The sequence below is a fragment of the Lepidochelys olivacea genome (genome assembly GCF_965140295.1).
Source record: "Lepidochelys olivacea isolate rLepOli2 genome assembly, chromosome: 2".
Classification (NCBI taxonomy): domain Eukaryota; kingdom Metazoa; phylum Chordata; order Testudines; family Cheloniidae; genus Lepidochelys; species Lepidochelys olivacea.
This window is the reverse complement of record NC_140412.1, coordinates 1,675,600-1,941,944: the sequence shown is the minus strand read 5'-3', so window position 1 is coordinate 1,941,944 and position 266,345 is coordinate 1,675,600. Positions and strand designations below refer to the sequence as shown.

At 56.2% G+C, this 266,345-nt stretch overlaps 7 protein-coding genes and 2 long non-coding RNA genes across 13 annotated transcripts; 2 read left to right on the top strand and 7 right to left on the bottom strand.

The window, feature by feature from the left end:
- Positions 1 to 9,332: 9,332 nt before the first annotated feature.
- LOC311517265 (uncharacterized protein) lies at positions 9,333 to 47,699 on the bottom strand. The gene is made up of 15 exons (XM_084621984.1): positions 42,346 to 47,699; positions 39,878 to 40,033; positions 37,054 to 37,209; positions 33,938 to 34,093; positions 33,551 to 33,682; positions 31,929 to 32,066; positions 29,735 to 29,869; positions 28,765 to 28,908; positions 24,596 to 24,793; positions 22,682 to 22,803; positions 20,615 to 20,780; positions 19,443 to 19,517; positions 18,149 to 18,342; positions 14,056 to 14,117; positions 9,333 to 9,791 (listed from the first exon to the last, which is right to left on the bottom strand). The coding sequence occupies exons 1-15, from the start codon at positions 46,825 to 46,827 to the stop codon at positions 9,589 to 9,591; spliced, it is 6,519 nt and encodes a 2,172-aa protein (XP_084478110.1). The 5' UTR covers positions 46,828 to 47,699; the 3' UTR covers positions 9,333 to 9,588.
- Positions 47,700 to 59,555: 11,856 nt separating this feature from the next.
- On the bottom strand, positions 59,556 to 82,409 carry WDR97 (WD repeat domain 97; the record flags this gene model as incomplete). Its single annotated transcript, XM_084618905.1, has 10 exons — positions 59,556 to 59,621; positions 60,174 to 60,249; positions 61,641 to 61,768; positions 62,399 to 62,531; positions 64,985 to 65,075; positions 78,597 to 78,833; positions 79,496 to 79,644; positions 80,019 to 80,682; positions 81,035 to 81,156; positions 81,826 to 82,409. Coding segments are annotated over 10 exons (2,250 nt in total), but the record flags the coding sequence as incomplete, so codon positions are not given.
- Positions 82,410 to 91,350: 8,941 nt separating this feature from the next.
- Positions 91,351 to 130,958, bottom strand: MAF1 (MAF1 homolog, negative regulator of RNA polymerase III). Of its 3 annotated transcripts, none has more exons than XM_084618749.1 (8): positions 130,940 to 130,958; positions 103,826 to 103,969; positions 99,145 to 99,273; positions 98,385 to 98,550; positions 95,952 to 96,073; positions 95,271 to 95,390; positions 94,214 to 94,333; positions 91,351 to 93,867 (listed from the first exon to the last, which is right to left on the bottom strand). In XM_084618749.1, exons 2-8 carry the CDS (start codon positions 103,906 to 103,908, stop codon positions 93,846 to 93,848), a joined length of 762 nt encoding a protein of 253 aa, XP_084474875.1. In that variant the 5' UTR covers positions 103,909 to 103,969; positions 130,940 to 130,958; the 3' UTR covers positions 91,351 to 93,845. The 3 variants fall into 3 exon arrangements, with proteins under 3 accessions (XP_084474875.1, XP_084474873.1, XP_084474874.1); XM_084618747.1 differs by lacking the exon at positions 130,940 to 130,958 and adding an exon at positions 127,445 to 127,728; XM_084618748.1 differs by lacking the exon at positions 130,940 to 130,958 and adding an exon at positions 127,449 to 127,728.
- Positions 130,959 to 134,299: 3,341 nt separating this feature from the next.
- On the top strand, positions 134,300 to 181,591 carry SHARPIN (SHANK associated RH domain interactor). The gene is made up of 14 exons (XM_084619405.1): positions 134,300 to 134,572; positions 146,701 to 146,875; positions 152,377 to 152,493; positions 153,141 to 153,282; positions 153,772 to 153,862; positions 155,667 to 155,946; positions 158,011 to 158,147; positions 158,741 to 158,914; positions 172,139 to 172,299; positions 172,607 to 172,718; positions 173,344 to 173,523; positions 177,277 to 177,375; positions 178,944 to 179,087; positions 179,800 to 181,591. Exons 1-14 carry the CDS (start codon positions 134,336 to 134,338, stop codon positions 179,878 to 179,880), a joined length of 2,130 nt encoding a protein of 709 aa, XP_084475531.1. The 5' UTR covers positions 134,300 to 134,335; the 3' UTR covers positions 179,881 to 181,591.
- CYC1 (cytochrome c1) lies at positions 181,445 to 190,588 on the bottom strand. The gene is made up of 7 exons (XM_084619406.1): positions 190,438 to 190,588; positions 185,276 to 185,469; positions 184,809 to 184,935; positions 183,293 to 183,450; positions 182,689 to 182,849; positions 182,040 to 182,140; positions 181,445 to 181,807 (listed from the first exon to the last, which is right to left on the bottom strand). Exons 1-7 carry the CDS (start codon positions 190,531 to 190,533, stop codon positions 181,703 to 181,705), a joined length of 942 nt encoding a protein of 313 aa, XP_084475532.1. The 5' UTR covers positions 190,534 to 190,588; the 3' UTR covers positions 181,445 to 181,702.
- Positions 190,589 to 192,158: 1,570 nt separating this feature from the next.
- Positions 192,159 to 206,062, bottom strand: GPAA1 (glycosylphosphatidylinositol anchor attachment 1). Of its 3 annotated transcripts, none has more exons than XM_084618474.1 (13): positions 206,041 to 206,062; positions 203,362 to 203,470; positions 202,750 to 202,929; positions 202,187 to 202,298; positions 201,438 to 201,585; positions 200,700 to 200,801; positions 200,273 to 200,469; positions 199,792 to 199,988; positions 199,293 to 199,446; positions 198,814 to 198,909; positions 198,086 to 198,282; positions 194,739 to 194,909; positions 192,159 to 193,093 (listed from the first exon to the last, which is right to left on the bottom strand). In XM_084618474.1, the coding sequence occupies exons 2-13, from the start codon at positions 203,433 to 203,435 to the stop codon at positions 192,850 to 192,852; spliced, it is 1,872 nt and encodes a 623-aa protein (XP_084474600.1). In that variant the 5' UTR covers positions 203,436 to 203,470; positions 206,041 to 206,062; the 3' UTR covers positions 192,159 to 192,849. The 3 variants fall into 3 exon arrangements, with proteins under 3 accessions (XP_084474600.1, XP_084474598.1, XP_084474599.1); XM_084618472.1 differs by lacking the exon at positions 206,041 to 206,062 and adding an exon at positions 205,222 to 205,369; XM_084618473.1 differs by lacking the exons at positions 202,750 to 202,929; positions 203,362 to 203,470; positions 206,041 to 206,062 and having other exon boundaries at positions 202,131 to 202,248.
- An 8,963-nt stretch (positions 206,063 to 215,025) lies between these two features.
- On the bottom strand, positions 215,026 to 216,703 carry LOC311515554. The gene is made up of 3 exons (XR_014710177.1): positions 216,418 to 216,703; positions 216,045 to 216,110; positions 215,026 to 215,268 (listed from the first exon to the last, which is right to left on the bottom strand). It is a non-coding gene; the product is annotated as an uncharacterized lncRNA (long non-coding RNA).
- Positions 216,704 to 247,773: 31,070 nt separating this feature from the next.
- On the bottom strand, positions 247,774 to 250,412 carry LOC311516527 (uncharacterized protein). The gene is made up of 3 exons (XM_084620688.1): positions 249,173 to 250,412; positions 248,798 to 248,863; positions 247,774 to 248,016 (listed from the first exon to the last, which is right to left on the bottom strand). Exons 1-3 carry the CDS (start codon positions 250,028 to 250,030, stop codon positions 247,870 to 247,872), a joined length of 1,071 nt encoding a protein of 356 aa, XP_084476814.1. The 5' UTR covers positions 250,031 to 250,412; the 3' UTR covers positions 247,774 to 247,869.
- A 149-nt stretch (positions 250,413 to 250,561) lies between these two features.
- On the top strand, positions 250,562 to 252,197 carry LOC311516528. Its single transcript, XR_014710433.1, has 3 exons — positions 250,562 to 250,799; positions 251,107 to 251,172; positions 251,955 to 252,197. It is a non-coding gene; the product is annotated as an uncharacterized lncRNA (long non-coding RNA).
- The last annotated feature ends 14,148 nt before the right edge of the window (positions 252,198 to 266,345 follow it).

Below are 266,345 nucleotides of genomic sequence, written 5' to 3'. Positions count from 1 at the left end.
GCCCCCCACATCCCCTGCCCCCCACGTCACCCCCCGCCCCCGAGCAGCCTCTGACCCCCCCAGTCACCCCTCACATCACCCCCGCCCCCCACATCCCCTGCCCCCCACGTCACCCCCCGCCCCCGAGCAGCCTCTGACCCCCCCACGTCACCCCTCACATCACCCCCGCCCCCCACATCCCCTGCCCCCCACGTCACCCCTCACATCACCCCCGCCCCCCACATCCCCTGCCCCCCACGTCACCCCCCGCCCCCGAGCAGCCTCTGACCCCCCCACGTCACCCCTCACATCACCCCCGCCCCCCACATCCCCTGCCCCCCACGTCACCCCCCGCCCCCGAGCAGCCTCTGACCCCCCCAGTCACCCCTCACATCACCCCCGCCCCCCACATCCCCTGCCCCCCACGTCACCCCCCGCCCCCGAGCAGCCTCTGACCCCCCCACGTCACCCCTCACATCACCCCCGCCCCCCACATCCCCTGCCCCCCACGTCACCCCTCACATCACCCCCGCCCCCCACATCCCCTGCCCCCCACGTCACCCCCCGCCCCCGAGCAGCCTCTGACCCCCCCACGTCACCCCTCACATCACCCCCGCCCCCCACGTCACCCCCTGCCCCCGAGCAGCCTCTGACCCCCCCACGTCACCCCTCACATCACCCCCGCCCCCCACATCCCCTGCCCCCCACGTCACCCCCCGCCCCCGAGCAGCCTCTGACCCCCCCACGTCACCCCCCGCTCCCACGTCACCCCTCACGTCACCCCCCGCCCCCCACATCCCCTGCCCCCCACGTCACCCCTCACATCACCCCCCGCCCCCACATCCCCTGTCCCCCACGTCACCCCCCGCCCCCGAGCAGCCTCTGACCCCCCCCACATCACCCCCCAACCCCACATCACCCCTCACATCCCCTGCCCCCCACGTCATCCCCCGTCCCCGAGCAGCCTCTGACCCCCACATCAACCCCTGACCCCTACATCACCCCCCGCCCCAATGTCACCCCCTGCCCCCGAGCAGCCTCTGACCTCCCGCCCGCCACGTCACCCCCCGCCCCCCACGTCACCTCCCGCCCTCACATCAGTCCCTGCCCCCCGTCATCCCCCCGCCCCCACATCACCCCCCACCCCATCACCCCCTGCCCCCAACGTCACCCCCTGCCCCCCACATCAACCCCTGCCTCCAACATCACCCCCTGCCCCCACATCATCCCCCGCCCCTAATGTCACCCCCCACCCCCCACATCAACCCCCGCCTCCCACGTCACCTCCCGCCCTCACATCAGTCCCTGCCCCCCGTCATCCCCCCGCCCCCACATCACCCCCCACCCCATCACCCCCTGCCCCCAACGTCACCCCCTGCCCCCCACATCAACCCCTGCCTCCAACATCACCCCCTGCCCCCACATCATCCCCCGCCCCTAATGTCACCCCCCACCCCCCACATCAACCCCCGCCTCCCACGTCACCGCCCGCCCCCACATCACCTCTGCCCCTGAGCAGCCTCTGACCCCCCCACCCCCACATCACCCCTGCCCCCCACATCACCCGCAGCCCCCGAGCAGCCTCTGACCCCCTGTGACGTTCTGAGCGTGACATAATTTCTCATGGAAAGGTGACAGGGCCAGAAAGAGCCAATGAACTCCCAGGGCGAGCTGAGCCGCGGCCAGACTGTAGAGACTGGTTGTGAACAGAGCCGTGAACTGCAGCCGGCTTGTTAGAGAGAGAAGGGGAGATGTTTGCTCAGGTCTTGTGATGTCCACAAACAAGCCTTGTCTATGGCTATGGCTTTGATTCAAAGATCAAAAAGGGAATATTGACATTTAGGAAGACACTGGAGTGACAGAGTATTATTGTCTATGTCTCTTTGAAGGTTGTGGTAACCTGTGTCTGAACTGTTTAATGGATAAATGACCCTGGGCTAATTGCCAGGATGTTTGGGAGAAGGAAAGTCAAGCCGATTGTTTTCTCAGGCCATAAGGCTGCAGGAAATGTATAAAACCCTGGGACACCATCCTTCTTCATCTCAGTTCTGCTTTGAGTTTCAGGAGGGGGAAACCTTAAGCCATCAGGATTGAGATCCCCAGTTACTGACAGGAGTCACCCTGAACATGGCCATTGGACTATAACCCCTGGAATAGTTCTAAAAGGACTTTTGGCAACTACAAGCTCATCTCTGCTCTGTATCTGGACCTCAAGAATTGAATCCAAGTCTCTCTGTATATTGATCTTTTAACCAACAAGCTCTCTCTTTTCTTTTTTAATAAATTTTAGCTTAGATAACAAGGATTGACTGTAAGCGTGTATTTCGAGTAAGATCTGAGTTATCATTTGACCTGGGTCTGGGGCTTGGTCCCTTGGGGTCAGAAGAACCTTTCTGAGGATGAAATAAGATTTTCAGAGTTTATCATCCTATGGTTGACAGGTGTGTCTGGATGGAGGCCTGAGGCTGGCTACTTTAAGGGAACTGCGTTGTTTGGACGTCTGAGTACCCAGGGAGGTGCTGTAGAAGCTGCTTTGGGCTGGCTGGGTAAATCTAACCATTGCAATATCCATCAGCGTTTGGGGTTTGTCTGCCCCGGTCTGTTTGCAGTTCACCCTGATTGAGTGACCTCAGCTGGCTCCCACGGGCAGCACCATCACACCCCCGGCCCGGGAATGTGGCAGGGGAGTTTCACTGAGGATGAGAGACCTGAGAGCCTGTAACCTGAGCCAGGAGGGCGTGGGAGAGGCAACACCTCTGCCCGGGAATGTGGCAGAGGCTGCAGGAGAGAGCCTGATGGGGGGGTTTGGTTTCAGTTAGGTGCTGGGTGGTGGAACGCAGGGAACCCCAGGGCTGTGGTCTAAGCTCCCTGCTCCCCCAGAAGGACTTGACTGAGGGGTCCTGGTTGTACCCACAAGCTCTGTTTTAGACTGTGTTCCTATTGTCCAATAAACCTTCCGTTTTACTCGCTGGCTGAGGGTCACAGTGAATCCCAGGAAGAGGGGTGCAGGGCCCGGACTCCCCCACACTCTGTGTCAACTGGTGGTAGTGGTGAGATCTACTGCACCCCGTGGACGGTGCTTCCTGCAGTAAGTGACTGGGGAGCAGTAAAACGAAGGAGGATTGACGGGGATCAGGCGTGCTGAAGATTCAGAGAGAGACGGTTTCAGGGGGCGGTTAACCTATGGGAGTGTGTGACCAGAAAAACGGACTTTTGCAGTAACAGGGTCCCCCGGGGGATCGCAGCGAGCGGTCCCAGGGGCGGAGGAGTCTGCAGCTCGACCCTGGCAAAGAGGTGGTGACCTCAAGAAGGACTGGCACCCTAGGGATTCTTCCTGGAAACCGTGGAAAGCTGCCCGGCCTGCGAGTGGCCAGCAAGGAAATGTACGCTAAACGCCTTAAGAGCGACCTGGTGGAGCTGTGCAGGCAGAGGGGGCTGCGCACTGGGAGGTCCACCAAAGAACAGCTGACTGTCCAGTTGGAGGAGAGGGATCGCTTGGATGACCCGATCCCTGCCCCTGAGGGAAGCCGCCCGGTGGATGCAGCCTGGGCCCTGGGGCCTGACCGCGCTGGGAGGGGTTAGACTGCTGCCAAGGACATCCCGAGACCCTTCCTACCTAGGCCTGGGGGAGGGGTTGGGGGAAGCCCAGCGAATACTGAGGGCACCCTGACCCCGGCAGCCAGCAGGGGATCCTCCCGGCGGAGCTCCCCATCCCTGGAGCGGAGGCGGCTGGAATGGGAGAGGGAGATGAAAATGAGGGAGCTGGAGGACCGTGAAAAGCAGCATCAGCATGAGGAGAAACGTCAACATGAGCAGGAGAAGAAGGAGAAACAGAGGCAGCATAAAGAGAACCAGAGACAACATGAACTGGAGCTGGCCAGGCTGAGGAGCAGTGGGGCCCCAGCTGCAGGGAGTGAGGGGGGACCCAAGACTGCAAGGAGCTTTGATAAGTGCTTCCTGGCACAGCAGAAGGAGGGGGAGGACATAGATAGCTTTCTGATGGCCTTTGAGAATGCCTGCGAGATGCACAGGGTTGACCCTGCAGACAGGCTCCAGTTTCTCACCCCCTTACTGGACCCCAAGGCCGTGGAGGTGTACAGCCGGATGACAGGGCCGGAGGCAGGGGACTATGAACTGTTCAAACAGGCCCTGCTCCGTGAGTTTGGGCTGACCCCCGAGATGTACCGGAGAAGGTTCCGGAGTCAGTGTAAAACGCCTGAGGTCACCTACCTACAACTGGTCAACCGGATGCAGGGGTATGCCCGCAAGTGGACAGCTGGGGCCCAAGCTAAAGAGGACCTGCTTGACCTAATCGTACTGGAGCAACTGTATGATCAGTGCCCTTCCGACCTGAGGCTGTGGTTGGTGGACAAAAAGCTCGAGAACCCCCAGCACGCAGGGCAGCTGGCCGACGAGTTTGTGAACAGTCGGTCAGGGGGTAGCAGGGAGGAGTCCCTAAAGAACAGGGCCCCCCACGATGCAGAGAGCGAGTTACAATGGGGCCTCCCAGCGGGGAAATAGGGAGAACCCCCTCCAAAGGGGAACGCCTGGCGTCAGGCCCCTCCGACCCGCTCGAGGGGACCAACGTGACCTGAGCTGCTATCACTGTGGCCAGAGAGGCCACGTACGGACCCAGTGCCCCGGGCTCAGGGACAAACTGAGCAGACCCAACCTACCCAGGGCTCAGGGACAAACTGAGCAGACCCAACCTAACCCAGGGTTAACTGGGTAGGGACCCAGCTGGAAAGGGGGGCTGCCAGTTTACCACCTGCTCAGGAGGGAAGAGTACCCTAGGCCAGCTCCACCAGAGGGCTGGAGGCTCTGGACTCAGGGTGCTCAGTTTACAGGGTGGGCGCGGGGCTGTCCCTCCGGAGAGAGTGCCTTGTTCCCCTGGAGGTGGATGGGAGGAAGGTCAATGGATACTGGGATACGGGCGCGGAGGTGACGCTGGCCCGGCCCGAGGTGGTGGCCCCAGATCGGGTGGTGCCCAACACCTACCTGACCCTGACAGGGGTGGGCAGGACCCCATTTAAGGTGCCCGTGGCAAGGATACACCTGAAATGGGGGGCCAAGGAGGGCCCAAGGATGTGGGGGTACACCACCATTTGCCCACTGAAGTTTTGATGGCGGGAGACCTAGAGGACTGGCCAAGCAAGCCCCAGGCCGCCCTGGTTGTGACCCTTAGCCAGAGCTGGCGAGGGGCACTGCGCCCTGACCTTGGGGGGGGTACCACACCGGAGGCGTAGGACCCTACCCTGGTGGGGAGGGAGCGCCGAGGGGCACGGCTCAGAGAGGCGGAGGCCTCAGACCTGGCCACTGAGGGGGAACCGGGCCCCATCCCTTCCCCAGCCGCTGAGTTCCAGGCCGAGTTGAGGAAAGATCCCTCCTTGCGGAAGCTCAGGGACCTGGCCGACCTTGGTGTGGTATGGACCATGAGGAGAGGCTGCCAGGAGAGGTTCCTGTGGGAGAAGGGGTTCCTGTACCGAGAATGGGCTCCCACAAGGGACGTACAGTCCTGTGGGATCAGGAGGCAGCTGGTGGTCCCCCAGAAGTATCGCCGCAAGCTACTGTCCCTGGCCCATGACATCCCCCTCGCAGGGCACCAGGGAATCCGGCGCACCCGGCAGAGGTTGCTACAGAACTTTTACTGGCCTGGGGTCTTTACCACGGTCCGGCAGTATTGCCGATCCTGTGACCCCTGTCAGAGGGTGGGGAAGGCCCGGGACAAGGGGAAAGCGCATTTGAGACCTTTGCCCATCATAGAGGAGCCTTTCCAGAAGGTGGCCATGGACATCGTGGGGCCTCTCAGCAGGACAACCCGGTCAGGGAAGAAATACATTCTGGTGGTGGTAGATTTTGCCACCCGCTACCCCAAGGCAGTGCCCTTAGCTTCCATTGAAGCAGACACCGTGGCCGATGCGCTCCTGACCATTTTCAGCTGAGTGGGGTTCCCCAAGGAAGTCTTGACAGACCGAGGGTCCAACTTCATGTCGGCCCTGCTCCGGTGCTTGTGGGAGAAATGTGGGGTCCGGCACAACTGGGCCTCAGCTTATCACCCCCAGTCCAATGGGCTGGTGGAGAGGTTCAATGGGACGCTAAAGATGATGCTGAAAACCTTTATGAACCAGCACCCGCAGGATTGGGACAAGTACTTACCTCACCTGCTATTCGCGTACAGGGAGGTGCCCCAGGAGTCTACCGGATTTTCGCCTTTCGAACTGTTATATGGAAGGAGGGTAAGGGGCCCCCTGGACCTGATGAGAGATGAGTGGGAGGGGAAGGCCACTCCCGATGGAGAGTCAGTGGTGGAGTATGTCCTGATCTTCCGAGAGAGACTGGCTGAACTCATGGGCCTAGCCAAGGAGAATCTGGCCAGAGCCCAGAAGAAGCAGAAGGTCTGGTATGACCGCACGGTGCGGGCCCGTGCCTATGCCACCGGGGATCGGGTGATGGTTCTCATCCCTGTGAGAAAGAACAAACTACAGGCCGCCTGGGAGGGTCCTTTCAAGGTTGTCAAGCAGCTCAATGAAGTAAACTATGTGGTGGAGCTGTCTAACCGGGCGCACCACCGCCGGGTGTACCATGTGAATATGATGAAGCCATATTATGCCAGGGGGAATGTGGTGTTGGCCGTGTGTGGACAGTGGGAGGAGCAGGGAGATGACCCTTTAGTAGATCTATTCCCTGGGACCAGAGCTGGTTCCCCCCTGGAAACAATTCCCCTCTCGGATCAGCTAACCCCTGCCCAGCAAGCTGAGATCAGGGGGTGCTGCATCCGTACCGCCAGCTGTTTTCCAACAGCCGATAAGATGCTCCCCCTTCCGAGTCACAGGGAAAACTGCTCAGGACCTGGAAAGAGAGGTCCGGGACATGCTGGCTTTGGGGGTGATCCAGCCATCGGCCAGCCCTTGGGCCTCGCCGGTGGTGCTGGTCCCGAAAAAGGATGGGTCGGTCCGGTTCTGTGTGGACTATCGGAAGCTCAATGCCATCACTGTATCTGATGTCTACCCCATGCCCAGGCCGGACGAGCTCCTAGACAAGCTGGGAGGAGCTCGGTACCTTACCACCATGGACCTTACAAAGGGCTACTGTCAAGTGCCGCTGGATGCAGATGCCCGACTGAAATCGGCCTTTATCACCCCTCTGGGGCTCTATGAGTTCCTGACCCTGCCTTTTGGCCTCAAGGGAGCGCCGGCCACCTTCCAGCACCTAGTGGACCAGCTACTGAGGGGGATGGAGAGTTTTGCCGTGGCGTATATTGATGACATCTCTGTCTTTAGCCAGACCTGGGAGGATCACGTGTCCCAGGTTAGAGAAATGCTGGACCGACTCCAGGGGGCTGGGCTGACTGTAAAAGTGGAGAAGGGCAAGGTGGGGATGGCTGAAGTATCTTACCTGGGCCATCGGGTGGGGAGCGGCCGCCTAAAGCCGGAACCAGCCAAGGTGGAGGTGATCAGAGACTGGCCCGCTCCGCACACCAAAAAGCAGGTCCAAGCCTTTATTGGGATGGCAGGATACTACCGAAGATTTGTGCCCCACTTTAGTGCCATAGCCACCCCCATCACTGAGCTATGCAAGAAGGGGAAGCCAGACAAGGTGGTCTGGACCGAGCAGTGCCAGGAGGCTTTCCAGGCGCTGAAGGAGGCTCTGGTCAGTGGCCCAGTTCTGGCAAACCCTTACTTTGACAAGCCCTTTGTGGTGTTCACCGACGCCTCCGACACAGGACTGGGGGCTGTGTTAATGCAGGAGGATGAAAAGGGGGAGACACACTCCATTGTGTACCTGAGCAAGAAGTTGCTACCCTGGGAGCAACACTACGTGGCCATCGAGAAGGAGTGCCTGGCCATGGTGTGGGCCCTCTAGAAACTAGAGCCCTATCTCTTCGGGCGACACTTCACCGTCTACACCGACCACTCTCCCCTGACCTGGCTGCACCAGATGAAAGGAGCCAACGCCAAACTCCTGAGGTGGAGCCTGCTCCTGCAGGATTACGACATGGACGTGGTCCACGTGAAGGGAAGTGCCAACCTGATAGCAGATGCGCTGTCCCGGAGAGGGGGCCCTGAACTTCCCCAGGTCACTGGTCAGTGTGACCCCGCTCAGTTCAGTCTCGAAGGGGGGAGAGATGTGACGATGTGACGCAGCAGGGAGGGGGGAGTGTTGACCTGGGAATGTGCCCTGGGGATGGGAGACCTGAGAGCCTGTCACCTGAGCCGGGAGGGGGAGGTAACACCTCTGCCCAGGAATGTGAAGACAGGCTGAGAAGGGAGCCTGCGGGGGGGGGGGGGGGGGGGGGGGGGGGGTTAGTTTCAGTTTGGGGCTGGATGGTGGAATGCAGGGAACCCCAGGGCTGGGGTCTGAGCTCCCTGCCCCCCAGAAGGACTTGACTCAGGGGTCCTGGTTGTACCCACAAGCTCTGTTTTGGACTGTGTTCCTATTGTCCAATAAACCTTTCATTTTACTGGCTGGCTGAGAGTCTCAGTGAATCCCAGGAAGAGGGGTGCAGGGCCCGGACTCCCCCACACTCCGTGACAGGCTATTACTTTTTTCCCTGATCTTTTTGGCACATTTATTTAACTACTAACCATTTCTTACTTTGAACTGCCTGGAGAATTTGTGAAATCCAGATTTCAAAGCATGGCCAGAGCAGTCACGGGGGTAAATTTTCAAAGGGACAAAGGGCACTTACATGGCTCATGCCCCATTTTTTCCAAGTGGTACCCTCTAGAGTAGCTGCTGTGCCACTCCCCCGCTTCACCATTGCCCCCTCCCTGAAATTACCCCTGCTTCCCAGAGCAAACACTACCCCCGGAGACAAACCATGCAGACACTGCCCCCCCCCCCCCCACAACCCTCTCAGGGCAGATATTGTACCATTTCCCCTCTCCAGAACTGACGTTGTACTCGCGTGGACAAAGGCGATCATGGTTTCAAGAGGGGATAAGAGAACACTTCCTTCCAGGGATCTGATCCTGAGAAAAAATGCTCAGGCCAGCGCTGAAAGGCCATTCACCCCTTGCGTAGCTCCGTTGACTTCAGTGGAGTTTGAACATTGCTCAAGATCTAGCGCCTCAACAAGCCTCCTCTGTAACCTCCACTCGCCCACTGGCCAGGGCATGTTTTCATCCTCCCTCCTGTCTTCTTACGCATGAAGGTCCTGCCTCCCCTGCTCCCCGGGGTTCCCCTTCCTGCAGACGGGAGCAGGGATGGGAGCAGAGATTAATTTCCCACATATTTCCACAGTCCCTTTTGCTGATGGAACTGGGAGTTTGGAACAGAGCTTTATCCAATCAATGATTCTTCATCACATTTCAAGAAAAGGGAAGAGGAGACAGTAATGGAGTCTGAAGCTATTGACTAGAACAATCCTGATTCCACATTTATTATTTCCCCAGTGCGTTTTGTTTTGTGTGGCTTGCTCCATCCAGTTGTTGGTGTATAACTCTCAGCTGGGCCTCCCATCTTTACCATACATTTCGACTACAGTTTATTTAGTTTCCTTATAGCCAGACCTAGAAGAGCCCATTATCATTCTGCATTCAATGGCCTCTGCTCATTATCAAGTCTGGGAGTCAGGCCGATGCAGAGCCATCTTGGGTAGCCATGTCTTCAGGGATAGCTATCTGCAAGTGAGAACTTTGGGATGAAATATTTCTGGACTTTCTGATGCATGGAGATGAATGTATTTTGTGAAGCTGGCGTGTCAGAATCAGGTGGAAATGGGTTCAGGTTGATTCTTGGCACTGGCAATTTAATAGCATGTACAAATCCCGTCAACAAAGGGAGTGGAAAAATGCGCGGAAGGTAGAAACCTGGGTTTGAAGGGGAGAAACAAAAATATATTAAGAATAAAAAAGAAATGCCATAGTTCTGAATAGTGCTGTGTGACTGCTATTTCTTTCCATCATGTGTGTTCCTACCTATGGCCAAAATAGATGGCGGTGTGTTACCCAAATGTCGTATGTTCATATATACATATATGATGTATACCTAAGACTGCCAATTGTGCACCTAATGGAACTGCACTTTCACACAAGAGAACCCCTGTCCCCCAAAAATGACTGTCTAAAGTCATCCATGCCCTGTCGTCCAGTCCCAGCTTCTGGCAGTCGGAGGTTTAACGACACCCAGAGAATAGGGTTGTGTCTCTGATCATCTTGGCTAATAGCCATTGAGGCCCTATCTTCCATGTACTTATCTAATGATTTGCTGAACCCAGTTATACTTTCAGACTTCACAACCTCCCCTGCCAACGAGTTCCACAGATTGACTGTGCGTTGTGTGAAGAAATACTTCCTTTTGTTTGTTTTAAATCTGCTGCCTGTTAATTTCATTGGGTGACCCCTAGCTCTTGTGTTATGTGAAGGGTAAATAACCCTTCCTTCTTCACTTTTTCCACCCCAGTCATGTTTTTATAAACCTCTAGCGTATCCCCCCAAGTCGTCTCTTTTTCCAAGCTGAAAAGTCCCAGTCTTATTAATCTCTGCTCGTATGGAAGCTGTTCCACACCCCAAATCGTTTTTCTTGTTCTTTGCCATCCCTTTTCCAATTCACGTATACCTTTTTTGAGATGGGGAGACCAGAACTACACACAGTATTCAAGATGTGGGCGTACCAGGGACTGATATAGTGGCATTATGATATTTTCTTATTATCTCTCCTTTTCCTAATGGTTCCTACTATTCTCTTAGCTTTTTTGACTGCCACTGAACCTTAAACAGATTATTCAGAGAACTATCCACAATGAGTGGGAACAGCTAATTTAGACCCCATCATTGTATATGTATACTGAGGATTATCTGTTTTCCAATGTGCATTACTTTGCATTTATCACCATTGAATTTCATCTGCCATTTTGTTGCCCGGTCATTTATAAATCCACCCTGGCTCCTTCTGCCTCAGTTGGGCTTCCTTATTCAGTCAGGGGATTGCTTAGGTACCTGACTCCCCTCAGCTGTGGCCTGTTGGGTTAATTAGCCCCCTTCTCAATCTACATAAACCCCTTCAGGGCAAGTGCGGGGTGAACACCCCATCACTTCCTCAGATGAAGTGAGCTGTAGCTCACGAAAGCTTATGCTCTAATAAATTTGTTAGTCTCTAAGGTGCCACAAGCCCTCCTTTTCTTTTTATAGGACTGAGGGTAGATCATGAATAGGAGGCAGCATTGCTTTATAAATCCCCGGAATCACCGGCAATTACCATCAAACCGTTCCGGCAGTGGTATCAGGGAACAGGGCAGCACGAGCCCTGTCTGGAGTGCAGTGTTTTCTGCACACAACTGCGTGACTTGCTCTTGCAAGAGCTGGTTCTCCAAGGTCCATTGGATGACCCAGGCCTGCAGGGCTTAGCTGTCTGCCTGAAGATGGATGGCCCACTTGAACACATCCAGTGCTCCTGAAGGGTTAGCGAGGTCCATTCCACTGACCGGGCCCATTCCTGTAGCCTCAGTGGAATATGTAAACTGGGGTGTGGGTGGTCTGACCAAGTGGTCAGAGCAGGAGTCAGGAGTCAAGCCGGATCAGACCCCAGGAGGTCAGAGTCCAAGGCAAACGACAGGGCAAAACCGAGAGTCAGATGTATGGAGGCAGACAGGGTCAGGTTACCAGGACATCAGGCTCTGAGACAGGCCAAAGAGCAAACCAGGAGTCAGGTGTCAGGAGATCAGTAGCAGGCAGGAGGAGCAGGTATCTCAGGGGAAACAGCCATAAGCAGGGAGAACCCAGTTGCACAGACTTCCTGTTCCTGTGCTTGAGTTAAAGAGAAGCTGGGGACCAGTCAAGACCCGCAGTGTCCAACCAATCAGATCTCTGGACTGGAGTACTCTGTCAGAGTTCACTGCTATTCCAGAAGCAGTTAGCAGGTCACTTGGGTGGCAGGCGGAAGTGCCTAGCCACAGGGGACCAGGGCTCATGATCCACAGTCCCTGATACCATCTTGAGTAATTTTGTATCATCTGCAAATTTTCCCACCTCACAGTTCACCCCCTTCTTCAGATCATTTATGAATATGTTGAACAGAACAGGTCCCAGTACAGACCCCTGGGGGACGCCACTATTTAGCTCTCTCCACTGTGAAAACTGACCTTTTATTCCTACCCTTTATTTCCTATATTTTAATCAGTTACTGATCCACGAGAATATCTTCCCTCTCGTCCCATGACAGCTTACTCTGGGTAAGAATCTTTGACCTTATCAAAGGCTTTCTGAAAGTCCAAGTACACTACATCGACAGGATCCCCCTTGTCCACGTGCTTGTTGATTCTCTCAGAGAATTCTAGTAGATTGGTGAGGCAGGATTTCCCTTTACAGAAGCCATGTGGACTCTTCTCCAACATTCATGTTCATCTACGTGTCTGATCATTCTGTTCTTTACTATAGTTTCAACCCATGTGCCTGGTACTGAAGTCAAGGCTCACCAGCTTGGAATTGCCGGAATCACCTCTGGAGCCTTTTTAAAAATTGGGTGTCATATTAACTACCTTCCAGTCATCTGGTACAGAAGCGGATTGAAATGAGAGGTTACAGACCACAGTTAGTAGTCCTGCAATTTCACATTTGAGTTCCTCCAGAACTCTTGGGTGAATCCCATCTGGTCCTGGTGATTTATTACAGTTTAATTTATCAATTTGCTCCAAAACCTCCTCTACTGACACCTCAATCTGGATCAGTTAGTCAGAACTGTCATCTAAAAGAATGGCTTGGATGTGGGAACCTCCCTCAGATCCTCTGCAGTGAAGACTAATGCAAAGCATTCATTTAGCTTGTCTACAATGGCCTTGTCTTCCTTGAGTGCTCCTTTAGCACCTTGATCATCCAGTGGCCCCACTGGTTGTTTGGCAGCTTCCTGCTTCTGATGTACTAAAAAAAATTGCAGTTAGATTTTGAGTCTTTTGCTAGCTGCTCTTCAAATTCTTTTTTGGCCTGCCTAAGTAGACTTTACACTTGTCTTGCCGGAGTTTATGCTCCTTTCTCTCTTTCTCAGTAGGATATGACTTTCAATTGTTAAAGGATGTCTTTTTGCCTCTAACCACCTATTTTACTCTGTTGCTGAGCCACAGTGGCATTTTTTTGGTCCTCTGACTGTTTTTTATATTTGGAGTATACGTTTAGTTTGAACCTCTATTCTCGTGTTCTTAAATAGTTAAGAGGTCAGATATGAAGCAATTTGTTTTGTGAAAACTTTTTTTTCAACATGTTCTTTGTATTAAGGTTCTACATAGTTACGAAGCCACCCATCCAAAGACACAACCACAGGAGCAACCGTTTAACTGGTTCTTCCCTGCCCCCCCCCCCAAACAAACTCAGCATAAAACAATTCAGAAGGGTAAGTAACACTGTTCCTAACCATGAGTTATAACACACTGATGCCCTAACACACTCAGAAAGAGTGAAATTCACTGCGTGGCAGAGGGGCTGAAAGAAGGACCATTGGAGAGCTGTGCTGGTCACCTATTCCTCCCCACCTCCTGCCCTCCCTGGGCTGGGCTGCACTGAGGGAACAGGGAGAAGCAGACTCCAGTGGGCAGGAGGAGGAGCTGAATGGGAAACTTTTGTTCATTGCCTGCAGCCCTGCTAGCAAGTGACATTCCAGCTGGCCTGAGAGAGTGTGTGACACCAGCCGCAGATGTGACTCCCGCTCCAGCTGTGGGTCACTTGGGCAGCGGGGAACTGTCAACATCTGGTTTGTTTGTTTATTCACATGTTCTTTAAAAAAAATCTAACTTATCCAGCTGTGACCCAGCGAGTCTACGTAAGTAACACTTGTTGAATTGTTACTATCGCTGGAACCCTTTTATCTCCCCTTCCACACCCATGGGTTGGCTGGTTTGTTGCATTGTCATGTCTGGTCTTAACCTGCATTGTGAGCTCGTTGGGGAAAGAGTTGTGTCCCTCTAGGTGTACTTCCCCCAGTACAACAAGGCCCTGATCTTGATTAAGGCTACAATACTAAATACAGAGCCCTGCACCTGACTGGTGAAAAGTTTTTCAGGTCACTATTAACATAGGAGAGAGACAGGCTACAAGGAGGGGAGAGGCAGAGAAAATCAGGGAGAAGGTGGTGAGAGCCACTACTTACGCTGGGATGGTCTCCTTCGCGCCATAGTGTTGGTCTCTCCTAGCCGCAAGATGGCCTGGCTCCTGGCACAGAAACAGTCGTTATTCTCTGCACTCTGCAGTGCTGGAAACTCTTTTTCTTAGACATGGAGGTGGGTGTGAAGGGAAACCCACGAGTGCCGGCCTGCTCCTGGCTGGCAGTATGACATCCCGCCCCGTAAAGCTGCTAGGTGTGATTTCTCACGGCAGTTTTACCAAACGGCGTGCAATATGGGGGTGGCCAAAGTGCAACCCATAGAATCCTATGGTGTAATGTGAACCACTGTTATCCTATTAATGACGTGTGCACTGTAGTGACCACAGGCCCCAGCACATAATGCTCCAACCTTGCCTCTTGGATACAGATGCAGCATTGCATGCTGGGACCAGTAGGCGTCATCGATCACACCTTTTGAATTAAAGATCAGGGTGGCTACAACCTGCTCCATTTTATGCTCACAAGGCATGGTCCTTAGTGGCAAATGAAGGGGGATGCAATGGAGGATGGTGTGGCCCAGAATAAAGGATAAGGTGAAGGCCTGCCTGGGAACATAGGAATTGGCAGGCTGGATCAGACCCAAGGCCCACCTGATATTTCAGTATCCTCCCTCCGACAGTGGCCAGCACTGGATGTTTCAGAGGAAGGTATAAGAATCCCGCAGAAGCGGACGTGGGATAATCTGCCCCCCCATTCGGTCTTGTCCTGGTCTCTGATAGCTAGAGCAGGGCTCAGCAACCTGAGGCATGCGTGCCAAAGGCGGCATGCAAGCCACTTTTTAGTGGCACTCTGCTGCCAGCCGGGGTCCCAGCTGCTGTCCTCACTCAGCCCGCTGCCGGCCTGCGTGAATGGAACTCTGGGCCAGCAGCGGGCTGAGCGGGGCCGGCAGCCGGGACCCCGGCTGGCAGGGGTCGGCGGACGAAACCCCACACTGGCAGTGGGCTGAGCTGCTCAGCCCGCTGCTGGTCTGAGGTTCCGTCTGCCGCCCGCACTGCTGGCCTGGGGTTCTGGCCGCCGGCCCCTGCCAGCCGGGGTCCCAGCCGCTGGTACCGCTCTGCCCGCTGCCAGTCTGGGGTTCCGTCAGGGGGCCCCTGTAAATGTAAAATTTATTACTGGCAGGCGAAACCTGAAATTAATGAAGACTTGGCACGCCACTTCTCAAAGGTTGCCGACTCCTAAGCTAGAGATTGACTTAAGCCCTGAAGCAGGAAGTCTAATGCCCACTCCAGAATTTGTTATCGTTAATCAAAACAACTCTGGCCATTATCTTTGAAAACTCATGGCGAACCGGGGAAGTCCCGGATGACTGGAAAAAGGCTAATGTAGTGCCAATCTTTAAAAAAGGGAAGAAGGAGGATCCTGGGAACTACAGGCCAGTCAGCCTCACCTCAGTCCCTGGAAAAATCATGGAGCAGGTCCTCAAAGAATCAATCCTGAAGCACTTGCATGAGAGGAAAGTGATCAGGAACAGTCAGCATGGATTCACCAAGGGAAAGTCATGCCTGACTAATCTAATCGCCTTTTATGATGAGATTACTGGTTCTGTGGATGAAGGGAAAGCAGTGGATGTATTGTTTCTTGACTTTAGCAAAGCTTTTGACACGGTCTCCCACAGTATTCTTGTCAGCAAGTTAAGGAAGTATGGGCTGGATGAATGCACTATAAGGTGGGTAGAAAGCTGGCTAGATTGTCGGGCTCAACGGGTAGTGATCAATGGCTCTATGTCTAGTTGGCAGCCGGTATCAAGTGGAGTGCCCCAAGGGTCGGTCCTGGGGCCGGTTTTGTTCAATATCTTCATAAATGATCTGGAGGATGGTGTGGATTGCACTCAGCAAATTTGCGGATGATACTAAACTGAAAGGAGTGGTAGATACGCTGGAGGGGAGGGATAGGATACAGAAGGACCTAGACAAATTGGAGGATTGGGCCAAAAGAAATCTGATGAGGTTCAATAAGGATAAGTGCAGGGTCCTGCACTTAGGACGGAAGAACCCAATGCACAGCTACAGACTAGGGACCGAATGGCTAGGCAGCAGTTCTGCGGAAAAGGACCTAGGGGTGACAGTGGACGAGAAGCTGGATATGAGTCAGCAGTGTGCCCTTGTTGCCAAGAAGGCCAATGGCATTTTGGGATGTATAAGTAGGGGCATAGCGAGCAGATCGAGGGACGTGATCGTTCCCCTCTATTCGACATTGGTGAGGCCTCATCTGGAGTACTGTGTCCAGTTTTGGGCCCCACACTTCAAGAAGGATGTGGATAAATTGGAGAGAGTCCAGCGAAGGGCAACAAAAATGATTAGGGGACTGGAACACATGAGTTATGAGGAGAGGCTGAGGGAGCTGGGATTGTTTAGCCTGCAGAAGAGAAGAATGAGGGGGGATTTGATAGCTGCTTTCAACTACCTGAAAGGGGGTTCCAAAGAGGATGGCTCTAGACTGTTCTCAATGGTAGCAGATGACAGAATGAGGAGTAATGGTCTCAAGTTGCAGTGGGGGAGGTTTAGATTGGATATTAGGAAAAACTTTTTCACTAAGAGGGTGGTGAAACACTGGAATGCGTTACCTAGGGAGGTGGTAGAATCTCGTTCCTTAGAGGTTTTTAAGGTCAGGCTTGACAAAGCCCTGGCTGGGATGATTTAACTGGGAATTGGTCCTGCTTCGAGCAGGGGGTTGGACTAGATGACCTTCTGGCGTCCCTTCCAACCCTGAAATTCTATGATTCTATGCCATATAGATGTCCAATCCCTTTTTTAATCCTGGCCTCAATGACTTCCTGTAGCAGGGAGATCCACAGGCTGTTCACACATGGGGTGTGAATAAGTATTTCCTTTCCTCGGTTTTGAATGTCCCACCTTTTCATTTCACTGCATGCTCACTTGTTTTTGTGATCCGAGACAAGGAGAACTTTGATCCCGTGGCACAACGGGACAAAGTTTAGAGAAACAATTTCTTGCTACTGTGAGTGATTGTTTCATGGAAAAGCTAGAACATGCGAGAGGAGATATTCTTCACTTGGACCTAAGATACACACAGGAGCTCATTCAAGAAGTGACAGCAGCTGAGTCGCTAAGAAACAGGGATGAGATAGCATTAGGCTCACCATCCCAGAGCCAGGTAGCGTACCAAGAAGAGCTGGCCCCACAGGGAAGTTGAGCTGGTTAAATTCCCCTTGTCATGTGCCTGCTTAGAGCTGATGGGATGGGGCTCATAGGAGAACAGCACAACGTGAACAAAAATAAAATGAAACAATCTAATATTGCTTTAAAATCAGTTTAATCTAACCTAAGTTCACATCTACCCTGCAATAACACCAGCTGCCTTGGGCTCGGGCTGCAGGGCTCGGGCTGGGCTCTGGGCTGCCACAAGGGGGCAGGGTCCTAGAGCCCACGTCTCCCCTGCGATTTCATAGCCCCGCAAGCGGCATGCACCCGAGTCAGCTGACACAGGCCAGCTGTGGATGTTTTGCTGCATTGTAGATGTAGCTTAAGGCTTCAAACACTATTTGACACTAATAATTAGACAGTTATCGCACTGCATCCCTGCAGGGTACAGTGAAGGTTGTTTGGGTGCCTTAATATCTTAACAAGTTTAGACTTCTTTTAAATTTAACCCTAGGGCTGAATGGGGTGTGGCTCCAACTCCTGGCACATTTTCTGAAGCCAGGCTCTGTTTTATTGCTCTGTAACACACCCAGCATTGTTCTGGGCACGATAGAAGTAAGAATAAGAGCAGTACAAAGCAACCAGACTCCACCTCCTCCCAGCACCCTAAAGAGCATGCTACAATCCTTGGCACCATGTGACTTACTTTGCCTACAGGGTTCATAAGAACAAATTGCTGCAGTCCTTTGCAATGACCACACAAAGCCCTGTGAGCAAAGCCACTGTGACCACGCAGCCTGCACTGGCCTCCTAAGTTCACATACCTCCTCCTGTTGCATAGGGTGACCAGATGTCCCGTTTTATAGAGACAGTCCCTTTTTGGGGGGACTTTTTCTTATATAGGCGCCTATTACCTCCCACCCCATGTCCTGGTTTTCCACAGTTACTATCTGGTCACCTCCTGTTGCATAACTTACCTCCCAATGAAAGGCAAGGCCATCACTGTGTTCTTGGTTTCCTGTGCTCCAGCAGATTTTGGCTGTTTCAGATTCTCCAAATCCCTCTTCATTTGCACTTTACAGAAATGGTTTATTGCATCTATTGGCCCCAGTGACAGCTCTGAGCTGCCAGCAGATGGAAAAACCTTGCTCCTCCCTGCAGCTGTCTTAGCCTGCAAAAGGAGTGACAGACGCCGATTAACAACAGCAAGGGCTGCCTGCCTCGTGCAGGAGCTGCCGCGGGCATGACAGTGCTTCAAAATGACATGCTGCACGTGGGAGACGGACAGGCACCCGAGCCTCTGCCCGGTGCATTCGGCACTGCAGTGGTTACACCCGGTATAAAGGGCTGTTTCTGTTATACAGGAGAAAGATCCTTTGAAAGTGACAGGAAAATCCATCCTGCAGAAGCCTCGCCACACGAATAGACTGCACCCTCACCATGGTATCCGAGCCCGCAGGACACTTCCTCCCTGACGGCCAGGGCACTAGCTCTGGACGTTGCTTTGTGGGTCTGCTCACCCGTCCAGCAACTGGGGCGGTGGGGTCACGGCTCCTCTCTTCTGCGGGAGCCGCCTGTGCTGGCTCTGCCCAGGAGCTGTAACTACATCACTGCAGGCGGGGCAGGTGCAAGGATGTTTTGCACCCGAGGCGAAACTTCCACCTCCCACCCCCACCCCGCCCTGAGGCCCCCCGCCCGCGGCAGCTCCCCGCTGCCCCCTCGGGGGCCGTGTGGCTACTCCCCCCGTCCCCTCGGCCCGGGGAGCCATGCGGCAACTCCCCGCCCCAGCTCACCTCTGCTCCGCCTCCTCCCCGAGCACACCGCTGCTTCTCCCGCCTTCCAGGCCTGCGGCGCCCATCAGCTGGGAGGGAGAGAAGCAGAGCAGGGCGGCGCGCTCAGAGGAGGAGGCAGAGCAAAGGTGAGTTGGGGCCGGGAGCGGTTCCCCTGCGCACAGCCCCCACACCCCTATTACTTGCTGCAGGCGGCCCTCCCCTTGCCCTCCTGCCCCAGCTCACCTCCGCTCCACCGCCGCCCCGGAGCGCACTCTTGGCCACCCCCAACCACTTGGCACCCTAGGTGACTGCCTAGTTCGCCTGCTGGTTGCGCCAGCCCTGATTACAGGGCCAAGGCTGCAGATACTTGGGGAGAGGAGGAAGCAGCTGGAGCAGAGAGCTGGTGGCCTCGTCCTGGCATTGAGGCGTATGGTCTGGGAGACCCTGGGCCATGCAACAGGAGCTTGGCTTGAAGACGCCTCCACGGCACTGGCCTCACCTCTGGGCTGCTGTCAGAGAAGCGCCTTTTCCCCACCCGGGCCTGCAACGGCTCCAGCATGCTGCTCCTGTGATCCTGGAGCAAACAGACGTAACCAGTCAAACCTGAACCTCCCCATTCCCACCAACCCCCAAACTCGCAGAATCTCTTCATATAACCTGGGACTGGTTTGCTTTGATCCCACAACCTGCGGGCAGGCAGCGGTGGAGAAAACACCGGAGCAGGCAGGAGGAGGCCAGGATCAGGAAGGAAGCAGCTGGGAGAGCCTGAAGCAGAAACTTTCCAGCCCCTTTCTGCTTTGCTGCCTGACACGTTATTACCGTGATGAGCATTCGTATCACACCAGCAACGTGCTGGGCTGCAGCCCGAGGCCCGAAGGGAAGGGCCCTGCTGCAGAAGCTCCCGAGCTGGACAGAGCATCCAAATGGAGCGGGGGTGGGGAGTCTGAGGTGGCAGCAGGACTCAGCTGGGCACATTTCTATAATAAGATTTTCAGCCTCCAGGTGAGGACCCTCGTCTGAGGAGGGACTAAGGAGGGCAGCCTGTGAGCACAGCCGCTTTGGGAGGGTGAGCCAGGCCTCCAAGCTCTGCAGATTCCCCTTTCTCTGAACTAGCCCCCCTCTCTCTAGGGGTTGGTCTACACTTAAAACCTGCACTGGCCTAGCCATGTCAGTCGGGGTGTGAAAAACCCACACCCTGGAGAGACGTCACAATGCCAACCTAACCCCAGCGTAGACAGCACGAGGTCGGCCGAGGAATTCTCCCCTTGGCCTAGCTACACCTCTCGGGCAGGTGAATTAACTCCGACAATAAGGGCCCCTCCCCTCAGCCACTGCAGCATTTCAAGTGTAGACAAGGCTTAGCCTGCTCCCTCGCTCCCCAGGAGCGCCTTCCCCAGCCCCGGCCTGCTGGTCTTTACACATGCATAATTGCTAGAGGGAAGAGACGACGACCCCACTGGGGTCCCTGCCTGGCCGCTGCTTTGAGCCCCCTGCACTAGTGCTCACAGCCCCTGGGGGGCCGGGCAGTGGTTACTTGCTTCCCACTGGCAGGAACAGACCCTCCCATGCTGAAGAGCCAAACTCCCAGTGTGCTGTCATTCCAGGCAGCCCAGGCCCAGCCCTTGGCGGGAGGGGTGGAAGGGGGGATTGGGAGGGAGGGAGGGACAGCACCTGGAAATCCTGCATCGCTCCTTCAAGCCACTGTGCGCAGATTCTCCTCAGCGCTGCCTTGGTGACAGGCTTCTCCCTGGAAAGGTCCCAAGAGTCCATCTCCTGGTAGAAATAGCGATGTGGATCCTCCAGGCCCAGCTCTATGAAAAGAGCCTTAATGGACTGCCTGAGAGCACGGGGGAAACCAGCGTTGGGAAGACATTTGTCCCTCCCCTTGGAAGCTGATGCTAGCTCAGCGAGCTCCCCAGTGTGTCCCCTGGAGGCCAGGCGAGCTGGCTTGCAGTGCGAGCCTCTGGCAGCATCAGACTGACGCCCTGTGACCATGTGAGGCAGCAGGGAGGGGGCAGTGTTGACCTGGGAATGTGCCCTGGGGATGGGAGACCTGAGAGCCTGTCACCTGAGCCAGGAGGGGGAGGGGGAGGTGACACCTCTGCCCAGGAATGTGACCAGAGGCTGCAGGAGGGAGCCTGCTGAGGGGGGTTTAGTTTCAGTTTTGTGCTGGGTGGAGGAACACAGGGAACCCCAGGGCTGGGGTCTAAGCTCCCTGCTCCCCCAGAAGGACGTGATTAAGGGGTCCTGGTTGTACCCACAAGCTCTGTTTTGGACTGTGTTCCTGTCGTCCAATAAACCTTCCGTTTTACTGGCTGGCTGAGAGTCTCAGTGAATCCGTGGAAGAGGGGGGCAGGGCCTGGACTCCCCCACACTCCGTGACAGGCCCCCAGGGACAGACGAGCTGCAAGCGGCTTGTGCTGTGTGTACGCCCCAGCTGACAGGCCCGGGACGGGGGGGGGCCTTTCCTCCCTTTAGATGAGGGGGTTGGAAGTGGTTCTCTGTTGCCTTGAGCAGTGATGGCTGGTGGGCCCAGCTCCCGCAGCAACCGCCTGCTCTGTGCCCCACGCCCTGCCGCAGGGGGTTGAGTTTAGCCCCGAGCCACACTATGTATTATGGGACGTCTCAGATCACACCTTGGCATGTAACATGGCAGCGTGCTAAATTCAAACACACGGGCAGTGTAGGGCAGCGGGGGCCAGCCTCACGCCCTGCCTGCATCCCCACTTCCTTCCTGCACCGCCTGCCCCCATTCCCCAGTGGTGGGCTCCTCCTGACAGATGGAAATGTGAACCAAAGTGCTCTTGGACCCCAGGCCAGCCAGAACTCAGATCCTCAGACCAAGGGGATGTGGGCTTAAATCTGTCACTGCGTGTCAGGGGGTCTCCAAGTCCCTCTCTCACTACACGCTGGCCAGAGCCTGAACCCTCAGCCCCAAGCATCCCGGCACGTTGCAACGTGCCCAGCCGTTTGCAGGCTCTCCTTCGCTCTGGGGCTGGCTGGCTTCCCCTAAGGACGGGGGCTAACACAGAAGTGAAGGGCCCCTAGGCCCCCCACCACAGACGCTGAGTTCCCAGGCACGGACTCTTCTCCTTTCGACAGGGTCCAATGGGCATCTCCTACGTGCGAGCACGTCCAGGAGCACCTGCACGCCCGTGACCCTCCCCGCCAGATCAGTGATAGCGAGAGGGAGACGCAGGATTCGATGCAGGGGCGCAGACAGCCAGGGCTGCACAGGACCCTCTCGCCAAGGGTGGGGAGACTGTGCAGAGAGGAAGCAGAGGGGAAAGAGGTGACCTGGGCCTGCCCTCATTCTGTCCTGGAGGGGCGCAGAGTTAGCCACAACTGGAATATGTTCATGACAGGTGCTACCATGTTGAGCAGCACTGGCTACTCCTCAGCTTTGGTCTTGGCTGTGCTCCCTGCCCGCTCGCTGGATCGAGTGCCGCACCCCCGGGATCTCCGACAGAGCCCTTTGATTGGGGGAACAGTCACGGGAGGGGTTTGGCTAGTACTGACCGGGGATAGCCTATGAGTGCAGCACAGCCCTGGTGCAGGGCACTTTACCCAGACTTCCCTCATCTAGAGCAACCAGTGTCCCCCAGCAATGGAGCCCAAAGCTCACCCTTGTCATGGAGGCCAGGAGTCTGAGGTCACTGACGGAGTGCGTGGCTCCGTGCCCCCAGCCCACCCTTCACACTGCATGCTGGTCATCCCTGCATGCAGCCAGCCCCTCACCTGCTGGAGATGGGACTGTGCAGGAAGTATGCCATAAGCTCCAGCAGCAGCTCCTTACTGTCTCTGCAGAAGGCCATGAGGGCATTCAGGGAGGTCAGGACAAACTTTTTCTGCATCTTTTCCTGTGAAGAGAGAAGACAGAGCATTAGCCTGCCCCAGTCCCAGCGAGGAAGAAGCTTCCCCCATGGGATGCCCGGAGGCTCAGGCTGGGACTAGCAACCGAAGAACGAGAAAAACCTATTCACGTGGTAGCATGCTGGCTGATGGCGAAGTGGCAGCCAGATATGGTACGGAGCACAGGAGTTCAGGAGGCCCCTAGGGCAGGGGCATGTGGGGGGAATTCTCCTTCTTCCCTTTGAAGACCTTTGAGTCAGGGCTGCTGAGACCCTCCCTCTCTCAGAGGCCTGTAGCAGAGAGCCAGGAAGCAGCAGGCGGCTGGACTGTCATGCCCTGTCCATGACCCAGCGCAGACAGAAGGCACTAGGTAAATAGACACAGCCATGCACTGCAAATGCTAACGAGCACACAGCTACACTCCATCCCGAACCGGCACAGGCCGCCCCTCAGCAGGCTGATACAAGATCCCACTTGCGCTTGGTGCACGCGCACAAGCACATCAAATACCAGTTTGTATGAGGAGGGGTCCACGTTCCCCCGTGGGTCCATCGGGACACATTCCTCACTTCCTCTCCTAACGCACTGCGCACCATTGCCGTGCACCGAGGACCTTACCCCATCACAGTCTGCCATTGCCTTCAGTGAAGGCTGGATCTGATCCTGACCATGGCGCCTGCTACGTCCGGGGGCTGCACACCGGGGGTGGGGGGGTCGTGCCTGAAGTTTGTGAAGTGCTTTGAGATCCTTTGGTGAGACAGGCGATATTATCCCCATGCGTGCACCAAGCACAAACACCTGGTGCAGAGCTCCACGCACATACCTTGCACCACACGTACCAGGGCGTGTGCCCAGCACAAGGGCACAAGACACTGCCATGCATGGCCTCTGGTCAGCCATACCCATGAGCAAAGGGAACAGTTCCTGGTTTGATGTCAGCACCCTGCCTCGTTCCTTCCTCAGGGCTGGGTGGGAACAATACTAACTAGCCTGTCACCACCGCTTGTTGTGGCCTTTCTACGGGTCTCGGCTTCTCCTAACTGACCCTTCACCACTTTGTTCTCAATCTGATCAATTCATTGAGCTCCACCTCAGACTGAGACTCTCAGCCCCTCAATTCTAGGACTTGCAGCTTCCTTGGGTCTCCTGGTTGGTTTCCTGGAGGCAATCTGGTGTGTTACCCCCTTGCTGTCTCAGGCCTTTCTGCCTCTCGCCCCGTCTCTGGCCTCTCCCCTTTGTAGCAGGTCTGGTTTTCTCTGTTGGTGGCAGAGGTGGGTGCCTGTCTCCATGACTGGTGGCTCTGGCAGCTGCGTGGGTTGTGATCAGACTGCTGGGCTGGAGGCAGGAGAGATGCTCTCCTCCCCTCTGACTGTGCTCCAGATGAGCCCCGTTACACAGCCACTCCTTTTAGTTCTGCTTCCAGCTCCCTGGAGATCATTGTGGGTGGCCAGGAAACTACAGGTTCTCCAGAGCTAGCAACCAATCCCCATCAGTTCTGAGGGCTCCAAGCTATACCCAGAGTAGGGTGACCAGACAGCAAGTGTGAAAAATCAGGACAGGGGGTGGGGGGTAATAGGTGCCTATAGAAGATAAAGCCCCAAATATCGAGACTGTCCCTATAAAATTGGGACATCTGGGCACCCTAACCCAGAGGGAGCCGTTTCAGACCATCCTGGGGAGCGGGTGGGGAAGGATTACCACTGCCCTTTCCCACCCAAGTGCTGCAGAGCACTGGTGTGCAGGGGTGCAGTTAGCACGGCCCTGGGGCATGCTAACCCTTCTGAACCCCGGGATCCTTACCTGTAGTTTGGGCGGGTCACTCTTGTTCAGGATGAGCAGCAGGGCCTTGCAGACCTCACGGCCGTTCTCCACCCCGACCTGCTCATGCAGCGTTAGGATGGCCTGGACTATGTAAGTCTTTGCACTGTAATCCACGGAGAGCAGCGCCTCCAGGAGCTGGCGCACAAATCCGCTCATGCTCAGTCCCTGCAGGGAATCCTGGCAAGGGGCAAAGGGGACACTCTGAGACACTCCTTTCCCCTTTCCTCCTTTCTATGTGTGGGGAGAAAATGAGCCTGCTCAGAGCCGCCTCCCCCTGGGGCTCTGGGGGGGGTCACACCCCCAATCCCACGCCAGCTGCCCGACTTTCTGCCATGGCAAGGCACGCGCAGGTGCAGCTTTGCAGGGTTTTGGTAGGAGTATGAGGCGCAAGTGGTGTTCTCGCCCATCCTCCCCGTGGAAGGAAAAGGCCGGGGCAGGGACCGTCGAATGGTGGAAGTCAACGAATGGCTACGCAGGCGGTGTCGGAGAGAAGCCTTTGGATTCTTTGACCATGGGATGGTGTTACATGAAGGAGGAGTGCTGGGCAGAGACGGGCTCCACCTAACGAAGAGAGGGAAGAGCATCTTTGTGAGCAGGCTGGCTAACCTAGTGAGGAGGGCTTTAAACTAGGTTCACTGGGGGAAGGAGACCAAAGCCCTGAGGTAAGTGGGAAAGCGGGATACCGGGAGGAAGCACAGGCAGGAGCATGTGACAGGGGAGGGCTCCTACCTCAAACTGAGAATGAGGGGCGAACAGCAGGTTATCTCAAGTGCCTATATACAAATGCACAAAGTCTGGGAAACAAGCAGGGTGAACTGGAGGTCCTAGTAATGTCAAGGAATTATGATGTGATTGGAATAACAGAGACATGGTGGGATAACTCACACGACTGGAGTACTGTCATGGATGGGTATAAACTGTTCAGGAAGGACAGGCAGGGCAGAAAAGGTGGGGGAGTAGCACTGTATGTAAGGGAGCAGTATGACTGCTCAGAGCTCCGGTACGAAACTGCAGAAAAACCTGAGTGTCTCTGGATTAAGTTTAGAAGTGTGAGCAACAAGAGTGATGTAGTGGTGGGAGTCTGCTATAGACCACTGGACCAGGGAGATGAGGTGGATGAGGCTTTCTTCCGGCAACTCGCAGAAGCTACTGGATTGCACGCCCTGGTTCTCATGGGCGACTTTAATCATCCTGATATCTGCTGGGAGAGCAATACAGCGGTGCACAGACAATCCAGGAAGTTTTTGGAAAATGTAGGGGACAATTTCCTGGTGCAAGTGCTGGAGGAGCCAACTAGGAGGGGAGCTTTTCTTGACCTGCTGCTCACAAACCGGGAAGAATTAGTAGGGGAAGCAAAAGTGGATGGGAACCTGGGAGGCAGTGACCATGAGTTGGTCGAGTTCAGGATCCTGACACAGGGAAGAAAGGTAAGCAGCAGAATACGGACCCTGGACTTCAGAAAAGCAGACTTCGACTCCCTCAGGGAACTGATGGGTAGGATCCCCTGCGGGGATAACATGAAGGGGAAAGGAGTCCAGGAGAGCTGGCTGTATTTCAAGGAATCCCTATTGAGGTTACAGGGACAAACCATCCCGATGTGTCGAAAGAATAGTAAATATGGCAGGAGACCAGCTTGGCTTAACGGTAAAATACTTGCGGATCTTAAACATAAAAAAAGAAGCTTACAAGAAGTGGAAGATTGGACAGATGACCAGGGAAGAGTATAAAAATATTGCTCGGGCATGTAGGAATGAAATCAGGAAGGCCAAATCACACCTGGAGGTGCAGCTAGCAAGAGATGTTAAGAGTAACAAGAAGGGTTTCTTCAGGTATGTTGGCAACAAGAAGAAAGCCAAGGAAAGTGTGGGCCCCTTACTGAATGAGGGAGGCAACCTAGTGACAGAGGATGTGGAAAAAGCTAATGTACTCAATGCTTTCTTCGCCTCTGTCTTCATGAACAAGGTCAGCTCTCGGACTGCTGCCTGGGCAACACAGCATTGGGAGTAGGTGGCCAGCCCTCTGTGGAGAAAGAGGTGGTTAGGGACTATTTAGAAAAGCTGGACGTGCACAAGTCCATGGGGCTGGATGCATTGCATCCAAGAATGCTAAAGGAATTGGCGGCTGTGATTGCAGAGCCATTGGCCATTATCTCTGAAAACTCGTGGCGAACGGGGGAAGTCCCGGATGACTGGAAAAAGGCTAATGTAGTGCCAATCTTTAAAAAAGGGAAGAAGGAGGATCCTGGGAACTACAGGCCAGTCAGCCTCACCTCAGTCCCCGGAAAAATCATGGAGCAGGTCCTCAAGGAATCTATCCTGAAGCTCTTACACGAGAGGAAAGTGATCAGGAACAGTCAGCATGGATTCACCAAGGGAAGGTCATGCCTGACTAATCTAATCGCCTTCTATGATGAGATTAATGGCTCTGTGGATGAAGGGAAAGCAGTGGATGTATTGTTTCTTGACTTCAGCAAAGCTTTCGACACGGTCTCCCACAGTATTCTTGTCAGCAAGTTAAAGAAGTATGGGCTGGATGAATGCACTATAAGGTAGGTAGAAAGTTGGCTAGATTGTCGGGCTCAACGGGTAGTGATCAATGGCTCCACGTCTAGTTGGCAGCCGGTATCAAGTGGAGTGCCCCAAGGGTTGGTCCTGGAGCCGGTTTTGTTCAATATCTTCATAAATGATCTGGAGGATGGTGTGGATTGCACTCTCAGCAGATTTGCGGATGATACTAAGCTAGGAGGAGTGTTAGATACGGTGGCAGGTAGGGATAGGATACAGAGGGACCTAGACAAATTGGAGGATTGAGCCAAAAGAAATCTGATGAGGTTCAACAAGGATAAGTGCAGGGTCCTGCACTTAGGATGGAAGAATCCCATGCACCGCTACAGACTAGGGACCGAATGGCTCGGCAGCAGTTCTGCTGAAAAGGACCTAGGGGTGACAGTGGACGAGAAGCTGGATAGGAGTCAGCAGTGTGCCCTTGTTGCCAAGAAGGCCAATGGCATTTTGGGATGTATAAGTAGGGGCATAGGCAGCAGATCGAGGGACATGATCGTTCCCCTCTATTCGACATTGGTGAGGCCTCATCTGGAGTACTGTGTCCAGTTTTGGGCCCCACACTTCAAGAAGGATGTGGAAAAATTGGAGAGAGTCCCGCGAAGGGCAACAAAAATGATTAGGGGACTGGAACAGATGACTTATGAGGAGAGGCTGAGGGAACTGGGGATGTTTAGTCTGCGGAAGAGAAGAATGAGGGGGGATTTGATAGCTGCTTTCAACTACCTGAGAGGTGGTTCCGAAGAGGATAGTTCTAGACTATTCTCAGTGGTAGAAGATGACAGGACAAGGAGTAATGGTCTCAAGTTGCAGTGGCGGAGGTTTAGGTTGGATATTAGGAAAAACTTTTTCACTAGGAGGGTGGTGAAACACTGGAATGCGTTACCTAGGGAGGTGGTAGAATCTCCTTCCTTAGAAGATTTTAAGGTCAGGCTTGACAAAGCCCTGGCTGGGATGATTTCATTGGGGATTGGTCCTGCTTTGAGCAGAGGGTTGGACTAGATGATCTCCTGAGGTCCCTTCCAACCCTGATATTCTATGATTCTATGATCCTATGAAACGAGGCAGTGAAATTCATCAAGCCACAGAAATTAAAGTTTACTAAGCTAACCTCTGCGGTCTCCCGGGGAAAAGCGAAATGGCCTTTCAGCCTCTCGCAAGAGGCGGGAGAACGCGAAGCAGTAGCCAGTGCTGTGTGTGCACAGAGAGCCCTCCCCATGCTGTGCTGGCATGGGCCCTTCTTGCCTGCTGCCAGGGCTGAAGAGTCAGAACTCCTGGCGCCGGGGTTAACGCCAGTCCATCGATGGACAGCTTCTAAAGCACACATCATAACAATACCTGGCACTCTGCTAGCTCTGTAGCCTCCCAGTGCCGGGCCACTGTTAACTGGCTAAACCTCAGAGCCCCGTGAAATAGCTCCGTCTATTACCCACTCTGTTGGGGCACTGGCTTGCGCTCAGTCCCACGGCAAGCCTGTGCCACAGACGGGGTTAACCCTCGGGCGCTCCTAGCTCCCAGTCCTGTACTTTGCTCACTCGGCCACACTGCTGTGTTTGGCCAGTGACACAGACCGAGGCAGCGTCTCACCATTGAGCTGAGGACGGGGTAGATCTGCCTGAACCATTCTGTGTCCTCGAACTGGAGGATGAAGGATGGTATCTCGCCTCTGGAGGCAGAGGCCTGGGGCTGCTCAAACTCATCCGGCTGCGTCAGGAAAAAACTCGTCACACTCTGAAACAAAAGCAAAGGTGAGCCAGGAGAGCCAGCTCAGAGCCACGCAGGCCAGCCCAGAGCTAGCCCGGAGCCACGCAGGCCAGCCCGGCGCCATGCAGGCCAGCCCAAAGGTAGCCCAGAGCCACACAGGCCAGCCAGAGACTGCCCAGAGCCACGCAGGCCAGCCCAGAGACTGCCCAGAGCCATGCAGGCCAGCCCAGAGACTGCCCAGAGCCATGCAGGCCAGCTTGCTAGAGGTGACGAGAGCCTGGGGCAGCATAAAGAGGCCCTTTACAGGCCTCGGTCATGGAGTGTGGGGGAGTCCAGGCCCTGCATCCCTCTTCCTGGGATTCGCTGTGACTCTCAGCCAGCCAGTAAAACGGAAGGTTTATTGAACAATAGGAACACAGTCTCAAGCAGAGCTTCTGGGTACAACCAGGACCCCTCAGTCAAGTCCTTCTGGGGAAGCAGGGAGCTTAGACCCCAGCCCTGGGGTTCCCTGCGTTCCTCCACCCAGCCCCAAACTGAAACTAACCCCCCCCCAGCAGGCTCCCTCCTGCAGCCTCTGGTCACATTCCCCTCCCCGTCCTGGCTCAGGTGACAGGCTCTCAGGTCTCCCATTGAAACTCCCCTGCCACATTCCCAGGTCAACGCTCCCCCCTCCCCCTGCGACACATCCTCTCTTCTCCCTGAACACGTGTCCTTCACCAGCTATCCCGGGGGTGGCAAAGGGTGCATGCTCAGGGCACCTGGTTTTCAAGAGGAAACATCCCAGCTCAGTAAAAACCAGCTTGGGATCAATCTGGGCACAGAGGGGCCAGCTGGCAGATCCCAGACAAGTTACCTCCTTCCACTTGGGGACGGGCAGGGAAACGGATATCTTCTCTAGAATCGCCGTTGTCCTGGCCGCCTCGTCCTCTTCCTCCTCGGCGCCCTGCCGCTCCTTGCCGCGCTCAGGGCCTGCCCTCTCCACCTGACCCTAGCGAGGAGGAGGAGGAGCTGCCCCTTTCTGCCTGCTGCTGCACCCACATCCCCCTGGGCTCTGAGAGTCAAGAGGTGGGATCTCCCAGTGTCTGAATGCCGGGGAGGGCAGCCGGCTGCGAGTGCCACGGGGTGGGGCGTAGGGTGACACCCGCGCTCCCTGGCTTACCCCAGGGTATAATGCTGGCCCGGGGAGGGCAGCCGGCTGTGAGTGCCATGGGGTAGGGTGTAGGGTGACACCCGTGCTCCCTGGCTTACCCCAGGGTATAATGCTGGCCCGGGGAGGGCAGCCGGCTGTGAGTGCCACGGGTAGGGCGTAGGCTGACACCCGCGCTCCCTGGCTTACCCCAGGGTATAATGCTGGCCCGGGGAGGGCAACCGGCTGTGAGTGCCACAGGGTGGGGCATAGGGTGACACCCATGCTCCCTGGCTTACCCCAGGGTATAATGCTGGCCCGGGGAGGGCAACCGGCTGTGAGTGCCACAGGGTGGGGCATAGGGCGACACCCGCGCTCCCTGGCTTACCCCAGGGTATAATGCTGGCCCGGGGAGGGCAGCCGGCTGTGAGTGCCACGGGTAGGGCGTAGGCTGACACCCGTGCTCCCTGGCTTACCCCAGGGTATAATGCTGGCCCGGGTAGGGCGTAGGCTGACACCCGCGCTCCCTGGCTTACCCCAGGGTATAATGCTGGCCCGGGGAGGGCAACCGGCTGTGAGTGCCACAGGGTGGGGCATAGGGTGACACCCGTGCTCCCTGGCTTACCCCAGGGTATAATGCTGGCCCGGGGAGGGCGTAGGCTGACACCCGCGCTCCCTGGCTTACCCCAGGGTATAATGCTGGCCCGGGGAGGGCAACCGGCTGTGAGTGCCACAGGGTGGGGCATAGGGTGACACCCGTGCTCCCTGGCTTACCCCAGGGTATAATGCTGGCCCGGGGAGGGCAGCCGGCTGTGAGTGCCACGGGGTAGGGCGTAGGGTGACACCCGCGCTCCCTGGCTTACCCCAGGGTATAATGCTGGCCCGGGGAGGGCAGCCGGCTGTGAGTGCCACGGGGTAGGGCGTAGGGTGACACCCGTGCTCCCTGGCTTACCCCAGGGTATAATGCTGGCCCAGGGAGGGCAGCTGGCTGTGAGCTGACACAAGACTTGTGGGAAGAGGTGAGAGGTTTTTCGCAGGAGTGAGTGGGTGAAATTCTGTGGCCTGCGTTGTGCAGGTCAGACTAGATGATCATAATGGTCTCTTCTGACCTTAGTATCTATGAATCTATGAATCTAAGAGCCGTGGGAACGGTGTCATTGCAGGAACTCACTGCTCTGCTCTCGTGACTCCGACCTTCGGACAAAAACGAGGCCCTGGGGCTCCCGCCGTAAGCCCAGCCCATGGCCAGGCCAGTCTGGGGCCTTGCTCTGCTCAAGGAGGCTGCCCTGATTCCAAGCCCTGGGGTGGGATGACGGAGCAGTGGGACAGGAGTGTGGAGACCAGCACTGACCACAGCGACTCTCCAGGAGCGAGGCTGGGCTCCTGCCTGATTCCTCTGCCCTGGTCCTTGCAGAGACTCCTCCAGGCTCCTCCTCAGTCACCTCACGCCTCTGGCTGCAGCTCAGCTCCTTCCACTGACAGGGAGGCCGGGAGATACTCTCACTCGGCAAGGGGGTAGGTTTTATGCTGTGTGTATTGAGCAGGTCTCCTGGCTCAGCCTGCAACCCCCATGCCTGCAACATCTGCCTGCCCCGCAGCTGGGAGAGGGCAGCACCACTGGCCTGCCTGCAGTGGGGCCCAGGCCACTGCCCCAGCACCCAGCGGGCCTGCCTGCGGGAGGAGCAGACCAAGAGGCAGGGAGCAGTCTCCCTGCTGGAGCCTGCAGATCACTGCACTGCAGCGCAGGGAATCCCCAGGAGATTCAGGGAGAGCAGGACACACAACGGGGGCTCCAGACCGGAGCCCAGGGGAGAGGCTCCCCTGAGAAACAGCGAGGAGCGGCAGAGCGCTGGGGAGAGGTGTCAGGAGATCTCTGCCTATGGATAGCGTTTTCTCTCTTGGACCATCCGCACCCCTCTACCTGTTGCACTTCCAGCCACGTGGCCTGCAGCGATTCCCTCGAAGACTCTATGTCATCCTGGCTCCGGAACTGCTGCATCACCACCGAATTGGGCAGGAAGCCGGATGACAGCCTGCGGACCTGCAGATGGGACAACTCCTGAGAAACAGAAACAAAACATATCAGAGAGCAGCTCGCGCTCCAGGGGCACGGCAAACCACAGCCACACGGCTGGGCCACAGCCACCACCCACGGGGGTTCCGGGCCAGGCCACGCAGCTGGGCCTCAGCCACCATCCCTGGAGGAACCGGGCCAGGCCACACGGCCAGGCTGCAACCACCATCCACGGGGGATCCAGGCCAGGCCACACAGTCAGGCTGCAACCACCACCCACGGGGAACCAGGCCAGGCACAACCACTGCCCCCCGGTGAACAGGGCCAGGAAGCGCGGCTGCTGTGTAATCACTGCCCATGGAGGATCCTGCCACGCCCCTGGGGAACTACACTGGCCTGCATGCCATTCGTGTTCTAGTCTACTTGTCAGCAGTCACAACATGCAGACATGTTCTCTTAAAGAGCCAGTCCGTCCCCAGCAGAACTGGCTTTCTGGGCCAGCTCCAAAATAAGCCTCCCAGAGCTGAGCTGGAGGCCTGTCCCCGTGCACTGCATGGTCTGTGCAGGGCACCCAGGAGGGCCGGGGAATGCTGCATAGCGGCTCCTCCTCCCCTGCCTAATTCTTCAGGGGGTTGTGACAGACCCTCACCCACTGTGGGGGCACCAAGGCCTGGGCGGCCCAGGGGAGGGGCTGACAGGCCCAGAGCAGTAAATGGGAAACAGCTAAGTAGGGAGGAGCTATTCCCCAGAGCAGGACGGGCACGAAAGGGAAGAGATCAGGTGGAGAGGGCAGGCCCTGAGCAGTGCGGATGGCTCCCTGAGCAGTGCGGATGGCTCCCTGAGCAGTGCGGATGGCTCCCTGGGCAGTGCGGATGGCTCCCTGAGCAGTGTGGATGGCTCCCTGGGCAGTGCGGATGGCTCCGGAGCGATCCGCACGCCTCTGCAGGGCTCTTGGAGAGGAAGGTTCTGGCAGGAGACAACATCAGCACCTTTCACTGGAGGGCTGGGTGCTCGGATGCCCGCTGCATCCCGGCTGGGGTAACGGGCTACCCTGAGCCGGGACAGCGTGCGTGGCACTCAGAGCTGGAGGACGCAGAGGTCAGTGAGCTAGACAGCCACAGACAGGGGAAGGAAACATGCCCAGGCCTCGACAGTCGAGATCAGAGAGGAGCTAGGCAGTGGTTCTCAACCATTGACCACTGCGGGCTGCATCCAATACTACCTGTATGGCCCTGAGGATGCCCCATGGGCCGCAGCTGTGTGCTGACTGGGCCGGAGGTTGAGAAACACTGAGCTGGGACCTGGGGGTCTTCAGGACCATGGTGGCAGGTGCAGGGCCGGCTGCAGGCACCAGCTTTCCAAGCAGGTGCTTGGGGCGGCAGTCCGTGTCCTGCGGCAGCAATTCGGCGGCAGCCCCGCCACTCTTCCCGCTGCCGCGGCAATTCGGTGGCGACTGCTTGCGGTGGCAAAATGGGCAGGAGTTTGCGGTGGGATCCCCAGCAGGCTTTGCTCAGCTCACATGGGCTCACCTTGGACGTCTGACTGCTGACCTGAGACGCGGAGGGGCCATGGCTGTTGACTTTGGTGATCTGCTGTGAAGGTGACCGGCTGTGGCTGCCGGTGCATTGGCTCTCACTGGCTGCCGCGGCCTCCTGGCGAGCCTGGGGGACCCGGACGCAGAAGGGAGTTATTCCGCTGCTCTGGCTGCATCTGCCCCTTTCTCATTCCTTCCTGTTCCCGGCCCACCTCATGCACCTGTACCCCGGCCGCGGTAGGGGAGGCTGCAGCTCAACAGCTGCCTGGCCGCTCTCTCTTTCCCCCCAGCCAGCCTGCCAGCTGCGAGGCTAGAGAGCCCCTGCCCCCCAGCCAGCCCACTGAACCCCCGACGCCTGCTCGGCATTCATCCAAGCCCTTACCTGGGATATCTGACTCCGGATCCTTGCCAGCGAGGTGCGGCGCAGGGAGTCTTCCAGCCCTCGAGAAGTGCTGGGGGTCGGAAGCCCTAAAGGTGAGCCCCGGCCTGCGGGAGGCTCCAGGGCGTCCTCTCGGCAAACCCCATCTGCCGCGGGAGCCTGGGGGACGAAGGAGCTCGCTGTCACCGTGCACGTCCCAGGTCCCACGCGCTGCACCTGTGCAGCTGCCTCGTGCACCACCGCCAGGCACCCGGCAGGAGCTTCCACTGCGGGGCACGCAGAGCCCACGGGGCCAAACCGCCCGGCACCGCCCGCGCTCCGGGGAGCAGCTGCAGCTTTGTGCAGTGGGGCTCGTGACGGGTTGTGTGTCCACAGCACAGCCACGGGGGGGCCAGGGGGAGACGGGGGCAGAGAGAGCGGGGGAGCCACGGGACACCTGCTCGGGGATGGTGCTTGGACCGGACCTCCCCCCCATCCCTCACCTTCACACCCCTCCCCCCCGCACACCCCTACCCCCTCACGCACACAGCCCTCACACCCCTACCCCCTCCCTCACCTTCACACCCCTACCCCCCGCACACCCCTACCCCCTCACACACACAGCCCTCACACCCCTACCCCCCTCACACATCCCCACACACCCCTACCCCCCGCACACCCCTACCCCCTCACGCACACAGCCCTACACCCCTCCCCCCCTCCCTCACCTTCACACCCCTACCCCCCGCACACCCCTACCCCCTCACGCACACAGCCCTCACACCCCTACTCCCTCACACATCCCCACACACCCCTACCCCCCACACCCCTCACATTCACACCCCTACCCCCCACACACCCCTACCCCCTCACGCACACACAGCCCTCACACCCCTACCCCCCTCACACATCCCCACACACCCCTACCCCCCACACCCCTCACCTTCACACCCCTACCCCCTCACACACACCCCACACACCCCTATCCTCCACACCCCTACCCCCTCACACAAACACGCCTCACACTCACACCCCCACCTCTACCCCCCACACCCCTACCCCCATACACCCCTCACACCCCTACCCCCCCACACACAGACCCCTCACCTTCACATCCCTCACCTTCACACCCCTACCCCCCCACACCCCTCCCCTTCCACACATACACGCCTTACACTCACACCCCTCACCTTCACACTCCTACCCCCTCACACACACCCCTCACCTTCACACCCCATACCCCCCACACCCCTCACACACACCCTTCACCTTCACACCCCTACACCCACACACGCACACTCCTCACCTTCACACCCCTACCCCCTCACACACACTCATACCCCCCACACCCTCCCCCTCACACACCTCTACCCCGCCACACACACACCCCTACCCCCTCACACACCTCACACACACCCCTCCCCCCTCACACACACCCTTACCTCCGCACCGCATACTCCTACCGCCCCACACACACACCTCTACCCCCCCACAAACACCTCACCCCCACTTCCCTCACCCACACCCCCACACTGCACACACCTGCTCCTAACCCTGCCCCCACCCCCCACGTGCTCCACACCCTCATCCCCCCATGCCCCTCACTCCTACCCCCACTCCACTCACCACCCACACCCCCTTCACCTCATCAATCCCAGCCCACACCCTCCCTCCCTCCACAGACACACAAACCCCAACCCCCTTATCCCTTCCCCACACACACCCGCCCTCCTGCCACCCCTCACCCCCAATCCATTTCAACCCAGTGAGGCCCCAGAGGAAACCAAGCGACAGCCCCTCGGGTCTCTGCCAGAGATGGGTCCGACCCGCCCAGAACGGGGCTGGGCTGTGGGGCCCTGGGCCTGTGGCCAGCAGAGTCTATTCCTGATCCCGTGACCGGCTGCTACACACACCCCTGCCAGCGCTCGCCCGGCCACGACACCTCAGCCTGCCCCTGCCTGACGCACCCGGCCCCACTGGCACTGCCAGACACTGAATCGCGGCCGTCTACACACCGGCCCGGCCCCACAGCCTGCCTCCCCACGCCTGTTCCCCAAAGACGGGCTCCATTACGGGTGTGCCAGTGGCCCAGGGTGCTCCCTAGGGAGGCGAGTACCAGGGTGAGAGGAAGGGAGGGACTCGGGCGTCTCTGGGACGTCGCTGTCCGACAGACGTGCGGAGAGGGGCGAGGCGGGTGGGTTTGGGGTCCGTGGCGACACCTTCCAGCTTCGGAGCACCGACTCCCCCCGGGAACGTCCCCAGAGACCTGGGAGGCAACAAACTGACATTCCAACCAGGTGGGACCAGGCTGAGCACCGGCACGGCCCCGTGGCGAGTAACGGGCTGGGAGACACAGCAAACTCCCCAGCCTGGCCACGCACCCCCCAGCCAGGGCCCAGCGCCTGGCAGGGAAGGGACAGGAGCAAAGGGAGCTGCGTTGTGAGCCACGTTATCACCTCCGCCAGGGCGGGGATCAGCACACGGGCCTGGCTGCGCTGCTCTCCTGCGGGGCAGCCGCGGGGCCTGACGCAGGGCTCTGGCAGTGGGCACATGGAGGCCAAGTTTGTAAAGGAGAATAATCCCCCCAAGACAGACCCCTCCCAGCCAGTCAGTACCCCCAAGCCAGATTCTCCCTTCTCCTCTATAACTTGCCAGTCACCCCAGGACTGGTCCCTCTCTTTCCCTGTGGTTTATGGACTGTCCTGCCGCTCTCCCCCCACCGCCGAACAGCTGTGAGGCTAGAGAATGTAAGAATCAAAGAAGGGCCACACCAGGTCAGACCAATGGTCCATCGAGCCCGGCAGGCCCAGCGGCCAGTGCCAGGTGCTTCCGAGGGAATGGACAGAACAGGGCCATTATCACGGGATCATTCGCTGTCATCCCCTCCCAGCTTCTGGCAGTCAGAGGTTTAGGGACACCCAGAACAGCAGGTTGTGTCCCTGCCCATCCTGGCTAATAGCCATTGATGGATCTATCCTCCCTGAACATATCTCATTCTTTTTGGAACCTCCTCCCCCAGCCAGCCCAGAGGTGAGATCAGGTGTATCCCCCGACCCCCAGCCAGGCCCGAGGCGAGATCAGATCCGGCAGCAGACCTGCTGCCTTGCCCCAGCCTGCTCGGCGTCGACCCAAGCCCTTACCTGGGATATCTGACTCCGGATCCTTGCCAGCGAGGTGCGGCGCAGGGAGTCTTCCAGCCCTCGAGAGGTGCTGGGGGTCGGAAGCCCTAAAGGTGAGCCCCGGCCTGCGGGAGGCTCCAGGGCGTCCTCTCGGCAAACCCCATCTGCCGCGGGAGCCTGGGGGACGAAGGAGCTCGCTGTCACCGTGCACGTCCCAGGTCCCACGCGCTGCACCTGTGCAGCTGCCTCGTGCACCACCGCCAGGCACCCGGCAGGAGCTTCCACTGCGGGGCACGCAGAGCCCACGGGGCCAAACCGCCCGGCACCGCCCGCGCTCCGGGGAGCAGCTGCAGCTTTGTGCAGTGGGGCTCGTGACGGGTTGTGTGTCCACAGCACAGCCACGGGGGGGCCAGGGGGAGACGGGGGCAGAGAGAGCGGGGGAGCCACGGGACACCTGCTCGGGGATGGTGCTTGGACCGGACCTCCCCCCCATCCCTCACCTTCACACCCCTCCCCCCCGCACACCCCCACCCCCTCACGCACACAGCCCTCACACCCCTACCCCCTCCCTCACCTTCACACCCCTACCCCCCGCACACCCCTACCCCCTCACGCACACAGCCCTCACACCCCTACCCCCCTCACACATCCCCACACCCCTACCCCCCACACCCCTCACCTTCACACCCCTACCCCCCGCACACCCCTACCCCCTCACACATCCCCGCACACCCCTACCCCCTCACGCACACAGCCCTCACACCCCTACACCCCTCCCTCACCTTCACACCCCTACCCCCCGCACACCCCCACCCCCTCACGCACACACAGCCCTCACACCCCTACCCCCCTCACACATCCCCACACACCCCTACCCCCCACACCCTTACCCCCTCACGCACACAGCCCTCACACCCCTACCCCCCTCACAAATCCCCACACACCCCTACCCCCCGCACACCCCTACCCCCTCACGCACACACAGCCCTCACACCCCTACCCCCCTCACACATCCCCACACAACCCTACCCCCCACACCCCTCACCTTCACACCCCTACCCCCCACACCCCTACCCCCCCACACATCCCCACACACCCCTACCCCCCACACCGCTACCCCTTCACGGAAACACGCCTCACACTCACACCCCCACACCCCCCCACACACACCTCTACCCCCCCACACAAACACCTCACCCCCACTTCCCTCACCCACACCCCCACACTGCACACACATGCTCCTAACCTTGCCCCCACCCCCACGTGCTCCACACCCTCATCCCCCCATGTCCCTCACTCCTACCCCCACTCCTCTCACCACCCACACCCCCTTCACCTCATCAATCCCAGCCCACACCCTCCCTCCCTCCACAGACACACAAACCCCAACCCCCTCATCCCTTCCCCACACACACCCGCCCTCCTGCCACCCCTCACCCCCAATCCATTTCAACCCAGTGAGGCCCCAGAGGGAAACCAAGCGACAGCCCCTCGGGTCTCTGCCAGAGATGGGTCCGACCTGCTCAGAACGGGGCGACTGGCTGGGGTGGGCTGTGGGGCCCTGGGCCCGTGGCCGGCAGAGTCTATTCCTGATCCCGTGACCGGCTGCTACACACACCCCTGCCAGCGCTCGCCCGGCCACGACACCCCAGCCTGCCCCTGCCTGACGCACCCGGCCCCACTGGCACTGCCAGACACTGAATCGCGGCCATCTACACACCGGCCCCGCCCCGCAGCCTGCCTCCCCACGCCTGTTCCACGAAGACGGGCTCCATTACGGGTGTGCCAGTGGCCCAGGGTGCTCCCTAGGGAGGCGAGTACCAGGGTGAGAGGAAGGGAGAGACTCGGGCGTCTCTGGGACGTCGCTGTCCGACAGACGTGCGGAGAGGGGCGAGGCGGGTGGGTTTGGGGTCCGTGGCGACACCTTCCAGCTTCGGAGCACCGACTCCCCCCGGGAACGTCCCCAGAGACCTGGGAGGCAACAAACTGACATTCCAACCAGGTGGGACCAGGCTGAGCACCGGCACGGCCCCGTGGCGAGTAACGGGCTGGGAGACACAGCAAACTCCCCAGCCTGGCCACGCACCCCCCAGCCAGGGCCCAGCGCCTGGCGGGGAAGGGACAGGAGCAAAGGGAGCTGCGTTGTGAGCCACGTTATCACCTCCGCCAGGGCGGGGATCAGCACACGGGCCTGGCTGCGCTGCTCTCCTGCGGGGCAGCCGCGGGGCCTGACGCAGGGCTCTGGCAGTGGGCACATGGAGGCCAAGTTTGTAAAGGAGAATAATCCCCCCAAGACAGACCCCTCCCAGCCAGTCAGTACCCCCAAGCCAGATTCTCCCTTCTCCTCTATAACTTGCCAGTCACCCCAGGACTGGTCCCTCTCTTTCCCTGTGGTTTATGGACTGTCCTGCCGCTCTCCCCCCACCGCCAAACAGCTGTGAGGCTAGAGAACGTAAGAATCAAAGAAGGGCCACACCAGGTCAGACCAATGGTCCATCGAGCCCGGCAGGCCCAGCGGCCAGTGCCAGGTGCTTCCGAGGGAATGGACAGAACAGGGCCATTATCACGGGATCATTCGCTGTCATCCCCTCCCAGCTTCTGGCAGTCAGAGGTTTAGGGACACCCAGAACAGCAGGTTGTGTCCCTGCCCATCCTGGCTAATAGCCATTGATGGATCTATCCTCCCTGAACATATCTCATTCTTTTTGGAACCTCCTCCCCCAGCCAGCCCAGAGGTGAGATCAGGTGTATCCCCCGACCCCCAGCCAGGCCCGAGGCAAGATCAGATCCGGCAGCAGACCTGCTGCCTTGCCCCAGCCTGCTCGGCATTCATCCAAGCCCTTACCTGGGATATCTGACTCCGGATCCTTGCCAGCGAGGTGCGGCGCAGGGAGTCTTCCAGCCCTCGAGAAGTGCTGGGGGTCGGAAGCCCTAAAGGTGAGCCCCGGCCTGTGGGAGGCTCCAGGGCGTCCTCTCGGCAAACCCCATCTGCCGCGGGAGCCTGGGGGACGAAGGAGCTCGCTGTCACCGTGCACGTCCCAGGTCCCACGCGCTGCACCTGTGCGGCTGCCTCGTGCACCACCGCCAGGCACCCGGCAGGAGCTTCCACTGCGGGGCACGCAGAGCCCACGGGGCCAAACCGCCCGGCACCGCCCGCGCTCCGGGGAGCAGCTGCAGCTTTGTGCAGTGGGGCTCGTGACGGGTTGTGTGTCCACAGCACAGCCACGGGGGGGCCAGGGGGAGACGGGGGCAGAGAGAGCGGGGGAGCCACGGGACACCTGCTCGGGGATGGTGCTTGGACCGGACCTCCCCCCCCTCCCTCACCTTCACACCCCTCCCCCCCGCACACCCCTACCCCCTCACGCACACAGCCCTCACACCCCTACCCCCTCCCTCACCTTCACACCCCTACCCCCCGCACACCCCTACCCCCTCACGCACACAGCCCTCACACCCCTACCCCCTCCCTCACCTTCACACCCCTACCCCCCGCACACCCCTACCCCCTCACGCACACACAGCCCTCACACCCCTACCCCCCTCACACATCCCCACACACCCCTACCCCCCACACCCCTACCCCCTCACGCACACAGCCCTCACACCCCTACCCCCCTCATACATCCCCCCACACCCCTACCCCCCACACCCCTCACCTTCACACCCCTACCCCCCACACAGCCCTACCCCCCGCACACACAACCCGCACACCCCTAGCCCCCACACCCCTACCCCCCTCACACATCCCCCCACACCCCTACCCCCCACACCCCTCACCTTCACACCCCTACCCCCCACACAGCCCTACCCCCCGCACACACAACCCGCACACCCCTAGCCCCCACACCCCTACCCCCTCACACATCCCCACACACCCCTACCCCCCCACCCCCTCACATTCACACCCATACCCCCCACACAGCCCTACCCCCCGCACACACAACCCGCACACCCCTAGCCCCCACACCCCTACCCCCTCACACATCCCCACACACCCCTACCCCCCACCCCCTCACATTCACACCCCTACCCCCTCACACACACCCCACACACCCCTATCCCCACACCCCTACCCCCTCACGCAAACACGCCTCACACTCACACCCCCACCTCTACTCCCCACAGCCCTACCCCCATATACCCCTCACACCCCTACCCCCCCACACACAGACCCCTCACCTTCACACTCCTACCCCCTCACACACACCCCTCACCTTCACACCCCATACCCCCCACACCCCTCACACACACCCCTCACCTTCACACCGCTACCCCCTCACACACACTCGTACCACCCACACCCTCCCCCTCACACACCTCTACCCCGCCACACACACACCCCTACCCCCTCACACACCTCACACACACCCCTCCCCCCTCACACACACCCTTACCTCCCCACCGCATACTCCTACCCCCCCACACACACCCACACCTCTACCCCCTCCACAAACACCTCACCCCCACTTCCCTCACCCACACCCCCACACTGCACACACCTGCTCCTAACCTTGCCCCCACCCCCCACGTGCTCCACACCCTCATCCCCCCATGCCCCTCACTCCTGCCCCCACTCCACTCACCACCCACACCCCCTTCACCTCATCAATCCCAGCCCACACCCTCCCTCCCTCCACAGACACACAAACCCCAACCCCCTCATCCCTTCCCCACACACACCCGCCCTCCTGCCACCCCTCACCCCCAATCCATTTCAACCCAGTGAGGCCCCAGAGGGCAACCAAGCGACAGCCCCTCGGGTCTCTGCCAGAGATGGGTCCGACCCGCCCAGAACGGGGCGACTGGCTGGGGTGGGCTGTGGGGCCCTGGGCCTGTGGCCAGCAGAGTCTATTCCTGATCCCGTGTGTCACGGAGTGTGGGGGAGTCCAGGCCCTGCACCCCTCTTCCTGGGATCCACTGAGACTCTCAGCCAGCCAGTAAAACAGAAGGTTTATTGGACAACAGGAACACAGTCCAAAAACAGAGCTTGTGGGTACAACCAGGACCCCTCAATCACGTCCTTCTGGGGGAGCAGGGAGCTTAGACCCCAGCCCTGGGGTTCCCTGTGTTCCTCCACCCAGCCCCAAACTGAAACTAAACCCCCCCAGCAGGTTCCCTGCTGCAGCCTCCGGCCACATTCCTGGGCAGAGGTGTTACCTCCCCCTCCCCCTCCTGGCTCAGGTGACAGGCTCTCAGGTCTCCCATCCCCAGGGCACATTCCCAGGTCAACACTCCCCCCTCCCTGCTGAGTCACATCGTCACATCTCTCCCCCCTTTGAGACTGAACTGAGCGGGGTCACGCTGACCAGTGACCTGGGGAAGTTCGGGGCCCCCTCTCCGGGACAGCGCATCCGCTATCAGGTTGGCACTTCCCTTCACGTGGACCACGTCCATGTCGTAATCCTGCAGGAGCAGGCTCCATCTCAGGAGTTTGGCGTTGGCTCCTTTCATCTGGTGCAGCCAGGTCAGGGGAGAGTGGTCGGTGTAGACGGTGAAGTGCCGCCCGAAGAGATAGGGCTCTAGTTTCTTGAGGGCCCACACCATGGCCAGGCACTCCTTCTCGATGGCCGCATAGTGTTGCTCCCGGGGTAGCAACTTCTTGCTCAGGTACACGATGGGGTGTCTCTCCCCCTTTTCATCCTCCTGCATTAACACCGCCCCCAGTCCCGTGTCTGAGGCGTCGGTGAACACCACAAAGGGCTTGTCAAAGTCTGGGTTTGCCAGAACTGGGCCACTGACCAGAGCCTTCTTCAGCGCCCGGAAAGCCACCTGGCACTGCTCGGTCCAGACCACCTTGTCTGGCTTCCCCTTCTTGCATAGCTCCGTGATGGGGGTGGCGATGGCGCTAAAGTGGGGCACAAATCTTCGGTAGTATCCTGCCATCCCAATAAAGGCTTGGACCTGCTTTTTGGTGTGGGGAGCGGGCCAGTCTCTGATCACCTCCACCTTGGCTGGTTCCGGCTTTAGGCGGCCGCTCCCCACCCGATGGCCCAGGTAAGATACTTCCGCCATCCCCACCTTGCACTTCTCCGCTTTTACAGTCAGCCCAGCCCCCTGGAGTCGGTCCAGCACTTGTCTAACCTGGTACACGTGGTCCTCCCAGGTCTGGCTAAAGACACAGATGTCATCAATATACGCCACGGCAAAACTCTCCATCCCCCTCAGGAGCTGGTCCACCAGGCGCTGGAAGGTGGCCGGTGCTCCTTTGAGGCCGAAAGGCAGGGTCAGGAACTCATAGAGCCCCAGAGGGGTGATAAAGGCCGATTTCAGTCGGGCATCTGCATCCAGCGGCACTTGACAGTAGCCCTTTGTAAGGTCCATGGTGGTAAGGTACCGAGCTCCTCCCAGCTTGTCTAGGAGCTCGTCCGGCCTGGGCATGGGGTAGGCATCAGATACAGTGATGGCATTGAGCTTCCGATAGTCCACACAGAACCGGACCGACCCGTCCTTTTTGGGGACCAGCACCACCGGCGAGGCCCAAGGGCTGGCCGATGGCTGGATCACCCCCAAAGCCAGCATGTCCCGGACCTCTCTTTCCAGGTCCTGAGCAGTTTTCCCTGTGACTCGGAAGGGGGAGCATCTTATCGGCGGGTGCGACCCTGTCTGCACCCGGTGGACAGTCAGATTAGTGCGTCCAGGCTGGTTGGAAAACAGCTGTTGGTACGGATGCAGCACCCCCCTGACCTCAGCTTGCTGGGCAGGGGTTAGCTGATCCGAGAGGGGAATTGTTTCCAGGGGGAAACCAGCTCTGGTCCCAGGGAATAGATCTACTAAAGGGTCATCTCCCTGCTCTTCCCACTGTCCACACACGGCCAACACCACATTCCCCCTGGCATAATATGGCTTCATCATATTCACATGGTACACCCGGCGGTGGTGCGCCCGGTTTGACAGCTCCACCACATAGTTTACCACATTGAGCTGCTTGACGACCTTGAAAGGGCCCTCCCAGGCGGCCTGTAGTTTGTTCTTTCTCACTGGGATGAGAACCATCATCTGATCCCCGGTGGCGTAGGCACGGGCCCGTGCCGTGCGGTCATACCAGACCTTCTGCTTCCTCTGGGCTCTGGCCAGATTCTCCCTGGCCAGGCCCATGAGTTCAGCCAGTCTCTCTCGGAAGGTCAGGACATACTCCACCACTGTCTCTCCATCGGGAGTGGCCTTCCCCTCCCACTCGTCTCTCATCAGGTCCAGGGGGCCCCTCACCCTCCTGCCATATAACAGTTTGAAAGGCGAAAATCCGGTAGACTCCTGGGGCACCTCCCTGTATGCGAACAGCAGGTGAGGTAAGTACTTGTCCCAATCCTGTGGGTGCTGGTTCATAAAGGTTTTCAGCATCATCTTTAGCATCCCGTTAAACCTCTCCACCAGCCCATTGGACTGGGGGTGATAAGCTGAGGCCCAGTCGTGCCGGACCCCACATTTCTCCCACCAGCACCGGAGCAGGGCCGACATGAAGTTGGAGCCTTGGTCTGTCAAGACTTCCTTGGGGAACCCCACTCGGCTGAAAATGGTCAGGAGCGCATCGGCCACGGTGTCTGCTTCAATGGAAGCTAAGGGCACTGCCTCGGGGTAGCGGGTGGCAAAATCTACCACCACCAGAATGTATTTCTTCCCCGACCGGGTCGTCTTGCTGAGAGGCCCCACGATGTCCATGGCCACCTTCTGGAAAGGCTCCTCTATGATGGGCAAAGGTCTCAAAGCCGCTTTCCCCTTGTCCCGGGCCTTCCCCACCCTCTGACAAGGGTCACAGGATCGGCAATACTGCCGGACCGTGGTAAAGACCCCGGGCCAGTAAAAGTTCTGTAGCAACCTCTGCCGGGTGCGCCGGATTCCCTGGTGCCCTGCGAGGGGGATGTCATGGGCCAGGGACAGGAGCCTGCGGCGATACTTCTGGGGGACCACCAGCTGCCTCCTGATCCCACAGGACTCTACTTCCCTTGTGGGAGCCCATTCTCGGTACAGGAACCCCTTCTCCCACAGGAACCTCTCCTGGCAGCCTCTCCTCATGGTCCGTACCACACTGAGGTCGGCCAGGTCCCGGAGCTTCCGCAAGGAGGGATCTTTCCTCAACTCGGCCTGGAACTCAGCGGCTGGGGAAGGGATGGGGCCCGGTTCCCTCTCGCTGGCCAGGTCTGAGGCCTCAGCCTCTCTGAGCCGTGCCCCTCGGCCCTCCCTCCCCACCAGGGTAGGGTCCTGCGCCTCTGGTGTGGTACCCTCCCCGAGGTCAGGGTGCAGTGCCCCTCGCCGGCTCTGGCTACGCGTCACAACCAGGGCGGCCTGGGGCTTGCTTGGCCAGTCCTCTAGGTCTCCCCCCATCAAAACTTCAGTGGGCAAATGGTGGTGTACCCCCACATCCTTGCGGCCCTCCTTGGCCCCCCATTTCAGGTGTACCCTTGCCACGGGCACCTTAAATGGGGTCCCGCCCACCCCTGTCAGGGTCAGATAGGTGTTGGGCACCACCCGATCTGGGGTCACCACCTCGGGCCGGGCCAGCGTCACCTCCGCGCCCGTATCCCAGTATCCATTGACCTTCCTCCCATCCACCTCCAGGGGAACAAGGCACTCTCTCCGGAGGGACAGCCCCGCGCCCACCCTGTAAACCGAGCACCCTGAGTCCAGAGCCTCCAGCCCTCTGGTGGAGCTGGCCTGGGGTACTCTTCCCTCCGGGGCAGGTGGTAAACTGGTAGCCCCCCTTTCCTGGGTCGTCTGCCCCTCATCCAGCTGAGTCCCTACCCAGTTAACCCTGGGTAGGTTGGGTCTGCTCAGTTTGTCCCTGAGCCCGGGGCACTGGGACCGTACGTGGCCTCTCTGGCCACAGTGATAGCAGCTCAGGTCACGTTGGTCCCCTCGAGCGGGTCGGAGGGGCCCGACGCCAGGCGTTCCCCGTGGGAGGGGGTTCTCCCTATTTCCCCGCTGGGAGGCCCCCTGGTGACTCTCTCTCTGCATCGGGGGGGGCCTGTTCTTTTGGGACTCCTCCCGGCTACCCCCTGACCGACTGTTCACAAACTCGTCGGCCAGCTGCCCTGCGTGCTGGGGGTTCTCGAGCTTTTTGTCCACCAACCACAGCCTCAGGTCGGAAGGGCACTGATCATACAGCTGCTCCAGTACGATTAGGTCCAGCAGGTCCTCTTTAGCTCGGGCCCCAGCTGTCCACTTGCGGGCATACCCCTGCATCCGGTTGACCAGTTGTAGGTAGGTGACCTCAGGCGTTTTACGCTGACTCCGGAACCTTCTCCGGTACATCTCGGGGGTCAGCCCAAACTCACGGAGCAGGGCCTGCTTGAACAGTTCATAGTCCCCTGCCTCCGCCCCTGTCATTCGGCTGTACACCTCCACGGCTTTGGGGTCCAGTAAGGGGGTGAGAAACTGGAGCCTGTCTGCAGGGTCAACCCTGTGCAGCTCACAGGCATTCTCAAAGGCCGTCAGGAAGCTATCTATGTCCTCCCCCTCCTTCCGCTGGGCCAGGAAGCACTTATCAAAGTTCCTTGCAGTCTTGGGTCCCCCCGCACTCACCGCAGCCGCAGCCGGGGCCCCACTGCTCCTCAGCCTGGCCAGCTCCAGTTCATGCTGTCTTTGTTTCTCCTTCTCCTGACGCTCCCTCTCCTTCTCCTCCTGCTCATGTTGACGTTGTTTTTCATGATCCTCCAGCTCCCTCATTTTCATCTCCCCCTCCCATTCCAGCCGCCTCTGCTCCAGGGATGGGGAGCTCCGCCGGGAGGATCCCCTGCTGGGTGCCGGGGTCAGGGTGCCCTCGGTATTCGCTGGGCTTCCCCCAACCCCTCCCCCGGACATAGGTAGGAAGGGTCTCGGGATGTCCTCAGCAGCAGTCTGACCCCTCCCAGCCCGGTCAGGCCCCAGGGCCCACGCTGCGCGTCTGCCGGGCGGCTTCCCTCAGGGACAGGGATCGGGTCATCCAAGCGATCCCTCTCCTCCAGCTGGGCAATCAGCTGTTCCTTGGTGGACCTCCCGATGCGCAGCCCCCTCTGCCTGCACAGCTCCACCAGGTCGCTCTTCAGGCGTTTAGCGTACATCTCCCTGCTGGCCCCTCGCAGGCCGGGCAGCTTCCCACGGTTTCCAGGAAAAGCCCCTCGTGTGCCAGTCCTTCTCGAGGTCACCACCTCTTTGCCAGGGTCGAGCTGCAGATTCCTCCGCCCCTGGGACCGCTCGCTGCAATCCCCCGGGGGACCCTGTTACTGCAAAAGTCTTTCTCTCTGGTCACACATTCCCAGGGGTTAACCGCCCCCCGAAACCGTCTCTCTCTGAATCTTCAGCACGCCTGGTCCCCGTCAATTCCCCTTCGTTTTACTGCTCCCCAGTCACTTACTGCAGGAAGCGCCGTTCACGGGGTGCAGTAGATCCCACCGCTACCACCAGTTGTCACGGAGTGTGGGGGAGTCCAGGCCCTGCACCCCTCTTCCTGGGATCCACTGAGACTCTCAGCCAGCCAGTAAAACAGAAGGTTTATTGGACAACAGGAACACAGTCCAAAAACAGAGCTTGTGGGTACAACCAGGACCCCTCAATCACGTCCTTCTGGGGGAGCAGGGAGCTTAGACCCCAGCCCTGGGGTTCCCTGTGTTCCTCTCCCCAGCCCCAAACTGAAACTAAACTCACCCAGCAGGTTCCCTGCTGCAGCCTCTGTTCACATTCCTGGGCAGAGGTGTCACCTCCCCCTCCCCCTCCTGGCTCAGGTGACAGGTTCTCAGGTCTCCCATCCCCAGGGCACATTCCCAGGTCAACACTCCCCCCTCCCTGCTGAGTCACATCCTCACACCGTGACCGGCTGCTACACACACCCCTGCCAGCGCTCGCCCGGCCACGACACCCCAGCCTGCCCCTGCCTGACGCACCCGGCCCCACTGGCACTGCCAGACACTGAATCGCGGCCGTCTACACACCGGCCCGGCCCCACAGCCTGCCTCCCCACGCCTGTTCCCCAAAGACGGGCTCCATTACGGGTGTCAGCGGCCCAGGGTGCTCCCTAGGGAGGCGAGTACCAGGGTGAGAGGAAGGGAGGGACTCGGGCGTCTCTGGGACGTCGCTGTCCGACAGACGTGCGGAGAGGGGCGAGGCGGGTGGGTTTGGGGTCCGTGGCGACACCTTCCAGCTTCGTAGCACCGACTACCCCTGGGAACGTCCCCAGAGACCTGGGAGGCAACAAACTGACATTCCAACCAGGTGGGACCAGGCTGAGCACCGGCACGGCCCCGTGGCGAGTAACGGGCTGGGAGACACAGCAAACTCCCCAGCCTGGCCACGCACCCCCCAGCCAGGGCCCAGCGCCTGGCAGGGAAGGGACAGGAGCAAAGGGAGCTGCGTTGTGAGCCACGTTATCACCTCCGCCAGGGCGGGGATCAGCACACGGGCCTGGCTGCGCTGCTCTCCTGCGGGGCAGCCGCGGGGCCTGACGCAGGGCTCTGGCAGTGGGCACATGGAGGCCAAGTTTGTAAAGGAGAATAATCCCCCCAAGACAGACCCCTCCCAGCCAGTCAGTACCCCCAAGCCAGATTCTCCCTTCTCCTCTATAACTTGCCAGTCACCCCAGGACTGGTCCCTCTCTTTCCCTGTGGTTTATGGACTGTCCTGCCGCTCTCCCCCCACCGCCAAACAGCTGTGAGGCTAGAGAACGTAAGAATCAAAGAAGGGCCACACCAGGTCAGACCAATGGTCCATCGAGCCCGGCAGGCCCAGCGGCCAGTGCCAGGTGCTTCCGAGGGAATGGACAGAACAGGGCCATTATCACGGGATCATTCGCTGTCATCCCCTCCCAGCTTCTGGCAGTCAGAGGTTTAGGGACACCCAGAACAGCAGGTTGTGTCCCTGCCCATCCTGGCTAATAGTCATTGATGGATCTATCCTCCCTGAACATATCTCATTCTTTTTGGAACCTCCTCCCCCAGCCAGCCCAGAGGTGAGATCAGGTGTATCCTCCGACCCCCAGCCAGGCCCGAGGCGAGATCAAATCCGGCAGCAGACCTGCTGCCTTGCCCCAGCCTGCTCGGCGTCGACCCAAGCCCTTACCTGGGATATCTGACTCCGGATCCTTGCCAGCGAGGTGCGGCGCAGGGAGTCTTCCAGCCCTCGAGAGGTGCTGGGGGTCGGAAGCCCTAAAGGTGAGCCCCGGCCTGCGGGAGGCTCCAGGGCGTCCTCTCGGCAAACCCCATCTGCCGCGGGAGCCTGGGGGACGAAGGAGCTCGCTGTCACCGTGCACGTCCCAGGTCCCACGCGCTGCACCTGTGCGGCTGCCTCGTGCACCACCGCCAGGCACCCGGCAGGAGCTTCCACTGCGGGGCACGCAGAGCCCACGGGGCCAAACCGCCCGGCACCGCCCGCGCTCCGGGGAGCAGCTGCAGCTTTGTGCAGTGGGGCTCGTGACGGGTTGTGTGTCCACAGCACAGCCACGGGGGGGCCAGGGGGAGACGGGGGCAGAGAGAGCGGGGGAGCCACGGGACACCTGCTCGGGGATGGTGCTTGGACCGGACCTCCCCCCCCTCCCTCACCTTCACACCCCTCCCCCCCGCACACCCCTACCCCCTCACGCACACAGCCCTCACACCCCTACCCCCCTCACACATCCCCACACCCCTACCCCCCACACCCCTCACCTTCACACCCCTACCCCCCGCACACACAGCCCTCACACCCCTACCCCCTCACACACACCCCACACACCCCTACCCCCCACACTGCTACCCCTTCACACAAACACGCCTCACACTCACACCCCCACACCCCTCACACTCACACCTCTACCCCCCACACCCCTACCCCCATACACCCTTCACACCCCTACCCCCTCACACACAGACCCCTCACACCCCTAGCCCCCACACCCCTACCCCCTCACACACACCCCACACACCTCTACCCCCCTCACACATCCCCACACACCTTTACCCCTCCACACCCCTACCCCCTCACACACACCCCACACACCCCTACCCCCCTCACACACACCCCACACAACCCTACCCCCACACCCCTACCCCCTCACGTACACACGCCTCACACTCACACCCCTACCTCCCACACTCCTCACACTCACACCTCTACCCCTCACACACACACCCCTCACCTTCACACCCCTACTCCCCACACCCCTCACACCCCTACCCCTCCACACACACACCTCACACTCACACCCCTCACATCCCTGCCCCCTCACACACAGACCCCTCACCTTCACATCCCTCGCCTTCACACCCCTAGCCCCACACACACCCATTACACCCCTACCCCCTCCACACACACACACTGCTACCCCCACCCCTACCCCCCCACACCCCTCACCTTCACACTCCTACCCCCTCACACACTCACCCTCACACTCCTACACCCACATACCCCTACTCCCCTCATACTCACACCCCTCACCTTCACACCCCCACTCCCCACACACCCCTACCTCCCCCACACACAGCCCTCACACCCCTCTACCCCCCCACAACCCTACTCCCTCACACTCACACCCCTCACCTTCACACCCCTATCCCCACATACCCCTCACACCCCTCACATTCACACCCCCACCTTCACACCCCTACCCCACACCCCCCTACTCCCTCACACTCACACCCCTCACCTTCACACCCCTACCCCCCACACCCCTTACCTTCACAACCTTACCCCCTCACACACACCCCTACCTCCCTCACACTCCTACCCCCCCACACCCCTCACACTCACACCCCTACCTCCTCACACACTCCTACCTTCACACCCTTACCCCCTCACACCCCACCCCCTCACACACTCCTCACACACACATCCCTACCCCCTCACACACACAGACCCTTCATCCTCACGCCCCTACCCCCACACTCCTACCCCCTCACACACACCCTTACCCCCCTCACCATCACACCCCTCACCCTCACACCCGTACCCCCTCACACACACACACCCTCATTCTCACTCCCCTACCCCCCCACCTGTCACCCTCACACCCTACCTCCCCTCACTCACACACCCCTCCCCCCCCCACACCCCTCACTCCTACCACCCCCCAATATATTTTAATTCCATGGGACTCTTGGCACGACCAGCCCCACAGGAGACCCCAGAGGGCAACCAAGCGACAGCCCCTCAGGTCTCTGCCAGAGATGGGTCCGACCCGCCCAGAACGGGGTGACTGGCTGGGGTGGGCTGTGGGGCCCTGGGCCTGTGGCCGGCAGAGTCTATTCCTGATCCCGTGACCGGCTGCTACACACACCCCTGCCAGCGCTCGCCCGGCCACGACACCCCAGCCAGCCCCTGCCTGACGCACCCGGCCCCACTGGCACTGCCAGACACTGAATCGCGGCCGTCTACACACCGGCCCGGCCCCACAACCGCAGCCCCACTGCCCCGCTCCAAAGACATCACCCCGCTGCGCTGCCTGAGGCAGACACAGCCACTGCCCCCGACAGTCAGAGAGCCGGAAAGGAATCGTGGTGAGAAAAGCAGAGTGGGGGGCAGGGACTGGAAAGAGCCAGGGGGCCCCGAAGGCTCTGAGGACCCAGGGGCGCCCAGCTCCTGCGTAGCCCCATGCTCAGTGCACTGGGGCAGGTCACCTCTCCACTTAGAGTGGAGACAGCGCAGCCTGGTGCTGGGAGCACAGGCCTGGGAGACAGGAGCGCTCCCGGAGTCCTGGCATGGCTCCGACAAGCCCATGCATCACCGCGCCCATCTGTGCCATGGCGCCAGCCCTGTGGGAGAGCTGTGGGCCCTTGGCAGGGACAGAGCTGCACTCAGCCGACCCACCGGCATGGTGGCATGTGTTTACCTTGATCAGCGGACGTTCCGCGTCCTCCTCGGCACCCTCAGGGAAGGCCCCTAGGAACATGTGAGAAGCAGCCAGGCCGTAGAGTTTCGGTACCAGTGGGCCAAGGAGACAGGCCTCCAGAATCACGTCTGCATCAAAGGAATCGGTGTGGGGGATCTGCGTGGAAAGGCAGGGAGGGAGCCATCAGCCAGCTCTGCCTTCGCCACGGGCACCAGCTGAAATCTGCCTGCAGCACCAGGCTGCATGGTGAGGTACTCAGCCTGGAGGGGGCCCGGGCGGCCACCCACGCCCTGTGCTCTCCACGCCCCACACGTCGGCTTGGCACTGCCTCGAGGCGCTCATTGCGGAGCGCGCCACCCCCTGCAAGCGGGCCTCATGCACCACACACTCAGCTTCCCCATGGAGGGTGTTTCGAATACCTCCAGCTGAGCACAATGGGGCCAGCTCCCCAGCGAGCCTTGTGCTCCCGACACACAGACTCTGTAAAGTGCAAGCTGGCCTGCATGTTGTGGGCTCGCACCAGAGCATCTCTTTCTCCCCCCTCCCCGGGGGGGCAGTCACCGTCACGACACAGCCATCGGTTTCAGTCCCAAGTAACTATGCTTAGTACAAATGGCCACACTGGGTCAGACCAATGGCCAGGCAGCCCCGTTTCCAGTCTTCCAACAGTGGTGGGGGCCAGAGGCTTCAGAGGGAATGAACAGAACAGGGAATCATCAAGTGATCCATCCCCTGTCGCCCATTCCCAGCTTCTGGCAATCAGAGGTTTAGGGACACCCAGACCGTGGGGTTGCATCCCTGACCATCTTGGTCAACAGACATTGGTCCTCCACGAATTTATCTATTTTTTTTTAACCCAGTTATAGTTTTGGGCTTCACAATGTCCCCTGACAATGAGTTCCACAGGTTGACTGTGTGTTGTGTGAAGAAATACTTCCTTGGTTTGTTTTAAACCTGCTGCCTTTTAATTTCATCGGATGATCCCTGTTTTGTATGTTATGAGAAGGGGTTAATAACACTTCCTTATTCATCTTCTCCACCCCAGTCATGATTTTACAGACCTGTATCATATCCCCCCTTAGTCGTCTCTTTTCCAAGCTGAAAAGTCCCAGTCTTTAATCTTTCTGCATATGGAATCTGTTTCATACCCCTAATCATTTTTGTTGCCCTTTTCTGAACCTTTTCCAGTTCTCGTATATCTTTTTTGAGATGGGGTGAACAGATCTGCATACAGCATTCAAGATGTGGGCGTACCAGGGATTTATATAGTACCATTATGATATATTCTGTCTTATTATCTGACTCTTTCCTAATGGTTCCTAACATTCTTTCCACTTGTTTACCTGTTGCTGCACACTAAGTGGATGTTTTCAGAGAACTCTCCACAATGACTCCAAGATCTTTCTTGATTGGGAACAGCTAATTTAGACCCCATCATTGTATATGTATAGTTGGGATGATGCTTTTCAATGTGCATTACTTTGCATTTATCAACACTGAATTTCATCTGCCATTTGGTTGCCCAGTCACCCAGTTTTGTGAGATCCCTTTGTAGCTCTTTGCAGTCTGCCTGGGACCTAACTATCTTGAGTGCTTTTATATCATCTGCAAATTTTGCCACCTCACTGTTTATCCCTTTTTTCAGATCACTTATGAATATGCTAAATAGGACTGGGCCAAGTACAGGTCCCTGGGGGACACCACTATTTACCTCTCTTCATTCTGAAAACTGACCATTTATTCCTACTCTTTGTTTCGTGTCTTTTAACCAGCTGCTGATCCATTAGAGGACCTTCCCTCTTATCCCATGAGAGCTTACTTTGCTGAAGAGCTGGATCACCCTCATCCACATGCTTGTTGACCCCCTTAAAAAATTCTAGTAGATTGGGGAGGCAGGATTTCCCTTTACAAAAAACATGTTGACTCTTCCCCAACAAATCGTGTTCATGTGTGTGTCTGATAATTCTGTTCGTGACTATAGTTTCAACCAATTTGCCTACTACTCAAGTTTGGCTCACTGGCCTGTAATTGCTGGGATCGGCTCTGGAGCCTTTTTTAAAAATTGGCATCACATTAACTATGCTCCAGTCATCTGGTTCAAAAGCTGATTTAAATGAGAGGTTATATACCACAGTTAATAGTTCTGCAATTTCACACTTGAGTGCTTTCAGAACTCTTGGGTGATACCATCTGGTCCTGGTGACTTATTCCTGTTTAGTTTATCAATTTGTTCCCAAAATCTCCTCCACTGACACCTCAATCTGGGACAGTTTCTCAGATTTAACACCTAAAAGGAATGGCTCAAATGTGGGAATCTCCCTCACATCCTCAGCTGTGAAGACCGATGCAAAGAATTCGTGTAGCTTCTCTGCAATGGCCTTATCCCCCTTGAGTGCTCCTTTGGCACCTCGATCGTCCAGTGGCCCCACTGGCTGTTTGGCAGCTTCCTGCTTCTGATGTTGTTAAAAAAAACCTGCTATTAGTTTTTTGTCTTTTGTTAGTTGCTCTTCACATTCTTTTTTGGCCGGCCTAAGTAGCCTTCACACTTAACTTGCCAGGGTTCATGCGCCTTTTTATCTTCCCCGCTGGGATTTGACTTCCAACTTTTAAAGGATGCCTTTTTGCCTCTACTCTGTTGTTTAGCCACGGTGGCACTTTTTTGGTTTTTATTCATACTTTTTTAAGTAGGGGGATACATTTAATTTGAGCCTTTATTATGTTGTTTTTTTAAAACGTTTCTATGCAGCTTGCAGGGATTTCACTTTTGGGACTGTGCCTTTTAATTTCTGTTTTACTCGCTTCCTCATTTTTTTGTAGTTCTCTTTTCTGAAACTAAATGCTACCATGGTGGGCTGCTGTGGTGTTTCCCCTCCCCCCACCCCCCAGGGATGTTAAATTTAATTACATTATGGTCACTATCACCAAGTAGTTCAGCTGTAGTCATCTTTTGGACCAGATCCTGTGCTCCACAAGAGCGGCCTCTCCCCTTGTGGGTTCCTGGGCTAGCTGCTCCAAGGAGCAGCCATTTCATGTGTCTAGAAACTTTATCTCAGCATCCTGTCCTGAGGTCGCATTTCCCAAGTCAGTATGGGGACAGTTGAAATCCCTCATTATTATTGAGTTTTCTATTTTTATAGCCTCTCTAATCTCCCTGAGCATTTCATAGTCACTCTCACCAACCTGGTCAGGTGGTCAGTAATAGATCCCTACAGCTACGTTCTTATTATTCAAGCATGGAATTACTATCCATAGAGATTCTATAGTACTGTTAGATTCATTTAAGATTTTTACTAACTTGACTCCATGCTTTCTTTCACATATAGTGCCTCTCCCATAAGAACGGCCAGACTGGGTCAGACCAAAGGTCCATCCAGCCCAGTATCCTGTCTACCGACAGTGGCCAATGCCAGGTGCCCCAGAGGGAGCGAACAGAACAAGTAATGATCAAGTGATCTCTCTCCTGCCATCCATCTCCACCCTCTGACAAACAGAGGCTAGGGACACCATTCCTTCCCCATCCTGGCTAACAGCCATTAATGGACTTAACCTCCATGAATTTATCCAGTTCTCTTTTAAACCCTGTTATAGTCCTAGCCTTCACAACCTCCTCAGGCAAGGAGTTCCACAGGTTGAATGTGTGCTGAGTGAAGAAGAACTTCCTTTTATTTGGTTTAAACCTGCTGCCCACTAATTTCATTTGGTGGCCCCTAGTTCTTATATTATGGGAACAAGTAAATAACTTTTCCCTATTCACTTTCTCCACACCACTCATGATTTTATAGACCACTATCATATCCCCCCTTCGCCTCCTCTTTTCCAACCTGAAAAGTCCTAGCCTCTTTAATCTCTCCTCATATGGGACCCGTTCCAACCCCCTCATCATTTTAGTTGCCCTTTTCTGAACTTTTCTAATGCCAGTATATCTTTTTTGAGATGAGGGGACCACATCTGTATACACTATTCAAGATGTGGGCGTATCATGGATTTATATAAGGGCAATAAGATATTCTCTGTCTTATTCTCTATCCCTTTTTTAATTATTCCTAACATCCCATTTGCTTTTTTGACTGCTGCTGCACACTGCATGGACGTATTCAGAGAACTATCCACGATGACTCCAAGATCTTTCTCCCGATTAGTTGTAGCTAAATTAGCTCCCATCATATTGTATGTATAGTTGGGGTTATTTTTTCCAATGTGCATTATTTTACATTTATCCACATTAAATTTCATTTGCCATTTTGTTGCCCAATCACTTAGTTTTGTGAGATCTTTCTGAAGTTCTTCACAGTCTGCTTTGGCCTTAACTATCTTGAGCAGTTTAGTATCGTCTGCAAACCTTGCCACCTCACTGTTTACCCCCTTCTCCAGATCATTTATGAATAAGTTGAATAGGATTGGTCCTCGGACTGACCCTTGGGGAACACCACTAGTTACCCCTCTCCATTCTGAAATTTTACCATTTATTCCTACACTTTGTTCCCTGTCTTTTAACCAGTTCTCAATCTATGAAAGGTTTTTCCCTCTTATCCCATGACAACTTAATTTATGTAAGAGCCTTTGGTGAGGGACCTTGTCAAAGGCTTTCTGGAAATCTAAGTACACTATGTCCACTGGATCTCCCTTGTCCACATGTTTGTTGACCCCTCAAAAGAACTCGAATAGATTAGTAAGACATGATTTCCCTTTGCAGAAACCATGTTGACTTTTGCGCAACAATTCATGTTCTTCTATGTGTTTGACAATTTTATTCTTTTCTGTTGTTTCAACTAATTTGCCCAGTACTGATGTTAGACTTACCGGTCTGTCATTGCTGGGATCACCCCTAGAGTCCTTCTTAAATATTGGCGTGACATTAGCTATCTTCCAGTCATTGGGTACAGAAGCTAATTTAAAGGACAGGTTACAAACCATAGTTAATAGTTCTGCAATTTCACATTTGAGTTCTTTCGGAACTCTTGGGTGAATGCCATCTGGTCCTGGTGACTTGTTACTGTTAAGTTTCTCAATTAATTCCAAAACCTCCTCTAACGACACTTCAATCTGTGACAATTCCTCAGATTTGTCACCTACAAAAGACAGCTCAGGTTTGGGAATCTCCTTCACATCCTCAGCCATGAAGACTGAAGCAAAGAATTCATTTAGTTTCTCTGCGATGACTTTATCGTCTTTAAGTGCTCCTTTTGTATCTCGATCGTCCAGGGGCCCCACTGGTTGTTTAGCAGGCTTCCTGCTTCTGATGTACTTAAAAAACATTTTGTTATTACTGGGACGAAGTGGGACTGTTCTTAATGTTTCCTCTGAATACTGTAGGGGTGCCTCAGTTTCCCCTAGGCATTTCTTAAGTCTCTAGGGGGTGGGATAAGAGGGTGTAATTGTTGCAGAGCAAAGGGCCAGGGTACATAAATGGCCGATACTCTGTCTCCTGGCAGATGATGGCCTGGGCCCTTCCCCACTGCAAGGTGAGAGCTAAAGGGTTGGAGAACAAAGAAATCAGGTGCCCTTTTGGCCTGGAAAAGGGACAAAGCCCAGAGGAGGGGGGGCTGGGGAGAGTTTCGGTTTGGAGCTGGCTGGGGATGAGAAGTGAAGGGCAGATGGGATTGTCTGGCTCATTGCTCCCCAAAATGGACCCGGCTGAGGGGTCCTGTTCTCTGTACCTACAAGGTCTGTGTTAGACCGTGTTCCTGTTGTCTAATAAACCTCTGTTTTACTGGCTGGCTGAGAGTCACGTCTGACTGCGGAGTTGGGGTGCAGGACCCTCTGGCTTCCCCAGGACCCCACCTGGGTGGACTCGCTGTGGGAAGCACACGGAGGGGCAAGGGATGCTTAATGCTTCGAGGTCAGCCCCAGGAAGGTGGAAGCTGTGTGAGCTTCTTGCCCTGAAGACAGGCTGCTCACAGAACGGAGACTTCCCCAGAGTCCGGCCTGGCTTCGTAGGGAGCAGTTCCAGAGCATCGCCCGGGGACTCCGTGACAATTACCTTTTGAGTTTTTGGCTAGCTGTTCTTCCAACTCCTTTTTGGCTTTTCTTATTACATTTTCACATTTAATTTGGCAGTGTTTATGCTCCTTTCTATTTACCTCACTAGGATTTGACTTCCACTTTTTAAAATATGCCTTTTTATCTCTCACTGCTTCTTTTACATGGTTGTTAAGCCACGGTGGCTCTTTTTTAGTTCTTTTACTCTGTTTTTTAATTTGGGGTATTCATTTAAGTTGAGCCTCTATTATGGTGTCTTTGAAAAGTGTCCAAGCAGTCATTTAAAGTATCGAGAAATTTTGTCTCTGCATTTCGTCCTGAGGTGACATGTACCCAGTCACTATGGAGATAACTGAAATCCCCCACTACTATTGAGTTCTTTATTTCAATAGCCTCTCTAAGCTCCCTTAGCGTTTCATCGTCACTGTCACTGTCCTGGTCAGGTGGTCGATAATAGATCCCTACTGTTATATTCTTATTAGAGCCTGGAATTACTATCCATGGAGATTCTATGGAACATGTGGATTCATTTAAGATTTTTATTTCGTTTGATTCTAAACTTTCTTTCACATATAGTGCCCCACCAGCACAACCGACTGTCATTCCTGTATAATTTATACCCTGCTATTACCGCGTCCCATTGATTATACGTGTTCCACCAAGTTTCTGCCAGGCCTTGTTTAATACAAGGCACTCAGGTTCACCCATCTTAGTATTTAGTCTTCTTGCATTTGTATACAAGCACTTATTACATCTGTCACTTTTGAGTTGTCTGCCTTCATGTGATGGAATTGAATGGGCCTTTTTTTCATTTGACTGTTTCTCTTCAATTCCTCCCTGTACTTTATCAAGTTCCATCCTCTCCTCTTTACTAGGCCAAAGAGTATCCCCTTTAATAAATCCTCCCCTAAGGAATGTCTGTCCAAACCATGTGCTCCTCTGCACCTGTCAGATTTCCCTCCGCTCTTAGTTTAAAAATGCCTCTGACCTTTTGAATTTTCTTGCTAGCAGTCTGGTTCCGGTTTGGTTTAGGTGGAGTCCATCCTTCCTATACAGACTCCTTCTTTCCTAAAAGGTTCCCCAGTTCCTAATAACACTAAACCCCACCGCCCTACACCATCCTCTCATCCATGCACTGAGACCCCACAGTTCTGTTGAACTGGCCCTGTGCGTGGATCTGGAAGCATTTCAGAGAATGTTACCAGGGAGATTCCAGAGTTTAATCTCTTGCCTACATTTGGCCTCCAGGACCTCTCTCCCACCTTCCCCTATGTCACTGGTACCTACATGTACCACGGGCTCCTCCCCAGCATTGCACATAAGTCTGAGCGACCTGCAATCTTTGCACCCAGCAGGCAAGTCACCATGTGGTTCTCCCGGTCACCACAAGCCCAGCTCTCTTTATTTCTAATGACTGATTTCCCCATTGCTATTCCCGGTCTCTTCCTACTACTTGGGATTACCTCCCCTGGACAGGTCTCCTCAGTGCAAGAGGACACCATGACATCATCTGGAAGGAGGGTCCCACCTATGGGGTAGTTCCTGCCCCCAAGCTGTTGCTATGTCTGTCTCAGAGCCCCCCAGCCAGCCCTTTCCTAGGCAGAGCTCCTGCTAATCCCAGAACACAGAGCACGTCTGGCCGGGCCCCATGATCCACTGCCAGCCCCCTCCCCATCCACACCGTCACCTGGATCCTCGGTGGCTGCCTGTAGACAAGATGCATGTAGCGTTCAAAGGCCTCGTCCTGCAGCTTCTTGTGCAGCCTGGGCTTCCTGGCGGCGGAGAGCTTCCCCTGCTGAATGAGGAGCAGATCCTGGTCCCTCGCGGCCAGCTGGGCACAGGCCTGCAACGTTCAAAGGGGCCCTGGCTCACAGTCGTTCCAGGCAGGCTGAGAAGCCCAATGACTGTCTGGGGAAGTGGCAGGGCTTGGGAAGCGGGTCTGCAGCTGCCAGGCAGCCACTGGCATGCAGCAGAGCCCACCCACGACAGCAGCCATTGTGGTGGGGGGCTGGGAACAGCAGACGGCTGCCCAGATCCGGGGGCTGTGCAGGGACTGGAGGGCCAGAGGCTGCACATGGGCCAGAGGTGCCTGTGGCTCAGGGCTTGGTGCCAGCCCTTTCCCACGGTCTGAGGTCAGGACCCACACTGGGGGCCTGGTGTCCAGTGTCTGGTGCCTGGATTTCGTGCCCCTGCAGGCCCAGGGGCCGTCCATGTCCTTACTGACTAACAGGGGCCACCTCCCAGCCTCCCCCCCCGCATCCCTGCTCGAGCAAGCTCCGACAGGGCAGAATCTTTGGCCCAGTGGGATTGGTGCTTTGGCCTATCACTCAAGTGCTCTAGACCAGCGCTGGGGGAGGCAGGGCCAGCAGCTTGCCGTCCCACCATCAGGCGTCACCTCCTCCTTCTCCTGGCGCACCCAAGAGTAGTCCTCATCCTTCTTGAGCTTCCAGGGGAGCAGCGGCACGCACAGCCTGCAGAGAGGGACACGCCTGTCAAGAGCCAGGCTCATGGCCCCCAGGCCATCCACCGGCCTTTGCCCGCCACAGCCAGGGCGGCAACCCCCGACACGTGGCCCTAAATCCTCACAGAAGCAAGAGACGGCTCATCGGGTGCAAACTAGCACCAGCGTCCCCCCGGGATCTCAGAACACCCCCACTCACCGCACGTCCCCTCCCCTGCCTGAGCGCACCTGGGGCAGCAGACCCTGGGCTGCCCCTCCCCTCGCTCTCAGGGCGACAGCAGCCTGCCTGGGGCTGCACTCCGCAGGGGTGGGAGGGGCTGCCCGAGCCAAGAGACATGACCCAGGGCCGCCGGTGGGCCGCCCAGCGTTGCCCCAACGAGGGCCACGCGGGTCAGGAACGTCGGGTGTGGGGGGGTGGGCCTGTCTGTGTGTCCGTCTGTCTGTCCCCATGTGTGTCTGGCCATCCATCTGTCCCTACTTGTGGGTATGTCCATCTGTCTGTCTGTCCCCACGTGTATGTGTCCCCACGTCCGCCTGTCACCACATGAGTGTGTGGGGTGTGCCCACAGTTGCTTTTGGGTGAGGACTCCCCCCATGTATCTCGCTGGTGCCCCCCCATTACACTGCTCTTAGGCAGATCTGCAGCCACTGCCCTCGACCCCTCCCCACACCCAGCTCTGAGGCTGTGCGTTCTGCATCCACAGAGAATCCCTCCGTCCAGGCGGAAAACTTCTCTTCCTCCTGAGGACACTGGGGATGAGGGATGGAGCTTGCAGAGCTCACAACATGGAGCACAGCAGGGGAGAGTGTTGGGGGGTCCTCCAGCCATGGCGGAGAGGGTGCACTCACGGTGGGGAGGTTCTCCGGCCATGGCGGTGTGGGTGCACCCGGGGGGGTGGGAGGTTCTCCAGCCACGGCAAAGCGGGTGCACCAGGGCGGGGAGGGGAGGTCCTCCAGCCATGGCGGCGTGGGTGTACCCGGGGCGGGGAGGTTCTCTGGCCATGGCAGAGGGGGTGCACCCAGGGAGTGGGGGGAAAGTCCTCTGGCCATGGCAGGGTGGGTGCAGCCGGGGGGGGGGGGGGGAGGTTCTCTGGTCATGGCAGAGGGGTCGCACCCAGGGAGTGTAGGGAAAGTCCTCCGGCCATGGCGGTGTGGGTGCAGCCGGGGGGGGGGGAGGTTCTCTCGTCATGGCAGAGGGGTCGCACCCAGGGAGTGGGGGGAAAGTCCTCTGGCCATGGCGGTGTGGGTGCAGCCGGGGGGGAGGTTCTCTGGCCAGGGCAGAGGGGGTGCACCCAGGGAGTGGGGGGAAAGTCTTCTGGCCATGGCGGTGTGGAACCGTGTATTTGGCAGGAGCTTGGAGCACCCGGCCTGACCGTGGGGCAGACCCCTGGCTGGGCTCACTTGACAGAGAGGGAACGAGGGTCCAGGAGCAACCGTTGTCTGGCGTCCTTGTTAAGGGGCCGCAGTGAGCCCTCGCTGATGGGAAAAGGAGCGTCCTGCACGGGGTCTAGGAGGCTCATGCACAGCAGCTGCAGGAGAAAGAGGCCCTGAGTCTAGCCAGCTGCGGAGGGGCAGGGGCTCCTAGGGGAGGGCAGCACACATGGCATTGATGGAAGAGAACTGGTCCCCCCACGTCATCCACTCAGTGTCTAACTGCATCTCCGGGGACCCCCAGTTACTGCAGTGGGGAGCGGGGCAGGAGCTGGCTGGGCGGAGCTCCTGTCTACTCCAGCCCCAGCTTTTCCCAGCAGGGGGCGCTGTGAGGAATGGGGCAGGGCACTGTCTATGGGGGGCGCTCCCGGCTACTCCAGACCCAGCCTCTCCCAGCAGACTGTGTCCGAGTGTTGGGGGGTCCTCCAGCCATGGTGGAGAGGGTGCACTCACGGTGGGGAGGTTCTCCGGCCATGGCGGTGTGGGTGCACCCGGGGGGGTGGGAGGTTCTCCAGCCACAGCAAAGCAGGTGCACCGGGGGGAGGGGAGGTCCTCCAGCCATGGCGGCGTGGTTGCTAGGTACAGGGCTAGTCCGGGCAGACATTGTGCACAGAGTAGGCCTCTGGGGCAGGTATCCCTGAGCAGCCTGGTTCGTGTGTACCTGTGACAGGGCCCTGCCCAGCCCGTGCTGCCCTGCCCCCGGCGCTGGGCCCAAGCTCGGTCCGTACCTTGGTGAGATACAGCCTGGGCAGGTACTTGCTGTGGTGTATGCGGTGCAGATGCTGCTCCACGCCCAGCAGCAGGTCCCCGCACTCGTTCCCAAAGGCCAGGCTCTCCGGGATCGTGTTCAGCTTGAGGTGCCTGAGGAGAGAGGCGAGAGGTCGCGTGGCGGGGGAGCATCAATCGGCACAGCCCCCCGCAGCAGCAGAGCGGCGTACAGCAGAGAGGCTAACAGAGGGAGTTTGCCTGGGATCTGTCTGAGAGGAGGTACGCTAAGGGCTGCCTTAGGGAGGCTGTGTTGGTGAGTATCTGAGCGTCTGTTGTGGGGACAGTTTGACCGTGTGCTTGATTGGTGGTTTGAAAAGAGTGAATTGGGAGCGCTTTGTTCCAGGTGAGCCCTGAGTGGGCCTGACTGTTCTAAAAAGCCAGTCAGCTGCGAACCCGCTGAGCAGCGACCAGCAGAGCGGCTAACAGAGGGAGTTTGCCTGGGGAGAGCCCACTGAGGCTTACATCTGGCCGGCTTTTCAGTGTAGTTACTACAACTCCTGAGGCAGCTCGTAGAAGGAAGGTAATATGGATGCTGAGCGTTCAACTGTTGTGACCTGCACTGGATGTGCCATGTCTGTCTTTCTTCCACAGGACAGAAGCGACTTTGTCTGTACAAAGTGCAAGCTGGTCTCCATATTGGAAGAGAAGGTTCAAGGTCTGGAGAAACAGGTATCGACCCTGCTTTGCATAAGAGAAACTAAAGATTTCCTGGACAGACGTCAGGATATGCTTCTACGGGCACAATGTTCTGAAGATTCAGAGCAGGCTGCGCAGCGGAGACAGGAGGATGGTGAAGAAATTTGGCAGCATGTGACCTCCAGAAGAAGAAAGGGGAGCGTCCAAGGACCAGCAACACAGATACAGGTAAGCAAGCATTTTCATGTTCTCTCCACAGATACTAATGCGGAGAGTGGACCAGATGATACGTCTGAGGGAAGGGAGCAGAAGGAGACTCCGCCGATTGGAAGGCATGAGATGCACTGTCCTAGGGTTGGGGGTTCCACGGCTGAGCCGGCCAAGGCTCTCGATTGCACATGGCTGGGAGCCCAGGACCACAGGGGCAGGTAATTTCCATGCCCTGAACAGCCCGAGGCTGGTACAAGTTTGCCAGGTCCCAGAGTGACCTATCAGTCGGCGGGGCTGGGCCTGTGCCCCTCCGGCAGTGAGAGTCGGGGGCACCAGAGACGGACGCTGCATTTTCTGTCTTTGCTGCTCATCATTCCCCTCGCGTGTTTGTCTGGTTTTGTCTTTCTGGAATTGGGATCAGCCATTAGCAGCAGCCCCTGCCCCTCCCAGCTCTTTTCCCTTCCCCTAGGACAGTTCTTACCATCTTAACCCCAGCTAAGGGGCTGCCTGGCCAGGGGGTTTCCCAGGGAAAGGGCCCCAGGGGTGCTGTTAACATACCAGCCCTACGGAACCCCTGAGGTTTCCAGCGCTCGCCCCGATGTGACGACTTCCCTGTGCAGGGTGAAGGGACATTTCTTGGGGCGTCTGCCACGGGACCGAGCTGGCTCAGCTCCCTGGATCCCAGACCTTGTTTAACACTGTGCAGCTCCAGTCAGTGACAGGAGCAGGTTAACACCGGAGGCCCACAGACACCAGACCCCCAGGGCCGTGAGACCCACGCAAAGCCCCCACAGCGACAGCGGTATGGGCAGGATCTGGGCAGGGTCCCTGACAGGCCGTGCTGGCTGGCCTGGCAGGAGCGTCTTGGGACTGTTCTTAATGTTTCCTCTGAATATTGGGGGGGTGCCTCAGTTTCCCCTATGCAATTCTTAAGTATCTAGGGGGTGGGGTAAGGGTGTATGATCATTGCAGAGCCCTAGAGGGCAGGTGTGTGCAGGGGTCTGGACACAGAGAATGGCCGACACCCTGTTTCCTGGCAACTGATGGCCTGGGCCCTTCCCCCCTGCAAGGTGAGAGCTAAAGGGTTGGAGAACAAAGGAATCCGGTGACCTCCTGGCCCAGGAAAGGAACAAAGCCCAGGGGAGGAGGGTCTGGAGGGAGTTTCAGTTTGGGGCTGGCTGGGACATGGAGTGAAGGGCAGACGTGGTTGTCTGGCTCACTGCCCCCCCAAAATGGACCCAGCTGAGGGGTCCCGTTCTCTGCACCTGCAAGCTCTGTTTTAGACCATGTTCCTGTCGTTTAATAAACCTCTGTTTTACTGGCTGGCTGAGAGTCACGTCTGACTGCGAAGTTGGGGTGCAGGACTCTCTGGCTTCCCCAGGAGCCCCGCCTGAGCGGAGTCGCTGTGGGAAGCGCACGGAGAGGCAGAGGAGGCTGAATGCTCCGAGGTCAGACCCAGGAAGGTGGAAGCTGTGTGAGCTTTGTGTCCTGAAGACAGTCTGCTCCCAGAGAGGAGACTTCCCCAGAGTCCTGACTGGCTTCACGGGGAGCAGTTCCAGAGCATCGCCCAGGGACTCCGTGACACCCCAGGGCCGTGAGATCCACGCAAAGCCCCCACAGTGACTGCGGTATGGGCAGGATCTGGGCAGAGTCCCTGACAGGCCGTGCTGGCTGGCCTGGCAGGAGCGTCTGCCTCTCACCTGAGTAGCTGGTTTTGGGCGTTCCAGACCTTCACCGACCCATCCCTGCTGGCCGATGCAAAGAGCTTCAGCGTGGGACAGCAGCACAGGCCTACAGGGCAGGAAAGAGCTGCCATTAAACAGGGAGCGCCCCCCCCCCAGCCTGGGGCTGGCCCCCCATGCAGCATGCCCTGGGGGGAGTAGGAGCGCCATGAACTGGCTATACCCCATGGGGCACCAGCAGTCCCTTGTCCCACCCAGGCAGGGCATGGCCCACAGGACACAGTGTGACACTGCCAGACCAGGTGCCAACTCCTGCCAAGGTCCCCTTGTCTCAAGGGAACCCCGACAAATACGTCACTGGAACCAGCCTGGCCCACCTGAGTGTGAGCATCATTCAGACAGGGATCATCAGAATGTGATTCGTGCTTAGACTGTATGGAAAGCTGGTGAGTTCCTGCCGGCATTAATCTCACGTATCACCTCTGTATCCCCCAGTGCAAGGGAATGTTTGAGCGTGAGCCTCTGTGACCGTGTAACTCACCAGGCAGGGCAGAGACATTAACCAGTGTGAAGTGCTGGCTTCAGCAGAAGGTGTTAAGTTCTGCCCCACACGAAAGGCCCATTGACACCAGAGGGACCATTGTGGGACAATAAAGAGGACACAAGATGTTTCTTGTTCTGCCCTCCTACTCCTAGCCCTAAAGATGTGTCCTGCAAGTGAATTCCTCCCGTCAGCTGAGTTGGCAGCTCAGAGCACATTGGGGGTGTGACGATGTGACGCAGCAGGGAGGGGGGAGTATTGACCTGGGAGTGTGCCCTGGAGATGGGAGACCTGAGAGCCTGTCACCTGAGCCAGGAGGGGGAGGGGGAGGTAACACCTCTGCCCAGGAATGTGGACGGAGACTGCAGAAGGGAACCTGCTGGGGGGGTTTAGTTTCAGTTTGGGGCTGGGTGGAGGAACACAGGGAACCCCAGGGCTGGAGTCTAAGCTCCCTGCTCCCCCAGAGGGACTTGACTGAGGGGTCCTGGTTGTACCCACAAGCTCTGTTGTGGACTGTGTTCCTGTGGTCCAATAAACCTTCTGTTTTACCGGCTGGCTGAGAGTCTCAGTGGATCCCAGGAAGAGGGGTGCAGGGCCTGGACTCCCCCACACTAGGTGACAGCTGGTGGCAGCGGTGGGATGTACTGCACCCCGTGAACGGCGTTTCCTGCAGTAAGTGACAGGGGAGCAGTAAAACGAAGGGGGATTGACGGGGACCAGGCGTGCTGAAGGCTCAGAGAGAGACGGTTTCAGTGGGCGGTTAAACCCTGGGAATGTGTGACCAGAGAGAAGGACTTTTGCAGTAACAGGGTCCCCCGGGGGATTGCAGCGAGTGGTCCAAGGGGCGGAGGAGTCTGCAGCTCGACCCTGGCAAAGAGGTGGTGACCTCAAGAAGGACTGGCACACGAGGGGCTTTTCCTGGAAACCGTGGGAAGCTGCCCGGCCTGCGAGTGGCCAGCAGGGAGATGTACGCTAAACGCCTGAAGAGCGACCTGGTGGAGCTGTGCAGGCAGAGGTGGCTGCGCATCGGGAGGTCCACCAAGGAACAGCTGATTGCCCTGGTTGGAGGAGAGGGATCGCTTGGATGACCCGATCCCTGTCCTGGAGGGAAGCCGCCCGGTGGACGCAGCATGGGCCCTGGGGCCTGACCGGGCTGGGAGGGGTCAGACTGCTGCTGAGGACATCCCGAGACCCTTCCTACCTATGTCTGGGGGAGGGGTTGGGGGAAGCCCAGCGAATACTGAGGGCACCCTGACCCCGGCAGCCAGCAGGGGATCCTCCCGGCAGAGCTCCCCATCCCTGGAGCTGATGTGGCTGGAATGGGAGAGGGAGATGAAAATGAGGGAGCTGGAGGATCATGAAAAACAACGTCAACATGAGGAGAAACAACGTCAACATGAGCGTCAGGAGAAGGAGAAACAAAGACAGCATGAACTGGAGCTGGCCAGGCTGAGGAGCAGTGGGGCCCCGGCTGCGGTGAGTGAGGGGGGACCCAGGACGGCAAGGAACTTTGATAAGTGCTTCCTGGCCCAGCGGAAGGAGGGGGAGGACATAGATAGCTTCCTGACGGCCTTTGAGAATGCCTGCGAGATGCACAGGGTTGACCCCGCAGACAGGCTCCAGTTCCTCACCCCCTTACTGGACCCCAAAGCCGTGGAGGTGTACAGCCGGATGACAGGGCCGGAGGCAGGGGACTATGAACTGTTCAAACAGGCCCTGCTCCGTGAGTTTGGGCTGACCCCCGAGATGTACCGGAGAAGGTTCCGGAGTCAGCGTAAAACGCCTGAGGTCACCTACCTACAACTGGTCAACCGGATGCAGGGGTATGCCCGCAAGTGGACAGCTGGGGCCCGAGCTAAAGAGGACCTGCTGGACCTAATCGTACTGGAGCAACTGTATGAACAGTGCCCTTCCGACCTGAGGCTGTGGTTGGTGGACATAAAGCTCGAGAACCCCCAGCACGCAGGGCAGCTGGCCGACGAGTTTGTGAACAGTCGGTCAGGGGGTAGCAGGGAGGAGTCCCAAAAGGACAGGCCCACCCCGATGCAGAGAGAGAGTCACCATGGGGCCTCCCAGCGGGGAAATAGGGAGAACCCCCTCCCAAGGGGAACGCCTGGCGTCGGGCCCCTCCGACCCGCTCGAGGGGACCAACGTGACCTGAGCTGCTATCACTGTGGCCAGAGAGGCCATGTACGGTCCCAGTGCCCCGGGCTCAGGGACAAACTGAGCAGACCCAACCTACCCAGGGTTAACTGGGTAGGGACTCAGCTGGATGAGGGGCAGACGACCCAGGAAAGGGGGGCTACCAGTTTACCACCTGCTCAGGAGGGAAGAGTACCCCAGGCCAGCTCCGCCAGAGGGCTGGAGGCTCTGGACTCAGGGTGCTCGGTTTACAGGGTGGACGTGGGGCTGTCCCTCCGGAGAGAGTGCCTTGTTCCCCTGGAGGTGGATGGGAGGAAGGTCAATGGATACTGGGATACGGGCGCGGAGGTGACGCTGGCCCGGCCCGAGGTGGTGGCCCCAGATCGGGTGGTGCCCAACACCTACCTGACCCTGACAGGGGTGGGCGGGACCCCATTTAAGGTGCCCGTGGCAAGGGTACACCTGAAATGGGGGGCCAAGGAGGGCCCCAAGGATGTGGGGGTACACCACCATTTGCCCACTGAAGTTTTGATGGGGGGAGACCTAGAGGACTGGCCAAGCAAGCCCCAGACCGCCCTGGTTGTGACCCGTAGCCAGAGCTGGCGAGGGGCACTGCACCCTGACCTCAGGGAGGGTACCACACCGGAGGCGCAGGACCCTACCCTGGTGGGGAGGGAGCACCGAGGGTGTCACGGAGTGTGGGGGAGTCCAGGCCCTGCACCCCTCTTCCTGGGATCCACTGAGACTCTCAGCCAGCCAGTAAAACAGAAGGTTTATTGGACAACAGGAACACGGTCCAAAACAGAGCTTGTGGGTACAACCAGGACCCCTCAATCACGTCCTTCTGGGGGAGCAGGGAGCTTAGACCCCAGCCCTGGGGTTCCCTGTGTTCCTCTCCCCAGCCCCAAACTGAAACTAAACCCACCCAGCAGGTTCCCTGCTGCAGCCTCTGTTCACATTCCTGGGCAGAGGTGTTACCTCCCCGTCCCCCTCCTGGCTCAGGTGACAGGTTCTCAGGTCTCCCATCCCCAGGGCACATTCCCAGGTCAACACTCCCCCCTCCCTGCTGAGTCACATCGTCACATCTCTCCCCCCTTCGAGACTGAACTGAGCGGGGTCACGCTGACCAGTGACCTGGGGAAGTTCGGGGCCCCCTCTCCGGGACAGCACATCCGCTATCAGGTTGGCACTTCCCTTCACGTGGACCACGTCCATGTCGTAATCCTGCAGGAGCAGGCTCCATCTCAGGAGCTTGGCGTTGGCTCCTTTCATCTGGTGCAGCCAGGTCAGGGGAGAGTGGTCGGTGTAGACGGTGAAGTGTCGCCCGAAGAGATAGGGCTCTAGTTTCTTGAGGGCCCACACCATGGCCAGGCACTCCTTCTCGATGGCCGCGTAGTGTTGCTCCCGGGGTAGCAACTTCTTGCTCAGGTACACGATGGGGTGTCTCTCCCCCTTTTCATCCTCCTGCATTAACACCGCCCCCAGTCCCGTGTCTGAGGCGTCGGTGAACACCACAAAGGGCTTGTCAAAGTCTGGGTTTGCCAGAACTGGGCCACTGACCAGAGCCTTCTTCAGCGCCCGGAAAGCCACCTGGCACTGCTCGGTCCAGACCACCTTGTCTGGCTTCCCCTTCTTGCATAGCTCCGTGATGGGGGTGGCGATGGCGCTAAAGTGGGGCACAAATCTTCGGTAGTATCCTGCCATCCCAATAAAGGCTTGGACCTGCTTTTTGGTGTGGGGAGCGGGCCAGTCTCTGATCACCTCCACCTTGGCTGGTTCCGGCTTTAGGCGGCCGCTCCCCACCCGATGGCCCAGGTAAGATACTTCCGCCATCCCCACCTTGCACTTCTCCGCTTTTACAGTCAGCCCAGCCCCCTGGAGTCGGTCCAGCACTTGTCTAACCTGGGACACGTGGTCCTCCCAGGTCTGGCTAAAGACACAGATGTCATCAATATACGCCACAGCAAAATTCTCCATCCCCCTCAGGAGCTGGTCCACTAGGCGCTGGAAGGTGGCCGGCACTCCCTTGAGGCCGAAAGGCAGGGTCAGGAACTCATAGAGCCCCAGAGGGGTGATAAAGGCCGATTTCAGTTGGGCATCTGCATCCAGCAGCACTTGCCAGTAGCCCTTTGTAAGGTCCATGGTGGTAAGGTACCGAGCTCCTCCCAGCTTGTCTAGGAGCTCGTCCGGCCTGGGCATGGGGTAGGCATCAGATACAGTGATGGCATTGAGCTTCCGATAGTCCACCCAGAACCGGACCGACCCGTCCTTTTTGGGGACCAGCACCACTGGCGAGGCCCAAGGGCTGGCCGATGGCTGGATCACCCCCAAAGCCAGCATGTCCCGGACCTCTCTTTCCAGGTCCTGAGCAGTTTTCCCTGTGACTCGGAAGGGGGAGCATCTTATCGGCGGGTGCGACCCTGTCTGCACCCGGTGGACAGTCAGATTAGTTTGTCCAGGCTGGTTGGAAAACAGCTGTCGGTACGGATGCAGCACCTCCCTGACCTCAGCTTGCTGGGCAGGGGTTAGCTGATCCGAGAGGGGAATTGTTTCCAGGGGGGAACCAGCTCTGGTCCCAGGGAATAGATCTACTAAAGGGTCATCTCCCTGCTCCTCCCACTGTCCACACACGGCCAACACCACATTCCCCCTCGCATAATATGGCTTCATCATATTCACATGGTACACCCGGCAGTGGTGCGCCCGGTTTGACAGCTCCACCACATAGTTTACCTCATTGAGCTGCTTGACGACCTTGAAAGGGCCCTCCCAGGCGGCCTGTAGTTTGTTCTTTCTCACTGGGATGAGAACCATCACCGGATCCCCGGTGGCGTAGGCACGGGCCCGTGCCGTGCGGTCATACCAGACCTTCTGCTTCCTCTGGGCTCTGTCCAGATTCTCCCTGGCCAGGCCCATGAGTTCCGCCAGTCTCTCTCGGAAGATCAGGACATACTCCACCACTGACTCTCCATCGGGAGTGGCCTTCCCCTCCCACTCGTCTCTCATCAGGTCCAGGGGGCCCCTCACCCTCCTGCCATATAACAGTTCGAAAGGCGAAAATCCGGTAGACTCCTGGGGCACCTCCCTGTACGCGAACAGCAGGTGCGGTAAGTACTTGTCCCAGTCCTGCGGGTGCTGGTTCATAAAGGTTTTCAGCATCATCTTTAGCGTCCCGTTAAACCTCTCCACCAGCCCATTGGACTGGGGGTGATACGCTGAGGCCCAGTCGTGCCGGACCCCACATTTCTCCCACAAGCACCGGAGCAGGGCCGACATGAAGTTGGAGCCTTGGTCTGTCAAGACTTCCTTGGGGAACCCCACTCGGCTGAAAATGGTCAGGAGCGCATCGGCCACGGTGTCGGCTTCAATGGAAGCTAAGGGCACTGCCTCGGGGTAGCGGGTGGCAAAATCTACCACCCCCAGAATGTATTTCTTCCCCGACCGGGTCGTCCTGCTGAGAGGCCCCACGATGTCCATGGCCACCTTCTGGAAAGGCTCCTCTATGATGGGCAAAGGTCTCAAAGCCGCTTTCCCCTTGTCCCGGGCCTTCCCCACCCTCTGACAGGGGTCACAGGATCGGCAATACTGCCGGACCGTGGTAAAGACCCCAGGCCAGTAAAAGTTCTGTAGCAACCTCTGCCGGGTGCACCGGATTCCCTGGTGCCCTGCGAGGGGGATGTCATGGGCCAGGTACAGGAGCCTGCGGCGATACTTCTGGGGGACCACCAGCTGCCTCCTGATCCCACAGGACTCTACTTCCCTTGTGGGAGCCCATTCTCGGTACAGGAACCCCTTCTCCCACAGGAACCTCTCCTGGCAGCCTCTCCTCATGGTCCGTCCCACCCTGAGGTCGGCCAGGTCCCTGAGCTTCCGCAAGGAGGGATCTTTCTGCAACTCGGCCTGAAACTCAGCGGCTGGGGCAGGGACGGGGCCCGGTTCCCTCTCGCTGGCCAGGTCTGAGGCCTCCGCCTCTCTGAGCCGTGCCCCTCGGCCCTCCCTCCCTACCAGGGTAGGGTCCTGCGCCTCCGGTGTGATACCCTCCCCGAGGTCAGGGCGCAGTGCCCCTCGCCGGCTCTGGCTACGCGTCACAACCAGGGCGGCCTGGGGCTTGCTTGGCCAGTCCTCTAGGTCTCCCCCCATCAAAACTTCAGTGGGCAAATGGTGGTGTACCCCCACATCCTTGGGGCCCTCCTTGGCCCCCCATTTCAGGTGTACCCTTGCCACGGGCACCTTAAATGGGGTCCCGCCCACCCCTGTCAGGGTCAGATAGGTGTTGGGCACCACCCGATCTGGGGCCACCACCTCGGGCCGGGCCAGCGTCACCTCCGCGCCCGTATCCCAGTATCCATTGACCTTCCTCCCATCCACCTCCAGGGGAACAAGGCACTCTCTCCGGAGGGACAGCCCCGCGCCCACCCTGTAAACTGAGCACCCTGAGTCCAGAGCCTCCAGCCCTCTGGTGGAGCTGGCCTGGGGTACTCTTCCCTCCGGGGCAGGTGGTAAACTGGTAGGCCCCCTTTCCGGGGTCGTCTGCCCCTCGTCCAGCTGGGTCCCTACCCAGTTAACCCTGGGTAGGTTGGGTCTGCTCAGTTTGTCCCTGAGCCCGGGGCACTGGGTCCGTACGTGGCCTTTCTGGCCACAGTGATAGCAGCTCAGGTCACGTTGGTCCCCTCGAGCGGGTCGGAGGGGCCCGACGCCAGGTGTTCCCCTTGGGAGGGGGTTCTCCCTATTTCCCCGCTGGGAGGCCCCCTGGTGACTCTCTCTCTGCATCGGGGGGGGCCTGTTCTTTTGGGGCTCCTCCCGGCTACCCCCTGACCGACTGTTCACAAACTCGTCGGCCAGCTGCCCTGCGTGCTGGGGGTTCTCGAGCTTTTTGTCCACCAGCCACAGCCTCAGGTCGGAAGGGCACTGATCATACAGTTGCTCCAGTACGATTAGGTCCAGCAGGTCCTCTTTAGCTCGGGCCCCAGCTGTCCACTTGCGGGCATACCCCTGCATCCGGTTGACCAGTTGTAGGTAGGTGACCTCAGGCGTTTTACGCTGACTCCGGAACCTTCTCCGGTACATCTCGGGGGTCAGCCCAAACTCACGGAGCAGGGCCTGTTTGAACAGTTCATAGTCCCCTGTCATCCGGCTGTACACCTCCACGGCCTTGCGGTCCAATAAGGGGGTGAGGAACTGGAGCCTGTCTGCAGGGTCAACCCTGTGCAGCTCACAGGCATTCTCAAAGGCCGTCAGGAAGCTATCTATGTCCTCCCCCTCCTTACGCTGGGCCAGGAAGCACTTATCAAAGTTCCTTGCAGCCTTGGGTCCCCCCGCACTCACCGCAGCCGGGGCCCCACTGCTCCTCAGCCTGGCCAGCTCCAGTTCATGCTGTCTTTGTTTCTCCTTCTCCTGACGCTCCCTCTCCTTCTCCTCCTGCTCATGTTGACGTTGTTTCTCCTTCTCCTCCTGCTCATGTTGACGTTGTTTCTCCTCATGTTGACGTTGTTTCTCCTCATGTTGACGTTGTTTTTCATGATCCTCCAGCTCCCTCATTTTCATCTCCCTCTCTCATTCCAGCCGCCTCCGCTCCAGGGATGGGGAGCTCCGCCGGGAGGATCCCCTGCTGGCTGCCGGGGTCAGGGTGCCCTCGGTATTTGCTGGGCTTCCCCCAACCCCTCCCCCGGACATAGGTAGGAAGGGTCTCGGGATGTCCTCAGCAGCAGTCTGACCCCTCCCAGCCCGGTCAGGCCCCAGGGCCCACGCTGCGTCTGCCGGGCGGCTCCCCTCAGGGACAGGGATCGGGTCATCCAAGCGATCCCTCTCCTCCAGCTGGGCAATCAACTGTTCCTTGGTGGACCTCCCGATGCGCAGCCCCCTCTGCCTGCACAGCTCCACCAGGTCGCTCTTAAGGCGTTTAGTGTACATCTCCCTGCTGGCCACTCGCAGGCCAGGCAGCTTCCCACGGTTTCCAGGAAAAGCCCCTCGTGTGCCAGTCCTTCTTGAGGTCACCGACTCTTTGCCAGGGTCGAGCTGCAGACTCCTCCGCCCCTGGGACCGCTCGCTGCAATCCCCCGGGGGACCCTGTTACTGCAAAAGTCTTTCTCTCTGGTCACACATTCCCAGGGGTTAACCGCCCCCCGAAACCGTCTCTCTCTGAATCTTCAGCACGCCTGGTCCCCGTCAATTCCCCTTCGTTTTACTGCTCCCCAGTCACTTACTGCAGGAAGCGCCGTTCACGGGGTGCAGTAGATCCCACCGCTACCACCAGTTGTCACGGAGTGTGGGGGAGTCCAGGCCCTGCACCCCTCTTCCTGGGATCCACTGAGACTCTCAGCCAGCCAGTAAAACAGAAGGTTTATTGGACAACAGGAACACGGTCCAAAACAGAGCTTGTGGGTACAACCAGGACCCCTCAATCACGTCCTTCTGGGGGAGCAGGGAGCTTAGACCCCAGCCCTGGGGTTCCCTGTGTTCCTCTCCCCAGCCCCAAACTGAAACTAAACCCACCCAGCAGGTTCCCTGCTGCAGCCTCTGTTCACATTCCTGGGCAGAGGTGTCACCTCCCCCTCCCCCTCCTGGCTCAGGTGACAGGTTCTCAGGTCTCCCATCCCCAGGGCACATTCCCAGGTCAACACTCCCCCCTCCCTGCTGAGTCACATCGTCACATCGGGGCACGGCTCAGAGAGGCTGAGGCCTCAGACCTGGCCACTGAGGGGGAACCGGGCCCCATCCCTTCCCCAGCCGCTGAGTTCCAGGCCGAGTTGAGGAAAGATCCCTCCTTGCGGAAGCTCAGGGTCCTGGCCGACCTCAGTGTGGGACGGACCATGAGGAGAGGCTGCCAGAAGAGGTTCCTGTGGGAGAAGGGGTTCCTGTACCGAGAATGGGCTCCCACAAGGGAAGTAGAGTCCTGTGGGATCAGGAGGCAGCTGGTGGTCCCCCAGAAGTATCGCCGCAGGCTCCTGTCCCTGGCCCATGACATCCCCCTCGCAGGGCACCAGGGAATCCGGCGCACCCGGCAGAGGTTGCTACAGAACTTTTACTGGCCTGGGGTCTTTACCACGGTCCGGCAGTATTGCCGATCCTGTGACCCCTGTCAGAGGGTGGGGAAGGCCCGGGACAAGGGGAAAGCGGCTTTGAGACCTTTGCCCATCATAGAGGAGCCTTTCCAGAAGGTGGCCATGGACATCGTGGGACCTCTCAGCAAGACGACCCGGTCGGGGAAGAAATACATTCTGGTGGTGGTAGATTTTGCCACCCGCTACCCCGAGGCAGTGCCCTTAGCTTCCATTGAAGCAGACACCGTGGCCGATGCGCTCCTGACCATTTTCAGCCGAGTGGGGTTCCCCAAGGAAGTCTTGACAGACCAAGGCTCCAACTTCATGTCGGCCCTGCTCCGGTGCTTGTGGGAGAAATGTGGGGTCCGGCACGACTGGGCCTCAGCGTATCACCCCCAGTCCAATGGGCTGGTGGAGAGGTTTAACGGGACGCTAAAGATGATGCTGAAAACCTTTATGAACCAGCACCCGCAGGACTGGGACAAGTACTTACCGCACCTGCTGTTCGCGTACAGGGAGGTGCCCCAGGAGTCTACCGGATTTTCGCCTTTCGAACTGTTATATGGCAGGAGGGTGAGGGGCCCCCTGGACCTGATGAGAGACGAGTGGGAGGGGAAGGCCACTCCCGATGGAGAGTCAGTGGTGGAGTATGTCCTGACCTTCCGAGAGAGACTGGCTGAACTCATGGGCCTGGCCAGGGAGAATCTGGACAGAGCCCAGAAGAAGCAGAAGGTCTGGTATGACCGCACAGCGCGGGCCCGTGCCTACGCCACCGGGGATCAGGTGATGGTTCTCATCCCAGTGAGAAAGAACAAACTACAGGCCGCCTGGGAGGGCCCTTTCAAGGTCGTCAAGCAGCTCAATGAGGTAAACTATGTGGTGGAGCTGTCGAACTGGGCGCACCACCGCCGGGTGTACCATGTGAATATGATGAAGCCATATTATGCCAGGGGGAATGTGGTGTTGGCCGTGTGTGGACAGTGGGAAGAGCAGGGAGATGACCCTTTAGTAGATCTATTCCCTGGGACCAGAACTGGTTCCCCCCTGGAAACAATTCCCCTCTCGGATCAGCTAACCCCTGCCCAGCAAGCTGAGGTCAGGGGGGTGCTGCATCCGTACCAACAGCTGTTTTCCAACCAGCCTGGACGCACTAATCTGACTGTCCACCGGGTGCAGACGGGGTCGCACCTGCCAATAAGATGCTCCCCCTTCCGAGTCACAGGGAAAACTGCTCAGGACCTGGAAAGAGAGGTCCGGGACATGCTGGCTTTGGGGGTGATCCAGCCATCGGCCAGCCCTTGGGCCTCGCCGGTGGTGCTGGTCCCCAAAAAGGATGGGTCGGTCCGGTTCTGCGTGCCAGGAGGCTTTCCGGGCGCTGAAGGAGGCTCTGGTCAGTGGCCCAGTTCTGGCAAACCCAGACTTTGACAAGCCCTTTGTGGTGTTCACCGACGCCTCCGACACGGGACTGGGGGTGGTGTTAATGCAGGAGGATGAAAAGGGGGAGAAACGCCTCATCGTGTACCTGAGCAAGAAGTTGCTACCCTGGGAGCAACACTATGCGGCCATCGAGAAGGAGTGCCTGGCCATGGTGTGGGCCCTCAAGAAACTAGAGCCCTATCTCTTCGGGCGACACTTCACCGTCTACACCGACCACTCTCCCCTGACCTGGCTGCACCAGATGAAAGGAGCCAACGCCAAGCTCCTGAGAAGGAGCCTGCTCCTGCAGGATTACGACATGGACGTGGTCCACGTGAAGGGAAGTGCCAACCTGATAGCGGATGCGCTGTCCCGGAGAGGGGACCCCGAACTTCCCTAGGTCACTGGTCAGCGTGACCCCGCTCAGTTCAGTCTCAAAGGGGGGAGAGATGTAAGGATGTGACGCAGCAGGGAGGGGGGAGTGTTGACCTGGGAATGTGCCCTGGGGGTGGGAGACCTGAGAACCTGTCACCTGAGCCAGGAGGGGGAGGGGGAGGTAACACCTCTGCCCAGGAATGTGGACGGAGACTGCAGAAGGGAACCTGCTGGGGGGGTTTAGTTTCAGTTTGGGGCTGGGTGGAGGAACACAGGGAACCCCAGAGCTGGGGTCTAAGCTCCCTGCTCCCCCAGAAGGACGTGATTGAGGGGTCCTGGTTGTACCCACAAGCTCTGTTTTGGACTGTGTCCCTGATGTCCAATAAACCTTCTGTGTTACTGGCTGGCTGAGAGTCTCAGTGGATCCCAGGAAGAGGGGTGCAGGGCCTGGACTCCCCCACACTCCGTGACAGGGGGAGGGGAATAAAAACCCCTGACAGGGAGGAACTGATTATCTCTATGCTGCTCAGGATCTGGGGACAGGTTTCTAGGCATAAGCAAGAGATCCCCAGTGCTCAGCCCAGGCTAGCCCTTAGGACGTATAGTATAGTTTAGTATAGAAGCTTTTATTCCCTTTTGAAATTAAGATTGTAACTCATCTGCTTTAACCTTGTCAATAACACTCGTTTCCTTTTCCTATGTAATCAAGCTTTAGACAGCTTGTTATAGGACAGGCTACAAGCGTGGGCTTTGCTGTGAGAGCTAAGGTGCAACTGTCACGGGGTCCCCGGGCGATGCTCTGGAACTGCTCCCCATGAAGCCAGGCAGGACTCTGGGGAAGTCTCCTCTCTGGGAGCAGCCTGTCTGCAGGACACACAGCTCACACAGCTTCCACCTTCCTGGGTCTGACCTCGGAGCATTCAGCCTCCTCTGCCCCTCCGTGCGCTTCCCACAGCGAGTCCGCCCAGGCGGGGCTCCTGGGGAAGCCAGAGGGTCCTGCCCCCCAACTCCGCAGTCAGATGTGACTCTCAGCCAGCCAGTAACACAGAAGGTTTATTAGACGACAGGAACATGGTCTGACACAGAGCTTGTAGGTGCAGAGAACAGGACCCCTCAGCTGGGTCCATTTTGGGGGGGGCAGTGAGCCAGACAACCACATCTGCCCTTCACTCCATGTCTCCAGCCAGCCCCAAACTGAAACTCCTTCCAGCCCCTCTTCCTCTCGCTTTCCCCTTTCCTGGGCCAGGAGGTCACCTGATTCCTTTGTTCTCCAACCCTTTAGCTCTCACCTTGCAGGGGGGAAGGGCCCAGGCCATCAGTGGCCAGGAAACAGGGTGTCGGCCATTCTCTGTGTCCAGACCCCTGCACACACCTGCCCTCTAGGGCTCTGCCATGATCATACACCCTTATCCCACCCCCTAGATACTTAAGAACTGCCTAGGGGAAACTGAGGCACCCCCACACTATTCAGAGGAAATATTAAGAACAGTCCCAGTTCGTCACAGCAACTGACCTGGGGTGAGTGACGGGTCCTTTGGGACAGGGAGTAACCTGCCTATTGCCGTATCCTTGGGGTAAGGGCCCAGCTATCACACAGGCAGCTCCCCTGGGTGGCAGGTCAGATGGGAGCACCAACAGGGCCTGTCTGTGACTCCCAGGTTAGGCTGTTGTAGGGCCTGAGGAGCTCACACCTGGTAACTGGTTGGTGAAATCGAATACAGAGCTCACAGCCAATGGGGGGTTGGTGCCGGGTTCCCAGCACTCTGCCCTGAGGCTGGCATGCACGCCCTGGGGTCATGGCAGGCAGCTTGACACACTGCTTCCCCACTGGGCATGTCCCCCCTTCCCAGGGCCAGACACTCCCTGGGGGTCACCTTTCCACCCCACCCCATCTGGGGCTGGGTACTCCCCATCAGGCACTGCTATCCCTCTGCTGGGGCTGGACACCTCCATGGAGCACCATTCCCCACCCCACACCCCAGGGCTGGACACTTGCTAGGGGGCACCGCTAACCCTCTGGATGCCCAGACCCACCTCTAGTCCCAGGCTCCTGCTCTGGGTGCCTACGCAGGCCCTGATGGGAGGAGCAGAAGCCGCTGGGCTGCAGGGCTCTTACCTGTGATCTCGTCCAGCGGGTCATCCTCGGGGCTGTGCTCCTGGCAGCTCTGGGCCAGCAGGTTGTACTGGACGATGCTGTAGGTGGCGGTCTCGGGGTCCTGGATGGCGGTGCCCAGCGTGGAGCCCAGTGGGCACATGTGCAGCACGGGGTGCTGGCAGGAGAAGCTCAGCAGCAGGGTCAGGCACTCGTCAATGTAGGGGAAGATGCGCCAGACTTTCACCGTGCGATCGCCACCTGCACCGGGCCAGGCAGAGGGACACTGCCAGGCTGCTCCCACTGGGCCCCACGCTGGGCTGCAGCAGGCCACAGCTCTGGCCTGTGGCCTGGCTGGGGCAGTCGGCTCACAGGGGCCTTGCTGCAAACTCCCAGACTTCGCCTTTCAGGTGCCACCACCACGGAGCTTTTCATTAGTTTGATGAAACACGTGAAACGGATGGAAATGGGGGGACAATCCCTCAGCTCCTGCCCACCCCCGGTCACGGGGGAAACATCTGCCCTCCTCCCAGGATGGGGGGGAACACCTGACCCCCCCGGGGTTGGGGAATGGGGGAGTGCCCTGACTTCTGGGGATGGGGGAACGCCTTGCCTGCGCTTCCCCTCCTGCCCCCAGGATGGGGGAACACCCTGCCAGGCCATGCCCAAGGTCCATGGACTCTCCTGCTGACCCCTCTGCCCTGTGGTTCCCTCCCTCTTTAGCGACTGGGTTTTGTGAGCTCTGGGGCCAGGACTTCTCCAGCCCCCCGAGGACCTGGTCCCTGCCCCCTGGAGCCCCGTCCATGCCATCGCTGCACAGGGAGGGCTCTGCCCTCCAAGGGCTCCGTGGGGATCCCTGCCCCGGGCCGGCAGTCACTGGGGCTGCACAGAAAGCCCGGCTGCCGGGTGCTCAGTGCACTCACCAGCTGAGATGATACAGCTGTCGTGGGGGCAGGCAGCCAGCGCGGTCACCCTCTCTGAGCCATGAGCCTTCACCTGGTACTGAACGCGCCCGGTGAACCACTGAAGCACGCAGAGTGAGCCGTCCTCCTGCCCCAGAACTGGCAGGTACCTGCGGGCAACGCACATCACCCCTGGCATAGCCACAAACTACCACAGCACCACAACAGCGAACCCACCGGAGAGGCAGAGGCTGGAGTCACCAGGAGCTGCCCCCACCTGCGCTCCTGCCCCGCCCCCCCGTGCCCCCTGCTGGGACAGGATGGGGCTGGAGCTCCCTGCCCCAGCCAGTGCTCCTGCCCCGCTCCCCACAGCGCTCCCTGCTGGGAGCGACCAGGGCTGGGGTAGCCAGGAGCTCCCTGCCCCAGCCAGTGCTCCTGCCCCACTCCCCACAGCGTCCTCTGCTGAGCACTCCCTGCCCCGTTCCCCACAACACCCCATCTCTGAGGGGCCAGGGTGGGGAGCGGTGCTGGGTCTAATCCTTACCTGTTTTTGTCCTGCAGCTTTAGCGGGAGATGTGTCCAGGACTTCTTGTCCCCTTTCTGCTCCATGATCTCCCGCCACTGGGCATAGGCCTTCTCGGGGTCCACGAGGTGGCTGTAGAGGAGCAGGCAGCGGGGCCGCGCCGACTCGCTCCAGGGCACCACAGTCTTCTTGACACTCATGGGGTTGATAGCGGTGTTCACCCTCAGGAGCTGGCCCAGCTCCAGCAGCACAAAGAGGGTCTCCTTGGGCAGGCAGTAGGCCACCTCCACGGCCTGGCAGGGCCTGTCCAGCAGCAGCGTGGAGAGGATGCGGCCGGTGTGCGCGGCCACGAGCCGCACGGTGGAGTCCTGGCAGGCGCACGCAACTCGCACCGGGAAGCTGCCCACGGCGCTCAGGTCGACGGTACAGAGGCGCGTCACGGCAGCACCCAGCCGGGTGTGCAGGGAATAGAGCTGGTTGACCTTCCAAAGGTCCATGGTGGAGCCGGACAGCGAGACCACGTACCCCCCCTCCGGGTGCGTCTGCAGCTGCTCCACCACCTCGGCCACCTGCACTTCGTCCACCTGGTCAATGGTCTGCAGGTTCCAGGTGCGAATGGTGCCGTCCTGGGAGGCAGAGAGGATGAAGGGCCCCTGCGGGTAGATGGTCACAGCGGTCACAGGCCCTGCCGGAGAGGAAGGGAAGGAAGGCAGAGTCAGAGCAATGCCCAGGCTGCCCACGGGGGGCACTGCCAGTCTGAGGGGCAGTTTTGCTCCCAGACAGGAGTCCCCAGTCAAGGGCCACATGGGAGCCAAGGAGCACGCTTAGTGTGAGGGCAGTCTCCTCCCCCATCTCCAGGGCCGGGCAGTGGGCAGCCAGCAGGGACCCAGGTGTCAGGTGCAGCCCCAGGGCAGCAGAGGCTCTCCCTGCAAGGCAGGGGCCCGTGGCAGGGACCAGCAGCTTCAGACAGCGCCCCACTCTGCCCCCCAGCTGGGGAGGGTGCTCGTGGCAGACTGGGCTCAGCCCCCGGCCCTCACCAGTGTGTCCCACGAAGATTGTCTGGATCAGCCACTTCTTGTCCCAGACCTTGATGGTGGTGTCGCGGGAGGCGGTCACCACACACCCCCCCGCCTCGCAATAGGCGATGTCAGTGATGGCCCTGGGAGAGAGGCAGCCATGAGTGCTCCTGCTGGCTCCGGTGCCCCACCCCTCCCAGGGCGCCGCAGGGTGCTGGGCACCAGGCAGGGTCACCCCATGACTGCACAAGCCCCGGGGCACATGGCAAGTCGCACTGGTGGCTGGGCCTGGGGGCACAGACCTGGGGGCCAGGCAGGGCTTTCTCAGCTGCAGTGTCTACGAAACTCCAGCCCCACCACCCAGGGATGGGCAGGGAGGGCTCACAGAGGGTCCCACAGCCTGCCCCAGCCGAGGCAGAGGCAGCAGCTGCCAGCGCAGCCCTCGACCCAGCAGCGCATGGGCCCGTCTCACTTTACAAACATAGAGACGAGAGCAGCCTCTGAACGTGAGCGTCAGAGAAACCAGAGGTCCCCGCATGCACTGAGGAGTCCTGGCGGTGACACACAGAACTGGCCAGTCCCATCTGTCCACATGCCCATGCCAACGCTGGGCACAGCTAGCGAGGGAGGGGAACCCGGAACCCACCCAGTGCCTCCTGCCCCTCCCCTCCCCTCCCCATGGAGCAGGAGCCCAGGGCCCAGGCCCTCCTACAAGAGCGTGAAGTTCCTTAGGGTGGAAAGCCGGCGCTCTTTCTTCACTGGGACACCTGAGGCTGGCAGGGCAGCGCCCCACTCCCTAGAGCAGCTGTCACCTGTTGTGAAGGTCCCTCTGGAAGGTCAGTAGCTCCCCCTGGGAGAGGTTGAAGACAGCAACCCCGGTGCCGCAGGCAGCAAAGCATGTCTGGGGGATGCCGGTGTCCAGGGCCAGCCGGCTGAAGGTGTCGCGAGGGGACAGGCCCTGCTGCACGGTGGCCTGGCACTGCAGCTGGCGGAATCCATAGCGGAAGGCCCAGACGGACAGGCTGCCCGCTCCAGCTGTCACCACCTGATTGAGCTCTGGGCCGTAGTGGCAGCAACGGATGCCATGCGGAGCCAGCACCTTGGAGAGGACCTCGAAGTCTGGGCTCAGCACCTGCAGGCTTCCCTGGTCCCAGGCCACGTACTTGTTGACCTGGGTGGCGTAGAGCAAGCCCGCGATGGGCTCCGGGGCCTGGGTGCTGTGGCTGAACCAGCCGTCCTCCTTGTGCAGGTGCAGCTGGTTCTCCGCGTCCAGGACCACGAAGAGGCTGGCGCTGCTGTTGTGGGCAACGCGGCGCACGGGCTGCGGGAAGCTGAGGTGACGCAGGTGCTGGAGACCGTGGGTCAGCTGAGCAGCCTTCAGCTCTTCCTTCTTCATCTGCCAGGAGGAGGAGGAGGAGGAGGAGTCACACGACGCCACGATCCACTGCCCTCACCGCGCTGCTCAGCAGGTAACTCGGCATAGGGCAGGGCTGGCCCCCAGGTACCACTCGGGGCCCGCAGGTCCCAGCATGTCCTGCTGCAACCCGAGTCAAGTGGAGCGGTGCAAGCTGGTGCTCGACGGCTCCACGGGGAGGGTGGCTGCGTGTGAGGCACACTGACGGGGCACCTGAATGCTGCGGGTGATGTCTGGGTATCAGATGGTTTCAGGCACCTCCTGTCACATGCCCACTGCGGGAGAGCAGACACTGATGGAGCCAGCAGGAGAAACCTCCAGGGAATGGCCTGTAGGGGACGGTCAGCCCCGGCTTCGGGTGGGGAGGGACAGGGCAAAGCTAGCCTGGCTCGGCAAGAAGCTATGTGGGGATAGGGAAGCGTGGGGCCCTAGTGAGAGACCTCTGGGTTCAGCTGCTGCTCGGGCACGGCTCCACGGGGCTCCAGAGAAGGCCGGTGTTTGGGTCTGGTAGAACGAGCTGAGCAAGGATCCCGATGGATGCGCTGCCGGTGGGCTGGCGTGGTGATGTGACCGTGGCCTGGCCGGGGAGGGGCAGCAGCCACCACGGTCAGGCCATGCTCATCACCGCCCTCTCCTGCGTCTACAGGGACACCAGGCCTCGGGCAGCTCCTTCCTTCCCCCACCACATACCTTCTCCATAGTGGCCTGGATGCCCGCCCGGAGCAAGGCCCAGAGCCGGCGGGCGCTCGTCAGCTGGGTCTCCTCCTCCCTCGCCGCTGGCAGGGGGCTCAGGTGACACATGGCGCTGGGAGTGGCGGCCACCCCTGTCGAGGTCGCTGCTGTGGAAAGAGAGGCTGGGAAACCTCCTCCCCATTCATTCACCCCCACTTGGTGCCCATGCAGCCCCTATCCCCCAGTACAGTGCTTGCGTTCCCCCGCTGTCCCTCGGCCTCGCACCATGCCCAAACCCTGCTCTCACCGCTACCGAGAGAGGGCCGAGGCCCAGGGAAGACTCCCGGCAACAGCTGGGAAGAGGCGTGTACAGGGGACATTTGACCCGTGGCAGCAGGAAGGCGGCACAAACACACCTGCCCCCATCCTGGGCACAGAGGAGGCCCCGGTTCAGAGGGACCCAGCTCTGTGCCGGGAGGTTGCTTAGCAGCTGTGTACAGAGGGGGCATTGGCTGCATCCTCCTCTGGCATCGTCTTGGGCATGGACAGCGCCGGCAGAGGCAGCCGCCTGGTCTCGGAGGAGGCATGCTGGGGGGCAGGGCAGCCAAAGGCCCAGTGGGTGACGGGGGGCACGGGGAGGAGGTGGAGGCGAGGGCAGCCATGGGGCAACTTACAGCCACTGTCCTGCGATTCCCATTGCTCCGCCGTGGCTGAAAGCAGCATCTCCTCAGGTCAGGCTGTCCGCGCCTCAGCCCCCCGCAGGTGGCTCTGCTAGGCCAGGGGCAACTCGGCCACCCACAGGGCTCTGAGGGGCAAGAGGGAACCCATTGCTGAGCTCAGGATAGTCCCTCCTGCCGAGAGGTGGCACTGGCAACCCCCGTCCCCCAGATAAGCCCCTCCCCAGCTCACCTGAGGGGCCCTGGCAGATCAGCATCTCCCCACCTCCCCGCTGTTCACTCGCCAGGATCAGGGGCGCTGGGTCCCCTCTAACCCACCTGCCCCGGCGCAGTCCAGGCTCCGGCTCCCTGCCTGGCAGCCCCTTCCTGCCAGGGATGCTCAGAGCGGGGCAACTGGAGCCTCCTGCCCACTGTACCCCCCATCTTCCACAGGTGCCACCCCCCGGGCCTGACAACCAAGCTGCCCCCCAACACCCCGCCTGCCGCCTGACAGACCCCACAGTCACCAACCCCCCCAGGCCAGACGCCCGAGCTCCCCCCACAGCCCCCGCCGGTGCCACCCCCCCCCCAGGCCAGACGCCCGAGCTCCCTCCACAGCCCCCGCCGGTGCCACCCCCCCACAGGCCAGACGCCCGAGCTCCCCCCACAGTCCCCGCCGGTGCCACCCCCCCCCAGGCCAGACGCCCGAGCTCCCCCCACAGCCCCCGCCGGTGCCACCCCCCCCAGGCCAGACGCCCGAGCTCCCCCCACAGCCCCCGCCGGTGCCACCCCCCCCCAGGCCAGACGCCCGAGCTCCCCCCACAGCCCCCGCCGGTGCCTCCCCCCCCAGGCCAGACGCCCGAGCTCCCCCCACAGCCCCCGCCGGTGCCACCCCCCCCAGGCCAGACGCCCGAGCTCCCCCCACAGCCCCCGCCGGTGCCACCCGCCCCCCAGGCCAGACGGCCAAACCCCTCAGCATTCAGGCCTCTCTAGCTGGACCCTGCCAGGCCGCAGGCCCAGGAAAGGCCAATGCCACCCACCCTGCACCGGCGGGCAGAGAGCGCCCAGTGCTGGGGAAAGGCAGGTCGCCGTGGAGACGGTTCTGTTTACGGCTGCAGGATTTGCGGGCACTGACAGGCTGGGCAAGAGCAGTGCCCGCGGGGGCTCGGGTGTCTGGCCGGGGGGGCGGGGGGGTCAGTGCCCGCGGGGGCTCGGGTGTCTGGCCGGGGGGGCGGGAGGGTCAGTGCCCGCGGGGGCTCGGGTGTCTGTCCGGGGGGCGGGGGGGGGTCAGTGCCCGCGGGGGCTCGAGTGTCTGGACGGGGGGCGGGGGGGGGTCAGTGCCCGCGGGGGCTCGGGTGTCTGGCCAGGGGGGCGGGGGGGTCAGTGCCCGCGGGGGCTCGGGTGTCTGGCCGGGGGGGTCAGTGCCCGCGGGGGCTCGGGTGTCTGGCCGGGGGGGCGGGGGGGTCAGTGCCCGCGGGGGCTCGGGTGTCTGGCCGGGGGGCGGGGGGGGGTCAGTGCCCGCGGGGGCTCGAGTGTCTGGACGGGGGGCGGGGGGGGGTCAGTGCCCTCGGGGGCTCGGGTGTCTGGCCGGGGGGCGGGGGGGGGTCAGTGCCCGCGGGGGCTCGGGTGTCTGGCCAGGGGGGCGGGGGGGTCAGTGCCCGCGGGGGCTCGGGTGTCTGGCCGGGGGGGCGGGGGGGTCAGTGCCCGCGGGGGCTCGGGTGTCTGGCCGGGGGGGGGTCAGGGCCTGCGGGGGCTCGGGTGTCTGGCCGGGGGGGCAGGGGGGGTCAGGGCCTGCGGGGGCTCGGGTGTCTGGCCGGGGGGGCGGGGGGGTCAGTGCCCGCGGGGGCTCGGGTGTCTGGCCGGGGGGGTCAGTGCCCGCGGGGGCTCGGGTGTCTGGCCGGGGGGGCGGGGGGGTCAGTGCCCGCGGGGGCTCGGGTGTCTGGCCGGGGGGCGGGGGGGGGTCAGTGCCCGCGGGGGCTCGAGTGTCTGGACGGGGGGCGGGGGGGGGTCAGTGCCCTCGGGGGCTCGGGTGTCTGGCCGGGGGGCGGGGGGGGGTCAGTGCCCGCGGGGGCTCGGGTGTCTGGCCAGGGGGGCGGGGGGGTCAGTGCCCGCGGGGGCTCGGGTGTCTGGCCGGGGGGGCGGGGGGGTCAGTGCCCGCGGGGGCTCGGGTGTCTGGCCGGGGGGGGGTCAGTGCCCGCGGGGGCTCGGGTGTCTGGCCGGGGGGGCGGGGGGGTCAGTGCCCGCGGGGGCTCGGGTGTCTGGCCGGGGGGGCGGGAGGGTCAGTGCCCGCGGGGGCTCGGGTGTCTGTCCGGGGGGCGGGGGGGGGTCAGTGCCCGCGGGGGCTCGAGTGTCTGGACGGGGGGCGGGGGGGGGTCAGTGCCCGCGGGGGCTCGGGTGTCTGGCCAGGGGGGCGGGGGGGTCAGTGCCCGCGGGGGCTCGGGTGTCTGGCCGGGGGGGTCAGTGCCCGCGGGGGCTCGGGTGTCTGGCCGGGGGGGCGGGGGGGTCAGTGCCCGCGGGGGCTCGGGTGTCTGGCCGGGGGGCGGGGGGGGGTCAGTGCCCGCGGGGGCTCGAGTGTCTGGACGGGGGGCGGGGGGGGGTCAGTGCCCTCGGGGGCTCGGGTGTCTGGCCGGGGGGCGGGGGGGGGTCAGTGCCCGCGGGGGCTCGGGTGTCTGGCCAGGGGGGCGGGGGGGTCAGTGCCCGCGGGGGCTCGGGTGTCTGGCCGGGGGGGCGGGGGGGTCAGTGCCCGCGGGGGCTCGGGTGTCTGGCCGGGGGGGGGTCAGGGCCTGCGGGGGCTCGGGTGTCTGGCCGGGGGGGCAGGGGGGGTCAGGGCCTGCGGGGGCTCGGGTGTCTGGCCGGGGGGGCGGGGGGGTCAGTGCCCGCGGGGGCTCGGGTGTCTGGCCGGGGGGGGGTCAGGGCCTGCGGGGGCTCGGGTGTCTGGCCGGGGGGGGGTCAGGGCCCGCGGGGGCTCGGGTGTCTGGCCGGGGGGGGTCAGTGCCCGCGGGGGCTCGGGTGTCTGGCCAGGGGGGGGTCAGGGCCTGCGGGGGCTCGGGTGTCTGGCCGGGGGGGCAGGGGGGGTCAGGGCCCGCGGGGGCTCGGGTGTCTGGCCGGGGGGGGTCAGTGCCCGCGGGGGCTCGGGTGTCTGGCCAGGGGGGGGTCAGGGCCCGCGGGGGCTCGGGTGTCTGGCCGGGGGGGGTCATTGCCCACGGGGGCTCGGGTGTCTGGCCAGGGGGGGGGTCAGGGCCTGCGGGGGCTCGGGTGTCTGGCCGGGGGGGCGGGGGGGTCAGTGCCCGCGGGGGCTCGGGTGTCTGGCCGGGGGGGCGGGAGGGTCAGTGCCCGCGGGGGCTCGGGTGTCTGGCCGGGGGGCGGGGGGGGGTCAGTGCCCTCGGGGGCTCGGGTGTCTGGCCGGGGGACGGGGGGGGGTCAGTGCCCTCGGGGGCTCGGGTGTCTGGCCGGGGGGCGGGGGGGGGTCAGTGCCCGCGGGGGCTCGGGTGTCTGGCCGGGGGGGGTGGGGGGGTCAGTGCCCGCGGGGGCTCGGGTGTCTGGCGGGGGGGCGGGGGGGTCAGTGCCCGCGGGGGCTCGGGTGTCTGGCCGGGGGGGCGGGAGGGTCAGTGCCCGCGGGGGCTCGGGTGTCTGGCCGGGGGGGGGGGGGGGGTCAGTGCCCGCGGGGGCTCGAGTGTCTGGACGGGGGGCGGGGGGGGGGTCAGTGCCCTCGGGGGCTCGGGTGTCTGGCCGGGGGGCGGGGGGGGGGTCAGTGCCCGCGGGGGCTCGGGTGTCTGGCCAGGGGGGCGGGGGGGTCAGTGCCCGCGGGGGCTCGGGTGTCTGGCCGGGGGGGTCAGTGCCCGCGGGGGCTCGGGTGTCTGGCCGGGGGGGCGGGGGGGTCAGTGCCCGCGGGGGCTCGGGTGTCTGGCCGGGGGGCGGGGGGGGTCAGTGCCCGCGGGGGCTCGAGTGTCTGGACGGGGGGCGGGGGGGGGGTCAGTGCCCTCGGGGGCTCGGGTGTCTGGCCAGGGGGGCGGGGGGGTCAGTGCCCGCGGGGGCTCGGGTGTCTGGCCGGGGGGGTCAGTGCCCGCGGGGGCTCGGGTGTCTGGCCGGGGGGGCGGGGGGATCAGGGCCCGCGGGGGCTCGGGTGTCTGGCCGGGGGGGGTCAGGGCCCGCAGGGGCTCGGGTGTCTGGCCGGGGGGGCGGGGGGGTCAGTGCCCGCGGGGGCTCGGGTGTCTGGCTGGGGGGGTGGGGGGGGTCAGGGCCCGTGGGGGCTCGGGTGTCTGGCCGGGGGGGTGGGGGGGGATCAGTGCCCGCGGGGGCTCGGGTGTCTGGCTGGGGGGGTGGGGGGGGTCAGGGCCCGTGGGGGCTCGGGTGTCTGGCCGGGGGGGTGGGGGGAGGATCAGTGCCCGCGGGGGCTCGGGTGTCTGGCCGGGGGGGGTCAGTGCCCGTGGGGGCTCGGGTGTCTGGCCGGGGGGGTGGGGGGGGATCAGTGCCCGCGGGGGCTCGGGTGTCTGGCCGGGGGGGGGTCAGGGCCTGCGGGGGCTCGGGTGTCTGGCCGGGGGGGCGGGGGGGTCAGTGCCCGCGGGGGCTCGGGTGTCTGGCCGGGGGGGGGTCAGGGCCTGCGGGGGCTCGGGTGTCTGGCCGGGGGGGCAGGGGGGGTCAGGGCCCGCGGGGGCTCGGGTGTCTGGCCAGGGGGGGGTCAGGGCCTGCGGGGGCTCGGGTGTCTGGCCGGGGGGGCAGGGGGGGTCAGGGCCCGCGGGGGCTCGGGTGTCTGGCCGGGGGGGGTCAGTGCCCGCGGGGGCTCGGGTGTCTGGCCAGGGGGGGGTCAGGGCCCGCGGGGGCTCGGGTGTCTGGCCGGGGGGGGTCATTGCCCACGGGGGCTCGGGTGTCTGGCCAGGGGGGGGTCAGTGCCCGCGGGGGCTCGGGTGTCTGGCCGGGGGGCGGGGGGGTCAGGGCCCGCGGGGGCTCGGGTGTCTGGCCGGGGGGGCGGGGGGGTCAGGGCCCGCGGGGGCTCGGGTGTCTGGCCGGGGGGGCGGGGGGGGGATCAGTGCCCGCGGGGGCTCGGGTGTCTGGCCGGGGGGGGTCAGTGCCCGCGGGGGCTCGGGTGTCTGGCCGGGGGGGGGTCAGGGCCTGCGGGGGCTCGGGTGTCTGGCCGGGGGGGGTCAGTGCCCACGGGGGCTCGGGTGTCTGGCCAGGGGGCGGGGGGGGTCAGTGCCCGCGGGGGCTCGGGTGTCTGGCCGGGGGCTGGGGGGAGCGAAGGGCCAGGGTACATAAATGGCCGACACCCTGTTTCCTGGCAACTGATGGCCTGGGCCTTCCCCCCTGGGAGGTGAGAGCTAAAGGGTTGGAGAACAAAGGAACCCGGTGACCACCTGGCCCGGGAAAGGGACAGAGCCCAGGGGAGGAGGGGCTGGGGGGGGACTGAGTTTGGGGCTGGCTGGGGACGAGGAGTGAAGGTTTCAGAGGAGCAGCCGTGTTAGTCTGTATTTGCAAAAAGAAAAGGACTTGTGGCACCTTAGCGACTAGCTCAAATAAATTGGTTAGTCTCTAAGGTGACACAAGTCCTCCTGTTCTTTTTGAGGAGTGAAGGGCAGACGGGGTTGTCTGGCTCCCTGCCCCCAAAAATGGACCCGGCTGAGGGGTCCTGTTCTCTGCACCTGCAAGCTCTGTTTTAGACCATGTCCCTGTCGTCTAATAAACCTTCTGTTTTCCTGGCTGGCTGAGAGTCACGTCTGTCTGCGGAGTTGGGGGGCAGGACCCTCTGGCTTCCCCAGGAGCCCCGCCTGAGTGGACTCGCTGTGGGAAGCGCACGGAGGGGCAGAGGAGGCTGAATGCTCCGAGGTCACACCCAGGAAGGGGGAAGCCGGGTGAGCTGTGTGTCCTGCAGACAGGCTGCTCCCCGAGAGGAGACCTCCCCAGCGTCCTGCCTGGCTTCATGGGGAGCAGTTCCAGAGCGTGGCCTGGGGACGCCGGGACAGAAGGCCCCTCGCTGGCATCAGGGGAGACCTGCTGTGGAACGGGGTGGGGGCCACGCAGCCCTGTCTTCATACCAGTCCCAGGCTGCCATTTTAACAGGAATCCGGCCCTCGGTCCAGCGCCTTTCACCCCATCCCTGTGAGCCGGGGCAGCAGCCCTCTGCTGAGACACTGGCCGCCCTGGGGGCAGGGGAGAGAGGCCCCGGCCGCTATGGGACATGAAGCAGGAACTGATTCAGGGCTGGCCACGGGCCCGTGCGAGGCAGCGGCTGTACGAACAGCAATGATCACAACCGCCCCCAGCACCCCAGGGAAACACCCCACACCCAGGAGATCCCCACCTGCAGCCGCAGACTGTCCTGGGGAGGTGGGGGCTGGCGGCACCGAGCCCAGCCCCCAGCAGCGGCAGGCCGCCACCTCCAGGCCTCAGGCAGAGATCATCCAAGAAGGACAAGGAAAGTCCCCGGCTATCAGATGCCACCCTCCCACCCAGCTCCGCCCGCCCCACAGCCAGCAAGGAGAGCCTCAGAGCCAGCGCCCAGGCCCCTGCCCACGGCACCGCTCCCGTCACAGCTTCCACGACCAGCCTGGAGCCCACAGAGTGGACGCCACATCCTGGGCTCAAGCCCCCAACACACACCAGGAAGTCCCATCCTGGGCAGACACCAGCTGCCAAGGGGCCTGGAGCCCCCAGGGGCCTGTGCTAGGACCATGGTGGCTGGATTGTATCGACCTGGCATTGAGCTGGTTGCACTTGCAGAGGCGCTTGTGCCTTGAGACCACGGCCTAGATTTGTCCCCCTAATCGCCCCCAGCTGGTCACCCCCTGACCCCTGCACTTCCCAACCCCGCCACTCTGCTGAGCGGCCCACTTTCCTTATCCCACCCCACCCGCATAGGCAGGTGCAGCACCTGGCACGGGGCACTCCATGCTGGCACCTAGGAGGGACTGACCGGAGAAGCAGCTGGGGGGGGAGGGGGGGGAGGCAGAAATTAACATTTGCAAACAAGCTCCCTTTGTGCTTTCTCCACTGCTGCCCCGCCCCAGACTGCAAACCGACCTCACTGTCCCCGCCACAGCCCTCCTGGGGGGATGGTCACAAACCTTGACAACGGTTGGGCTGCGGGGGTGAGAGCCCACTGCCTGGCTGTGTGCGCGTCTACTTTGGCGCCTGGCCAGCTCTCGCTGGCAGCTTGTTTTACACATAAACAGCAAGCTCTAGTCTGGTTGCACACCACCTCGCAAACGGGGCCCTGGGGCTCCCAGCCACACGTAAAGGGTAGAAAGGGGAGAGCAGCCCAGGGCAGCGTCTGCAGAGGTGCAAACACAGGAGGCAGGACACCGGCGAATGGGAGGACACGGTGCACTTGAACGTTCAGGTTGACTCTCCAAAGGCTCCTGAGCACGTGCTGGGGAAGGGGCTGCGCAGGGCTGGGAGGGGGATAGTGAGTGCAGAAGGGACACTCGAGCAGGCCCCAAGGAGGAGCCAGCCCTGCCTGCGTAGCTGCCATTTCCCCAGCTGGGAACCCGCCGAGCAGCAGGAACGGCCAGCACCTTTCTGGTACGGCCCCTGCCCCCTCAACTTGCAGAGGCTCCCTCTTCCAGCCCCATGGACGGGATGGATTCTCTAAAGGAAGGGGCATCAGTCACAGATAAACTTTATTGGTGTAACGATACATTGCTATGCAGTAAAGTCAAACCTCACAGGGACTCAAACATGAAACTGGCCCCAGCTCCCCACCCGCCGTGCAGGAGCCTAGAGGCACAAACTCTTGAAGCAGCGCAGGGGAACAGCAGCTGTGCCCTCCCCTTGGAGCAGGGGCTCCCTGCCAAGAGGCCGGCTATGCACCACTCAGGCCAGTGAACATAGGGGCAAAGGCAGGAGCGGGAATGCCAGGTCTTCGGTAGCTGGGCTGGGATCTGGCCCCATGGTTCCTGGCCAGGGCCCCATCTCAACCATGGATACGGGCCACATTTGCCTAGACTGAGCAATGCGGTGGAGCTTGCTGTGCTCACCAGCCCTCTGCCCGGGCACCACTGCAGACACCCACGCAGGCCATGCGGAGCCTCTGGCAGGAGTCCAAGCTACCAGGGTGCCCTTCACCCTGCTGGCCAGCCATGGCACAGCTCAGAGGCTCACGAGCCCCTGCCAACGAGCCCCAAATGCTGCGAGCTCCAGCCAGAGCCTAGCTGGGGCTGCAGCGCTTTAGCAGAGACGGTCAATGCACACGGGCCCCCTGCTCAAGGGTAGAAGGATATAGCCATGGCTCCCAGCGCTGGGGAGAGCAGCCTCCTTAGGCCACAGGTGGGTAAAACAGGATGCTTTGAGCTTAAGGTTCCCCTCCCCTCATCCTCCACAGGCCAGCAAGGGCCCTGGGCACACCCTGCACGCTCAAGGAGGCAGATGGTTACTGCCAAGACAGCTCCTGCCAGCACCGATGTACAGGCACCTGCTGGCCCTTAAAGCACTGAGCTGGGCAGATGTGACGAGCTCGCCTTGGACCAAATGCCCATGGGGGACAGGTGAAGGGACAATGCCCCACAGCGAAGGGGAGGCTCTGGGGGCAGCTGGCAACCCCACACGGTCCCCTAGCTGTAGGGAAAGCTATGGCTCACCCCAGAGCCCCTGGGGCACCAACTCCATTCCTGTGGCAGATTCCAGCAGTGAAGAAGGCTGGGTGACGAGCAGGCTCAGGTGGACGAGGCTGGTGCATGGGCCAGCTACAGGTCCCTCCGCAGGCCTGAGGCTAGCAGTGTGCGGCTCCACAGGCAAGCTCCCGGAGCCCTCCTCGGCTGGCTGAGATGTAGAGGCCCTGACTGTGCTGGGCTGGCCCCTCTCCACCTTTCCCTTGCAGCAGAGAAGTTGGGCCCAGATCCTCTGCCAGCACATCTCCACTAGGGGTTTGCACTACACCAGCTACCCGGTGCAACCTGCCAGGGCGAGTGAGGCCAGAGGAGGAGCTGCAGGGAGCAAGACCTGGTGCTGCTGCCCTCTGCAGACACCATGCTAGTGCCAGGTTCCGCCCCCCCATATGATCCAGTGCCCATGCAGCTCTGCACCCCAGTCCTGCTATGGCCCTGGGACAGCGTATATTCATCCTGGCATCGGGCCCAGCAGCCTGCACTAGGAGGGCCAGTGCTGTGGAACTGGCCATGGGGGACGGAGGGGAGGATGCAGTTAAACCAGAGCATGAGTCAGAGCCTACAGGGCTGAGCTGCCAACAAGAGGAAAACAGGCTCTGCAGCCCTCCCCGATGGAGCAGGCTCCCAGCAGCAGCCACCCCCTCCCGCCCCGCCCCACACGCGCTCTTGCCCAGCTCGAGCACAGCTGATGCCAAAAGTCATCTGTGGTTTAAAAACAAAACAAAAACAAACCAACCAACCACCAAACAGCCCCTCCGGCCTCAGCTCGCTCTCCCAGCCAGTTCCTTTGCACAGGGGAGCAGTGCTCAGCATGGGGCCACAGGGTGGCTGCTACAGCCTTGGAAAAGAGCAAACTGAGCCCGTGAGGTGAGCAGGAGCCAAGCAACCCCTCTCCCCCCCAAAAAAACAGGGAGCGGGCCAGTGACGTGGGGGGAGGGGTGGGTCACCAACAGTTCTGAAAGAGGAGATCCAGGACGTGAAGATGCCCTGCCCTGCCGCTGCTATGGCCGGACGGAGTTTGCTGCGTCGCCATCGGTAAAGAAAAGTGCCCGAGGAGCAGCCTGCCCTGCTTCAGAGCCAGCAGGAGCAGGACATCAGTGCAGCCAGCAAATCAATTCCTAAAGCGCACTGAACCATCCCAAAGGCCCTGCGCAAGCATCTGGCAAGCTGGAGCCCAGGCCGGCAGTGAGAGCGTGGCCTCTGCTGACCAATCACGCAGCACCTGTCTGGAGGGAACGGGCTCTCGGGCAGCACCTGCAGCTGGAGGACATCTGCAGCCCAGAAGCACCAGCTGCTTTCCACATGCAGTGCTGTGGGGCAGAAGCTGGGGCACTCTGGAGCCCCCAGCGCCAAAGGGCAGAGCAATGCTGCAGGCTCTGGGCATGGGGTAGTTCACATAGCGGCCAGGGCTGGCCCATCCTCAATGCTGATGGACTGGAGACTGGAAGGCTGGCTCAGCAGGGCTGAGTACTTCTTGGAGCTCATCTGGACACTCACATGCAGATAACCTGCACCCTGCAAACAAGCACAGCTGTCACAGCTCTGCCCAACATGCTTTGGGGGAAGCACAGCTGGCTGCAGCTCAGAGCCGGGCACCCCGCCCCGGGCGCACACCAGCTGGGGCTCCACAGAGACTGGCCATGGCCAGGCAGCCTCGAGTCCCTCTCAGAAGGGGTGACACCTTCACAAGTTTCAATTCAACAGGGCCAGGCCCCGTGCTCCCAGGGCCCGCCAGGGCCAGAAGCTCTGTTTCCATCACGCAGACGGGCTGGAGAGAAACGGGTACAGTCATGCTTTGTGGGCAGGGGACAGCCAGGATCCCGCCCCACTCGGCATGTCCCTGCCAGCCGAGCTCACACACCTGTCCTCCTCAATATTGCTGCTTTCCTTGTCATAGGCATCCATGCTCCTCCCCTGGTCTTCTTCACCGAGATCCATGTCCAGCTCGTTCCCTGACTCCGAGCGAGGGTATGTGGACCCACTGGAGAGACAAAGGGCAGCAGTGAGCATCAGCCAGCTCCCCACAGCTAAGGCACAGCCCCATTGGCACCAGTCTAAGGCACTGGCCTCCCGTTACGAATCCTGGCTACGCTGAGCAAGGGCTCCCAATCCGGCCAACTCAACCCCCCAGCGGCCAGAGGGAGGAGGGGCTGCAGGGACCCTCCCTGTGGGAGGCCAAGCACCCATGCCATTAGGAGAGGGAGGGTCAGGCTGCCAGGCCGCGGCTCCCATCCAGTTTGTACGTCAGTGTGGAAGCGAAGCTGTATGCTGCAGGCAGATCAAAGGGGCCTGGCTGCTCTGGGTTCCCTCTAAGTTTTCCCACCCATGTGCGGAATGCATTTTGTTATGTGCACCTATATGGAGGTAGTGTGTGACACATCACCTTCATATTGGTGCACATAACAAAATTCATGTGGGAGGGGTGGGGCCGAGGGGTTCAGAGTGTGGGAGGGGGCTCAGGGGTGGGGCAGAGGGTTCCAGCTGGGGGTGCGAACTCTGGGGTGGGACCAGGGATGAGGGGTTTGGGGTGCAGGCTGCCCCAGGGCTATGGCGGGGAGAGAGGACTCCCCCCAGCTGTCTCTCTCCCCACGGCAGCACCTGGGCGGGGGTGCCTCTCCCTGCCATGGCAGCTCCGGGGCTGGGGACATGGGATAGGCGCCCCTCCCCTGGCTGCAGAAGGTTGGGGGCCAGGCTAGTTGGGGCCAGAGGAGGGGCGCCCAGGTCCCAGCTGGGTAGGTTCCCTGAGCGCCTGCGTGGCACTTAACAGGCTGCTGCACGGCCACACAGTTGACAGGGAACTTAGGCGGAGTGCAGCTCTAGCTCAGGGCACTGCTGGGGGTGCTGGGTCGAGGGGGCTCCCCCAGCAGGAGGCACAGCTTTCAGACAGGTCGCACTTCCCCGCGGTCCCGCAGCCTGACCTGATGGAGCGGCAGGTGAAGAAGACAATCCTCTTCAGCCTCTTATTGTAGAAGAAGTAGTTGAAGGACCAGAGGCTGCCCTCCTCGCCGAAGGGGTCCGAGTCCAGATCTGGGTTGTAGCTGCAAAACCAGTGGCGGGGTGAGAAACACCCTGCCTAGAGCTGCCTGTGCAAGAAGGGCTCCCAGCACCCAGACTCTCACTCAGTCCAGGCACGCTGCTCACTCTGGCCTGACACCAGCGTGACAGAGCAGAACCGACCTTTGGCACCTGGTGGTCAGAGCGCAGCACAAATGGTAATGACCCAGCCGCCAACCCAGCACACCCCACAAGGCAGGCGGGTGCAAGAATAAACGATGTGCAGGGAGAAACGGAGGCAGGCTATTAGCCCACTGGGCCAGCAGCCCCAGGCAGAGCCAGGAGTGAGGCAGTCAGCTCCCTTAGCCGCAAGCTCATGGTGTGCCCAGGGTGGGAAGGGGAAGGCATGGGATCGTCCCTTTTATCTGCCTTGGCAAAGGGACCCCTATAGGCAGGGCAGGCCAGAATCAGAAGGATGTTCCCCAGATCCACTATGTCGGCCCAGCATTGAGGAAGAGCCCCGGCTCTGTACTCCCCAGCGGCACATGGCCTGGCTGCTCCAGGGCGTGGGGCTGCCCTATGCCGAGCGGGCAGGCAGAACAGACCTGTAGATGTCACACTCCGAGAGACAGATTTCTTCATCCACAGCATCCCACAAGTGAGGCTTCAGGGCTCTGAAGTCCTCCCGGACCGCTGAGAACAAGCTACAATTCACAGCATTCACCACCTGGAGGAGACCAAGACACACTCTGGGCTGGGCTGGACACACGGGAGTCAGGACCCTGCAGCTTTCCAGAGGGAAGCAGGCAGCCCCTCCCCAGGGGCCCTGTGCTGTGTCCACGATGCCTGGGACAGGGCCCAACTCCTCTGCTCTGGGGAGGCCAGATGGGAGTCCAGAGAGTCTGGAAGGGTGGGTTTGGAACACTGGCTGGCCCCGAGGGCAGGGCCGGATTAATGCAGGGACTTTGGGGGTGCAGCCCAGGGCCTCGGGCTAAGGGGAGCCCTGCAAAAATAAATCCATAATTATATACAATTCAGTGGTCACCAACCTATTGACTGCGATTGACTGGTCGAACCTGGAGCCTCTGCCAGTCGACTGTGATCTCCGGGCTGCTAAAAGTCCAGGGGCACAGCAGGGCTCAGGCAGGCTGCCTGCGTGCTGTGGCCCCATGCTGCTCCCAGAAGCGGCTGGCTGCTGGCACATCTCTGCGGCCCCTAGGGGGGCAGGCAGCTCTGTGTGCTGCTCCTGCCCCCAGCACTGTTCCTGCTGCTCCCATTTTCTGGGAACCGACCAATGGGAACTGCGGGGACAGCGCTTGCAGGCAACGCACTACGCTGTCCCCCTCTTCCCAGGGGTGTGCAGAGACATGCCAGCAGCTGGCTGCTTCCAGGAGCAGTGTGGGGCCACGGCACACAAGCAGCCTGCCTGCCTGAGCCCTGCTGCGCCACTGGCCAGAAGCCGCCTGTGGTAAGTGCCTCCCAGCCGGAGCCTGCACCCCAGCCCCCTGTCCTAGGTCAGAATCCCCTCCTGCACCAAACTCCCTCCCAGAGCCTGTATTCTTCACCCTCGTCTGCACCCCAACACTCTGCCCCAGCCTGGAGCCCCCTCCTGCACCCAAACTCCCTCCCAGAAAAACGAATATAACAGCTGTTCTGTTAGGCTATTTTGAATTAACTTAACTATATTCTACATGTTTTAAGAGTGAAATGTAACCACAGAACACCTTTATGTTAATTAAAAGGCAAGTTTAGTATAGCGTTAATAGCTTTGATGCCATAATTGTGATAATTTTGTTTTAAATTAGGAAAGAGACTTGTATACAGGGGCCCCACAAAATCTAATAGCCCCAGCCCCCACAGGAGAGTTAATCCAGCCCTGCCCAAAGGCTCGCTCCTCTGAGCGGGAAGGAGCCATTGTTTCCCATGGCACACGCCGGAAGTGATAAGCTAACAGCTTTGGCAAAGCCCTCGCTTGTCGCACAGCCCTTCCGTGAAGGGGAAGCTGCTGCAAGGGTACTCTTGGGATGGGAGGAAAAACAGAAGTCTAACCTAGAACACAAGTGTGTGTGTGGAACAGATGCAGACCAATGGGCACCCAGCGTTAGATTCAGGAAAACGTGGGGAGAAGCAGGAGAAATACAGAAATGCATTGTGGGGCAATAGAAGCAGAGGTGGGGGTGGTTGGACCTGCCACAGGATCCCACAGACGCCAGTTCAAAAGACTCTACAGCTGCACGTGGCTCCCCTGAAGCTGTCTGGGAAGGGAGCATTGCCGCAGGCCGAGGAAGGAGGCCTCCCGCCAGCAGGCACAGCTCTGGGCACCCTCTGCTTAGTCAGGATGGAGCTCTGCCCACTCCTCAGCATGGTGCCTGGGAGGCTGGACAGGGTAACCCAGTCTGGGTGGCTCTCAAAACGCTGAAAAATGCTCAAACCCTGCCCCTGCCCCTGCCTCTACCCAACGAAAAGCAGTACCATACCCCCACCCCACAACCAACCCCAACACCACCACCATGAAACAACCCAGCCCAGCTGGCACAGCCAGGGGAAGTCAAAACCCCACCCACAGGCACAGCATCCCCCAAAGGAGAAGGGCCAGAGGGGCCCTGGAGCCTGGCAGGGGCTGTTCTGAGGCTGCTGATTTTATGTGGGAAGTGCTCAGATTCTGCAGTGATGGGCAGCAGGACAGATCCTGATAGCCTGCGCGGGACGGGGGGGGGGGGGGACGGGGGGGGATGGACTTCACTCCAGTGGCTGAGAGGGCAGAAGGGGAGGGTGTCTCACTGGAGGGTGGGTCTGGAGGTGGCAGAGCATCTCCTGGGGAAGGGTCTGGCTGCAGCCCCTCTCGGAGCAGGTGGGCCTCATAGATCTAAACCCCACTGGCTGGGTCCCTGGGGTCCCCCACCACACTGAGCTGGAGGGAGCCCTGTCTCGGCTGCTCTCAGAAGGTCCCTGCCAAACTCCATGGCAAGGAGCACTCTGACCCCAGCCACCATCAGTAGCTGGCTCCTGTGCAGTGTTGAAGGGAGCCCATCCCGTACCCAGTTGAGGCTCGGCTCCCTGCTAAACTCGTGGCTCTTGGCAGCACTGAAGTCGTAGTCAGGCCGGAAGGACTCGTTGAGGGTAGCGATCAGGTAGAAGAGAGTCTTGCGGCTGCACTTGTCACTCAGAGGCCCCTCCTCGTCTCCACTCTGACTCTTACTGAGCCTGCACACACAAGACAGCTAGGCGGGCAGCTGCTACCAGCTGCCCAGAAGCAACACACTGGAGGGAGGCCCCCGGCAGCCCCACCCCACACCCCAGGACAGGAATCCTGTGGAAACCAGCTTCAGCCCCAGGGATACTGCCAGAACCCAGCAAACAGGGCTCAGACACACCCTAGGATGGGCAAGTGGGCAGGGACACTTCCCAGTGGGGATGTGCCACACGGCCCTAACCAAATGCACACACAGGCACAGGAGGGAATGCACACGCACACCCAACTTAATCCAGGGGCAGCTAGGTATGACAGAGCACCTCACCTGCACAGAGGGTTGGCCTGGGAGATCATCAGTCCCAGCGTGCACTGCTGCATCTCAGCTCCAGAGGCTCAGGAACAGAGAGCACTAACCCCAGGCTGCTGGCCCAGACTGGGGCGAGGCCAGCTGCAATGTATGGGGCATCCTGAGGCCAACCCCCCATTTCTCTTCCCTCAGTGGGCTCTGGCTCCAGCCCATGGCTACCTCTTATGCGGGGCCCCACTGAAGCATGCAGAAGTCCCATGCCGCCCAGTCCCCAGCCCAGAGTGGAGGGCTGACGTACCTGCTGGGGCTGATTCCTGTGGTCTGAGGGGGTGACAGGGCTTCAAGGACATGCGGCTGGCCCTCCTGGCAGAACTGCTTAAACATATGCTTGTCATCGCCCGCCATCTTACATGAGTAACTCTCAATCCTGCAGAGAGACAACACCATGTGTGAGGCCCGCCGGGGAACAGCACAGCAGGCCCCCGGGCCCACGCCTGCTCCTCAGAGCAAGCATGACAAGCGACAAGTGGAGGAGCAACACTGGGTGCCCAGCCCCAGCGCAGACAGAGATCACCCTTCACAACACTGGCACTGAGTGCTGAGAAGGGACAGGCCAACAGGAGCGGAGACATGTCCAGCACAGACACAGGGATTTTGGGAATCCCCAAGACAGCCTAATGTTCTCTGCCAGGCTGTTCCGGCTCTGCCCAGAGCTACAGGGACTGCTGTTTCAGAGAAATTTAAATGTGACCACCACAACACCCTGCAGAACTGGCTGCCGGGTCTGGAGCGTGCATGGGGGAGGGAGGAGAGGTGGGCTGAACAGGATCCAGCAAACTTTCTCCATGAACTCTGACCACGAACATGCCCACGAGCTGTTCTAAGGAGCTCCTATGTGCCCTCCCTCCCCTTCCGCCGCTCCTGGCCTGCCTCACTAAGGGTACAGAAGAAGGCGCAGGAAACCCAGCTAATCACTGCAGCATCCTGATCAAAGTAGGGTTCTGCCCATACCAGGGAGTTCACCTGCTGCCAGTAACGTTGTCAGAAAAGGGCTCCCCAGCCAGTGCTGGAAATGATTTGATGGCCATGCTGCCCCCAGGACTGAGGCCCCCCCTTGCACACACCTCCCCCCAACAGGCTCAGTCCCTCTGCACTGGCAACTAGCCAGCGTTACCTCTGGTTCAGGGGGACGATGACTGACCAGCCATTGCCACTGACCCATCAGTTCCTGGTACAACAGAGCAGACGTGCCAGGCAGGGCCCCTGGGAAAGCTTGTGGGTCCCATTCCCCAGGTTCAGCTCAAGGGTGAATGAGTGGCAAGGAGGCATCCCATAGCTCCCTGTGATCATCTTAGCGACATTGCTCTGGGCTGTGAAGCTTTTTGTGCCCGGCGTGCCATAGTTAGGTCGGCCTAACTCCTGGTCAGGACCTGGAAGAACTCGTCCATCGAACTAGCTACCACCTGCCAGAGGTGGATTAACTCCCCTGACGTGTTCATGCCAGGGCATGGCGGGCACAGTTGCAGGGCTCTAACTGTGCCATTGTAGCAGCTGTCGCTTAGACATGGCCTTGGAGACATGCCGCTGCCAGGGCCGCCAACACCGAGATCAGTCACACATCACATATCGCTGGCCCTGACACGCCACTCCTTCCTGTTCGCCTTTCTATCCTGTGTAACAACAGGCTAGTAAGTTTCACTTCTGATTCTGTCACTTCCAGGCTGTGGTGTCTGGGCTCAAGGGGGGTGGGGGAAGGGTTGTTAGGCAGACACATCCACTGTCATCTGTTCATGGACACATTCCTATAGGCCCCCCTAGAAACTCTGGGCAGACCCCACCTTCTGGCTCCCCTGTGAAAGAGCTGCGGACACTGACAGCATCACGAGAGCAGGGTGACAAGGCCCCAGTAATGGCAGCCTCCAGTCAGAAGTTACACCCAGGCCCTGCCAGGGCTCCCAGACGCTGCCCAGGAGGTGAGCGCGTGAGCAGGAAGTGTGCTCCTGGGGCTTGCAGGAAGGATGTGAGACGGTTTGCAAACCCCGACTCTTAGACTGTGCCCTCAGTTCACAAACCAAATCCACACAGACTAAGCCTTTCAGGAAGGGCAGGAGACCCAGCCCAGAGCAGGGCTTTCTCCCCCCCAACTCTGCAGCATGTGTTCCACCAGCAGCCTGGACAGAGGCAGAAAAGACAGACATGGTCCTGTCCAGCTCCCATGGCCCCCACAATCGGCTGGGACAGAGGTAACGCAAACACGCTTCCTGAAGGGCAGCAGCAGCCTACGCCCCATGGTCACACCGAAAAAGAAGCGGGGATTGGGGCACGTTCTGGGGAATGTCTGCAGCACCCTCTTGACCACTCTGCCCTTCTCTAGCTGCTGTCAGCCAAGAACGCCAGCTCTTCGTGAAGTGCTTGAAAAGCCCAATGCTAAAGCCGGTCAGAGAGCGTGTGGAGCACCCCCTACCCTACGCCTGGGCCAGTTGGGAAACAGATTCACTTCGGCTTTGTCTCGATCAGCCAGCGAAAGCAGTAACTGACCAGATCAAGCTATCCAGGTTTCAATGCCATTTAAAGCGCCCTAAACACGGGTTAGGGTTCCGCATGGTGCAGCAAGATGGAGTTTCATTTCATTGGTATGTGCTCCAATACAGACACAGTCAGAGCCTGTGAGCAGCCCAGCCACATGTGAGCAGCCCAGCCACAGTCAGAAACAGACTGAGCAAACCTACCCTGCTGGGCAATGCCAGCCAGCCCCACAGTCAATCAGACCTCAACTCCCAAACTTCACATTCCTGGCCAACTATGGGTTTCAAATAAAGCCCAAAACCTGGAAACACCGATTCAGGAAACTGCCAATGGTCTCCTGAAGTTTGCTCAGCTCACCCCCTGGCTGGAGTTCTCCTCGGTCCAGACAGAAAGGGAAGCACCAAGCCCACAGAGCGAACCAAGGTCAGGACTCGCGATGGAACCCAGGAGTCCTGATTCCTAGCTCTTTGCTTGAACCAGTGAGCAATTGATGGGGAAGCAACGCTAGCCTGCCATACAAAGGGGCATGTCACTGTCAGACTCCTGCTAGCTGTGGGCAAGGGGCAGTCTCCTGCCCCCAAGCTAACCTCCTTGGGCAAGCAGCACTGACCAGGGAAAAGCCCATATGGAGCTCTGGTCTGGCTGCTCCATCCCAGCAGTCTACAACGGAGATGCCTACTAGCCTAGATGCCCTAGGCTGCTGTATGGACGAGCCCCTGCTGGGCCCAAAGAACTGCCATCTCCTCCTCCTGTTCCACATCATCACTGTCCCAGCACAGGCCTTGCATAGCTCATGCTCCACAGCTGATGGGGGTGTGATGAGCACAGGCTGGTCCAGCCAGTCTCTCAGCCTGGTCACACTTGTGCAGCTGCCCAAGAACGGAAGCCATTGGCCGATTGGTTCCATTCTTGCAGCTCAAAACATCCTGCCTTGAGAGCAGATGTCTCTTCACAGCACAGACGCCAGGCTGAGGGTAAGTGCGTTGCTCCACCCACTGGAGAGATTCAAAGGGAGGAAGCGTGCAGGGCCAGTGAGAGCACGAGAACCAGAGCTTGGGAGCCCACAGGAGCTGACCTATCCCCACCCCTACACTGCATACCACAGCTTGCACTTGGGTGGAAGTTTCTGCAGCACAAGTGTCTAGGACCATCGGTGCTGACTCCATGGGTGCTCTGGGGATCAAGCACCCACTGAAAAAATAGGGGGTGCTCCGCACCCACAGCAGGGCTGAATTAATCTTTTGTGGACCCCAGCCCCTGGGCTGTGGTCCCGCTCCCCACTTTGCCCATGCTCTGCCCTGAGGCCCCACCCCTGCTTGGCCTCTTCCCCCTGAGGGCCTGCCCACCACTTGCACAGTGGGGAGGGGGCAGAGAGCAGTGAGCACCCACTGGCAAAAACAAAAGTCACAGCCTGTACCTAGGACCCAAGTCACTGTTCATAAGCTTGGAGAGGAGATGGACTGGCACCTCTGCCCTGCCTTCCCCACTCCCACAGCTAGATGGGGCTCAGAAAGGAGACACCCAGGGGCTACAGGTGCTCAGGCTTGCCTCTGCTGATCCAATGGCCAGGGAGTCCTCAGCTGAGTGGTCTTGGAGCACCTTCCAGTTGCTCTCCCAGGCTAAGTGGAGAGAGGCCCAGCCAAGAGTCTCACATCACTGCTTTTTATGACTCCTGTAAACATGCCTGGAGAGCAAGTGCTGGATGAGCCCTGCCACCTCCTTCCCAGCCATCCTCTGACAGGAGCAGGACCTCCCAGGCAAACAGCAACACCTAGGCAGGCAGAGGCGCTAAGGACAGGGGAGCACAGCGGTAGCCTTTTGTTCCCACATCTGGGATCCCCCTAGCCGGAGATGGAAGGCTCAGCCCAGAGACCTGCGCCCTGCACTGCAGCATGTATGCAAGGTGGGGTTTGTGGTACCTGTGCACACAGACTGACTCACTCCTCTTCCCACTCACTCCACCTGTCAAGACATTTAGAGCAGAAACAATCCTGGTAGATGGGACTGTCCATGGGAGCTGAGGGGACACTCCCTAGGGTGACTGCGGAGGGCCTGGAAGCAGACAGCTGAGCTGTGCGTGCCCTGAGACTGCAAAGCCTGTGGCAGGTTGGAACTTCACAGACAGCTGGGCAGAGGCAGAGAGCAAAGGCCTGTAAAGTCTACATAGTCCATTCCGCCCCCCACACACATGCGAGCGGCAAGTACCTGGAGAGCATCCATGCGATGCTCTCCCACTCACCCATGTCAGTATGGTGCCTAGTGCCTTGGCCACTCTAGCTTGAAGTGTTTCACCTGGCGGTGGGGTGCTCCTCAGCTGAATAGATCTCACTGCCAGAGCTATCAAGCTTGTCTGGTCCCCCTTGTGGGGGGACTTTCTGCACCACAGGAAGGGCACGGGAAGAGGTGGCTCAAGTCCCTGGGGAAGCACAGAAGGAAGCTTTGACAACACTCACCTGCCAATGATGTGAGCATCTCCCGTCTCCACTGTCAGCTGAGAGTTTATTGCTTCAAAACTTGAGTTCTCCAACAGCTTCATTGTCCCACCTTCGGCTGCAGAGCGACTCTCAGTGCAACACCTGCTGCAAAGCTGGTACGACCTAGCACAGAGAAACAGGTTCCATCAGCTGCCCATCCCAAGAGCAGCACAGCAAGACTGCAGACAAGGTGAGAATGGCCCTGATTCCAGGTGAGCCCAGCCCCTGCAGCATGGAATGGGTTTGGCTAGTCTGGCAGGGAGGTGATAAGCCAACACAGAGACAGGGAGGGGCAGGAGAGGTCAGGAGGCAGACACCCTGTTAAGTGGGGAGAACAAGAACAGATCTCACGTTCCTAGGAAGGAGCCAGGCAGCCTCCCAGGCTAACCCTATCGCACACTGTGGTATCCCACTCTCAGGTGACTGATGTACCATTCCCTGCGGAGGGCAAGCTGGCCTGCAGCTCTCCACATCCACCCTCACACCAGTGTGCCAACCGCATTCTCACCCCCTAGCAATAGGCTCCTTGCCAGCACCCAGAGCTTACAATCCACGAGGGGGGTGGGAGGGCACGGCTGCTATACATTCCCCCTTCAGACCCAAAGGCTAGTTCTCCCACCCCTAACCCACAGGGAATCATTTCCCCCAGTTCAGCAAGAGTCTGTGCTCTGTGAAGCTACCTCTGACCTGTTCCACCCAACACTCCAATATAAGAACATAAGAACGTCTATACTGGGTCAGACCAAAGGACCATCTAGCCCAGTATCCTGTCTTCTGACAGTGGCTAACAGAACAGGTAATTTCATGACAAGTTCTCCCTGTTTTAAAGCACCACGCTTCCATATAAAGGAGTTTCCTCCCCTCTTTTATTATTCTCTACAGAGGCAGCATTGCAGCTAAACAAATTCACCTCCATACTCAACAGACCAACCCAAGTGACTGCTGGGCACAAACCGAGGACAGTGTTTTCATCATGGCTGAACCACTAGCTAACATTCCTGCCCAGGCCAGGTGCACACCTGGTCCCAAGTACACGCCCATCCCATATACAAAGCAGGGCAGCAGGATTTGGCACAAGAACAGCTTCCTGTGCCTAGACACTACCTGCACTAGGACCCTAAGGGAGAGGGTTCTCACAACCAGCCCTGCAAATTCAAAGGCACAATGAACCCCCCCATGCTCACCCCCACCCCAACATCACCACAAAAGACTGAAGAAACAGATTTGAAGGAATCACTTTGCCAATCATGTAACCGCCCCAGCAGCCCCCATTCACCATCTGCGTCAGCAGCCTCCCTGGTGCCCCCAGTGGCTGTTCACACGCAAGAACATCCCCTTATTCACAGTCCCAAAAAGGGCCCCTGCTTGCATCCACACTCTGCCTCAAAGATTAGTCCCCCCGACCCCTGCACTGACCCCTGATTCCCATACACCAGTGGTTTTCAAACTGCGGGTTGCGACTCAGTACTGGGTCGCGAAATGTAAGGCATTGGGTCGCATAGGCTCTGGTCAGCCCCACCGACCGGGCCGTTAAAAGTCCCATTGGCGGTGCTGCCTGGGTAAGGCAGGCTAGCCCCTACCCGTTCTGATACCATGCTGTGCCCTGGAAGTGGCAAGCAGCAAGTCCCACTCCTAGGCATGGGGGCCACAGGGCTCCGTGCGCTGTTCCCACCCTGATCACCAGCTCTGCTGGGGGAGGGGGGAAGATGTCGGTGCCTGTGGGCAAGAGCTGCGCAGAGCTGCTTGTGCGCTTCCACCTAGAAGCCGGACCTGCTGCCGGCCGCTTCCAGGGCACAGCACGGTCCGCGGTGCCAGGAAGCCTGCCTTAGCACCCCCACTATGCCACTGATCAGGAGTCGCCTGAGGTTAGCCCATGCCCCAACCCACTACCCCAGCTCTGAGCCCCTCCCAAACCCACAGCCCCCTCCTGCACCCCAAATTTCTCATCCCTGGCCCCACCCCAGAGCCTGCACCCCCAGCCCAGAGCCCTGATCCCCTCCCACACCCTGAGCCCCTCATTCCCAGCCCTACCCCACAGTCCTCACCCCCACACCTCAACCCTGAGCCCCTCCCACACCCCAAACCCCTCATCCCCAGCTCTGTTGGGTCACAGACATCAACAATTTTCTTCAACTGGGTCACCAGAAAAAAAGTTTGAAAACCACTGCCATACACCCAGCTCCCCAACTTCCATCTGTATGCACTCAGCAGCACCTCCATCTGTCCCGTCTCCAGCTTCTCCACACCCCCTTCAGCACCTTGGTGCCTGTCATAAATATAAAGGGAAGGGTAACCACCTTTAAATCCCTCCTGGCCAGAGGCAAAACCCTTTTACCTGTAAAGGGTTAAGAAGCTAAGATAACCTTGCTGGCACCTGATCAAAATACTTTCAAAGCTGGAGTGGGCAGGAACAAAGGCTCTGCCTGTCTGTGTGATGCTTTTGCTGGGAACAGATCAGGAATGCAGCTCAGAACTCCTGTAAAAAGTTAGTAAGTAATCTAGCTAGAAATGTGTTAGATTTCTTTTGTTTAATGGCTGGTAAAATAGCTGTGCTGGAGGGAATATATATTCCTGTTTTTGTGTCTTTTTGTAACTTAAGGTTTTGCCTAGAGGGATTCTCTGTGTTTTGAATCTGATTACCCTGTAAGGTATTTACCATCCTGATTTTACAGAGGTGATTCTTTTACCTTTTCTTTAATTAAAATTCTTCTTTTAAAGAACCTGATTGATTTTTCATTGTTCTTAAGATCCAAGGGTTTGGGTCTGTGTTCACCTGTACCAACTGGTGAGGATTTTTATCAAGCCTTCCCCGGGAAAAGGGATGTAGGGCTTGGGAGGATATTTGGGGGAAGAAGTCTCCAAATGGGCTCTTTCCCTGTTCTTTGTTTAACACGCTTGGTGGTGGCAGCATAGGGTTCAAGGACAAGGCAAAGTTTGTATCTTGGGGAAGTTTTTAACGTAAGCTGGTAAGAATAAGCTTAGGGGGTCTTTCATGCAGGTCCCCACATCTGTACCCTAGAGTTCAGAGTGGGGAAGGAACCTTGATAGTGCCCATGAACCACACTGCTGTCCATGCACCCAGCCCCCTTGCAGCCCTCCCACGCAGCACCCAGATTCTCAGAGACCCATATGTCATGCCCCTATTTTCTCCACCCCGACACTGGTGCACCCTGCCCCCATTCCCCAACATGCACCCTGCCTACCCATGCACCTCCCTCTGCTGTCCATGCATCCTGCCCCTCTCTGCCCTCCATGCACTCCCCTCCCCCATGCATTGCAGAACAAGGAGTAATGGTCTCAAGTTGCAGTGGGGGAGGTTTAGGTTGGATATTAGGAAAAACTTTTTCACTAGGAGGGTGGTGAAGCACTGGAATGGGTTCCCTAGGGAGGTGGTGGAATCTCCTTCCTTAGGAGTTTTTAAGGTCAGGCTTGACAAAGCCCTGGCTGGGATGATTTAGTTGGGGTTGGACCAGATGACCTCCTTGAGTTCCCTTCCGACGCTGATATTCTATGATTGCCCCATCCCCCATCCATGCACCCTGCCCCCGCTCCCAATACCCGACACACCTCCCCATCCCCCTACTGGTGCCATGTCTGGCCCTTGCCTGCTGCCTGCACCGCCTGGCGCAGTGGGAAGGGCAGTGGCCTGTCCTCACCCCCTGGGGATGTCTCTGATGGAGGCCCCCAGCCTCGCTGCCCCCAGTGCAGCCCCTATCCCCGTCCTGGCTCTGTCCCCAGTTTGGCTCCAGCTTTAACCAGCCAAAATGCTCCTGGAGGTGACAGGGCAGCCCCAGCAAAGGGTCTTGGCTCCAGAATTCACTCCTTATGGGGCCTTTAAGGACACATTCCTAAGGATATTTGGTTGAGATGGCAGCTGAAGAGGGCTCTGGGTCTCACTCTACAGTGCTGCCAGACAGAGACCTATTTCCATCAATGCAGTTTCACCCTGGACAGGCTCTCTCTGAAGTATATAGACTTTGTCAGTTTCAGCGAGGGGATCCCTAAAATCTTTGCTGGCTACAAAGGAGAAGTCCCTGCTCAAGAGCTCCGTGCCCCACCCTCTCTCCAGCTGGGACCTGTTGCGCCATCCTGGCTTGTAACAGGAGAGATTGTAAACAAGCAGCAGCAGGGACATGCCAGGGCTCTTGGGAAGCAGTATTCCTTCACAGGACTAATCTGGGAGGCCCAGCCATGCCACTGCCCCAGACACAGGGAGCCAATTTGGTTTCAGATAGGAGCGGTTTGACCAATGTACATGGCAGAGGGGCATTGCTGGCACATGATGGCATATATCACATTGGTGGATGTGCAGGTGAACGAGCCTCTGATAGTGTGTTTTCCAGGGACTGAGGTGAGGCTGACTGGTAATGTAGTGCCAATCTTTAAAAAAGGGAAGAAGGAGGATCCTGGGAACTACAGGCCAGTCAGCCTCACCTCAGTCCCTGGAAAAATCATGGAGCAGGTCCTCAAAGAATCAATCCTGAAGCACTTGCATGAGAGGAAGGTGATCAGGAACAGCCAGCATGGATTCACCAAGGGAAGGTCATGCCTGACTAATCTAATCGCCTTTTAGGATGAGATTACTGGTTCTGTGGATGAAGGGAAAGCAGTGGATGTATTGTTTCTTGACTTTAGCAAAGCTTTTGACATGGTCTCCCACAGTATTCGTGTCAGCAAGTTAAGGAAGTATGGGCTGGATGAATGCACTACAAGGTGGGTAGAAAGCTGGCTAGATTGTCGGGCTCAACGGGTAGTGATCAATGGCTCCATGTCTAGTTGGCAGCCAGTATCAAGTGGAGTGCCCCAAGGGTCGGTCCTGGGGCCGGTTTTGTTCAATATCTTCATAAATGATCTGGAGGATGGTGTGGATTGCACTCTCAGCAAATTTGCGGATGATACTAAACTGGGAGGAGTGGTAGATACGCTGGAGGGGAGGGATAGGATACAGAAGGACCTAGACCAATTGGAGGATTGGGCCAAAAGAAATCTGATGAGGTTCAATAAGGGTAAGTGCAGGGTCCTGCACTTAGGATGGAAGAATCCAATGCACAGCTACAGACTAGGGACCGAATGGCTAGGCAGCAGTTCTGCGGAAAAGGACCTAGGGGTGACAGTGGACGAGAAGCTGGATATGAGTCAGCAGTGTGCCCTTGTTGCCAAGAAGGCCAATGGCATTTTGGGATGTATAAGTAGGGGCATAGCGAGCAGATCGAGGGACGTGATCGTTCCCCTCTATTCGACATTGGTGAGGCCTCATCTGGAGTACTGTGTCCAGTTTTGGGCCCCACACTACAAGAAGGATGTGGATAAATTGGAGAGAGTCCAGCGAAGGGCAACAAAAATGATTAGGGGTCTAGAACACATGACTTTTGAGGAGAGGCTGAGGGAGCTGGGATTGTTTAGCCTGCAGAAGAGAAGAATGAGGGGGGATTTGATAGCTGCTTTCAACTACCTGAAAGGGGGTTCCAAAGAGGATGGCTCTAGACTGTTCTCAATGGTAGCAGATGACAGAACGAGGAGTAATGGTCTCAAGTTGCAGTGGGGGAGGTTTAGATTGGATATTAGGAAAAACTTTTTCACTAAGAGGGTGGTGAAACACTGGAATGCGTTACCTAGGGAGGTGGTAGAATCTCCTTCCTTAGAGGTTTTTAAGGTCAGGCTTGACAAAGCCCTGGCTGGGATGATTTAACTGGGAATTGGTCCTGCTTCGAGCAGGGGGTTGGACTAGATGACCTTCAGGGGTCCCTTCCAACCCTGATATTCTATGATTCTAATATCCCAGGTCGGGGATCCAGGGGTGTGTCTGTGCGGATTTGATCTTGTGCTTTTTCAGGGAGTTTCTTGAGCAAATGCTGTAGTTTCTTTTGACAGGTTTCAGAGTAACAGCCGTGTTAGTTTGTATTCGCAAAAAGAAAAGGAGTACTTGTGGCACCTTAGAGACTAACCAATTTATTTGAGCATAAGCTTTCGTGAGCTTATGCTCAAATAAACTGGTTAGTCTCTAAGGTGCCACAAGTACTCCTTTTCTAGTTTCTTTTGGTAACTCTCAGTGGGATCAGAGGGTAATGGCTTGTAGAAAGTGGTGTTGGAGAGCTGCCGAGCAGCCTCTTGTTCATATTCCGACCTATTCATGATGACAACAGCACCTCCTTTGTCAGCCTTTTTGATTATGATGTCAGTTGTTTCTGAGGCTGTGGATGGCATTGTGTTCCGCACGGCTGAGGTTATGGGGCAAGTGATGCTGCTTTTCCACAATTTCAGCCCGTGCACGTCGGCAGAAGCACTCTGTGTAGAAGTCCAGCCTGCTGTCTCGACCTTTAGGAGGAGTCCACCCAGAATCCTTCTTTTTGCAGTGTTCGTAGGAAGGATTCTGTGGGTTAGTATGTTGTTCAGAGGTATGTTGGAAATATTTCTTGAGTCGGAGATGTCGAAAATAGGATTGTAGGTCACCACAGAACTGTATCATGTTCGTGGGGGTGGAGGGGCAGAAGGAGAGGCCCCGAGATAGGACAGCTGCTTCTGCTGGGCTCAGAGTATAGTTGGATAGAGAAGAAGCACCAGGCTAGGGAACCTGTCCGCCCAGCAAGGTCAAAGGGAGGTCAGCTGCTCCCGGACTGAGGCTGCTGGATGTTCTTTCCCTGACATAACCCAGAGGAGATTAGCACAGGCACATGCTACTGCACTGACATGCTGAGCAGCCATCTGAGGGACTGCCTCAGCATTAGCCACACAACCCTGAGTCCGCTCCCCCAGACATCCCCAGTGGAGCCTGTCACGGAGTCCCCGGGCGATGCTCTGGAACTGCTCCCTACGAAGCCAGGCAGGACTCTGGGGAAGTCTCCTTTCTGGGAGCAGCCTGTCTCCAGGGCACACAGCTCACACAGCTTCCACCTTCCTGGGTCTGACCTCGGAGCATTCAGCATCCTCTGCCTCTCCGTGCGCTTCCCACAGCAAGTCCGCTCAGGCGGGGCTCCTGGGGAAGCCAGAGGGTCCTGCCCCACAACTCCGCAGTCAGACGTGACTCTCAGCCAGCCAGGAAAACAGGTTTATTAGACTACAGGAACATGGTCTAAAACAGAGCTTGTAGGTGCAGAGAACAGGACCCCTCAGCTGGGTCCATTTTGGGGGGCAGTGAGCCACACAACCACGTCTGCCCTTCACTCCGTGTCCCAGCCAGCCCCAAACTGAAACTCCCTCCAGCCCCTCCTCCCCTGGGCTTTGTTCCTTTCCCGGGCCAGGAGGTCACCGGATTCCTTTGTTCTCCAACCCTTTAGCTCTCACCTTGCAGGGGGGAAGGGCCAGGCCATCAGTTGCCAGGAAACAGGGTGTCGGCCATTCTCTGTGTCCAGACCCCTGCACACACCTGCCCTCTAGGGCTCTGCAATGATCATACACCCTTACCCCACCACCTACATACTTAAGAACTGCATAGAGGAAACTGAGGCACCCCCACAATATTCAGAGGAAACATTAAGAACAGTCCCGCTTCGTCACATCGCCTCAGCCCCAAAGGACCCTGCAAGGAACAGCCAGCCTCCAGCCCCAGCATTACAGGGGGCCACAGAGCACCAGGATTAGGGAAGGGCAACAGATGGCCTCAGTGCAGACACTCCAGGATGCAGCAAATACTCGACAGCTCCCTGCCCCACACCAACACTGACTGCCCCAGCAGGTAACACAGCCTCCCAAGGTGGGATTGGGAACTCTCGCAGACTCCCCTTACTGTGACAGCCGCTACCTACAAAGGGGCCAAGCCAGGATGGAAAACAAAGTCCTCAGGAACTCCAGTTCTTCCTGTTGACCCCTTGGATTCCCCCAGCCCAGTCTCTTCAGACTCACGTGGATGCAGACACCCCGTCAGTCCCCGACAAGGGGAATCCTGCATTTCCCAGCAGTGCCTGGATCAGTCCTACCTAAACTCTTCCTAATGGTGCCCGTGGAGCTTGGGCCAGAAGAAAGGAACGAGCCCCTGTGGAGGGGAGGGCAGACTTCCAGGTGGAGAGGAAGCTGCTAACTCAGTAAGAAGCACCAGAGCTCTAATGACCCCAAACATTCACACTGGTCTGGGACTAGTTTGGTCCCTGGCTCAACAGGGGCTGAAGCAGGAAAGGGAGCTCCCACAATCCCTCAGCAGCACCATCAGGGGGAGGGTCAAAAACAAATCAAGCCATGTGCTACATCCTGGTTCAGATTGCAGGAGCACCACCTCGACTGTCAACTCCAGGATCGGGGAGAGTCACAAAGCACCTACAAACCTAGTCTCGGACAGACTGTGAGAATGGCTACTGCAGGGCAGGGAGGCAGCATCAATCTGAACAAAAGCAGACTTCCCCTTACTGGGACAGGTGCTACCACAGGAAACAACCATCAGGGGAAAAAACCTAACAAATAGAGTGTTGCAGACGAGACGCTGCGGCCTCAAGCACAGAGAAGATACTTGGGTAACATTGCTACATTAGTGCACACAGACCCCGACCACTGTCAAAAGACAGGATATTGGGTTAGATGAACCACTGGTCTCACTCAGTATGGCCGTTCTCATGTTAGCCTTTTTGGCCACAGCGTCACACTGGGAACTCATGTTCAGCTGATTGTCCACCATGACCCCCAAATCTTTTCCAGAGTCCCTGCTTCCCAGGATAGAATTCCCCATCCTGTAAACATGGCCTACTGTCTTTGTTCCTAGATGCAGACATTGCCATTTAGCCTATTAAGTCACATATTGTGTGCTTGCCTCCAGCTTATCAAGTGATCCAGATTGCTCTGTGTCAGTGACAGGGTGGATAAAAATCAATGATTTTTTTTTTTAATTTTTAAAATCTGATTTTTAATTAAATCAGATATTTTTTGATAAAATGCTTTTTGAGGAAAAACACACCTATCTAAAGATAGTTTTAATTAAGATACATTATAGCTCAAATATATCATCATGGAATAGGGATTATAAATTCTAATTCTATAGTTTGAGACAATATATTCATGTAATGTTTAAGAAAAGTTTTGTAAATGAGTTCCAATAGTTTATGGATTAGTGACCCAATCTTATGGGGTTCCAGGGGCTTCTGTATAGATTATTTAGGTTAATCTTTCTATCTACCCAATGGGACTCCTGCTCAGTCTAGAAGATACCATCAGAGATGCTTAGTTTAGCAGTTCTCAAACTGTGGATTTGTGTCTCCAGAGACAACACACTTGTTAACAGCAAAAATGTTTTAAAATAAATAAATAATATATAGAGGAGAAATAACAGACCTCAACTCTATTGTTCCTCTGCAAATGTGTGTACACAGAGTCAATCCCTTACCTCTCTTTAAAAGTGCAAAGTTTCAAAAAGTTCAATGAATAGAAGATTGTTGGGGGCGGAATAGATCTGGAGAAGGAGAAGTCCTGACATAAATGTGAGAAGCGAGGGACATATGCTTTTTTGTTAAAATATTATATGTTTGCTGTTGAAGAAAAAGATCCAGAATACTTAACATTGTAGTTTTAGTTAAATAAAACAATTTAAATGTCTGTCTGGTGATGTTCTCTTCCTAATACAGCATGGCAAGAAAATCCTCCAAATATTAATGATTAACCTGTTGAACTGGAGATATTTATGAAGTCATTGGGAGGTGAACTATCTGCTTCAATTACCTTTGGTAAATGAAATAACCAATCATTCATTTTCTGATATAGCTGTAAAACTAATCTGAAGAGTTTTCAGAATAAATCACTGTTTAAAAATGTATAGTGTGTACCTTCTAAAAATGAAACCTACCTCTCTCTCTGAGTTGTGAAGAATATGTATTAAGGTTATAACAACCAACAAGAATGCACTTTTATGTAGAAATCCATGATTAAATCACTAGACAGGAAGACTCCATTTAAATCATGATTTAAATCAATTTGATTTAACTCAAATCCACCCTGGTCAGTGACCTGTCCTCTTCATGATTTACCAGTCCACCTGGGTCTTCTGCAAATTCTTCCAGGCCATTGATAAAAATGTTAAATAGCATGGGGCTAAAAACCGTTCCCTTGAGCACCCTGCTAGAAACAATCTGCTTGATGGCGATCCCCTGTTTACAATTACATTGGCCTTAATCTGTTTAATATGTGCCTTGTGAATTTTATATCATTCTGGGGTTTTTCATCAGAACGTTGGGAGGTACCAAGTCAAACACCTGAGAGAAGTCTAAGTACAGTACAATACATTTCAGAGTAACAGCCGTGTTAGTCTGTATTCGCAAAAAGAAAAGGAGTACTTGTGGCACCTTAGAGACTAACCAATTTATTTGAGCATAAGCTTTCGTGAGCTTCAGCTCACTTCATCGGATGCATACTGTGGAAACTGCAGAAGACATTATATACACAGAGACCATGAAACAATACCTCCTCCCACCCCACTCTCCTGCTGGTAATAGCTTATCTAAAGTGATCACTCTCCTTACAATGTGTATGATAATCAAGGTGGGCCATTTCCAGCACAAATCCAGGTTTTCTCACCCAACCAGCAGGAGAGTGAGTTTGTGTGGGGGTGGGGTGTGGGGGGGTTGGGTTTGTAGGGAGAGTGGTCACTTTGGATAAGCTGTTACCAGCAGGAGAGTGGGGTGGGAGGAGGTAATTGTTTCATGGTCTCTGTGTATATAATGTCTTCTGCCGTTTCCACAGTATGCATCCGATGAAGTGAGCTGTAGCTCACGAAAGCTTATGCTCAAATAAACTGATTAGTCTCTAAGGTGCCACAAATACTCCTTTTCTTTTTATTAATTACATTACACTTCTTTAGGTCATTATTAATCAAATCCCACAGCCGCTCCATTATTTTGCACAGGATCAAATGCCTATCACCCTAGTTATACTGTTGACCCTTTTTAAAAATTGGCCCAACATTAGCTTTCTTCCGACACCTTGCTCCTGATGCATACTTTTGGGTGCTCATGCTGCAAACACCCGTCCTCAGTTGCGTTAAGGAACATGGTGCTTAAAATACCAGCAGACACCTGGAGCCCTGTTTACACTAACTCTCCAACCACTGACCACATCCATGACAGCAGTGGAAAGTCTAGCAAAAAAATCCTAATGCACACACAGCCTCTATGGAAGTGAAAGCCAACCCTAATTCTGACATAGAGGAGGGGGAAGGGATAAGTAAACAGCAGCGTAGGGCTTTTATAGCCTTGGGTCCAGAATAGCATCCCAAGGATTGCTTGGGATAGCATCCTACGCATGCTCCCTAGCCGTGTTCTATTTTGAAAGCATTTAGTGGCTCATGACTCCTGCAATGGAATCGGCAGGGAAGGGATAGACTTCCAAAAGACTTGCTAATCTCATGAAGTTACTGAGAGACATGGCATCACCACAGAGAGAAATCCTAAGTCACGACATTAACTTCATTCAAAAGGGCCTTTGTTTCAGTCCTGGAGGTGTAGTTATACAAGATTTTATAGCTCCACAGCACCAGGCAATGACGATCGAGCAGCAGAGTTCTGGACATTGGGACCTCAAGGAACATGGACCTCACGTGACCATATCCCGTCTCCAACGGTGACAGTATGCGTTGCTGCAGAAGAGAGAGCACTGAACCCTGCTGGAGACAGGGAATAATCTGCCCAAAGGTGAAAGGTCTTCCTACCTCTTAAGTGGTAACATATGCTCAGAGAGCCAAGGCTTTAGCGCCCCCATTTTTTTCCACACCCACAGACTGCCCTCAACTGCCCCATGGGCTGAATCTAGCCAACGGGCTGCACTTCAGCCATACCCTGAGTTACCATAAACCCAGTCATCCAAGCACAGAGGGACTGGGTTAGCATCTGAAAAGGCAGTATTGGCCAGGTGACAGAGCATTATGGAGGCACTTAGGCTGTTAAGAGGAAATAAAACATGGGGTATCATTAAACAATTACAACCCATTCTTGACAGGGACCAAATTCTGACAGAAAATTTTCCTGAACCTCCTCTTCTGGCCGTCAAACAACTACTCAATATCATCAGAAGCAAGCTCCCCACAGACCAGGACACACCAATTCAAAGTGGAACCAGACCTGGCCAGAATAACCAATGCAAAACCTTCAGACATACCTCCACTGCTATGAAGATCAACCTCCCTAGAACACACCTTTCAAGATCAATGGATCCTACACATGCCTATCACAACATGCATATACTTTATCCAGTGCACGAAGTGTCCCAACAACAACTATGTGGGTGAAACCAGACAATCACTATGTTCTCGAATAAACTTGCACAGGAAAATGACAGAAAGATAAAAAACACCATATCACCTATGGGCGAACACTTCACAAAATGATCACTCCATGTCTGACCTCTCAGTCCTTGTGCTCAAGGACAAGGAAATCTGCACACCTTCCAGACACAAGCTTGGGATCTTAAATCCATAACTCTGCTAGACAATAAAAATCATGGGCTGAAGAGAGACACTGGATTTATGGGTTTCAGAGTAGCAGCCATGTTAGTCTGTATTCGCAAAAAGAAAAAGGAGGACTTGTGGCACCTTAGAGACTAACAAATTTATTTGAGCAGAAGCTTTCGTGAGCTACAGCTCACTTCATCGGATGCATTCAGTGGAAAATACAGTGGGGAGATGTATATACATAGAGAACATGAAACAATGGGTGTAACGAGAGTGATCACTTAAGAGGAGCTATTACCAGCAGGAGAGTGGGGGGGTACCTTTTGTAGTGATAATCAAGGTGGGCCATTTCCAGCAGTTGACAAGAACATCTGAAGAACAGTGCGGGGGGGGGGGGCGCAAATAAACATGGGGAAAATAGTTTTACTTTGTGTAATGACCCATCCACTCCCAGTTTCTATTCAAGCCTAAGTTAATTGTATCCAGTTTGCAAATTTTCCAATTCAGCAGTCTCTCGTTGGAGTCTGTTTTCGAAGTTCTTTTGTTGAAGAATTGCCACTTTTAGGTCTGTAATTGAGTGACCAAAGAGATTGAAGTGTTCTCCCACTGGTTTTTGAATGTTATAATTCTTGACATCTGATTTGGGTCCATTTATTCTTTTACGTAGAGACTGTCCAGTTTGACCAATGTACATGGCAGAGGGGCATTGCTGGCACATGATGGCATATATCACATTGGTAGATGTGCAGGTGAACGAGCCTCTGATAGTGTGGCTGATGTGATTAGGTCCTATGATGGTGTCCCCTGAATAGATATGTGGACACAGTTGGCAACGGGCTTTGTTGCAAGGATAGGTTCCTGGGTTTGTGGTTCTGTTGTGTGGTTGCTGGTGAGTATTTGCTTCAGGTTGGGGGGCTGTCTGTAAGCAAGGACTGGCCTGTCTGCCAAGATCTGTGAGAGTGATGGGTCGTCCTTCAGGATAGGTTGTAGATCCTTGATGATGCGTTGGAGAGGTTTTAGTTGGGGGCTGAAGGTGATGGCGAGTGGCGTTCTGTTATTTTCTTTGTTGGGCCTGTCCTGTAGTAGGTGACTTCTGGGTACTCTTCTGGCTCTGTCAACCTGTTTCTTCACTTCAGCAGGTGGGTACTTTAGTTGTAAGAATGCTTGATAGAGATCTTGTAGGCGTTTGTCTCTGTCTGAAGGGTTGGAGCAAATGCGGGGTTGTACCATAGAGCTTGGCTGTAGACAATGGATCGTGTGGTCTGGTCTGGATGAAAGCTGGAGGCATGTAGGTAGGAATAGCAGTCAGTAGGTTTCCGGTATAGGGTGATGTTTATGTGACCATCACTTATTAGCACTGTAGTGTCCAGGAAGTGGATCTCTTGTGTGGACTGGTCCAGGCTGAGGTTGATAGTGGGATGGAAATTGTGGAAATCATGGTGGAATTCCTCAAGGGCTTCTTTTCCATGGGTCCAGATAATGAAGATGTCATCAATGTAGTGCAAGTAGAGTAGGGGCGTTAGGGGACGAGAGCTGAGGAAGCATTGTTCTAAGTCAGCCATAAAAATTTTGGCATACTGTGGGGCCCTGCGGGTACCCATAGCAGTGCCGCTGATTTGAAGGTATACATTGTCCCCAACGTAAAATAGTTATGGGTGAGGACAAAGTCAAATTTCAGCCACCAGGTTAGCCGTGACATTATCGGGGATAGTGTTCCTGACGGCTTGTAGTCCATCTTTGTGTGGAATGTTGGTGTAGAGGGCTTCTACATCCACAGTGGCCAGGATAGTATTTTCAGGAAGATCACTATTTCCCCATGTTTATTTCCCTCTACCCACCCCTCCACTGTGCCTCAGACATTCTTGTCAACTGCTGGAAATGGCCCACCTTGATTATCACTACAAAAGGTCCTCCCCCCCCCCCCCATGGTAATAGCTCATCTTAAGTGATCACTCTCCTTACAGTGTGTATGGTAACACCCATTGTTTCATGTTCTCTATGTATATAAATCTTCCCACTGTATTTTCCACTGAATGCATCCGATGAAGTGAGCTGTAGCTCACGAAAGCTTCTGCTCAAATAAATTTGTTAGTCTCTAAGGTGCCACAAGTACTCCTTTTCTTTTTACTGGATTTATGGCTCGTTACAACAACCTGTAATCCACTAACCTTCCTTTTTTGTCTTCTGACTGCAACAATATTGAATGATCTTCACTTTGAATGGTCTTTTACAACATGTGTAAGCCCCTTAGTTTTCAGTTTAAACTGGTTTTTACCGAAAAAAATCCCAGATTTTACAAAAAAAAAAATTTCTGATTTTCACCCCACTTTTGTATCATTCAAATATATAAAAATAAGTTGTTTTATTAGGAAAATACATATATCTCATGCAATGTATTGTAGTTCAATAATACATTAGTGTGTGTGTATATGCAAAGCTGCCTGCTGAAGTAAGGCTAGAAGATACAAACAAACAGGCACGCACGCAAGCTCTGAAGTATGTGTGCATCTGAACGTATTGATTACTCACACCCACTACGTACACATTTTAAGCTATTAGCAGATAATGGTTTAAAGATATGACATGCTAAAATGGGAAGAAAACAAAAATCTGTATCAGAATACATTTCAGAACACAAGGAAGTATTCGAAAGTTAAAAAAACACAGGAGAAAAGGACAACATTGAGTGTATGTGCTGCAAATGGTGTGGCCCAATTATTCAATTTAAATATTTACAGGCTAATAGTTCTGTGTCTACAACAGTAAACTTTTTTATTCAAATGAAAAGTTATTTGGGGATTAGAGATGTATTGTTTTCTTAAACCCAGAGGTGGTGTTTGTTTTAGTTCTGCAACAAACCACACTGAATTCCATTCATCAAAGCATTAATCTACTGAATACTTTTTTCCCCTTGTACTTCCATCCACCAAATAAACCTCAATACTTACCAAGAAATATTAATAGTTTTTTCCACCAATTTTCACTTGTTTTTGTTGTTGTAGTAATAAACACCAATAAATTCATGGGAAAAATTAAATAAAATAAGAACTGAAAAACAACGGACCCTAAATATGTGGTAAGTACCTATGCTAAACACTATGTTCTACCTCGTGTTTAGCTGTGATACTCCCAGAGTCTCTTTTCCAGACCCACAGAGCTCTGGGTAGCTCAAAAGTTTGTCTCTTTCACCAACAGGAAAAAAAAAAAAAAATAATACTGCCTCGTCCCCTTCTCTCTCTCAGAGGAAGTAAGTGAGAGCAAGAAGCTGTTCAGAAGGTAAAATCTGAGAATGAGCAATTTGTGCCAAAGGCAAAAAGAGGCTAAAAATATTTGTAGGCAGAGTCCCAAAAGGAACCTTTGAGCTCTGAGCTCACTGCACAGACCAATTAGCCTCCAGCCAGGGAGATATTTTACTGCGGACAATAAAGCATACAAGGTGCAGGTGCCCCGCTCCCCACCTCAGCCAGGTCATGAAGCCAGGCACACAGCTAGTTGTAAATACGGTACCTGAAGACTTGATTTAAGAACTAGTTTCTTTTTCTCGCCGGTCTTGGTAAATCCCTTCTCTGGGGCTAAGCAGAAAGCTCTCCCTGGAGCGCAGCTGTTCCCCAGCACCTCCTGAAGAACCTCCTCTTTCATTTAAAAGGATTAGAGACCCGATCCTCAGCTCTCCTCCAGCAGCACAAAGCTGCCACCAGTGGAAGATTCCCACAGCATGGGGAAATCCTCAGTTGGTGCAGTCATCCATGCCCATCATCCAGTCCCTGTCCTGGGGAATGGGGGAGGCTGGGGCATCTGTTATCCCTAGTTTCAAGAACAGGCCCTTCACCGGTTAGAGCAGCCATGTCAGTTCCATTCTCCTGCTAGAGAAGTGCTCCTGAGGCAGAAGGGGCAAAATGCTATTGTCCCTCAGAGGAACAGTGAAGATGTCCAGACTAGAGGAACAGATGGGATTCCAGCAACCCTGCATTGAGCTGGTGGGACTATGACCCACTTCCACAAATTTCTGAAAGAGCCTCAGTTAATTTTGCCACTACAGAAAGACAGCTGTGAGAGTACCTCCATCAAGCATCGAGGGAAATAGGGCTCCCTGCTATGAGGACCATTTATATGTAGTAAACAAGGACAGAACAATCAGATCGAAAGCAGGAAACATTAAGAATTAATAGTCGGAAATGCTTCCCAAAAAAGACCAATTAGGTAATGGAACAGGAAACTAATAAAGGTCACATGATCACTATCTTGCTACATGACTAGACATGTAGCTGATTCAGAAAACTAAGAAAAATGGTGCTATGGTGAGACAGGAGTGAGATTCTGAGAGAAGAGAAATTCTACAGTCCAAATATCTACGCAGTTCAGCGTGCTACATTAGTGAAGCATTAAGGCTGAAAATCTCACATCTGAGAACTTCGTCACCCATGAGAGAGAAGGATCTTTTATAACCCCAGTAAGAGAGCAAGAAAGAGAAACACTGGGAAACTGAAATCAAGTCACCCCTAACTGAAGCGTTTTGTTAAACTTTCCATGAAATATAAGTGAATATTTAATGTAGATCCATTTTTGGGAGCTGTAATCTCATTACTGCAGCATATATGGGACTTTGGAGAACAGATAGCCCAGAAGTCTGCACTAGTTTTTCATATCCGAGTACCAGGAGCATGTCATGGAATTTGTACCCCCACTGAGTTACCAGACACCGAATAATGAGAGAGAGAAAGAGAGAGAGAGTTTGGAAGGGGGTGAAGCAGGACCAAGGCCACTCATTCTGGGCAGATGCCAGCCAGAGCCATTGTCCAAACTGTCTGTCAGAGAAAGATACCATCTGCTCAGACACCAAGAGATTCATGAGCAAACTCATGGGCAAAAGGGAAACAATGGAAGTTAACCCCATACAGGAATGGACAGAAGCCAAACCTTGATAAAGTCAAGTTAGCAAACAGCCCAACCATGACTAGACGAGACCAGGAAAGGCAGAAAGCAAAGGGAACATGTAACAGTTAGAGAATGGGTAAAGGCTGATCTTTTAGTCAGGCAATAGGAATGGACTCGTCTGACAGGAACTGCTCTTGTGGTTTCCCTGATACCAAAATCCACTATTTGGACTTCTTGCTTTTCAGTACAGCTGTTACTCATCAGAGCAGGGATTCCCCTCCCCACTTCCCCACCTCCTGGACCCCTGTCATAAACGTACAGCTAAGGGTAACATAAAATCACTCCTTTACTTGTAAGGGGTTAAGCAGCTCAAATAACCTGTGTCATAAATATAAAGGGAAGGGTAACCACCTTTCTCTATACAGTGCTATAAAATCCCTCCTGGCCAGAGGCAAAAGCCTTTCACCAGTAAAGGGTTAAGGAGCTAAGATAACCCCACTAGCACCTCACCCAAAATGGCCAATGAGGGGACAAGATTTTTTCAAATCTGGAGTGGAGGGAACAAAGGGTTGGGTCTGTCTGTGTGCTGCTTTTTCTGGGAACAGATCAGGAATGCAGCCTTACAACTCCTGTAAAGTTAGTAAAAGTAATCTAGCTAGAAAATGCGTTAGATTTTCTTTTGTTTAATGGCTTGTAAAATAAGCTGTGCTGGAGGGAATATATATTCCTGTTTTTGTGTCTTTTTGTAACTTAAGGTTTTGCCTAGAGGGATTCTCTGTGTTTTGAATCTGATTACCCTGTAAGGTATTTACCATCCTGATTTTACAGAGGTGATTCTTTTACCTTTTCTTTAATTAAAATTCTTCTCTTAAGAACCTGATTGATTTTTCATTGTTCTTAAGATCCAAGGGTTTGGGTCTGTGTTCACCTGTACCAATTGGTGAGGATTATCATCAAGCCTTCCCCAGGAAAGGGGGTGTAGGGCTTGGGGGGATATTTTGGGGAAAGACGTCTCCAAGTGGGCTCTTGCCCTGTTCTTTGTTTAAAATGCTTGCTGGTGGCAGCATACTGTTCAAGGATAAGGCAAAGCTTGCACCTTGGGGAAGTTTTTAAACTTAAGCTGGTAAGAATAAGCTTAGGGGGTCTTTCATGCAGGTCCCCACATCTGTACCCTAGAGTTCAGAGTGGGGAAGGAACCTTGACAACCTGACCGGCACCTGACCAAAAGGACCAATAAGGGAAGAAGGTCCTTTCAAATCTGTGGGGGGAGGTTTCTTGTTGATGATTTCTTTGTTGTTCTTTCCGGGGCAGAGAGGGACCAGAGCAGGAAAAAAATATCTCCTAAAACCCTACCTGAAATAAGCATCCAAGATTACAAAAATTGTAAGGAATAGCAAGGAAATGTGTTAGCTTATCTTTTGTTTTAGCTTGTGAACTTTCCCTACGCTAAAAAGGAGGTTTATTCCTGTTTTTTTGTAACTTTAAAGTTTTGCCTAGAGGGGAATCCTCTGTGTTTTAAATCTTATTACCCTGTAAAATTACCTTCCATTCTGATTTTACAGAGGTGCTTCTTTTACTGTTCTTTATTATAAAGTTATGTTTTTAAGAATCTGATGGACTTTTAGGACACTAAAAACCAAAGAGTCTCACCTTGTTTACCTATTTGGTTGGTATATGATTCTCAAGCCTCCCCAGGAAAGGGGGTGAAGGGGTTGGGGGGATATTTTGGGGAAACAGGAACTCCAAGTGGTCCTTTTCCTGAATCTTTGTCTAACTCACTTGGTGGTGGCAGCGATACCATCCAAGGACAAAGAAGAATTTGTGCCTTGGGGAAGTTTTTAACCTAAACTGGTAAGAATAAGCTTAAGGGGTCTTTCATGCGGGTCCCCACATCTGTACCCCAGAGTTCAGAGTGGGGAGGGAACCCTCACATGGTGGCAGAGCGGTGGGATAATTCTGAATCAGAAGCACAGACCTTAGGATTTTAAAAAGGACACATTTTTTCTTTTGGCTGCTTGAAAGCCAGGGAGGGGATTGGTTTTTTTTTTTTTTTGTTTCTTTTTAAAGGACACTTTTTTTTTCTTTTTTTTTAGCTGAGAGCAGCTGCAGTTTTGTTTTTTTTTCTTTGCCTGCAGGCAGAGTAGTTAAGTCCTGCAAGGAAATTCACAAGCTAAAACAAAAGATAAGCTAACGCATTTCCTTGCTATTCCTTACAATTTTTGTAATCTTAGATGCTTATTTCACGTAGGGTTTTAGGAGATGTTTTTTTCCTGCTCTGGTCCCTCTCTGTCCCGGAGAGAGCAACAAAGAAAACACAAAAAAAACCTCCCCCCACAGATTTGAAAGGATCTTCTTCCCTTACTGGTCCTTTTGGTCAGGTGTCAACCAGGTTATTTGAGCTTCTTAACCCCTTACAGGTAAAGAAGGGATTTTATGCTACCCTTAGCTGTATGTTTATGACAACCCCTTTCACCCTAAATCTTTAGTTAGCTTGTCCAGAATCAGGAATAGCAGAAGATGCCTCCAACTACAAAACAGCTGATTCAGTTACAGTGAGCAAAACTCTGGAGACTCCCAGGACAGGAACTCCTAAGAACTTAAGAGCTGCCCTATTTGGTCAGGCCAATGGCCCTTCTAGACCAGTATCCTGTCTCCAAGAGTAGTCAGTACCAGAGCATCAAGGGAAGTTTACAGAACAGGTCAGTTGGCGATCCACCCAGTCTTCCCCTTCTGACTGGTAGTCAGAGATTTAGGGTTGCCTGGAGCATGGGGTTGCTATCCTGACCATCTTGGCTAACAGCCATTGATGGCTTTATCCTCCACTAACTTTATCTAGATCTTTTTTGAACCAAGCAGTTACAGTTTTGGTCACCATAACATCCCATGGCAGTAAGTTCCACAGGTTAACTGAGCACTGTGTGAAAAAATACTTCCTTTTGATTATATTAAACCTACTGCCTATTAAATTCATCAGTTGACTGCTGGTTTTTGTCTTGTGGGAGAGAGTAAGCAACACTTCTCTATTCACTTTTTCCACACCGTGTACAATTTCCTCCCCCCACACACACCCCCTGCCTTAGTCATCTGTTTTCTAAGCTGAACAGCACTAATCCTTTTAGTCTCTCCTCATATGGAAGCTGTTCCATACCCTTAAATCATTTTTGTTTCCGTTCTTTTAACCCGTTCTAATTTCCTTTTTGAGATGAGGTGACCAAAACTGGACACAGTATTCAAGCTGTGTGCACACCATGGATTTATACAGTGGCATTATGGTATTTTCTGTCTTATTTTCTATTCCTTTCCGAACAGTCCCAAACAATCTCTTGGCCTTTTTAACTGCCACCGCATATTGCACTGAAGTTTTCACAGAACTGTCCACAATGACTCCAAGATCTTTTTTTTGAGCAGTAACGACTAATTTAGAACCCATCATCATTATATATGTGTAGCTGGGATTATTTTTTCCAATGTACATTAATTTGCACTTTAAGTGTTGAATTTCATCTGTCATTTTGTTGCCCAGTTACCCGTTTTGTGAGATTCTCCTGTAGCTCTTTGCAGTCAGCTTTGGACTTAACTACCTCGAGTAATTTTATATCATCTGCAAATCTGCCACTTCACTGTTCACTTTTGTTTCCAGATCATTAATGAATATGTTGAACAGCACAGGTCCCAGTACGAGCCTTGGGGAACCCCATGGTTTACTTCTCTCCATTGTGAAAACTGACAATTTACATTTACTCTTTGTTTCCTAACTCTTAACCAGTTACTGATCCATGAGAAGAGATTCCTCATGACTACTCAGTTTCCTTAAGAACTTTTGGTGAGTGAACTTGTCAAAGGCTTTCTGAAAATCCACATACACTTTATCCACTGAATCAGCTTTATTCATGTGCTTGTTGACAACTTCAAATAATTCTAATAGATTAGTGAAACATGACTTCCCTTTACAAAAGCCATCAAATTGTGTGTGTGTCTGCCTAATAATTCTGTTCTTTAATATAATTTCTAACAATTTGCCCGGTATTGACATTGGGCTTACCAGCCTACAAGTGGCAAGAATCACAGCTGAAGCCCTTTTTAAAAACTGGCATTACATTTGCTACCTTCCAGTCATCTGGTACAGAGGCTTGTTTCAGAGATAGGTGACATACTACAGTGAGTAGGTCTGCAATTTCAAATGTGAGTTTCTTCAGAACTCTTGGGCGAATACTATCTGGTCCTGAAGACTTATTACTAAGGATGAGAGTTTGTCACGGAAGTCATGGATTCTGTGACTTTCTGTGACCTCTGTACCGGCCACTGCACCCTCCCCAACAGCAGGAGGAGTTTGAGTGGGGGTTGGGGTGCGGCATAGGTTGAGGGCTCCCCATAAGCAGCGACATCCCTTGGCTCCTAGGGGGAGGCATGGCCAGGGACCTCTGCGCACTGCCTCCGCCTGTAGGCACCGCCACCACAGCTCCCACTGGCCGCAGTTCCCAGCCAATGGTAGCTGCGAAGCCAGCGGTCAGGGAGGAAGCAGCATGTAGAGCTGCATGGCCACGCCTCTGCCTAGGGGATGAGGGATGTTGCTGTTTCCAGGGACGTACAGAACCAGGTAGGGAGCTTGTCAGCCCCGCCAACCTGCCCCCACCCAGCACTGTGGGTCCCGGGCCGCACACCATCACCCACCCTCCCCCACAACACCAGCGTGGGTCCCAGGCCACCACCCATGCCCAGCACAGGCACTGGGCACCCCCCAGCCACCCCTCTTTCCCTAAGCATGCGCGTTGCCCCCGTCCCCCAGGTCGCCCCCTCCCCTGAGGGCCCATGGCGCACACACCCCAGACCACCCCCCTCCCCCAAGCACTTGTGGCACCCAAGTCCACCGGCTCCCCTGAGCACCCCCAGGCTGCCCCCCTCCCCAAGATTAGTCAGGGGTATACAGTACAAGTCACGGACTGGTCACATGCGGTGAATTTTTGTTTATTGTCCGTGACCGGTCCATGACTTTTACTAAAAACACCTGTGCCTAAAATGCATTACTGTCAAATTTAACAACCAAGGAATCAACTCAATCAAGCAAGGATAGCTCTGAGCCAACAGTGCCATAAAATATACCATATATCTTACATGTGACTAAGTCTAATTACAGGCACTGCGCATTCAGGGATTTGTCCCAGATGTGCCTTAGGTGTGTTTATTGGTAGTAAAAGGAGGATGGCTCTGCCCATGGTAACAGAAGTGGCAATCTAACAAGGATGTTGCCCAACCTCAATACCTGTTGGGGAGAAGCAGAGGTCAGAAGAAATTGGTTTTGGTAGCTGATATAACAGGTACCCTGCCTCCCTAGATGCAAGAGCCTTATCTTACCAAAAGACAGAACACTTCCTTGGGACAGGAGACTGGCAGGGACACTGAGGCAGCATTTAGGCTGTGAGATTACTTTTATCCTGTCATCTAAGATTTCTGATGCATGCAAAACTTTGTAGCTGAACTTTAGAGCCTCCCTATCTAGCATGGTGATAGGGCCACATAAATACCCAACAAAGCTTCACTTAGAATCATAGAATCATAGAATATCAGGGCTGGAAGGGACCCCAGAAGGTCATCTAGTCCAACCCCCTGCTTGAAGCAGGACCAATTCCCAGTTAAATACCTAGTACCTATCCTTGAATGTACGTTTTTCCGCTCTCTGTCACTTACCAATAAAACCTACTCTTGAGACAAGCAGAATTGGTTTGTGGATACTGTCAGTGGGGGCAGTCACTGTGGGCAATGCTGAGATACTGACCTCAAGGATGATACAATCCAGAGCGAGTGCAAATTTCACTGCACTGTGGCAGGCAAGGGGCGTGAGACCTTCCATCCCAACAGTGCCACAAGATCCGGATTGAGGCACACCTCAAAGCAGGCACCCACCCATGGCAGCCCCATAACTCCCAGCATGCAATGCTCCATCCCACCCTAGCACCCCCCCCACCCCACCACACACACCCCAGGCGCTCCCAGCTGCATGCTGCGCTCCATCCCAGAGGGCACCGCCTCGGGCCTGGAGGTCCGCAGCTGCCACCGTGCAACGCTCCAGCCCCTCCCTCCAGGGGTGCAGCCCCAGGGGGCCACAGCTCCCACCATGCACCACGCCGTGAGGCCCTGGAACGCAGCCCCTGAAGGCTACGAACCTCACGGTGGGGGGCGGGGGGAGGATGCACCTGCCAGCGCGCCGTGCGTCACCGGAGCCTGAGGCCCAGTGATCAGACTACAACTCCCAGCATGCAAAGCGTCGCCCCGGGCCCAGCCTCTTCCGCCCGCCCTGTCCCGTGCGGCGCATTGCAGCCTGGGAGTTGTAGTCCTCGGGCTCCCGCGGCTCCGAGGGGTCGGGCACGGACCTACTCGCGTCTCGCTGGCTCAGTCCCGGCCGGTCTCCCCGCGGCGGCGGCTCCCTCACTCCCTGGGCGCCTGTAAGCGGCAGAGCGGGCGGGGAAAGCTCGAGCAGGGCGCCTCCGCCTCGGCCGCCGTCCGACTCCTCGCCGCGGCCCGCCGGGCCTCCGCCCGCCTCGACATGTCCCCGGCTAACCGGGGTGGAGCGACTGACCGACGGAGCGCGCACTCCCCTGGCTAGCGGCGGTCACCGGCCCGTCTCCTCAGGCGCCGGACGACAACAAGAGCCCCGCCCCCCCGCCGCGTTTGACCCGCTGCCCCCTCTGTCCGCCCATTCCTATTGGAGGAGAGAAAGGCCAATCATCGGACTCGTAACCTCGTATTGGCTAGAACGGATGCAAATCAAACTCAGAGGCCCCCCCTACCGACGGGAGAGAGCCTGCATCTGATTGGCTGCGGCTTCTCAGGCCCTGGTTGGCTGGCTGGGACAAAGCCGGAGCCGCTGTCAGTCCCGTGCGGGTGGCCTCGCCCCGCTGCTCCGGCCGGGGAGACAGAGGGGGAGGGGGCGACAGGCTTCAGGGGGCGTGTCCCTGCCCCGGCTCCCGGGAGGGGCCAGTCCCCTGCCTTCCCCCACAGGTGCATCCTAGGCACCCCACCCTAGGGATTGGCCATTCCCCTGCACCCCCCATAGGGGCATCCCAGGCACCCCACCCTAGGGAGGGGCCAGTCCCCTGCACCCCCATAGGAGCATCCTAGGCACCCCACCCTAGGGAGGGGCCAGGCCCCTGCACCCCCCATAGGAGCATCCTAGGCACCCCACCCTAGGGAGGGGCCAGGCCCCTGCACCCCCCATAGGGGCATCCCAGGCACCCCACCCTAGGGAGGGGCCAGGCCCCTGCACCCCCCCATAGGGGCATCCCAGGCACCCCACCCTAGGGATTGGCCATTCCCCTACACCCCCCATAGGGGCATCCCAGGCACCCCACCCTAGGGAGGGGCCAGTCCCCTGCACCCCCCATAGGAGCATCCTAGGCACCCCACCCTAGGGAGGGGCCAGTCCCCTGCACCCCCCATAGGAGCATCCTAGGCACCCCACCCTAGGGAGGGGCCAGGCCCCTGCACCCCCCATAGGGGCATCCTAGGCACCTCACCCTAGGGAGGGGCCAGGCCCCTGCACCGCCCATAGCGGCAGCCTAGGCACACGGCACCCCAGGGAGGGGCCTGTCCTCCTTACCTTGACAGGAGCAGCCTAGGCACCGCTTCCCCCCACCCCTTCCACAGAGGGGGGGTTCACCCACCAGCCAGATCTGTCCCCGCCCAGGTCCGTTGCACACATTCCCCATCAATTCCCCACCCTTATTTCACCTCTTGCCCAATAACTCCTCTCCCCCACTTGGGGGACCCATCCTTTCCAGCAGCTGATACCAGCCCCAGCCTCTCAGGCTGGCCTATCCCTGGCATAGGATGTAGGAGCTCACACCCTTTGCTCTCGGATAAGGGCCTTTGCACCATAGGGTAACATCAGGAAGTTGAAACTTAGCACATAGCAGCTGTGTTAGTCAACAGAGGTCTGAGCAGAGTGCAGACTGCACAGATGCTGGCTGGCTAACTGGCTGTCTCTTTCCAGGGTGAATTTAAAGTTAGGTCCTGATTTAAAAGGTACTCAATGGTGTGAGCTGCTTCAAAAACTATGCAGACACTTATGAGCTTCACAGACAGCTGCGCTCGACAGGAACACTAAACCAAGAACTGAGATAAGACAGGTGCATGGAACACAGCATTTCGAGCGGCAGGACCCGGCTATGGGACACCTAGGAGAGCAGCTGAAAATGAACCTGACCATGTCCCAATCTGAACGCAAGGCCCGCCTCTTTGATAAGGACCACATGACACATCCCACTAACAGATCAGCCAAGAACTGGGGACTTTAGAGGGGAAGAAGTAGAAGGGAAGAAAGAATTTTAAAAAATAAATGAAAAAAGCCAACCACCCAGAAATGGCTTCAGGAACAAAGGAAACTGTGAGAAAACGGCCACTCGGTGTGATCTTTAATTGTTGTATGGCACTTAGATGGGAGCTTGACACTCTGCAAATCAGAACCTAGACATTCTTTTCCCTGAGGACGGCGTATTCATTTCATGTCCATTTGTACTACTGCTGTACTCCATCCTCTGGCTGGGAAGAGATGATTAACCCTCTCTCTGCCAGCTCTGTAGGGGGCTGTGCACCCTGGCATACCACGTCAAACCCCACAGTTGAGATAAGCCCAAGCACTTTCTATTTTGTTTTCTGCCAACAAGAAATCAAGAGGGTTATGACCCTGCCTGGGGAAAATAGGAGTGGGCAGGTGTGAGATTTCAGCCCCAACTGAGCGAATATGATTTTCCTTGGATGTTGCCAGACCAAAACAGGCAAGAATGAATGTTTGCAAGGCTGACTCTGAGGGCTTGCATTGGACAGGTCTTTCGTGCTTCCCAGCCAAGCTCCGTGAGCTCCTAATGGAGAACATGCAGCTGTAACATGCACATGGTGTGGCTACTCACAACTTTGCAGTAACAGCAAGGAGAGCCCTAGTTCCTCCTGCATAGGCCCCTACTACTTGAGTTACAGAAGAATCTCCTTTAGCAGAGACCAGCGTAGGGCCCATGACACACACTGGAGCAGTTGTGCTTCTCTTCGACCTGGGCAGTGGTGCACATACAAGCTAGCCAATTAACTACTCTTATGTTTTTATTACAATGACAAAGCAGTTCATAAAAGCCAGTGTGGTCCTGGTAGGTTAGTAGCCTGTCAGAGATGCTTCAGAGGCAGGTGGAAGGAACCCCTGGGCAAACATTTGTGCACTAACATTTGTGAGCAGTAAATAATGAAGAGGACAGGTCAGTTATACAGTGCTCTGGATCACATGATAAGCTGGGCACAAGCAAACATGATGCATTTTTAAATGGCCAAATGTGAGGTCAGACATCTAGGAACAAAGACTGTAGGTCACTGTCACATTACCCAGGGTACAATCTGGACTGATGGACAGCTGTGTCCCTTAATTCTCCAACCTGGGGTGCCTTTTACACTGCTTCACTGTGACAACCACTACTACTGGTCCGTCCACACGCCTCCAGCATGTAAATCACCCCCAGCTACACTGTATGAGTGCTCTAGCCAGCTACTCCTGAATTACCTTACAGGCAACGGCAGCAAACTCCCAGTCCCAGACTTTCCCCAGAAATGTGCATCTGGTACTGCCTAGTGCCCTCCTGGACAAAAGAAGCTCATAGAAAGTCCATTGTTTCATTAATAGAAAATGAAAGGCACAAACCTTGTTATCGCAGATGGAGTAAAACTTCAAAAACAAATTTATTAACTACAGATAGATTTTAAATGATTACAAATAACGAGGCATAAAAGTCAGAATTGGCTACAAAGTAAATAAAAGGAAAAATGTATCTAATACCTAACTTAACAAGCTATGTGAATTCAAAGCAAAGGTTTCTCTCACCACATACCTTAGCAGTCTTGCTGGCTGGAATCCTTTCAGTCAGGACCCCTCCCCCAGTTCAGTGTTCATTTCCTTGTCCTTCAGGTGTTGTTGATGCCATGAGTAGAAATGAAGGGAGAGAGATTTTGGCGCCGCCGTTCCCCTTTCTTATAGCTCTGTTTCTTTGAAAGTCAGCTGAGGTTCAGGAGACGACAGTCTGTGGGACAGGAACCTCCAGCTGTTTCTCTGCCAACATGTACATTTCTCACTTACACCCTTTCTCTTGCCAAAGAATGGCCACTTTACCAGGTGACAGTCCATTTTGATTTTGTTGACACCTGGCTGAGGCCTCAGTTTGCCTTTTGTCTTTGAGGAACTGGTTTGTGCCTGCTCTTCTAAATTTGGAATATGTCTTAGTAATGTTATATAGTAGAGTCTTATCACTTTACAAACAACGTTGTCACACATATTTTACCAGGACAATAATGATCAGCACATTATGAGTTTCCAAATTGTACCTCATAAGACATACTTTGTACAAAATCTATTATAGCTTTGTAAAAAGGGTGAACATAAGGATACAGACTGTCACAGCCATACTCACAGGATGAGGAATTCTATCCTGGGAAGCAGGGACTCTGGAAAAGAGTTGGGGGTCATGGTGGACAATCAGCTGAACACAAGCTCCCAGTCTGATGCTCTGGCCAAAAGGGCTTATATGATTCGTGGATGCATAAACGGGAATTTTGAGTAGGAGTAGACAGGCTATTTTACCTCTGTCTTGGCACCAGTGTGAGTCCTGTGTCCAAGCCTAGTGCCCACAGTTCAAGAAGGATGGTGAAAAATTGAAGCGTGTTCAGAGAAGGGCCATGAACATGATTAAAGGATTAGAAAACCTGCCTTATAGAGACTGACTCAAGGAGCTCAATCTGTTATAGCATAAAAGAGATGGTTAAGGGGTGGCTTGATCACAGTCTATAAGTACCTAGCAGGGGAACAAATATTTAATAACCATAGAATCACAGAAGCGTAGGACTAGAAAGGACCTCAGTAGGTCATCTAGTCCAATCCCCTGCACTCAAGGCAGGACTAAGTAATAACTAGACCATAATGGGCTCTTTGATCTAGCAGAGGAAGGTCTAACACGATCCAATGTCTGGAAGTTGAAGACAGACAAATTCAGATCGGAAATAGGGTATACATTTTTAACAGTGAGAGTAATTAACTATTGGACCAATTTACCAAGGGGTGTGGTGGCTTCTCCATCAGCCGCGTCCCGCTGCATGTACCTGCCCGTGGCCTGTTCAACAAGCCCATAGCCCCCTGTACTGCCTGCCCGCTGCCTGTCCCCACTGCCCCAACCCGCCCGCTGCCCGCCTGTGCCCGTCCCCACTGCCCGCCTGTGCCCGTCCCCACTGCCCCAATCTGCCCACTGCCCCAACCCGCCCGCTGCCCGACTGTGCCCGTCCCCACTGCCCCAATCTGCCCACTGCCCCAACCCGCCCGCTGCCTGCCTGTGCCTGTCCCCACTGCCCCAATCTGCCCACTGCCCCAACCCGCCCACTGCCCGACTGTGCCCGTCCCCACTGCCCCAACCCGCCCGCTGCCTGCCTGTGCCCGTCCCCACTGCCCCAATCTACCCACTGCCCCAACCCGCCCGCTGCCTGTCCCCACTGCCCCAACCCGCCCGCTGCCCGACTGTGCCCGTCCCCACTGCCCCAATCTGCCCACTGCCCCAACCCGCCCGCTGCCTGCCTGTGCCCGTCCCCACTGCCCCAATCTACCCACTGCCCCAACCCGCCCGCTGCCTGTCCCCACTGCCCCAACCCGCCCGCTGCCCGACTGTGCCCGTCCCCACTGCCCCAATCTGCCCACTGCCCCAACCCGCCCGCTGCCTGCCTGTGCCCGTCCCCACTGCCCCAATCTACCCACTGCCCCAACCCGCCCGCTGCCTGTCCCCACTGCCCCAACCCGCCCGCTGCCCGACTGTGCCCGTCCCCACTGCCCCAACCCGCCCGCTGCCCGACTGTGCCCGTCCCCACTGCCCCAATCTGCCCACTGCCCCAACCCGCCCGCTGCCTGCCTGTGCCCGTCCCCACTGCCCCAATCTGCCCACTGCCCCAACCCGCCCGCTGCCTGCCTGTGCCCGTCCCCACTGCCCCAATCTACCCACTGCCCCAACCCGCCCGCTGCCCCGTCCCCACTGCCCCAACCCGCCCGCTGCCTGACTGTGCCCGTCCCCGCTGCCCCACCCGTCCCCGCTGCCCGACTGTGCCCGTCCCCACTGCCCCAACCCGCCCGCTGCCCGACTGTGCCCGTCCCCACTGCCCCAACCTGCCCGCTGCCTGACTGTGCCCGTCCCCGCTGCCCCAACCCGCCCGCTGCCTGCCTGTGCCCGTCCCCACTAGCCCAATCTGCCCACTGCCCCAACCCGCCCGCTGCCTGCCTGTGCCCGTCCCCACTGCCCCAATCTACCCACTGCCCCAACCCGCCCGCTGCCTGTCCCCACTGCCCCAACCCGCCCGCTGCCCGACTGTGCCCGTCCCCACTGCCCCAATCTGCCCACTGCCCGACTGTGCCCGTCCCCGCTGCCCCAACCCGCCCGCTGCCTGACTGTGCCCGTCCCCACTGCCCCAACCCGCCCGCTGCCTGACTGTGCCCGTCCCCACTGCCCCAACCCGCCCGCTGCCCGACTGTGCCCGTCCCCGCTGCCCCAACCCGCCCGCTGCCTGCCTGTGCCCGTCCCCACTGCCCCAATCTGCCCACTGCCCCAACCCGCCCGCTGCCTGTCCCCACTGCCCCAACCCGCCCGCTGCCTGACTGTGCCCGTCCCCGCTGCCCCACCCGTCCCCGCTGCCTGACTGTGCCCGTCCCCACTGCCCCAACCCGCCCGCTGCCCGACTGTGCCCGTCCCCACTGCCCCAACCCGCCCGCTGCCCGACTGTGCCCGTCCCCACTGCCCCAATCTGCCCACTGCCCCAACCCGCCCGCTGCCCGACTGTGCCCGTCCCCACTGCCCCAACCCGCCCGCTGCCTGACTGTGCCCGTCCCCACTGCCCCAATCCGCCCGCTGCCCCAACCCGCCCGCTGCCTGACTGTGCCCGTCCCCACTGCCCCAATCTGCCCACTGCCCCAACCCGCCCGCTGCCTGACTGTGCCCGTCCCCACTGCCCCAATCTACCCACTGCCCCAACCCGCCCGCTGCCCGCCTGTGCCCGTCCCCACTGCCCCAATCCGCCCGCTGCCCGCCTGTGCCCGTCCCCGCTGCCCCAATCCGCCCGCTGCCCGCCTGTGCCCGTCCCCGCTGCCCCACCCGCGCCCCGTGTCCCGCGCGGCCCGGAACGCTGCGGCCGGGGCGTGTTTCCAGCCGGCCGGCGCGGAAGTGCGGCGGCCGCTCGGCTCGGCTCGGTTCGGCTCGGCGGCGATGGCTCTGCCGGGCGCGCCGGCCCCCGGGCCCCCCAGCGGCCCCGCGCCGCCCCCCACCGTGCTCATGTCCGTGCGCGTCTGGGCGGCGCGGCCGCTCGGCCTCCTGCCGCCGCCCGCCGGGGCCTCGGCCGCCGGGGACGCGCTGCTCCGCCTGCAGCTCAGCGTGCGGCCCGGGCCCGCCGGGGAGCCGCTCTTCCGCCTCGCCCTGCGCCACACGGACGCCCGCCGGAGCGTGGTACGGGGGGCCGGGCGGGGGGCTCGCGGGGGCAAGAGCCTGGGGGGTGGGGCAAGGGGGTCCGGGTGAGGACCTGGGGGGCTGGGTGGGGTATGACCTGAGGGGGGTGGGGCAAAGGGGTCAGGGTGAGGAGGGGGGGTAAGGACCTGGGGGGCTGGGTGGGGTATGACCTGAGGGGAGTGGGGCAAGGGGGTCCGCGTGAGGGGGGGTAAGGACCTGGGGGGCTGGGTGGGGTATGACCTGAGGGGGGTGGGGCAAGGGGGTCTGGGTGAGGAGGGGGGGTAAGGACCTGGGGGGCTGGTGGGGTATGACCTGAGGGGAGTGGGGCAAGGGGGTCTGGGTGAGGAGGGGGGGTAAGGACCTGGGGGGCTGGTGGGGTATGACCTGAGGGGAGTGGGGCAAAGGGGTCAGGGTGAGGAGGGGGGGTAAGGACCTGGGGGGCTGGTGGGGTATGACCTGAGGGGAGTGGGGCAAGGGGGTCCGGGTGAGGAGGGGGGGTAAGGACCTGGGGGGCTGGGTGGGGTATGACCTGAGGGGGGTGGGGCAAAGGGGTCAGGGTGAGGGGGGGTAAGGACCTGGGGGGCTGGGTGGGGTATGACCTGAGGGGGGTGGGGCAAGGGGGTCCGGGTGAGGAGGGGGTAAGGACCTGGGGGGCTGGGTGGGGTATGACCTGAGGGGGGTGGGGCAAGGGGGTCCGGGTGAGGAGGGGGTAAGGACCTGGGGGGCTGGTGGGGTATGACCTGAGGGGAGTGGGGCAAGGGGGTCTGGGTGAGGAGGGGGGGTAAGGACCTGGGGGGCTGGTGGGGTATGACCTGAGGGGAGTGGGGCAAAGGGGTCAGGGTGAGGAGGGGGGGTAAGGACCTGGGGGGCTGGTGGGGTATGACCTGAGGGGGGTGGGGCAAAGGGGTCAGGGTGAGGGGGGGTAAGGACCTGGGGGGCTGGGTGGGGTATGACCTGAGGGGGGTGGGGCAAGGGGGTCCGGGTGAGGAGGGGGTAAGGACCTGGGGGGCTGGTGGGGTATGACCTGAGGGGAGTGGGGCAAGGGGGTCCGCGTGAGGGGGGTAAGGACCTGGGGGGCTGGGTGGGGTATGACCTGAGGGGGGTGGGGCAAGGGGGTCCGGGTGAGGAGGGGGGGTAAGGACCTGGGGGGCTGGGTGGGGTATGACCTGAGGGGGGTGGGGCAAGGGGGTCCGGTGAGGAGGGGGTAAGGACCTGGGGGGCTGGTGGGGTATGACCTGAAGGGAGTGGGGCCAGGGGGTCCGCGTGAGGGGGGGTAAGGACCTGGGGGCTGGTGGGGTATGACCTGAGGGGAGTGGGGCAAAGGAGTCAGGGTGAGGAGGGGGGGTAAGGACCTGGGGGGCTGGGTGGGGTATGACCTGAGGGGAGTGGGGCAAAGGGGTCAGGGTGAGGAGGGGGGGTAAGAACCTGGGGGGCTGGGTGGGGTATGACCTGAGGGGGTGGGGCAAAGGAGTCAGGGTGAGGAGCGGGTAAGAACCTGGGGGGCTGGTGGGGTATGACCTGAGGGGGTGGGGCAAAGGAGTCAGGGTGAGGAGGGTAAGAACTGGAGGGGTATGACCTGAGGGGTGGGGGTCTGGGTGGGGGCAAGGCAGGCTGGGGGGCAATAAGAACAGAGGGGGTGGGGGGAGACTGAGGCAGGAAGCGGAGGGCCTGGGCGGGGACACATAGTGAGGGAGCTAGGAAGGGGGTAAGCACTGAGGGGTTGGGGAGAGGGCAGGTACTGGAGGTTACAGGGGTTGTGGCCGGAAGGGTCTGAAGAGGACAGTTATCCCCTCCTCTCCAGGGTCAGTCAGCGCCTGCTCCTCCATCCCAGCCCCTCTCTCTCTGCCTCAGCACTGGGGTTTCTGCACCCCGGTAGGGCCCACCACTCGTCCCACCCCCCCGAAGGAAGGGGCCCCGTTTGCTCAGCTGCTTTTGAGGCAGGAGTTACACAGGTCTGTGCTGCCCGAACCTGGTTACTGACCCTGCTTCCAGAAGAGGATTTCATGACTGAAATCTCCCATCCTGTGGCTGCTTAGGGGTCCCATGTGGGACTAGCCCCATGGAGCCGATGCCCCCAGCAGGGACCCACCTAGACTGGCCCCCGCTGACCCCCTTGTTGGCAGTGTCAGCAGAAAAGCCAAGGACTGAATAGACCCTGGAGCCTGAACTCTCTTCTCAGCCTTCGGTTCCTCCAAGGCAGGCGAGGCAGCTACTGGGGACCGTGTGGAAGGCAGCTCTGCACTCTCCCAGCTCTGGGGATGATGGGAGGCCTCCAGAGGCCAGTGGTGTTCCCCCATCACTGGTCACAAGTGTCCATGTTTACACACAATCTTTACAAACACTTGTCAGGTTTCCCTGTGAGCGTCATGGGCAGCAGCCATTCTCTGCTTCAAGGCTGGGCTAGAAATACATTCCCCCCACCTGTGTATGGCTGTGTATCATGTACAGTAACTCAGGATGAGGCAGCCCTGAGGGGTTCTGCAAAATAATTCAGGTGATAAAGTCCTTCGTCTCTGCTGTGTGTGAGAACAGAGGTTTGTGTGCATTTCTGACTGAGGGGATTGAGTTCCTGGCCGTTGTATAGGATGATGTCTGGTGGGACGGGAATTCTGAAGGGTTGTCTCACCCCCAGTGTACGGCAAGGCTGGTGAGGAGAAGGAGCTGCGTTTGCATCGGAGAAGCAGAGTTCTGTTAGGTAAACAGGAACGTCAGCTTTCCCTCTCTTGCCCCTCACATCCTTCTGGGTCCCAGCCTGACATGTATTCTATGTCCGTTCTTATGCCGTGCTCATGCCTGTAGGGTCTGAGTGCCTTGTATGAAACGACACGACCAGCCTCTGTTCTGGGGTGTGTGTTCTCTCATCCTCTCTCCAGGGGAGAAGTGTGTGCAGGGGGGTGCTTTGTTTTGGTAGTTTAAGCATACTCACTGCTCTGTGTCTGCCAGCAAAGGCCGGTTGGAGAAATGTGCCTGACTCTTGAAGTGGAAGGTGGGGAGGTTTAGGATGGTCCGTATGTTGTGGGGGAGTTCAGGCCACAGGCTCAGGCTGGCCCGGAGAAAGTTCTGTCTCCTGCACAGGCAAGTTTTACCCTTATTGCAGAGAGTCCATTGTGCCAGAGGAGTGGACTGTGGACTGTGGTCTTCATCCCGGAACGTTAGGCTCTTTTAGCTACGCTGGGCCCAGGCCATGGAGCACATTAAAGATACGGACCAAGATCTTGGCCATTGTCTTCCATGAATGCCTCAGCCAAGAGGCCAGTGTCCACAGCACTCACCTCTCCTGCTGTAACTCACCTTTCTAACCTCTCCTTTTAACTCTCTGATGGAGGCTTTACTCATTCAGCTCTGAGTGCTGATAGCTGCGTGCTGTCAGAAGGCTCCATCTTCGCTCTTCCTATCCTCTGGGAGCACCGACTTGGACTTGAACTTTCCCAGCTTCAGCCATCACATGGTTTCTGTGGAGATGCCACCTGACTCCATCTCCCTCTGCACTGACTGCCTCCTCCTCCCCCTTCTCTGCCAGCTCTGGATACTTCAGTCTGAAGAGCTTCCCGAGTTGAACCCTTTCCTCTCTCTTCTGCCCCTTACTCTCCACTGAAACAGCATTCCCAAAGTCTCTCATGACCTCTTCCTAGCTAAAGCTCAGAACAGTCATTTCCTCTCTTTGACCTGTTGGCCGCCTTCAGCTCAGTTGTCCGTGCACTTCTGGAAATCGTGTCCTCCCTTGGCTTCCATGACTGTCTTCTCCTGCTTCTCTAATCACTCCCTCTGCGTGTTTTTTGGGGGATCCTCCTCATCCGCCTGCAGCTTTCTGTGGAAGTTCCAGTGGGCTCTGTCCTTGGTCCCCATCTTGCCTCCCCCTTGTTCCTTATCTCTGGTAACCTCATCTGCAAACACAAAATCAGCCTCCCCGCTCTGACATCTACCTCTCTGCCCCAAACCTGTTTCCCTCTATCCAAACTGAAATCTTGGCCTGTCTCTGTGACCTCTTCTCATGGATGTTGTCAGTAGCTACCGGTGTGGTGCTCTGCTCTTGTTCGATGATCATAGAATATCAGGGTTGGAAGGGACCTCAGGAGGTTATCTAGTCCAACCCCTTGCTCAAAGCAGAACCAATCCCCAATTTTTGCCTCATATCCCTAAATGGCCTCCTCAAGGATTGAACTCACAACCCTGGGTTTAGCAGGCCAAAGCTCAAACCACTGAGCTATCCCTCCCCCCAACTGATGATAACAGTCGGCTGCGTGTGTGTTCCCTCTGTGTGCTGCCCCAGCTCTGTGCAGAAGGCTGGCACAGCAGACCCCGAGAGAACCCCCAAAGACCACAGACTCTGGTAAGGTACGAAGGCACCTGGCCCGGTTTATTGTCCAACGAAACACAGTAATAGTTCCCTATAGACTCTACAGGACGTACTACGAATATGTGTCCCTGTAATGGACACAGCTCAGTCAGGGGTGGGACACTCCACTGCCCCCTAGGCCGGACCCAGGGATGTATTCTTATACACAGGTACAAACAAGTTACATAACACTCCTGACATATTGAGGTGCAACCCCTTTACGTAACAATGCACCACCCTTCTACGCAGTAAGGTGCCGCCTCTCACCTTGTACACGTTGGTTAGAACAAAACAACCCTATCCATCATCATAGCCTTTTGCCCCTGTCCTTGTTATCTATGTGGATGGTATAAGAATGTTCTTGTACCATTTGTGTATGGCTCTGGTATCCAATGCACTTTAGATATAGGTTTATGCAACAGCATATCCTTATGCAACATCAGCCCTTTCCTTGCCAGCGTCTGTGAGCAGGGCCTGCCTCTGGCTCAGAGCTGAACTTCGCTTTATGTCAGCAAAGTCTTGACCATTACTTTAGCTCAGGCCTTAGGTCTCATACCGGGCCTCTGATACCAAGGGTTTATTTTTCAGGGCCTCATCTTATTACATTGGCTATCTAGCTGGCAGCTCGAGCTCAACTTGGCTAAAACTAAGCTCTTAATCTCCACCCTTCCCCAAACCCTCCCTGCTACCTCCTTCCTTGATGACTGTGGACAACACTACCATTCTGCCTGTCATGCAGGCCCGTAACCTGGGTGTCATCTTCAACTCAGACCTCTCTCTAGAGCCTCGCGTCCAGACTGTACAGATCATGCACAACATTTCTGCATCATGTCTCTAAGATCCAGCCTTTCCTCTCCATCCACACAGCTAAACTTTTACCCAGGCTCTCACCATGTCCTCTCTCACTGCCGCCTTCTCTCTGTCTGTCACACATGAGGTCTTGCCCTGCTCCTGTCCACTCAAAATGCTGCTGCCAGGATCGTTGTCCCAGCCCGGAGCTCTGACCGTGTCACCACCCACCTGCATGTTTACACTGGCTCCTCCTTCTCTAGCTCATCAACCATACGCTATTTGTTTACATTTTCAGGGCCTTTTGACTGTCCCCATACTACCTGTCACCTCTCAGTCAGTACTGAAAGGTTGAGTCCTGCCTCCAGTCAGCTCAGGATTCCAGCCTCCATCACCCGCTTGTTGAATTTTCAAACAAGCCCCTTCCTGCTTTCTCCTGTGCTGCCCTTCACTCTGGGGAGGAGCTTCTTGTAAACATCTGTAAAGCTACCTCATTTCCTCCTCCACATCCTTAATGCTCTCCTTTGTCCTGATGCCTACAAAATACTTGACAGGTGGGGCATGATGTGCTGAGAGCACAGCTTATGCTGATCAACGCATAACTCTTGTTGTTTCTTCCTCCTCGTCCGTCAGTCTGTCTGTCTGTATCCACCTAATGTCTCATCTTATCCTTAGGTTATAACTCTTTGGGCCAGGGACTCTCTCTTTGGTCTGTTTGTACAGTGCCTAGTGCAGTGGGCTCTGGTCCATGACTAGGGCTCTAGGTGCCACAATGAGACACATAACACTCCCGTGACAGTCTGTCTGTCACTGGGACACGCCGGGGCATCCACCCTAACCGTGGCTCCTGAGGAGATCCCCGTTCAGGGTGATTGCCTCACTGCTGCCGAAGCCCCAAGTCTGGGGGCAGATATGCCCCTCATGCTGGTGCGTGCACATCCACACTGGCATTCCCATGGGACGTCAGCTGCGAAAGAGCTGGGTCCAGCAGTAAAGGGGGCTTTGGGATTCCCTCTCGTTCTTCCTAAATCCCCCACCCTCAACTCCAGGTGGTCCAGGATGCTGGAGCCTGGGAGCAGGACCACCTCTCCTCCAGCCTCTGCCAGGGCATCCTGTCCACTCTCCCCTCACCTCTTCTCTCCGCTTCCCTGACCTCCTGTCTCCAAATACAATCAAACAGCTTCCTCCTGTTCCCAGAGCTCTGTCTTCCCGCCCTGCTTGCCTGGAACGAGTTAGCCACCTGCCTCCCCTGCACTGCTCTGCTCCAGACTGGGGCTCCTGCCCCGCTCGCCTCGTGCGCACTGCTGTTCGATAGGAAATCGCCCCCGCCCCACTAGTATTGTCATGTTGAGCGCTAATGCGGGCAGAGCAGGTAAAAACGCTTGTGCCCTGTCTGCACTAGTGCTCCCTCTGGTGGATGTGCACAGGGCTAGTGCCATGGAGGGGTGCCCGAAAAGGGGCAGAGTGCCCCTGGGATTCTCAGTTGAGGGGTGCTTTCCTTTATGCTGTCTCATCTGCCTGATGCTCATCTGCCTCCAAGTCCCTCCCACTCTCTAAGCTCTCCATTTCCATTGGTGTGTGGGGGGCTCTCTGGACACTGCTGAGTGTGTGGAGGCTGCTACAGGAAGTGTGATCTGGAAAAGGCCAGGGCCTCTCAGCTTTCACTGGAAATGTTCCCTAGGCCGGGCAAGCTGAGGTCATGTCACCTTCCCTGCTCGCTGCTGTCTGTGCTGCGTTGGTAGCTTAGCTGTGTCTGTGCAGCCCCTTACCTTCCATGAGACAGGAGCCTGCTCTCTGCTGCATGCCTGGCTCGTGTGTGTGCTGGATTATAGAGGGCAAGGGACATCCCCTAGTAGAGGGTGTTGCAGTATTTCCAGTGGGGGTGAATGGAAAGGAGACAAGTTTCATTTTGTACTTCCGCTGGCTCGGTCTCCCCCTCTGATCGCTTACCTGGGGACTCTGGACAAGTTCGCTTCTGTCTGGGGTTGGATTTCAAAAAAGAGCCTTCTTAAGTGAATCCCCTTCCCTACCCCATCTCTTGGCACAGCTGACCTCCAGGGTGGGTGGGTGGGTTTGCGTCAGCAGAACCCTGGCTGGGGGTATTTCCCTCGGGCTGTAAGGCTGCTACTGGACTGTTATTTACAGGACGAGCAGGGGAGTGCACTAAAAACCCTCCTTTGTAGCATCTTAGGCTTAACAGTGCCCCCCTTTCTAAGCTGAAATGCACAGGCTGAGTCAGTGTAGCTCAGCGCCCGCCCCACAATGGCACTTCGGTCATCTGCCCTTTTAAAAAACAGGTTTTCCTGGCTTGTGCAACACATCAGGCTGGTGACACTGCCGGGTCAGGCTGCAGGGCAATGAACCTAGCTCCAGTGCTGCAAGCAGGTGGCGAACGGCTTTCTCCTCTGCTGGTGGGACTGGGAGTGAATGTAAAGACATGTGAGGGCACTTCATGGAAGCCCGTCTTCCACCACAAGCACAGCCAGGCTGTGGAACCACCGGGTAACGCTCAGACCGGACATGGTTTGGAAGGGTAGCTCACCGCTCCCAGATCTTACCGGCCGCCCGGCCAACTCAGCAGGGCTTCTCTCCTCTCTTCTCTCCGAGGAAGCGGGCTGTCGCCCACGAACGCTCACGCTCAGATAAATGGGTTAGTCTCTAAGGTGCCACAAGTCCTCCTGTTCTTTTTGCGAATACTGACGAACACGGCCGCTACTCTGACACCTCTCCTCTCACAGCCAGTTCAAGCCACTCCCTCCAACCACAGGCCCTTTCCTCTCCCATATCTGACCTCTGTCCTGCTCAGAGCACCTGCTAGGTTGGAGACCTGCCCATCGCCTCTTGGGAGGATCCCTATCTTGGGCCTTTGCCAGGTTTTACAGCCGTCACAACAGACTTTGCTTAAGAGGCAGATAGAAATGATCTCAGGACTCCCTGCCTTTTACAGCACCCAGAGGTGCGCTGGGTCCTTAATGCAGCAAATGGACAGACGAGCTTCCTGCCCCCCAGCGCTTAGTCTCCTCTTTGAGGCAGCTCTAGGAGCAGGTGTAACAAAAGCAGCCAGGAGGCTGGATGAGGAAGGACAGCCATGTGCTCATCCTGACAGTCCCCTTAGTCATACTGCATGGGGTGTGAATTCTCACGCTCCTCAGAGGAGGTCTCCTTCCTGCCCACTCTTCTGTGTGATGGCTTCACTGTAAGGATCCTGCTGCCAAGTGCTGTGCGTGTGGCTGTCATTGATTGCTCTCTCTGGCTTCTCATTGGCTCAGGCACGATACAGCTTCCAGTTACTCACCAAGTACAAAGAAAAGGAGGACTTGTGGCACCTTAGAGACTAACCAATTTATTAGAGCATAAGCTTTCGTGAGCTACAGCTCACTTCCTCAGATGCATATCGTGGAAACTGCAGCAGGCTTTATATATACACAGAGAATATGAAACAATACCTATTCCCACCCCACTGTCCTGCTGGTAATAGCTTATCTAAAGTGATTTCCAGCACAAATCCAGGTTTTCTCACCCTCCACCCCCCCACACAAATTCACTCTCCTGCTGGTGATAGCCCATCCAAAGTGACAACTCTTTACACAATGTGCATGACAATCAAGCTGGGCTATTTCCTGCATAAATCCAGGTTCTCACATCCCCCCACCCCCATACACACAGAAACTCACTCTCCTGCTGGTAATAGCTCATCCAAACTGACCACTCTTCAAGTTAAAATCCAAGTTAAACCAGAACATCTGGGGGGGGGGGGTAGGAAAAAACAAGAGGAAACAGGCTACCTTGCATAATGACTTAGCCACTCCAAGTCTCTATTTAAGCCTAAATTAATAGTATCCAATTTGCAAATGAATTCCAATTCAGCAGTTTCTCGCTGGAGTCTGGATTTGAAGTTTTTTTGTTTTAAGATAGCGACCTTCATGTCTGTGATCGCGTGACCAGAGAGATTGAAGTGTTCTCCGACTGGTTTATGAATGTTACAATTCTTGACATCTGATTTGTGTCCATTTATTCTTTTACGTAGAGACTGTCCAGTTTGACCAATGTACATGGCAGAGGGGCATTGCTGGCACATGATGGCATATATCACATTGGTGGATGTGCAGGTGAACGAGCCTCTGATAGTGTGGCTGATGTTATTAGGCCCTGTGATGGTGTCCCCTGAATAGATATGTACAGGTTTCAGAGTAACAGCCGTGTTAGTCTGTATTCGCAAAAAGAAAAGGAGGACTTGTGGCACCTTAGAGACTAACCAATTTATTTGAGCATGAGCTTTCGTGAGCTACAGCTCACTTCATCACCAAGTACAGTAGCTAATACCCAGGTCACTCCTCCTTTTAATCTCCCCCACCTGCATCCATGGTGGCTGAGGCTCCAGCATTGGGCTTGCATGCAAGAGCCAGAAAGTGAAATGGCCTGGGTCTAATTTCATGGGCCCAACTGAGAAGAAACAGAAAACCCCTGCTTCGTGGATTGCTGCGGGGAGGAATACATTCAAATGTTCAACTCTAGTAACTGTTGGGGTAGGGGGTGTTTAATACAGAAAGTGAAACTTAAAACAAGAAAAGACAGACAATGTCCCTTGAACCTCCTTCGCCTCCCCCATTTTTACATGCAGCATTAAAACCTAACGCAGCCAGGTGCCTGCACTGCCCTCCTGTTGTCTTGCCCCTGGTTGAACTGTGAGAGGCAATGCATGGCCTGTTGGTAGATCTGGAAAGCAGTGAGGCCCTGCGGAGCTCCTCTCCCCTTTCTGAGAGAGGCAGCAGGGACAGCCAGCTCTCCAGAGCTGCCTGGCTTTCACCAAAGGTAGCTTTAACCTGAAGTAAGGCTAGACTAGTGAGACTTTCCAGACAAGTTATTTATATTGGGCCATGGCTGTGCATGGGCCGTCAGAGGCCATAGACGTGAGGTCCCTGCCCCCTGGAGTTCAGTCTCAGGTTAGACAGAAGAGAGGATGACTGGACATGGACAGTCTGACAAACAGGAGACGCTGTCATAGGTGTGGCTAGAACCAAAGAATGGCCATACTGGATCAGACCAATGGTCCATCTAGCCCAGTATCCTGTCTTCCAACAGTAACCGGGGCAATTTGAGTGATCCATTCCGTCATCCAGTTCCAGGTTCTGGCGGTCAGAGGTTGAGAGACAGCCAGAGCATGGGGCTAATAGCCATTGATGAACCTATCCTCCAGGAACTTACCCAGTTCTTTTTTGAACCCAGTTGTAGTTTTGGCCTTCAAGCCATCCCCAGCCAAGCAATTCCGCAGGATGACTGTGTTGTGTGAAGGGGTACTTGCTTTTGTTTTCAACCTGCTGCCTGTTAATTTAACTGAGTGACCCCTGGCTCTTTTGTTGGGTGAAGGGGTAAATCACACTTTTTCTCCACCCCAGGCATGATTGTATAGACCTCTGTCACTTCTCTCCTGGGCCGTCTGTTCCCCAGCTGGACGGCACCAGCCTTTTTAATCTCTCCTCAGACGGAAGCCATTCCATCCCCCTGTCATTTTTGTTACGCTTCTCTGCACTTTTTCGAATTCTAATATATCTTTTTTGAGATGGGGCAACCAGACCTGCACACAGTGTCCAAGGTGTGAGCATACCATGGATTTATATAGCAGCATTATGGTATTTTCTGTCTTATTATCTATCCCTTTCCTAATGGTTCCTAACTTTCTGTTCGCTTATTTTGTCTGCCACTAGACATTGAGTGGATGTTTTCAGAGAACTAGCCACACTGACTCTCAGATCTTTTTCCTGAGTGGGAACAGCTAAATTAGACCCCATCATTTTGTATGTAGAGTTGGGTTTGTGCTTTCTCATGTTTGCATTTATCAACACTGAATTTCATCTGCTCTGTTGTCACCCACTGTAATGAGATCCCTGTGGCACTCTTTGCAGTCTGCTTTGGCCTTAATTGTAGCACCCCCTGCTGGCAGAACATGGCACTGCAAACCTCAATTTCTCCTCACCAGGGTTTTCTGTCTGTCTGGGAGATTCACGTGGCTCAGTCACTTGAAGTTCCAGCTCCCTTCCAAAGTAATACAAGTCCAGACAAGCAAAGGTTCTTCTGCCCTGCCTGGGCTTCTTCCCACCCACCTCCAGACTCCGCTCTGGACTACCTTGAAGTCTCTCTGCTCTGGGGTAGAAGGCTGACTCCCAGGCTGCTTCCCAGAGTCTCCTCCTTCTTCCAGCCCTTCCCTCAGGACCTTCCACAGCCACTCAGCTTGCCCCCAGGCTTCCTCCTCCTCCAAACTGAGTTCTCTGGGCCCTGTTATGAGGCCCGGGTGTTTCAGGCTGTCACCTGACCCCAATTAGTCCTGGGAGGCAACTAAATTATGGCACAGGTGGGGCTAACTGGACAGGGCTGGCCAGCCCCAGGCCTTGTGGCCCTTATAGGGGAAGGCCACCCTGTTACAGAGGGGCCTCGGGATTGGGGGAGAGGTCTCCTCTAAGAGCCACTGCACAGGGCATTTCTAGGTCTCACTCTTTTTAGATGCCTGTTGTGGTTTTGTTGTGCCCAGAGGGTAGCAAATAGAAGTGGCAGTGGGTGGTGCCCTCACTGTGTGGTGATGGAGCCAGCTGCGTCTTGCTGAAATACGCTCCTGTGAGAGACCTTGGGCTGAGGTGGTGCAGGACAGGCGGAGGATTGCAGAACACTTCTGTTTTGGTAACGTGTGAGCTGTGCACTGCCAGTATTTTAGTAGCACGTCCTCGTGTACGCTCAGCATGGAAGCTTCTCGGGATGGAGCTGCTGTTGGCCGTGATCCTGCAGACTTAGGCACTTGCTTAACTTCACTTGCAGCAGTTTTCTTAAGCACGTAGTACAGCATCAGCCCTTAACACCTGGTAAGAGGGTCTCTGGAATGTCCCAGGTTACTGGAGCCCTGGCCAAAGATGTGGGCCAGAGAGCAGTGTGTATGTGGTGGGGAGGGGGAAGGCATGTTGCCTTGCTCATGCCTCAGGGTGGCCTCATGACCCTCTCCTTGGTCTGTCCCCAGAGCATTGCTGAGTATAACCTCAAAGACATCTCGTACTCGGTGAAGAACACCTCGTGCCACGAGCTGACGGTCCTTAGCAGCTCAGACAACCCGATGGTGTTTCACTTCGAAGATGAGCGGGAGGCACAGAAGTGGTGGACTGTTGTCAGCAGCTCCCTGCGGGAGGTGCAGAAAGGTCAGCAATGGCAGGCCGGGTTCTCGGGCTGGCTGTGTCCGGGTAACATTCATGTGTTACAGAGAGAGACGCAGGGGGTGTAATGCAGGGGCAATGCCAGGCTTCTCCTGGCCCAGGGCAGCTGGCACCTCACCCAGAGCCCCACGGCCATAGCCGCTGTATGTAACAAGGAGCAGATTGCAGATCCCTCTGTGACAGAGTGGGGAGTATTGACCTGGTGTGACAAAGTGGGAATGTTCTTCATGTTTTCTCTGAATACTGGGTAGGTGCCTCAGTTCCAGCGATGGGGAGCTCCGCCGTGAGGATCCCCTGCTAGCCGTGTGGGTCACGGTGCCCCCGGTGCTCACCGGGCTCCTTCCAGTCCCTCCCCTATCCATAGCCTCGGAAGGCCCTCGGCAGCAGTCTGACCCCTTCCAGCTGGGACAGGCACCGGTGCCCGTGCTGCATCTGCTGGGCTTCTTCCTTCAGGGACAGGGATCAGCTCCTCTGAGTGATCCTCCTCCTCCGGCTGGGCAATCAGCTGTTCTTTGGTGAGCTTTCCAGTGCGCAGCCCCCTCTGCCTGCACAGCTCTACTAGGTCCCTCTAAGGAGATGGTTATACATCTTCCCGCTGTTCCCAAGTTGCTGTGGACTTGCAGGCCTGTGTGCTCTCAGCTCCCCACAATTTCCAGGAAGAACCCCTGCTGTGCCAGCCCTTCTCCAGGTAACCACCTCTCCCCAGGGTCAAGCCACAGGCTCCTCCATCCCTGGAACCACTCACCAAGGGGACCCTGTTCCTGCAACAGTCCTTCTCTCTCCCAGGGTCAAGCCACAGACTCCTCTGCCCCTGGAATTGCTCACCGCAGTCCACAGGGGGATCCCATTCCTGCAACAGTCCTTCTCACTAGTCATACACTCCCAGGGGTTAAGTGTAGCTTCTCTGACCCCCGAAACTGCTCCTCTCTGAGCCTTCAGCACGTCTGGTCCTCGTTAATCCCCCTTCTTTTAACTGCTTCCCAGTCACTTACTGAAGGAAGCGCCATCCACGGTGTGCAGTTAATCCCATCGCTACCACCAGTTGTCACGAAGTGTGTGGGAGACAGGGCCCTGCACCTCCACTTCCTGCGATTCACCATGACTCTCAGCCAGCCAGTAAAACAATGTTTATTAGATGACAAGAACACAGTTCAAAACAGAGCTTGTAGGTACAGACAACAGGACCCCCTCAGTCAAGTCCATCTTGTGGGGCAGGGAGCCCAGACCCCGATGCCGGGCCTCCCTCCGTTTCCCCAGCCAGCTCCAAACTGAAATTCCCTCCAGCCCCTCCTCTGGCCTTTGTCTTTCTCTCAGGCAAGGAGACCACCTGATCTCTTTGTTCTCCAACACCTTCAGATGGCACCTTGCAGGGGAGGGGCCCAGGCCATCAGTTGCCAGGAGACAGGGTGTCGGCCATTCTCTATGCAGACAGCATCACACCTGCCCTCTAAGGCTCTGCAACAATCACACACTCTTATCCCACCACCTAGATACTTAAGAAATGCATAGGGGAAACTGAGGCACCCACCCAGTATTCAGAGAAAACATTAAGAACATTCCCACTTTGTCACACCAGGCCAATACTCCCCATTCCGTCACACCCTCTCATATGGGGATAGGGACAGCAGGCAGGCCTGGTGCTGCTGTTAAAGTGGCTCACTTGGGTATCACTGCAGCCTCCGCCTCTCACACCCGCTGGGTCCGGACGGTGAGGTGCGTGTCGTTGGAGGTGCACAGCGGGTCTCTGGCGGTAAGCAGCAGCTTGGCTTTGCTCTGTCAGCGGTGGCAATCCGGTGAATAGTGCTCGCTGGGGGCTCCAGGAGAGCAGGGGCCTGTCTCTGGCTGGGCTGTGCACTGGTTGTGGTGGGATGCAAGCAGGCAGGTGGTGTTTGTGTCAGGGCAGGGCTGTGGGCGGCTGGTGTGCACTGGTCAGTTACCAAGCTGGGGACAGGAGTCGGGGTCGAGCTGGATCAGGCTACCAAGGAGTCAGCGTCAGGCACCAGGTTACAGACAGGAGGCAAGTAGCGGAATCAGAGACGAACCAGGGTCAGGAGCTGGAGTCCAGGGCCAAAGCAAGGTATGGGCTGGAGTGGAAGTAAGCACACAATCTGTGTGTGCTCAGACAGCCCCTGATTGGCTTCCTGGTTTGTATCCCGGCATTGGCAATCAGGAGGCTACAGTACTTCCGGCAGTGCCTAGTTTCACAGGGTCCCCCAGCAGGAAACTGGCCTGAGGTCCCATGGCAAGGCAGAAGTTGCGGCAGCCCAGAACCTCCATGGTCCCAGGTTCTAGTCTGGCAGGTGCTTACAGGCTGGGTGTCAGCGGGACTCAGCTGGGGAGAAGCAGGCAGCAGAACTGATGCTCTCCCAAGCACCACCCACTCTGACACCAGAAGGAGTCGCCACTCACAGATTATATAGCTCTTCATGTGGCGGCTACTCCTCTCTGTGCTGTGATCAGCAAGAGACGGTTAACATTTACACTGCAGGGATTAGGGTTCTGAATTAACACTCAGCTATGATGAATGGTGCAGTCCATAATCTTCGGGCGGTGGTTTCAGGTTGGCTGTAGGCTCAGCGTGCATTAGAATCATAGAATCTCAGGGTTGGAAGGGACCCCAGAAGGTCATCTAGTCCAACCCCCTGCTCAAAGCAGGACCAATTCCCAGTTAAATCATCCCAGCCAGGGCTTTGTCAAGCCTGACCTTAAAAACCTCTAAGGAAGGAGATTCTACCACCTCCCTAGGTAACGCATTCCAGTGTTTCACCACCCTCTTAGTGAAAAAGTTTTTCCTAATATCCAATCTAAACCTCCCCCACTGCAACTTGAGACCATTACTCCTCGTTCTGTCATCTGCTACCATTGAGAACAGTCTAGAGCCATCCTCTTTGGAACCCCCTTTCAGGTAGTTGAAAGCAGCTATCAAATCCCCCCTCATTCTTCTCTTCTGCAGACTAAACAATCCCAGTTCCCTCAGCCTCTCCTCATAACTCATGTGTTCCAGTCCCCTAATAATTTTTGTTGCCCTTCGCTGGACTCTCTCCAATTTATCCACATCCTTCTTGAAGTGTGGGGCCCAAAACTGGACACAGTACTCCAGATGAGGCCTCACCAATGTCGAATAGAGGGGAACGATCACATCCCTCGATCTGCTCGCTATGCCCCTACTTATACATCCCAAAATGCCATTGGCCTTCTTGGCAACAAGGGCACACTGCTGACTCATATCCAGCTTCTCATCCACTGTCACCCCTAGGTCCTTTTCCGCAGAACTGCTGCCTAGCCATTCGGTCCCTAGTCTGTAGCTGTGCATTGGGTTCTTCCGTCCTAAGTGCAGGACCCTGCACTTATCCTTATTGAACCTCATCAGATTTCTTTTGGCCCAATCCTCCAATTTGTCTAGGTCCTTCTGTATCCTATCCCTCCCCTCCAGCGTATCTACCACTCCTCCCAGTTTAGTATCATCCGCAAATTTGCTGAGAGTGCAATCCACACCATCCTCCAGATCATTTATGAAGATATTGAACAAAACCGGCCCCAGGACCGACCCTTAGGGTACTCCACTTGATACCGGCTGCCAACTAGACATGGAGCCATTGATCACTACCCGTTGAGCCCGACAATCTAGCCAGCTTTCTACCCACCTTGTAGTGCATTCATCCAGCCCATACTTCCTTAACTTGCTGACAAGAATACTGTGGGAGACCGTGTCAAAAGCTTTGCTCAAGTCAAGAAACAATACATCCACTGCTTTCCCTTCATCCACAGAACCAGTAATCTCATCCTAAAAGGCGATTAGATTAGTCAGGCATGACCTTCCCTTGGTGAATCCATGCTGGCTGTTCCTGATCACTTTCCTCTCATGCAAGTGCTTCAGGATTGATTCTTTGAGGACCTGCTCCATGATTTTTCCAGGGACTGAAGTGAGGCTGACTGGCCTGTAGTTCCCAGGATCCTCCTTCTTCCCTTTTTTAAAGATTGGCACTACATTAGCCTTTTTCCAGTCATCCGGGACTTCCCCGGTTCGCCACGAAGTGTGTACTCCTGATTCACGTTTCAAAGGTTTTCCTCACAACTGTAAGGGCTAGAGACTTAGATATCTGTGTTTTTGTAATGCTAGCTGAGATTCTGGAGCCCACGGTGGCAGCCCTCAGGAGTACCGGCAAACTGAGCAGCCACCAGCCAGCTCTGCTTGACCTCTGAGTGCCAGAGCTTTGCAGCAGGGTGAGGGTGCCATGTATCTTCTCTCGGGCTGCAGTCAGCCATGGAGAGAACTCACTGCCTTGTCTGTACATTTTAGTACAGATGGGTCAGTGGATTTAGTGCCAATTCAAGCCAGGGACTGCTGGGGCTGGGTATGGCATTGGCTGGTTCCCTGCAGCACTCTGCCAGCGCCTTGGCGTGAGATTGAGAGACTCCTTGTTCCAGCAGCTGCCCAGAGTCTCTTCTTCCCGCCCTGGCCTTGCCTTTGCTAGGAGGGAAGATAAGCCTCACCATGAGGGAGCGAACTTGTGGTGACATCCCAGGGTGGAGGAGGCCGTTGGAGTTTTCATACATGTTAGCAGGTTGAGATGAACCCCAGTGCTAACCCGTGTGGAAGCGATGCACTGCTGTGTCCACACTAGATGTTACCTTGTGGTAAGAAAACACCTTTTTTTCTAGTGTAGACGCATGGCATCCCCAGGAGAGGGCACCTCCCTGCACGGCTTGCTCTGCTCTTCCTCAGCAGGGTGCAAGAGGAGGTGTCTGCCCCTTGAAGTGCTATGGGTGGGGAGGAAACAAAGCCGGGGAGCGAGAGGCTGAGGGCAAAGCAGACTCGCAGAAGGGGGGTGTCTGCACATGTTAGTTCGGGACTGAGCTTGGGCTGGTGGGACAAGGAATGTTGCAGGGATCCCATGTCACTTTCTAACAACCCTCTCCCCCACTGCTCCCCAGGCAGTCTGAAGAAGCCAGGGCGGAGCAGGGGGTCTAGAGGAAGGGTCTGTTACAGAGGGGCCCTTTGAGATGGGGAGGAAGAGCGTGTGCTGTTGGGGGTTGTAGCATCCCAGGGGAATCACCTGGAAAGTGGGAATCTGAGATTGAAATGGTGGGAGAAGGTCTGGAGAGATGGGAAGGGGCCTGGGAGTAACTGCACGGATTCCCCCAGGACGGGAGGAGCAGAAACACTGTCGCTGCCCAAAGGGTTGCCCTGAGGACCAAGGGAAAAAACGTGTGCCTGCTCCCTCGGGTACGGTGATTGTCGGGGTAACTGTGACCGTGGCGGGCTAAGCACTTCAGACCGTGCACACGTGAGCTGACATTAGCCCTTTGGTTGCCGGACACCTGGGTGGGGCAGATGGCGATTGCACCCCTGCCATTTGCAGCCCCGCCAGGAAGCCCCCACGTTGACCCACCTTTTCCTTGCTTCCCAGGGATAGTGCTGGCTTGGCTGCACTGTCTCCTAGGGCTACAGTGTCCCCACCGACACTCTCCTGGTTCTCTTTCAGCTGCCGAGAGTCCCAGTGTGCTGGTGTCCCAGCCCTCTCCCCTGCCCTCAGCCAGCGGGAATGCCCTGCCCGCGCCGCCATCGGACGCATCTCAGCCCTTGGAGCTCTCCAATAAAGGTAGGGAAGAGTGGAGGATTCCTTGGCCCTTCGCGTAGGGCAGGAATTGTCATTGCACGGACGCCGCAGGCATGAAGGCCCAGGGCTAGGAGCCCAGCTCCGCCTGCTCCCCATGCTCAGGCTGCCAGACTCTTCTCTGAATGCTGCCAGCTCTGTTGTCCTGGGACACAATGGCCAGAGATCAGAGCCTGGGCGCTCAGCCCGTGGCGGGGGGCTCGGTTTGGACGCTCAGGTCAGCCGAGTTCAGCTTGACAGAAATGACTAAACTATGGGTTGTTTCAGCCAGCGCCATTCTTTGCTCCCACAAAGTCCCCTTTTCTCTCCTACCACCCTGCGTGTGCCCCTCTAGCAAGGGCCAGGGCCACGCCGGCTGAGGCACCCAGAGGGGTTGTTGCAGTGCAGCCGTGGGCTGCTGCTCCTTCTGGGGGCTGCACACCCATCCCTGGGTGGCTAGAGCCGGGCTGACCCCGGGGGAGGAGCGCGTCCCCAGTCTCTCCGTGGAGCCTGAGCGCTGCTCCTGGACTAGCCGCTCGCCTGCACGCAAGGCCAGAAGCCGCATTCCAGTGCCCACCTCAAGGCAGGGTGGTGCCCTGTGGCGACACACTGACACAGGCTCCCCCTTGCTCTGTGTCTCCTGCCTTTCCTAGAGGAGTTAGCGCTCCGCCTGGCTAGAGCCATTGCGCTGGGGGACGAACAGGCAGCTTCGCAGTGCGCCGTGGCGCTGGCTCGGCAGCAGGCCTCCTTGCGCATCCTCCCGAAGGAATCCAGCTACCCCACCAACGAGATCAGGTGAGCGCCTTCGCACCCTGCAGGGTGCCAATGCCCGATCTCCCTCGCTCTGCCATTGCTCCTTACTCCTGCCCTGAGCATCCAGCCCTTCCAAAGGTGCCCTGGGGCCCTGGCCGGACTGGGGCCTTCAGATGCCACCAGACTGGAAACGGCCAGTAAGCCTCTCTCCTCTCCTAATGCTCTGCAGAGCAAAGGGTTTTACTTTGAGCTAGCTTGCCCCCTGCTGGGGCATGCGGGGAGCTCACCTTCAGCACGCCTTGGCCCCTCCGCCTTGCCACTTGCGTCTTTCCTGGAAAGCCCTGGTGCAGGCACCGTGTGTGGGAGCAGCGCCGCCACGAACAGGTACTGCCTGGGAGTAACGTGTTAGCCAAGGCAGCGCTGGGCTTTCTCTGCCCCCTACAACCTGGTCGTCCCTGGCCTTCAGGGAGCATCTAGAGCCAGTGGAGCACTAACACAGACCCTGCTGACGGGCCTGGTCTCTCCTCTCAGGATGAAGGTTGGAGTGGAAGATGCGACGTGCTCCGCCAACATCACCATCAGAGTCCATGTGCACATGTCCATCGGGACACTGAGGCAGCAGGTATGATGCAGTGCTAAGGCACTTCCCCTCCTGTGACTGCCGGGAGGAGCTGGGCCATGGGATGCCAAGTCCCACTGGCCCACAGAGTCCATCGCCTGCCTTTTAGCAGAGCTGCTCAGAAATGCTCCAGCCGTAAATTGTTAGCCGCGCTGAACGGCTTCCGGCTCCATGTCTGGAGAGAGAGCTGGGGATCCAGTCTGCTCCTCTCCTCTAGCAGGGCTGGTGGTTCTTCACTGGGGTACGAGGAACGCTGGTGGACACTAATTTGAACCCAGCTTGGCGCAAAGCCACAGGGTGGAGCTGAAAGCTTCTGGGAGGCGTGCTGTGTGGGGGCTGGCAACTACAAGCCAGTAAGCCTCACTTCAGTACTGAGCAAATTGGTTGAAACTGTAGTAAAGAACAAAATTGCCAGACACATAGATGAACATAATTTGTTGGAAAATAGTCAACATGGTTTTTGTAAAGGGAAATCGTGCCTCCCCAATCTACTAAAATTCTTTGAGGGGGTCAACAAGCATGTGGACAAGGGGGATCCAGTGGATATAGTGTATTTAGATTTTCAGAAAGCCTTTGACAAGGTCCCTCACCAAAGGCTCTTAAGCAAAATAAGCAGTCATGGGATAGGAAACAAAAGGTAGGAATAAATGGTCAGTTTTCAGAATGGAGAGAGGTAAATAGTGGTGTCCCCCAGGGATCTGTGTTGGGCCCAGTCCTATTTTAACATATTCATAAACGATCTGGAAAAAGGGGTAAACAGTGAGGTGACAAAATTTGCAGATGATACAAAACTACTCAAGACAGTTAAGTTCCAGGCAGACTGTGAAGAGCTACAAAAGGATCTCACAAAACTGGGTGACTGGGCAACAAAATGTCAGATGAAATTTAATGTTGATAAATGCGAAGTAATGCACATTGGAAAACATATAATCCTAACTATACATATACAATGATGGGGTCTAAATTAGGTGTTACCACTCAAGAAAGAGATCTTGAAGTCATTGTGGATAGTTCTCTGGAAACATTCACTCCGTGTGCAGCAGCAGTCAAAAACCGAATAGAATGTTGGGAATCATCAAGAAAGGGGTAGATAATAAGACACAAAATATCCTATTGCCTTTGTATAAATCCATGGTACGTGCACACCTTTACTGTGTGCCGATGTGGTTGCCCCATCTCAAAAAAGATATATTGGAATTGGAAAAGGTTCAGAAAAGGGCAACAAAAATGATTAGGGGTATAGAATGGCTTCCGTATGAGGAGAGATTAATAAGACTGTGACTTTTCAGCTTGGAAAAGAGACGATGAAGGGTGGGTATGATAGAGGTCTATGAAATCATGAGTGGTATAGAGAAAGTAAATAAGGAAGTGTTATTTACTCCTTCTCATAATACAAGATCAAGGGGCCATAATACACGAACAAGGTAGCAAGTTTAAAACAAACACAAGAAAGTATTTTTTTCACGCAACGCACTGTCAACCTCTGGAACTCCTTGCCAGAGAGTGTTGTGAAGGCCAATACTATAACGGGGTTCAAAAGGGAGCTAGATAGATTCATGGAAGATAGGTCCATCAATGGCTATTATCCAGGATGGGCAGGAATGGTGTCCCTAGCCTCTGTTTGCCAGGTGACAGGGCATGGATCACTTGATGAATACCTGTTCTGTTCATCCCCTTTGGGGGACCTGCCATTGGCTACTGTCAGAGGACAGGATTCTGGGCTTGATGGACCTTTGATCTGACCCAGTATGGCCTTTCTTATGATTCCCTCATGGTGGAATGTTTGTCGGCTTCTCCCGCCCTGCAGGTTTTCCAGGATTACGGGTTCCACCCCAGCGTGCAGCGGTGGATTATCGGCCAGTGCTTGTGCGTGGATGATCGGACGATAGGCTCGTATGGCATTCGGAAGGATGGAGACACAGCCTTCCTTTATCTGCTGTCAGCCAAGAGGGCCAACCTGTCCGAGCAGCGCTGCGAAGAGGACAAAGTGCTGGTCATGCTGCCCCCGGCCCCCTCGCTCCCAGACAGCTCTGGCACCGACGAGAAACGCAAATACAGCACCTTGCCAAACGTGGCTCCAAAGAAAGGTCTGATGTGCTTCTTACTGCTCACAAACGGGAACCCTAGGTGTGGTTGGGGCCAGATCCTCTACTGGAGTGAACAGGCTCAGCTTCCCTCAAGACAGGGGAGCCAGCCACCCTGACTAGCTGAGGATTGGGCCAGGGGTTTGTTACTGCTGAAATGCTTCTAGTCCCAGGTGTGGGGCCAGAGAGACAGGAACAACTGCAGGGTCTCAATGTGTGGATGAGACGGTGGTGTAGGGAGGAGGATTTAGGATTATTAGGAACTGGGGAACCTTCTGGGAAAGGAGCCCACGCAGGAAGGATGGGCTCCACCTAATTCACAACACAACCAGATTGCTGGTGTGTACAATTCGAAAGGTTGAAGGGCTGGGGGAAAGCCGATAGGTCCGGAGGAGTGTATGCTTCAGACAGAGACAGCCCTCACGGGAGGATCTATTAATGGAGATTCCCTATATCCTTGTAAGGTGGAGAGGATGGAAGTTTGTAAAGCACAGGTAGGAGCTAGTGAGGAACAGTCAAATGTAAGAGTCCCATTTAAATCTAACAATATTGACAGAATGTACAAGTGCTTGTATACAAATGCTGGAAGTGTAAATACTAAGATGGGTGAACTAGAGTGCCTGGCATTAAATGGTGATGTCGATATATAATAGGTATTGTGGAAACTTGGTGGAATGAGAGTAATCAATGGGACATGGTAATACCAGTGTACAAAATATACAGGAATGAGAGAGTCGGTCATGCTGGTGGGGGAGTGGCACTATATGTGAAAGCAGAGAGTCAAATAAAGTACAAATCTTAAATGAATCAAACTACACCATTGAATCTCTATGGATAAAAAGTCCATGCTTGACCAATAACCGTATACCAGTCAGAATATACTATTGACAACCTGAGCAGGATGGTGACAGTGATTGTGAAATGTTCAGGGAAATTAGAGAAGCTACAAAGGCAGAAAATGCAATAATAATGGGGGATTTCTACTGTCCCCATGTTGTCTGGGAACATGTCAGTTCAAGAAGGGATGCAGAGATAAAATTTGTAGACACATTAAATGTCTGCTGTTTGGAGCAGCTAGTCCTGGAACCCACAAGGGGAGAGGCAATTCTTGATTTAGTCCTAAGTGGCACACAGGATCTGGTCCAAGAGGTGAATATAGCTGGACTGCTTGGTAATAGCGACCATAATGTAATTAAATTTAAAATCCTTGTAGGGGGAAAATGCCAAGAAAACCCCAAACAAACCCAACCCTGTAGCATTTAATTTCAAAAAGGGGAACTACACAAAAATGAGAAAGCTAGTTAAATATAAATTAAAAGGAAAAGTGAAATGCCTGCAAACTGCATGAAGACTATTTAAAACACCATCATAGAAACTCAAACTTAATTTATACCCCAAATAAAAAAAAGGTAAGTAGATCAAAAAAATGCCACCATGGCTAAACAAGAGAGTGAAAGAGGCAGTTAGAGGCAAAAAGGCACCCTTTAAAAATGGGAAGTCAAATCCAAGTGAGGTAAATAGAAAAGAGCTGAAACTCTGGCAAGTCAAGTGTAAAAGTCTGAGGCAGAGCCTACCACGGAGCGGTACAGATAGTTTCAAAGCCCTACCCCAGCTCTCTCTTCCCCCTCTCACTAACAGCTGTCTCTTTGACAGTTAACTGCCAGGTGAGTGATGGGGGCTGGGGAGAGGCTGGCCCTGGACCCCCCCATTTGTGCTGCTAACACTGAAATGGGAGGAAGGGGAGTTGTCAGCTCCCCTCTAGAGTGAGCTGCTCCTGCTTGGGCTGAGTGCTCTGCCCCCCAGTGGGGGTGGGGGACAGTTGAAGCTCAGGGCATTGCAAACGGTGCTGTTCCCAGCATCTCACTGTGCAGCCATGGTGCAAATGAGAGGACCCGTGCCGTGGTCTGTGGTGGCACAGCTCCCTGCACTCCCGCCCAGCCACGCCTTGGTGACCGCCTGTGTTACGCTGAACTGCACTGCCTCAGCCTGGTGCATTTCAGACCTGGTCTCACATCATCCTGTGGGGGTGTTCGTAACGTGTCTGTTTGCTGGTGTCTGCCCCTCTAGCGTGGGTCGCTGACAACAGCGGGAAGATGAATATCGGAGAAATCAGCCGCCAGCTGGGCATGCTGCAGCTCACCAACCCCTTACCCAGCCAGCCCAAAGTCCCCCCAGCCGCCGCTGCTCCACCGTCCCCTGTGCAGGTATGTACCCGTCTGACCCTCCCCCCTCCCGTCCTCTCCCAATGCAGGTATGCACCCGTCTGATCCCTACTCCCAACCTGCCCTCACCTCTGTGGTATGCACCCATCTGACCCGCCCACCCCACCCCCTCTGTCCCTCCTCTGCTCTCACTTGTGAAGGTTCGTACCCTGTCTGGCTGCGCCACCCTCCCCTTCAGGAGCCCATGGACTCAGGCCTGAACAGGGCAGGTGTGAAGAGCAGTGAGTGAGGACAGTCCTCGTGCAGTGGAGTAACAGACCCGCCTGCTCCCAGGCCCGCCTTTTGCAGACACTGACGCTGTCTGGCGCTGCCTTGGGGCATCGTGGTCAGAGGCCTGGTCCCCTGGGAGAAAGTGCACACACAACTCTGGGCAGGGGACTGACCCCCTTCTTTCAGAGGTGGATTTTCTCTGCTTCTTTGTCTATTGCACATCCTTCAACTTCGGAGTCCACCTCCCCGGGAACCTGCAGGGCAGACCATTAACCCGTGTGCTCCCACGGGTGCTGGGAGTGTGGTTCTGCCTCTTCTGCTCGCTCAGTGCTGTGTGGGTGAAGGGTTTGTCTTGTTCTCTGCAGACAGGCTGGGCGTGTGCAAAATGTACCTACATCAACAAGCCCACGCGGCCGGGCTGCGAGATGTGCAGCACGGACCGGCCGGTGGAATACGTGGTGCCGGGCAGCTATCAACCGGATGAGACGGAGCTCTGGAGGATGCAGCAGGAGGAAAAGGGGATCTTGCAGTACCAGCAGGTAACTCTGGAGGCAGCTCTGCCCCGGGGGGCAGCCCTGCTGCCCTCGCCGCTCTGTGCGGGGACAGCACCAGGGGAGGATGAATCTATAGTAGTCGGCTACCAGCAGCCACTTGGTGGTGGTTCCTGGGTGCATGGATGCCCTGGCAAGGGCATCTACTCGCCAGGGGCCCCGCCAAGTGGAGTCAGGGAGAGCTGCCCTCCTCTCTAATAGCGAAGGCAGGCAGGGAGCTGGCAGGGTCCAGCACGCAGGGAGCCTGTGGCCCTTGGCCCCTCCAGCCAGGCTGTTCCAGGTGAGGGCAGCCACTGGCCATGCCACAGTGGGACCCCGGCGGTGTTTCCCTCGCCCAGGCCTCTACAGCAGGGCCTTGGTTAGGGCCCCGTTCAAAGGGGCTGAGGGCTTTCCAGCTGTGGGTGTGGGCACTGCAGCCGGAGCTTGGCATGACACGGACTGGCAGCTCCTTCCCTTCTCTTTCAGCTCCATGCGCCAGCGCCCGGGGGCGGGCACGTCTTTGTCACGTGCGGCATGGTGAGGAGTGGAAAGAGCTGCGGTCGGGCTGGCTGGGCTCTCGAGGTCTTGGCTGGGCTAGTTGGGTGGAGCTGTATTTCCCATAGGGGTGACAGCACCAGCAGAAGCCCCAGTGTAAGCAAGGCTCGGCTGTGCTGTGGCTTCAGCCAGGGGCCCTGCCCCTGTTGGGAACTGCGTCTCCACCTGCTACCCCAGCCAAGGCCCGGAGTGCCGCAGGGCTCCAGCGAGTCAGGCTCAGCGACTGACAAAACTCTTCTCTGCTTTCTTTTTTCTCTCGTGCTGGAATCTCACTAGGAAAAGGGAAGGAGAGAAGATGGCTCGGCCACACACTACACCCGGAGCCCAGGCTCCCTGGATGACTTCATCCACCTCTCCTCGGAATTCTGCTAGCCACGTCTCATGCCTGGCCACCCTGGGCTGCCCCACCCCAGCCACTCTCGCGCTGGCCTGGGGCGTCTGTTTGTGCCGGGTCACCATACTTGGTCAGACTGTAGAATCAGTATGGTAGTCGTTTTCCCACACGGAGAGCAGCGGGCAGGCCGCGGCGTTATACTGTGACACCGGTGACTGTGCCGTGGGGCTGCCAAGCCATGGGCAGAGCCACTTCAACTGGCCTAGGGCCTGCCCCAAGAGGGCTGGATCCCAAGCGAGAGCATGGGTCTCATTGCGCAGAGAGGCCTCTTTCCTGGTGGCTTGGAGGGCTGAGGTTCTGGCTGAGCTAGGTCTGGCCCGGCGGGAGTGAGGCAGCTTTCTCAAGCAGTTTCACATCGGTCTGTGTCTTCCCTGCACGAGTTTGGCGATGGTGCTTCACCGCATTGCGGGTTCTACAGCTTAGATGGGCTGAGAGATGGAGCGAGTGGAGTATGTGCTGGCCCAGGGCCAGGCCATGGGAAGGCTGCAGCTTGGAGCGGCTGTGCTGCCTCCCATGGCTTGGGGGGTGAGGGCCCTTGGTGGTGCAGGCAGAGCTCTTCCCCACCCTCCGTGGCTGGTCCTGGCAGCCCTGCTCGTCCCTGCCGAGGAGGGCTGCACAGACCTCCCTGTCTGGCTGGAATGGCTGCTTTCACCCGCAGCACCGTCTCTGCAGAGGCCCAGGCCCTGCCTGTGGGCAAAGCACAGCTCCTGCGCCAATGGGCTGCCTCTCTCCTGCGCGTACAGGCCACGCGCTTTGGGCAGCTGCCCCACAGGGCTTCCTTAGGAAGGCTGGGGGACCAGGCCGCTTCCCCTGTCGCCATGAGGCTGTGGGGCGAGGGCTCTGTGGTCTCTGCCTGGTTCTTTTAGGGGAGAGCAGCGTAAGCAGATCTGACGCCCCTGCCGAGCGGCGCTGGCCGCTGGGGGGGAGCGCGCTTGGGCAGCTGCTGCCATCGGTCACTGCTGTGCTGTTGCTGTGACCTCCGTCAGCATGGGGAGACGGGAGGGGAGGGTGGGTCCCCCCGGTATCTCTCCCCAGGAAGCCCCTGCCTCCCGTCCTGTTTTATACACTGCAGTTGTCAGTGCTGCCAGGCAAGTTGGGAGAGCGGGGGAAGGAAGGGGAGCGTCTGTGTGCGCCTCCCAGAGAACCACTCTCATCCCAGGCTTCAGGGTGCTTGCTTGTTCCGTTAGGCTTACAGGCAGCAAGGGGGATGGGTGCTGCTGGGGTCGCCCTCCGTCCAGCCAGTCCAGAAAAACTGCAGAGGTTGTTGGCCAGGAGCTAGAAAAGGGCCCATTTCCCCAGGGCATGGGGCCTGATCCCTGCCAGGCCAGCTTCAAGCCTCTTGTGCCCCTGGGAATTGCAGTGCCTTGCACTAAACCACGGGAGCCAAACTGCCCAGCCAAGAGTTGTGCTGAACCGACACAGAATAAAGCCAGCTGAAGGTGCAGCCCTTGGCCAGTCCAGGGTCCCACCGCTGCAGGTGGAGGCTGCGATGCAGTGCTGTATTAAAGTGGGGAGCTGCTGTGGGCTACACCTGCCCTGCCAACCATGCGTGGGACACCTGCACAAACACTTCCTGCGTAGCCATTTGGCGTGCAGCTCCAGGACCCCCTCCGGGAAAAATGCAGGACGGATCCAGCCCCCCAGCTCGGGAACTCCTGCACCTGCCTTCGGAGTTCTGGAGTCCCACATGCAGTGGAAAGGCAGAGCCTCCTGTGCTCAATCTAGTAAGGCCCTTGGGGCTGGACTTTGGTGCAGGGTCGCATGCATACTCAGCTTGGGGAGGGGGGTGAGTGCTTAAGTGACTTCCTGCTTAAGGAAGGAGGGTTTGACAAATGCTAGAGCAGGAGGAGTTCCCCCCGAAAGAGCCCTGAGCTAGAGCTGCGGCTTAGAGGAGACTTGGCGACTCTGCATGTGGTTTGACTCTGGTTAGGGGATATGAGTGGCAGAGTGTCATGTGAACAGGGACTGGACAGAACTTCTCTCCAAGAGTGACAGGACTTGCAGTCAGACACTGGCCTGGCTTGCAGCGTGGGGAGCGTAAGGGAGCCACCTGCTGAATAGACCAGAGATAAGCCGGGCCTGGAGGTCTCCCGGCGTTTGTCGGATGTCATGGTTTTACTACGGAGGAAGGTGAAGGGTGTGGCCACTCTGCTGGAGGTACGGAAGCAGCAATGCAAAGCTGTCAGTGTAGATGGGATGGGAATCCCAGGCCAAAGTCAGAAGCCTCTTGTGGTGGGCCCAGTGCTGATGTCCAGCCACACCTTGTCTGTGTGTCTTCTGTGAAACAAAGAGCCCCCATCCCAATAGCACTTTACTCTGGGAAGAGATGATGCAAGCCCCTCTCGTTACTTGCATGCACTGATACTGTGAGGGCGGGTGGGCCAGATTCACTTCTTCTGTGTTGCACGTTGTGTTTGAAATCTCAGCCCAAAGCCAGTCACCGGCTGTAGGATGGACGTGGCCAAAGCATCTGTGAGACACATGCTGCTCCCCTGCCTGGAGAGCCTGGCTCTGACACCAGTGCGCTCAGGGGCGCCATGTGGGATCCGGCTGAGGCTCCTTGGCATCAAATCCTTTGTGGGGAGGTCTGGCCTGCAGAGACTACAGCTCCCAGCAGGCCATGCTTCAGTGCCATGGCAGCTGGGAGTATGATGGAGGAGCAGGATGGGAACCCGTAGTCTCTGTGGCTGCCCTCCTCTCCTGTAACCTCTTGTGGTGCAGTCTGTGGCCAGTTCCTTGTATGGAGTGTGGTGGACAGTGATTGCTCAGCTGCAGGTACTGGAAGAGTTCACACCTGAGTTCCTTGGTCTATTAAAGGTTTCTCTAAAGAGCACATCTGTCCCAGTGTGTTATTGGGCAGCCGGCAGGGACTTTGGCCTGGTCTGCACAGAGATGTGCAGCACTGGACTAAAGGGGTGTTTCCAAAGGGGTGCTGGCCCTGGCTAGGTGCTCTTGTGTCTTGAGGGGCTGATTTGGATGAGTTTAATAGTTTTTTACTGGATTACGCTAACTCAAAAGGAGCCAATCCTAGCAACACAGAACAGCCAGATGGGATCAGAGCTGAGGTCCATCTAGCCTGGGGTCCAGTCTCGCACAGTGTTACCTGGGGTTTCTCAGAACCCAAAGCAGTGGTAACATGACTGTTTCTCTCCAGGCGGTGTCAGGAATAAATCAATGGGAACCCAGCGCTTCTGTCTGATAAACAATTGATAAAAGCAAATGTGCTCTTATCTAAAACTACTGTTTATTAGATATTAAGCGCACACACGCATATGCAATAGGTTTAAGACATCCCAGATATAGTTACCCACAGTCTGAGATGGTGTCAAGTGATCACCAGCTGGGCTTCCAGGGGCCCTCTTCCTGTCCAGCTGACAGGGAGTTTAGATGTCAGCTCCTTGCCCGGTCCCTAATCTTTTATAGCTATCTTTAACAAACCACAGAACCTATAGTGACTCCTAGTGGGTCGGTATATAACAACCTCTACTGGGTCACCAATTCTTCTAATTTCAACAAACTACTCATTATCTCCAAACATTTCTAATATTTCCAGCCATAACAACAATACGTCAGGGGCACCTAAAACCATGGGCTCTTCACTCACTGTCTTCCATAACTTTCTCGCCCATCCTCCCATTCTGATTAACAAACTGCAAGTATGCGGCTGTCTGACCTTGTCTCACAAAGGCCTAAGATTGTTCCTAGCGATGTGACGGTTGGTTTTCAGCTAGCAGTGCTGCACGTACGAAATGGCTGACTGCGGTGCTGTCACGTTTCGGGGTACACGCAGGAATGTTAGATTCCAGGTGGCCCACTAGCTTCTGCAGAGGAAGGTGCAAGAACTGGCAAGAGGAGACGTGAGATAATCTGCCCCCGGCCCCATCTCCTGGTCTCTGTTGGTTAGAGATTGGCTTCAGCCCCAAAAGCAGCAAGTTTCATCTCTCTCCTAAAGCTCCTCTCTTAGCATTTGCTACTCTAACTCTGGATGTTTGTGTTAACCCTAGAAATGCCCAATCCTTTTTGGAAGCTTGTTAATAAATCATAGATTCATAGATACTAAGGTCAGAAGGGACCATTATGATCATCTAGTCTGACCTCCTGCACAACGCAGGCCACAGAATCTCACCCACCAGCCCTCGCCCTTGAGCCAGTCGTACAGCCAGCGCAAAGGCTGAGCAGCATGTGTGCTGGGAATAAAACACCAAAACCCAGAACTCACTGATGGATACTTAACTTGGGTGTATAAAAGGGAATCTTGAGTAGGGGGGGAGAGGTTCTTTTATCTCTGCAGTATCTGGTATTGGGATGGGAAGTGGGACCCGGAGAGGCCAGAACAGGCCTTGGAGCAGGTAGGAACTCCCAGGACCCTTCCTCCCAGCCTAGAGCAGGCTGCCCACCCCACCCCCACCAAGGCTCAGTAGCTCTCTTGTTCCCCATTCTTATCTGTCTGGCTCCCCATTCGCACGGAGCTTCCATCCCTGCAGGAACAAATATTTGGTGATGGGCTCCTTGATCTAGCAGGGAAAGGTCGAACATGATCCAATGGCTGGAGTTTGAATCTAGACCAATTCAGACTGGAAATAAGGCGTTAACAGTGAGGGTAACTAACCATGGGCCTGTGGAGAACACTTGCGAGGCCAGTTTAATTCACTTGTAGTTCAGACACCTTCTCAAATGCACTGCTGGAATTACCCAGGCAAAACCACAGTTCCCCTCGGTGCATTCGCCAATGATGATGTCGTGAATGATTATGGACAGTAATGCTGGTGGCATCCATGTCTAACATCCACGGAGGTTGTCATTGAAGGACAGTCATCTGCCTGGAGCAATGTGGCATTCCTGATTTGCAATTGGAGTTTCTCCTGCTTGGGGGGGCTGCCCCCACAGGCTGAAGAGCTCCACCCAGCTGAAGTGGTCTGGTTTCTTTTCAAGGTGCCAGCCACCGACCTTTCACACCCCTGCTTTTAATAGAAACCCCTCTGCTTCACAAAGGCAAGTGATGATGACTTTGGCTGTTGGTCGGAGGTTTCGCTGGCCATTTGGGACATTTTATAGGAGTTGGACACCTATCCCCAACCCCATCCTGGCCCTAATAGCCCTTTTAGGAGGCTAGCAAGAGGTCAAGCAAGTGTTCTCCACTGGCCCGTAGCATGTTTTTGCCCTGAGAGCAGGCTGCCCCCTGCTACTACAACATGAGCTCTCCTGGTAAGGGGCTGTGATGGACTGGGAGTGGAAGGAAATGTGCTGATTTGGGGTGGCGATGACAGAATGTGAGCGCATGGGGGTGCACTGCCGGTGAGGAAGTAGATCAGCCCCTATAAGTTGATCAGCAGCAGGTTAATGACCTCAGCTTGGCAGCCTGTCCTCATCATGTGACTTGTCTAGTGTTCTGCCCTGCCACTGACTGTGATGATGAAGAGTCTGAGACGGTGTTAGCAGCTGCTCACCGGACCAGTTAATTGGACCAGGCGACTGGAATGCCTGCATTGGTCCTGAGAGTTCCCTAGAATGGTGCCGCTGTGTCGGGAAGCTGGGCATGGCCAGGCAGCAGAGGACTGCGACTCAGTGCAATTAGCAAATGCCTTGTTCAAGCACAAACTGTCCAGGCAGTGGGTGTGGACAGTGCTGTATCTGGGGACTCAGAACCACACTGACTCCATTGTAATTTCGAACAGGCGGTGTGATGGGGAGTTGATTCTTCTAGAAGGCAGACAGGATCTGATCATAACGTAGTAATAGCCAACTTAAGATCAAACAGCAAAGAAAGAATGACCTGCAGGTATCTTCAGGCTCTGTTATAATGTCGACAAACTGAAAGTCCAATGAACAAGTGGAATTCAAGAAGACAATTGAACAAAAGCTGCAAACAGTTGAGCTTCTGCGCAAGTAGCGTAAATCAAATAGAGTACATCGTCTGCTGCACTACAGAGATGGTGGATGAATTCCTGGGGAAACAGATCCTAAAGAAGAAACCTTGGATCACGGAGAAGATTGAGTTGTGTGATCAACGAAAGAAGCTAAGAGCACAATGGAAGATGGATTAAACAGCAAAAGATCAATATTCCCTTATGATGCCAGAAATAAATGCACTGATTAAAGTGGCAAAAGAAGATTGGCTTGAACAACAGTGCAGTGATATACAGAACGGCTTTGTGGCAAATGCCAGTAGGAAGGCCTGCCAAAACGTCAAGACACTCTTGAAAGTTCTCTCTGACAGGAAACACACCTTTTCACCCCCATGTGCCAGGAACTGTATATTGTAACCCAAACAAATGTTACGCTGGAAGTGAAAAAAGCAGAGGGGATATCTGTGAGAAGTTTGACTTATCCCTGTGAACCTCCTCCTGCAACTGAAGAAGTTGTGGATGGAGTGTGGACACTGAAAAGCAGTGAAGTCCTTGAAGTGGACAACATACAAACAGAACAAATCCAAAGGGGTGGAGCGGCCCCCATCCCAACTTGTCAGTGCCATTTGGGAGCCTGGAAGATGGCCCAAGACTTGGGAACTCTGCTGCTTCTGGAAATTCCTGCACAGTCTCATTCTGGACGCCCGTAGTAAAAAGTCTGCTATGCATCATTCTGAAGAGAAGGCTCTCAGAAGAGGGCAGTTTCTGTCTGAAGAACAAGCGGCACTTAGATCCCAATGAAGTACAGTGGAGCAAATGTTCAGTCCGTATGTGATATGGAGAATGATGGGAAGCTGCTCCACGCTTCGGTGGATTTTGCTAAGGCGTTTGTCAGCATCTGGCACAAACCTCTTGAGGTGGCTGCTCGGAGCTGGTGAAAATGTAATAAGGCCGATACAAAATCTCTGTGGAAGTTCAGCAGCTCTGGGGCGTGCCGGGCATGAGCAAAGTAGTTGGTTCAACTTGAGGATAACTGTCAGACAGGGCTGCTGGTTATCACTGATCCTCTTCAGCAGTTATCCTGAAGACATCTTAAGACCCACTGGTGGAAACCTCCAGGAGAGAGTACGCGTAGGTGAACAAGCTAGTCAGCTGTGCTTCGCCCATGATATTGACCTGATTGGATTGTCCCAAGAGGAGGTTGTTGCAAGATGAGGCTTCACTCTGTCTGTCTCTCCCCCTAAGCACCCCCCTCCTGATGCTCTTTATAGGGGAAACAGCTCCTCTGACCCCAGCTGGCTCTACTGATTAAAACCCAGGCCCCACCCCGGGTGTGGCAGGCAGGGATCACTGGACAGGGCTGGCCAGCTCCCAGCCTCTGGCCCTTGAAAGGCCAGGCTGCCCCACACTGGCTTTAAGAAGACAGCGCTCTGTGGGGCTTGGAAAGGGATCTGGGAGCTGCCGGGCCAGTCTCAGCCCCTGGCTCCTTGGCCTCTCATTCTGTTGGGAAGCCTCCATGTCTAGTGCTGATCATGTGGCAGGTGCCCTATGGGACCCAACAGACATGGTACTGCCAACCAGAAAGGCTCAAAGATTGCGAGTCAGACCCCAGGACTCATGGGGGGCCCAGAAGTCATGAGACTTCATGGAAAGAGATGAATGAGGGGTTGATGTCATGATTTTGGGGGGGACAATTAGTGCTGCCAGTGGTCCCAAATGTACTAAGGGGACTTCAGCCCCTGCTGCAGGAGCACTCACCCCCATATCTGCCTGTCCCCTGCTCCTCCAGCAATTCTGTTCCCCAGCTTCCTCTCTGCTCCTCTTGGGGCTCTCCCCCAGATCTGGGTGGTAGGCTGCAGAAGGGTCCCCTTCCAAGCAGGGGGCAGCTCCAGGGGTTCTTCCCCCTGTGACCTGACGGATTCTCACCGGCCCTGGGGAATTTAGCAGATGGTCACTAAGGTGACTGACTCTCAGTTAATCCCACAGCTTCAAGTGTCACCGTTGCCTGGTGGGCCAGGAGGCCAGCAGGCCCCAGAGAGGTGGGGGGAAACGACACCAGAGTGCAGGAGGTCTTGCAGTAGGCGACTGATAAACGGAACACGGACACACCTCACGTCTTCAGTCCCATTTCCCCATAAAGCCTCTTACTGCTCAGGCAAGGCCGCAGATTCCTGGGTGTGCAGGAGCCGCTGGCTGGCTCCCTGACTAGCTTCCTGATAGGCCACTGATGAGCCCAGCTGCCCTGCCTTGGAACTGAGAGTGGTCACAGCTCCTAAAGCAGCAGCTCCGTCTCTGGCTGATGACTCTGGTTTACCCTCCGGCTCTGGCATTTGAATCATAGAAGATTATGGTTGGAAGAGATCTCAGGAGGTCATCTAGTCCAATCCCCAACTATATCATCCCAGCCAGGGCTTTGTCAAGCCGGGCCTTAAAAACCTCTAAGGATAGAGATTCCGCTACCTCCCTAGGGAACCCATTCCAATGCTTCACCACCCTCCTACTGAAATAGTGTTTCCTAATATCCAACCTAAACCTCCCCCACTGCAACTTGAGACCATTGCTCCTTGTTCTGTCATCTGCCACCACTGAGAACAGCCGAGCTCCATCCTCTTGGGAACCCCCTTTCAGGTTGCTGAAGGCTGCTATCAAATCACCCCTCACTCTTCTCTTCTGCAGACTAAACAAGCCCAGTTTCCTCAGCCTCTCCTCATAACTCATGTGTCCCAGTCCCTGATAGTTTTCGTTGCCCTCCGCTGGACTCTCTCCAATTTGTCCACATCCCTTCTGTAGTGGGGGGACCAAAACAGGACACAATACTCCAGGTGTGGCCTCTCCAGTGCCAAATAGAGGGGGATAATCACTTCCCTCGATCTGCTGGCAATGCTCCTAGTAATGCAGCCCAATAAGCAGTTAGCCTTCTTGGCAAGAAGGACACACTGTTGACTCATATCCAGCTTCTCATGCACTGTGATCCCCTTTTCTGCAGAACTGCTGCTTAGCCACTCGGCCCTCAGCCTGTAGCAGTACATGGGATTCTTCCTTCCTAAGTGCAGGACTCTGCACTTGTCCTGGTTGAACCTCATCAGATTTCTTTTGGCCTAATCCTCCAATCTGTTTAGGTCACTCTTGACCCTATCCCTACACTCCAGCGTATCTACCTCTCCCCCCAGCTTAGTGTCATCCGCGAACCTGCTGAGGGTGCAATTCATCCCATCATCCAGATCATTAATAAAGAAGTTGAACAAAACTGGCCCCAGGACCAACCCTTGGGGCGCTCTGCTTGACACTGGCTGCCAACTAGATATCAAGCTGTTGATCACTACTCATTGAGCCCAATAATCTAGCCAACTTTCTATCCACCTTATAGTCCAGGTGGACCGATCTGGCTTCTGTCCCTCCGGCCCTGACCTTTGGCTTGTTCCAGGGCTCTGCCCACCCTGGAGCCAGCTCAACCTGGTAGCCAAACTCTCATTTCAACTAGTGGGCCTGACCACTCACACCCCAGGTGGCTAGGGAGGCAGGTCCCAGCCTGGACCCAGGCTCCCCAAACTCAGCCCCTTTTCAAGGTGATTGTCTCCTGTCCCTTCTGGAGTGGTTTTCCCCTCGGTGCACCTTCAGCCTCCTCTCTCACTGCAGTGAGCTGGCTCTGGCGTATACAGACCCTGCCCACTCCAGCAGCATCAGAGAGGAGTAGTTAATTGGAGTCAGATGCTTGGGTCTTTATTTTCTCCCCCAGTCAAGCGCGGGTGTAAGCCCTAACGTTTGCAGAATGTGCACACCCCTCTGCCATCCCTCCTCCACGCGAGGATCCCGGGCATGGGCTGAGCCTGCCCTTCTCTCCTGTTGTGGTAGACCTCTTGGTCTTTGATGTGCCCAGGCTTCCACCGTCCTACTTCAGGAAGGGGCCTTGGCCTCCTGCTATGTGATCCCTGCATGTGCATCAGCTGTGTAATGGGGCTCCCCTTTGTCAGCCAACCTGCCTTGCAGCACAGCCCCTCCTCGGCAAATACCCCAGAGCTCAGATATTTCCCTTAGGGCAGCCACCTGCCCTCCAGCTGCCCCCTCTTCTCTGCAATGGACTGGCTCTGCAGGAGCATTTCAGTATGGAGCTTGGACAGCACCTCCTCTTGCAACTGCTGCTCTCTCCCCTGTTCCTCTCCTCTGAGGCAGGTCACTTCCTACTCTCTCTGGACGGCTTGGGTCAAAATCTCATCCCTTGTTCCTCCCTGTGCTTGCCAGCACTCTGTCGAGTGAGTCTGGCTGTTTTTGTGAGAGGATTTCAGCCCAGTGCTCATCAGCCACACTAACCCTTCTCTCTGATCTCCCCAGTCTGGCTGCAGGGCCACGCCTACCTTGCCCAGTCTCCCCGATTGCGCTATGGGACACCCCTTCCATTGGTGGCCCTCTACGTCCCTTCTTTGAAACAGTCTCCCATAGTCCCTATTGGTCCCTTGCTGCTTCGGCGTTGAGCCCAGCCTCACAGCTCCACTGTACATCCCTGGGTGTGCTCCGGTTCTCCGCTCAGGGCCAGCATTCTCTGCCGTGTGGCTTCCTCTGCCCTCGGGGCCATTTCACCGGTTTCGCTGCTGGGCTGTCTCTCAGTGAGGCTCTGGACCCCGCTGAGTCCTTGACCCCCACCTGTCACTATTTGAGGGGCTGCTCCAGCTTCCCGGCTGGTCCAAAGCTTCCTTCCCTGCTCTGCTCTGGGAGAAGCCTGTAGCTTCTTCTCCTAGCCTCTGCCTGAGCACAGTCGTCTTCCCCCCGTGTACTGGGCAGGGAGGGTCTTCTCAGCTAGTGACAGCTCCAGTTCTTTCTGCCTCTCTTCCGAGCTAGAGACTTTCTGCGGCTGGCTACCTACTTCTGTGCTTTGCCGGAGCCATTGCAGCCTTGAGCTTTCGTTATTCTGGAGCTGCCCGCTGGGAAAGGGCAGAAATCGGGTTCTCTGGGTTCCTCTTTTTCTCCTTCCCTTTATTCAGCTGCTCTCCGAGGTGGCTCTTCTCAGCCTCCGTGTTTCACCCAGCCCTGAGATCCTGCTTCTTGCATGCCTCTCTATGCAGTCCCTCATCTGCCTTCTGCAGCCTGGACCGTGAGCCCTGGCGTCTTCCTCTTGGCTAATTTGTTCTTTCCCGGCAGCCACAGTCAGAGAACCCTTTTCTTCCTGAGCACCTCTGGCTTCTTCAGCTGCCTCCTGGACCTGTCATGAGCCTGTTACCAGACTGGACAGGCAGGTTCCTGGGCTGAGAGCAGCATTGTTGTACCTCCTCATGCCAAATGGGAGCTCAAACCTTGCTGCCATTCTCCCACTTTTGACTCTATGTCCCAGGAGCCCCAGGTTTGCTTATTGCTGGGGCCCCAGACTTCCCTTTGCTCCTGTCCAATTGCCCAGAGGTGAGGCTCTTCTTAGGGCCTTTCAACACGTCCTGCTTCCCCCACACAAAATGCATCTGTTCCCCGGGGACTTTTCCTACCTTGTCCTCTCCATATCTTCGCAGTAGGGCAGGCCCCTGTACACAGCATCTCCCTAGAGCCTGGCCTGGATCCTGTCCCCGTGCACAGGACAAGCAGTGCTCCAGCAGCCAGTAAGGCTCCCCCATCTGGCTGGACAGCCTGGCTCCTCTCGGGGGGAGTTCCTCCATTCTGCTGGGCGGTGCAGTCTGGCCCCTCTTGGGGGAAGCTCTGGGGCCCTGCTGGGCAGCCTGGCCCCTCTCGGTGGGGAGCTCCGGGGCCCCGCTGGGTGGCCTGGCCCCTCTCTGGGGGGAAGCTCTGAGGCCCCGCTTGGTGGCCTGGCCCCTCTCTGGGGGGAAGCTCTGGGGCCCTGCTAGGCGGCCTGGCCCCTCTCAGTGGGGAGCCCCGCTGGGCAGCCTGGCCCCTCTCGTGGGGGAGCTCCGGGGCCCCGCTGGGCGGCCTGGCCCCTGCTGGGCGGCCTGGCCCCTCTTGCGGGGAGCTCCGGGGCCTGCTGGGCAGCCTGGCCCCTCTCGGTGGGGAGCTCCGGGGCCCCGCTGGGCGGCCTGGCCCCTCTTGGGGGAAGCTCCGGGGCCCTGCTGGGCAGCCTGGCCCCTCTCGGTGGGGAGCTCCGGGGCCCCGCTGGGTGACCTGGCCCCTCTCTGGGGGGAAGCTCTGGGGCCCCGCTGGGTGGCCTGGCTCCTCTCTGGGGGGAAGCTCTGGGGCCCTGCTAGGCGGCCTGGCCCCTCTCGGTGGGGAGCCCCGCTGGGCAGCCTGGCCCCTCTCGTGGGGGAGCTCCGGGGCCCCGCTGGGCGGCCTGGCCCCTCTCAGTGGGGGGCCCCGCTGGGCGGCCTGGCCCCTCTCGGTGGGGTGCCCCGCTGGGCGGCCTGGCCCCTCTCGGTGGGGTGCCCCGCTGGGCGGCCTGGCCCCTCTCGCGGGGAGCTCCGGGACCTGCTGGGCAAGGTGCCCTGACCTCTCCCTGGCTCTGTTCTGCAGGCCCTGGAGGACGAGCGGCTGCAGAACTTCCAGCAGTTGCTGCAGCTGGAGGAGGAGGTGCTGGTGCCCAGCCAGGAGGCCATGGAGTGCCGGATCTGCTACCTGCCCGTGGCTCCAGGGGACGGGGTGCTGCTTCGCGAGTGTCTGCACAACTTCTGCAGGTACGGCTGCCCAGCCGGCACCCCCAGGCCACGGTGTGTGGGCGCCGCGAGGCAGAGACTGCTGCAGAGCCGGGGGATGGAGAGGGTGGGATCGGGCCGGAGCCACCAGCTCCTCCCTGGTGTCCATTCCCTGGTCCCTGCCATGCAGCGCTTGGACTCCATCCCTGAGGCCCTGTGCTGGGAGCCTGCGTCTGAGCCAGACTTTGGGCCCTCGCGGGGCTGCGAGGGCTGAGAGCTCAGACCATGGGGCCACAGCTGCCGGGTCAGGGGAGGGGTTCCCTGGGGTGACTGCACCCTGTCCCCACAGAGACTGCCTGCGGCAGGTGATCATCTACAGCCAGGAACCCCAGGTGTCCTGCCCCTTCCGCGATGACACCTACGCCTGCAGCAGCAAGCTCCAGGAACGGGAGGTCCGGGCGGTGAGTCCCTGCAGTGGGCAAGGAGGGCTCCAGCTTCCAAGAGCTGGCCTGCAGGCCCCAGCAGGTGGGCGAGCGGGTGTGGGGCAGGATCTCGGCTGGTTCCATAGGACCAGCCCCAGTGCTCGAGGGGAGGCACAGCGGGAGATGGGGGGAGTGGGGTAAACACTGGAATGCGTTACCTAGGGAGGTGGTAGAATCTCCTTCCTTAGAGGTTTTTAAGGTCAGGCTTGACAAAGCCCTGGCTGGGATGATTTAACTGGGAATTGGTCCTTCTTCGAGCAGGGGGTTGGACTAGATGACCTTCTGGGGTCCCTTCCAACCCTGATATTCTATGATTCTATGAAATGTTATCAGACAAATGCCTGGGCCCCCAGGGACTTGCTGGGAGGCTCTGACCCCCCCGCGCCGCCATCAGATCCCAGAGGCCTGGCCCCCTTCTCCCCTCCCCCCTTGGATCTTGGGGACCTGCACACTTAAGCCAGGCTAGCCCCTGCCCCACAGCCACCTTCTGTCAGGGCAGAGCTCCCAGAAGGGGCCCCTGCAGCCTGTCCCTGCCCCTGGTGGCTCTGGATGGGGTGGGCATGGCCAGCAGTGGCGTGACCTCCTCGGGGCTCTGGGCCCACAGCTGGTGTCAGCAGAGGAGTACAAGCGGTTCCTGGAGCGGGGCCTGGTGGCAGCGGAGAGACGCACCCAGAACAGCTATCACTGCAAAACCGCAGACTGCCAGGGCTGGTGCATCTACGAGGACGCTGTCAACGAGTTCCGCTGCCCCATCTGCTGGGGCCTGAACTGCTTGCTCTGCAAGGTGAGCCCCCGGGGGCCCTGCGGGGGAGGCCCGGGGGGGCAGGCCGCTCTGCTCTCCGGTGGGGATGGACGTGGGGCCCTGCCTGCAGCTGCTGCCATCCTGTTGAGACTGCCGCGCAGTGCTCCAGCAGCCAGGCCCTGCGCAGTTGGGTGGAACGGTGCATGCTGGGATGGGTCATTTCTGCAGCAGGGATTCCAAGGCCAGCAGGGACCATTGTGATGCTCTAGTGACCTCCTGCCTCGCACAGGCCCGGGAACAGGCCCAGGTCATTCCTAGCGCTGAGCTTTTAGACAAACAGCCTGTCTGGATTTAAAAACTGCCAGTGACAGAGAATCCACCATGAGCCTTGGGAAATTGCTCCAGTGGTTAATTCCTCTATGTTAAAAACGTACGTCCTATTTCCAGTGTGAATGTGTCTAGTTTCAACGTCCAGCCATTGGCTCGGGTCAGACCTTTTCCTGCTAGACTGAAGAGCCCATGATCAAATCTCTGTTCCCCACGTAGGTACTTATAGACTGTGACCAAGTCACCCCTTAACCAGCTCCTTGTTATGTTAAACAGACGGAGCTCCGGGAGTCTCTCACTGTACGGCAGGTTTCTAACCCTGTAATCATTCCCATGGCTCGTCTCTGACCCCTCCTCAATGTATCATCATCCTTCTTGAATTGTGGACACCAGAACTGGACCCAAGATTCCAGCAGCCCTTGTACCAGGGCTACATACAGAGCAGCAGGAGCATGGGAGGAGAGGGCAGCAGAGTAGGGGGTTGGGGAGGGGAGGTCTGAAGCAGGGGGGTCTGGAGCATGGGGGGGGGGTCCAGAGCACTGGAGCTGTGCAGGGGATGGGGAGGGGGTCCAGAGCAGTGGGGGTGGGACATACAGGATGGGTAGGGTGGCCCAGAGCAGTGGGGGGTAGGACAGGGGGAGAGAAGAGAGGAGGGGGTCTGGAGAGTGAGGGGAGGGGAGGTGTCCAGAGAACTCAACAAGCATGTGGACAAGGGGGAGCCAGTGGATATAATGTACTTCGATTTGCAGAAAGCCTTTGCCAAGGTCCCTCACCAAAGGCTCCTAAGCAAAGTAAACTGTCATGGGATAAGAGGGAAGCTCCTCTCAGGGATTGGTAACTGGTTAAAAGATAGGAAACAAAGAGTAGGAATAAATGGTCAGTTTTCAGAATGGAGAGAGGTAAATAGTGGTGTCCCCCAGGGGTCTGTTCTGGGCCCAGTCCTATTCAACATATTCATAAATGATCTAGGAAAAGGGGTAAACAGTGAGGTGGCAAAATTTGCAGATGATACAAAACTACTCAATGACAGGTTTCAGAGTAGCAGCCGTGTTAGTCTGTATTTGCAAAAAGGAGGACTTGTGGCACCTTAGAGACTAACCAATTTATCTGAGCATGAGCTTTCGTGAGCTACAGCTCACTTCATCGGATGCATACGGTGGAAAGTACAGAAGATCTTTTTATACATGGTTTGTGTGTGTATAAAAAGATCTTCTGTACTTTCCACAGCATGCATCCGATGAAGTGAGCTGTAGCTCTCGAAAGCTCATGCTCAAATAAATTGGTTAGTCTCTAAGGTGCCACAAGTCCTCCTTTTCTTTTTTGCAAAACTACTCAGGATACTTAAGTCCCAGGCAGCCTGCGAAGAGCTACAAAGGGATCTCACAAAACTGGGTGACTGGGCAACCAAATGGCAGATGAAATTCAATGTTGATAAATGCAAAGTAATGCACATTGGAAAACATCATCCCAACTATACATATACAATGACGGGCTCTAAATTAGCTGTTACCACTCAAGAAAGAGATCTCAGAGTCATTGGGGAGAGTTCTCTGAAAACATCCACTCACTGTGCAGCAGCAGCCAAAAAACGAACAGAAAGTTGGGAATCATTAAGAAAGGGATAGAGAGTAAGACAGAAAAGATCCTATTGCCTCTGTATAAATCCATGGTATGTCCACACCTTGAATACTGCGTGCGGATGTAGCCACCCCATTTCAAAAACGATCTATTGGAATTGGAAAAGTTTCAGAAAAGGGCAACAAAAATGATTCGGGGTCTGGAACAGCTGCCATATGAGGAGAGATTAATAAGAGTGGGACTTTTCAGCATGGAAAAGCGACGACTAAGGGGGGATATGATAGAGGTCTATAAAATCATGCCTGGTGTGGAGCAAGTAAATAAGGAAGTGTGATTTACCCTTTCACATAACACAAGAGTGAGGGGTCACCCAGTAAAAGTAACAGGCAGCAGGTTTAACACACACAAAAGGAAGTATTTTTTCACACAACACACAGTCAACCTGTGGAATTGTTTGCCAGCGGATGTTGTGAAGGCCAAGACGCTCATAGGGTTCAAGAAGGGTCCTCTCAGCACGACCACCAAGTTTAGGATCTAGCTGAGCTGTGCCTGCTCCAGCCGGCTGTGAAACGGGGACACTGAGCCGCTCCAACGGGGCAAAGCCGTGGGCTCCCCACACAACACGCCAGCGCCTTCTGTTGGGCAAAAAGTAGAATGACTTTTTTCCTAACGCAGAGGGGTTCGTGATCTCCAGATTTTGGGACTGTCATGGAGCTACAGGCTCTGTGCTATGCCCCTGCTTGGGAACAGTCCCTTGGAGGCGCCCTTCAGTGTGATGGGGTCCCCCGCAGTCTCACCACCTCCTGGACTGAGCTCCCGGGGGGCTCCAGCTCTGCTGCGTCATGCCGGGAGTGCTGGCCTGCAAGTCCCACTGAGACAGACCCTGGGAGAGAGTCTGGGGGGGATGAGTTCACCAGCCAGTGTTTGCAGTAACCAGGCAGTGCAGGGTTTGTTAGTCAGCTGGGACGCAGCTGGGGCTGGCCCTAGCTCAGCACCAAGAACTGAGGGTAAAAGCACCATCTGTCTGCTGAGCTGGAGCAATCAGCTAGCCAAGCTGCAGGGGCTGCGTCCCACACCGTCTCTCTCTGACCTCTTCAGTCTGCCCCTGGAGAGCCCCAGGCTTCATCCCCTGCTGCTCACGGCTGGAGCTGGGGTCTCTGCTCCACTTCCCTGCTGAGCAGTGGAGATGTCACCTTCCTCTGAGTCGTTGGGGCTTCCTAGTCGCCTTGTGAGCTTCTGCATTGACATGGGGTTGCTTCCAGCAGGTCCAGTTCCTGGCCCAGACAGCCAGGCATCACCCCCACCCTGTTCTGTGCTGCCCCGCATGAGCAGCCGTCACCCACTTCCTCCACTGGGGAGTGAATCAAAGTATAGAGGGGAACTGAGGCACACAAAGGCATCATAAAATTATACAAATAATTCCTACTTCATCCCAGGGCCCTGTCAGGATTTTAGGGTGGGAGGTTGCTCTGGGGCAGGGTGCAGCATGGGAGGAGGTGACATGGGGGGCTGAGGTGCAGGTTCTGGGGGAGGGCTTGAGCAGAACCAAGGGCTGCTGCGTTGCAGGGGCAGGGGGTGAGTCAGTCACTTAATATCCAAGCCCTGGGTCCTGCCCTGTGGCTGGGAGAATGCTGTATCCCCTGGCGGGGCGCCGAGCTCCCATGGCAGAGGGGGCCCTGGAGACTGAGAGGGGATTGGCCATTGCCCCAGGGTCAAAGCCCAGCCTCCCTGGCTCCCCCCCACCAAGCACCATAGGCAGGGGCCCATGGCGCAGTGCCAGGCCAGCTGGGAGCTGCTGTGTGGGGCTCTCAGCCGGCCCAGGGCCTACCCACGCAGAGGCTGCTGCAGGGGAACAGGGGCTGATTGCTGCCCATCTCATCCCCCGCCCAGGCCATCCACGAGGGGAAGGACTGCCGCCAGTACCAGGACGACCTGCAGCTCCAGGCCCAGGACAACGCTGCGGCCCGGCAGACCAGCGACATGCTGCAGGTGGGAGCATGGCTCCGGGCGCCGGGCCCAGCCCAGGAGACCCCCTGGCCGTGCTGCAGGTCAAGGGGGAGCGGGGCACCGAGGGTCTCTTCCCGGCTCTGGCATGGTTTACTGTATGGTCTTGGGGAAGGCCTGTGCCCCACCTGTAAAAGAGGGCTAGCAGGTCCCAGCCTCACTCCCAGCCTGGGCTCCCCACAGCCCCAGGCACCCCCCAGCTCTGCCAGTGCCCCTCACTCCCAACCCGCAGCCCCCTGCTAGCCTAGCCTTACACTCTGCCCCCCAACTCTGCCAGTGCCCCTCACTCCCGACCCACAGCCCCCTGCTAGCCCAGCCCCAGGCACCCCCACAGCTCTGCCGGTGCCCCTCACTCCCAACCTGCAGCCCCCTGCTAGCCCAGCCCTGGACACCCCCACAGCTCTGCCGGTGCCCCTCACTCCCGACCTGCAGCCCCCTGCTAGCCCAGCCCTGGACACCCCCACAGCTCTGCCAGTGCCCCTCACTCCCGACCTGCAGCCCCCTGCTAGCCCAGCCCCAGGCACCCCCACAGCTCTGCCGGTGCCCCTCACTCCTGACCCACAGCCCCCTGCTAGCCCAGCCCCAGGCACCCCCACAGCTCTGCCGGTGCCCCTCACTCCCAACCCGCAGCCCCTGCTAGCCCAGCCCCGGGCACCCCCACAGCTTGTCACAGCATCCCCCGGGCGATGCTCTGGAACTGCCCCCCATGAAGCCAGGCAGGACTCTGGGGAAGTCTCCTCTCTGTGAGCAGCCTGTCTGCAGGACACACAGCTCCCCCGGCTCCACCTTCCTGGGTCTGACCTCGGAGCATTCGGCCTCCTCTGCCCCTCCGTGTGGTTCCCACAGCGAGTCCGCCCAGGTGGAGTCCTGGGGAAGCCAGAGGGTCCTGCCTCCCAACTCTGCAGTCAGACGTGACTCTCAGCCAGCCAGGAAAACAGAAGGTTTATTAGACGACAGGAACATGGTCTGACACAGAGCTTGTAGGTGCAGAGAACAGGACCCCTCAGCCGGGTCCATTTTGGGGGGCTGTGAGCCAGACAACCATGTCTGCCCTTCACTCCATGTCCCCAGCCAGCCCCAAACGGACTCTCTCCAGCCCCTCCTCCTCTAGACTTTGTCCCTTTCTCGGGCCAGGAGGTCACCTGATCTCTTTGTCTTCAACCCTTTAGCTCTCACCTTGCAAGGGGGAAGGGCCCAGGCCATCAGTTGCCAGGAAACAGGGTGTCGGCCATTCTCTGTGTCCAGACCCCTGCACACACCTGCCCTCTAGGGCTCTGCAGCAATCATACACCCTTCTCCCCCCACCTAGATACTTAAGAACTGCCTAGGGGAAACTGAGGCACCCCCACACTATTCAGAGGAAACATTAAGAACAGTCCCACTTTGTCACTCAGCTCTACCAGGCCCCTCACTCCTGACTTGCAGCCCCAGCGAGCCCAGCCCTGGGCTCCCCCCTCTCCCAACACCTCTCATCCCAACCCACAGCCCCCTGCTTGTCCAGCCCTGGGCTCCCCCCAGCTCTGTCTCCTCTGACTGCTGCCTTCCCCTCGCAGACACTGGTGCAGATGGGCGAGGCCATGCACTGCCCCGTATGCCGGATCATCGTGCAGAAGAAGGACGGCTGTGACTGGATCCGCTGCACCGTCTGCCAGACGGAGATCTGCTGGGTGACCAAGGGGCCACGCTGGGGGCCTGGGGTGAGCTGTCACAGGACCGGCAGCCCTGGCCCCCGAGCGCCTGTCCCCAGGGCAGGGAACTGCACCGGCTGTGCCAGGCTGGGCCTCTGCTGCCTCCCCCAGGAGCTCATGTGGGGGAAGCTGGGCCATGGCTGGGGGAGTAGCAGGTTGTGCAAGGAGCAGGCTCCTCCGCCTGGCTGTGTGGCTGCCCCTTCCCCTTGGCTCCAGAGGGAGATTTCCCCTCCCGTGAGCTACTGCACCAGGCAGGGAAAAGCTGACCTGGCCCCCTGCCAGGCCATGGGGCTCCGGTGCCCGAGGCTCTGCCCCAGCTGCTAGAAGAGGGGCGCTCAGGGCAGCACATGGGCTAGAAGCCTGGGCTCTGGGCAGGAGGGGAGCCGCCCCTCGAGCCAGGCAGAACTAGAGTTGGTGCCCCCAACCCTCCCCCTGGAGGGAGCCCTGAGGCTCGTGCATGTGGGAGCAGCAGCCTTCCCCTCCCCCAGCCCCCAGCCTGGCTCCAGAGCTGTTCCTGCTGGTGGGACCCTCCCTGGCCCTGGCATGCTGCTCCTGGGGGCTGGAGGGGGGCAGCTGGCTCTGGCTCCTCTTACCTTTGAATGCAGCCCCCCAGGGAGAGGTGGGGAGATGCTGCTGAACCCTCCCCCCCACAGGCAGCTGGGGGCAGGTGTCTCTGTTGTCCGTCGTCGGCGTCCCCCCCTGACACTCTCCTCCCCTCCAGGGCCCTGGTGACACCAGTGGAGGATGCCGCTGTAACGTCAATGGGCAGAGGTGCCACCCGCACTGCCAGAATTGCCACTGAGCACGCGGAGCCAAGCCTGGGCCTCCCCACGCAGCAGCCCCCTAGCCCCAGCACAGGTCAGGCAGGTGCCTTGCTCCTGGGGGAGCGCCTAGCCCTTGCCCGTGCAGTGCCTTGAGGGGCTCCTCCCTGCTCTGGGGGGCTTTCACCTCCCACTCTGAACCTGGCCCAGGGCCTTCTTCCTGCTGAGCCCTAGGCTGGGCCTGTCTCTGCAGCTCCAGGCAGGCCCAGGAGGGAGCTGTTTGGGGTCAGGATTTCAGAGCAGCTGCTGCCTCTGCACCTGCCTGCCTGGCCCCAGGGCTATATTTGTGCTTCTGGAGCTATGCAGGGCTGGGGTAACTGGGGGTGGGGAAATGCTCCTGGTGTAGAGAGGTCCTCAGCCCCCCTGCAATTTAACCTGGGCCTTGCCTTCACTTGCCCTGTACCCTCTCCTGTGGCTGTTGAGTGCCTCCCCCAACACAGGGAGCTCCCCGTGACAACCTCGGGGGGCAGGGGTTTACAGAGGCTGGCTGTTCCCCACTTCTGGGAGGATCCTTGGGTTGCAGGGGCAGGTCCAGGAGCCACCAGCCCCGCGGGGCCCAGGAAAGCTGCACACTTATCCCTTACTGTCATGTGTGGGGGGCAGAGACATCCCTCGGCCCTGGCCCAGTCCCCCCATGCCCAGCATAGCACAAGCTGCTCCAGGCTGGCCTCCCTCTCACCCCTCGGGCTGAGCTGTTGGGGGCAGCCTGGCACTGCCCAGCTCATGGCCAGGCTGCTTGAAGGATTTACTTCCTGAGGGTGGCTGTGGCCTGCCGGAGCTGGTGCAAGGAAGCAGCCCCAAAAGGCCCCAGCTGGGCTCTCTGCCCCTTTGGGCAGCTCAGGCTGTGAACGGTGCCACCCCCAGCTGGCATGGCAGGAGAGCCCACGCTTGTGGAGATGGGGCCTGTGCCAGGCTGGTCTGGCTCGGGGAGGCAGTTAGGGCCACTGCACAGCAACACACACATCTGTTGGAGGCACCGGGGCAGCAGCTGGTGCCCATGCCGCAGGGCACTGCAGCCCCTGAGATGCTAGCGGCAGTGGCCAAGAGCTGGGGTAACTGATTTGCCCCACCCCCACTGCCCGGGGAGGGAGCACGGAGGACCCCAGCCAGGCCTCTGGGCAGTGCCCTACCCTGCAGCATGCTAGGGAGAGGGACAGGGCAGCTCTCCATGAAGCCTGAGGGAGGGAGTGGGGCCCCTCCACACTGCCGTGTGTGTGTGGGGGGGGGGGGGAGGGGGGAGGAGAGAATCAGCCTCTATCGGGCACCTCCCTCAGTAAAGTGAGTGCTGCGTCCCCCGCTGACCCCCTACACAACTCAGACAGATGCTGCTCTGGGGACAGAACCATTGAATAAATGCCACCATTACACACAGGCCCCCCGGAAGCTGGGGCTGCAGGGCACAGGCCTTCCCCTCGGGCTGTACTGGGCTCCCCTGGGGGTGGGAAGGAAGCAGGGCAGGGCAGCAGGTGGGAGTGACAGGGCCAGGGGAAGGTGAGGGCCCCCCGGGCAGGGCCTAGGCCAACACACCACACCACACCTCCCCACTGAAGATTGAAGGTTTATTTCTGCCCCCCACAGCGGGCACGTGCAGACAGCAGCCGCCCCCCTTCCCAGAGTCCTTTCCCAGGCCTAGCAGACGAGCGGCTGTGTCCAAGGGAGAGGACATTAAATAAGAGTAACACGTCATGAGGAGTGGGCTGTACCCGTCTGTCTGTCCAGCTGTACATACATTCCTGTCCAGGGAGGTGTCGCGCGGCGGCTGGGTGGCCAAGGCCCACAGGGTGGCAGGCTCCGGTCCAGTTCTTACTTAGGGGGCCGGTACGCGATTTTTCTGCTCTTTAGTACAGACCACCTATGGCGCTTCAGGTAGTAGATGAGGGGCACCAGGAGGCCAACCATGATCAGCATCTGGGAAGGGAAGAGAAGGGGTTAGGCCAGGCCCTGCCCTGCTTCCGAGCACCTTCCCCCAGTACTGCATGGACCCAAGGCACTGGCCAGGGTGAGGGCCAGCAGGAATCGCTCAGACACATACCCAGCCTTGCCAGCAGGCCAGGCTGGGCTCCTCCCTCCAGTCCAGGGCACTCCCCAGGCCCCCCAGAGAGGAGCCCCTGTCCCTAGCACCCTGGGGGCAGGCACTGACCTTCATTCCCATGCGTTTGCGGTGATCATGCTCCGGCTCTGCTGCCCACCTCAGGAACGTGCACACGTCTTTCGCTATCTGGGACATGGTGGCCGGGGTCCCTGGGACAAAGCAGAGTCAGCGGCGCCCCGTGTGCAGGGTCCGCGGGCGCCCAGCCCCACCCCACGCGTGAGGCCCGGAACAGGGTCTGCGGGCACCCCCTGCATGCAGGCTGAGAGCAGGGTCTGCGGGCGCCCAGCCCCACCCCACGCGTGCGGCCCGGAACAGGGTCTGCGGGCGCCCCCCGCGTGCAGGCTGAGAGCAGGGTCTGCGGGTGTCCAGCCCCACCCCGTGCCCAGCCCCACCGCGTGCAGGCCCAGAGCAGGGTCCGCCGGCGCTTTGCCCTGCCCCACCCCGCGCGCAGGCCCAGAGCAGGGTCCATGGTGCCCTGAGCACAGGCCCAGAGCAGGCTGGGGCCGGCCCCTGGGGAGAAGCACAGAGCACAGCCAACAAGGAAGGGACTCCAGGCTGCTTGGGGCGCGAGGCCCTGGCTCTGTGCTGCAGCTGTGCAGGCAACAGGCACCTCAGCCGACCCTCCACAAGCCCCTGGCTGGAAAGGACCCCGCTCCGGGACAGGCTGGGGGGCCTCCCGGCACAGAGCACCTCTTACCATCCTCGAACTCCAGGATCTCGTTGTAGATGGGGGGCGCCATGGTGATGGCCTGCCCCGGGAAGTAGGGGTTGTAATGCAGCTCTTCCCTCATGACCACCCCAGTGGGCGGGTCGCAGTAGCCGGTGAGGAGGGAGAACACGTAGTCCTCACCCCCGTGCCTGAAAGACAAGGCCAGGTGAGATCCCAGGCCCTGGCCGAGACCCAGCTGCCCCCAGGCCAGAGCAGCCATGCTGTGTGGCTGCCCTGCCCCTCAGGCCAGGGCGATGGGCCCTCGGCAGTGAAATCCCGGCCTCCGACCCACTGACACCCCGAGATGGGGGAGGAAGTGGGAGGGCCTGAAAGGAGCCTCCGATTCTCCTGGGGGTGGGCCCTAGGCCTCACTGGGTGTGCTTAGGGCCCGCAGCACAGAGCACCCACCTGGGCTCAGCTTGTCCCCAGCACCATCTGTGCATGGGAGCTCCAGCCGCTTGAGTTAGTCCCAGCATGCACTGCTCCAGCATCTCTTTGAGACCTGGCCCAGCCAGCTGGGCCCTGCGCTCCTCCCCAGCTGCCCTGTTACCAGCTGCTCAGCCCCCCAAGGGCGCACTGGAGGGGGCCTCACCTGGCGCTGATGATGTAGCTCAGGTCTGGGGGCAGCGCCCCATTGTTGGCTGCTCGCGCCGCCTCAGGGTTGGGGTAGGGCTTGGGGAAGTAATCGGAGAGCTTGCCTGGGCGCGTGAACATCTCGCCGTTCTCATCAGGGCCATCGACCACCTCCGCCTGGCACGAGAGAGCACTGAGCCGGGGCCCAGGGGCCCCCACGCCCCACAGAGAGCACTGAGCCGGGGCCCAGGGGCCCCCACGTCCCGCTTGGCACGAGAGAGCACTGAGCCGGGGCCCAGGGGCCCCCGCGCCCCACAGAGAGCACTGAGCCGGGGCCCAGGGGCCCCCGCGTCCCGCCTGGCACAAGAGAGCACTGAGCCAGGGCCAAGGGGCCCCCGCGTCCCACAGAGAGCACTGAGCCGGGGCCCGGGGCTCCCGCGTCCCACAGAGAGCACTGAGCCGGGGCCCCCGCGTCCCGCCTGGCACGAGAGAGCACTGAGCCAGGGCCAAGGGGCCCCCGCGTCCCACAGAGAGCACTGAGCCGGGGCCCGGGGGCCCCCGCATCCCGCCTGGCACGAGAGAGCACTGAGCCAGGGCCAAAGGGCCCCCGCGTCCCACAGAGAGCACTGAGCCGGGGCCCCTGCGTCCCGCCTGGCACGAGAGAGCACTGAGCCAGGGCCAAGGGGCCCCCGCGTCCCACAGAGAGCACTGAGCCGGGGCCCGGGGGCCCCCGCATCCCGCCTGGCACGAGAGAGCACTGAGCCAGGGCCAAAGGGCCCCCGCGTCCCACAGAGAGCACTGAGCCGGGGCCCCCGCGTCCCGCCTGGCACGAGAGAGCACTGAGCCAGGGCCAAGGGGCCCCCGCGTCCCACAGAGAGCACTGAGCCGGGGCCCGGGGCTCCCGTGTCCCACAGAGAGCACTGAGCCGGGGCCCGGGGCTCCCGCGTCCCGCCTGGCACGAGAGAGCACTGAGCCAGGGCCAAGGGGCCCCCGCGTCCCGCCTGGCACGAGAGAGCACTGAGCCAGGGCCAAGGGGCCCCCGCGTCCCACAGAGAGCACTGAGCTGGGGCCCAGCTCACCCCACAGAGTACTGAGCCAGGGCCCTGGGGCCCCAGCATTCTACCAGGCTGCAGACAGTTGGGCCCAGGGCCCACCCCACAGAGAGCACGGAGCTGGGGCCAGGGGCCCTCCCACCCCACAGAGAGAAGCGAGCTGGGGCCCAGGGGCCCCCACGCATCCCACAGAGAGCACTGAGCTGGGGTCAGGGGCCCACTGCATCCCACCAGGTCGCAGAGACAGAGCACCAGGCAGGGGCCTCTGTCTCTCACAGACGCAGAGCACTGGGCTGGGGCCCAGGCAGCCCACAGTGCATGACTGTGAGGGGCGAGCTTCCCATCACCAAGGGCCTGGGAGGGCACATGGCAGCGAGTCCAGCTCTTCCCCCCACTTCCAACACACACCAGCTAGCAAGAGCCAGCTGCCAGAACTGGGGTGTGGATCCCCCCTCGGAGAGTCCCCACCGCTGTCAGTCTCACCTCCTCGGCCAGGGCCTTGGCTTCAGCCTCGGTGTGGGAGACGCCGATGAGATTGCGGAAGGCCAGGTACTCCATGCTGTGGCAGGCGGCACACACCTGCTTGTACACCTGGTAGCCGCGCCGGATGCTGGGAAGAGGGAGGAGGCCATGAGCCCCTCTGCCTGGCCTAACCTTATCTGCTCCCCATGGCTCTGAGTGGGAGGGGGCTGGAGGAGGAGAGTCACAGCAAGCCCCTGTGCCATAGCCAGACCCCAAGCCCCCAGCATTCCCTGGGGGAGCCTGAACATCAGCCAAGGGCCAGCGAGAACCAAGAGTTGTGGGGCTGACCTGTCACCCCTGGGATGCAGCTTCCCCACCTGCCTGTGCTCTGACCCCCTGCAGGGGGCTGGCAGCTCACCCCCGGGCTGCCCTCCCTCCAGCCATGGGTTCACTCCATCCCCAGGACAGCCGGCGCCCCCCTCACCGACCTGTCGTGATCCAGGGAGGCCAGCAGGCCATTGTGGCTCCAGGCGTAGCTGGGAGGGTGCAGCAGCAGGTCACTGGCACTCACAGCCGTGTGGAGAGCCAGGGCCAGGCCAGCCCCGCCGGCAGCCAGCACGCCCAGCGCGGACAGCGCCACCTTCCTGCCACGGGACATGCCCGACAGCGACGACATGCTGGCCTGGAACACAGACGAGCGCCGGTCAGCCTGCCAGCTCCAGCAAGGGGCACCCGCCCCCAGCCACACTCCCCAGAGTCCACGCCGGCGGGGCCTTTGGAACCTTCCCACGCCCCAGGAGAGGAGGGTGGGGGAGCAGCCTGTGGGTGCACGGGATGCAACATGCCTCCAAGCCTGCTCAGCCGGGTGCCTCCATCTCCCCCGACAGGCAGGAGACACTGGCCTGCTCCCGCCCGAGCAGAAGGAAGCAGAGTCCCCCTTCCACACAGACTGGGAAGGGCCCAGCGGGGTCAGGAGCTGGAGCTGAAATTTCAGCTGTCTGAGCGGCAGCCCCCAGCGGGGGCCCTGGAGCACTTGCACCGGAGGGGTAGGGGTGGGAAGCAGCAGGTGGGTGGGCTGTGGCTCTCCAGAGCTCCCTGCTGGATGGATTCTGTTTAAGCCAGCCAGCCAGGACCAGGCACATGGGGCGAGTCCAGGCCTCTCAGCCCACCCCTCACAGAGATGGGGGTCTCTGGGGCACTGGGACAAGCAACTTCCCCTCTTCTCTACAAGGGGAGCAGTGGGCAGGACTACGGAAAGCCCAGGCCCAATAGCCCTCAAGGGAGCTGACCCATGTGCATCCATGGTGGGAGTGAGCAGGGGGCACAGAGCTCCCACAGCAGGGCAGGACAGTAACCAGGCCCAGCCCCACAGCATCTCGTGGGCAGTGTCACACAGTGGAGCCCTCCACATCGGCGGGAGTGAAGGGGTGAGACATGGACAGCAGGTGACGGGCTCAACTCTTAGCCACACAGCCTCTCACAAGGCATGTGCCACATTCACAGGAGTGGCTAGATTGTCTATAACCACTACACCGTGCTCCACGCCAGACCCAGAACAGACCCTACCTTTCCTGATTTATTAAGTTAGAAAATTGCAAATGGTGCATTTATTTACTAGGTTACATTTGTATTGTGATTTGGATCAAGCTCGATTTGGATAGAATTTGGAATTTAATTGAAGTGCACAAAACAGTATTTTTAATCTTTTTATTAGTTTAAATAAAACTAACTTGAGTGTGGTGGACACCTCGATCAATTGTTTGCCTTATGTATGTGTTGTATTTAAAACTGACTCAGGTGTTAAACAAAGGACGTATTATCTGTAGTTAATTAATTGAACTGATGAATGTGGTGACCAGAAACAGTCAGGATTTTAGAGCTAGTAGATCTCATCCTCTCTCACCTTGTTTTTATTCGTAGATTGGAAGAGGGGAAAAGTTTTCCTGCTTTTTCAGCTCCCAACTGGTTTCTTACCTTTGAATGAACTAGTCACTGAACTGAACTCGAGGAATAGACTGAAATTAAGACAATATTCCCTCTGCACCTGCAAAACAGGCTGCCGCTGCCAAAAGCAGGTTTAGCGCTTCGACAAACTCTGGTTTCCAGTGCTTAGCCAGAGACTCCACCAGTTCAGTGGTTTGATATTCCTTAAAACTTCAGTGATAAATGTGTACAGCTTAACACTATATTTTATATTTAGTTTAAACGATTAATAGATTACAGTAAGTTTAGGCCTTAACATAGACTGTCAATTTCAAATTTAATTTTAAATAGATTTTTTAAAACAAATGTATTTAATTTAAATTAAAAAATCCAATGTTTGTCATCACTGATTGTTACCCACCCCGACTGCAGGCCAGTGGACACAGGCAGAGAGGCCAGCGCTGGGAGTGTCACATGAGTGCACATGGTCCCATCTCAGCAAGTCCCACTGAGCTCCGGGGCAGCTGCTGCTGTTTGATTGCAGCGCCTTGTCACCAATATGGCAAGGGAAGCAGCCATGCCAACACAAGGAACCACAAAGCAGAGTTCAGCACCATTCAATACCCACTCGGACCACCTCACAGCCAGCTGCAGCCACACTAACTACAGCGATGCCTGTTGCAGCACACCACACGCCAACACCTCTGCAGAAAGCACTAATCTGAGCATGGGGACTGGGAGCCAGGAACCCAGTTCATGCTGATTTAAGCACTGGACCTGGACAAGTCATGGCGTCTCACCATGCTGCTGCTTCTCTGAGTTTAAGACCAGAAGGGATCCAGTCTGATCCCCCGTATAGCACAGGCCAGGGAATCCCACCCAGTTACCCAATATTGGGCCCAGTAAACTGATTGGCTGACGCTTCCCGAAAGGCAACTAGCATGGATGTGAGGACTTAGACATAGGTGGAGACTCTATACGTTCCTGGGGAGTCTGTCCCAGTGGTTCACCACCCTCACTGCTAAACATCTGTACCTAGTTTCTCATCTGACTATCTTGCTCCAGCTTCCAGATGCCACCCTACTAGATCAAAGAGCACGTTAGCACCTGGTGTTTTTTCCTGTGACAGTCCTTACCCACTGTGATCAAATCATCTCTCACTCTTCTGTAAACTAAACAGATTGAGCTCCTTAAGGAATTTTCTCCAGCCCGTGAATCATTTTTGTGGCTCTTTTCTGCACCTCTCCAATTTTTCAACATCCTTTTTAAAACGTAGCCCCCAGAAGTGGCTGCAGCGTTCCAGTGTCCATTTCAGCAACACCGTGGCTAGAGGTAAAATTCCCTCCCCACTTCTACTCCCCATTTATACATCCGTGGATCGCATTAGCCCTTTCTGGCACAGCAGACTTCTGTTCAGTTGCTCATCCCCTGTGATCTTTTCCAAAGTTACTGATGTCCAGGATACAATCCCCCAGCCTGTAGGTCAGGCCTGCATTGCTGGTTCCTAAATGTGTAACTTTTCATTTGGTTGCACTTTGTTTGAATGGGTCCATCTTACCAAGCAATCCAGATCTCTGTACAACTGGCCTGTCCTCAGCACTATTTACCACTCTGCCAACCCTTGTATCATCCACAAGTTTTATTAGCAGTGATCTTATATTACACCTATCATAGAATATCAGGGTTGGAAGGGACCTCAGGAGGTCATCTAGTCCAACCCCCTGCTCAAAGCAGGGCCAATCCCCAATTTTTGCCCCACATCCCTAAATGGCCCCCTCAAGGATTGAACTCGCAACCCTGGGTTTAGCAGGCCAATGCTCAAACCACTAAGCTATCCCCCACAAGTTGAATAGCATCAAGCCCAGTACTAATCCCTGTGGACCACCACCAGACTCTCCCATTTAAGAGTGGTTCCCTCCCTAACAACTACTTTCTTAGATCTCTCACTTAGCCCGCTGTTAGTCCATTTAACATAAGAACGGCCATCCTGGGGCAGACTAATGGTCCACCTAGCCCAGTATCCCGTCTGCTGACAGTGGCCAATGCCAGATGCTTCAGAGGGAATGAACAGAACAGGGCAATTTATTGAGTGATTCATCCCTGTTGTCCAACCCCAGCTTTTGGCAGACAAAGGTTTAGGGACACCCAGAGCATGTGGTTTCATCCCTGACCATCTTGGCCAATAGCCATCGATGGACCTGTCCTCCAGGAACTTCTCTTTCTTTTCTGAATCCAGTCAGTCTTTTGCCCTTTACAACAACCCAAGCAACGAGTTCCACAGATTGACTGTGCGTTGTGTGAAGAAATACTTCCTTTTGTTTTAAGGCTGCTGCCTATTCATTTCATTGAGTGACCCCTGGTTCTTGTGTTATACAAAGTAGTAAATAACACTTCCTTATTCATGTTCTCTGCACCATTCATGATTTTATAGACCTCTATCATATCCCCCCTTAGTCATCTCTTTTCTAACTTTTTAAATTCCAGTTTTTTTAATCTCTCCTCATATGGAAGCTGTTCCATATCCCTAATCATTTTGTTGTCTTTCTCTGTATGTTTTCACAGGACACGTACTCGGATCCCATACACTGCTGGTTTATCAGAATGTTGTCTGCTACTTAGCCAAAAACCTTACAAAAATTTAAGTCTATTACAGCTATGTAGTTACCTTTATCAAACTTGCAATCTCACTTCCCAAAGAGAAGTTTAAGGGGTGACTTGATCAGTCTGTAAGTACCTATATGGGGAACAAATATTTAACAACGGGCTCTTCAATCTAGCAGAGGAAGGTCTAACATGATCCAGTCACTGGAAGCTGATGCTAGACAAATTCTGACAGGAAATAAAGCGTAAATTTTTAACAGGGAAGGTAATTAACCACTGGAACAATTTCCCAAGGGTCGCAGTGAATTCTCCATCACTGGTGATTTTTTAAACCAGGACTGGCTGTTTTTCTAAAGCTCTGCTCTAGGAATGATCTTGGGGCAGGTGTCTGGCCCGTGTTACACGGGCAGTCAGACCACATGATCACAACAATCCTTTTGGACCTTGGAATCGATGAAAAGAATAAACTCAGGTTTAATTACATCCAGTTTCCAATAAAACCCTGTTGACTGGAAGACGGGAGTGATGACCTTGACACACCTTAGTAGAGAGAGGAGGGTTCGTTCATAATTCCTCAGTGCTGGGAAGGCCAAATGCCAGGTATGTGACGCCGCTCTCACGAGCTGCAGGAGCGTACAGGGGACGATGCCCCGGTAACAGATGCGGCTCTCGGGAAAGGGGCAGCCCCGCGGCTCGCTCCCTGGGGAGACCCAGGCCCGTGCGGGAGGGGACAGCCAAGGCTCGCAGACACGCTTAGGAAGGGAAAGGGAGCCGGAGCCCGCAGCTGAGGGCGGCGACCTGACCCCTCCGAAGGCTCCCGCTTCCCCAGCGCGCAGCAGGAGGCGGCCGCGCTCCTGCGGGGCGAGATCCGCGCAGCGCGGCCCCCGCCGAGAGACCCGCCCCCGCCCCCGCCCCGCGGCCTGCCGAGGCGAGAGAGGCGCCCGCCGGGGGTCCCCGCCCGGCCACACCCAGCCCGGAGCGCCCCGAGGGCCAGCGGCCGCTCCCCAGCTGCGGGGCCCCGGGCCCGACCGGGCGGGGGCGCCGCGCCCCGGTGACCTTCAGGGCCGGGCAGGGCGCAGAGCCTGGGGGGCGCGGCCCGGGGCGCGGCGCGGCCGGCGGGTCTCACCTGGGGGGGGCGCAGGCGGGGCCCGGGTGGCGGCGGCAGCAGGGAGCCGCCCCGGGTCCGCAGCACCAGGCACCGCGCCGCCGACAGCGCCGCCATCTTGGAGAGGAGCCGGGGTCCGCCTCCTTCCCAGGGTGCACCGCGCGGGCCGGGCCTACGGCGGCCGAGTGGGGAGGGGACGGGGCTCGGCAGGAGACGCGGAAAGGGCGGAGCTTGCAGCGCCTCTGGGCACAACTGATATCCGGTCACGTGGATCGCGACGCCGAGCCGGAAGCACCGCCCCCACCGGAAACAGCCCCCGCGCTGGAGGTCATGGGGTCATAGCCTTGCGGCAGCGCTGGGCCGGGTCGGGCCTGGGCCACGCCCCCACCCCATGGGACTCCGCCCCCCCAGCCCTTCCCCCTCCGCGCCGTTCTGGGCCCGGCCCCCCCAGCAGAGTCCTCGGGCCTCCCCGCCCGGCTCCCTGCCCCCGGACCCCGCTCCGGGCAGGGAGGGGAGATTCCAGGGGCTGCCCCGCTGGGGAGCCCGGGGGCGAGCGCGGAGCTGCGGGGGGGGGAGCTGCGACCTGGGGGGGGGGATAGCCAGGCTCTGGGGGGGGGGAGCTGTAACCTGGGGGGGATAGCCAGGCTCCGGGGGGCGGAGCCAGACTGCCGGGGCAGTAGGAGGAGAGCTGCCAGTCGGGGGGGAAGCTGCCAGTCAGGGGGGATAGCCAGGCTCGGGGGGGGGGGGGGAGCTGCGACCTGGGGGGGATAGCCAGGCTCTGGGGGGCAGAGCCAGGATCCTGGGACAGTAGGAGGAGAGCTATGAGCCAGGGGGAGCTGCCAGCCAGGGGGGGATAGCCAGGCTCCGGGGGGGGGGGGGGGAAGCTGCGAGCCACGGGTCTCATCCCCACACTGCCCCCTCACGCCAGGTGCGGACAGGCACCCGACAGACCATCAGTGCGCACACGAACTGCAGTGGCTGTAAGTTGACCAACTCGAGGTCGACTTGAGTTTTCAGTGTCGCCGAGGCTTGGGGAGAAGTCCACTCCCTCGCTTCAACTCCGGGGCAAGTTCTGGCTCCTGCACTCATGAACCTCCCCCTCGCAGCCAGTGGTTCCAGGGTGGGAGAAGGCCACAGCAGCAGGGGGGAAAGGTGTCCTCTGAGGAGAGGGGGCCAATGCCCTTGAAAGCTCTGAACATCGGAAGGGGGGGCCTGTACTCCCCAGCGTGGACCTAGTTCACAACCAGGCACAGAGGAGGTGGGCACAGAGATTGGTGTTGCTGCATTCGGACCACCACAGCAGTGGCTTCATGGGGGATGTTGATTTGCAGTGTAAATTGGGCTGCCCCCTAAACTTGACTTCACCCCACGTCTCTCACTGCATCTGGCCCGGCCTCCTCTGCTGACACAAGACCTCCACAACCACCTCCTTGCCTTCTGCCTGACCTCCCGCAGGAACCCCCCTCCCTGACCTGTCCTTCCAAGGTCTGCCTCTGCCATGCTGCTGTCACGTGCCAGATGGGGAGAGCTAGCGCTGCTGTCCTAACCCCCTACCCCTCACTTGCAGTGTACGCGGAATTGGACTCTCTCCCCCCTTGCTGAGCAGCTCCCTTCCTAACTCGTAAGCTCCCCAAGGCTGGATCATCTTATTTACCTACAGTTGGTCAGGACCCAGCCCAAGGATGGAGGCCTGTGGGTGCCGCCAGCACCAGCTATGAACCACCCTCACCACACTTGCCAAAGGCTTTTCTTCTTATTTTATTACAAAGATGAACACTCCTGGCACGCACTTGCCTTTCCAATCCCTGTGGATTCCCCCAGCCCAGTCTGCTGTGGGGGCCTGGCCCACCTGTATACAGTGGAGGAGTATGCAAACCTGAATGCCCCACTCCTCTCCTCCCCCAATGCTGAGGAAGGCATATCCAGCCCATGCATGAGGAAGAGTGGGGAGCACCCTCCACTCCCCTACCTATGTGGACTCAAGGGGACCTGCCTCTCCAGTACTGCCTCCTGCTTCTCCCAGCTTAAGCCCCGCCATCTGCCTTCTGTCTGTGGGAACAAGCAAGGCCAAAGCATCACTGCTCCCATGCCCGCAGCCCGGTGCCGTGTCCCCTCCCCTGTGCACCAGCTGGCAGATGCCCCCCGAAGGCAAAGGTCCCAGCATGCGAAGCCCAAGGACAGCTGAGTTCAGTGGAGTGCAGGCAGTGGGCACCCCAGGCCCTCTTGAGGCCACTGAGCACAAGGGAGGGGAACTGACTCCTGCTGCAGGCCCCAGAACAGCCTTCTCCCTCCAGAACAAAGGTGCAAGGCTCCAGCCTGAGAACATGGGATGGCTCCAGGGCAAGACCCAGATCCTGGGATCCAGTTGCCAGGCGGGGGCCCAGTCAGCAGCCTCCTCCCCCAGGAGACATAGGGCCAGGCAGAGGGGCCCAGCTACTTCCAGAAGAGCACATTCCAGAGCAGCAGCCAGCAGGGGTAGACGAAGAGGGCGATGAAGGGAAAGACTATGGAGCCGTAGAGGTAGTGGTCCAGCAGGCCCTCAGACACAGCCTGCAGGAAGAGCTGCCAGCACTCCAGCGCTGAGACGGGGTACTCGATCAGCTCCTGGTACAGGATGATGCTGAGTAGGAGGGTGACAGCTGGAGTGACCAGGACCAGTAGCACTGCATACAGATACCTGGGAGACAGACGCAGGCAGGGATCAGAGTGGGGCAGCCTGGGGCGCACCAGCCAGCAGGGCTGGGCTGAAAAGGGGCAAATCCCAGCACTCCTGCCCCACTCCCTACAGCGCCCCCTGCTGGGAGAGGCTGGGGCTGGAATGGCCAGGAGCTCCCCAACAACTCCCAGTGCTCCTGCCCTAGTCCCCTGAGCAGGGGGTGCTCTGAGAGGATGGAGGAGCAGGGAACGCCTATGCCTACAGCTCCCCATGCTGGGAGAGGCTGGTGGTAGACAGATTACCAATACCAGCATATGGGCCTGGTCCCTGGTTGGGGAGGGGATTTCCAGCCCATCCCTTGGACTGGCTGTTGGTTCTCAAGGCACCCTGCCTGTACCCAAGCAAGGATCATAGAATATCAGGGTTGGAAGGGACCTCAGGAGGTCATCTAGTCCAATCCCCTGCTCAAAGCAGGACCAATCCCCAACTAAATCATCCCAGCCAGGGCTTTGTTAAGCCTGACCTTAAAAACTTCTAAGGAAGGAGATTCCACCACCTCCCTAGGGAACCCATTCTAGTATTTCACCACCCTCCTAGTGAAAACGTTTTTCCTAATATCCAACCTAAACCTCCCCCACTGCAACTTGAGACCATTACTCCTTGTCCTGTCATCTTCTATCACTGAGAATAGTCTAGAACTATCCTCTTTGGAACCACTTCTCAGGTAGTTGAAAGCAGCTATCAAATCCCCCCTCATTCTTCTCTTCCGCAGACTAAACATCCCCAGTTCCCTCAGCCTCTCCTCATAAGTCATCTGTTCCAGTCCCCTAATCATTTTTGTTGCCCTCCGCTGGACTCTCTCCAATTTTTCCACATCCTTCTTGTAGTGTGGGGCCCAAAACTGGACACAGTACTCCAGATGAGGCCTCACCAATGTCGAATAGAGGGGAACGATCATGTCCCTCGATCTGCTGGCAATGTCCCTACATATACAACCCAAAATGCCATTGGTCTTCTTGGCAACAAGAGCCCACTGTTGACTCCTATCCAGCTTCTCGTCCACTGTCACCCCTAGGTCCTTCTCCGCAGAACTGCTGCCGAGCCATTCGGTCCCTAGTCTGTAGCGGTGCATGGGGTTCTTCCGTCCTAAGTGCAGGACTCTGCACTTGTCCTTGTTGAACCTCATCAGATTTCTTTCGGCCCAATCCTCTAATTTGTCTAGGTCCCTCTGTATCCTATCCCTACCCTCCAGCGTATCTACCTCTCCTTCCAGTTTAGTGTCATCTGCAAACTTGCTGAGAGTGCAATCCACACCATCCTCCAGATCATTTATGAAGATATTGAACAAAACCGGCCCGAGGACCGACCCTTGGGGCACTCCACTTGATACCAGCTGCCAACTAGACATGGAGCCATTGATCACTACCAGTTGAGCCCGACAATCTAGCCAGCTTTCTATCCACCTTATAGTCCGTTCATCCAGCCCATACTTCTTTAACTTACTGGCAAGAATAAAGGATAAAGAATAAGGATCCTGGCACCTGCAGAGCGAGCCCACCAAGGATGAGACTGGCCATGGAGCCCCGGCCACTCATGGACAGGCCTGGCTCAGGTGACCTTGGGCCGCCTCACTGGATGCCATGGGAAATGCACAGGTGCCACTTACTTGGGGCCTTTGGGCTGGACGATGGCTGCAACGGGCACCATGGTGACAGCCAGGAGGAAGCCCAGGGAGAAGTTAATAAGGGCAATGCAGCCCAGCTGCATGGCCAGGTACAGCAGGGACAGAAGCTTCAGGGTCATCCAGCCGCGTTCACTCCCACAGCCAGTCAGCACCCTGCAGAGCAGAGAAATGACTGTCAGGCCCCACAGACACCTGCCTAGCCCCCGCTCTGGCCAGGGCTGAGAAACAGCAGAGAACCAAAGGTACCATTTTCTATAGACTGTCACAGGGCGCTATGTTCACCCTTTTTACACAATTCTGTATAAAGCATGCCTTATGAGGTATTGTGAAAACTCATCATGTGCTGATCATTATTGTCCCGGTAAAATGTGTGGCAACATTGTAGGTAAAGTTCATAGAATCATGGAATTGGAAGGGACCTTGAGAGGTCCATCTAGTCCAGTCCCCTGCACTCACAGCAGGATTGAGTATTACCTAGACCATCCCTGACAGGTGTTTGTCCAACCTGCTCTTAGGCCTTGTCAACACTAAAGGGAAAAGTCAATCTAAGCTACGCAATTTGAGTTATGTGAATAGCGTAACTCAAATCAATGTAGCTTAGATCTACTTACTGCAGGGTCCACATTACGCAACATTGACGAGACACTCTCTCCCGTCAACTCCCCTTTACCCTTCTCCATCAGGTGGAGTACAGGAGTCAACCAGAGAGCGATCGGCGGTCGATTTAACACAGAGGTGGGCAAACTATGGCCTGCGGGCCCTTTCTGCCCGGCCCCTGAGCTCCTGGCTGGGGAGGCTAGCCCCCGGCCCCTCCTCCGCTGTTCCCCCTCCCCTGCAGCCTCAGCTCACTGCACCCCCAACGCGATGCTCTGGGCGGGGGAGCTCTGAGCTCCTGGGGCAGTGCAGCTACAGAGCCCGGCCTGACCCGGTCTCTGTGCTGCGTGGCTGGCTCCAGCTGGGTGGCGCAGCTGCCTGTCCTAGTGCTCCAGGCAGCATGGTAAGGGGGCAGGGAGCGGGGTTGGATAGAGGGCAGGGGAGTTTGGGAGGTGGTCAGAGGCCAGGGGGTGGATAGGGGTCAGGGCGATCAGTGGGCGGGGAACAAGGGGGTTGAATGGGGGCAGGGGTTCCAGGGGGCAGTCAGGGAGAAGGGGTGGTTGGATGGGGCAGGGGTCCCTGGGGGACAGTCAGGAATGAGAGGAGGGGTTGGATGGGGTGGCAGGGGGCAGGCAGGGGACAGGGAGAAGGGGTGTTTGGATGGGGCAGAAGTCCGGGGGGGGCGCAGTCAGGAAGGGGGGGGTTGGACGGGGCAGTGGGGGGCAGTTAGGGGCGGGGGGGTCCGATGGCGGTCAGGGAGAAGGGGTGGTTGAATAGGGGCAGGAGGCCATCAGGGAACAGGGGCCAGGCCACGCCTGGCTGTCTGGGGAGGCACAGCCTCCCCAACTGTCCGTCCATACAATTTCTGAAACCCGATGTGGCCCTCAGGCCAAAAAGTTTGCCCGCCCCTGATTTAGCAGGTCTTCACTAGACCCGCTAAATTGACTGCTGATGCATCGATTGCCGCAGCGTTGATCCTCAGGTAAGTGTAGACAAGGTCTTAAAAATCTCCAATGACGGAGATTCCACAACCTCCCTAGGCAATTTATTCTAGTGCTTAATCACCCTGACAGTTAGGAAGTTTTTCCTAATGTCCAACCTAAACCCCTCTTGTTGCAATTTAAGTCCATTGCTTCCTCTCCTTAACCTCCGAGGATAGGAGAACAATTTTTCTCCCTCCTCCTTGTAACAACCTTTTGTGTTTTTGAAAACTCTTGTTCCCCCTCAGTCTTCTCTTCTCTCCAGACTAAACAAACCCAGTTTTTCAGTCTTCCCTCAGAGGTCATGTTTTCTAGACCTTTAATCATTTTTGTTGCTCTTCTCTAAACTTTCTCCAATTTGTCCCCATCTTTCCTGAAATGTGATGCCCAGAACTGGACATAATACTCCAGCTGAGGCCTAATCAATGCAGAATAGAGCAGAAGAATTACGTTGTGTGTCTTGCTTACAACACTCCTGCTAATACAGCCCAAAATGACATTTGCTTTTTTTTGCAACAGTGTGACACTATTGACTCATATTTAGTTTGTGATCCACTGTGTCCCCCAGATCCCTTTCTGCAGTACTCCTTGCTAGGCAGTCATTTATATAAAGTCCGATTATAAAATTCTACTGTATGACATTACTGAGATACGCTCCAAATTTAAAAAAGCAGGCACAAACCAGTTCCTCAAAGATAAAAGGCCAACTGATGCCTCAGTCAGGTGTCAACAAACTCCAATGGACTATCACCTGGCTAAGCAGGCATTCTTTATCAGGAAAAAGGGTGTGAGTGAGAAATTTACATCTTGGCACAGACACAGCTGGAAGCTCCCATCCCAGGGACTTGGCCACCTGGACCCCAGCTGGAGAGGATTCTCAAAGAAGAGAATTGCTGTAAGAAAGGGGAACAAACTCCCCAGATTATCTCTCCCTTCATCTCTACTCACAGCACCAACAACACCTGAAAGACAAAGGAAGCATCACTGGACTGGAGCTAGATCCTGGCTGTAAGATTGCTAGAACACATAGTGAGAGAAAACCTTTTGCTTTAAGTTTGCATAGCTTGCTAAGTTAGGTATCTTATTTCTTTGTAACCAGTTCTGACTTTTATCCCTCATCACTTAAAATCTTTCTGTAGTTAATAAACTTGTGTTATTGTTTTATCTAAACCAGTGTGTGCTTGTACTGAAGTGTCTGGGGTACTCCATTTGAGATAGCAGGATTTGTGCATATCATTTTCTATTAATGAAATGACAGACTTTCTATGAGCTTGTATTGTCTAGGAGTAAAGAGCTGGGCAGTACAAGACGCACATTTGTGGGGAAAGTCTGGGATTGGGAATTTGCTTGTGTTGTTCTGTTATATAATTCAGGAGTGGCTGGCTAGAGCACTCATGTAACTCAGCGGGGAGTGAGTTACATGCTGGAGGCTGTGTGGGCAGACCAGGAGTGGCGGTGTAAGAGGCACCCCAGGCTGGAGAACTGAGGGGGGACAGCTGTTCAGCAGTCCAGACTGTACCCTGGAGAATGCCATAGGGCCCCCCCCGGGACAGGCTCCCACAGCCAGCGCCCTGCTCCCCACAGCGCCCCCTGCTGGGGGAGAGAGCTCTGGAGTCATTGTGTATGCGTATTAGGCCTGTTTGTGTTCCTGCTGGCCCACTGACTTCACCCCAGAGCACAACCTGCTGCTGGCCCTGGGTGAGCGCCGGATCTCGTCGCATCGCCCTGCCTTTCCCTGCCGGGACCCGCACGTACCTGGGCGTGTTGTGTGGCAACGCCAGCCCGGCCACGTAGACGGCCGTGACCGTCAGCACCACGGCCTCCGACTCCGAGACGGGGAAGTGCTGGGTGGCCACGTGCTGGCCCAGCACAGGCAGGAAGTAGAGGGTGAGGCCTGTGGCATGGCAGATCAGCAGAGGTGGCACCAGGGTGAGCAGGCCAGGCCGCGACTCCTGCGGGGCGGGGAAGGGAGGAAGCTAAGCAGGGGCAGCTGAACCAGGGCCAGAGCCAACCCCATCAGGCCTCAGCCTTGGAGGAATCCCAGTTTCTGGGGCAAAGGGGACCCCAAATCTTCCTCCCTGCCCCGGGGAAAGGGCCCTGGGCAACTTCAAGCCCAGCCCCAAAGCAGCATCTCCTGAGGGGCTGGGCCCATCGAACCAAGGGGCAGGAGCTGTGGTGGGGAGGGTTACACAGCAGGGCAGCCCAGTGGGGTGATCGCTCGACTTAGGAGCTCTCTGCCCTGCCCCAGACGCCCTGGGGACCCTGGGCAGGTCCCCGGTCCTGATCTGTGCAGGGTGATGAGGGTAAAGATTGGGAGGCGCTTGCATACTGCGGTAGCAGGTACCATAGACGTCCTTTAGATGGCCAGGAACCTGAGAACCCACGGCGGGGGAGTCCATGGAGGATAGGGGAGGAAGGCAGTAGCTGCCCTTGGGCCTGGAGAGCTCCAGGAGCGGCCAGGGCAGGGCCCTGCAACCCCTCACCTCGGCGGCAGCGTGGGCAGCACCCTTGTCTCCATCGCAGAGCGGCTCCTCGGCACCCGCATCACATTTACTCAGCTTCATCCACAGGTCGAGGGCGTGGGGCAGAGTCAAGGAAATCAACCACACAGCATCCCCTGACCCACTGGGCCCCTGCACCGACCCTCACCCAGCCACGGGCAGATCCCTGCTCCCCAGAGACAGGCGCAGCCCCTGCCTCCCAGAGCGAGCTCCTCACCGGGACCCAGGCTGTGGAGAGGGGGCACTGCAGAGTGGTGAGGGGTCCCCTCCTGTCAGCCTTGGGAACGCGCCCCCTTCCCCCATCAGGCAGGGCTGCGCAGTTCAGCGGCCTCGTGGAAAACGCCGGCTCCTCCCCAACCTGAGTCTGAGCAGAGACTCCACCTGCGCCCCCGTCCCTAGGCCTGACCCTGCTGCAGCCCAGAGCTCTCCCACTCCCCCTGCAGCTGCGGCACCGGGGATATCTTGAGGACGAGGACGAGGACGAGGCCGCCGACGGCCGGCATGTAGACGCCGATGGAGACGAAGCGTGCGAGCGAGGGCAGCAGGTAGAAGAAGTAGGACTGGTGCAAGCGCTCCAGCAGGTTGTTCAGCTTGCGGAACATCCCCTCCAGCGTCCTGCGGGGCAGGCCCTCAGCAGGGTGGATGCTGGCACCGTCCTCGCCCAGGGGTGGCAGTGTGGGACAACGGGGGGCACAGCCTCTCAGTCCCATCCCTGGCCAGTCCCCACACTGAGCTAGACCAGCATTCCCCTAGGCTCCCCAGGCCTTGGCTCTGCCAAGAGCCCACAGTCCTGATCCACAGCCCCCCGGCCATCCCAACCCTGGGCTCCCTCCATCCCCCAGCCCAGCTGGTGCTCCTCAGTCCTGACCCGCAGCGCCCCTGCTGCCCAGGCCAGCCCCTCCGTCCCGGCTCTTGCATACTGGGGGAGCAGGGGCCCCTGCCCGCAGGGGTGTTACTCACTTGCCCATGGTGCCCATGTCGTACTTGTACTGCCGGAAGCTGTTGATGCCACGCACAGTGATGGCCTCGATATGGTAGCGCAGGAAGAGGCCATGGTCGCCCTGGGGCCGGCCGGAGCCCTGCTTCAGCACCATGAGCAGCAGGGTCTGCAGGCTATGCACATAGGCCGGCAGCGTGTCCCAGTCCGTGCGCTGCAGCTGCAGGGCAGAGACATCAGGGCCTGCCCCCTGCCCCCCCATGCAGTCCACCCCACCCCTGCCCCGACAGCCAAGGAGCCTGGCCGGGGGGGCAATTGGGAAAGTGGGGGAGGGGGTCAGGAGAAACCAGCAGGGAGAGGAGTCTGGCTGTGAACACTCCCCCCATCCCCAATCTCACTATGCCCTGGATGGTGCTGCCCCTGCCTCCTTGCCCTGATGGTGCCAGGAACACCCCCCACCCCCTTGACATGCATGGTGCTGGGCTCCCCACCCCCAACTCTCACCTTGCCCTGGATGGTGCACAGCAGCCCGTTCTTCTGGCAGAAGGCATAGAAGAGGTTGACCAGGTCCAGATTGGGCAGCTGCCCGTTCAGCCCCTCCACGGCCACATCGAAGCTGGTGATGACGTCGCTGCTCAGCTCCAGCGAGACAGCCGCCTGGATGGCTCCGGCCCGGCCCAGCATCCCCGAGGAGAGCACCTCTGCCAGCACAGCAGCAGCTCAGACCAGGCAGCCCCCACTGCCCAGAACCCAGCTTGCGGGGAGAAAGCCCCAGCCAGCTCCCCGGTTTGGAAACAGCCCCTCAGAGCAGCGAGCAGCTGTGCCTGCTCAGTGAGTGTTTGGCTGCGACTCACCAGAGTGCTGCACTCTAGCCCAGGGCCCCCCTGCTGCGCCCCACCCAGCCCTGCCCCCACAGCTCCTCTGGCCTCACCGGTGACATTGACATCGTGGTAGGCCTCCAGCCAGGCCTCCATGCCGATCAGGTCGTGCTCGTTCACCAGGAAGATGATGTCCTTGGCCCAGTAAATCTGACCTGCAAGCAGACAAGCACTGCCCGTGTCAGCGAGGGCCAGGCCAGCCGGCCCCAGGGAGCAGTATGCACCACGGCGGGGCCCGTGTCAGCAGATGCCTGGGGACTACAGCCTAGTCAGCCACACACCCCGTCCTGCACAGGGCGATTGGCCTGAAGCAGCCCCAGGAGGAACCCGCCACTTACCTGCAGCTGGGCCCCCGGGCGTCTGTGAACAGGGCAGAGGCCTCCGTGCTCTACACACTGCACAGATGCCAAGGGGAGGGGCTGAGACATGAGAGTCTGATTTGAACAGCCTGACAGCCCCAGGAACCCTCCTCACCAGGCCGGGGGGAATGCAGCCCCAGGAAGCCCCTCACTGGGCCAGGGGTGGGAGGGACCCTGATATGGGCCAGGGAACCCTCTCGTCAGGCCATGGGGGAGCCCAATACAGTCCCGGGAACCCCCCTCGCCCTGCCCGGGAGCCTGATATAGCCCTAGGAACCCCACCAGATTCCTGGGCCACAGGACCTCCGTCACCAGGTCACACAAAGGCCTGGCCCATGCACTGTTGAGCAGCAAGCCACACTCAGGTGCACCTGACTCAGCACCTCCCTGCCACTCCCACAGGCCCCACCCCCCAGGCATGTACTCACTTACCCCGGAAGTAGGAAGCCAAGGCCAGCATGAGACCCACGGCCTGGTTGTTGTGCTGCCCCATGCTACAGGGCACGCTCAGGACCAAGGACTCTGTGCTGGCCGCACGTGGTGCCCGCAGGATCCCGTACACATTCGTACCCTTCACCATCTGCAGGGAGGGAACCAGGGCTCAGCAGGACAGTGGAACCGAGCCCCACCCACAAAAGAAGTGGGCTTTGCAGGGAGCCAGGCCCTGGAAGGGGCTTCTTCCCACCCCAGAGCCAAACACAGCATCGTGGTGTCTGCTGAGGAGGGACCCAGAATGGGGAGAGCAGGGGGCTGAGGAGCACCAGCAACTGGCGGCAGGGGGGAAGTCCATGGCAGGGATAGCAGAGGCTGTGGGTTGGGACTGGGTGCAGAGCTGCATGCAGCGAGCTAGTTCAGCTCCTGCCTTTTGCCCAGTGATTGGCCCTGGCCCCTCAAGTGCTGTCAGCCCCTCAGTTCTGCTACCCCTTTTCTGTGAAGCAGACCTGCTGGATCAGCACACATGGTATGGAGATGAGGAAGGGCCAGGATCCTGCGAGAAGCCCCAGAGCTCTGTGGAGAGGTGCTAGCCCACGGGGCGTAGGGGCTGCATCTGTCCCTTTGCACCAACCCCCAGCCCAGGGGGGAAACTCCCCAACCCCCAGTGCCTGCAGCTCATCTGTGCCCTACCCCCAGGACAGAGATGGGGCAGCTCCCAGGGACTGCGGTCCCAGCCTGGCACGTACGTATCTTTCACGTGTCTCGTCGGGGAAGGGCAGAGTGCGGGAGAAGGGCTGCTTATAAACCTCCAGGCCCAGGTTCCACATGGTCTTCTCCAGCCAGGCCACGGGGATCCCCCTGGGAAAGGAGACAGGAAGCATGATGGGCTGGAACGGGGCCCTCTTGCCCGGGGGGACGGGTAACGCTAGAGCCCAGCGCGCATAGCAAACCCCAGATTGTCCTTCTCAGAGCCCAGGGCCACACTCTACCCACCCACAGGCACAGACTTGCCCAGTGCCACTGCCCGGCCTTGCAGAGTGAGACACACCAGCGCAATGCACAAGGAGAGCAAACTGCAGGGCCCTGCGGAGCCACCCCCTCCATTAGCACCTAGAGACTACAACTCCCAGCATACAGTTCACCTGCCTTGAGTGCTGCAGGCTGGGCCCTGGCAGGACACTCCTGTGTATTACAAAGGCAGCTGGCACGGGGTGCCACCCTTCCTCCCCTGCTGGCCTGGGGCCTTCGGAGAAGTGCTTGGCCTGTACCCTGGCCAGGGCTCCCCCGACTACTGGCGGCTTGAACTCACCCCACCTTCTTCTTGTGGCCAGCGAACTCCCGGGCGTAGGAGAGTGCCCTCTCGCCAAACACGAACTGCTCCTCCACCATGGTGGAGCCCATGGCGTTCTCTGACATGTATGAGCGCAGGGTGAAGGGTGGGGAGGCCAGGCCCAAGAACCAGCCCAGTCCAGCCAGGTAGCTGAGAATGCTGCAGACAGGAAACACAAGGGGGTGAAGACCCCAGGCTGCTCCCCTCCGCACTCCCTGCCCAGGCCCCATTGCCCCATGAGACAAGGGGTCAGGTCTAACAGGGAGGATATCTGTGCACGTGGGGGCCACGGCTTTGAGCCCCAGCTGGGCTCCCTCCCTCTCTGGGGTGCAGCACTTGGCACTGCCAGGCAGGCAACGCTGGCTCAATGCCTGGCCCCCATCCCTGGACTCCTAGGGCAAGGAGGGCTGTGTCCGGGCCCTGGGGGAGATCGTGCTGTGTGCCACTTCCCGCCCTGCTGACGGGTGGCCCTGAGGGAGAGGAGAAGAGGGACGGAAGGAGAGAGCAGAGCGTGGGGATGGGAGGAAACAGAGAGAGCTCCCCACAGAGCCTGCGGCAGGGAGCCCAGGAAGCCAGGGGCCGGGCACTCACCAGAGCGGGGTGTTGAGGCGGAGGATGAGCCGGGACAGCGCCCGCCTGCGGTACGGGTCCGACAGGAGCCCCATGGCGGATGGCCGGGGCCCACGGACTCCTGGGGGCACTGCGGAGAATAGGGCAGCGTCTCCAGCTGGCAGGGACCCGGGAGCCCCCTGGGGCAGGCGCGGCCAGAGGGGCGAGGGCACAATGCGGCCAGCGGCCCTGCCCGGGCCGAGCCCCTGCTCCCCAGCTCCCGACAGCCCCCCATGCCCCTCGCTGACCCCCCCGGGGACACCCCGACCCCCACCCGGACTCCTGCCTGCCCCCCTAGGTGCACCGTCCCCACATGTGCACAACGCCCCCACGGGCCGCAGGTACGTGTGCCCCCCCCCGGGGCCGCGCGCGCCCCCCCCGGGCATGTCCGTGTGCCCCCCCCCGGGGCCGCGCGCGCGCCCCCCCCCCGGGCATGTCCGTGTGCCCCCCCCCGGGGCCGCGCGCGCGCCCCCCCCCCGGGCATGTCCGTGTGCCCCCCCCCGGGGCCGCGCGCGCGCCCCCCCCCCGGGCATGTCCGTGTGCCCCCCCCCGGGGCCGCGCGCGCGCCCCCCCCCCGGGCATGTCCGTGTGCCCCCCCCCGGGGCCGCGCGCGCGCCCCCCCCCCGGGCATGTCCGTGTGCCCCCCCCCGGGGCCGCGCGCGCGCCCCCCCCCCGGGCATGTCCGTGTGCCCCCCCCCGGGGCCGCGCGCGCGCCCCCCCCCCGGGCATGTCCGTGTGCCCCCCCCCGGGGCCGCGCGCGCGCCCCCCCCCCGGGCATGTCCGTGTGCCCGCCCCCCCCCGGGCATGTCCATGTGCCCCCCCCGGGGCCGCGCGCGCCCCCCCCCGGGCATGTCCATGTGCCCCCCCCGGGGCCGCGCGCGCCCCCCCCCGGGCATGTCCATGTGCCCCCCCCGGGGCCGCGCGCGGCCCCCCCCGGGCATGTCCATGTGCCCCCCCCCGGGGCCGCGCGCGCCCCCCCCCCGGGCATGTCCATGTGCCCCCCCCCGGGGCCGCGCGCGCCCCCCCCCGGGCATGTCCATGTGCCCCCCCCCGGGGCCGCGCGCGCCCCCCCCCGGGCATGTCCATGTGCCCCCCCCGGGGCCGCGCGCGCCCCCCCCCCGGCATGTCCATGTGCCCCCCCCCGGGGCCGCGCGCGCCCCCCCCCCGGGCATGTCCATGTGCCCCCCCCCGGGGCCGCGCGCGCCCCCCCCCCGGGCATGTCCATGTGCCCCCCCCGGGGCCGCGCGCGCCCCCCCCCCGGGCATGTCCATGTGCCCCCCCCCGGGGCCGCGCGCGCCCCCCCCCCGGGCATGTCCATGTGCCCCCCCCCGGGGCCGCGCGCGCCCCCCCCCGGGCATGTCCATGTGCCCCCCCCCGGGGCCGCGCGCGCCCCCCCCCCGGGCATGTCCATGTGCCCCCCCCCCGGGGCCGCAGGTACGTTTAACGCCCCCCGGGATGTACAGGCGCCGCCCCCCCCCGGGGCCGCCGGTCGGTCCGTGCCCCCCCCGGGGCCCTACAGGCGCCGCCCCCGCGGCGTGTGGCTCTGCGGGGCCGGGGCCCGCAGCTGGACAGGGGGGGGGGCTCCGCCCTAGAGCGGGGCGGGGCCGGTCCCCGAGCGGCGGGAGGGGGGCGGGGCCGGGCCCCCGGGAGGGGGGGGGCGAGTGCCGGGGGGGTCTCGGGAACCCGCCTGGCGGGAGACGCGCTCGGCTGGTCTCCGGGGGGGGGAGTCGCGCCGCAGCGACCCCCCCCCCCCGAGCCGAGCTCCAGCACGAGCCCCGCGGTCAGCCCGAGGGGGGGGGCGCCCCTCCCCCCGCCAGTCCCCTGCACCCGGCCCGCACCTACCGGCCGCGCCTCGAGGGCCCAGGCCGCTCAATCCAGCGCCGAGCGGCCGCTCCACTGAGCAATCGAGCTCAGAGCCACCGAGGGGACCCGCCCCGGGACGAGCCTCGCTCCCAGCAGCCGGGAGGGGGCGCGCGGGCGCCCAGGTGAAGCGGGGCGCAGGGCGGGGGGGGGGCGGGGGATGGGCGTGCACACAGGGGGTGCAGGGGGTGGGCGCAGGGGGTGCAGGGCACGGAGGGTGGGCACAGGGGGTGGGTGCAGGGCGCAGGGCACGGAGGGTGGGCACAGGGGGTGGGCGCGGGGGGGGATTTAATTGAACCGATTTAAATCCCGGGTTTGATCGTCGGAATCGGGGACACTGGGAGCAAAATCAGCCCCTTGGCCAGGGACTTGCTTCCCTGCACGCAATGCACCATGGCTATATGGAAATGAGATTCCCCGGCACAGCTCTGCGCTCAGGCTGCCCCTGCTGTTCCTGGGCGGGGCGGAGATGGGGGTGCAAGGGGAGGGGGCGGAGATGGGGGTGCAAGGGGAGGGGGCGGAGATGCTCGCCCCAGGCGGTCCCGATGGCACACAGAGGACGCAGCCCGGGGGGGGCAGCCAGAGGGCAACAGCCCCCCCCCCACGCTGGATTGGGGCTAAACCCCGGAGCCGGCGCACGTGGCCCGGCAAAGGGGCCGGGTCTCCATGGAGAGTCTCCCCTCGCCGGGGCTGGCCCCGCTGCCGAGTAGCTCCCCGGCGGCTGGCTGCGCTGTTCCCCGCCGACACGGGCCCAGCGAGACCCCACAGGGGCCAGGCGTGAAAGTAAGTGGAGTGACTTACCGGTGTGCTGGGGCGAGCTCTGGACCCCAGAAGGGGCGTGGCCTCGGGCGAAAGGGGCGGGGCTGAGGAGGGTCAGAGCCAGAGCCAGAGCCAGCCCCAGCCCACCCTGTAAGGTAAGTGCCCCCCCTTCCCCTTCCCCTTCCCCTTCCCCACCCCCACCCCCACCAGGGTAGCAGCAGCAGCCCGGGGCTCCGGCGACTATTTAAAGGGCCTGGGTGGTAGAAGCAGGGGCGCCCGGGTCCCTTTAAATAGCCGCCAAGCCCCGCAGCCGCTCCCCCAGGGCTCCAGCAGCTGGGCTCTGGAGGCAATTTAAAGGGCCTGGGGCTCCAGCCACTGCTGGGAGCCCTAGGCCCTTTAAATTGTCCCCCGGGGAAGCTGGGCTGCTCTTGCTGGTAGGCCGTACCCGGGCATACCCTCTTACTTTCACCTCTAGCCCCTCCTTTCAAGCTCAGCCCGTCCCACCCAGGGCACGGAAGGAGGAGCCAGGATCGCTCCCCTCCCCGACCTGTCCTGGGGTGGAAGCTGGGCCCTGAGCCCCAGGAGCTGGTCTACGGGTCCATGTGCAAACCCGGGGCTTGGCCACCCAGCGTGACTCAGGGGCTCCTGGGCCCGAGTGCAGCCGTGCACCTGTGGGGAGAGTCCCCGGGCCGGGGTGCAGGGAGCTGGGATGCTGCCCTGCCCCACGCCCCCCCAGGGCTATCCGGGCACAGTGGGGCATTGCACTCCCTGGGAAACAGTAACTGGCCTGGCGGCCCCTCCTTGTTCCTTGGGCCTCCCTCTGCTCCTGAGTTAGGGGCTTACACAGAGCTCTTCTTCAGGTCTGGAAAACTAACTCAAAGTGTCACAAGGTTTGAACAGATGGTTTAGCACAAGCAGGTAACATATATTTCAAAGGACCGTTCAACAGGAGTTTACTTTTGCTAACCAATCTACTCAAATCTTGTATTCAGCAGTGACACTTTGAGTTCCTTTCCCAGACCCAAAGAAAAGCTCTCTGTAAGCTCAAAATCTTGTCTCTCTCACTGACAGAAGTTGGTACAATAAAAGACAATACCTCACCCACCTTGTTTCTCTGATATCCTGGGACCAACATGGCTACAACAGTGAATGCAAAGACGGCCCGGAGTCAGTTCAAAGTCAGGCTTTTCATCCGAAAGTCTGTTCTTTGTCTCTTTGTCTCTGGAGAATCCAGTTTGAACTACTATATTGGAGTGTCTCCCGTGGGGTCACCTCTCTGAAGGTGTTACACCCTCAGTGAATTTGCCAAATTGCCCCCCATTCTTAGTTCCTGCAGGAGCTGTGGTCACCCTCCCCAATGGAATTACATCCAGTCCCTGGCTCACAATGATACATAAACTTTGTAACACAGGAAGATCTCCCAAAGAGGTCAGTTTCCTGTCACAAGCCTTACAACAGCTGAGTCCCAGTAAGAACAGCACTAAGGTTCAGAAAAGGTCGCCACAAAGTTTCTAAAATCCACAGACACTGTGGAAAAATGAACTCCTCGGGAGCCATCCCAATGAATGGACTTTCTGGATTAAAATGAGGACCTTGTATTACCTGGAAATAAATTGCTCCAGCCAATTACATCCTTTGTCCGCATTCTGAGAGATGAACAGGAAACCAGACTCTTACAGTTGTATTACTGAGTCCCTCGTGATTAGGGTTACCACCTGGCAGGGCCAGTATTTGACTGGTCTGGCCAGTTTTTTTATGGCATGGCCAGTTGGCAGAAAAATAATTTAATCTGCTGGGGTTTTTTTACATGGGTCTAAAGATTTCCATTATTATCACAGTATATTGGGATACCTGATATTAAAAGTTTCTGTGTCCAGCTGATGATGCTGCAATGCTCCCACTTCTGCAGTTTAAGAAAATGATGTCATCAATCTTATCTACATGCGTTAGCTCTCTAGATACAGTAAGTGGCTGTTGAAGGGGGAGGGAGATTGCGGAGTTGCCTTGTGGGTGGGGTTGCATAGGGCTTGTTTTGTGGGGGTGGCGGAACTGCTGGATTTTTGCATTTCAAAGGTGGTAACCCTACTCATGGTTGCCCGGCATGATGAAGGAAAAGCCACAACTGACGGATCAAATATAAAACATTTTCAAAAAGTGCCCGGATAGGGGGTGTTGCCATTTTGGGGCACCAATCCTGCAACACCTCAGGCTAATGTTCCAGGGCGCTGAGCATCCCCAGCTCCCACTGACTGATATTCAGCCTGAACGTTTCTCTTCTTAATTTCCTCCTATAGCCCTCTGGGTGCTCCCTGTTTACTGTGGTCAATAATCCCTTTCCTTCCTTGGGGTTTACACCCTTCAGATATGAGCAGCATTTCCTCATGCCCACCCACCCCACTATAGCCATCCCTTAGCCCAGTTCTATGTATTGAACCACATTTCCAGTCTTTCCTCAGAGACCAGACCCCCTCCAGCCTCCGGATTAATTTTGTTCCTCTTCTCAGAGCTCCCTCCAATTCTTTACTGTCTTTCGTTAGGGGGCTTATTCCTTCACCCACTTACTTCCCGGGTCCTTCTCGCATGAACAGAGAGCAACAATACCCAAAGTCCAAAGGTGCAAACAATTCAATGTTTATTGGGGTGAACTTCCAGCAAGCATGATGCTTTTTTTGCCTCTGTCTTCACGAACAAGGTCAGCTCCCAGACTGCTGCGCTGGGCATCACAACATGGGGAATAGATGGCCAGCCCTCTGTGGAGAAAGAGGTGGTTAGGGACTATTTAGAAAAGCTGGACGTGCACAAGTCCATGGGGCCAGACGAGTTGCATCCGAGAGTGGTAAAGGAATTGGCGGCTGTGATTGCAGAGCCATTGGCCATTATCTTTGAAAACTCGTGGCGAACCGGGGAAGTCCCGGATGACTGGAAAAAGGCTAATGTAGTGCCAATCTTTAAAAAAGGGAAGAAGGAGGATCCTGGGAACTACAGGCCAGTCAGCCTCACCTCAGTCCCCGGAGAAATCATGGAGCAGGTCCTCAAAGAATCAATCCTGAAGCACTTACATGAGAGGAAAGTGATCAGGAACAGTCAGCATGGATTCACAAAGGGAAGGTCATGCCTGACTAATCTAATTGCCTTAGATGACAAGATAACTGGCTCTGTGGATGAGGCCCCTCCCTATCCACTGAGGAGAGGTAACCACAGGTTAATAAGGTTCAGCTGAAAAGGGGTTGCTAGAGAACCAATTAGGTTCAGCTGACTCCAACTGCTTGAGACCTTTTTAAACCCTCCCCTGTTAGGAGGGGAGGGGGGAAAGAAAAGAAAACAAGCAAGCTAGCTTGCTCGCTCGCTCTCTCTCTCTCTCTCTCTCTCTCTGTGGATGAAGGGAAAGCAGTGGATGTATTGTATCTTGACTTTAGCAAAGATTTTGACACGATCTCCCACAGTATTCTTGTCAGCAAGTTAAAGAAGTATGGGCTGGATGAATGCACTATAAGGTGGGTAGAAAGTTGCCTAGATTGTCGGGCTCAATGGGTAGTGATCAATGGCTCCATGTCTAGTTGGCAGCTGGTGTCAAGTGGAGTGCCCCAGGGATCGGTCCTGGGGCCGGTTTTGTTCAATATCTTCATAAATGATCTGGAGGATGGTGTGGATTGCACTCTCAGCAAATATGTGGATGATACTAAACTGGGAGGAGTGGTAGATACGCTGGAGGGCAGGGATAGGATACAGAGGGACCTAGACAAATTGGAGGATTGGGCCAAAAGAAATCTGATGAGGTTCAATAAGGATAAGTGCAGGGTCCTGCACTTAGGACGGAAGAACCCAATGCACAGCTACAGACTAGGGACCAAATGGCTCCGCAGCAGTTCTGCGGAAAAGGACCTAGGGGTGACAGTGGACGAGAAGCTGGATATGAGTCAGCAGTGTGCCCTTGTTGCCAAGAAGGCCAATGGCATTTTGGGATGTATAAGTAGGGGCATAGCGAGCAGATCGAGGGACGTGATCGTCCCCCTCTATTCGACATTGGTGAGGCCTCATCTGGAGTACTGTGTCCAGTTTTGGGCCCCACACTACAAGAAGGATGTGGATAAATTGGAGAGAGTCCAGCGAAGGTCAACAAAAATGATTAGGGGACTGGAACAGATGACTTATGAGGAGAGGCTGAGGGAACTGGGGTTGTTTAGTCTGCAGAAGAAAAGAATGAGGGGGGATTTGATAGCTGCTTTCAACTACCTGAGAGGTGGTTCCAGAGAGGATGGTTCTAGACTATTCTCAGTGGTGGAAGAGGACAGGACAAGGAGTAATGGTGTCAAGTTGCAGTGGGGGAGGTTTAGGTTGGATATTAAGAAAAACTTTTTCACTAGGAGGGTGGTGAAACACTGGAATGCGTTGCCTAGGGAGGTGGTGGAATCTCCTTTCTTAGAAGTTTTTAAGGTCAGGCTTGACAAAGCCCTGGCTGGGATGATTTAACTGGGAATTGGTCCTGCTTCGAGCAGGGGGTTGGACTAGATGACCTTCTGGGGTCCCTTCCAACCCTGATATTCTATGATTCTATGATCACAGAGCCTTACACCAGTGCCCCGTTCCCATTCTCCCCTTAGCAAAACATGATTCCAATTTCCCCACCCCCATTCCCTGTTCCAATTCCCCCCACACACACACTTCCTGATTGACTGCAGACTATACAGTAAAACTTGAGTTCTGCTTAGCTATACCTTAACCAATAATTTGACTGAAATTTAACTAACCAATCCTAACGTATTGTAACATGATTATTAGCAATTATATCCCACCACCTTAATTAGTTTACACCCAGCAAAATTAATTATACAGCAGACAGAAACAATCACAGAACCAGACAGAGATTATATAGACAAACAATAGCAATGGCCCATCACTCTCACAGATCTTGGCAGACAGGCCAGTCCTTGCCTACAGACAGCCCCGCAATCTGAAGCAAATACTCACCAGCAACCACATACCACACAACAGAACCACTAACCCAGGAACCTATCCTTGCAACAAAGCCTGTTGCCAACGTGCCCACATATATATTCAGGGGACACCATCATAGGGCCTAATCACATCAGCCACACTATCAGAGGCTTGTTCACCTGCACATCCACCAATGTGATCTATGCCATCATGTGCCAGCGATGCCCGTCTGCCATGTACATTGGTCAAACTGGACAGTCTCTACGTAAAAGAGTAAATGGACACAAATCAGATGTCAAGAATTATAACATTCATAAACCAGTCGGAGAACACTTCAATCTCTCTGGTCACGCGATTACAGACATGAAGGTCGCTATCTTACAACAAAAAAACTTCAAATCCAGACTTCAGCGAGAAACTGCTGAATTGGAATTCATTTGCAAATTGGATACTATTAATTTAGGATTAAATAGAGACTGGGAGTGGCTAAGTCATTATGCAAGGTAGCCTATTTCCCCTTGTTTTTTCCTACTCCCCCCCCCCCCGGACATTCTGGTTAAACTTGGATTTATGCTGGAAATGGCCCACCTTGATTATCATACACATTGTAAGGAGAGTAGTCAGTTTGGATGAGCTATTACCAGCAGGAGAGTGAGTTTGTGTGTGTGGGGGGGGGTTGGGTGAGAACATAGATTTGTGCTGGAAATGCCCCACCTTGATTTTCATACACATTGTAAGGAGATACACTTTGGATAAGCTATTACCACGTATCACTTTGGATAAGCTATTACCAGCAGGAGAGTGAGTTTGTGTGTGTGGTTTTTGGAAAAAGGGGGGGGGGGTGAGAAAACCTGGATTTGTGCTGGAAATGGCCCAACTTGATTATCAGACACATTGTAAGGAGAGTGATCACTTTAGATAAGCTATTACCAACAGGACAGTGGGGTGGGAGGAGGTATTGTTTCCTGGTCTATGTGTATATAATGTCTTCTGCAGTTTCCACAGTATGCATCCGATGAAGTGAGCTGTAGCTCACGAAAGCTCATGCTCAAATAAATTGGTTAGTCTCTAAGGTGCCACAAGTCCTCCTTTTCTAATAGCAAAGGGGAACTATAATGACAAAACAATAGAGAAGTGAGGATTTCACATCCCAGCTATTGATAAGTGAGTTCTTGCCAGACAGGATGCTCTCAAACTAAGTTTCCTTTTACATTTTCTAGGCACTTCCCTTTCTCTGGAGGCGATAGGACAGGATTGTATCCCTAACAGCCCAATAGCACCTTATTTCAATGTGACTAGTTTGCAATGTGAGGAGGTGACCGGTCGCTTCCCAGCTCATGGCTGCCTTTGCTGCTTAGCCAAAGTTCTTAGCCTAAGCACTGGGCCTCAGACTGTCACAGTAGGAGAAGGACCTTACACCGGCAGACAGTGACTTGGATTCTTTCTTTCATACCTCTATGACTAGCCAAGTGATAAGAACACACCTACATTCTTAGAGTATGGGCCTTTACAGACAGGCCTGAATATCTCTATCCTAACATCTTTCCAGTAATGAGGGGCTCTGGCCTGAACACAATATTCCACATACTGTGAGGTCGGGAGCTATCTTCTCCCTGTCCGGTGACACACAGCCCAGTATTGCATTCGTGCCTTCCTGCACTGCCAGCTCATGTCTAGCATACTCACCCGGAGGGAGCACCTGGGAGGCTGGAATCTTGAAAGAGCCCGAGGGCTGATAATGTTAGCTAGAAGCTAGCAGCATGTTAGCCAGAAGCTCGCCTTTGAGAGGAAGGATGGTGCAGTGGTTAAGGGGGCCACTTGGGAGATCTAGGTCTAGTTTTCTGCTCTTCCCACAGATTTCCTTGGGCTTGGTCTGAACTACAGTTAGGTGGACGTAAGGCATCTTGCGTCAACCTAACTCTATCCGTGTCTACACTACAGCGTTGTTCCCGCTGATGTCCGTCGCCCACTACACTGACCTAATAACGCCCCTCCGCGAGAGGCGTAGTGCTTAGGTCGATGTCATTAGGGTGACGCAACGTCTGTGTGGACACTGCCTTACTTACATCGCCTCTTGGCTGTCAGCCCTGCACGGGGCTCTCAGTGGGAGCCCAGCCCAGCCCCCCAGGGCTGACAGCCTGACCCACACATCCCTGGGCCGGGGGCTCCAGTGTCCCACAATGCCCCACACAGCTAAGTTGGTGGAAGTGCTCCTGGGGAGGACATGTACCACTGACAGGGGGACATAGTGTGGACATGAATCTGGCTGTACATGGGCCTAACTTAGGTTGACTTAATTTCTTTACTGTGGACAAGGCCTTAGTCACTTTGTCTCTCTGGGCCCCAAGTTCCCATCTATACAGTGGGGATAATAGCACAGCCCTGCCCTCACAGGGATGTTGTGAAGATAAACAGACTAGCAATGCCAGAGTTGAGTGTTAGACCTCACTTTGCTTGGCCAGCCAGGCTTTGGAATTGCTGAGCAGCAAGAATTAGGAGATGGATTCTGGCCAGGTGCAATGGGAGGACGGATTAAAATCTAAGTTTAGAAGGGAGCGTGCAAGCAACAATCAACAATGTGGCTTCCCAAGAGACTCCTAGTGCCCCAGAGGGGGCAAGGAGGCCCCGGCCTCCCTCCACATGTGGAATCCAAAATGACATAGGCCTTCTTTGCTGCAGCATCAAGGCTCAAGCTCTATTTATCTTACGTACTTTTATGGCCCCCATTATTGGAGCATCTGAGCACTGCACACTCTTTAGCTGGCCATTTTCTAAAGTGGTAGATTTTTATCCTTCCTCCCAGTGCACACTCCTCACTAGATTTCTTAATTCCCCAGTCCGCCATCCTGAAATCTCATATCCTTGTGCTGCCCTGCTCCCTCCTCCAATTCCTTGCCGTTGCACATGGTCACTCATTCTCAGCTAGCTCCCCTCTCATTCTCAAAGTCATTTCTCCCATGTCGGTAAAAAACCAGCCCTTGGGAACGGCTTTTCCTCTGGCTACGGTAACTACTTGCTGTGTCATTTTATCTTGTGAGTCCCACTGCTGACAAACGGGTACCCGTGCGACCCCCACGGAGCCTGCAAGCCCCAGACAAGCGACCAGGAAGCCAACAAGCCCTGATATGATGATCTAGGGGCCATTAAGCCCTGTTCCTTCCAGCACAGTTAAAGGTGTACAATCTCTAATGAGCCCCAGGTTTTTAATTAGGGAGACTGTAGCTAAGTCAGCTATTTTCCCTTAACCTTTGTATGTCCCTGTCTACCCTTGTGGCTGGTTGTATTTGTGTTGTTGCCTTCTGGGCAGCTTGCCCACGGGGCCTCATGTGAATCGAGTGCCTACAGGACATGCATACAGAGCTACACCTACAGCAACCTCCTCTGGGACATCCTGGCCCAGGGCAGCGAGCTGGAAGGCTAGCCAGACCAGTTACCCCTGCAGAGCTGGGGAGCTTATCTAGACTGTAAAGCATTGCGGCCTGGTTACAGGAAGACAGCCACGGTCCCAGCCTGGGGGGACAGAGGAAGCTGCTGCAGCTACTACCCATGTTATGTAGACACAAGAGATGTTCTGAGCCAGCCCTGTCACTAGCTGGTTATAAATGCATTTGGAAGTGGCAGTGTAGACAGGCCCCAAGTTGATGCAATATATGGGTTAAGAAATCCGGATGAAGGTATGTTACGGCAGTTTAGACTTCACTCCTCCCCTCCTCAAACTCTCTGCATTGGACTCACATCTGAATTTGGCACAATGGATTGAGGGTCAGCAGCTTGCAGCACTAGGCCCTGGGTTCTAGACACAGTGATTCCCGGGCTGCTTCCCCTTGCTACCAAGAGGCAAAAACAACGCTGAGCCACCACTAAAGAAATATTGTGTTTGAAAACTTCTCCTTTTGCCTGAAGCTCTGCTGGCAAAAGCAAAGCCAAGCCAGTGCTGCGGCTCGTGTCTGAAGCTTTAGTCTCCGGGCTCTTGTTGATGCTCCCATGAGATGTGCTGCTAACACCCTGTGCAAGAACTAAACTCGGAAGAGGGGATTAGTCGTGCAAGCTGGAAATCACTGAATGGAATGAACAGGCTGAGTCAATCGGGCATTACATGTCTCCAGTCCTGGCCTTTATTTTCATTCAACCCCAAATCGACATTTCCGTGAAAGGTACAAAACAGTCATTGCGACATTACAAACAAAATTAGTTTTGCCTTTCGTACAGAATCTTTACAGGAGACCAGAAAATCGCCATTTTAGGAACAGCAGCTGCATTTCCTGGATGCTGGAGCTTTGCAGACACAGCTCTTGGCACAATTCTTGCATCCGGCTGGGCAACAGGAGCAACAACCTGAAAAGATAAAAATCAAGACACGATTATTGGAGATGCCAGACAACAAAAAATAAAAACAACCCTCCCCCGTCAGAACTGAAGGAAGTTCAACATGGATGAGACAAGGAGCAAAACCATGCCGTGAACTGTACTTTATAAAATATTACAACATCTCAGTTGTACTGTTAATACATATTCCTCACAGAGGCCACATAAAAGTCAAGACTGGACAGTCCTGAGTCCTTTCCCACCTTAATATAGGTCAGAATCCTTCATCTGACCCAAGGGTTTTCTTAAGAACACTCAGCGTAGGAAAAAGAAACAACTGGCTGGCGTTGGAAAGAACAGAAGAAGTTTTTAGGAATTCTTCTTAGGGAAAGGACACCGATTCCACCTTTCAGGCCCACACTTGGAAAGTAAGGATACAGTTTAACAACAGAGGCCCTGCTTCAGCAAAGCACCTGCTTATTGTCCAGCACAGGCTTAAATCCATCCCCAGTCAGCAAAGCACTTGCGGCCTGATCCCAAGATCCCCCCGAAAGGAGAGGCAAGACTCACCTTCCCTTTGAGGGGCTTTGCAGCAGGCCCACAAAGCACAGCCCTAACTCCCCCAGACCACAACTTGAGCAGACGCTTAATGGTTCTGCTACATCGGGGCCAGAAATTCCAGCTTCTGGTCTCCAGTCTCCAGGCTGCTGCAGGGAGCCAGTGACAAACCCTCCTTCGTCGCAGGCTCAGCCAGGCGGGCAACTCGCTTGTGGAGGAAACATTTGGGGGGGGGGGGGGATACTCACTCTTTTTGCAAGAGGTGCACCTGCAATTTGTGCATTGGCAGGAGTCAGCGCAGGAACACGAGCCACCTGGTGGACAAGGGGGGGGGGGAATGAGCATCACGGCTGGACTAAAACCGAGAGGACGATCAGCGGCGAGGGGAGAACTTTGTCCCCAGCATGGCAAAAGAAGCCAGGGCCATCTGAGCCGGGGAGCTCGGTTTGCAGGCTCCCGCCGCAGAGATTTCACAGAGCCGGAGCCGTCCCGGGCGCAGGGATCGTTCCCCTTCCCCGGCAAGGGGGGGCTGTTTCCCAGCGAGGGGGGAGCAGCCCCCGAAGGCCCCGCAGCAGCTCGGAGCAGGGTCCGGGCGGCTCCGCCGCGGGAGGAGTCACTCACCGGCAGCGCAAGGGCAGTCCTGGGGATCCATCGCTCTCCGGGTCGCTGCGGTCGCTGCTCAGCCAGGCGGAGGGGAGGAGACGAGGCTTGGAGCGGAGCTGCCCGACGCCTCCCATTTATCCCGGCGGAGGCGGGGGAGCGAGCGCAAAACCCCCGCCCCGCCGCCCTGCACACGGGCCCCGAAGCAGCGAGCAGAGCCGGGGGCTGCGGGCGGCTCCTATCGCCGCCCAGAGCCGCGCTGCGTGACTGCACAAGGCCCGGGGCGCCCCGCACAGCGCCGCGCGCAGAGCCCCCCGGAGCGCATTGCGTGGGGCGAGCCCCGCACACAGCAGGGCGCCGTGTGCAAACGTCCCCCCCCCGTCCCCCCCCCACACACACTCACTGCGTTGCCTGGTGCTGTCCCCGCACAGCCCCGGGCGCGGAGTGCAAACGCCCGAGTCCCGAGTGCAATACACAGCCCCGGGCGCCGAGTGCAGCCCGCTCTCCCCGAGCGCATTGCAGGGCGCTGTCCCCTGCCGGGCCCCGGCGCGGAGCGCAAAAGCCGCCGCAGTGCGGGACACGGTGCGATTCCCGCACAGACCCTCCCCAGGGCGCTGAGAGCAACCCCCGGACCCTCCCCCCGCCCCGAGTGCGGGACACGGTGCGTTTCCTGCACAGACCCACCCCAGGGCGCTGAGAGCAACCCCCGGCCCCCTCCGTCCCGAGTGCGGGGCACGGTGCGATTCCCGCATAGACCCCAGGGCGGTGAGTGCAAGGCGTATCCTTAATGTGATGGTTATTTTATTTCCCTCATCGGGACCATGGCACTAGAGGGCCTGGGGGGCAGGCTCTGATCAGGGCCAGCTCTAGGGTTCCCACAGGTGCTGGGAATAGGGGTGCTTGGGGGGCTGCCACACCCCCTGGCTTGAAGTGGTTTCAATCCTGTGCAGGGTTTACAGGGCATTCAGTGTGCAGGGCGGCGGGGCGGGGGTTGCTCTCAGCGTCCTGGGGAGGGTCTGTGCGGGAATCGCACCGTGCCCCGCTCTCGGGGCGGGGGGCGGTCCGGGGGTTGCTCTCAGCGCCCTGGGGTGGGTCTGTGCGGGAATCGCACCGTGTCCCGCACTCGGGGACGGAGGGGGCCGGGGGTTGCTCTCAGCGCCCTGGGGTGGGTCTGTGCAGGAAACGCACCGTGTCCCGCACTCGGGGCGGGGGGAGGGTCCGGGGGTTGCTCTCAGCGCCCTGGGGAGGGTCTGTGCGGGAATCGCACCGTGTCCCGCACTGCGGCGGCTTTTGCGCTCCGCGCCGGGGCCCGGCAGGGGACAGCGCCCTGCAATGCGCTCGGGGAGAGCGGGCTGCACTCGGCGCCCGGGGCTGTGTATTGCACTCGGGACTCGGGCGTTTGCACTCCGCGCCCGGGGCTGTGCGGGGACAGCACCAGGCAACGCAGTGAGTGTGTGTGGGGGGGGGACGGGGGGGGGAACGTTTGCACACGGCGCCCTGCTGTGTGCGGGGCTCGCCCCACGCAATGCGCTCCGGGGGGCTCTGCGCGCGGCGCTGTGCGGGGCGCCCCGGGCCTTGTGCAGTCACGCAGCGCGGCTCTGGGCGGCGATAGGAGCCGCCCGCAGCCCCCGGCTCTGCTCGCTGCTTCGGGGCCCGTGTGCAGGGCGGCGGGGCGGGGGTTTTGCGCTCGCTCCCCCGCCTCCGCCGGGATAAATGGGAGGCGTCGGGCAGCTCCGCTCCAAGCCTCGTCTCCTCCCCTCCGCCTGGCTGAGCAGCGACCGCAGCGACCCGGAGAGCGATGGATCCCCAGGACTGCCCTTGCGCTGCCGGTGAGTGACTCCTCCCGCGGCGGAGCCGCCCGGACCCTGCTCCGAGCTGCTGCGGGGCCTTCGGGGGCTGCTCCCCCCTCGCTGGGAAACAGCCCCCCCTTGCCGGGGAAGGGGAACGATCCCTGCGCCCGGGACGGCTCCGGCTCTGTGAAATCTCTGCGGCGGGAGCCTGCAAACCGAGCTCCCCGGCTCAGATGGCCCTGGCTTCTTTTGCCATGCTGGGGACAAAGTTCTCCCCTCGCCGCTGATCGTCCTCTCGGTTTTAGTCCAGCCGTGATGCTCATTCCCCCCCCCCCTTGTCCACCAGGTGGCTCGTGTTCCTGCGCTGACTCCTGCCAATGCACAAATTGCAGGTGCACCTCTTGCAAAAAGAGTGAGTATCCCCCCCCCCCCAAATGTTTCCTCCACAAGCGAGTTGCCCGCCTGGCTGAGCCTGCGACGAAGGAGGGTTTGTCACTGGCTCCCTGCAGCAGCCTGGAGACTGGAGACCAGAAGCTGGAATTTCTGGCCCCGATGTAGCAGAACCATTAAGCGTCTGCTCAAGTTGTGGTCTGGGGGAGTTAGGGCTGTGCTTTGTGGGCCTGCTGCAAAGCCCCTCAAAGGGAAGGTGAGTCTTGCCTCTCCTTTCGGGGGGATCTTGGGATCAGGCCGCAAGTGCTTTGCTGACTGGGGATGGATTTAAGCCTGTGCTGGACAATAAGCAGGTGCTTTGCTGAAGCAGGGCCTCTGTTGTTAAACTGTATCCTTACTTTCCAAGTGTGGGCCTGAAAGGTGGAATCGGTGTCCTTTCCCTAAGAAGAATTCCTAAAAACTTCTTCTGTTCTTTCCAACGCCAGCCAGTTGTTTCTTTTTCCTACGCTGAGTGTTCTTAAGAAAACCCTTGGGTCAGATGAAGGATTCTGACCTATATTAAGGTGGGAAAGGACTCAGGACTGTCCAGTCTTGACTTTTATGTGGCCTCTGTGAGGAATATGTATTAACAGTACAACTGAGATGTTGTAATATTTTATAAAGTACAGTTCACGGCATGGTTTTGCTCCTTGTCTCATCCATGTTGAACTTCCTTCAGTTCTGACGGGGGAGGGTTGTTTTTATTTTTTGTTGTCTGGCATCTCCAATAATCGTGTCTTGATTTTTATCTTTTCAGGTTGTTGCTCCTGTTGCCCAGCCGGATGCAAGAATTGTGCCAAGAGCTGTGTCTGCAAAGCTCCAGCATCCAGGAAATGCAGCTGCTGTTCCTAAAATGGCGATTTTCTGGTCTCCTGTAAAGATTCTGTACGAAAGGCAAAACTAATTTTGTTTGTAATGTCGCAATGACTGTTTTGTACCTTTCACGGAAATGTCGATTTGGGGTTGAATGAAAATAAAGGCCAGGACTGGAGACATGTAATGCCCGATTGACTCAGCCTGTTCATTCCATTCAGTGATTTCCAGCTTGCACGACTAATCCCCTCTTCCGAGCTTAGTTCTTGCACAGGGTGTTAGCAGCATATCTCATGGGAGCATCAACAAGAGCCCGGAGACTAAAGCTTCAGGCACGAGCCGCAGCACTGGCTTGGCTTTGCTTTTGCCAGCAGAGCTTCAGGCAAAAGGAGAAGTTTTCAAACACAATATTTCTTTAGTGGTGGCTCAGCGTTGTTTTTGCCTCTTGGTAGCAAGGGGAAGCAGCCCGGGAATCACTGTGTCTAGAACCCAGGGCCTAGTGCTGCAAGCTGCTGACCCTCAATCCATTGTGCCAAATTCAGATGTGAGTCCAATGCAGAGAGTTTGAGGAGGGGAGGAGTGAAGTCTAAACTGCCGTAACATACCTTCATCCTGATTTCTTAACCCATATATTGCATCAACTTGGGGCCTGTCTACACTGCCACTTGTTACGAATTACACCTTGTAGGACACGCACACCAGTGCTGCGAATTACACCTGATAGGACACGCACAGTTCGAATCTAGGCTGAGGCACAGAAACAAAGTCCACAACTGCAGAGTTCTCAAAAGACACTAAGTTTATTACGCTCGAGCGTGGTGCCCCCCTGCTAGCCAGGAGGGGACCCTGAATGCAAATTATACAAAGGTTATATACCTTTTAGCAAAGCATGTTGCCCTCGTGCATCGGAAACCTTAGCCAATAAACAAACCCTTGTCTTATCTACCACCTATTCCTGCTTGGTGCATTTCTCGTGCTATACCAGTATGTTGATTACACAGCATGGTCCTAAAGCTATGCATCAGTAACTTTTATTATTAGGATGGGAGGCCTCACATCAAGGCCAAGAGACAGGGAGTTAGAGACTGACAAAAACCAGATACTGGGAGTCAAGGCAGGCTGGAGACAAGGAGGAGGATTTTCACAGGGATTCAATATCTAAGGATTACTTCTGGTGTATGATGTGCTGGCATTTAAACAATGGTGGGCCCCAAACCAAAATGGAGTCACATGTGCTAACTTTTCCTTAACAGTCCTCCCTTTTTTTTTTTTTGTACGTCAGTAAGCTATATCGGGGCTGAGTAACCGCGCTGCAGGGTTAGCAGTTGCCGACAGCACCTACTGCAGCATTGTAGGCATACAAAAAATAACGCAAAAACAATAACAGTCAAAAAAAGTAAATACAAAATACGCCGTCCCCAAGTCCCCACATCCGGTAGCCATGAGGTGAGCCAGTCCCAGACCTCCCTGGAATCCGGCTTTGGTAGTGTCGAGGCTGATGTGGTGGAATAGGGCTGCCTGTTGCTTGAGGATGTGGATGTCAGTTTCCATCCTATGGTGCTGATTTACAAATACACAACAGCTTGAATTGACCAGAGCACAAACCCCGCCCTGATTTGCAAGGAGATAATCCAGGGCTAGGTGGTTTTGCAATGTCGTTTGGGATAGCTGGGTGACTTCAATGTGAAGGGCAGAGAGAGCGTCTGCAGTAGCATTTGCCATTAGTTCCAAAGCAGCTGAAATGTTAACTATAGCTTTTTCCAGCTCGCTTACTCCCAACCATGGCAGAAACCAACGCACAAAGGAGCGAAAGCCTTTGGGCTGTTGAGAAAGGGGGTTTAAAGGAATACTTCGTCGGTCCCTCCATACTAGATTGCGGATCTCTCCCCGGGTCAGGGTCTGGTGAACTGTCACGGCGGGTACTATAGCCCCTAAGGTACATGGACCACACCAGCCTGCTGGGAGAACCGTATAGGCTGTGTGATTGCATAACCAATACCAGCCAGACCCCTCGGGGACTGGCCACGGGGTTCTGGAGTAGGTAGAGGGGCCTCCCGCACCAGAGCTGATTTGGGTGGTGTCCTTGCACCCTACAAAATTCCCTACAAAGACTGTATTTTCTATGCCCTTACGTCGTGACACACATAAAGCATAATTACTCTGGGCCACCATATCAATAGACCATATTTGGATTGTAACATTCCAGTTAAATGTAGTGTTTGCCCATAGCTTAGCTTGGAGTGTTCGATTAAGGGGGATGGGTACCCCTACCAACGGGACGCCCTGACCTAAATATGTGGGGGTACGAATACAAATCCAACACTGCGTTTGATTTACACCCTGTTTGATAGTGCGGGTTAAATTCAAGAAGCTATTGCCCTCCCATCCTTGTACTGGACTTGGGAATAGGGAGAGAACCGCCCCCCCCAGGCAAACCATACCAATGTCGACATCCTCCCCTGTACTATACAAAAAACACTACCCCCAATGTAAGTCCAATAAACAGGAACACAAAAAGTCCTGGTGGGCTGTGAAGGTCCCAGTAGCTGGAAAGTTTAGTCCATGGGTTGGTCGTGGTGTTCATTCGTGAAGTGGCTCATCCAATGGCTTGTCAGGGTCAGGTGGGGGTCCCAGCGCCAACTTAACGTAGCTATGATGGATCCAGGAACCTTTACCTGCAAAGGAGTGGTGGCAGATGGTGGGAGTAATGTTCGTGGCTGTAAGGCGTTTTTGGTATTTATACTTGCCTACAAGCACAGTTCCAGCCTCTGGAATAAACCCACCCCACCACTTTACTTTACATTCTTAAGAATACATTTCATAACTTTTTTCCTGCCAACGTACAATGCTCCGTTTTTGCCATCAGGGCCAATTTTCAGTATCTTTTGCAGTTAGGAATTTTTGGATTTTGGTGGTTTTAGCAGAGCAGGCGTTCCTTCTCTCTTGGAACAGTCATGGTTTTGCATTATACAGGGGAGAGGTTACTAGCACGTCACCCTGTAGTGCTTTGGTTTCTTTAGCAAATACTAAATGCAGGTTAGCTTTGTCAGTGGACAAGGGAGAGGTTACTAGCACTTCACCTTGGTTTTTTTTTGTTTTTTTTTTTGCTGTTTAAAAGGTGGAAAGAAAAAAAAACCCAGAAGGAGGGACAGACTGATCAGTAGTCGAAGTGAAGTCACCTCGAGGTGGAGGGGTCTTTTTGCAGTAAGAAGCATGGGTCTAGGCAGTCAGTCCTTGGCACTTCACAGCGGTGTTGGTAGTTAGCAGGACTTAATAAGGGCCTTTTCAGCATGGGGCCAGAGTAGTATTTTGTCGAGGGACCTTTATGTAGACCCAGTCACCTGGTTTTAACAAATGGCAGGTTTGCTCAGGATTCTTGAAGCAGGACTTCTTTTACCTGTAAATACAGAGACCTAACACATTTCGTTAATGTCTGGCAGTGTGTTGCAGATCTCACAGCTGCTTGGGCACATTTAAGCCCCCCTCTTTCTGGGCTGTTAGCCAAATCCTAGCTGTGAATAGTGTCCTTGGGCAGGCCAGTGTCTTATCTTTGGACTGAGCCTGCCAAACCTGCCAGCTACAGCGTTGAATTAGCTCGTCCTTTGTTTTATTTTATTTTATTTTTTTTTGGCTTTTATTAACCTGCAAAGGAAACTTTCACTTTTTACTTATACATTTTTGTTTAAAAAGGAACACATGTACATTGCCCATTATACAGCACTTTAGTCTTATTGTATAATGTATGCCATATATACCCTTCTAGGAAAATGACTCTATTACAGAGCTTTGGAGCAACAAGCCAGGACAAGCACACCCACTTTTGAGGAGTCCACTTGGTACAACTTCTGGTGTCCAATAGCTTTTTTTCCTTTCCAGCCCTTTGGCTAGAAATGTGAGGTAGCCAGAAGGATCTCATGTATAATATGGGGAGTGGGTTAACCTTTGATGTTCTTGCTTTCAAAGACTGTTGGTGTGCAAATTTTAACAACAATTTTTTTTAATTAAAAGATCTGGCCAATAATTTTTTTTTAATTTAAGCAAATGTATTAAACTTTAGTATATTATATTTTTTGATATTATTTAAACACTTTGTATTTTAAGTTGAATAAAACAAGTATCTGCATTTTGATTTAACCCTTCTATTTAGTTTTAAACTAAACTGTCCTATGAAAAATTAAACACAGCAATTCTGGCCACAAGACAAACACCACAAGACAAGACTGTCACGGAGTCCCTGGGCAGTGCTCTGGAACTGCTCCCCATGAAGCCAGGCAGGACTCTGGGGCAGTCGCCTTTCTGTGAGCAGCCTGTCTTCAGGACACACAGCTCACACAGCTTCCACCTCCCTGGGTCTGACCTCGGAGCATTCAGCCTCCTCTGCCCCTCCGTGCGCTTCCCCCAGCGAGTCTGCTCAGGCGGGGTCCTGGGGAAGCCAGAGGGTCCTGCACCCCAACTTCGCAGTCAGACGTGACTCTCAGTCAGCCAGTAAAACAGAGGTTTATTAGACGACAGGAACATGGTCTAAAACAGAGCTTGCAGGTGCAGAGAACAGGACCCCTCAGCTGGATCCATTTTGGGGGGCAGTGAGCCAGACAACCCCGTCTGCCCTTCACTCCATGTCCCAGCCAGCCCCAAACTGAAACTCCCTCCAGCCCCTCCTCCTCTGGGCTTTGTCCCTTTCCCAGGCCAGGAGGTCACCTGATTCCTTTGTTCTCCAACCCTTCAGCTCTCACCTCGCAGGGGGGAAGGCCCAGGCCATCAGTGGCCAGGAAACAGGGTGTCGGCCATTCTCTGTGTCCAGACCCCTGCACACACCTGCCCTCTAGGGCTCTGCAATGATCATACACCCTTACCCCACAACCTAGACACCCAAGAACTGCCCAGGGGAAACCGAGGCACCCCCACACCACTCGGAGGAAACATCAAGAACAGTCCCACTTCGTCACATCTCTCCCCCCTTCGAGATCGAACTGAGCGGGGTCACTCTACCCGGTGACCTGGGGAAGTTCGAAGCCACTAACGTTCCCATGGATGGCCCAGCATCTCTCCCATTCCTTGGTAGGAGTTACACCAGCCCTTCCAGTTTCACGCCCTCCCTTAGGTCGGGGGTGGTCGATAGCACTCGCAGGCCGCATGTGGGAAGGTTTCTGCAGCCCGTGCCCTTTGGCCACCCCAAAACCCCAGGGGGTCAAACTGGGATTGTGTCTTCTCCCCAACAAGCTGGCCAAACACAGCCACTTGGTTATAGGACTGTTTAACTTTCTTAACAGCTTTCACTTCATCTGAGACCTTCTCAAAGCTATCCACACTGGGTCTTTCAACATGACAGTCAGTGGATCCATTCACAACAGAAAATTTCTGGCTGTTAGGAACTGACACTTTCTTGATTAAATCACTTTCACACCCTTCAGTTGTAGTAAACTGCTTGCAAAGACTCCATGAGGATTCCTTTCCCCGAGGGCTTTTCTATGCAACAATTCACCCCTCCCAGAAATTCTGCTCTCACCCTCTTTACCTAGGGCTTGCTCTAGAGGAACACTTTCCTGAGCAACAACAGACTCTTTCTGGGTCTCCCTTACATCCAGAATTACCTCTGGCCCATCAGGCGGGTTCCTACACAATCCCCTTTCAGGCAAACTTACAGACTTCCGAGATAAAAGGTCAGAAGCATTCTCCTTCCCTTTGCCACACACAAGTTCAGGAATCTTGTCCTTCTTGCTACAGGTTTCCACACCCTCAGTAGGTAACACAATCACACACCTTCCTGCTCTCCTTGTGCCCTGGCTAGGATCTCACCCTGATTAGACAGAGTTGCTTCACCCTTTCCAACAACACACTAGCAACAGGCAAAATACAAGCACCAGAATTGTCTGGTCTCTGGGATTTTGCATAGACACTAACTAGATGTGACCTAGTTACAGGGCCATTCTCCCGAGCAGACACAAACTTAGGACCATTCCCTTCCTGGGCTTTAGCTGAATCGAGAACAAACTCTGAGACAACTGCACGACCCTCAACCATCACAGGCTGAAAGGCCCCTTCTGTCTGCTCCACAGACGAAGAAGAGCCGGACACACTTTCTCCTTTACCAGACACACAGCTTGGGATCTCATTCCCCTTGTCCCAGCACACAAGGCTGGTCACAGACAACTGCTTGGAGATCAGGGTAGCTCCCTCCATAGGCAAGTCAATACCCCTGACAGACACAGACACATTTCCTTCACTGTCCCAATTCTCCACCCAGCTAACAGGTAAGGTCCAGGGACTCTCATCTTCCACTCTCCTCGCCTTCCCATCCTGCTGACTAGACACAGCCATCAGCTCACAAGGCTGCCTAGGCTCATCCAAACTTTCCTTACCAAGCACCTTGGCACTCCCCACAGATCCCCTGCCCTGCCTGTGTCTCCCCCCACTCAGCTGGGGTCTTATCTCCCCCCTTGCTCAGCACTGCCCTTGCTGTCCCAGTGGGGGCAGGCAGGGAGCTTGCTGCTTTCCTCACAGCATCAGAGCCAGCCTGAGCCCCTTCTCCGGTGTGCAAGGGGGCAGGGAGCATCTCTCTGTCCCACCCAGCCCCAGGGGGCTGGTTACAGGCAGGCAGGTAGCCTGATCCTAGCTGCTCCTCCCCCATGCCAGCCAGGTCATCTGCATTTTCACTGACCATTTCCCTCTCCGCGGATTGGTTCCCTGGATTCAAATTCAAACCCTTGGCAGTTACCGGAGCAGGGCCTGGATCCTGTTCCAAAGAGACACAGTCACCCCACAACAGGGTCTCGCAGCCAATGTCCTGGAGAACCCCAACGACCAGCCAGCCCCACCCCTCCTGGGTCTGTACAGGGATCTGGGCCATAGGCAGGGCGAGGGGCTTCGTCCCTGGGACCCTCACCCAGCTCACACAGGCCCTCAGCATCTGAGGCTGCACCACCCAGGGCCTGACAACAGTTCTCTCTGTCCCAGGATCTCGCCACCCCAGGAATGTCTCCCCATTGACCATCCCCTTCCGCTCCCACTGGGGGTCCGAGGGCCTGGCCCAAGGAAACTCCACACAGACATATAGGTTGGGGTCAGGAGTGGGAGCCTGTCCACCTCCCCACCCATCTGGCTGACGGAGTCTGTGGCCTTGGGATCCAGCAAGGGAGCTAGACACGGGCTTTTCCGCAGGGTCCCCCTGGGTCAAATTGCCAGCCTGCTCAAAGGCAGTGAGGTGGCATCCACATCCCCCCCTCCTTAACCAGGGGCAGCAATTTAGTCTCGAGGTTCCCTGCAGAACTGGCCCCCCGGGGTCTATCCCCACTCACCCCTGGGAGGTCCCCTAGGCCTCTCCGCTCCCCCACCGCCAGTTCATGCTGCTGCTGCTTCTGCAGCTCTTTCTCGGGCTCTCGCTGTCTCTCACAGTCCTCTTGCTCTCTCGGACTCAGCTCCAATCCCATCCGTCTCCGATCCACCAATGGGGAACCCGATTGTGAAGACCCTCGTCTGGTCAGGGGCAGGAGTCCTGGCGATGCCTGGCTCCCACTCCAGCTGCTCCCAGATCCTGCTATAGCCCCATTTGGGGTCAGGAATCTGTCCCTTAGAGCGGTCATCCTCCTCCAGCTGCACGATTAACTCTGCTTTGGTGAACTTTCCAATGCTCAACCCTCTCTTTCTGCACAGGGTTACAATGTCCTTCTTAAGGAGACGGTGACAGGCCATCACTCTGCTCTTCCCAAGTTGTGGACTCACAGGCCTGTGTGCTCTCAGCTCCCCACGGTTTCCAGGGAGAACCCCTCGTCTGCCAGCCCTTCTCGAGGTCACCACCTCTTTGCCAGGGTCGAGCTGCAGACTCCTCCGCCCCTGGGACCACTCGCTGCAATCCCCCGGGGGACACTGTTACTGCAAAAGTCCTTCTCTCTGGTCACACACTTCCAGGAGTTAACCGCCCCCTGAAACCGTCTCTCTCTGAATCTTCAGCACGCCTGGTCCTCGGCAATCCCCCTTCGTGTTACTGCTCCCCAGTCACTTACTGCAGGAAGCGCCATCCATGGGGTGCAGGACATCCCACCACTGCCACCAGTTGTCACGGAGTCCCTGGGCGATGCTCTGGAACTGCTCCCCATGAAGCCAGGCAGGACTCTGGGGCAGTCGCCTTTCTGTGAGCAGCCTGTCTTCAGGACACACAGCTCACACAGCTTCCACCTCCCTGGGTCTGACCTCTGAGCATTCAGCCTCCTCTGCCCCTCCGTGCGCTTCCCCCAGCGAGTCTGCTCAGGCGGGGTCCTGGGGAAGCCAGAGGGTCCTGCACCCCAACTTCGCAGTCAGACGTGACTCTCAGTCAGCCAGTAAAACAGAGGTTTATTAGACGACAGGAACATGGTCTAAAACAGAGCTTGCAGGTGCAGAGAACAGGACCCCTCAGCTGGATCCATTTTGGGGGGCAGTGAGCCAGACAACCCTGTCTGCCCTTCACTCCATGTCCCAGCCAGCCCCAAACTGAAACTCCCTCCAGCCCCTCCTCCTCTGGGCTTTGTCCCTTTCCCAGGCCAGGAGGTCACCTGATTCCTTTGTTCTCCAACCCTTTAGCTCTCACCTTGCAGGGGGGAAGGGCCCAGGCCATCAGTGGCCAGGAAACAGGGTGTCGGCCATTCTCTGTGTCCAGACCCCTGCACACACCTGCCCTCTAGGGCTCTGCAGTGATCATACACCCTTACCCCACAACCTAGACACCCAAGAACTGCCCAGGGGAAACTGAGGCACCCCCACACCACTCGGAGGAAACATCAAGAACAGTCCCACTTCGTCCTATGAAAAATTAAACACAGCAATTCTGGCCACAAGACAAACACCACAAGACAGGACATAGAACACAGAACAGAATTTCTATTGTGCCAGTAAATTCATGAGATGTTGAATTGCTTTTTAGCTGGCATTAGTTTTCTCTGATTTTCTGAAAGACAAAAATAAAACACAGATCTACCCCTTTTGGGCAGTCAGTCATTGCTTAAAATATTTTTTTTCTATAAATACCCTTGTTAATTGCAGGCAAAACAGAGGAATTACCCATATTTTCTTGTATTTGTTTTATAGGCAGCCCAGGTTTCAGTCGCCTTTACCTTATTAGTTAGGTAATTTACATTAAAATAAATGCTTTCCGGCTTGCTTTTGGATCCACAGGTTAAAGATTCTTACTTTAAAAAGGCCACAATAAACTTTACCAGACTTTTGATTGCCTTTTACTTTTAACTTTTGCTGTCAAACATACAGCGACCTGAAAAGGAAGACACCACCTATTGTAGCCTCTTGGAGCCTAATAAGATATTAATTAAGTAGCACTGTATAAGTGCATTTCTTTGGAAAAGGGCCCATTTTTTTTTCCAAAATGGCTGCAAAGAAACCAAGAATTTTTTTTTTTTTTTAGTATTTTACAAAGTTCAACTGCTTAATTCTTTTTAGCAATTAAAGCGTTAACTTTTTACTTTTTTTTTAAATTACTTGCTTATTTTTTAAAACGACACCCAATTACTTAGATTTTACCATTTTAAGTATTATTTTGAGATTTACGTTTTTTATTTCTGTAATTATTTACCTTTTTTTTTGTACTATGACCTTTAAGTTTTTAACCTGTTTTCCAATCTTATTTGTTGCCTGCCCGCTTGGGCCCGATCCTGTTTTTTTTTCTTTGAACTGTCCCTTCCATGAGCACCAGCTTTGTTTCACTACCAAATTAACAAGGAGGGTGGGCTTTTTAACTAGCCCCCAGCCCTCCTGGTTTTTTTTTTTCAATATTTTTACTTACAAGGGTTATCCGAGTCCTCCCCACATGAGGCTTGTTACCTGGACAGAAAGCACGGCTAATTGGCAAGCAAGGAGGTGACGGGCATAAGTCAGAAAGCCGAGGGTAAGCCGGAGGAGGGGCAGAAGCAGGCATAGCACAGAGCGGGGCTGGAGACCCCTGAGATGAATAAGAAAAGGAGGAGGAAAGAGGACGTCCTTTCGCATGCGCATAAGCCCAGTTGTTCCATACATACCAATAATTTATTTGGGCTGGAGCTTTGTTTTTTAGCCTTTTTTTAAGCACTGTTAATGTATTTTTAGCAAAGGACCCATCTGGTGACTATTTAACAGATGTTTGAGTTGTTAGTGCTGGCTACTTAACCTTACATAAAATAACAGCTTTTTTTTTTTTTGCCTAACCCATGGGTGCCAGAAATATTCCCCCAATTCTTGAGAATTTCAGCCAAAGGGGTCCCCTTACTTACATTTTGCCCAGAACCTATAATGGGCTACCAAAAGAACACAAAATGTGCCACCTAATCGCTTAAGCGACGGCTCACACCCCCCCCTTCTCGGAGTTTTTAAAGGTGAACTTACCCTGTGCCGGCTGGAGCTGTCCGAGAGGAGGAGTGTAGTCTCGCTTGTTGGGGCGAGCCTAGAGTCCCATCTGGGTCGCCAAAACTGTTACGAATTACACCTTGTAGGACACGCACACAATTGCTGCGAATTATACCGGGTAGGACACGCACACAAGTGCTACGAATTACACCTGGTAGGACACGCACACCAGTGCTGCGAATTATACCTGATAGGACACGCACACCAGTGCTGCGAATTATACCTGATAGGACATGCACAGTTCGAATCTAGGCTGAGGCACAGAAACAAAGTCCACAACTGCAGAGTTCCCAAAAGACACTAAGTTTATTACGCTCGAGCGTGGTGCCCCCCTGCTAGCCAGGAGGGGACCCTGAATGCAAATTATACAAAGGTTATATACCTTTTAGCAAAGCATGTTGCCCTCGTGCATCGGAAACCTTAGCCAATAAACAAACCCTTGTCTTATCTACCACCTATTCCTGCTTGGTGCATTTCTCCTGCTATACCAGTATGTTAATTACACAGCATGGTCCTAAAGCCATGCATCAGTAACCTTTATTATCAGGATGGGAGGCCTCACATCAAGGCCAAGAGACAGGAAGTTAGAGACTGACAAAAACCAGATACTGGGAGTCAAGGCAGGCTGGAGACAAGGAGGAGGATTTTCACAGGGATTCAGTATCTAAGGATTACTTCTCCTGGTGTATGATGTGCTGGCATTTAAACAATGGTGGGCCCCAAACCAAAATGGAGTCACATGTGCTAACTTTTCCTTAACACACTTCCAAATGCATTTATAACCAGCTAGTGCCAGGGCTGGCTCAGAACATCTCTTGTGTCTACATAACATGGTTAGTACCTGCAGCAGCTTCCTCTGTCCCCCCAGGCTGGGACCGTGGCTGTCTTCCTGTAACCAGGCCGCAATGCTTTACAGTCTAGATAAGCTCCCCAGCTCTGCAGGGGTAACTGGTCTGGCTAGCCTTCCAGCTCGCTGCCCTAGGCCAGGATGTCCCAGAGGAGGTTGCTGTAGGTGTAGCTCTGTATGCATGTCCTGTAGGCACTCGATTCACATGAGGCCCCGTGGGCAAGCTGCCCAGAAGGCAACAACACAAATACAACCAGCCACAAGGGTAGACAGGGACATACAAAGGTTAAGGGAAAATAGCTGACTTAGCTACAGTCTCCCTAATTAAAAACCCGAGGCTCATTAGAGATTGTACACCTTTAACTCCGCTGGAAGGAACAGGGCTTAATGGCCCCTAGATCATCATATCAGGGCTTGTTGGCTTCCTGGTCGCTTGTCTGGGGCTTGCAGGCTCCGTGGAGGTCGCACGGGTACCCGTTTGTCAGCAGTGGGACTCATAAAATAAAATGACACAGCAAGTAGTTACCGTAGCCAGAGGAAAAGCCGTTCCCAAGGGCTGGTTTTTTACCGACATGGGAGAAATGACTTTGAGAACGAGAGGGGAGCTAGCTGAGAACGAGTGACCATGTGCAACGGCAAGGAATTGGAGGAGGGAGCAGGGCAGCACAAGGATATGAGATTTCACTGGGAGGAAGGATAAAAATCTACCACTTTAGAAAATGGCCAGCTAAAGAGTGTGCAGTGCTCAGATGCTCCAATAATGGGGGCCATAAAAGTACGTAAGATGAATAGAGCTTGAGCCTTGATGCTGCAGCAAAGAAGGCCTATGTCATTTTGGACTCCACATGTGGAGGGAGGCCAGGGCCTCCTTGCCTCCTCTGGGGCACTAGGAGTCTCTTGGGAAGCCACATTGATGATTGTTGCTTGCATGCTCCCTTCTAAACCGCACAGACCCCAGGGTGCTGAGTGCAACCCCCGGTCCCCTCCCGCCCCGAGTGCGGGGCACGGTGCGATTCCCGCACAGACCCTCCCCAGGGCGCTGAGAGCAACCCCCGCACCCTCCCCCCGCCCCGAGTGCGGGACACGGTGCGATTCCCGCACAGACCCACCCCAGGGCGCTGAGAGCAACCCCCGCCCCCCCCGCCCCGAGTGCGGGACACGGTGCGATTCCCGCACAGACGCTCCCCAGGGCGCTGAGAGCAACCCCCGGACCCTCCCCCCGCCCCGAGTGCGGGACACGGTGCGATTCCCGCACAGACCCACCCCAGGGCGCTGAGAGCAACCCCCGCCCCCCCCGCCCCGAGTGCGGGACACGGTGCGATTCCCGCACAGACCCTCCCCAGGGCGCTGAGAGCAACCCCCGCACCCCCCGCCCCGAGTGCGGTGCACGGTGTGATTCCCGCACAGACCCCAGGGCGGTGAGTGCAAGGCCTATCCTTAATGTGATGGTTATTTTATTTCCCTCATCGGGACCATGGCACTAGAGGGCCTGGGGGGCAGGCTCTGATCAGGGCCAGCTCTAGGGTTCCCACAGGTGCTGGGAATAGGGGTGCTTGGGGGGCTGCCACACCCCCTGGCTTGAAGTGGTTTCAATCCTATACAGGGTTTACAGGGCATTCGATGGCTCTCAGCCCCCCTGATTTCGTGCTGGCCGAAGCTGTGTCTGCGGTAGGAAATGGGCCCCTTTGGGATCCCCTCACCTGGCCTGCCTACGGGCTGTAACACAGCTCAGAATCTCCACAGGACTGTGCTCTGTGGGCCGGTGTCACCCTGGCCCGAGCCCTGCACCCTGCAAGCTGGGGGTGCCAGGAGAATAGCGTGGCCACACACATTTAGGGCCCCTGTACGCCACATGGTGGTAACGATGGGAAAATGCCAGTGGCAGCAGGGATCAGGGGTTTTCACCATCGTGTCGTCTCTCGCTCCAGCAGGGTGACGTGGAGGGTGGTGAAAACACCAGGGTCCCGTTTGCAGTACAACTCCCAGTGGTGCCTCTCTGGTGGTGAATTATGGCTACCAGGCCTGCTCGTGTGCAATCAAGTGCCCTCCCCCTTCACTGCGGCACTATGAGGAAAAGGCCGCAAAACCACAGATGCTTCTTTGGCCACCGACCCAATTGGTTGAAACCCATCAGCCATTAACTCAGAAGCAAATCCACACATTTCCTGTCACGCATTTACCCCAGTTCTCAGAAATTGCAAAAAGAACTATCCAAGGTGCTATCCACTGCTTTCCCTTCATCCACAGAGCCAGTTATCTCGTCATAGAAGGCAATTAGATTAGTCAGGCATGACTTGCCCTTGGTGAATCCATGCTGACTGTTCCTGATCACTTTCCTCTCCTCTAAGTGCTTCAGAATTGATTCCTTGAGGACCTGCTCCATGATTTTTCTGGGGACTGAGGTGAGGCTGACTGGCCTGTAGTTCCCAGGATCCTCCTTCTTCTCTTTTTTAAAGATGGGCACTACATTAGCCTTTTTCCAGTCATCCGGGACTTCCCCGGATCGCCATGAGTTTTCAAGGATAATGGCCAATGGCTCTGCAATCACATCCGCCAACTCCTTTAGCACCCTGGGATGCAACGCTTCCGGCCCCAGGGACTTGTGCACGTCCAGTTTTTCTAAATAGTCCCGAACCACTTCTTTCTCCACAGAGGGCTGGCCACCTCCTCCCCATGCTGTGCTGCCCAGTGCAGCAGTCTGGGAGCTGACCTTGTTCGTGAAAACAGAGGGAAAAAAAGCATTGAGTACATTAGCTTTTTCCACATCCTCTGTCACTAGGTTCCCTCCCTCATTCAGTAAGGGGCCCACACTTTCCTTGACTTTCTTCTTGTTGCTAACATACCTGAAGAAACCCTTCTTGTTACTCTTAACATCTCTCGCTAGCTGCAACTCTAGGTGTGATTTAGCCTTCCTGATTTCATTCCTACATGCCCGAGCAATATTTTTATACTCATCCCTGGTCATTTGTCCAGTCTTCCACTTCTTGTAAGCCTCTTTTTTGTGTTTAAGATCAGCAAGGATTTCACTGTTAAGCCAAGCTGGTCGCCTGCCATATTTACTATTCTTTCTACACATCGGGATGGTTTGTCCCTGTAACCAAACTAAGTATTCTTTAAAATGCCGCCAGCTCTCCTGGACTCCTTTCCCCTTCATGTTATTCTCCCAGGGATCCTGCCCATCAGTTCCCGGAGGGAGTCAAAATCTGGTTTTCTGAAATCCAGGGTCTGTATTCTGCTGCTCTCCTTTCTTCCTTGTGTTAGGATCCTGAACTCGACCATCTCATGGTCACTGCCTCCCAGGTTCCCATCCACTTTTGCTTCCCCTACTAATTCTTCCCGGTTTGTGAGCAGCAGGCCAAGAAGAGCTCTGCCCCTAGTTGGTTCCTCCAGCACTTGCATCAGGAAATTGTCCCCTACACTTTCCAAAAACTTCCTGGATTGTCTGTGCACCGCTGTATTGCTCTCCCAGCAGATATCAGGATGACTGAAGTCACCCATGAGAACCAGGGCGTGTGATCTAGTAGCTTCCGCGAGCTGCCAGAAGAAAGCCTTGTCCACCTCATCCCCCTGGTCCGGTGGTCTATAGCAGACTCCCACCACGACATCACCCGTGTCGCTCACGCTTCTAAACTTAATCCAGAGACACTCAGGTTTTTCTGCAGTTTTATAGCGGAGCTCTGAGCAGTCATACTGCTCCCTTACATACAGGGCTACTCCCCCACCTTTTCTGCCCTGCCTGTCCTTCCTGAACAGTTTATACCCATCCATGACAGTACTCCAGTCATGTGAGTTATCCCACCAAGTCTCTGTCATTCCAATCACATCATAATTCCCTGACTTTGCCAGGACCTCCAGTTCTCCCTGCTTGTTTCCCAGGCTTTGTGCATTTGTATATAGGCACTTGAGATAACCTGCTGATCGCCCCTCATTCTCAGTATGAGGCAGGAGCCCTCCCCTCACAGACGTTCCTGCCTGTGTTTCCTCCCGGTATCCCACTTCCCCACCTACCTCAGAGCTTTGGTCTCCCTCCCCCGGCGAACCTAGTTTAAAGCCCTCCTCACTAGGTTAGCCAGCCTGCTCGCGAAGATGCTCTTCCCTCTCTTCGTTAGGTGGAGCCCGTCTCTGCCTAGCACTCCTCCTTCATGGAACACCATCCCATGGTCAAAGAATCCAAAGCCTTCTCTCCGACACCACCTGCGTAGCCATTCGTTGACTTCCACGATTCGACGGTCCCTACCCAGGCCTTTTCCTTCCCCGGGGAGGATGGACGAGAACACCACTTGTGCTTCAAACTCCTTTATCCTTCTTCCCAGAGCCACTTAGTCCGCAGTGATCCGCTCAAGGTCATTCTTGGCAGTATCATTGGTGCCCACGTGGAGAAGCAGGAAGGGATAGCGATCCGAGGGCTTGATGAGTCTCGGCAGTCTCTCCGTCACATCGTGAATCTTAGCCCCTGGCAAGCAGCAGACTTCTCGGTTTTCCCGGCCGGGGCGGCAGATAGATGACTCAGTCCCTCTGAGGAGAGAGTCCCCGACCACCACCACCCGCCTCCTTCTCTTGGGAGTGGCAGTCGTGGAACCCCCAACCTTAGGCAAGGGCATCTCATGCCTTGCAATCGGTGGAGTCTCCTTCTGCTCCCTTCCCCCAGACGTATCATCCGGGCCACTCCCGGCAATGGTACCTGTGGAGAGAACATCTGAAGCTGGAGGTTCAGCTGACTCCAACTGCTTGAGACCTTTTTAAACCCTCCCCTGTTCGGAGGGGAGGGGGGTGAGTGAGCGAGAGAGAGAGGGAAAAAAAAGAAAGAAGCAAGCTGGGAAGCTGCCAGCAGGCTGGGTGCAGCAAGACTCTGAACCTTTCCAGGAAGGGAGGCTGCATCCCCTCCCCGAGGGGAGAGGAAAACAGGCCCAAGGGACTGACTGTGGAAAGGTATAGCCAGACCGTGTGCCACCTGGACGGACTGCCTTTCCCAAACCTGTGTCTCCAAGGCTAAAAAGAACTGGGCCTGCTGAGGAGAACAAGATACTTGGCCACAAAGGTTATGAGCAAACCAGGGGATCTTTTACATGCCAGCAGCCGGGGTATTTATGTTCACTCTGTTTGCATCCTTCAGGACTTTCTCTGCATTCAGAAACATTGGGCGGCGAGCAGCACTCGTTTCCTCCCAATCTGTCATTCCAAGACTGTCTCCACATCCACAGGTATACAGTTTTCCTACAGGGAAATGAATCCGACATTTTAGCCAGGAACAGAGTGTAAGAGTGGGCATAGGGCAGGGAGGGGAGGATTGGACGTAGAGTCCGCGTTACATTCCCCCTGTTGTAAATGAGCTTGGGATTGATCTCAGTGGAATAAGACTGGACTGTGGTATCTTTACCCACATGGAGTTGTGCCCTACTCCACAAACACTTACAGAGTAAGATGCTGTTTGACTCTCTGAGAGCACGTGTGAAGCACTTGTTATGGACCCCTACCCAGAAAAACACTGAAGCACATTTAACTTTGAGAACAAGAGTAATCCCATTGATTTTAAGAGTTGATCGTTCATAATACAGTAGGATCAGGACCCTGTGGTGCTAGGCGCTGTACATCCACATATAAGAGACAATCCCTGTCTGTTAGAGACCAGACAGAGAAAGGGTGGGAGGGAAAACAGGCCCAGAGGGGTGAAGTGACTTATCCAAGGACGTACAGTAGGTTATGGCAGAGCGAGGAATAACACCTGCTTTTCCTGACCTTTAGTCCGGGGGGGGACGGGACCCCCATCACCAAGGCCACGCCTACAAGGTACGTGTTCAGCATGAGTCTCAGAGCTTTGCTGGACCAGTTCACCGGTCTCACGTGGCCTTGTTTGGAAGTTGTAATTAATATACCCCACGATTCCTTTTTGCAAATTCCTGTGCTGAGCAAAAGGAGAACTGATCCACATAATACGCTTGTATCCAGAAATATGATTCACCCTAGGTCATGCATCCAAAGGATCTGTACTACACCCCAGCATTTAAATAATCCTTTAGAGGAACCCCTTCTGTGTGCCAGCCCCCTAAGGGGCCTCGCTCTACTTTAGGGGAGGCTGTGTGGTCTCAATGCCTCCGAGACTGAGCCTCTGGGCTCCCACACTCCAGTTTCACACCGTGAGCTCTGCCCAGTGAGCCCAACTGAGAGAGACTCCCGGACAGAGACTTTGACTCTCTTTGGGGACCAATGCACCTCGGCAAGTATTGGGAGAGCCCTGCATGGATATGAAATGGGTATCCACATCCGATCCGCAAACATGGTCCACGGATATAGAGCATATCGCCACAGATCTGCAGGGCTCTAAGTATCGGCAGTGACACCTGGCAGCTTTTTCAAAACAGAGCAAGGTTTATTAGGCAACTGGAACATAGTCCATGCTCGCCGAGCCAGCATAATCAGCCAGCCAAGATGCTATGGAATCCATTTCTGGCCCTGCCTCTCTGTGTCAGTCCCAGGTGAGAGTCCATCATCGAAGTCCTGCAGACCCACGCTGAGCTCTCCTGTTCTGCTTGCCGGAGATTCCTGGGGATAGGTGTCAGTGGCTCAGTCCTTGGGGCTTCCATTGTCTTTGTGGACTCTCCATTGACGAGGGTTGGGTGCAGCCAGCCCTTTAATCACCCATTCATTCAACCCCAGTGACCCAACACTTCATCTCTCCTGCCGTGCCCCAAGAGCAGATTTAACACTTTGGCAATGGGTAACAATGCAAAGTACAGAGGGAAACTGAGGCACCCATAGGAAGCAGAAAAATATTACAGAAAGTTTCTATTTCATCACAGCTTGTCTACAAAGCTCTCTGCAGCTGCATGAGGAGCTTGCGTGTTACAGCAAAGTGAGTGTGACATCATTAAATAACCACATGGGTCATCATCCCAAAGGTGTTTAACAGCCGCATACAGTAGCTTTAAGCAAGGTCAGGTAGTAAGAGTGTCTACAGCAGTGCTCACGGAGTGCATATTTGCTGATGATCATCACTTCGTTCTGCTTGGACTGGAGAGAGGGAAGAAAATCCAAGTGTTGGGTTAGTTACCCAAGCAGTGATTGCGATTCACAACACAGAGGACATGAAAAAAGAGACCCAGTACCAGGGATTAATTACATCACTCCCAAACTGTTTCAAGGAGATTAACAGGAAATCAGACCCTTTCTCCCAAAGTCAGAGTATTGAGCCACCCCATAATGGGAAAGACTAACGGAGAAAACTCGCTCTGTGGGAATTGCCATCAGAAGTCCAAAGGGCTTAGCCTAAATGCCAGACGTCAGACAAGAAGGGAACGAAGAGAAAGGGTGGAAAAGAATCTTAACTCCTGGAGGTGGAAGTTCCATTTTTCCAGGTGCAAATCACCATAACTCCCAAACATGCTCGTGTAACACAATGGGTGTAGGTTCCACCAGTTAGGACACACATGTATTAGGGATATCGACCGTTGGGCTTCAGGGAGTAAGGCAGACACGGCCTGCCTGGGATTATTCAGAGTTAGTGTTTAATGGTTCCAGTCAGGACCCTGTGTGTCCTGTGTGGTGCAAGGTGTCACGAACTACATCTGTATTCCTCACTCGTGGTCCAGCAAGGGCACCGTCTCCTCAGCTTTCACCTCCTTGTGTCTCTCTCCCTTCTGATCAGGGTTTTTCCAGGCACAGTCCACTGCCTATCCTGTGAATGCCCGAGCAAGTCAGATGGCCGACACAGGCTACTCTGCTTTGCCTCCAGAGGCTATGCACCGTGTAATTGCCTATAGTTATAAGTTACCACACAGCTCTTTCTAAGCAAGCACATTTATTCTTAAGGTGAAAGCATGAGAGAGAAAAGACTTTAAAACAATAAAAGAACCTCCATGCATGCCAATAAGCTGACCAGAAATCACCCCCAACTTCAGCTCGGGCTCTGGGAAGAGTCAGTGCTTCAAACTCCACCATAGGGGGAGGAGGGGGGGTTATGGTTACAAGTTCATAACAGCTGTTAGCTCAGAACAAGAGCCCCCATGAACAGGTCAAGTCCTTCGAATCCGTCTCAGGAAGGATTGGGGCCTCCCTTGGTCAGACGGTCCTGTCCAGTTGCTGGATCAGAAAGAAGGCCCCAAGTCAGTTTAAATGCAGATTATTTGTCCAAAAGCCCTTTGTTTGTCTGTTGGCTTCCAGGGACTCCAGTGTGAACCAGTATACGTAAGCCTGTCCAGGTGGGGGTACCTCTTGGGAGGTGAATTTGCCCAGTCACTCTCCAGTGTTCTGAGCTCCTGGGGGGCTGTGGTTCCTCTCCCCCAGGGAATTAAACACAGACCCTGGAGCACAATGAAACATAAACTCAGGGGTGAAAAGAAAAGGAGTACTTGTGGCACCTTAGAGACTAACCAATTTATTTGAGCATGAGCTTTCGTGAGCTACAGCTTACTTCATCGGATGCATACCGTGGAAACTGCAGCAGACTTTATATACACACAGAGAATATGAAACAATACCTCCTCCCACCTCACTGTCCTGCTGGTAATAGCTTATCTAAAGTGATCATCAAGTTGGGCCATTTCCAGCACAAATCCAGGTTTTCTCACCCTCCACCCCCCCCCCCGCACAAATTCACTCTCCTGCTGGTAATAGCCCATCCAAAGTGACAACTCTCTACACAATGTGCATGATAATCAAGTTGGGCCATTTCCAGCACAAATCCAGGTTCTCTCACCCCCTCACCCCCCTCCAAAAAACACACACACAAACTCACTATCCTGTTGGTAATAGCTCATCCAAAGTGACCACTCTCCCTACAATGTGCATGGTAATCAAGGTGGGCTATGTCCAGCACAAATCCAGGCTTTCTCACCCCACCCCCCTTTTTTTCCCAGGGACACACACACACACACACAAACTCACTCTTCTGCTGGCAATACAACATCCAAACTGACCACTCTCCAAGTTTAAATCCAAGTTAAACCAGAACGTCTGGGGGGGGAGTGGTAGGAAAAAACAAGGGGAAATAGGCTACCTTGCATAATGACTTAGCCACTCCCAGTCTCTATTTAAGCCTAAATTAATAGTATCCAATTTGCAAATGAATTCTAATTCAGCAGTTTCTCGCTGGAGTCTGGATTTGAAGTTTTTTTGTTTTAAGATAGCGACCTTCATGTCTGTGATTGCGTGACCAGAGAGATTGAAGTGTTCTCCGACTGGTTTATGAATGTTATAATTCTTGACATCTGATTTGTGTCCATTTATTCTTTTACGTAGAGACTGTCCAGTTTGACCAATGTAAATGGCAGAGGGGCATTGCTGGCACATGATGGCATATATCACATTGGTGGATGTGCAGGTGAACGAGCCTCTGATAGTGTGGCTGATGTGATTAGGCCCTATGATGGTGTCCCCTGAATAGATATGTGGGCACAGTTGGCAACGGGCTTTGTTGCAAGGATAGGTTCCTGGGTTAGTGGTTCTGTTGTGTGGTATGTGGTTGTTGGTGAGTATTTGCTTCAGGTTGGGGGGCTGTCTGTAGGCAAGGACTGGCCTGTCTCCCAAGATTTGTGAGAGTGTTGGGTCATCCTTTAGGATAGGTTGTAGATCCTTAATAATGCGTTGGAGGGGTTTTAGTTGGGGGCTGAAGGTGACGGCTAGTGGCGTTCTGTTATTTTCTTTGTTAGGCCTGTCCTGTAGTAGGTAACTTCTGGGAACTCTTCTGGCTCTATCAATCTGTTTCTTTACTTCCGCAGGTGGGTATTGTAGTTGTAAGAAAGCTTGACAGAGATCTTGTAGGTGTTTGTCTCTGTCTGAGGGGTTGGAGCAAATGCGGTTGTATCACAGAGCTTGGCTGTAGACGATGGATCGTGTGGTGTGGTCAGGGTGAAAGCTGGAGGCATGCAGGTAGGAATAGCAGTCAGTAGGTTTCCGGTATAGGGTGGTGTTTATGTGACCATTGTTTATTAGCACTGTAGTGTCCAGGAAGTGGATCTCTTGTGTGGACTGGACCAGGCTGAGGTTGATGGTGGGATGGAAGTTGTTGAAATCATGGTGGAATTCCTCAAGGGCTTCTTTTCCATGGGTCCAGATGATGAAGATGTCATCAATGTAGCGCAAGTAGAGTAGGGGCGTTAGGGGACGAGAGCTGAGGAAGCGTTGTTCTAAATCAGCCATAAAAATGTTGGCATACTGTGGGGCCCTGCGGGTACCCATAGCAGTGCCGCTGATCTGAAGGTATACATTGTCCCCAAATGTGAAATAGTTATGGGTGAGGACAAAGTCACAAAGTTCAGCCACCAGGTTAGCCGTGACATTATCGGGGATGCTGTTCCTGACGGCTTGTAGTCCATCTTTGTGTGGAATGTTGGTGTAGAGGGCTTCTACATCCATACTGGCCAGGATGGTGTTATCAGGAAGATCACCAATGGATTGAAGTTTCCTCAGGAAGTCAGTGGTGTCTCGAAGGTAGCTGGGAGTGCTGGTAGCGTAGGGCCTGAGGAGGGAGTCTCCATAGCCAGACAATCCTGCTGTCAGGGTGCCAATGCCTGAGATGATGGGGCGCCCAGGATATCCAGGTTTATGGATCTTGGATAGTAGATAGAATATCCCAGGTTTGGGTTCCAGGGGTGTGTCTGTGTGGATTTGATCTTGTGCTTTTTCAGGAAGTTTCTTGAGCAAATGCTGTAGTTGCTTTTGGTAACTCTCAGTGGGATCAGAGGGTAATGGCTTGTAGAAAGTGGTGTTGGAGAGCTGCCGAGCAGCCTCTTGTTCATATTCCGACCTATTCATGATGACAACAGCACCTCCTTTGTCAGCCTTTTTGATTATGATGTCAGAGTTGTTTCTGAGGCTGCGGATGGCATTGCGTTCCGCATGGCTGAGGTTATGGGGTAAGTGATGCTGCTTTTCCACAATTTCAGCCCGTGCACGTCGGCGGAAGCACTCTATGTAGAAGTCCAGTCTGCTGTTTCGACCTTCAGGAGGAGTCCACCTAGAATCCTTCTTTCTGTAGTGTTGGTAGGGAGACCTCTGTGGATTAGTATGTTGTTCAGAGGTATTTTGGAAATATTCTTTGAGTCGGAGACGTCGAAAATAGGATTATAGGTCACCACAGAACTGTATCATGTTCGTGGGGGTGGAGGGGCAGAAGGAGAGGCCCTGAGATAGAACAGCTGCTTCTGCTGGGCTGAGAGTATAGTTGGATAGGTTAACAATATTGCTAGGTGGGTTGAGGGAACCATTGCTGTGGCCTCTTGTAGCATGTAGTAGTTTAGAAAGTTTAGTGTCCTTTTTCTTTTGTAGAGAAGCAAAGTGTGCGTTGTAAATGGCTTGTCTAGTTTTAGTAAAATCCAGCCTCGAGGAAGTTTGTGTGGAAGGTTGTTTTTTATGAGAGTATCCATTTTTGAGAGCTCATTCTTTATCTTTCCCTGTTTGCTGTAGAGGATGTTGATCAGGTGCCAGCAATACCCCTCTGCCATTTACATTGGTCAAACTGGACAGTCTCTACGTAAAAGAATAAATGGACACAAATCAGATGTCAAGAATTATAACATTCATAAACCAGTCGGAGAACACTTCAATCTCTCTGGTCACGCAATCACAGACATGAAGGTCGCTATCTTAAAACAAAAAAACTTCAAATCCAGACTCCAGCGAGAAACTGCTGAATTAGAATTCATTTGCAAATTGGATACTATTAATTTAGGCTTAAATAGAGACTGGGAGTGGCTAAGTCATTATGCAAGGTAGCCTATTTCCCCTTGTTTTTTCCTACCACTCCCCCCCAGACGTTCTGGTTTAACTTGGATTTAAACTTGGAGAGTGGTCAGTTTGGATGAGGTATTGCCAGCAGGAGAGTGAGTTTGTGTGTGTGTGTGTGTGTCCCTGGGAAAAAAAAGAGGGGGGGTGAGAAAGCCTGGATTTGTGCTGGACATGGCCCACCTTGATTACCATGCACATTGTAGGGAGAGTGGTCACTTTGGATGAGCTATTACCAGCAGGATAGTGAGTTTGTGTGTGTATGGAGGTGAGGGAGTGAGAAAACCTGAATTTGTGCTGGAAATGGCCCACCTTGATTATCATGCACATTGTGTAGAGAGTTGTCACTTTGGATGGGCTATTACCAGCAGGAGAGTGAATTTGTGTGTGTGGGGGGGTGGAGGGTGAGAAAACCTGGATTTGTGCTGGAAATGGCCCACCTGATGATCACTTTAGATAAGCTATTACCAGCAGGACAGTGGGGTGGGAGGAGGTATTGTTTCATATTCTCTGTGTGTATATAAAGTCTGCTGCAGTTTCCACGGCATGCATCCGATGAAGTGAGCTGTAGCTCACGAAAGCTCATGCTCAAATAAATTGGTTAGTCTCTAAGGTGCCACAAGTCCTCCTTTTCTTTTTGCGAATACAGACTAACACGGCTGTTACTCTGAAACCTGTCAGGGGTGAAAGTAAGTCGAGTGACTTACTGGTACGCTGGGGCCAGCTCTGGCCCCTGGAAGGGGCGGGGCCTAGGGCAGAAGGGGCGGGGCTGAGGGGAGTCAGAGCCTAGCCCACCCTGTAAGGTAAGTGCCTGCCCCCCCCTCCCTCCCCCTCCCCCACCGAGGTAGCAGCAGCAGCACCGGGCTCCGGGGACTATTTAAAGGGCCCGGGGCTCCCCTGCTTCTACTGCCCTGGTCCTTTAATTAGCTGCCAGAGCCCAGGAGAAGCGGTGGGCTCCAGCGGCTATTTAAAGGACCGGGGCGGCAGAGGCAGCTGGAGCCCCCGCTAGCCCAGGGCTCCGGCGGCTATTTAAAGGGCCTGGGTGGTAGAAGCAGGGGAGCTCTGGGCCCTTTAAACAGCAGCCGGAGCCCTGCAGCCGCTCCCCAGGGCTCCAGCACCAGGGCTCTGGAAGCAATTTAAAGGGCCTGGGGCTCCAGACACTGTCAAAGTGCCCGGATGGGGGGTGTTGCCATTTTGGGGCACCAATCCTGCAACACCTCGGGCTAACGTTCGAGGGTGCTGAGTATCCCCAGCTCCCACTGACTGATATTCAGCCCCAACGTTCCTCTTCTTTATTTCCTCCTCTCGCCCTTTGGGTGTTCCCTGTTTACTGTGCTCAATAATCCCTTTCCTTCCTTGGGGTTTACACCCTTCAGATACGAGCAGCATTTCCTCATGCCCACCCACCCCACTTTAGGCTTCTCTTAGCCCAGTTCTATGTATTGAACCACATTTCCAGTCTTTCCTCAGAGACCAGACCCCCTCCAGCCTCCGGATTAATTTTGTTCCTCTTCTCAGAGCTCCCTCCAATTCTTTACTATCTTTTGTTCGGGGGCTTATGCCTTCACCCACTTACTTCCCTGGTCCTTCTCACATGAACAGAGAGCAACAATACCCAAAGTCCAAAGGTGCAAACAATTCGATGTTTATTGGGGTGAACTTCCAGCAAGCATGATTCCAGTTTCCTTCCTTCGTGTCCCCCTTCCCAGCTCTGACACCACAGAGCCTTACGCCTGTGCCCCTGTTCCCATTTCCCCCTTCGCAAAACATGATTCCAATTTCCCCACCCCCATTCCCTGTTCCCATTTCTCCCCCACACAGCCACCCACTTCCTGATTAACTGCAGACTATATAGTAAAACTTGAGTTCAGCTTAGCTATACCTTAACCAATCATTTGACTGAAATTTAATTAACCAATCCAAACATATTGTAACATGATTATTTAACCAATTATATCCCACCATCTTAATTAGTTTACACCCAGCAAAATTAATTATACAGCAGACAGAAACAATCACAGAACCAGACAGAGATGATACAGACAAACAATGGCAAAGTGGGAACTATAATGACAAAACAATAGAGAAGTGAGGATTTCACATTCCAGCTATTGATAAGTGAGTTCTTGCCAGACAGGATGCTCTCAAATTAAGTTTCCTTTTACATTTTCTAGGCACTTCCCTTTCTCTGGAGGCGACAGGCACTATCAGGACAGGTTTGTCAGCCCTAACAGCCCAATGGCACCTTATTTCAATGTGACTAGTTTGCAATGTGAGGATGTGACCGGTCGCTTCCCAGCTCATGGCTGCCTTTGCTGCTTAGCCAAAGATCTTAGCCTAAGCGCTGGGCCTCAGACTGTCACAGTAGGAGAAGGACCTTACACCGGCAGACAGTGACTTGGATTCTTTCTTTCATACCTCTATGACTAGCCAAGTGATAAGAACACACCTACATTCTTAGAGTATGGGCCTTTACGGACAGGCCTGAATAGCTCTATCCTAACATCTTTCCAGTAATGAGGGGCTCTGGCCTGAACACAATATTCCACATACTGTGAGGTTGGGAGCTATCTTCTCCCTGTCCAGTGACACACAGCCCAGTATTGCATTCGTGCCTTCCTGCACTGCCAGCTCATGTCTAGCATACTCACCCGGAGGGAGCACCTGGGAGGCTGGAATCTTGAAAGAGCCCGAGGGCTGATAATGTTAGCTAGAAGCTAGCAGCATGTTAGCCAGAAGCTCGCCTTTGAGAGGAAGGATGGTGCAGTGGTTAAGGGGGCCACTTGGGAGATCTAGGTCTAGTTTTCTGCTCTTCCCACAGATTTCCTTGGGCTTGGTCTGAACTACAGTTAGGTGGACGTAAGGCATCTTGCGTCAACCTAACTCTATCCGTGTCTACACTACAGCGTTGTTCCCGCTGATGTCCGTCGCCCACTACACTGACCTAATAACGCCCCTCCGCGAGAGGCGTAGTGCTTAGGTCGCTGTCATTAGGGTGACGCAACGTCTGTGTGGACGCTGCCTTACTTACATCGCCTCTTGGCTGTCAGCCCTGCACGGGGCTCTCAGTGGGAGCCCAGCCCAGCCCCCCAGGGCTCACAGCCTGACCCACACATCCCTGGGCCGGGGGCTCCAGTGTCCCACAATGCCCCACACAGCTAAGTTGGTGGAAGTGCTCCTGGGGAAGACATGTACCACTGACAGGGGGACATAGTGTGGACATAAATCTGGCTGTACATGGGCCTAACTTAGGTTGACTTAATTTCTTTACTGTGGACAAGACCTTAGTCACTTTGTCTCTCTGGGCCCCAGGTTCCCGTCTATACAGTGGGGATAATAGCACAGCCCTGCCCTCACAGGGATGTTGTGAAGATAAACAGACTAGCAATGCCAGAGTTGAGTGTTAGACCTCACTTTGCTTGGCCAGCCAGGCTTTGGAATTGCTGAGCAGCAAGAATTAGGAGATGGATTCTGGCCAGGTGCAATGGGAGGACGTATTAAAATCTAAGTTTAGAAGAGAGCGTGGAAGCAACAATCAACAATGTGGCTTCCCAAGAGACTCCTAGTGCCCCAGAGGGGGCAAGGAGGCCCCGGCCTCCCTCCACATGTGGAATCCAAAATGACATAGGCCTTCTTTGCTGCAGCATCAAGGCTCAAGCTCTATTTATCTTACGTACTTTTATGGCCCCCATTATTGGAGCATCTGAGCACTGCACACTCTTTAGCTGGCCATTTTCTAAAGTGGTAGATTTTTATCCTTCCTCCCAGTGAAATCTCATATCCTTGTGCTTCCCTGCTCCCTCCTCCAATTCCTTGCCGTTGCACATGGTCACTCGTTCTCAGCTAGCTCCCCTCTCGTTCTCAAAGTCATTTCTCCCATGTCGGTAAAAAACCAGCCCTTGGGAACGGCTTTTCCTCTGGCTACGGTAACTACTTGCTGTGTCATTTTATCTTGTGAGTCCCACTGCTGACAAACGGGTACCCGTGCGACCCCCACGGAGCCTGCAAGCCCCAGACAAGCGACCAGGAAGCCAACAAGCCCTGATATGATGATCTAGGGGCCATTAAGCCCTGTTCCTTCCAGCACAGTTAAAGGTGTACAATCTCTAATGAGCCCCGGGTTTTTAATTAGGGAGACTGTAGCTAAGTCAGCTATTTTCCCTTAACCTTTGTATGTCCATGTCTACCCTTGTGGCTGGTTGTATTTGTGTTGTTGCCTTCTGGGCAGCTTGTGTGAGGATGTGACTCAGCAGGGAGCGGGGAGTGTTGACCTGGGAATATGCCCTGGGGATGGGAGACCTGAGAACCTGTCACCTGAGCCAGGAGGGGGAGAGGGAGGTAACACCTCTGCCCAGGAATGTGAACAGAGGCTGCAGCAGGGAACCTGCTGGGGAGGTTTAGTTTCAGTTTGGGGCTGGGTGGAGGAACACAGGGAACCCCAGGGCTGGGGTCTAAGCTCCCTGCTCCCCCAGAAGGACGTGATTGAGGGGTCCTGGTTGTACCCACAAGCTCTGTTTTGGACTGTGTTCCTGTTGTCCAATAAACCTTCTGTTTTACTGGCTGGCTGAGAGTCTCAGTGGATCCCAGGAAGAGGGGTGCAGGGCCTGGACTCCCCCACACTCCGTGACAGCTTGCCCACGGGGCCTCATGTGAATCGAGTGCCTACAGGACATGCATACAGAGCTACACCTACAGCAACCTCCTCTGGGACATCCTGGCCTAGGGCAGCGAGCTGGAAGGCTAGCCAGACCAGTTACCCCTGCAGAGCTGGGGAGCTTATCTAGACTGTAAAGCATTGCGGCCTGGTTACAGGAAGACAGCCACGGTCCCAGCCTGGGGGGACAGAGGAAGCTGCTGCAGCTACTACCCATGTTATGTAGACACAAGAGATGTTCTGAGCCAGCCCTGTCACTAGCTGGTTATAAATGCATTTGGAAGTGGCAGTGTAGACAGGCCCCAAGTTGATGCAATATATGGGTTAAGAAATCAGGATGAAGGTATGTTACGGCAGTTTAGACTTCACTCCTCCCCTCCTCAAACTCTCTGCATTGGACTCACATCTGAATTTGGCACAATGGATTGAGGGTCAGCAGCTTGCAGCACTAGGCCCTGGGTTCTAGACACAGTGATTCCCGGGCTGCTTCCCCTTGCTACCAAGAGGCAAAAACAACGCTGAGCCACCACTAAAGAAATATTGTGTTTGAAAACTTCTCCTTTTGCCTGAAGCTCTGCTGGCAAAAGCAAAGCCAAGCCAGTGCTGCGGCTCGTGCCTGAAGCTTTAGTCTCCGGGCTCTTGTTGATGCTCCCATGAGATGTGCTGCTAACACCCTGTGCAAGAACTAAGCTCGGAAGAGGGGATTAGTCGTGCAAGCGGGAAATCACTGAATGGAATGAACAGGCTGAGTCAATCGGGCATTACATGTCTCCAGTCCTGGCCTTTATTTTCATTCAACCCCAAATCGACATTTCCGTGAAAGGTACAAAACAGTCATTGCGACATTACAAACAAAATTAGTTTTGCCTTTCGTACAGAATCTTTACAGGAGACCAGAAAATCGCCATTTTAGGAACAGCAGCTGCATTTCCTGGATGCTGGAGCTTTGCAGACACAGCTCTTGGCACAATTCTTGCATCCGGCTGGGCAACAGGAGCAACAACCTGAAAAGATAAAAATCAAGACACGATTATTGGAGATGCCAGACAACAAAAAATAAAAACAACCCTCCCCCGTCAGAACTGAAGGAAGTTCAACATGGATGAGACAAGGAGCAAAACCATGCCGTGAACTGTACTTTATAAAATATTACAACATCTCAGTTGTACTGTTAATACATATTCCTCACAGAGGCCACATAAAAGTCAAGACTGGACAGTCCTGAGTCCTTTCCCACCTTAATATAGGTCAGAATCCTTCATCTGACCCAAGGGTTTTCTTAAGAACACTCAGCGTAGGAAAAAGAAACAACTGGCTGGCGTTGGAAAGAACAGAAGAAGTTTTTAGGAATTATTCTTAGGGAAAGGACACCGATTCCACCTTTCAGGCCCACACTTGGAAAGTAAGGATACAGTTTAACAACAGAGGCCCTGCTTCAGCAAAGCACCTGCTTATTGTCCAGCACAGGCTTAAATCCATCCCCAGTCAGCAAAGCACTTGCGGCCTGATCCCAAGATCCCCCCGAAAGGAGAGGCAAGACTCACCTTCCCTTTGAGGGGCTTTGCAGCAGGCCCACAAAGCACAGCCCTAACTCCCCCAGACCACAACTTGAGCAGACGCTTAATGGTTCTGCTACATCGGGGCCAGAAATTCCAGCTTCTGGTCTCCAGTCTCCAGGCTGCTGCAGGGAGCCAGTGACAAACCCTCCTTCGTCGCAGGCTCAGCCAGGCGGGCAACTCGCTTGTGGAGGAAACATTTTGCGGGGGGGGGGGGGGGGATACTCACTCTTTTTGCAAGAGGTGCACCTGCAATTTGTGCATTGGCAGGAGTCAGCGCAGGAACACGAGCCACCTGGTGGGCAAAGGGGGGGGGGGGAATGAGCATCACGGCTGGACTAAAACCGAGAGGACGATCAGCGGCGAGGGGAGAACTTTGTCCCCAGCATGGCAAAAGAAGCCAGGGCCATCTGAGCCGGGGAGCTCGGTTTGCAGGCTCCCGCCGCAGAGATTTCACAGAGCCGGAGCCGTCCCGGGCGCAGGGATCGTTCCCCTTCCCCGGCAAGGGGGGGCTGTTTCCCAGCGAGGGGGGAGCAGCCCCCGAAGGCCCCGCAGCAGCTCGGAGCAGGGTCCGGGCGGCTCCGCCGCGGGAGGAGTCACTCACCGGCAGCGCAAGGGCAGTCCTGGGGATCCATCGCTCTCCGGGTCGCTGCGGTCGCTGCTCAGCCAGGCGGAGGGGAGGAGACGAGGCTTGGAGCGGAGCTGCCCGACGCCTCCCATTTATCCCGGCGGAGGCGGGGGAGCGAGCGCAAAACCCCCGCCCCGCCGCCCTGCACACGGGCCCCGAAGCAGCGAGCAGAGCCGGGGGCTGCGGGCGGCTCCTATCGCCGCCCAGAGCCGCGCTGCGTGACTGCACAAGGCCCGGGGCGCCCCGCACAGCGCCGCGCGCAGAGCCCCCCGGAGCGCATTGCGTGGGGCGAGCCCCGCACACAGCAGGGCGCCGTGTGCAAACGTCCCTCCCCGTCCTCCCCCCCCCACACACACACTCACTGCGTTGCCTGGTGCTGTCCCCGCACAGACCCGGGCGCGTAGTGCAAAAGCCGCCGCAGTGCGGGACACGGTGCGATTCCCGCACAGACCCTCCCCAAGGCGCTGAGAGCAACCCCCGCCCTCCCCGCCCCGAGTACGGGGCACGGTGCGATTCCCGCACAGACCCACCCCAGGGCGGTGAGAGCAACCCCCCGAACCCCCCCCCGCCCCGAGTGCGGGACAGGGTGCGATTCCCGCACAGACCCACCCCAGGGCGCTGAGAGCAACCCTCGGACCCCCCCCCGCCCCGAGAGCGGGGCACGGTGCGATTCCCGCACAGACCCACCCCAGGGCGCTGAGAGCAACCCCCGGACCCCCCCCCCCCGCCCCGAGAGCGGGGCACGGTGCGATTCCCGCACAGATCCTCCCCAGGGCGCTGAGAGCAACCCCCGCCCCGCCGCCCTGCACACTGAATGCCCTTTAAACCCTGCATAGGATTGAAACCACTTCAAGCCAGGGGGTGTGGCAGCCCCCCAAGCACCCCTATTCCCAGCACCTGTGGGAACCCTAGAGCTGGCCCTGATCAGAGCCTGCCCCCCAGGCCCTCTAGTGCCATGGTCCCGATGAGGGAAATAAAATAACCATCACATTAAGGATACGCCTTGCACTCACCGCCCTGGGGTCTATGCGGGAATCGCACCGTGTCCCGCACTGCGGCGGCTTTTGCGCTCCGCGCCGGGGCCCGGCAGGGGACAGCGCCCTGCAATGCGCTCGGGGAGAGCGGGCTGCACTCGGCGCCCGGGGCTGTGTATTGCACTCGGGACTCGGGCGTTTGCACTCCGCGCCCGGGGCTGTGCGGGGACAGCACCAGGCAACGCAGTGAGTGTGTGTGGGGCGGGGGGGACGGGGGGGACGTTTGCACACGGCGCCCTGCTGTGTGCGGGGCTCGCCCCACGCAATGCGCTCCGGGGGGCTCTGCGCGCGGCGCTGTGCGGGGCGCCCCGGGCCTTGTGCAGTCACGCAGCGCGGCTCTGGGCGGCGATAGGAGCCGCCCGCAGCCCCCGGCTCTGCTCGCTGCTTCGGGGCCCGTGTGCAGGGCGGCGGGGCGGGGGTTTTGCGCTCGCTCCCCCGCCTCCGCCGGGATAAATGGGAGGCGTCGGGCAGCTCCGCTCCAAGCCTCGTCTCCTCCCCTCCGCCTGGCTGAGCAGCGACCGCAGCGACCCGGAGAGCGATGGATCCCCAGGACTGCCCTTGCGCTGCCGGTGAGTGACTCCTCCCGCGGCGGAGCCGCCCGGACCCTGCTCCGAGCTGCTGCGGGGCCTTCGGGGGCTGCTCCCCCCTCGCTGGGAAACAGCCCCCCCCTTGCCGGGGAAGGGGAACGATCCCTGCGCCCGGGACGGCTCCGGCTCTGTGAAATCTCTGCGGCGGGAGCCTGCAAACCGAGCTCCCCGGCTCAGATGGCCCTGGCTTCTTTTGCCATGCTGGGGACAAAGTTCTCCCCTCGCCGCTGATCGTCCTCTCGGTTTTAGTCCAGCCGTGATGCTCATCCCCCCCCCCTTTGCCCACCAGGTGGCTCGTGTTCCTGCGCTGACTCCTGCCAATGCACAAATTGCAGGTGCACCTCTTGCAAAAAGAGTGAGTATCCCCCCCCCCCCCCCCCGCAAAATGTTTCCTCCACAAGCGAGTTGCCCGCCTGGCTGAGCCTGCGACGAAGGAGGGTTTGTCACTGGCTCCCTGCAGCAGCCTGGAGACTGGAGACCAGAAGCTGGAATTTCTGGCCCCGATGTAGCAGAACCATTAAGCGTCTGCTCAAGTTGTGGTCTGGGGGAGTTAGGGCTGTGCTTTGTGGGCCTGCTGCAAAGCCCCTCAAAGGGAAGGTGAGTCTTGCCTCTCCTTTCGGGGGGATCTTGGGATCAGGCCGCAAGTGCTTTGCTGACTGGGGATGGATTTAAGCCTGTGCTGGACAATAAGCAGGTGCTTTGCTGAAGCAGGGCCTCTGTTGTTAAACTGTATCCTTACTTTCCAAGTGTGGGCCTGAAAGGTGGAATCGGTGTCCTTTCCCTAAGAATAATTCCTAAAAACTTCTTCTGTTCTTTCCAACGCCAGCCAGTTGTTTCTTTTTCCTACGCTGAGTGTTCTTAAGAAAACCCTTGGGTCAGATGAAGGATTCTGACCTATATTAAGGTGGGAAAGGACTCAGGACTGTCCAGTCTTGACTTTTATGTGGCCTCTGTGAGGAATATGTATTAACAGTACAACTGAGATGTTGTAATATTTTATAAAGTACAGTTCACGGCATGGTTTTGCTCCTTGTCTCATCCATGTTGAACTTCCTTCAGTTCTGACGGGGGAGGGTTGTTTTTATTTTTTGTTGTCTGGCATCTCCAATAATCGTGTCTTGATTTTTATCTTTTCAGGTTGTTGCTCCTGTTGCCCAGCCGGATGCAAGAATTGTGCCAAGAGCTGTGTCTGCAAAGCTCCAGCATCCAGGAAATGCAGCTGCTGTTCCTAAAATGGCGATTTTCTGGTCTCCTGTAAAGATTCTGTACGAAAGGCAAAACTAATTTTGTTTGTAATGTCGCAATGACTGTTTTGTACCTTTCACGGAAATGTCGATTTGGGGTTGAATGAAAATAAAGGCCAGGACTGGAGACATGTAATGCCCGATTGACTCAGCCTGTTCATTCCATTCAGTGATTTCCCGCTTGCACGACTAATCCCCTCTTCCGAGTTTAGTTCTTGCACAGGGTGTTAGCAGCACATCTCATGGGAGCATCAACAAGAGCCCGGAGACTAAAGCTTCAGGCACGAGCCGCAGCACTGGCTTGGCTTTGCTTTTGCCAGCAGAGCTTCAGGCAAAAGGAGAAGTTTTCAAACACAATATTTCTTTAGTGGTGGCTCAGCGTTGTTTTTGCCTCTTGGTAGCAAGGGGAAGCAGCCCGGGAATCACTGTGTCTAGAACCCAGGGCCTAGTGCTGCAAGCTGCTGACCCTCAATCCATTGTGCCAAATTCAGATGTGAGTCCAATGCAGAGAGTTTGTGGAGGGGAGGAGTGAAGTCTAAACTGCCGTAACATACCTTCATCCTGATTTCTTAACACATATATTGCATCAACTTGGGGCCTGTCTACACTGCCACATCTTACGAATTACACCTGATAGGACACGCACACCAGTGCTGCGAATTACACCTGATAGGACACGCACACCAGTGCTGCGAATTACACCTGATAGGACATGCACAGTTCGAATCTAGGCTGAGGCACAGAAACAAAGTCCACAACTGCAGAGTTCTCAAAAGACACTAAGTTTATTACGCTCGAGCGTGGTGCCCCCCTGCTAGCCAGGAGGGGACCCTGAATGCAAATTATACAAAGGTTATATACCTTTTAGCAAAGCATGTTGCCCTCGTGCATCGGAAACCTTAGCCAATAAACAAACCCTTGTCTTATCTACCACCTATTCCTGCTTGGTGCATTTCTCCTGCTATACCAGTATGTTAATTACACAGCATGGTCCTAAAGCTATGCATCAGTAACTTTTATTATTAGGATGGGAGGCCTCACATCAAGGCCAAGAGACAGGGAGTTAGAGACTGACAAAAACCAGATACTGGGAGTCAAGGCAGGCTGGAGACAAGGAGGAGGATTTTCACAGGGATTCAATATCTAAGGATTACTTCTCCTGGTGTATGATGTGCTGGCATTTACACAATGGTGGGCCCCAAACCAAAATGGAGTCACATGTGCTAACTTTTCCTTAACAGTCCTCCCTTTTTTTTTTGTACGTCAGTAAGCTATATCGGGGCTGAGTAACCGCGCTGCAGGGTTAGCAGTTGCCGACAGCACCTACTGCAGCATTGTAGGCATACAAAAAATAACGCAAAAACAATAACAGTCAAAAAAAATTAAATACAAAATACGCCGTCCCCAAGTCCCCACATCCGGTAGCCATGAGGTGAGCCAGTCCCAGACCTCCCTGGAATCCGGCTTTGGTAGTGTTGAGGCTGATGTGGTGGAATAGGGCTGCCTGTTGCTTGAGGATGTGGATGTCAGTTTCCACCCTATGGTGCTGATTTACAAATACACAACAGCTTGAATTGACCAGAGCACAAACCCCGCCCTGATTTGCAAGGAGATAATCCAGGGCTAGGCGGTTTTGCAATGTCGTTTGGGATAGCTGGGTGACTTCAATTTGAAGGGCAGAGAGAGCGTCTGCAGTAGCATTTGCCATTAGTTCCAAAGCAGCTGAAATGTTAACTATAGCTTTTTCCAGCTCGCTTACTCCCAACCATGGCAGAAACCAACGCACAAAGGAGCGAAAGCCTTTGGGCCGTTGAGAAAGGGGGTTTAAAGGAATACTTCGTCGGTCCCTCCATACTAGATTGCGGATCTCTCCCCGGGTCAGTTTCTGGTGTACTGTCACGGCGGGTATTATAGCCCCTAAGGTACATGGACCACACCAGCCTGCTGGGAGAACCGTATAGGCTGTGTGATTGCATAACCAATACCAGCCAGACCCCTCGGGGACCGGCCACGGGGTTCTGGAGTAGGTAGAGGGGCCTCCCGCACCAGAGCTGATTTGGGTGGTGTCCTTGCACCCTACAAAATTCCCTACAAAGACTGTATTTTCTATGCCCTTACGTCGTGACACACATAAAGCATAATTACTCTGGGCCACCATATCAATAGACCATATTTGGATTGTAACATTCCAGTTAAATGTAGTGTTTGCCCATAGCTTAGCTTGGAGTGTTCGATTAAGGGGGATGGGTACCCCTACCAACGGGACGCCCTGACCTAAATATGTGGGGGTACGAATACAAATCCAACACTGCGTTTGATTTACACCCTGTTTGATAGTGCGGGTTAAATTCAAGAAGCTATTGCCCTCCCATCCTTGTACTGGACTTGGGAATAGGGAGAGAACCCCCCCCCCCCCAGGCAAACCATACCAATGTCGACATCCTCCCCTGTACTATACAAAAAACACTACCCCCAATGTAAGTCCAATAAACAGGAACACAAAAAGTCCTGGTGGGCTGTGAAGGTCCCAGTAGCTGGAAAGTTTAGTCCATGGGTTGGTCGTGGTGTTCATTCGTGAAGTGGCTCATCCAATGGCTTGTCAGGGTCAGGTGGGGGTCCCAGCGCCAACTTAACGTAGCTATGATGGATCCAGGAACCTTTACCTGCAAAGGAGTGGTGGCAGATGGTGGGAGTAATGTTCGTGGCTGTAAGGCGTTTTTGGTATTTATACTTGCCTACAAGCACAGTTCCAGCCTCTGGAATAAACCCACCCCACCACTTTACTTTACATTCTTAAGAATACATTTCATAACTTTTTTCCTGCCAACGTACAATGCTCCGTTTTTGCCATCAGGGCCAATTTTCAGTGTCTTTTGCAGTTAGGAATTTTTGGATTTTGGTGGTTTTAGCAGAGCAGGCGTTCCTTCTTTCTTGGAACAGGCATGGTTTTGCATTATACAGGGGAGAGGTTACTAGCACGTCACCCTGTAGTGCTTTGGTTTCTTTAGCAAATACTAAATGCAGGTTAGCTTTGTCAGTGGACAAGGGAGAGGTTACTAGCACTTCACCTTGTTTTTTTTTTTTTGTTTTTTTTTTGCTGTTTAAAAGGTGGAAAGAAAAAAAAACCCAGAAGGAGGGACAGACTGATCAGTAGTCGAAGTGAAGTCACCTCGAGGTGGAGGGGTCTTTTTGCAGTAAGAAGCATGGGTCTAGGCAGTCAGTCCTTGGCACTTCACAGCGGTGTTGGTAGTTAGCAGGACTTAATAAGGGCCTTTTCAGCATGGGGCCAGAGTAGTATTTTGTCGAGGGACCTTTATGTAGACCCAGTCACCTGGTTTTAACAAATGGCAGGTTTGCTCAGGATTCTTGAAGCAGGACTTCTTTTACCTGTAAATACAGAGACCTAAGCATTTCGTTAATGTCTGGCAGTGTGTTGCAGATCTCACAGCTGCTTGGGCACATTTAAGCCCCCCTCTTTCTTGGCTGTTAGCCAAATCCTAGCTGTGAGTAGTGTCCTTGGGCAGGCCAGTGTCTTATCTTTGGACCGAGCCTGCCAAGCCTGCCAGCTACAGCGTTGAATTAGCTCGTCCTTTGTTTTATTTATTTATTTATTTATTTGGCTTTTATTAACCTGCAAAGGAAACTTTCACTTTTTACTTATACATTTTTGTTTAAAAAGGAACACATGTACATTGCCCATTATACAGCACTTTAGTCTTATTGTATAATGTATGCCATATATACCGTTCTAGGAAAATGACTCTATTACAGAGCTTTGGAGCAACAAGCCAGGACAAGCACACCCACTTTTGAGGAGTCCACTTGGTACAACTTCTGGTGTCCAATAGCTTTTTTTCCTTTCCAGCCCTTTGGCTAGAAATGTGAGGTAGCCAGAAGGATCTCATGTATAATATGGGGAGTGGGTTAATCTTTGATGTCCTTGCTTTCAAAGACTGTTGGTGTGCAAATTTTAACAACAATTTTTTTAGTTAAAAGATCTGGCCAATAATTTTTTTTTTTATTTAAGCAAATGTATTAAACTTTAGTATATTATATTTTTTGATATTATTTAAACACTTTGTATTTTAAGTTGAATAAAACAAGTATCTGCATTTTGATTTAACCCTTCTATTTAGTTTTAAACTAAACTGTCCTATGAAAAATTAAACACAGCAATTCTGGCCACAAGACAAACACCACAAGACAGGACATAGAACACAGAACAGAATTTCTATTGTGCCAGTAAATTCATGAGATGTTGAATTGCTTTTTAGCTGGCATTAGTTTTCTCTGATTTTCTGAAAGACAAAAATAAAACACAGATCTACCCCTTTTGGGCAGTCAGTCATTGCTTAAAATATTTTTTTTCTATAAATACCCTTGTTAATTGCAGGCAAAACAGAGGAATTACCCATATTTTCTTGTATTTGTTTTATAGGCAGCCCAGGTTTCAGTCGCCTTTACCTTATTAGTTAGGTAATTTACATTAAAATAAATGCTTTCCGGCTTGCTTTTGGATCCACAGGTTAAAGATTCTTACTTTAAAAAGGCCACAATAAACTTTACCAGACTTTTGATTGCCTTTTACTTTTAACTTTTGCTGTCAAACATACAGCGACCTGAAAAGGAAGATACCACCTATTGTAGCCTCTTGGAACCTAATAAGATATTAATTAAGTAGCACTGTATAAGTGCATTTCTTTGGAAAAGGGCCCATTTTTTTTTCCAAAATGGCTGCAAAGAAACCAAGAATTTTTTTTTTTTTTTTAGTATTTTCCAAAGTTCAACTGCTTAATTCTTTTTAGCAATTAAAGCGTTAACTTTTTACTTTTTTTTTAAATTACTTGCTTATTTTTTAAAACGACACCCAATTACTTAGATTTTACCATTTTAAGTATTATTTTGAGATTTACGTTTTTTATTTCTGTAATTATTTACTTTTTTTTTTTTTTACTATGACCTTTAAGTTTTTAACCTGTTTTCCAATCTTTTTATTTGTTGCCTGCCCGCTTGGGCCCGATCCTGTTTTTTTTTCTTTGAACTGTCCCTTCCATGAGCACCAGCTTTGTTTCACTACCAAATTAACAAGGCGGGTGGGCTTTTTAACTAGCCCCCAGCCCTCCTGGTTTTTTTTTTTAAATATTTTTACTTACAAGGGCTATCCGAGTCCTCCCCACATGAGGCTTGTTACCTGGACAGAAAGCACGGCTAATTGGCAAGCAAGGAGGTGACGGGCATAAGTCAGAAAGCCGAGGGTAAGCCGGAGGAGGGGCAGAAGCAGGCATAGCACAGAGCGGGGCTGGAGACCCCTGAGATGAATAAGAAAAGGAGGAGGAAAGAGGATGTCCTTTCGCATGCGCATAAGCCCAGTTGTTCCATACATACCAATAATTTATTTGGGCTGGAGCTTTGTTTTTTAGCCTTTTTTTAGGCACTGTTAATGTATTTTTAGCAAAGGACCCATCTGGTGACTATTTAACAGATGTTTGAGTTGTTAGTGCTGGCTACTTAACCTTACATAAAATAACAGCTTTTTTTTTTTTGCCTAACCCATGGGTGCCAGAAATATTCCCCCAATTCTTGAGAATTTCAGCCAAAGGGGTCCCCTTACTTACATTTTGCCCAGAACCTATAATGGGCTACCAAAAGAACACAAAATGTGACACCTTATCGCTTAAGCGACGGCTCACACCCCCCGCTTCTTGGAGTTTTTAAAGGTGAACTTACCCTGTGCCGGCTGGAGCTGTCCGAGAGGAGGACTGTAGTCTCGCTTGTTGGGGCGAGCCTAGAGTCCCATCTGGGTCGCCAAAACTGTTACGAATTACACCTTGTAGGACACGCACACAAGTGCTGCGAATTATACCTGGTAGGACACGCACACAAGTGCTACGAATTACACCTGGTAGGACACGCACACCAGTGCTACGAATTACACCTGATAGGACACGCACACCAATGCTACGAATTATACCTGATAGGACACGCACAGTTCGAATCTAGGCTGAGGCACAGAAACAAAGTCCACAACTGCAGAGTTCCCAAAAGACACTAAGTTTATTACGCTCGAGCGTGGTGCCCCCCTGCTAGCCAGGAGGGGACCCTGAATGCAAATTATACAAAGGTTATATACCTTTTAGCAAAGCATGTTGCCCTCGTGCATCGGAAACCTTAGCCAATAAACAAACCCTTGTCTTATCTACCACCTATTCCTGCTTGGTGCATTTCTCCTGCTATACCAGTATGTTAATTACACAGCATGGTCCTAAAGCCATGCATCGGTAACTTTTATTATCAGGATGGGAGGCCTCACATCAAGGCCAAGAGACAGGGAGTTAGAGACTGACAAAAACCAGATACTGGGAGTCAAGGCAGGCTGGAGACAAGGAGGAGGATTTTCACAGGGATTCAATATCTAAGGATTACTTCTCCTGGTGTATGATGTGCTGGCATTTAAACAATGGTGGGCCCCAAACCAAAATGGAGTCACATGTGCTAACTTTTCCTTAACACACTTCCAAATGCATTTATAACCAGCTAGTGACAGGGCTGGCTCAGAACATCTCTTGTGTCTACATAACATGGGTAGTAGCTGCAGCAGCTTCCTCTGTCCCCCCAGGCTGGGACCGTGGCTGTCTTCCTGTAACCAGGCCGCAATGCTTTACAGTCTAGATAAGCTCCCCAGCTCTGCAGGGGTAACTGGTCTGGCTAGCCTTCCAGCTCGCTGCCCTAGGCCAGGATGTCCCAGAGGAGGTTGCTGTAGGTGTAGCTCTGTATGCATGTCCTGTAGGCACTCGATTCACATGAGGCCCCGTGGGCAAGCTGTCACGGAGTGTGGGGGAGTCCAGGCCCTGCACCCCTCTTCCTGGGATCCACTGAGACTCTCAGCCAGCCAGTAAAACAGAAGGTTTATTGGACAACAGGAACACAGTCCAAAACAGAGCTTGTGGGTACAACCAGGACCCCTCAATCACGTCCTTCTGGGGGAGCAGGGAGCTTAGACCCCAGCCCTGGGGTTCCCTGTGTTCCTCCACCCAGCCCCAAACTGAAACTAAACCTCCCCAGCAGGTTCCCTGCTGCAGCCTCTGTTCACATTCCTGGGCAGAGGTGTTACCTCCCCCTCCCCATCCTGGCTCAGGTGACAGGTTCTCAGGTCTCCCATCCTGGCTCATGGAGCAGGTCCTCAAAGAATCAATCCTGAAGCACTTGCATGAGAGGAAAGTGATCAGGAACAGCCAGCATGGATTCACCAAGGGAAGGTCATGCCTGACTAATCTAATCGCCTTTTATGATGAGATTACTGGTTCTGTGGATGAAGGGAAAGCAGTGGATGTATTGTTTCTTGACTTTAGCAAAGCTTTTGACACGGTCTCCCATAGTATTCTTGTCAGCAAGTTAAGGAAGTATGGGCTGGATGAATGCACTATAAGGTGGGTAGAAAGCTGGCTAAATTGTCGGGCTCAACGGGTAGTGATCAATGGCTCCATGTCTAGTTGGCAGCCGGTATCAAGTGGAGTGCCCCAGGGGTCGGTCCTGGGGCCGGTTTTATTCAATATCTTCATAAATGATCTGGAGGATGGTGTGGATTGCACTCTCAGCAAATTTGCGGATGATACTAAACTGGGAGGAGTGGTAGATACGCTGGAGGGGTGGGATAGGATACAGAAGGACCTAGACAAATTGGAGGATTGGGCCAAAAGGAATCTGATGAGGTTCAGTAAGGATAAGTGCAGGGTCCTGCACTTAGGACGGAAGAACCCAATGCACAGCTACAGACTAGGGACCGAATGGCTAGGCAGCAGTTCTGCGGAAAAGGACCTAGGGGTGACAGTGGACGAGAAGCTGGATATGAGTCAGCAGTGTGCCCTTGTTGCCAAGAAGGCCAATGGCATTTTGGGATGTATAAGTAGGGGCATAGCGAGCAGATCGAGGGACGTGATCGTTCCCCTCTATTCGACATTGGTGAGGCCTCATCTGGAGTACTGTGTCCAGTTTTGGGCCCCACACTTCAAGAAGGATGTGGATAAATTGGAGAGAGTCCAGCGAAGGGCAACAAAAATGATTAGGGGACTGGAACACATGAGTTATGAGGAGAGGCTGAGGGAGCTGGGATTGTTTAGCCTGCAGAAGAGAAGAATGAGGGGGGATTTGATAGCTGCTTTCAACTACCTGAAAGGGGGTTCCAAAGAGGATGGCTCTAGACTGTTCTCAATGGTAGCAGATGACAGAACGAGGAGTAATGGTCTCAAGTTGCAGTGGGGGAGGTTTAGATTGGATATTAGGAAAAACTTTTTCACTAAGAGGGTGGTGAAACACTGGAATGCGTTACCTAGGGAGGTGGTAGAATCTCCTTCCTTAGAGGTTTTTAAGGTCAGGCTTGACAAAGCCCTGGCTGGGATGATTTAACTGGGAATTGGTCCTGCTTTGAGCAGGGGGTTGGACTAGATGACCTTCTGGGGTCCCTTCCAACCCTGATATTCTATGATTCTATGATTCTATGATCCCCAGGGCATATTCCCAGGTCAACACTCCCCCCTCCCTGCTGAGTCACATCCTCACACAAGCTGCCCAGAAGGCAACAACACAAATACAACCAGCCACAAGGGTAGACATGGACATACAAAGGTTAAGGGAAAATAGCTGACTTAGCTACAGTCTCCCTAATTAAAAACCCGGGGCTCATTAGAGATTGTACACCTTTAACTCCGCTGGAAGGAACAGGGCTTAATGGCCCCTAGATCATCATATCAGGGCTTGTTGGCTTCCTGGTCGCTTGTCTGGGGCTTGCAGGCTCCGTGGGGGTCGCACGGGTACCCGTTTGTCAGCAGTGGGACTCACAAAATAAAATGACACAGCAAGTCGTTACTGTAGCCAGAGGAAAAGCCGTTCCCAAGGGCTGGTTTTTTACCGACATGGGAGAAATGACTTTGAGAACGAGAGGGGAGCTAGCTGAGAACGAGTGACCATGTGCAACGGCAAGGAATTGGAGGAGGGAGCAGGGCAGCACAAGGATATGAGATTTCACTGGGAGGAAGGATAAAAATCTACCACTTTAGAAAATGGCCAGCTAAAGAGTGTGCAGTGCTCAGATGCTCCAATAATGGGGGCCATAAAAGTACGTAAGATGAATAGAGCTTGAGCCTTGATGCTGCAGCAAAGAAGGCCTTTGTCATTTTGGACTCCACATGTGGAGGGAGGCCGGGGCCTCCTTGCCTCCTCTGGGGCACTAGGAGTCTCTTGGGAAGCCACATTGTTGATTGTTGCTTGCATGCTCCCTTCTAAACCGCACAGACCCCAGGGTGCTGAGTGCAACCCCCGGCCCCCTCCGGCCCTGAGTGCGGGGCACGGTGCGATTCCCGCACAGACCCCAGGGCGGTGAGTGCAACGCGTATCCTTAATGTGATGGTTATTTTATTTCCCTCATCGGGACCATGGCACTAGAGGGCCTGGGGGGCAGGCTCTGATCAGGGCCAGCTCTAGGGTTCCCACAGGTGCTGGGAATAGGGGTGCTTGGGGAGCTGCCACACCCCCTGGCTTGAAGTGGTTTCAATCCTATGCAGGGTTTACAGGGCATTCGATGGCTCTCAGCCCCCCTGATTTCGTGCTGGCCGAAGCTTTGTCTGCGGTAGGAAATGGGCCCCTTTGGGATCCCCTCACCTGGCCTGCCTACGGGCTGTAACACAGCCCAGAATCTCCACAGGACTGTGCTCTGTGGGCCGGTGTCACCCTGGCCCGAGCCCTGCACCCTGCAAGCTGGGGGTGCCAGGAGGAGAATAGCGTGGCCACACACATTTAGGGCCCCTGTACGCCACATGGTGCTAACGATGGGAAAATGCCAGTGGCAGCAGGGATCAGGGGTTTTCACCATCGTGTCGTCTCTCGCTCCAGCAGGGTGACGTGGAGGGTGGTGAAAACACCAGGGTCCCGTTTGCAGTACAACTCCCAGTGGTGCCTCTCTGGTGGTGAATTATGGCTACCAGGCCTGCTCGTGTGCAATCAAGTGCCCTCCCCCTTCACAGCGGCACTATGAGGAAAAGGCCGCAAAACCACAGATGCTTCTTTTGCCACCGACCCAATTGGTTGAAACCCATCAGCCATTAACTCAGAAGCAAATCCACACATTTCCTGTCACGCATTTACCCCAGTTCTCAGAAATTGCAAAAAGAACTATCCAAGGTGCTATCCACTGCTTTCCCTTCATCCACAGAGCCAGTTATGTCGTCATAGAAGGCAATTAGATTAGTCAGGCATGACTTGCCCTTGGTGAATCCATGCTGACTGTTCCTGATCACTTTCCTCTCATCTAAGTGCTTCAGAATTGATTCCTTGAGGACCTGCTCCATGATTTTTCCGGGGACTGAGGTGAGGCTGACTGGACTGTAGTTCCCAGGATCCTCCTTCTTCTCTTTTTTAAAGATGGGCACTACATTAGCCTTTTTCCAGTCGACTAGGACTTCCCCGAATCACCATTAGTTTTCAAAGATAATGGCCAATGGCTCTGCAATCACATCCGCCAACTCCTTTAGCACCCTGGGATGCAACGCTTCTGGCCCCAGGGACTTGTGCACGTCCAGTTTTTCTAAATAGTCCCGAACCACTTCTTTCTCCACAGAGGGCTGGCCACCTCCTCCCCATGCTGTGCTGCCCAGTGCAGCAGTCTGGGAGCTGACCTTGTTCGTGAAAACAGAGGGAAAAAAAGCATTGAGTACATTAGCTTTTTCCACATCCTCTGTCACTAGGTTGCCTCCCTCATTCAGTAAGGGGCCCACACTTTCCTTGACTTTCTTCTTGTTGCCAACATACTTGAAGAAACCCTTCTTGTTACTCTTAACATCTCTCGCTAGCACACTCTAGGTGTGATTTAGCCTTCCTGATTTCATTCCTACATGCCTGAGCAATATTTTTATACTCATCCCTGGTCATTTATCCAGTCTTCCACTTCTTGTAAGCCTCTTTTTTGTGTTTAAGATCAGCAAGGATTTCACTGTTAAGCCAAGCTGGTCGCCTGCCATATTTACTATTCTTTCTACACATCGGGATGGTTTGTCCCTGTAACCAAAGTAAGAATTCTTTAAAATGCAGCCAGCTCTCCTGGACTCCTTTCCCCTTCATGTTATTCTCCCAGGGGATCCTGCCCATCAGTTCCCGGAGGGAGTCAAAATCTGGTTTTCTGAAATCCAGGGTCTGTATTCTGCTGCTCTCCTTTCTTCCTTGTGTTAGGATCCTGAACTCGACCATCTCATGGTCACTGCCTCCCAGGTTCCCATCCGCTTTTGCTTCCCCTACTAATTCTTCCCGGTTTGTGAGCAGCAGGCCAAGAAGAGCTCTGCCCCTAGTTGGTTCCACCAGCACGTGCACCAGGAAATTGTCCCCTACACTTTCCAAAAACTTCCTGGATTGTCTGTGCACCGCTGTATTGCTCTCCCAGCAGATATCAGGATGACTGAAGTCACCCATGAGACCAGGGCGTGCAATCTAGTAGCTTCCGCGAGCTGCCGGAAGAAAGCCTTGTCCACCTCATCCCCCTGGTCCGGTGGTCTATAGCAGACTCCCACCACGACATCACCCGTGTCGCTCACGCTTCTAAACTTAATCCAGAGACACTCAGGTTTTTCTGCAGTTTCATAGCGGAGCTCTGAGCAGTTATACTGCTCCCTTACATACAGTGCAACTCCCCCACCTTTTCTGCCCTGCCTGTCCTTCCTGAACAGTTTATACCCATCCATGACAGTACTCCAGTCATGTGAGTTATCCCACCATATCTCTGTCATTCCAATCACATCATAATTCCCTGACTTTGCCAGGACCTCCAGTTCTCCCTGCTTGTTTCCCAGGCTTTGTGCATTTGTATATAGGCACTTGAGATAACCTGCTGATCGCCCCTCATTCTCAGTATGAGGTAGGAGCCCTCCCCTCACAGACGTTCCTGCCTGTGCTTCCTCCCGGTATCCCACTTCCCCACCTACCTCAGAGCTTTGGTCTCCCTCCCCCGGCGAACCTAGTTTAAAGCCCTCCTCACTAGGTTAGCCAGCCTGCTCGCGAAGATGCTCTTCCCTCTCTTCGTTAGGTGGAGCCCGTCTCTGCCTAGCACTCCTCCTTCATGGAACACCATCCCATGGACCATCCCATGGTCAAAGAATCCAAAGCCTTCTCTCCGACACCACCTGCGTAGCCATTCGTTGACTTCCACGATTCGACGGTCCCTGCCCCGGCCTTTTCCTTCCACGGGGAGGATGAACGAGAACACCACTTGTGCCTCAAACTCCTTTATCCTTCTTCCCAGAGCCACGTAGTCCGCAGTGATCCGCTCAAGGTCATTCTTGGCAGTATCACTGGTTCCCACGTGGAGAAGCAGGAAGGGGTAGCGATCCGAGGGCTTGATGAGTCTCGGCAGTCTCTCCGTCACATCGTGAATCTTAGCCCCTGGCAAGCAGCAGACTTCTCGGTTTTCCCGGTCGGGGCGGCAGATAGATGACTCAGTCCCTCTGAGGAGAGAGTCCCCGACCACCACCACCCGCCTCCTTCTCTTGGGAGTGGCAGTCGTGGAACCCCCAACCTTAGGCAAGGGCATCTCATGCCTTCCAATTGGTGGAGTCTCCTTCTGCTCCCTTCCCCCAGACGTATCATCTGGGCCACTCCCGGCAATGGTACCTGTGGAGAGAACATCTGAAGCTGGAGGTTCACCTGACTCCAACTGCTTGAGACCTTTTTAAACCCTCCCCTGTTAGGAGGGGAGGGGGGTGAGTGAGAGAGAGAGAGAGGGAAAAAAAAGAAAGAAGCAAGCTGGGAAGCTGCCAGCAGGCTGGGTGCAGCAAGACTCTGAACCTTTCCAGGAAGGGAGGCTGCATCCCCTCCCCGAGGGGAGAGGAAAACAGGCCCAAGGGACTGACTGTGGAAAGGTATAGCCAGACCGTGTGCCACCTGGACGGACTGCCTTTCCCAAACCTGTGTCTCCAAGGCTAAAAAGAACTGGGCCTGCTGAGGAGAACCAGATACTTGGCCACAAAGATTATGAGCAAACCAGGGGATCTTTTACATGCCAGCAGCCGGGGTATTTATGTTCACTCTGTTTGCATCCTTCAGGACTTTCTCTGCATTCAGAAACATTGGGCGGCGAGCAGCACTCATTTCCTCCCAATCTGTCATTCCAAGACTGTCTCCACATCCACAGGTATACAGTTTTCCTACAGGGAAATGAATCCGACATTTTAGCCAGGAACAGAGTGTAAGAGTGGGCATAGGGCAGGGAGGGGAGGATTGGACGTAGAGTCCGCGTTACACTGAAGCACATTTAACTTTGAGAACAAGAGTAATCCCATTGATTTTAAGAGTTGATCGTTCATAATACAGTAGGATCAGGACCCTGTGGTGCTAGGCGCTGTACATCCACATATAAGAGACAATCCCTGTCTGTTAGAGACCAGACAGAGAAAGGGTGGGAGGGAAAACAGGCCCAGAGGGGTGAAGTGACTTATCCAAGGACGTACAGTAGGTTATGGCAGAGCGAGGAATAACACCTGCTTTTCCTGACCTTTAGTCCGGGGGGGGGGACCCCCATCACCAAGGCCACGCCTACAAGGTACGTGTTCAGCATGAGTCTCAGAGCTTTGCTGGACCAGTTCACCGGTCTCACGTGGCCTTGTTTGGAAGTTGTAATTAATATACCCCACGATTCCTTTTTGCAAATTCCTGTGCTGAGCAAAAGGAGAACTGATCCACATAATACGCTTGTATCCAGAAATATGATTCACCCTAGGTCATGCATCCAAAGGATCTGTACTACACCCCAGCATTTAAATAATCCTTTAGAGGAACCCCTTCTGTGTGCCAGCCCCCTAAGGGGCCTCGCTCTACTTTAGGGGAGGCTGTGTGGTCTCAATGCCTCCGAGACTGAGCCTCTGGGCTCCCACACTCCAGTTTCACACCGTGAGCTCTGCCCAGTGAGCCCAACTGAGAGAGACTCCCGGACAGAGACTTTGACTCTCTTTGGGGACCAATGCACCTCGGCAAGTATTGGGAGAGCCCTGCATGGATATGAAATGGGTATCCACATCCGATCCGCAAACATGGTCCACGGATATAGAGCATATCGCCACAGATCTGCAGGGCTCTAAGTATCGGCAGTGACACCTGGCAGCTTTTTCAAAACAGAGCAAGGTTTATTAGGCAACTGGAACATAGTCCATGCTCGCCGAGCCAGCATAATCAGCCAGCCAAGATGCTATGGAATCCATTTCTGGCCCTGCCTCTCTGTGTCAGTCCCAGGTGAGAGTCCATCGTCGAAGTC

Bases quoted from the DNA above. Each gene is read 5' to 3' on its own strand.
- LOC311517265 (XM_084621984.1), bottom strand. From the start codon at position 46,827: ATGTCCGGGGGAGGGGTTGGGGGAAGCCCAGCGAATACCGAGGGCACC. The intron at 40,034-42,345 runs GTCACTGGTCAG...TTCGTCCCCCAG, and splicing joins GGGGCCCCGAACTTCCCCAG to GCTCCCGCGGCAGATGGGGT. The intron at 19,518-20,614 runs GTGCTGTCCCTC...TGTTTGCTCCAG, and splicing joins GAGCGATGCAGGATTTCCAG to GATCACAGGAGCAGCATGCT.
- MAF1 (XM_084618749.1), bottom strand. From the start codon at position 103,908: ATGAAGCTGTTGGAGAACTCAAGTTTTGAAGCAATAAACTCTCAGCTG. The intron at 98,551-99,144 runs GTACGTCAGCCC...TTGTGTGTGCAG, and splicing joins ACAGGAATCAGCCCCAGCAG to GCTCAGTAAGAGTCAGAGTG. The intron at 93,868-94,213 runs GTGTGTGAGCTC...GCTTGTTTGCAG, and splicing joins AGCAATATTGAGGAGGACAG to GGTGCAGGTTATCTGCATGT.
- SHARPIN (XM_084619405.1), top strand. From the start codon at position 134,336: ATGGCTCTGCCGGGCGCGCCGGCCCCCGGGCCCCCCAGCGGCCCCGCG. The intron at 134,573-146,700 runs GTACGGGGGGCC...GTCTGTCCCCAG, and splicing joins CGGACGCCCGCCGGAGCGTG to AGCATTGCTGAGTATAACCT. The intron at 172,719-173,343 runs GTGAGTCCCTGC...CTGGGCCCACAG, and splicing joins AGGAACGGGAGGTCCGGGCG to CTGGTGTCAGCAGAGGAGTA.
- CYC1 (XM_084619406.1), bottom strand. From the start codon at position 190,533: ATGGCGGCGCTGTCGGCGGCGCGGTGCCTGGTGCTGCGGACCCGGGGC. The intron at 183,451-184,808 runs GTGAGACTGACA...CTCTCGTGCCAG, and splicing joins CCAAGGCCCTGGCCGAGGAG to GCGGAGGTGGTCGATGGCCC. The intron at 182,141-182,688 runs GTAAGAGGTGCT...GCTTTGTCCCAG, and splicing joins GATCCTGGAGTTCGAGGATG to GGACCCCGGCCACCATGTCC.
- GPAA1 (XM_084618474.1), bottom strand. From the start codon at position 203,435: ATGGGGCTCCTGTCGGACCCGTACCGCAGGCGGGCGCTGTCCCGGCTC. The intron at 200,802-201,437 runs GTAAGTGAGTAC...GTCTGCTTGCAG, and splicing joins CTTGGCTTCCTACTTCCGGG to GTCAGATTTACTGGGCCAAG. The intron at 200,470-200,699 runs GTGAGGCCAGAG...CTGTGCTGGCAG, and splicing joins CCACGATGTCAATGTCACCG to AGGTGCTCTCCTCGGGGATG.
- LOC311516527 (XM_084620688.1), bottom strand. From the start codon at position 250,030: ATGCAGGGTTTAAAGGGCATTCAGTGTGCAGGGCGGCGGGGCGGGGGT. The intron at 248,864-249,172 runs GTGAGTGACTCC...TTTGCCCACCAG, and splicing joins GGACTGCCCTTGCGCTGCCG to GTGGCTCGTGTTCCTGCGCT. The intron at 248,017-248,797 runs GTGAGTATCCCC...TTATCTTTTCAG, and splicing joins GTGCACCTCTTGCAAAAAGA to GTTGTTGCTCCTGTTGCCCA.